The 206,112-nt window shown below is 38.1% G+C and overlaps 6 protein-coding genes and 3 long non-coding RNA genes across 13 annotated transcripts; 6 read left to right on the top strand and 3 right to left on the bottom strand.

Moving 5' to 3' along the window:
• The first annotated feature begins 30,201 nt into the window (after positions 1–30,201).
• On the top strand, positions 30,202–78,074 carry LOC137243556 (uncharacterized). Of its 4 annotated transcripts, none has more exons than XR_010950550.1 (3): positions 30,202–30,998; positions 74,956–75,810; positions 77,984–78,074. It is a non-coding gene; the product is annotated as an uncharacterized lncRNA (long non-coding RNA). The 4 variants fall into 4 exon arrangements; XR_010950547.1 differs by having other exon boundaries at positions 74,956–75,829; XR_010950549.1 differs by having other exon boundaries at positions 74,956–75,873; positions 78,000–78,074.
• Positions 54,983–57,071, top strand: LOC137243557 (uncharacterized). Of its 2 annotated transcripts, XR_010950552.1 has the most exons (4): positions 54,983–55,183; positions 56,488–56,675; positions 56,756–56,876; positions 56,959–57,071. It is a non-coding gene; the product is annotated as an uncharacterized lncRNA (long non-coding RNA). The 2 variants fall into 2 exon arrangements; XR_010950551.1 differs by having other exon boundaries at positions 56,756–57,067.
• A 19,638-nt stretch (positions 78,075–97,712) lies between the features above and the next one.
• On the top strand, positions 97,713–104,257 carry LOC137243555 (uncharacterized). Its single transcript, XM_067771366.1, has 3 exons — positions 97,713–98,854; positions 98,956–99,323; positions 101,992–104,257. The coding sequence occupies exons 1-3, from the start codon at positions 98,098–98,100 to the stop codon at positions 102,163–102,165; spliced, it is 1,299 nt and encodes a 432-aa protein (XP_067627467.1). The 5' UTR covers positions 97,713–98,097; the 3' UTR covers positions 102,166–104,257.
• An 8,990-nt stretch (positions 104,258–113,247) lies between these two features.
• On the top strand, positions 113,248–119,168 carry Sec61beta (Sec61 translocon subunit beta). The gene is made up of 3 exons (XM_067771362.1): positions 113,248–113,418; positions 113,485–113,693; positions 118,425–119,168. The coding sequence occupies exons 1-3, from the start codon at positions 113,416–113,418 to the stop codon at positions 118,510–118,512; spliced, it is 300 nt and encodes a 99-aa protein (XP_067627463.1). The 5' UTR covers positions 113,248–113,415; the 3' UTR covers positions 118,513–119,168.
• LOC137243552 (uncharacterized) lies at positions 118,439–150,947 on the bottom strand. Its single transcript, XM_067771363.1, has 15 exons — positions 150,594–150,947; positions 145,196–145,248; positions 144,872–145,126; positions 144,718–144,801; positions 142,190–142,275; positions 139,859–139,960; positions 139,278–139,462; positions 139,113–139,218; positions 138,292–138,514; positions 132,201–133,719; positions 128,937–129,012; positions 128,413–128,584; positions 128,287–128,350; positions 126,917–127,194; positions 118,439–119,347 (listed from the first exon to the last, which is right to left on the bottom strand). The coding sequence occupies exons 1-15, from the start codon at positions 150,748–150,750 to the stop codon at positions 119,216–119,218; spliced, it is 3,492 nt and encodes a 1,163-aa protein (XP_067627464.1). The 5' UTR covers positions 150,751–150,947; the 3' UTR covers positions 118,439–119,215.
• Positions 150,948–156,791: 5,844 nt separating this feature from the next.
• LOC137246321 (uncharacterized) lies at positions 156,792–158,361 on the top strand. Its single transcript, XR_010951442.1, has 6 exons — positions 156,792–156,998; positions 157,198–157,261; positions 157,463–157,515; positions 157,702–157,831; positions 158,003–158,077; positions 158,280–158,361. It is a non-coding gene; the product is annotated as an uncharacterized lncRNA (long non-coding RNA).
• Positions 158,362–161,315: 2,954 nt separating this feature from the next.
• On the top strand, positions 161,316–163,399 carry cyp33 (cyclophilin-33). The gene is made up of 4 exons (XM_067771361.1): positions 161,316–161,702; positions 161,763–162,176; positions 162,238–162,410; positions 162,467–163,399. The coding sequence occupies exons 1-4, from the start codon at positions 161,502–161,504 to the stop codon at positions 162,609–162,611; spliced, it is 933 nt and encodes a 310-aa protein (XP_067627462.1). The 5' UTR covers positions 161,316–161,501; the 3' UTR covers positions 162,612–163,399.
• On the bottom strand, positions 162,485–181,996 carry Cc2d2a (Coiled-coil and C2 domain containing 2A). The gene is made up of 9 exons (XM_067771360.1): positions 180,248–181,996; positions 176,250–176,965; positions 175,931–176,166; positions 173,444–173,564; positions 173,205–173,379; positions 172,428–173,147; positions 170,831–171,069; positions 163,244–163,367; positions 162,485–163,141 (listed from the first exon to the last, which is right to left on the bottom strand). Exons 1-9 carry the CDS (start codon positions 181,994–181,996, stop codon positions 162,953–162,955), a joined length of 4,269 nt encoding a protein of 1,422 aa, XP_067627461.1. The 3' UTR covers positions 162,485–162,952.
• Positions 181,997–198,355: 16,359 nt separating this feature from the next.
• On the bottom strand, positions 198,356–201,452 carry eIF3b (eukaryotic translation initiation factor 3 subunit b). The gene is made up of 4 exons (XM_067771359.1): positions 201,238–201,452; positions 200,761–201,076; positions 199,146–200,698; positions 198,356–199,076 (listed from the first exon to the last, which is right to left on the bottom strand). The coding sequence occupies exons 1-4, from the start codon at positions 201,347–201,349 to the stop codon at positions 198,988–198,990; spliced, it is 2,070 nt and encodes a 689-aa protein (XP_067627460.1). The 5' UTR covers positions 201,350–201,452; the 3' UTR covers positions 198,356–198,987.
• Positions 201,453–206,112: the final 4,660 nt, after the last annotated feature.

Raw genomic sequence — 206,112 nt, 5'->3', positions numbered from 1 at the left:
ACATAGCCCGAAATTGCAACAAAGGCGGCAAGGAAGAAGTTGCTCGCTTTTGGCAACAAGCAGAAGTAGAATTGAATGCCGCAGGACCTCCAATGAAAACAATTAGCGATTGGAAAAGGGTTCATATTAGCATAAAAAATGTATTTAAAAAATTCTTTATAAATAAAATGATTTACCTTCTTTTTAGGTTTGGATCGACCAAAAGAAATATGTGCGGCAGAAAGCATCGGCAAATGCGAAAGCGAGCAAAGCAACAGGTCGTGGTCCAAACACTCAGCAAGCCTTCTCGGATACAGAGGAAGCTATATATAGCCTCATATCCCCGAAGATCTATGTGGAAGGAGGCAAGGCAAAAAAAAATAGGGCTCCCCACGACAAAAAGAATTTCTGAAGACGAGTCGGAGTTTCCAATAGAATATTTGGAAGTCCTGACTGAAGAAAACTTAGAGTTGCCATCCAGTCCACCAACCACCCTTCCACTGGCAACTCGCGAGCTACCAGAGACCTCAAGGGCAGCAAAAAGAAAGAGGAAGCCCACTAGATCTGCTGCAGATGCTCTTGAAGCGGAGCTTGGAGTCCAAAAAGAGCTTCTGGAAAATATTTCGCTAGCTGTCAACAATATTGTAGAGCACAACCAAGTTGAAAAACCACATTTTGAGGCGATGGAGAGTCTTAAAATGGAGGAAATTCAGGAAATGCGGCGGCACAATGCAGTTTTGGAAGAGCTGTTAAGACTGAAGATGTGAATTGTGTCGACGGACTTCCTTTAATTTTTTTCATTTATGGGCTCTCTATCACCTTAAAAAGTAGTTTAAAATATCGCTATACTTAGCAAAAATATTTTCCAGAAGCTCTTTTTGTTTTATCTAGTTGCAAGAGAATTTTTTGTAAATAAAAACAATTTTTTTTATTTAGGCTTAAGAATGAAAAAATAGAAAAACTGATGTAAAAATCAGAACGGAATTATTGATTTTCTACATCAGAATTTTCCATGACTGAGCAATGTATGCTGTGAATTATTTGTGTTCTTTTTATTTTTGCTCATATACTATAATGTATATGTATGTATATATCACCCTATTTCAAAATTCTTTTCAAAAACGCCCCACTTCAAAATTGGTTCGAAAACGTCCTATCTCAGAATTTGATCGAAGAACACCCTAATTTAGAATTTGTTTCAAAAAGCTCCAGAGTATAAATTAAATATATTTTGACATGAGATGGGACGTTTTTTAAATGAATTCGCCCCATCTAAAAATTCATTTAAAAAAGCCAGATCTCATATCAAAATATATTGAATTATCCTCGGGGGATTTTTGAAACAAATTCTGAAGTACGGTGTTCTTCGATCAGATTCTGAGTTAGGACGTTGTTGAACCAATTTTTGAGGTGCGGCGTTTTTGAAAAGAATTTTGAAATATTTTATACGTACCTGTATTTAAAAAAATTTGTTGCTGTGAATTATTTGTTTTTGTTTATTATATTATTATATTTTAATATTATTTAGTTAAAATAATATATTCCCCCCTATTGCGAGTGTCGATTGCAGTAGATAGTCGACCGCTGAGCGATAATCTATTATCTTTGTAATGTATACAAATTATGCTATATACATCGAGAAGTTGAAAAAATAGCAAAATCTTTCTTGTATAAAATAACTGTTTATAATGGTCCAAAGATTTGGCGATTAATTTGTATAGTAATACTATTATATGCAAAAAATGGAATCGACAAATTGTCGATTCTATTCCGATCGACACTCGCAATAGGGGGGATTTAGTGAAAAAAATTATCGAATTTTTTCGATTTGCTTTGTGCTCTAAATATGCATGAATTTAAAAAAATTAAAAGATTGACAATTCATCTAATATTACATAATGGTTTTAATTTTGCAATTGTGGTGGTAGCACATCTTGTACCGGATCCAAATTGTTGTTGTTGTAGCAGTGCTTCGCCCCATCCAATAGGTGCGACCGATCACAAATTGTCATCAATGGCCTCTAATGGGAGTCCACGTCGACTGCTACACTTGGTTGCTTTGATTCTTGTGTAATCAGACGGTAGAGTATTGATGGTATTTGACCTGCATTTATGTCCGTACCATTATTAGCCTTTTTCGATGGTTTAAAAGTGAAGACAACTTGATCCTCAGACGACTGAAGCCTGGCCGTATGAGCCACAGTCTGACGATGGTCCAGCAATGCGCCCCCATATCAAGTACCCACGCCCTGCTACTGCATTTACCGGTTTCGGCAACATAATATGTTGCTTACTACTACTACTATGTTTTGAGTTAAGTGTCATTGAAAGCAAAAGTCACAAGTAAAAAAAAGGAAAAAATGTGTATAAATACAGTCCATACAGCGATTAAGTTTATGTCGAGAAGCTCGCGAGATTTACGAGTACTTCGAGACACGAGAATCTCGCGAGAAGTCGAGTTCTCGATTTCTCTTACTTATTTACTTAATTGACGCTTAACCGTCTAAACAGTTATGGCCATCCAACAAGGCGCGCTAGTCGCTCCTTCGCTCCGCCAACCGGCGCCAATTGGTCACACTAAGGGAGTTTAAATCGTTTTCCACCTGGTCCTTCCAACGGAGTGGGGGCCGCCCTCTACCTCTGCTTCCATAGGCGGGTTCCGATAGAAACACTTTCTTGGCCGGAACATCATCTTTCATTCGCATAACATCCGCATAACCACCGCAGCCGCTGCGTTTTAATTCGCTGGACTATGTTGATGTCTGCGTATAGCGCGTACAGCTCATCATTAAATCTTCTTCGGTACTCGCCATCGCCAACGCGTAGAGGTCCATAAATCTTTCAAAGAATTTTTCTCTCGAACACTTCCAAAGCCGCTCCATCTGCTGTTGTCATGATCCATGCTTCTGCCCCATATAGCAGGACGGGTACGATAAGTGACTTGTAGAGTATAATTTTCGTTCGCCGAGAGAGGACTTTACTTTTCAATTGCCTACCTAGTCCAAAGTAGCATTTATTGGCAAGATTGATTCTTCGCCGGATTTCAGTGCTGATGTTGTTGCTAGTGTTGATGCTAGTTCTCGGGGCTCGAAAATCTCGCTTGTGTTCGGGAAGAAATCGTAAGCTCTAGTATTTATTCAACAACAGTAAATTTAAAGAAAAAAGAAAAAAAAAAGCAGAAAAAAATTATAACTGAGAAAACTTCGCTTAAAATATACTAAATCTTTCTTTCAATACATTTTTAATACTTAATTAATAAGTTGGAGTATGAACTTTTAGTCAGAGGCAGTCGCCAAATAAGCAACTGCAACCGCGTATGCTCCAAACACACGAATATATTACATGCCAACCTGATATAAACCCATTGCGATTTTTAGCGCACGCACATAAACGACTTTTGCCCTAACCGGAATAAAGAGCCAATTAAAATTCCTTACCCCTAACGCCATAGTCGTAACCATATTCATATCCATAACCATCTCCAATGTGATCGATTAATGGTGCCTTAACCTAAAAATCGTTAAAATTTCATTAAAATGAAGAAAACGCAAAACATTACAAACATAACGTATCCAAAACAATGAATAGAATCTACGATAAGTAATTAAATTCACCAACTCAAATATCTTTAGGTTATGGATATGGCGAGAAACCAAAAACCAATTTGCTGGCTATGGTATGGTTATGGCGTTAGCGTTATGGTATGACACCATTAATCGATTACATTGATTTCCATAAGGTAGGTTCGGTCAGCTGTTTTATCTCGTTATGGCTTTATGGTTATAAGTTACGACTAATTGGCCCTTAAGCATGCGTTGTGACAATGTAACATGTATGAGAACGTCAAACGGGAAGGTCATGCAGAACAGGAATTGGAAATCGGGTAAGATTTTTACGCAGTAAGTTCAATTTCGGTTGCTCTAATACAATTTGTATGTGCATAAGACATTTTCGACAGAAAGTTGCTGCAGTGCGTTTCTATTAGTTCACAGATCCGGGTTTTTAAATATTCAAGAATATCCATCTCTAGCAACATTTCGTCAACTACAGTGTGGTCGTTACAACAAAGAGGGTAGATTAAAATAAAACACGTCAGTTTGCTACTCGTAGGTGGCCAATTACTCGATGTTTTCTATAAGGTAGTCGCTCGTTTTTTTTTTTGGTGAGACATGCATAATATGTCTTCTATACGTTTTCGTGTGGTATTTCTGTTTATTTCACGATTGTATTCAATAAACTAAATAATTATCTTTCCAAAAATCACAATTGCACAACGTGACTACACCGCATGAATAAATGGGAGGTGATTAAAAAAACCCCTCATATAAAACATTCGGCATGAATGAAAAAAATGCCGGAATTGGGAAGGAAACTTCCAGCAAAAAAGAAACCGGAGTCGGCAAAGAAACCGAAACCTCCTGCGATAAAGAACCCGGAACCGGCAAAGAAAGGGAACAGAGAAAAACCCTAACCAGGAAAGAAACGTCCAGGGAAAAAAGAAACTGGAACCGTAAAGCAACCCAAACCTCCTGCGATAAAGAAACCAGAACCTGCAAAGGAACCAGAACAGGGAGAAACCCGAAACCGGGAAAGAAAATTCCAGCGAAAAAGGAACCGGAGCAGGCAAAATAACCGGAAACGGTAAAGGAACTACCAGCGGAAAAGAAACCAGAACCTGCAAAGGAACCGGAACAGGGAGAAAACCGAAACCGGGAAAGAAAATTCCAGCGAAAAATGAACCGGAGCAGGCAAAATAACTGGAAACGGTAAAGGAACTACCAGCGGAAAAGAAACCGGAACGTTTAAAACCTCCTGCGATAAAGAAACCAGAACCTGCAAAGGAACCGGAACAGGGAAAAAACCGAAACCGGGAAAGAAACTTCCAGCGACAAAGAAACTGGAGCCGTAAAGGAACCGGAAACGGTATAGGAACTTCCAGCGGGAAAGAAACAGGAACTTTTAAAACCTCCTGTGAGAATGAAACCGCAACCGGGAAGGAAACATCCCGCGAAAATATAACCGGATCGGAAAGGAAACTTTAGCGAAAAAGAAACCGGAGCGAAAAGAAACTCCAGAGGAAACCGAATCGGAACCGGGAAAGATACTTGCAGAAAACAAGATAAATGAACCGGGTTTCTTGCACTGAAAAAGAGATGGGAACAGGGAAAGAAATCTCCAAAGAAAATAAGACCGGAGCCGGGTTAGAAACCTTCTGTGAAATGAAACTGCAACCGGGAAAGAAATCTCCCAGAAAAAGAAACTGGAGCCCCGGAAAAAAACTGGAAGCTTGCGCACTTATTTAAATGTGAGTTTGTTGAATATTTTTTTGAATATTTTCAAAATTTGTATATTAAGTTTACCATTATAAATTAATTTAATTTAATTCAAGAATTTGCGAGAACCTAGAAGGGAAACAGAGCCGAAATAAGAGAAACATAACCGAAATAAGGACCACAGCCGGAAAACTCAAAGGAATCGCAATATAAAGCGGAAGTGAAAACTTAACCGGAGCCCAAAAAGAGACCGGAAAAGGAATTGAAAATGAAAAAGTAACCCAACTTGTAAAGATAGAAACCAAAAACTAAACATTGCCCGGAAGGGAAAAATAAACCGGAACCGGAACAAAAACAGGGACCAGAGAAGAAATTGAAACTGGAGAAGGAACTGCAACTCTGCGCGCCCGTTTGAGTGTGAGGTTGTTTAATACATCATCGCGATTTACTCATTCGGCCAAAATATTTTTTTTTCTGAAAACATTCTGCTTATGTCCATTTATTGTATATTTGAAAACAGAAAGTGAAAGTTTTCACTTTTTCCATGATTTTTCATCAATTTTCCGTGTGTGCACGCGTGAATACCGGTGCACATTTACCATTTTTTTTCTTTCTTTATTGCTTTAGACGAATTAATTCAGCTAAATTTGAAAAAAAGAAAAAAATAAAAGATGTCAAGGAAAAAACTTAGTGATAAAGAGATATATTAAGCTTTGAATGCTAATCTCTCTGATCTGTCAGATCTGACTCAGAAGACGATGATGATGTTGATAGAGACAAGGATTACATTCCTTCTAGTAGTTGTTATGAAGAGTCAGATGTAGAAGTTGTTACGCCCACTTCAACTAGTGTGGACCAAATAATATGCATCACAGTACCACCTCCGTCTGCGTGTGACGATTCTAAAGAAATGCTAGACAATCTGGTAACAGATAGACAATCCTCACGTTCTGATAAACCGTCAACATATCGTTCACCCAGCATTCCTTCACCAGATTTCAGCTCAAGACCATCAACATCTCGTTCATTCAACATCCTTCTACCAGATTTCAGTTTAACGCCATCAACTTGTCGTGTCCTTGAGGAGCAAGTGGATGAGCCGGACAATATTTCTGAGGAAAATAATATAAATCCGGATATATCAGAAACAGTTTTTGAGTCAATATGGCAGTCAGTAGAAGGGGAAAAAACGACATTTCCAGACGTAGTACTGGAAATACCGGAGTTCCACCTGATATCTACGCATCTGAGAAAGAAGAGTAACCAGCAGTTATGTCCGTGGTCTTTGAGCAACCACAGACACAGCAGATACCCCCTGTTACAATCAAGCATATTTTGAAGGAAGCTGAAGGATCCAAGAGGAAAACTAGAAAAAGGTGTTCGGTGTGCTACAAAAAGATGGCTGAAGAACGGGGAACTCCTTAAGCTCAAAAAACTGCAAAAATGATTAATACCTTCTGTATCAAGTGAATATACCCATTTGTATCAAGTGCTTTGAACAATACTCTGCTTAGGTCATGTATAGATTACATTTTGAAATTTTGGGATTGAATTACCTTCTTTTGCGTAATACATAAATTAAAAAAAATGGATTTGAATGTTATCATTGTTTTTGTATGGTATGTTTATTCCAATATAAAAAGAAAAAAATACTATTACAAAAAACCATCCACCTGTTCTCATTGAACCAAATAGCCCTATATTTTCTCCGCCCCTGACGCATTATGGGTATGCAAACTGCCCAGGCCAAGCACAATTTCACGTTCACCTGGGGCCACAGATTAATTTCATGTATATAAACCCAATGGAAATCGTGTGCACTATGCCACATTTACGTTTAAAGACATTAAGGTTGCGTGTGGATATTATTTTAAAAAATTCTGTGTTAAGTTTATCGATATAAATTTAAAGTAAAGAGAGCGGAGCCGGAATAGGGAACGGAAAACGTATACAAAATGGGACCGGAAAATAAACAGAGTCTGGTTAACGAACTGGGAAAAAATGTTTCGCAGAAGTCACCGGAACGGGAAAAATAAGAAACCGGAAAATGAACATAATATTCTTTTAAAAATTTTAACTTTTTATTGATAATAGCCGTGTTTTTTTTACACGCGTATACGTTTCGTTTGCGCGTGAAAAAAAAACGCCTATCCTCGCTTAGATAATGTTTAGGAGACCCATCTAGCGGCTGTGGTTAAACAACTAGCTACAGCAACAGGGTGTACCGAAAAGGAGAGACACAACGCTCTGATGGCCATAGGGTATAACATATAGCTGAATCAGTTGCGATGAATTGTGGACACACATAGAATACATAGAATTAGTGCAGAGGGTGAGACAAAGACACATATTTCAGTTACATCTGAGCATAATGCGTATTGAAATTTAGTAGGACAAAATTTATGCGCAGCAATTTCAGAGGTGTATTTAAAGTTTGTCGCTTAGCAGTCCATATAAAGTGTAAGCGTAAACGGATATACGCGTGTTAAAAAACACGGCTAATGTTTCTTTTTTTGCCGTTTCAAAACTGATGCGATTTTAGCTATTTGATTTTGATGATTACGCTATTTACTTTCTCATAGCGTTTTCTTTTCTGAAATAAATTGTTGCCTAAGCAAATGGTAAAGCCTTAATAGAGTTACTCCTGTCCCCCCAGAAAATTTTCAACATTTATAGTGTATACAGAGAATATTTCAACTCACCATATTCACTCATATTAACAGAGTATATGTTGAACTTAAAAGCGTAACACTTTTGCGTTGCGAACAGGCAACAATTTTCAAAAAAGAATGAAATACCCCGTAAAGGCGTTGCCTGTTTTTTAGAATAGAACAACATGCCTTGCGCGGCGTACAAAAAGCGTAACACTTCACCCAGAAGAGAAAACGCTATCAGTTTTAGCATGGCTAACGAAGTGGTGGCCATAGGTTCTGTTGCGTGGGATTTTATGCATGATTCAATTACAGTGAAACTTTCTTTTAAGAGATTTTCTTTTATGATCTTATTCTGTAGCACTACTCTGAATTATCCAGCAGTAATTAGCTAGCATATGTGCTTTCCAGTGTCTTTAATATCGCTCTTTCATAGTGCGGAGGTCCTGGTGAAAACGCTCCCCTGATCTTCACTGACATCGGCCAAATTTTCAGATAAACGGTTCAGGGCTTCTTAAATTAATTATCACACTTCACTATATTATTAAGTGGAAACAATTTTATTCATAACTAACACTGTAAGTTGTCAAAGAACTATTAGATACCCAAATTAACACGTTGACCGAATGTAGGGAAAAAATGTATGCTCAGTAATTTTACGTAAAATCCCAACCGTTGAGTGGATCAAAAGTACTCAACGGTGTGTTCAGAATATTATACTTAACGAATGATCTGCATATGTGTTGGGTGAAAGCGCCCATTCAGATTTTAACGTCTAAAGAAGGCCACACCCTACCAAGATAAGAGAGTTTTTGTGGCTTGAAATTGATACTTACAAAACTAAAAACAGGGACACCATTCACCAATTAGAGTTATTTAAATGTGCAATATGAAATCCCGGGATTTTAATAAATGTCATCCACATATTTCTGGACGGCAAAATGGCTTCGGAGTCACGGGATTCGGGAACGGAATTCCCGGGACTCGATGCCTTAAACGCGCTGGATGACAGCGGTTACTACATCTATTATCGTAATATGTCAACTGAGAAGTGTTTTTTTTTTTGTATGAAACTCGTATTTCAAAAACTCGAGCTGCTAGAAGAACTTTGAGGGTGGTTTGATATCAGCGAACCCAAATTAGTGTGAAACAAAAGAAAAATTCCATGCAACGGGCAAAACGTGCTGTTTTGGCCACCAGTTTTATTATAAATTTAAATGGAAGAATAATGGAATTCCACCTAACGCGGTTGACAATCTTAAAATGATCTTCTATAATTTAGCTACAATAGCTGATCAAACTTTAACGAATGTCGATAAAAGGTGGTTACTGAATATCAAAATCTTTATAGTTATGTATTCACCAATATAACAATCGGAAAAATTGTTAAAAAGGGTATTTGTATTTTGTATTTATTTTATAATTAAACATTAGTACAATAAGACTTAGTCTTTTATAGCACAACAGCAAAATGACAAACATTACAGATTGAAATTAAGTCACTCTATAAAAATATAATGATTCATTGACAAGCAGAGAAGTGACTGTAGATCAGTTTTTTTCAGTTGCCTTTGTTAAACTGGCTTTTTACATAATAAGGAATTGAATTCCAAAGACGAACGGCGTTAATGAAAAAACAGCCTTTCCGAATTTTTAAATTTAAATGTGGGAAGTATTAACTCCAAGGAGCGCTCCGATCTTGGGAATGTGAGTTTATCATATAGATACCGAGGTGTTTTGCAGTGAATAAGCTGATATAAGGAAATACAGTTTCTGGATTTCATATATTAGGAAATCTCACATCCCAGAAGAGAGGTTCTCCACGCAGAAATATGGTAAAATTTACGCAATCCATAAACATATCGGGGAACGTGGTTAAGTAGAACGTCTATTTTGTGAGAAGAACTAGAATCAAGTCGACTATATACTAACTCAGAATATGTAATAATAGGCAAAATCAACTGTAGCGCCAGATTACGCCTAATAGTAAGCGGGGTGAAATATGTAGATTGTCTCATGTTCCTCAGAGTGGCATAAACTTTGCGTATGGTCGAGGTGATATGACATATGCAGCTAAGAAAAGAGTTGATTACGAATCCCAAGTTGGTAACTTTACTGACCAGCTTTAGTGCAGAATTGTTCAGAGTAACAGCTGGAATATCTTCACCCATCATTTTCCGACTATGTATGGGCAGGACATATGAATTTGCTGCATATAGGCTAAGATAATTCTGAGTAGCCCAGCGAGAAATGGAGTCTATATCTTTGTTTAGATTTTCAACAACCACACTAATATTAACAAGGGGACCTGAAAGATACAGCTGAATATCGCCAGCATACGCGTGCATGGTAGCATATTTGCAAATCAAAAATACGTCATTAAAAAATATACTAAACAGCAAGATACCCAAAATAGAGCCCTGGGGAACACCACACTTCAGGGGTTTAAGTTGCGAGGCTACTGATCCGATTTTTACCTTTTGAAAACGACCAGATAAATAGTCCTTTAAAAACATTAAAACTGATTCACCAAACCCGAAATAAGATTTGAGCTTAGAGCAAAGCAGAGGATGGTCAACTGAGTCAAATGCTTTTGAAAAATCGAGCAAACATAAGAGAGATAATTCACCCTTATCAAAGCAAATTCTCAAGTCGTCCATGATTTTAACCATTGCAGTTGAGCATCCATGCTTTGCTCTAAATCCCGACTGCAGAGGAAGAAGCAAGTTTACTTTTCGCCACAGGACGCACACAAGCGACTTTCCACGGATCAGGCAAGGAGGATGTGGTGAAACAATGATTAATTACATGACTTAAGGGGCTTACAATATAGGGGAAAATGAACTTTATTAACTTAATAGGTATCCCATCATCGCCAACAGCATTCGATTTTATTTTGAAGATACACCTAGCTACATCAGCTTCAGTTACGGTAAAAAATTCGAAAGGAGCGCCAAAGTACATAGCAGATTGACTTGGAATGAATTCAGGTGAAATGGCAGTCGGTGAGACACTGTTTATAAAGGTACTGTTCATTACATCAACATTTAAAGTAAATTATGATTTGCCCTTTGACCAAACTCGAAGGTTTTTGATATTACGCCACAAAGTTCCACACGGTAGAGCGGGGTTAAGCTTAGCAGAAAAATACTTCAGTTTCTCACTCCTTATTATTTGCGTAGCTCGATTTCGAGCCTTGCGGAAGCCATCACTGTTAGCACTACTTCTATTGGACTTCCAGATACGATATGCCTTACTGCGAGTTTTAATGGCTTTCTAGACATTGCTTTTGAACCAGGGGCAAGGACTCGTTTTTTATGTCGGAATGGGATGTGGGTGTCAAATGCAGTTAGCACTCGGCAGTTAAGAAACTGTAGTTTTTCACTAGCGGTGGGTAGATACAAGCAGCCACGCCATTCAATTCTATTAAGGTCAGATATAAGCGCATTCATATCACACGAACGAAAGTCGCGGTATGTAAAGATATGATCAGAGAATGGGTGCTTAAAGTGGATATCAAATGCACAAAATATAAGATCGTAGTCAGAAACGAATGACATTAGATCGAATTTTGAAACGCATGATTGACTGGATACTATAAAGTAATCCAGAAGACTGGGGCTACAATTGTTACCAAACCTCGTGGGTACGGATTTGAAACAAATTTAGTGGAATTCCGCTTATTTCAAACCTTCTGCTAACGTTCGAATCGCTAAACTTTTAAATAAATAACTTCAATATTCAATAATGCAAAATGGTGTTTATTAGACTATTTTGAGAGTACTTCACAATAACTCTTACTTCACAACTAATTGCATGTTTAAATCAAACTGCTTAGTCATACCTCAGCTTGCGCTGCTTTTATACTCCCGGTTTCCTCGCTCACCCATTTCTGCTAAGGTCTAGTAATTTCGTGAACTTCATGCTTGGTTACCAGCCATATACATGTATAGTTTTACAAAAATTCGTTATTCGTAAAATATCTGGTGTAAATCGACTGCATCCCTCAAGAGAGCTTTTTAGAGATCTAAGGATTCTTCCAATAAGGGACCTTTATTATTTTAAAGTTTTAAAAATCTTTTTCATTAGGTGTGGTTATCTGCAGAGTATGAGGTCGGAAACTTATAACCTTAGGATAAACTTTCATCCTACAGTTATTGTTCCTCCTTCCAGAACCACACGCTCAACAAAGTTTTATACAATTGTATCCAGGAAACTCTTCAACATACTACCCTCCGAAATTCGGGCCAAGAGGAATGTTCTACAATTTACAAAATGTGTGAAATTCTTCTGAGTTTCTCACATAATGAAATCGAAGTTTTGCTACGACCTATTCAATAAGCAGCTTATTAACAGAGACTAAAAGCAAATAATAGTAGTAACGTTCTTTACTTTATTTTATATACCTACACCATAATTTTTTCTTTTACTTACTTTTAGCTTTTCCAATAGTAGCATCTTGTAATAAGGCTAAAAATCATATGTAGGTTTTAAAAAAATTATAACTTAATTTCTATATTTAGCAGTCACCCCACTGCACTAATGTTTCAATATTTTTGATAGATATGACATTTGCCACTATGTTAAGCTTAACATAAAAAAATTAAAGAAAAAAAAACTTTTTTAAAAATAAGCTTTTATTATTTTGGTTAATAAAATTAACTAAAAAGTAAACAATAAATTGACTCTAAAGAAATATAACACTTTATAAGTTCATTGTAAGCTTAAACGATAATTAGGCTTTTTCGTCTGCGACAAAAAAATTCTATATTGTACATAATTATATATTTTTAACATTAAAACTTTACACCTAAATTATTAAATCTTACAGTTTATATCACAGTCCTAATTGTTCTAATAAAAAACGTGTTAAATTTTGATGGTATAATTAAGAACATTTAGGATCTCCTTTTCTTGCTATCGCAATGTAACACGCTTTTATAAGAACAATTAGGACTGTGATATAAACTGTAAGATTTAATAATTTAGGTGTAAAGTTTTAATGTTAAAAATATATAATTATGTACAATATAGAATTTTTTTGTCGCAGACGAAAAAGCCTAATTATCGTTTAAGCTTACAATGAACTTATAAAGTGTTATATTTCTTTAAAGTCAATTTATTGTTTACTTTTTAGTTAATTTTATTAACCAAAATAATAAAAGCTTATTTTTAAAAGTTTTTTTTTCTTTAATTTTATTTTTTACTTTTTAGTTCGTTTTATTAACAAGTAATAGAAGCTTGTTCTTATAAAAGCTTTAAATATAAGTATAGGGGGTGAAACAAAAACACATATATCAGTTACATCTGCGTATAATGCGTATTGGAATTTATTAGTACACATTTTATGCGCAGCAACTTCAGAGGTGTATTTAAAGTTTAAAGCATTGTAAATATAAGTATTGAAGTCATGAGCCTGCCAGCTCAATGGTAGCTCATTGACGAAATTACTCCAAGCGAATTTTTGACGCTTCTTAGTAGTGAGTGCGTAGTACATTTTACTTGCGCTATTGAGTGAAACGACTTTTGTGTGTCAGGCACGAGTTTGGTGTTATTGGCGCTACTGGCAGTGATGACACTGAGCTGAACCCAGCGGGTCAGGGGGTTAGAATATACCCGCGGTAGGTATGCCTGTCGCAAGAGGCGACTAAAATACCGGATTGGCCTGAAGGTTTAATGTGGCCATATAAATCGTTCCCGAGATGGTCGGGCCAGCACCTTAATGATGCTGTGTTACCGGAGCGTACCGGATCTGTAAACGGCAAAGGACCATCACATCGATCACTCCCTAAACCTTCGGGGAGCAACCGTATCGCTACAACAACAACAACAACAACAACAACACTGAGCTGTTGACGGTAGCGCTGGTAGTTCAGATTTTGTATAAGAGAAAGAATTGATGACCCGTGTGAATTATTATGGCTTTGGCCGTGTAAATTATTATGGTGTATTTGTATATTTTAGATTTAATGCACAATTAATATTTGTGTGTTTGAGCGGCCAAATAATAACAGTAGTATTGCTAAAGTGCTGTTTAGTTGATGGAATGTCGCTAATTTCTTAGCGATGATCAGCAGATTGTCAATATTTCGTTCAACGGACGCGCGAAATTGCCACATCTGCTCAAATTTTCCAAAGATTTTCCATTCTTGATTTAACTTAAGCTGTTATGCCAATATTTTTCAGCCAGCTTTTTTCAAATAGGTAATTTTTCCAAAAGCAAAATAAATTACAGAAAAGATTACAGGGTTAAACAGCCTTAAAAATTCAGCTATGTTGGTTATACACAGAAATACAACAGAGGGTTGTGTCTCCGCTTTTCGCAAGCGATGAGATTCACCACGCGTGACACGTGATTCACCACGTCCAAATATCACAATCCACGGATAGGTACCGGCGTGTTTGTATGGGACTTAGGCTGTTATGCCAAAGTAAATACAAATCTTTACCGATAACTGTGTTATCGATTAATTTATCGAATTCTAACAAAGTAATATTGCATTGTCATCGGAGTTATACATGTGTGCAAAATTTCAGCTCAATCGGACACCGGGAAGTGTATCAAATTTAACTTGCAAAATTCCATTACAGACAACAAAAGTGAAAGTAAATAAAAGCTTATAAAAATGCCTTACCTTTTTCTTATTCCTACACGGTCTCATACACATATTATGCATTCGTTAATTTATACTTCATAATGTTAAACTTTTTTATTTTTTTTTTTTTGCTATTGTAACTTTGCTACATATGTAAATAGATAGGTATAAGAAAAATGCTCAATAAAAATGAAATGAAATATTTGTAGTTTGTAGCTATATGCGTGTGTATATGTGAGTACTACTTCGGCTGATGATGACATGCGTTTGTGAGCACAAGTCACACACACAAGATTGCGCGTTGCGCATGTAAACAAAAGATCAGCTGTTTTTTGTGGACAATTTTTACGTCATTTTCCTTTAGCTCTTGTTTTCTTCTCTCTTTCTTTCATTCGCTCAAGCAGTCAAGTGTGGCGTAGATGCGCAGAACGAAGCAATTTTGAACTCGTCAATGCGCAATCTTCTGGGTGTGATTTGTGTTTGTGAGTATATCTCGCTGCCTTGTATGCATGTGTAAATGATGGTTGATTTGTTTACGTACATACGAGTGGCTGCTTAGTATCGGCTTAGTGATGATAGTATCGCTTAGTGATGCTAATATTCGTCACAGTATGGAGTTCCACTACAGGAGTTAAATTTGCGTACTTGGTGAACTTGGTCTAAAGATGGCACATATAAAGATATTTTAATACTTTTTCACTTGATATATCAACTAATATATTTACAAATCAGTAATAAACGAACAACCCAGCCTAATAACGACCAGCAGAAATATATTTTAAAATAATTAAGTATATATATTAATTTAAGAATCACAATCGTCGAAAATATACACATTAGATTGAGCGCTAAATATATAAAATTTAACAAGGGCTAAATAATATAAAGAAATCTATTTTATATTAAAATAAAATATCAAATAAAAACGAGTGTATATATTAAATTAAAATCCCATGCGCGACAACACGTTTAAGAGTGGCGCAACAGCGCGATTCTTTTTTGTCACTGTGTCACTGCGACACTTTTTTGCATCCTCATTACGTTTATTATTCGTGCTATCGTTTATACCGCTGTCGGCATCGTTATTATTATCACCACGCACCGCTTTTGAACCTTCGACCACGGGAAAAGCTAGTTTGTCGTCGGTAAATTTGTCATCAATGCCTTTTAAAGTTGCAGCGTCACTACCTTTGTCTTGCGACAATGAGCTAGCGATGTCACTAGTGATGATGTTATTGTGGTTCACATTATCAATATTCTTATTGTTGTTGTTATTATCTTTTGCGTTCCTGCTATGTACAGGTGTTATCGATGCTGCTGCTGGCGGTGCTGCATACACTGGCCGCAAACCTGCCGCCTCATCGGGCGATTTGATAGGATTAACAACATGCTGCACTGTGGGATTTTTTTCGGCGTTAATAGCTGCTTGGTGTTGTTGCACCGCATGGTACATTGCATCATCCAGGACACGCTTACACTCTTCAATTTGATTTTTCCAAGCATTTACTGCATATTGGGCCTGTTCAACAATATCGCTATGGGACATATCGGATGAGTCAGTCTGTATGGGCATAGCAAATTCGTTCATGAGTATACGTGGTTTGGTGGGTGCACCCTTCGAGTTCGGGTTGGAATTTGTATTCGTATTGACGTTTGGATTACTGCTGCCTCCTTCATTACCGCCATTGTTGTTGTTGCTGTTGTTGTTGTCCCCGCGTTGACCTCCATTCAAGCCATCAGAATTGTAGGGGTTTTCGTTGGGGTTTCGGTTGTCGTTGCTGTATTGGTAGTTGTTTCCGTAAGATACTTTATTTTGATTGTTGTTGTACTCATTGTTATTTTCGTTATCACTATTGCCATAATTATTATTATTATTACTATTTTGGTTGTTTTCCTGACCAATATAAATACGCTTAAAACCCCCAGCGCCATCTTCCATAGATCCCCCACCTCCAGCACCGCCTAATTCATCACCTACACCAATGCCATATGAAGCTTTACACTTGCCTTTACTCACTGGCGGTTTATTAGAACAAATGTTTTTGGGTCGGTCATCTTGACAAGCCCCCAAAAAATCCCCCTCCAATTCATTAACATCCTTTACAATTGACACAGCATGTTCGCGCATGCGCTTAATCAATGTTGTAACATGTTCAATTGTATCTTTGGTGTTCTTCACTGCTGCATCTAAACACGCTTGTTGTTGAGGAGTTTGCGCGTGGCAGGTTAGTGAAGCCTTTTGTTCTTGTTGTGTACTTTCAATTGTATTGCGTTTCCGATTAGCCGCATTATCGTTGTCCATCAATATCAGACCATCTATTCTCTCGTTGTCACCGCGCTCTTCATGATCCATTGTTTCTGGTTCTCGTAAATCCGAGTCTACCGATTGCGCTGAGTCGCCTTCATCTAAATCCAACTGTACATCGTCGATTGGCGTTTGTTGTTTCAGAGTTCCTTCAGCATCGCTAGGATCTGCGTCATATTCGAGATTGGCGAGCGCATCATAATAATTTAGATCGTGATAGAAAGGATCGACGTAGTTGCTGCCGCGTAGATATATTGCTGCACCATCACTCTTTTTGTTGGTGGACCACTGCAACAGCAAGATGAGAAGTAGGAAATATAGCAACGGCTGCCGACTACGTATCGTCATCTTTATTATTTTTAAAAGATTTATTTTCATTTAAACATTTTCAAACAATTTTTTTGTGTGACAGATTTTTGTTTGTAGGCAACAACATCAATATACGAATTAGCAGAAAGGAAAAGGAAAAGAGAGCTACACATTTTTATTAGTATTTTATTCTCAAGGGTTAATTCCAGGTTTTTGGGTTTTCGCTGAAATAACGATTAAACCCCTAGTCCTTATAGCTTACTACTACACCATTTCCAGTTGTAAATGAGAAAGCGTCTTTTGGAAATGAGAATAGTTACTTTAAAATGAGAAAGCGTAATTTGAAAATAAGATTAGTACATTGTAAATGAGATTAGTCAGTTTTAAATTAGAAAGCGTCAAATGCAACTTCGAAAGCGTTATATGGAATTGAGAATAGTCAATTCTAAATGCGAAAGCATCACTTTGATATCAGAAAAGTCACATGTAAATAAGAATAGTAAATTATAAACGCGAAAGTGTCATTTATAATTGAGAATAGTGTGTTGTGATTGAGAATAGTGCATAGTAAATGCAAAAGCGTAATTTGGGAATGAGATTAGTCAATTGTAAATGCGAAAGCGTCACACGGAAATGTGAACATTCACTTGTAAATGAGAAAGCGTCTTTGGAAATTAGAAAGCGTCATTGTAATTGAGAATAGTCACTTGTAAATGAGAATAGTCAATCGTAAATGCGAAAGCGTAATATGTAAATGAGAATAGTAATTTTTAAATAAGAAAGCATCAAATGAAAATGCGAAAGCAGCATTTGTAATTGAAAAATAAAAAAGTATCACTTAAAAATGCAAAAGCGTTATACAGAAATGAGAATAGTCAATTGCAAATGCGAAAGCGTTATATAGAAGTAAATTTTGAATGAGACAGCATTAAATGAAAATTCGAAAGACTTATTTTTTTGTAAGAATAAAATTTGTCAATTTTATGTAAAAGTATAATGTAATGATTCCCTATCATTACCCATTTCCCACCACTGTACAAGAACTTGAACTTCTCGCCCCAGCGGGTTAAGGGTCATAGAATATACCCGCGGTAGGTATGCCTGTCGTAAGAGGCGACTAAAATACGAAATCGATTCAAGGGGTTGTGTAGCGCAACCCTCGCAAGGGATTGCCAGCGCAATATATAGCTTCTCCACTCCAATTCTAAACTTCAGCTACCCGTGGCGAATATTGTTTCATTAATAGCCCAGGTTCTGGCGACCCCGAACTCCTGATGGATCTACGGGGTGGGAGGGCGTTAATGGCCTAGAAGGTTGCATGTGGTCATACCAAATAGTTCTCGAGATGGTCAGGCTAGTACCTTTATAGCGCTTGTTACCAGAACGTACCGCATCTGCATCCTGCAAAGGACCATCTACATCGATAACATTCCCCAAGGCCTTCGGGGAGTGTCCTTGTAGCTATAACAACAACCCTTTGTGTATTCTTCAAAAAATGCATAAGGAGTCCGAAGTCCGAGGGACACATTGGGAATAGTCAACAAAGCCTTATTAATACCTACTATTATTTTAGTGAAGTAAATAGTTTTTAGATACCATCCAAAAAGATAACCACGGTTTTAAGTTATATAAGCAATAAATATGGATCTGCTCTCTCATTTACAAGTGACTATTCTCATTTGCATATGACGCTTTTGCATTTTCAAGTGATACTCTCTTATTTATAATTGACGTATTCTCAATTACAAATGATGCTTTCTCATTTACAAGACTATTCTCATTTCCATATGACGCTTTCGCATTTACAACTGATGCTTTCGAAATTACATCTGACGCTTTCTAATTTTCCAATGACGCTTTCTCATTTACAAGTGACTATTCGCATTTTCATGTGACGCTTTCGTATTTGCAATTGACTAATCTCATTTACAAATGACCCTTTCGCATTTACAATTCACTATTCTCATTTACAACTGACTATTCTCATTTACAAGTGACTGTTCACATTTCCATGTGACACTTTCGCATTTACAATGGACTATAACATTTCCAAAGGACGCTTTCGCATTTAAAATTCACTATTCTCATTTACAACTGAATATTCTTAATTACAATTGATGCTTTCGAAATTTCATTTACAGTTTTCTCATTTACAAGCGACTATTCTCATATCAAAGTGACGCTTTCGCATTTACAATTGACTATTCTCATTTCCATACGACGCTTTCGCATTTATATCTGACGCTTTATCATTTACAACTGGAAATGGTGTAGAGATCTTATCTGAAAAGGTTCAAGTTGCCAAACCCTTATTTCGAATAAAAAAATTTTGCAAAGTAAGATACTGTTAAGCTATCTGTGAGACAACAGAGCAAGCCTAGAATATGCTCGGTACCTTCCCACTCCTTGCTCTGAGAATTTGTATCGTATTTTTGCCATTTTTGCACCTTTGCGCCAATCTTCCACCGCTTTTGTGGCTTGTAAATACCCATTGGGAAAAGTTAGATGACATAGGGTATGAGCTAACACAAGAAGAACAGTTTTAATGACGATGGTCATGATAATGATGTGGTGGGGATAATAATGAAGAGAAAGCGAAGACGACAGTTAAAATGTGAGTCGTTTTACAGTAACGAGTCGATTTTCTGGGCGATTTCTTGACATTCAACCATTAACTGCTTTATAATTTGGGTGAAAGTCAAAAAAACAATCCCAAAATCGTTTAGTGTAAAATAGCATAGAAGGTTCAATGTGGTCTTATTAAATCGTTCTCGAGATGGTCGGGCTAGTACCTCAATGGTGCTTGTTACCGGAACGTACCGGATCTATATCCGGCAAAGGACCATCAACATCGATAACATGCCCTAAACCTGTGCGTAGTGTCCTTATCGCTACAACAGCAACAACATAAGACCCTGTGCACCCGATTACAAGTTAGGTTGGTACTAAAACGATTGTGCACTGAAGTGTTATTGGGTAAGGAACATGGAGCCGATAGTTGGGCCACTGATCAGGCTATTAGATCCGTTATGAAATCATTAGATTGTGCCTAAAGAAGCATGTTAAAAGCATATAAATATAATTGTTGTGGCTAGGGGTCCTTGAATAACATCCCACTAAATTTATAAACACACAATGGTGTTTGGAAAACTCGAAATTATGTATGTCAAATTGGCACAAAGGGCGTATAATATTTAAATAGCTCAACAATATTTACCACATTCCAAAAAAATATTTAAAGCTAATAGCGCTCTTAGGGCCGGTTTTTCAGTAGTTGGTTAAGCTAAGCTTAAACTAAGTTTGCTTAAACTCTAGTCAAATTTAAATTCCAGTTAAACTACTGAGCAGGTTTTCAGTCAAAGTTTAAGGCCGCCCTTGCTTTTTTATGCGGCATCAATGGTTTTTTATTATCTAGATTCTAGATAATACTGGTTTAAAGCCAAAATGCACCAGAGACGGCATTATGATATTCCTATCAAGGTTATTTTTAATTCTATGGTAAAGTTTTTGAGATATTTACGAATAACGGTTTAAAAAAAATTTGGTCCACTTAATCATATATATCTCAAGAACGAATTGAGCAATTCAGACTTTCAGAAATGTTATTATTTTTTCCACTCGTTGGCACTTTTCGAACAATATACAATTCAAAATATGTTAGCAGTGCTTTGCGAAATTTTGTATGTGAATGGGCAAGGCGAAATAAGTTTTAAATGCTAAATCTAAAGTTTCTTTATATTTACAAAGGCAACATCTTGCGCGATTGTGACGATGTTATATTTTACTCAGAACTCATGAACATGTGACGTGGCTATTAAGGTATTCGAGATCAAATGTCGCAAAATTTAGTTTTTCGCAAATATCTCGCTTAGTATTGCTTGCTCACTTTTACCGCCCAGTACGACGGTGTACATAATGAAATTTTCCGCAAGCCTTTTTTGAAATATTTTTCCATGCGCTCAACATTTTCTGAGCTACAGCGAGAAAAGCGCGAGCCATTGCTTAAATATTGCATCGCGCTAGATTAAAAATAAATGGAGCGAATTCCCTTAAATTTTGTATGCAGATTCCATATGCAGTAATTTACGGAATTCATATCCAAGGAGATGTACTGTCATTTATCCGATAAAAAAAATTAATTTGGGTTTCAACTCGTCGCAAACATGTTGTCGTTGTAGCGATGAACACATTTCCCGAAGGTTTTGTGGAGTGTTATCGATATTGATGGTCATTTGCCGGATATAAATCCGGTAAGTTGCGGTTGCAAGCACCACTAAGGTATAAGCCCGACCATCTCGCGAACGATTTGGTATGAGCACATGAAACCTTCTAGGACATACCGTCCTACTCCTTATAGTAAATTTGTTATGATAGGTTTAGCGGTTTAATTTATGATTAATAATATTTGTAAAATTGATTTGCGGCTCTTTGTAGTTATCATCCGATTTCACTCCAAATACCAATTTATTCTGGGTTCAGATAAGCCCTTATAACGAATTTGGTGAAAATATCTCAATATTCGCTATTAAGTATTAAATGGATATATTTACTTAAATGCTTATAACTTTTGTATTAGTTCATCGATTTTGTTGAATGAAAGCTTATTTTTTTATAATGAAAGAGAGCTTAGAGAGAAAAAACAAATCTGCAAAAAAATAAAAAGTTTTCGAGATCCTTCCTCGCAAAGTACAAATTTTTTTATATTTTCACAAAAAAAATGAAAACAATCCGTAATGATTGTTCGTTATCTTTGAATCTTCACGGCCTAGCAAAAAGTGTTGTATGCACAGTTTATAGAAATTTTATTACATTTTAAAAGTTTCAAACCGTTTTAGAATTGCTCAATTCGTTCTTGAGATATATACGATTAAGTGGACCAAATTGGCGTCTCTGGTGCAGAAAAAAAATTGGAATTTTTGATCCAGTGTAATTTGTAGATATGGCAACAGCTGGATTTTGTTTACCCAACAAACATGGAAAAAAAGTTCTCCAGCGAACTATGCTTCTAGTTCCGAAAGTGATATCAAACATCATTATTTAATTATTCTTAAACCAGATAGTTCTCGAGTTGCTATCCAACTTCATTCTCCAGTCACTATCCAACCTTTGAGAAATTTTGTAAAATTAAAAGTTTTCAAGTTGATCTCCAACGTCATTAATATTCAACACATTTCTACAGTTGATATCCTACATTGCATATCGATTTGAGGTGGTTGAAAAAAATCTCCAAGGTGGTACAACCAAAACCAACAGCTGTTTATTGTGAGAAATAAACACCTCGTTGATAGCAGTAATGAAGCTTAATTAATCAAAAATAAATTATATAGGCGGCCGCCGTGGTGTGATGGTAGCGTGCTCCGTCTACCACACCGCAGATCCTGGGTTCACGCCCCGTGCAAAGCCACATCAAAGTTTTAGAAACAAGGTTTTACAATTAGTAGACAATTTTTCTAACCGGGGTCGCCCCTACGCAGTGATTGGCTAGCACTCCGAGTATATTTCTGCTATGAAAAGCTCTCAGTGAAAAATCATCTACCTTGCAGATGCCGTTCGGAGTCGGCATAAGGCAAGTAGGTCCCGTCCCGCGATTTTGTAAGCAAAATTAAAAGGAGCACGACGCAAATTGGAAGAGAAGCTCGGCCTATAATCTCTTCGGAGGATATCGTGCCTCAAATTTGTTTATTTTTTAAATTATATATATTTCATATTATTTTTGTGAACACACTGTAATATGGAATCTTACATTTGAGTACAGTTAGAGCACCACAAGTTGGGAATTAAATTTTTTCAACTTTTATATAATTTTTTGTTTTATAAATTTTACAAATTCCTTCTTTTGCTGAGTACGCTATTGTTCTCCAGTTGAACCACTATTTCGAAACAACTTTTGAGAAGTATGCCTAGTTATCAACATGAGCTCTAATGGTACTAAAGCCAAAATGCTTGTTGGGTATATTCACCGCCATTTCGAAAGAACGAAAATCACCGATAGGTTAACTAGAGTTTGACTCTGCCAGATCGGCCGCTTAAGCTCAGCTTAAACTTCAGTTAAAGTGGACTGAAAAACTGCAGAATAAGTTTAAGCGTAGTTTAACTGACGAATTGAGTTGAACTTGTACTGAAAAACCGGGCCTTAATGTTATAAATACAAAAACAAATGAAATGTGCCATCTCTTTTTTTGAAAACAATTTCCATTCATTGCACATGTCCTTCAAATAGTGCTGAAACGAATATTCATATATGAAATTGTTCAAGTATGTGTGTATATTTAAATAGATATAAGAGCCAGGGATGTGACGAAAGTGGCTTTACCAGGACGAGGGTTACGAATCGGAGACTTCATTTTCGTACTTAGCTCCTACTCGTTAATTCAATAACTAGATTTCCATCTCTAGGGTGTCATCTCTAAAAGGAAGCTCGAAATAAACGAGAAACATGAAAATTGGACAGCTGGTAATTTAGTTTCTAGAGATGGGACATATATGAACGTCTAGATTGTCGATTGTGAATTTATTGTAGAGCATGTGTAAGCGTGAGCGCTTCGAGATAAACATACCTGGGCGTCTAATGTCGGGTTGAGCGCCAACGTGGAGAAGAAGAATATGGACTTGTTTACTAGGAGGTATAAGGTCCCGAAGAGGTCTAGGCCTAGCTAGGACGTGTGACCCTGCAGGTGTACCAAATATATAGGAATCATTCTAGACAGTAAGGGAAATTGGGATTCAAGGGGTTGTGTAGCGCAATATATAGCTTCTCCAACCCAATTGTCAACCTCACCTTCGAGCGGCGAATCCCGTTTCACTAACAGACGATGCTCTGGCGATCCCAAGTTCCTCATGGAACTTGGGGGTGTGTAGGGAGGGATGGCTTGAAGGTTTAATGTGGCCATATAAATCGTTCCCGAGATGGTCGGGCTAGTAGCTTAATGGTGCTGCGTTACCGGAGCGTACCGGATCTGTATCCGGCAAAGGGCCATCACATCGATAACGCTCCCCAAAGCCTACGGGGAGTAACCTTATCACTACAAGAACAACAACAGTTGTCTTAAAAGCTCAACACGGAGGAGAGCGAAGAAGACCTCGACGGCACTTTATGCATGTCAAATAATGCTGGGTGTACGCTAGGTCTCGCGCCCCTCTCTCTCATTGGGTATTCACAACGATGATACAGCCTATTCTATACTATGGAGTCCTTATTTGGTGGACGGCCACTAAAAAAAGAACGTACCCTGAAAACAACCCCGATGGCGGCGTTGTATGCAAACCTGCACATTCCACCTGTAGTCCTGGAGGTGAAGAACATAGCGTTAACAATTGCAAGGAGACTCAATGTCCCAGAGCACCTTGAGCGGAGACCATGCGGTCGTAGTAATATAGCGTAATCAAATATTCGACGGGCAGACCACCTGGTTCCCTACATGCGCCTCGATGGGTATTTTAGAGCCAGATTAGAGGTGGAAGGTTGGCGCAAGGGCGCTCAATGGGGTAGGGTATACGTAATGCTGCGAATTAGTAGCCGTGACTAAAGCAGTAGAAACAATGGATGCAAATAGCTTAAGCTGCAGCTTAGTGAATTTTTAGATTGAAAGCCAAGTAGCAATTAAGGCTGTAATCTCTCATAGCACAACATCTAAAAGTGTGTTAGAGTGCAAGCAGTCCCTGGATAGAATCGGGATAGGGAGAAATATACATCCACATACATTGTGTCCTTTGGCATATGGAAATGGATATGAAAAAGCGGATGAGCTAGCTAAACAGGGCGCATCACTTGAAGCTTGTACCGTAGACGCTCCCTTAAAATTGGACAGGATTAAAAGATAACGAGAGCTGATCGACCAAGCAGAAAAAGCGGGAAACCAAGCGCGGGGCTGTAAAGTGTCGGAAATCATGCGCGGGTCTTACAACCTTAGACTAACAAAGCGACTTTTTTTATCATTGAAAAGAGGAGACTGAGGGCTCATGACGGGTGTTTTGACTGGACACTGCCTTTTAGCGTCACATGCTTTTAAATTATACCGATTATTGCAGATGTATGAATTGCGGTTTGGGAAGAAACGATCGAGCACGCTTTGTACTTGCAAGGCTTAGACTTCAGCTAGTAGGATTGGCAAAGCTATCAGATCTAGAAGCAGCAAGTAGTACAGGTCCCACAAAGCTTCTAGTATTTGCCAAGATGACGAAGTTATTTTATAATATAAGTGCTGGTTTCTGGTAGAGTTTTTCAGTTTGGTCGTTGATCAAACTTCTGGCGATGCTATGGTCTCATTCAGTCTATGTGAGGTCCTCACGGACCAGCCAGTTCAACCTAATCTAAATAAAAAAGGAAAGGATAAAGTCTGCATTTCGCGTTGATTGCATTCCTCAATAACCCTTAATTTCTCCCATGAAAAGCTACTCAGTGAAAATACATATTGTAACGAATTTAGGGAAATTCCGCTTATTCCAAACCTTCTGCTAACGTTCGAATCTGTAAACTGTTGAAGAAATAACTCCAATATTCAATAATGCTAAATGGTCTTTATTAGACTACTTTGAAAGTACTTCACAATAACACTTATACTTCACAACTAATAACGTGCTTAAATCAAACTGATTACTGAATACTCAGCTTCTGCTGCTTTTATACTCTCTGCCCAAATTTCTAGACGTTTCTTCTTCTAGAATCCTGTACCTGTTCACCAGCCATACGCGCGTGCATTTGTAGTGTGTAACCATATGCGTGTGTATATGTGAGCGAAATAGTAGCTGATGATAACATGCGTTTGTGAGTATCTCTCTGCTGCTGTTGTTGTTGTTGTTGTAGCAATGCTCGCCCCACCTAATAGCCGCGACCGATCACAAATTGTCATCAATATCCTCTAACGGGAGTCCAAGGAAACTTGCCGGCCGTTTCAACAGGGGTGGACCATAAGGAAAGGGGTGTTAGAGGCGTTGGTTCCACATTACAATTAAAGAGATGGTTGGTGTCATGTGGGGACACATTGCAAGCGGGGCATACATTTTGTATGTCGGGGTTGATTCTGGATAGGTAAGAGTTTAACCTGTTACAGTATCCAGAACGAAGTTGAGCAAGAGTGACACGCGTTTCCCTGGGGAGTATGCGTTCCTCTTCCGCGAGTTCTGGATATTTTTCTTCAAGTACTGGATTCACTGGGCAATTCCCGACATAAAGGTCCGACGCCTGTCTATGGAGTTCACCAGGGACCTGCTTGTGTTTTTTCGCTTCATACGGCTGTGTTCTCAGGTGCCGTATTTCCTCAAATCTCTCTGCTGCTTGTATGCATCTGTGTAAATGATGATTAATGTGTTTATGTAGCTTGGTTTAATTTTGTTGTGCCTTTATTTAATAACCTTAGGGATGTGAGTATCAATTAGTGACGCTAATATGCGTCACAATATGTTTTCAGATGCCGTTCGGAGTCGGCATAGGTCCGCTGGTTCAGAAGCTCGACCTTAGTATCCTCTGAGGTAAATATATGCCTCTTGAATATGAGGAGTGCAAGCGGAGGAATGGCCTTTTACTAGTTTTAATGTAATTACGCATTGGCTCTAATTCAAAACACCGAAATGGGAAATACCGATCTCGTGTATCGGAGTCAAAGGTTTGTAACATATTTAAAAACAACTATTAGGAGAAGTAGGAGGCGAAATCCCATTACGTACCCGCCACGTGGTAATTATACTTTAAACTTAACACAAACATACTTATTTACTCTACACACTTATGTATTTGAATATTTATACGCTTAAATGCTTACGAGTTTCCTTACGATATGTGTGTGTTTTGTTGTTCCATTTGGAAAATTCCTTAAATGACATTTGTCACAAAATGCACGCATCACAAGGATGTGATGCAAATAGGGAAAATGCATAACAAATAAAGTAGGAGAACATTTTTTTATGGAAAGCGAAATTCTATTGCGCATGTTTACAGAGTTGCCAGATCTAATAGTAATATAAAACGATTAAAATAATGACAAATAACTTATGTATATGTTGTATATAGTCATACCCATATGTTTAAGGGCCAATTAAACTTCCTTAAGGGCCAATTAATGGTGACTTATCCATAACCAGATAAAACAGCTGATCGAACCAACCTTATGGAAATCAATGTAATCGATTAATGCTACCATACCATAACGCTAAAGCGATACCACATCATAGCCAACCAATTGGTTTTTGGTTTCTCGCCATATCCATAACCTAAAAATATTTGAGTTGGTGAATTTAATAACTTTTTGTAGATTTTATTCATTGTTTTGGATACGTTATGATTGAGAGACTTATTTTTTGTGGAATATGTTTGTAATTTTTTGCGTTTTCTTAATTTTTATGAAATTTTCACGATTTTTACGTTAAGGCACCATTAATCGATCACATTGGAGATGGTTACAGATGGGTATGGTTACGACTATGGCGTTAGGGTTAAGGAAGTTTAATTGACCCTTAATTGGTTGGTATGGTATGGTTATGGTATGGCACCATCGACCAATTACACTGATTTCCATAAGGTTGGTTGCATCAGCTGTTTTATATGGATATGGATATGTCAACTTTGCCAGGGCTTTTTAGAAAAATGAATAAAGTTTTCAAAAGCGGAAGTATGTTTTGCCGCCATCTGGGTGAATTCACTACGCCCAAGTAATAATTCGGAAAAGCGAGTCGGTAACGACCTTCGTATTCAGTAATCACTTTTTATCGATACTTGTTAAACTTTGATCAACTTTTGTCGCTAAATTATAGAAGGTAGTTTTAAGATTGTCAACAGCATTTGGTGGAATTTCGTTATTATACTCAGCTGAGCAGAGCTCACAGAGTATATTACTATTGTTCGAATAACGGTACCCCGTAACGGCATAAACTAATCGAGATAGATATAGACTTCTATATATAAAAAAGGTCTGGGCGAAAAAGGAAATTCATTTAGCCATGTCCGTCCGTCCGTCTGTCCGTTAACACGATAACTTGAGTAAATATTGAGATATCTTCACCAACGAGCTTATCTGGACCCAGAAGAGATTGGTATTGAAAATGAGCGAAATCGGATGATAACCACGCCCACTTTTTATATATATAACATTTTGGAAAACACAAAAAACCTGATTATTTAGTAAATAATACATCTAGAATGTTGAAATTTGACATGTGGACTGATATGAGACTTTTGTTAAAAATTTGAAAAAATTTTGTCAAATGGGCATGGCACCGCCCACTTGTGATAAAATAAATTTTAAAAATATTATTAATCATAAATCAAAAATCGTTAAACCTATCGTAACAAAAATCGGCAGAGAGGTTTGCTTTACTATAAGGAATGCTTTGAAGAAAAATTAACGAAATCGGTTAAGGATCACGCCCACTTTTATATAAAGGATTTTTAAAAGGATCGTGGATGAATAAAATAAGCCATATCTTTTCAAAACAGAGCTTTATATCAATGGTATTTCATTTCCCAAGTTGATTTATAACAATAAATAGGAAAAACTTCAAATTAAAAAAATGGGCGTGGCACCGCCCCTTTTACGACTAAGCAATTTTCTATGTTTCGGGAGCCATAACTCGGATCGTAATAAAATTGGGCACACAAATTTTCCCTCTAGCAAGAAATATTTCTAGAAAAAATGGACGAGATCGGTTAAGGACCACGCCCACTTTTATATAATAGATTTTTAAAAGGGTCGCAGACGAAAATAATAAGCTATATCTTAGCGGAAAAAACTTTGTATCAATAGAACTTTACTTTCTAATTTGAATTATAACATTAAATTGGAAATCACTAAAATTTTTCGAAATGGGAGTGGCACCGCCCCTTTTACGACTAAACAATTTTCTATGTTTCGGGAGCCATAACTCGAAGAAAAATTAACATATCGTAATGAAATTGTGTGCACATATTTTCCTTATAGTAGAAAATATTTGTAGTAAAAATGGACGGGATCGGTTAAAGACCACGCCCACATTTATATAAAAGATTTTTAAAAGGGTCGTAGACTAGAATAATAAGCTATAACTTAGCAAAAATAGTTTTGAATCAATGACATTTCACTTATCAAGTTTTATTTTAAGAGGAAATGTGGAGACATTTTTTTTAAACGGGCGGTGCCACGTGTTATGTAGAAAAGTAATTTATCTGAAATGAAATGTAAAATTGAAGCTCACGCTGAGTATACATATAATGTTCGGTTACACACGCACTTAGACACCTTTACTTGTTTTCAACAACATTTGGCAGCGGTAACTTAGCTTAACAATAGTTTTAACAATTTTGCTTTTAACTAACTTTTGTCAACACCAAAACTCGATAATTTGTTTACTTGAATAATGTTTGAGCATAGAATTCAAGTTTGCTGCTAGAAGTACAAGATTCCTCGACCTGCTTGCTTAATCTGCAGACATTGGTGCTTTATCGGTAACCGTATCGGTAGCCTTATAACAGCTAATTGGACCAACCTTATGGGAATCAATGCAATCGATTATTGGTGCCGCTAAGGTCGTAACCGTATCGTAGCCAACCAATTGGTTTTTGGTTTATCGTCGTAACGATAAACAGCTGATTACATTAGGGATACGACTACAGCGATACGACATACCGCACCAATGACTCCCGCTTTACTCTCTATCGCTGCTCTCACACGACATGTAGATGAACGCCGAACAGTTTTCCGAAGCTCTCGAGTGCACCACTGCACTAGAAGGAAATATGGAGCTTTTTAAGACCAAAAAAAATTACAAATCGATTTGAAAAATGTGAATGCTTAATAGAGAAGTTACATATTCGGCTGTGGCGGCTGGATTTATCGACAGCGAAAGCCTCTACGCCCACTCTCAGAACTTAGTTCGTCTTACCAAAGTATTGAATTTAAACCAAATGCTGATAGATTGAGCCCTTCAACCAAATCTGAAACTGAACTCTTATTTGGAATCCTTAATTGATAGAATAAGTTATGCCTATTAAAAATGCTTTCCTTCCAAAAAGTTATCTGGTAACACTCTCACTGGAAATCCAATGAATTATAATCCTGTCATCAAGAAATGCTCTCGACTTTGCTTTGGTCACATTAATTAATTTCACAATTTCATTTCAAACGTCGAATTGAGAGGTCGACCAAGCTAACATACCAAGCACGCGAGACGCAACACTGAGTAGCAGTTTACCCTCCTTAACCACCGGACGCCATCGACTCGCGGACGAGTTACAAACATTCTCTAACAAATGTTACAAAAACAATCATTGTCTTGGGGGTGTCATTTACAAATTAAACGTTTGAAGAGGCGTTGTCGCGTCACGGAAAAGTGTGAAAATCTAAAATATTGGAAAATTAACCAAACTACAAATAAGATGAATGCAGACTGTGAAGGCTAAAACGGAAACTAGAAACTACTTTTTCAGTGTTTTTAAGTTTTATAAAAAAATTTATAATAATTTTGTAAATCAGTTCAGCAAAAAATTTTTTTTCGGTGAAATCATTACACAGATAAAATTTTGTGAAAATTGCAAAAGAATTTCCGTTTGATTCATTAGATAATAATTTATATGTGGACTTAATAAAGCAGCTAGTGCAAATTAAGTTCTTTTTAATGTTGAAACGTAAACGTTATAAAAAACATAAAAAGCATTAAATCTTTAAAATCGTGACGTAATTGGAAGAACAAGAAAAGTGAAATCAAATATTTGTGCTTAACGAATGTTGTGTGAAAAATTTCTGCGATGAACCTCATACCAAATATGTGCGATAAAATGTTTATATTAATTTTATTTTATTATAACGGTTCATATAATTGGAGTAAAAAATTTTAAATATAAATCGGAAAAAACAGCAGCAACATTAGTAGGTTGTGTAAAACGCAGTGAGGCCGCAGAGGAAGGATACTCGTGTAGCAGGTTTGTTAAAATTCTATACACAATTTTTAATTTTGTGAAAATTTGCATTAGAAAAAGGTGGGCGAACATGAAGTTGTCGATGTACATACATATTTACATATCTTTGCTTTCTTCTATTTTCTATATTATACACACATACACATCTATATTTTTCATAAAGGTTGTGCTAATTTGTATTTTTTTCTTTGTATTTGTGTGTGACCCTTTCTTTGTTTGAGATTTATTGATTTTCTGGCAGACGCATTTTTGTTTGGTCAGACTATCATTACACCAAACATATACTTATACATAGATGTTGTTACATTGGTATTAGTGTACAGACAAAATCCACTTGCCACATTTGGAGTTGTGGTGTATTCAGTGGTGGCTATAAAATTAAGATGATAAATTGATTTTCAATAGAATTTTGTTGAAACAAGTAAGGAAGGTTAAGTTCGGGTGTAACCGAACATTACATACTCAGCTGAGAGTACACACATACTCAGCTGAAAGGTAACTATGGAATGTGCTTGTAGGACATGGGTATGAAGTGGGAGGTATTAAAGAGTATTTTAGAAGGGAGTGGGTCATAGTTCTATAGGCGGACGCCTTTTCGAGATATCGCCATAAAGGTGGACCAGGGGCGACTCTTGTATGTGTTTGTACGATATGGGTATCAAATTAAAGGTATTAGTAAGGGTTTTAAAAGTTGTATATGTGAAGGCGGACCAGGGTGACCCAGCACATCATCTTTCGGGTACCGCTAATTTATTTATGTATTAATACCACGAAAAGTATTCCTACCATGATTCCAACGGATTTTGATTTCGGCCTGCAGAACTTTTTCAGTTTCTTCTACTTAATATGTTAGGTGTCACACCCATTTTACAATGTTTTTCTAAAGTTATAATTTGCATCAAAAACCATTGCAATCGCAATGTTTCATCCCTGTTTTGGTGTTTAGTATAGAATTATGGCATTTTTTTCATTTTTTGAAATTTTCGATATCGAAAAAGTGGGCGTGGTCATAGTCTGATTTCATCCATTTTTAATACCAATATAAAGTGAGTTTAGATAAGTACGTGAACTAAGTTTAGTAAAGATATATCGAGTTATCGTGTTAACGGCCGAACGGAAGGACAGACGGTCGACTGTGTATAAAACCTGGGCGTGGCTTCAACCGATTTCACCCATTTTCACAGAAAACAATTATCGTCATAGAATCTATGCCACTACCAAATTTCACAAGGATTGGTAAATTTTTGTTCGACTTATGGCATTAAAAGTATTCTAGACAAGTTAAATGATCTGCACCTTACCCCGGTCCAGAGAAATGGTTTTGCTGCTTATACCGGAAAACGAAGATTACTTCGCAACGGAGGCTATATGAGGCCACAAAATCGGAGAGCAGCGGCACGCAGCAGAGCGGGGTATTGTCACCTCTGCTGTGGCTGGTCTTCAACCAAATGCTCAGACGGTTTGATGAGGAACCCGTCAAATATACGGCGTACGCAGATGATGTTGCAGTTGTATAAGTGGAAATTGCCTTCATTTGATGGATCGGGCGCGTCAGGATTTACATACCTGGGCATCTTGTCTTGCGTCAACGCGGAGAAGACGGATATGGTATTGTTTATTCCGAATTGGTCTAGGCTAGAAGGGGTGATCTTGCAGGATAAACCTTATACCAAATATCTAGTAATCATTCTAGATATTAAATTGTTGTGGAAGCTCAACGTGCAAGGAGACCTTGTGAATTATCTAATTAATTTCACTTAATTTCTTTAATTCGCCACCACTGTATACATTAAATGAGAAGCACAAAACTCACTGGAAAAATTTGTTTATACGTTGGTTGTCATGGAAATGAGCCAGAGAGTGGGAAGTAGCCTAAATCAATAGCAAGTATATTTCAAGTAAAGTTAGTAACCAAACAAAATAGAAACATTTTATAGATAAGGTACTAAAAAACTAATTTTTTTACATTTGCTTTAAGTACAAAGTTGTATGATTTCTTGTGTAACAAAACGTTAAAGATAATTCGATGCAAGCATAAAATTAGGCGCATGCTCAAACCCAGAGGGCGAACACACACACACACGCACAAACGGTCCCCTGCCCATACAAAACTTTTTACGTGTGCTTTCCAGCAAGAGATATTGTAGTAAGTTTTAAACAAAAACAAAAAGAGAAGACAACAAGATACAACAACGTAAAATTTTAACAACAACAACTTTAGATGTTCATTTGTTTACAAAAATATTAAGGATTCGTAGTGGCACGTGGTGATGGCCACACGTAACAGCATTAAAGGATAGGAAAATAAGAGGCATCCACCTAACGACTTTGGCAACGTGTGGGAGATTCACTCAAGTGTATGCGTTCATATACCTATAGGTGCAAATAATTGGTTGGATGGAAAATACGGAGGGAGAGAAATAGACGGAGAGAGGAGTGAATAAAAGGATAAAAAAGGGAAAGAGAGGGGATGGAGGGGAAGAGATAAAAGCTTCGTTATGCAGCCAGATCAAAGTTAGGGCAGAATAACGTCTGCCGGGTCTGCTAGTCTCATATATGTACATATTTACATATGTATACAATTCTCGTGTCAGAGGGTTTGTGGTTGAACTCCTTCGAAGCGTCTCGACCGATTCTCATTACATTTTGTGAGCATATTGAACAGGTCTAAGAATCGGATCTTATTAATTTTTCATACCCCAAAATGGTAAGACAAAATTTTAGTTTTTTATGAAACAACAGTCAAAAATACAATGTACATAGAACCCTCTGGACTGGGACTGGGAATAAGGGATGGAGAAGAATAAAAAGAATTAGAGAGATGAACAAGTAAGGAAAATTTAAGTTCGGGTGTAACCGAACATTACATACTCATTGAGAGCTATGGTGACAACATAAGGGAAAATAACCATGTAGGAAAATGAACCGAGGGAAACCCTGGAATGTGTTTGTATGACATGTGTATCAAATGAAAGGCATTAATGAGTATTTTATGAGGGAGTGATGCTTAGTTCCACAGGTGGACGCCGTTTCGAGATATCGCCATAAAGGTGGACCAGGTGTGACCCTAGAATTTGTTTGTACGATATGGGTATCAAATTAAAGGTATTAATGAGGGTTTTAAAAGGGAGTGGTGGTAGTTGTATAGGTGGTCGCCTTTTTGAGATATCGCCATAAAGGTGGACCAGGGGTGACTCTAGAATGCGTTTGTACGATATAAGTATCAAATGAAAGGTGTTAATGAGTATTTTAAAAGGGAGTAATTCTTAGTTCCATAGGTGGACGCCGTTTCGAGACCAGGGGTGACCCTAGAATTTTTTTGTACAATATGGGTATCAAAAGAAAGGTGTTAATGAGTATTTTAAAAGGGAGTAATCCTTAGTTCCATAGGTGGACGCCGTTTCGAGATATCGCCACAAAGGTGGACCAGGGGTGACCCTAGAATTTGTTTTTACAATATGGGCATCAAACGAATGGTGTTAATGAGTATTTTAATAGGGAGTGGGCCTTAGTTCTATAGGTGGACGCCGTTTCGAAATATCGCCATAAAGGTGGACCAGCGGTGACTCTAGAATGTGTTTGTACGATATGGGTATCAAATGAAAGGTGTTAATGATTATTTTAAAAGCGAGTAATCCTTAGTTCCATAGGTGGACGCCGTTTCGATATATCGCCATAAAGGTGGACCAGGGGTGACCCTAGAATTTGTTTGTACAATATGGGTATCAAAAGAAAGGTGTTAATGAGTATTTTAAAAGGGAGTAATCCTTAGTTCCATAGGTGGACGCCGTTTCGAGATACCGCTATAAAGGTGGACCAGGGGTGACTCTAGAATTCGTTTGTGCAATATGGGTATCAAACGAAAGGTGTTAATGAGTATTTTAAAAGGGAGGGGGCCTTAGTTCTATAGGTAAACGCCTTTTCGAGGTATCGCAATAAAGGTGGACCAGGGGTGACTCTAGAATGTGTTTGTACGATATGGGTATCAAATTAAAGGTATTAATGAGAGTTTTAAAAGGGAGTGGTGGTAGTTGTATATGTGAAGGCGTTTTCCAGATATCGACCAAAATGTGGACCAGGGTGACCCAGAACATCATCTGTTGGATACCGCTAATTTATTTATATATGTAATACCTGCCAAGATTTTAAGGGTTTTTTATTTCGCCATGCAGAACTTTTTCATTTTCTTCTACTTAATATGGTAGGTGTCACAACCATTTTATAAAGTTTTTTCTAAAGTTATATTTCGCGTCAATAAACCAATCCAATTACCTCACCATGTTTCATCCCTTTTTTCATATTTGGTATAGAATTATGGCATTTTTTTCATTTTTTGTAATTTTCGATATCGAAAAAGTGGGCGTGGTCATTGTCGGATTTCGTTCATTTTTCATACCAAGATAAAGTGAGTTCAAGTAAGTACGTGAACTGAGTTCGTTAAAGATATCTCGATTTTTTCTCAAGTTATCGTGTTAACGGCCATGCGGAAGGAAAGGCGAACGACTGTGTATAAAAACTGGGCGTGGCATCAACCGATTTCGCCCGTTTTCACAGAAAACAGTTAGCATCATAAAATCTATGCCCCTACCAAATTTCAAAAGGATTCGTTAATTTTGGTTCGACTTATGGCGTTAAAATTATCCTAGACATATTAAATGAAAAAGGGCGGAGCCACGCCCATTTTGAAATTTTCTTTTATTTTTGTATTTTGTTGCACCATATCATTACTGGAGTTGAATGTTGACATAATTTACTTATATACTGTAAAGATATTAAATTTTTTGTTAAAATTTTACTTAAAAAAATTTTTTTTTTTAAAAGTGCGCGTGGTCCTTCTCCGATTTTGCTAATTTTTATTAGGCGTACATATAGTAATAGGAGTAACGTTCCTGCCAAATTTCATCATGATATGTATCTTCAACGACTGCCAAATTACAGCTTGCAAAAGTTTTAAATTACCTTCTTTTAAAAGTGGGCGGTGCTACGCCCATTGTCCAAAAGTTTACCAATTTTCTATTCTGTGTCATAAGTTCAAATCATCTACCGAGTTTCGTCGCTTTATCTGTCTTTTGTAATGAATTATCGCACTTTTTCGGTTTTTCGAAATTTTCGATATCGAAAAAGTGGGTGTGGTTATAGTCCGATATCGTTCATTTTAAATAGCGATCTGAGATGAGTGTTCAGGAACCTGCATACCAAATTTCATCAAGATACCTCAAAATTTACTCAAGTTATCGTGTTAACGGACGGACGGACGGACGGACGGACATGGCTCAATCAAATGTTTTTTCGATCCTGATTATTTTGATATATGGAAGTCTATATCTATCTCGATTCCTTTATATATGTACAACCAACCGTTATCCAATCAAACTTAATATACTCTGTGAGCTCTGCTCAACTGAGTATAAAAACGAGGAAAGAAGAAAGAGAGAGACAATATACACTGACGGCTCGAAAATGGAAAAAGGAACTGGAGCTGGGATGCAATCGACACATCTACAGCTAAGCCAATCATTCCGACTTTGCAGGATATTCCAAGCCGAGGTCTATGCCATAGACAGAGCGGCAAAGCTGCTCCAAGATAGTGTGGTCTCCAACACCGACGTAACAATCTTTGTTGACAGCCAAGCCGCCTTAAGGGCATTAGAGTCCAACATGATAAAATCGGACATCGTGCGGAGGTGTAGAGCCTCTCTGGCTTCTAAAAGTCATCTCAATATCTCCCTTTGCTGGGTCCCTAGGGACAGCGGCATTGAAAGGGATGAACTCGCGGCTGCGATGGCTAGGAAAGGTTCCGACTTAGAAATGAGTGAGATGGACAGCTCCGTCCGACCGCAGCTGAGTTGTCTCCTAGGGAGAATCGACGAATATGAGAACAGGGCAACGGACTTGCTATGGACCAACAGGGTTGACTGCGAAGTCTCAAGGTCCTTATGGCCATGCTTGGATAGGAAGGGCACCAGCTTCCTTCTCAAACTTAACAAATCCTTGGTAAGGGTACTTACGGGTGTCATCACAGCTCATTGTGCTATCGCGCCAATGCTCCAACGGTGGCGAATACCAACAAGCTCCCTCTGCAAAAGCTGTCAGGATGAGGAGGAAGAGGAGTCGATCTACCGATGCCCGGTGCTTCAAAGAAGAATGCTCAGATTTCTGGGCTCACGCTTCTTCGATAGTCTGGCAGAGGTTGGGAAGGTGGACGTCATGCTGCTTCTTGGGTTCATCAGGGAAAGCAAGTGGTTCGTTGAGGACCGCTAGGAGGTAATGGGGCTAAACGATCTTGCTGCCACCCTGTACTTACTGAGGGCACTCACAATGGACAAAAATGTTTCCGAGTGGAAGTGTGGGTATCACCCACGCACGCCCTCTTAACCTAACCTAACCTAACATAGACGAAGATAGAGAGATGAGAATTGATGAGGCGGGAGAGGGAGAAGGAGAGCGATATAGAGAGAAAATAAGTTATGGAAAAGACGAAGAGGGAGAATGCGACGCAGAGAGGAGTGAATAAAGGTATAAAGAAAAGAGGAAGAGAGGGTAAGAGGTTACAACTTTTTAAAAGTTATGCAGCTGGACCAAAGTTGGGGTAGAACAACGTTCGCCGGGTCTGCTGGTATATGTACGTAAATACAAATGACTGAAAACCTATTCTCTATAAGATGGCATTGTGAAATAAAAGTATGTATTCCTTCCCCCATCCATTAGTACCAATATGGGTAGATGTAGAGACAGTAATCATACCTAGTAATAGAGCTGCAAAACTATCGATTGCACTATCGATAGGATCCACATTTTCATTTTTGAAAAAAAATCGATTTTTTGTCGGTTCTCTATAGTTTCTATACTGAGTTTTTCAGGAAAAAGTCTTTAAGTTTACAATGAACGTGAATATCTCAAAGAATAGTCTTCTTCTAATTTTTATTGTGTTGTCTGATCCCTTCCAAAATTTTACAGCATTCAAGTAATGATACGTGTTAATTCAAAAACGTACTATCTTGAATTTTTGTTGCTGCTGTAACTGCAAAAATAATCCCCGAAGGTTTTGACTATGAATCTGCTACAAACCCGGTTTCCACGGGAGAGATTTATTAAACCTTTCGAGCATTCGAGTCATCTAAATGACGTGTATATGTATGTATATATATTAGTAGATAATATTTTTGGCTCTGGTATTACCATATCATGTGGTTAGACTAGAGACATTCGTTTATTTGATTTATAGGAACCACCCTAATGTATGTATATGTTGAACACATTTTGTTCGGATTTTAATTTAAAATACGAAAGAAAACAATACTATCGAAAACTATCAATAGTATATTTCGAATTATCGAAAATATCGTATGGTGCTACTATCGATAATTTTACCTGTACCTACCCTGCAAAAATTGTTGGATTACGTGTTCCATTTTCTTGATGTTGGAGTACTCTAACAATACTCCTTTGCAATGCATTTGCGGACCACCATCAGCCGATCATTGCTCGTTTTTTAACGACCGTGATCACGACGCGACGACGATCGAACAGAGTTGCCAAAAGTAAAATATTGTATACAAATAACTGATAATAAAACTTTACCAGGGCAACTCTGATAAAATGCAACCTCGCACTGGTTTTATGTATACATACTATATTATAGAGAAATATTAGTTTCTTTATTCACGCAAATGCTAAATAACATAAGAATATTTGTAGTACAAAATATTTGCCCCTCTTCATTTACTTTCATTTTAAATTAAATTCACTCCGATAATTCTTTCCGACACAATTCCTTTTTATTACTTTGGCATATGAACTGCTGTGGGTGCTTCATGGAGTACTACAGTGAAAGTACTTTGGAAAGTACTCTCACGTATCTACTCTATGGAATACTCACAAACAAAGCGAGAGTGGGATCACCTACTCCTCTCCTAGGACATCGCAATGTTAATTGGAGCACATTTTTTGCATGAATACAGATTAGTTTTGGAACACTCCTATACTCCCAAAGGAGTATTCCTTACATTATTTATGGAGTACTCGCGTTTTTTGAAGGGTAGTAGCCATGGCGAAACCAAACAGGTGATGGCCGGAAATCAGCTTATTGGTGCTATTTTAATATGATTTGGCACTTCAACCTCCGGCGTAGTAGGTACGAGTTTGACATTATCCCATCGAATTACAAAAGCAAAGTAGGTACATGGACTTTTTATTTATGTTTGTATCCACGTACATATGTCGCCTTGCCGCCACCTTGTACATATATTTCCACCGATCTAGTAGCTCTTGCAATTTATTCACAATGGTATAATTAATCTTCGTTTGTCCTTGAAACGAGTGCTTGTAAGAATTATGTTACAATTTGAATTGTTGAGCTTCTGACGTCAACTAATTGTTAGAAAGTTATATATTTTCGTGATGCGTTATAACGGAATTAATGCTAGTACAAATACGATAGCATATGGGCCATTCCTTGTCAAGTCAGTCACTTTTTCAATCCCATATTCGATTATTCTGACATAAAGGTGCTTTTCGTATGTTCCGAAAATGTCACAAAGAAATATACAAGGACTATAATTGTAGTTATAACACTGAAATGCCCAGCCGCTTTTTTGTTTTGAGGCGACTGAAGTGTTCATGTGCGGTCGCCGTGGTGTGGTAGTAGCGAGGTCGCCCTTCGACAGTCCCTTGGCAAATACTCTAGAGTATATTTCTGCCGTGAAAAGCTCAAAAGCAGAAAATTCATCTGCCTTGCCAGCTGACAGCAGAGGCAGGGAGCTAACACAGCCAATAGACACTACGACTTTATGCACGATAAACGGCGATGACCCCACCTGAATCGCATTAAACTGTCACAGCTCTTCAGACATTTCCCTCGCTAGCGCAATACGCAGTTTGCGTTGAATGACAGCCGATGCTTACCTTAGCTTACCATCTCCCCATACTTTTTCAATACAGCGATCAACTAATTTCATCTGAAAGGCAAACTTTTACTTATTTAAAAAAATCAACTTTCACAAATCAATCTTTTGCTGCTCTCCCCATTCTGACTGATGTCCGACAAGGCGAGCGCGCATTTCGATGGGTCATCGCTCAGCTTCGGCACGTTTTATTCCGGCCGGTTGAATATACTCAATTATACCACATTTCCCAGCTGTAGCTGCAAAACTAGCAAGAGAACGGACCTAGCGAGACAACTCATCCCTTGATAATCTGATATTAGGAATCTTAACTTGGATATTATGCGGTTGGTAAATGAACGCAAAGAGCCCAAATGGGAAGTGTATCTAAAGAGCTGTAACCTCTCTGCGAGTGTCTGTAAATTGTGGTCAACGGTCGATAAAACTCTGTTGGACTCGAAGAAATGCGCGAGCGCTTTCTACTGGACATTTGTAATGCATCCTTCATTCAGTAGACAAGGCTAGACGTCGTGCAAACAGATTTTCATATAATTACAAACACGACATGTCAGCCATTACCATAACCGCCACAGGGGTTGAAGAAGTCATTAAAAAAGCAAAGACCTCTACCTCAATAGGCCCGGACGGTATAGCCATACGTTGAAGTTCTTTGCGATACCCGAACAATGGAAAATGGCAAGGTAATTCCACTACTAAAGCAGCTAACGAAGGTAAGTCATATCGATCGATATCACCAGAAGCGAAAAAATTGGAAACCGTCCTGCTCCTCCCTCATCACACTGCGAATCTTCGCATAGCCACCCATCAGCAAAAGGACCTAACCCTGCAATATACGAATACGTTTCTAGAACAAACAGCTATATCTCCAGTTTTTCTGCTTTCTTTAGTTCGTGTGACCTGGTGATATCACCAACCAAATCCACGCTCACTCTGTTTACGAGGCGCAAGAAACAGATGACGCAATTATTGGACGTTCACGTCTACGGTGTTACGCTACCGACTATCAGTCGCCCAAAGATCTTAAGGGTAACGTTCGATAACGATCTCATCTTCAAAGGCGGGCAATTTTTGCTAAATTGTCACAAACCGGGACACCCTAGCAAACAAGCTTGATCTAGCCCCGCCTCCAAGAGGGATAAGGAAACATCTCCGTAGGCATTGAGATGAGATCCGGTAGCTGCCAACACAGCCGTTTGATCCAAATAAGTATAAGGAGCCCCTTAGAAAAATCCATACAGAATCGGTAAACGCCTTCGCTAGCTCGTGCTCGTTATTAATATACACTATCCTACCCTTACAGAAGAAGAAAGCAGACTACGAAGGCCGGCACGAGTTACCCTGGGCCAACTTCGTTCTGGATACTGTACCAGTTTAAATTCTCAATTTTCCAGAGTCAACCCCGACATACATACGTAATGTATGTCTCGCATGCATTGTGTCCCCACCAACCATCTTTTCAATTGCTATATGAAACCTACGCCAGTCACAGTAACTTATCTATGATCCACCCTGGTTTAAACTTTTTGATCTAAAAAAAGAATATACAGAACAAAAGCACTTTTGTCGGGGGATAAATATTCCTAAAGAACTGCGCATTAAATTTTATAAAAATAAGTTGTACTTAACTAGAGCAAATATTATTAAAAAGTTTTAATCTAAATATTTGATAACATACATACATGTGTATGTACTTACACAATAGGAACAAATTAAAGCGATAATAGACGCACAGTGTATGATAAAATACTGGGACCGAATACGTTTTGAGATAGAAAACCAATTTTGAAAAAAAGGAAGTTAGAAGTAGCGCATTTCAAATTAAAGGGAACGGTCGGTCAAACTCTCCTCGAAGGTGTATCACCATATTGATATTTCTTGATATTGTAACGAATTTAGCGAAATTCCGCTTATTTCATACCTTCTGCTAACGTTAGAATCGCTAAACTGTTGAATAAATAACTCCAATATTCAATAATACAAAATGGTCTTTATTAAACTACTTTGAGAGTACTTCACAATAACAATTATACTTCACAACCAACAGCGTGCGTAAATCAAAACTGATTCCTGACTACTCAGCTTTCGCAGCTTTTATACTCTCTGTTGTCTCATACACCCATTTCTCCTAAGGTCTAGTAACTTCGCGAACTTCATGCTGGGTTACCAGCCGTATATGTACATGTATATTTGTAGTTTATAGTCTCTCTTTTTTTAGAAATTTTTATACTCAGTTGAGCAGAGCTCACAGAGTATATTAAGTTTGATTGGATAACGGTTGGTTGTACATATATAAAGGAATCGAGATAGATATAGACTTCCATATATCAAAATAATCAGGATCGAAAAAAAATTTGATTGAGCCATGTCCGTCCGTCCGTCCGTCCGTCCGCCCGTTAACACGATAACTTGAGTAAATTTTGAGGTATCTTGATGAAATTTGGTATGTAGGTTCCTGAGCACTCATCTCAGATCGCTATTTAAAATGAACGATATCGGACTATAACCACGCCCACTTTTTCGATATCGAAAATTTCGAAAAACAGAAAAAGTGCGATAATTCATTACAAAAGACCAATAAAGCGACGAAACTTGGTATATGAGTTGAACTTATGACGCAAAATAGAAAATTAGTAAAATTTTGGACAATGGGCGTGGCACCGCCCACTTTTAAAAGAAGGTAATTTAAAACTTTTGCAAGCTGTAATTTGGCAGTCGTTGAAGATATCATGATGAAATTTGGCAGGAACGTTACTCTTATTACTATATGTACGCTTAATAAAAATTAGCAAAATCGGAGAAGGACCACGCCCACTTTTAAAAAAAAAAATTTTTTAAAGTAAAATTTTAACAAAAAATTTAATATCTTTACAGTATATAAGTAAATTATGTCAATATTCAACTCCAGAAATGATATGGTGCAATAAAATACAAAAATAAAAGAAAATTTAAAAATGGGCGTGGCTCCGCCCTTTTTCATTTAATTTGTCTAGGATACTTTTAACGCCATAAGTCGAACAAAAATTAACCAATCCTTTTGAAATTTGGTAGGGGCATAGATTTTATGGCGTTAACTGTTTTCTGTGAAAATTGGCGAAATCGGTTGATGCCACGCCCAGTTTTTATACACAGTCGTCCGTCTGTCCTTCCGCATGGCCGTTAACACGATAACTTGAGCAAAAATCGATATATCTTTACTAAACTCAGTTCACGTACTTATCTGAACTCACTTTATCTTGGTATGAAAAATGAACGAAATCCGACTATGACCACGCCCACTTTTTCGATATCGAAAATTACGAAAAATGAAAAAATGCCATAATTCTATACCAAATACGAAAAAGGGGATGAAACATGGTAAGGTAATTGGATTGTTTTATTGACGCGAAATATAACTTTAGAAAAAACTTTATAAAATGGTTGTGACACCTACCATATTAAGTAGAAGAAAATGAAAAAGTTCTGCAGGGCGAAATAAAAAACCCTTAAAATCTTGGCAGGTATTACATATATAAATAAATTAGCGGTATCCAACAGATGATGTTCTGGGTCACCCTGGTCCACATTTTGGGCGATATCTGGAAACCGCCTTCACATATACAACTACCACCACTCCCTTTTAAAACTCTCATTAATACCTTTAATTTGATACCCATATCGTACAAACTCATTCTAGAGTCACCCCTGGCCCACCTTTATGGCGATATTTCGAAAAGGCGAACACCTATAGAACGAAGGTCCACTCCCTTTTAAAAATACTCATTAACACCTTTCATTTGATACCCATATCGTACAAACAAAGTCTAGAGTCACCCCTGGTCCAGAAAGGCCCACTCCCTCTTAAAATACTCATTAACACCTTTCATTTGATATCCATATCGCACAAACGCATTCTAGAGTCACCCCTGGTCCATCTTTATGGCGATACCTCGAAAATGCGTCCACCAATAGAACTAAGGCCCACTCCCTCTTAAAATACTCATTAACTCCTTTCGTTTGATACCCATATTGCACAAACGAATTCTAGAGTCACCCCTGGCCCACCTTTATGGTGATATCTCGAAACGGCGTCCACCTATAGAACTAAGGCCCACTCCCTTTTAAAATACTCATTAACACCTTTCGTTTGATGCCCATATTGTGCAAACAAATTCTAGGGTCACCCCTGGTCCACCTTTATGGCGATATCTCGAAACGGCGTCCACCTATGGAACTAAGGATTACTCCCTTTTAAAATGCTCATTAACACCTTTCATTTGATATCCATATCGTACAAACGCATTCTAGAGTCACCCCTGGTCCATCTTTACGGCGATATCTCGAAAAGGCGTCCATCTATAGAACTTAGGTCCACGCCTTTTTAAAATACTCATTAATACCTTTCATTTGATACCCATATCGTACAAACGCATTCTAGAGTCACCCCTGGTCCATCTTTACGGCGATATCTCGAAAAGGCGTCCATCTATAGAACTTAGGTCCACGCCCTTTTAAAATACTCTTTAATGCCTTTCATTTGATACGCATGTCATACAAACACATTCCAGGGTTTCCCTCGGTTCATTTGTCTACATGGTTATTTTCCCTTATGTTGTCACCATAGCTCTCAACTGAGTATGTAATGTTCGGTTACACCCGAACTTAACCTTCCTTACTTGTTATTATTATTTTTCTTAGAACATATTTTGGTATTTAAAAATATGGAATAAAATACTCGTCGCTATAGGGCGCTTTCTACTATTTTCGGATTTTATTTCTTCTTTTTGGGTAAAATCGACGAATTTGTTCCAAAAATCGACGAATATTTTACTTTATCATATTGCAAATTCGATTTTTAAATAGCCAAAAATATTTTCTAACAAAAATAATAATAACAAGTAAGGAAGGTTAAATCGGGTGTAACCGAACATTACATACTCAGTTGAGAGCTATGGTGACAACATAAGGGAAAATAACCATGTAGGAAAATGAACCGAGTTAACCCTGGAATGTGTTTGTATGACATATGTATCAAATGAAAGGTATTACAGTGTATTTTATGAGGGAGTGGGCCATAGTTGTATAGGTGGACGCCATTTAGGGATATAGACATAAAGGTGGATCAGGGTTGACTCTAGAATGCGTTTGTACGATATGGGTATCAAATGAAAGGTGTTAATGAGTATTTTAAAAGGGAGTAATCCTTAATTCCATAGGGGGACGCTGTATCGAGATATCGCCATAAAGGTGGACCAGGGGTGAATCTAGAATGCGTTTGTACGATATGGGTATCAAATGAAAGGTGTTAATGAGTATTTTAAAAGGGAGTAATCCTTAGTTCCATAGGTGGACGCCGTTTCGAGATATCGCCATAAAGGTGGACCAGGGGTGACCCTAGAATTTGTTTGTACAATATGGGTATCAAAAGAAAGGTGTTAATGAGTATTTTAAAAGGGAGTAATCCTTAGTTCCATAGGTGGACGCCGTTTCGAGATATCTCCATAAAGGTGGACCAGGAGTGACCCTAGAATTTGTTTGTACAATATGGGCATCAAACGAATGGTGTTAATGAGTATTTTAATAGGGAGTGGGCCTTAGTTCTATAGGTGGACGCCGTTTCGAAATATCGCCATAAAGGTGGACCAGGGGTGACTCTAGAATGTGTTTGTACGATATGGGTATCAAATGAAAGGTGTTAATGAGTATTTTAAAAGGGAGTAATCCTTAGTTCCATAGGTGGACGCCGTTTCGAGATATCGCCATAAAGGTGGACCAGGGGTGAATCTAGAATGCGTTTGTACGATATGGGTATCAAATGAAAGGTGTTAATGAGTATTTTAAAAGGGAGTAATCCTTAGTTCCATAGGTGGACGCCGTTTCGAGATATCGCCATAAAGGTGGACCAGGGGTGACCCTAGAATTTGTTTGTACAATATGGGTATCAAAAGAAAGGTGTTAATGAGTATTTTAAAAGGGAGTAATCCTTAGTTCCATAGGTGGACGCCGTTTCGAGATATCGCCATAAAGGTGGACCAGGGGTGACCCTAGAATTTGTTTGTACAATATGGGCATCAAACGAAAGGTGTTAATGAGTATTTTAAAAGGGAGTGGGTCTTAGTGCTATAGGTGGACGCCGTTTCGAGATATCGCCATAAAGGTGGATCAGGGGTGACCCTAGAATTTGTTTGTACAATATGGGTATCAAAAGAAAGGTGTTAATGAGTATTTTAAAAGGGAGTAATCCTTAGTTCCATAGGTGGACGCCGTTTCGAGATATCTCCATAAAGGTGGGCCAGGGGTGACTCTAGAATTCGTTTGTGTAATATGAGTATCAAACGAAAGGAGTTAATGAGTATTTTAAAAGGGAGTGGGCCTTAGTTCTATAGGTGTTCGCCTTTTCGAGATATCGCCATAAAGGTGGACCAGGGGTGACTTTAGAATATGTTTGTACGATATGGGTATCAAATGAAAGGTGTTAATGAGTATTTCAAAGGGCGTGGGGCTTAGTTCTATAGGTGGACCCCTTTTCGGGATATCGCCATAAAGGTGGACCAGGGTTGACTCTAGAATGAGTTTGTACGATATGGGTATCATATTAAAGGTACTAATGAGAGTTTTAAAAGGGAGAGGTGGTTGTTGTATATGTGAAGGCGTTTTCCAGATATCGACCAAAATGTGGACCAGGGTGACCCAGAACATCATTTGTTGGATACCGCTAATTTATTTATATATGTAATACCAGCCAAGATTTTAAGGGTTTTTTATTTCGCCCTGCAGAAGTTTTTCATTTTCTTCTACTTAATATGGTAGGTGTCACAACCATTTTATAAAGTTTTTTCTAAAGTTATATTTTGCGTCAATAAAACAATCCAAGTACCTTACCATGTTTCATCCCTTTTTTCGTATTTGGTATAGAATTATGGCATTTTTTTCATTTTTCGTAATTTTCGATATCGAAAAAGTGGGCGTGGTCATAGTCGGATTTCTTTCATTTTTCATACCAAGATAAAGTGAGTTCAAGTAAGCACGTGAACTAAGTTCATTAAAGATATGTCGATTTTTGCTCAAGTCATCGCGTTAACTGCCATGCGGAAGGACTGAGGGACGACTGTGTATAAAAACAGAAAACAGTTAACGTCATAAAATCTATGCTCCTACCAAATTTCAAAAGGATTGGTTAATTTTTGTTCGACTTATGGCGTTAAAAGTATCCTAGACAAATTAAACGAAAAAGGGCGGAGCCATGCCCATTTTGAAATTTTCTTTTATTTTTGTATTTTGTTGCACCATATCATTACTGGAGTTGAATGTTGACATAATTATTTATATACTGTAAAGATATTAAATTTTTTGTTAAAATTTTACTTTAAAAAATTTTTTTTTTTAAAGTGGGTGTGGTCCTTCTCCGATTTTGCTAATTTTTATTAAGCGTACATATAGTAATAGGAGTAACGTTCCTGCCAAATTTGATCATGATATCTTCAACGACTGCCAAATTACAGCTTGCAAAAGTTTTAAATTATCTTCTTTTAAAAGTGGGTGGTGCCACGCCCATTGTCCAAAATTTTACTAATTTTCTATTCTGCGTCATAAGCTCAACTCATCTACCAAGTTTCGTCGCTTTATCTGTCTTTTGTAATGAATTATCGCATTTTTTCGGTTTTTCGAAATTTTCGATAACGAAAAAGTGGGCGTGGTTATAGTCCGATATCGTTCATTTTAAATAGCGATCTGAGATGAGTGCTCAGGAACCTACATACCAAATTTCATCAAGATACCTCAAAATTTACTCAAGTTATCGTGATATCGGACGGACGGACGGACATGGCTCAATCAAATTTTTTTTCGATCCTGATTATTTTGATATATGGAAGTCTATATCTATCTCTATTCCTTTATATATGTACAACCAACCGTTATCCAATCAAACTTAATATACTCTGTGAGCTCTGCTCAACTGAGTATAAAAATTTGTAAAAACAAATATATTTCCTAACCAAATTAGGAAGGCTCGAAATTCATTTCAGATTAATGGTCCCATGGACAATATTACTCAGTATAACCCATAGATTCAGAAACTGGATGTACACCTGAAGTTTTTTTTTCCATACAATATGCCATACGACATGTATCACATCCCGATTCTTCAGAAACGAGGCTTTCTGCGATTTCTTTCTCATTTTCAAAGCTGGAAGCTTTCATAGGATTAAGATCGGGTCATATGTATATCGTATGCAATCGATTGTTCAGATACTTATGTGGTTTTTCGCCGTTTCGCTCTCATTTTTAAAGCTAGAAGCTTGAAATTTCACAGGATGTGTACGTATATGGCATGAATTGTATTCTGAAAGAGTTATTAAGATCGGTCATATATGTATATCGCATGCAACTGAGTGTTCAGATAAAAGGTTTTTCGCCATTTCTTTCCCATTTTCAAAGCTAGAAGCTTGAAATTTCATAGGATGCGTTCATATAAGTCATTCATTGTTGTCCAAAAAAATCGCCAATATCGGTCAAATATATAAGTCCTACACAGCTGATTGTTCAAGTTTTATAAATTTTCCAAATTTCATACGATTATTGTTTAGCTCCATTCATGAAAGGTATGAGGCGTTCTTTAAAGCCCCGTCACTTAAGCAATTTTTCATATTGATGCATTTTACTCAATCTTATGCATTATCAGTAGATTGTATGTATTTTTATGAAGAACGGTAGATTGAGCGACACTGGCGCCACTGACATGGAAAAGTAGCCAACTCCCAAATTTTGTTGCAAGGAAAGCATAAGAAGAAGAATTTGATATTTGCTTCGGCTAAGGGTGCTGGCACATTTTGCAAATGAAATTATTTTTCATACTCGTTGGTAACTTTTCTAACATTTTTCGCAATTAAAAACTGCAATATAACAAATGAATACGACGCAAAATACGTTCGCAAGTATTTTTGTTGTAAAGGGAGAATGCTTATAATAGTGCTTGGGAGTATTTTGCATGTGAATAGGCAAGGCGAAATAAATTTCAATTGCCAAGTCTGAAGTTCCTTCATATTTATAAACCCAACATCATGGTTGATTGTGGCGATGTTACTGGAATGCATAAGCTTGTGTTAAACGCATCTATATGAAAAATTTCATTGTGCCGCGGCCTTCACGCATTATAATCAGCATCATTACCCTCATCATCATAGTTTTCATCATTATTTTGTAATTACTGCAGACGAAAATACGTCACAAATATTTTTCCATTTAAAATAATAGCTAAATCTCAATTTGAATGGAAAATTTTTAACAGTAAGTACAAAAACACAAGCAAAAAATTATTCATATGTAAATAGTGATAACATGAACAAAGTCAAAACGCCGTAAATTCACCGACGCAAGCACGTAGCACAAGAGAACCCTATAGGTAATCACCAAATTAGTTAGAAAAAGTACACTAGTTCACAATTATAACTGATAACTGAATAAGATTGTATTATAAATAAAATTATAGAATGGAAAATCTGCAGTTTTCAGACATGGGAAAATCCAACATAAATTTTTTGTTTGACATCTCACATATGTGTAGGTATTATCTACACTTAAAGGGACTAGTAATAACTTGGTATATTTTAAACAAGTATGAGACTGATATATTCGTGTTTAATTTAACAACTGAAACTTCTACCTATGATTCAAAATTGGTTTTGATTACAGGAAATACATCCCTATGTATGTATATACACATATGCCAGTATGAACACACACTGAAAGAAATGGTGCAAGTAAAATCAACAAATCGGTTCTGTTGTTCTTGACTTAACGGAGATTTCGTGATATTGATCGAATTATGGTTAATTCGACCGAGTTCTTTGTCAGGCGAACAAATTAGTTTAGTCATTTCAACAGAAGAGAAATTGTTGCTCTTAAGTTAACAAAATTCTGTAAAATTGACAGATTCCTAAACAATCTAACTGATTTTTCTGTTAACACAACTGATCTCACTGGTCATTTCAACAGCAAACAACAGTTAGTGTGTATGAGCAAAGAGAAAAGAGAATTTTACGCCCACTGCGCTCTCTACTTTGTACTTATGATGATGGTGCCACTTGTTAAAAAAACACCAAAATAAGAAAACCACCAAATCGAAAAAACACACAAATTCGGAAAATAACAAAAAACTGGTTTTTCAGTTATCAATACAAAACGAAAAATCCCTTTTTTGAATTTACTACGCATAACACTGCAAAAATTATGCGATACCGGGATACCTATTTATTTATTTATTATGGCTTAAAGCCTAATTCAAGATACAAATAGTACTATTCTATCTTTTATATAGTCTTACAAAATTCATTAAATTTTGCCTTAAAAACTAAGATTTCATTGCAATTTTTAATTTCCAATGGGAGCTCGTCGTAGCCCTTTAGGCCTTTGTAAAAGATGTTTTGCTTATCTATTTCTGTTATCTATTTATCGGGTACAATTTTGCAACTTCTCCTCCAAGCAAAATGCAAAAATGCGCCCTCTTGTTGCAAAAGTTTTGTTTGAACGAACAAGATTTTCCAAAGTTAGTAACATTTTGTTAAAGTTTTTACGAATTTTCACTCATGCGAACGAATCTAATAAGAAATAAAAACATCCTTTTTTAATGTTGATGTTGCCGACAGCATAAAAGTTTGAGTTGTTTTGGAATCGTTTCAAAATAAAGTGTTACGAGAATTAAACTTGCCGAATGACATGTAAAGTTACTCCAGTGGTGAATTACCTTCCCGCGATTTGATTCTTTACTTTTCTATAAATTACAAGTTCTCTATTTAAAATATTATGTCAAAAATTTATACTACATGTTTTCTTCGAAACAATCAAGTGTGGCAACTCTACATGCCAGAGAAGAAACTGAGAATGAGCTGCAACTGAAAGAATTGAGAATCAGTTTCGTGACTACTATTTTCATTTCTATTTGAAAAGTGAAATGGCGCGCGGCGAAGTTCAAAACTATAAATTTAATAAATTATAAAAAACAAAATTTGGTGAAAGTGCGTTTAATAAAAGTGTATAATGTTTAATGCGTGCCAGCATATTTGATGTACGCCCTATTGAAGTTCGGTACATAAATACATATGTACTTATTTGTCCGATTTTTGTTTTTAATTCAAAGAAAATGGAAACATTTTATATCAAATGTGCGCACACAAATATAACTATAATTATAATATAACAATATGGTGAAAATTTTTGAAGAAAAAGTTGAAATAAAGTACTTGAAACCGACGACAATGTGGTTCGCTAGAGCATGTACTAACGCGTGTGTCAATATGTATGTAGCAAATATATTTGTAGCAATGATGCGTATTTATGTATTCACATATTTACGTATATATATGGCAACATACTTTCGTAAAAAACTGTTGATGATACTTCGGGACAAGTTTTATTTGAATTCAGATTTAAGCTATTATTATTTTAATTAATATCACTAAATATAGAAATAAAGTCATTAGAAATGAAACGTACTAATGTGTAATTTATACAAATAAAAAAAACTACGCAAGTTTAAATATACATATATTTTTCCGGCTTTTATTTTTTCCACAGGTATTAATGTCATATGAACAGAAAACTCTGTTGATGTAAACGTTTACGCTATTAATCTAGAAAAAACAGAAATATCTGTTATTTCAATAGATTTTACTGGTAGTGTCATTTCGACAATAAACTCTGTTAATTTAACAGTTTACGCTGGTTATTTCGAATGAACAAAATTCTCTGTCATGTCTACGGCTTTCGCTGTTAGTCTCATCTTAACATTAAACCTGTTAATTTATCAGTTTCATATTAACATTTTTGATTGGTATTCTTAGAGCGACAGTAATTGTTAATTTAACAAAACTATGGGTAAAGTATAATGAAACAACTTTTTTTTGACTACTAACATGCCAACCTCATATAAACGCACGCAAGTAATTTTCTGTCAAAAATGTCTCAAGCACATACAACTTGTATGAGAGAAACCGAAATTGAATTTGCTGCGTAAAAACCACTCGATTTCCAATTTTTGTTCTGCGTGACATTTCGGTTTGACGTTTGCACACATGTTTTACATTAGCTGTATTTCGTTGCTAACAAATACAATTAAAACACTAGCTAGCTTACAGAATTGCATGGAAAGCAACAATAAAAAGTAATCGAGTTGAGTTGGCTAAGAGCTTTCAGTTGAAACCGCTTAGGTAATTGTCGACCTGATTGATAGTGTTGCGTATTCAAAAATAGAGCACTATTGTGAACGAGCGAATGAAATGAACATACGAATGTGCAGATAAGCAAAAATAACAAATAACAGCGTGGCGGCAGGGTGACATACATACAAACAAACACACGCATTTCATGTATTTTGTTTTTGTAATTCTCTGGTTGAGTGTCAAAAACATACTGCGCTAGAAGTATAAATGTCATAGCAGCGAAAAAAGTAACAATTAGCTGATAAACCTCCACCATCTGTATGGTTTTGGCATAATGAAACTGTTTAGCTAGTTGAAGCGTTTTTTTCAAGCTCGCTTAAAAAAAAAAACACCTATTGTCGCAACGCATGCCTATTTCGGTTCGGGCAAAAAAGGCGTTTATATGCGTGCGCTACGCAAACGCAATGCGTTTTTATTAGGTTGGTATGTAAAACGGTCAATTACGAATCAACGATTTGCGCGCAGTTGATTCAACAACTTGTTGCCATGGATAAAAATATACAGAAATTTCGGTTGAATTGACCCGTATTTCAGTTGATTTTACCAGTCTTTTTCTTTCAGTGCATGAACAATTCACCTATGGCCAATAAAGTTTATCAAATATTGACTTTAAAGTGATAATTTTCAATGTCATATTTGTACATAATTCATTCACTTATTCACTTACTTAATGAACATGATTAGGTAAATTGCATTTTAAAAGCGATTTCAACTAGTACACAGATGCATATATAGTACATATACATTATGCACATGCCCTAATTGTCCTTCAAACAACACAAAGTTTCATTACGAAAAAGTACAGAATGAGCTACATGAACTTTTTCATGGCTCTGATATGAAAATTGCGTTTAAGGGCTTCTTTATGTGTTTTTGTGTAGGTAGTTTGACGCCATTGAAGCCATTCCTCGACAATTCCTATTATATTAAGTCGTATTGTAAATGTCACATGTATTAGACACATGAGAGTCGATTACACCGGGCACATATTTTCATGCATATTTATTTATATATATAGCAATTTATTTAACATACATACATAGGTATATATACTCAAACGTGCAAACATATTTGAGCTCAATTTCATTGAAGTAGAATGGTGACAGTGCACAAGTTATTCCAATCAAATGAGTTAACGTCAATCAAGTTTCAGATATGTAGTTTCATTGTTTTCATATGTAGATAAGGGTGCTTTACCAAAAATGTTTAAGAATTCCTTCGAAAACAAGATCGGATATATCTGACATTATGCCTTAACAAATTAGACTGGCTCCATGTTAAGCTGCAAAATGATCGTGTCGTAATGGGGTCTATGTGAAGCCACAAAATCTATAAACAGAGGAACGCCGCAGGCTGAGGTATTAGCACCGATGCTGTGGCCAGATGACTAGTCAAACTCACTGCGTATACAGATGACATTTCAGTCATAATAAGCGGCAGATGTCTATCAACAATCAGCTCTCTGATGGATCATTCAGAGATCATTACATTACATTTTCACATCCCACTTGCATACATTATGGCCAAAAATAGAGCGCTAGCAACTGCAACAAAGCTTAAGACCTCGTGGCAGCTTGAGTACAGGGCGTATGGTCATAACAGTATAGCGCCATTTAATAAAGCTCTTGGGGCCTAAATAAAGCAGGAGGGTTGGCGCAAGGAAACGGAAATGGCAGAACATACTGTAGCGAATTTTTTAAATAATGACACAACAACAATAAAGCAAGCTGCCACTCTTGTGTACGTAAGCAAATCAATCATCATTTAAACACATACATACAAAGCAACGGAGAGATGCTCACAAACACATGTAATCATCAGCCGCAGTAGTACTCACATATACACACGCATATGGCTACAAACTGCAAATATACATGTATATGGCTGGTAACCAAGCATGAAGTTCGCGAAATTACTAGATCTTAGGAGAAATGGGTGAACGAGGAAACCGAGAGCATAAAGCAAGCTAAGGCATGACTAATCAGTTTTGATTTAAGCACGCTATTGGTTGTGAAGTATAAGTGTTATTGTGAAGTACTCTCAAAGTAGTCTAATAAAGACGATTTTGCATTATTGAATATTGGAGTTATTTATTCAACAGTTTAACTGCGTTCTCGTCAATATGTATGAAACCATTATTGAGATCTTATTGTATTTCGCTCATTTGAAATACCAATGGTAGTTGGGGGCCAAGGAACAAGATATCGCAAACTTATTCATGTCACCGTGTTCACAGGCAGATTCTACTTCGATCATCTCAACCAACCAAATGAACTGGTTTATTTCATTAGTTCGCTTGATTTAACGAAGAAGTTCAAATGTTTCCCAACCCTTAAGCTCAAATAGTTCCATATAAATCTACATAGAAAAAAGTTAAAAATGGCTTTGCACAAAACAGGTGAGTGTCGGTGGGTGTCTTTACCGCTAAAGGAGGACGAATACCAGTTAGTAGTGAGAGAATATGATATACCTATGTATTCGTACATACTATTTTTATGGTTAGGGTTTATGCGTTCACTCTAACGACAAAAATATTACTCGGTACACAGAACATTAAACTGTATCTACTAAGGACGACGATTTGAGTAACAAATTAATGTTTTTAATGAATATCACGAGTCTATTTATTAGCTGGCAATATGTACTCATAGGTATGTATTAGGCTTGGGGTATCTATTGAACTAAAGAACGAAAGAACTAGATCTTTTAATTGAACTAGTTGGCAAGTTCGTTCCTTAAAGTGAACTAAACTTTTATGTGGCAACTTTGCAAATTAAAATTTCAACATGTATGGCAACTCACTTCTTTGTCAAAATTAAAACAGCTGCTCGAATTTCACGATGTTTACCACCATATCGTAATTTTGTGAAGTTTTACAATTTAATAATAGTAAGTGTTTCCATTTTGCTTTCATAAATTTAACTAGAAAAATGTGTGCTTAATACATAGTGATTTGTTCCATATGTCAAAGCGAAGTGAAATATGAAAGCACTTTAAAGAAAGGCGTGAAGAAAACAAAATGAAATGCAAGTACTGCCGAATTTCTATAAGTGCTGCTGGCGGCATACATATATGATGTTTAAATCAGGCAGTGAGTAGATTTGACTTCCGAATTGAACTATTGAACTAGTTCGGGTTGGATTTTATATAAGGTGCCACGATTTTCAAACTTTTGCTGATTTGTAGGGGTAGAGGGGGTCCTAAAAATCACAAAATTATCATCCGTAACTCTAGGAAACTCTTAGTTTATGAAATATAAGCTTTTTAATTTCCAAATTTAGTAAAATTTCAACTTAAGTCCTGCACTTAAAATTCGGGTCGCACATGTCGATAGCGGTATCAAAAGACGCGTATTTGCGTCAAGATTCAGAATCCGAAAGCAGAAACTACATTTTTTATCTCGTTTAATAGTTATTCGCGGAAAACCCGTCGGTACTATTGTCGCTTTTTTCGTTGTTGCAATTAAACAAATGACGGTGGTGAATAGTGTTGCCAGCTCCGCAACAATATCTTTTTATCTTGGTAGAACATTATCAGGTGGTGGCACGTCGACATAAATGCAAACAAACATACGCTATTAATATATTTTGTTTTTGTAAAACACTTTTAATAATTGAACTACGCAGAAGGACATCACCGTGGCGGTTATACCACACACCCGGACTTAGCATGGCGTAGCCCAGGGTTATTTTTTATAAGCGTGGCCGAAGGCCGCCTATGCAGAAAGGTGTTCTACGCAGAATTACCGTTGGAATCAGCATAAAAATCTCTATAAAGTCCATTTTTTTTATTTTTTTATTTTTTTTGACAAATGTAGGTATTCTGCACTTGTTCCAATTAAATACATTAATTTCAAATTATTCAAATTATTCAGAGAATTACAAAACAAAATACATTGATAGTGTATGTTTGTTTGCATTTATGTCGACGTGTCACCACCTTATCAACCTTATAATCTTCTATCAAGTTAAAAATATATTGTTGCGGAGCTGGCAACACTATTCACCACCTTCATTTGTTTTCGTTTGTTTAATTGCAACAACGAAAAAAGCGACAATGGTACCGACGGGTTTTCCGCGAATAACTTTTAAACGAGATAAAAAATGTAGTTCTGCTTTCGGATTCTGAATCTTGACGCAAATACGCGTCTTTTGATATCGCTATCGACATGTGCGACCCGAATTTTAATTGCAGGACTTAAGTTGAAATTTTACTAAATTTAGAAATTAAAAGGCTTATATTTCATAAACTAAGAGTTTCCTAGAGTTGCGGATGATAATTTTGTGATTTTTAGGACCCCCGACACCCCTCGAAAAAAAGAAAAGTTGGAAAATCGTGGCACCTTATTCTAAATATTCCCCACTAGTTCAATTGGTTCAACAATAGTTCAATTAGGTGACCGAACTAAGAGCCGAAAGAACTAGTTCGATGGACTGAACGAACTAGAAGTGCACTAATCTTTTCATTCAAAAAATATAAATATGGTATTACGCTACCCTAATTGACGGGAGGTTTACTCTAACCACACCCGATTTAGCCAGTAATTTGAAATGAGAAAAATAAAATTAATTTAATTTTCGAAGGTAGGTATTTAACTTTTTTAAAGCTGATTTTGTGACGGAAAAATATCTAAAAAATTTTCCTTTCATTTTTTTATTCGCAGAGCAACCCAAAAATATTGTCGAAATGATCAATATTTTCTTAAATTTTCTCGACACAATTACCTACAAGCCAAAATATTGCATTATGTTCATACATACAGTTATGCATACATATCTACATAGGTATTTGTTTAATTGTGCAACAATATTTACCTGCTGTCCACTTTCACTCATCTTATTGGGTTTTGTTTTGTTCAATTTGTAGAATGTTCAAATGTAAACAAGCTGACAAGTTTCAGAGCAAAAATTCACTATACAAAAATATATTGCGCCATTTACCATTAATTGTTTATACAACAACAAAGCTGAAAATAAAAAAAAATTGACGTTGGGAATTTTAGCTATAAGATCTTTTTGTTTATACATAAATGAAATCTAAGCATAAGCATAAATATAAACAAAATAAAGGGTATGAAATGCGCTTTTGTTTTCTGAAGAAAATGTACATATCGAATACCTAGAATAAAACAGCGATCAACTAAAAAAATCGCAATGTTCAGAAAACGCGAAAAACTGATTGCCTCCCCTATTTGAGTCAATGCAATTTTCATTTGTAACAAAGCCTTTTCTCGAAAGTACTCATAACATAGAAATTTTAGATGTTTGAGTTATCTCCGTTTTGATCTAGGTGGGCAAATATGAACCGCAATTCATGCAACGCAAAAAATTCTTTACTGGTGTGTAAATATACATACTGTAACGAATTTAGTAAATTTTCCCTTATTCCAAACCTTCTGCTAACGTTCGAATCGTTGAATAAATAACTCCAATATTCAATAATGCAAAATGGTCTTTATTGGACAACTTTGAGTGTGTTGTGAAGTACTTGCTTCACAACTAATTGCGATTTTAAATCAAACTGCGTAGTCATGCCTCAGCTTGCGCTGCTTTTATGATCTTGGTTTCCTCGTTCACCCATTTTCCTTAGGTCTAGTAATTTCGTGAACTTCATGCTTGGTTACCAGCCATACACATGAATATTTGTAGTTTGTAGCTAGATGCGTGTGTATATGTGAGTACTACCTCGGCTGATGATGACATGCGTTTGAGAGTATCTCTCCACTGCCTTGTATGTATGTGTGTATGATGATTGTTTTGTTTACGTACATACGAGTGGTATCAGCTAAGGCGCCAAATACACGACACGAACATTTCCGCGAACATTCCGCAATCTTGTTCGCAGCTTTGACCATACACCATACGAACTTTTGGCTGAACATTAGTACATTTCAATAAATTCACTCAGAAATTTTTTATTGTCCATTTTACTTTTCCGCGCACGTCTGTTCCGTTCAGAAATTACTACGATTATGAGCTATTTCGCCATACACGCACGAACAGTTCGCGCAAATGTTCGCCAAAAATTAAAATATTTTGATTTTTGGCGAACATTTGCGCTAACTGGCAAACACCACCATACACGACAGAAAAGGTCGCAGAAACATGACATAACCGGAATGTTCGCGGAAATGTTCGTCTCGTGTATTTGGCGCTTAAGGGATACTAGTATCACTTAGCGATGGTAATATTCGTCACAACACATATGTAATTATCCGCGATTCCTCTTCATGGGCTACAATTAGACATTAACGGGCCGATTCTGAGCGTTACCGGTAAAATAATACCCAGATTATTATGTAACCGAAAATCTTTACCAGTTCTTTTATTCGCGATTCTGGCCAAAGTGGTAACGCTGTCATCACCGAAGAACTCACCAATGTCTGTGGTGAAATTTAAAAGTTGGTTTCTTCGCTTTATCCATGGCGGAACGATACAAAGTGGCAGCATGCGACAGCTGAATATAAGCTTTTTTATTTGATTTGATACATCAACTTCCGGCGCAGTACGATTTTGACATTCGTCCATCGAATTTACAAAAACAAAGTATATGGAATTTTTATTTATGTTTGTAGGTATGTCACCATGCTGCCACCTTGTATGATTCCGCCATGGCTTTACCGAAAATGTGTCTCTCGTAGATACGAGGTTAACGAATAAACGAGACGATGTGTATATATGTACATACATGCATACGATTTTACATAGTTATATTGTAATTTATTCTGTGAAAGTACATAAGTTAACAAATATATAATATATAGAAAGAGGCAACACTTTTTTACTATTATCTTTACTTATTTGCGCTTACAATTCTTTATTTTTCAGTTTTTCCCTTTTCTAAACAACAGCTGTTGTGTGGTTATTTCGATGTAACCACCTACTTTTAGAAAAAAATTATCCGGCTACTTTCGCGGATAGAATACCAAAAGGTTGTAAAAGTTTCCACATGATTTCGTTACCATGGTGAAGATTGTTGTTACCACACTAGAATCGTGGCGTAAGTAGCGGGTTAGAGGGCTAAGAATATACCCGCCTGTATGTCTGTCGTAAGAGGCGACTAAAATACCAAATTAATTGAAGCGGTTGCCAGCGCAATATATAGATTCTCCAACCCATCTGTCAACCTGTGGCGAATCCTGTTTCTTTGACAGTGGAGGCTCTGGCGACTCCAAGTTGCTTATTGATATAACGAAGGGGAGGGCGTGATGGCCTTCGTTCCAGAGATAGTCGGGCTAGTACCTTAATGGTGCTTGTTACCGGAACGTACTGGATCTGAATCCGGAAAAGGACCATCAACATCGATAACACTTCCCAAGGCCTTCGGGGAGTGTCCTTATCGCTACAACAACAACAACAACAAGTAGTCTTAAATGGGCATATTATGAGAATTATTTCGTTTAAATCGATAACATATTTTTATTTGTTATTTTAAAAACAAAAACAAAATATCTTGGAAAAAGAGGTTACTTAGGCAAATAGTTCAATCTTAATCAGCATGAGTACAAAGTACTCTTCAAGTTCAATGTGTAATCATGCATTTTCATCAGAAAACACATATTTTTTTAAGTTAACTAGAGCTCTCGCAGGAGTTGACGTTTAGCCACAAAAGAGGTAACTTTACCAGACGCAAATAATATTGGGCTCTTTGGGAAGAGCCTCGTCGGATTCTTATCTGTCACAATCGATACCGACAATTTATTGTTTTATTATGGAATTATTCCTAGCGTTCCAATGAATACTTACCCAGATGCCAATAAACATTTAACATGCAAATGCAACAACAAATTTATCTATATGGATCACATTTTTATCGCATTTTCATGTTAAATTTCTATCCGTATCTGGATCACGCTTCATTGGACCCCAACAATTATTGTCGAGTTATCGGTTGGTTATCGACTTATTATCGCCAAGTCATCGGCTGCTTATTGTGTGCTTGCATACTTATTATAGCTGGGTTACAGATATGTCATCAAGTTTATAGCAAAGTTTTAACCGATGAGTCATCGATAATGAATCGTTTACACGGAGACTGCACTCACGCTTACATTAGATTCTCTCATAGAGCTTACCAATTCCACACACTAAGGGCTATTTCCTGGAGTAAATTGTAAGGTTTATTTATCCGATTTTTGGGAACAAAATCTTTGTTTAAGTACAGTGCAGACTACGCTTACATTTTGTATTTCCCCCTACAGCAAACCAATCCCTTATATTATGCCTGCGTTTACATTCTACATATATCCCCCATTTAGCATACCACTTACAAAGACTACGCCAATGCTCACACTTTACACTTTACGCTTACATTCAGGATTCCCTCATACCGTGAAAAAAGATATATACACATAACTGTTTCGCGATAACTGACGTCAATTGGGAGCACCAAGGGAGGTCAAATCTTCCTCCATCTGCCTCACTCAACTCAGTTCCTGTGTTTCCGAACTGCGTTGTCGACTGAAATACTTTCTTAGCCGGAGCGTCCTTGTCCATTCGCATAACATGATCTAGCCATCGAGGGTTTTTATTCGCTGCACTTTCGTCATATCTGCATAAAGCTCATCATTATACCTCCTCCGGTACTCGCCGTCGGCATCATGGACAGAACCATACATCTTCCGAAGAACTTTTCTCTCTAACACTCCAAGAGCCATCTCATCTTCTCTCTACACCATCTATGATTCCGAGCCGTACATCAGGATAGGTATGATGAGACACTTTGTAGAACGCGATTTTTGTTCATCGAGAGATTACTTTATTTTCAATTGCCTACTCAGTCCAAAGTAGCACTTGTTGGCAAGAGGTACTCTCCGTTTGATTTCTAGGCTGAGGTTGTTTTTGCTGTTAATGCTGGTTCCCAAATAGACGAAATCCTTCACAGTCTCGAATTTTTATTTGTCAACAGTGACGTTGACGTTGCTGCCATGGTGCGAATGCCCCGATTCTTTCTGGAATGACAGCAAGTACTTAGTTTTGCCTCATTTAGCGCAAGACCAACTTGTTTTGCTTCTATATTTAATCCCGAGAAGGCAGAACTCACAGCGAGTTTGTTCAGGCCAATAGTATCAATATCATAGTCACCTTTGACTGATATGTCCTTTAACCAGTTAGAGTTTCGGGATGACTTTGGAGACTACTATCATATTTTGTTCAGGGTAATTAGTTTATAGTATGTTTTTTTACTTGTCTTAAAAACATTTTTGGTATCTGCACTTGTATTTATGAGCGGAAATGGGCCCTCAGAGATAAACAATTGAGCACTTTAATAAAACTCATTCATAGCTGTGTCCCACTTTAACTGCACTCAACAAGCGAAATAAAACGAAATGTTTAATAAATTGAAAAAAAAAGTTATTTATTTGAATCGGCAGACAATCAGAATCCTTGAGACGTGTAACTAAACTCATTCTCATCCGTCAATCTCTCGGCTTAAAATCTATATAAGTCCCTTCAACACGGCAAAACTTATATTTGCTTATAAAACTTCCATAAGAAAGCACTAGATAGATCGCTAATTTTTGAGGGTGGTACTGCGGCTATAAGCCTCTTGTGCCCTCATCTCCTCATCACAGCACCTCATCCAAGCCTAATCCTTCGCTTGGTTTGAGAGTTTGAATGTGAATATGCTCCGGCCATGGCGAGCCCAAAAACTTAGGCCCACTTCTTGAGATTGCGTCACATTTCAAGAAGATGTGTTCCGCCGGCTCAGCTGAACGATCACACAACCGGCAGATGTCATACGATTGTATGCCCAATTTTTGCATGTGACCGTCGAGTCTTCAATGTTCTGTAATAATACTGTTAGAATTCTTAGATTATTTTTTGTAAGGCCTATGCTTGCCTTTTAGTGATTTGTACTATATCCTCCTAACAGTAACTTAGATTGTCTTAAGCCTCCGCATTGCACCAATGCTCTTCAATCTTCACCCTCTCTTCGAGCAATAAATGCCTCATAATTTCCTGTCGGTAACTTGCAGAAGCAGAAGCGGCTTAGGCCAAATGATTCGTTCACTCGCTACCTTTCTCGCCAAGCTGTCCGCCCTCAATACCCTCCACTCTCATGTGACCCTGGCCAGCAGTATTACATAGTGCGTTCCTAGTTGGTATAGCATTTCCACGCCCTCCAAGATTTACTCACTTACTTGTTTGGCGCTTAACCGTTTCAAAGGTTACATCCGTCCGTTCAAACAGAGTATGGACCGCCCTCTTCCTCTGCTTCCAAAGGCGGGTTCCGATAAAAATACTTTCTTAGCCAGATCAACATCTTTCATTCGCATAACATGGCCTAGCTAACGTAGCTGTTGTGTTTGAATTCGCTGGACTATCTGAGCTGTTACTCGACGTCATTTTGCACAGCCGTGTAAGTTTGCTGGAAAACAAAATTCATACTTAGCGGCATATAGCCATCACCTTTTCGTGCTGCTGAAGGCGGCTTTAAAATCGACGAAGAGGTGATGCGTGTCAAGGAGGGTGGAGCCGTATGTAGAAGTCCACGTAAGTTGACTAGGGAAATTCCGTTTGGTGATTTTACCTAATGTGAGAAGGCGACTCTGTCAAATTGGTTATGGGGGACTTCATCAGCAGCGTCTGATCGCCATAACTTGTGCGCTGGACTTGGGACCAGTTACATAAAACCACACTCCAATGAAAACAAGGCCTAAAAACTATTTTTTCTCCCTAAAACTTAAAAATTCCTGACCAACATATAAGGGTCATACAATTTTTATAACTTTCATGAAAATTAATTGGTATATTAGATAAGAGATAGACCCACCATTAAGTATACCGAATTGATTAGGCTGACGAGCTAAGTTGGTTTAGCCATGTCCGTCTGTCTGCCTCTCCGTCTGTCTGTTTAATCGGAAATTAGTCCCTCAACTTTTAAAATACCTTGATAAAATTTGGTAAGCGGGTATATTTGGGTGTCCGATCAGAAAATTGTCATAACCGGCCGGATCGGATCAATATAGCATATATTGCCCATACAACTGATTTTTTCGGAACAAAGAGTTTCGTTATCATATCTTCCCTTATTTATGAGATATAAGCGTTTCGTATATGGCATATGTATACATTTTATCGTCGGAAAACCCCGTAGAGATCGGTACTTTACATAAAGTATATATCCTTTACAACCGAATGTTCAGATAAGAAGCTTTTCGAAATTTCTGTCTCATTTCAAGAGCTAGAGGCTTCAAATTTCACAAAATGAATACGTTTATAATATTTATCGATGCTTGAAAATTTTTTAGAGATTGATCGTTTGTATAGCATATATCCCTTACAACCGATTGCTCAGGTTAGATACATTTCGAAATTTCAGCTAGAAGCTTCAAATGTCAGAAACTGTTATGTACATACATACATGGCATATATTGTTGAATGAAAAAATTGTATAGATCGGTCGTATATATGTACATATACATATGTATGTATGTATGTACCTTTCTCATGCAGACAACAAGAAACGTGAAACTGTGTAAGGATTACCGAGCTATTATTAATTTAATATATATCGAAAATGTCGCTTATGTACATATGTTATCTATATGTTACATATCTTATACAGCCGCTTATTCGGATATTACCAATGGGATAAGATTATTGCTCAGCTCCATTCATGAAAGGCTTAAAGTCTTCGGCACAGCCACAGACAGTTCCGCCCTTACTTGTTGTTTTTGTACTATAAAGAATCTGCCCGCTCTTTAAAGGCCAATTAAACTTCCTTAACCATAACGCCATAGTCGTAACCATACCCATATCCATCTCCAATGTGATCGATTAAATGCGCCTTAACCTAAAAATCGTGAAAATTTCATAAAAATGAAGAAAACACAAACAATTACAAATATATTCCACAAAAAATAAGTCTCTTAGTCATAACGTATCCAAAACAATGAATAAAATCTACAAAAAGTTATTAAAATCACCAACTCAAATATTTTTAGGTTATGGATATGGGAGAAACCTAAAACCAACCGGTTGGCTATGATATGGTTATGGCTTTAGCATTGTGGTATGGTACCATTAATCGATTACATTGATTTCCATAAGGTTAGTTCGATCAGCTGTTTTATCTGGTTGTGGATAAGGCACCATTAATTGGCCTTTAAAAGAACTAGAGTAGGATCGTTTCGTTCTGAGCTTGTTCAATTGACCGGGTCTCTCAAGTGAACAAGTGAACTAAATCTTCGATTTCGGTTCTATTTGTTCTTTTACTTCCTTTTATCTAATGTTATTCTTTCTCTCTCTGGTTCGCGAACATTGTAAATTCATACATACATACGTAGAAATTCAGTGAGCACGAATGTCGTTGATGCCACTTACATTAAAGATATGTGTGGCACTGTTACAAAAAGATATGTGGGGGACTATTTATGAAAAACATCTTTTGTAAGAAACTAATTATTACATTTATTAAACTTGAAAAGTTCATATTTACAATTTGTGTCTGTACTCTTTCAACTTCCTGCATCTTCCGAAATTTGTAACTTTTTTGAAGTTAATGATAACAAGTAAGGAAGGTTAAGTTCGGGTGTAACCGAACATTACATACTCAGTTGAGAGCTATGGTGACAACATAAGGGAAAATAACCATGTAGGAAAATGAACCGAGGGAAACCCTGGAATGTGTTCTGACATGTGTATCAAATGAAAGGCATTAAAGAGTATTTTATGAGGGAGTGGGCCATAGTTCTATAGGTGGACGCCATTTAGGGATATAGCAATAAAGGTGGATCAGGGTTGACTCTAGAATGCGTTTGTACGATATGGGTATCAAATTAAAGGTGTTAATGAGTATTTTAAAAGGGAGTAATCCTTAGTTCCATAGGTGGACGCCGTTTCGAGATATCGCCACAAAGGTGGAACAGGGGTGACCCTAGAATTTGTTTGTACAATATGGGCATCAAACGAATGGTGTTAATGAGTATTTTAAAAGGGAGTGGGCCTTAGTTCTATAGGTGGATGCCGTTTCTAAATATCGCCATAAAGGTGGACCAGGGTTGACTCTAGAATGTGTTTGTACGATATAGGTATCAAATTAAAGGTATTAATGAGGGTTTTAAAAGGGAGTGGTGGTTGTTGTTTAGGTGGTCGCCTTTTCGAGATATCGCCATAAAGGTGGACCAGGGGTGACTCTAGAATGCGTTTGTACGATATGGGTATCAAATGAAAGGTGTTAATGAGTATTTTAAAAGGGAGTAATCCTTAGTTCCATAGGTGGACGCCGTTTCGAGATATCGCCATAAAGGTGGACCAGGGGTGATCCTAGAATTTGTTTGTACAATATGGGTATCAAAAGAAAGGTGTTAATAAGTATTTTAAAAGGGAGTAATCCTTAGTCCCATAGGTGGACGCCGTTTCGAGATATCGCCATAAAGGTGGACCATGGGTGCCCCTAGAATTTGTTTGTACAATATGGGCATCAAACGAAAGGTGTTAATGAGTATTTTAAAATGGAGTGGGCCTTACTTCTATAGGTGGACGCCGTTTTGAAATATCGCCATAAAGGTGGACCAGGGGTGACTCTACATTGTGTTTGTACGATATGTGTATCAAATTAAAGGTATTAATGAGGGTTTTAAAAGGGAGTGGTGGTTGTTGTATAGGTGGTCGCATTTTCGAAATATCGCCATAAAGGTGAACCAGGCGTGACTCTAGAATTTGTTTGTACAATATGGGTATCAAAAGAAAGGTGTTAATGAGTATTTTAAAAGGGAGTAATCCTTAGTTCCATAGGTGGACGCCGTTTCGAGATATCGTCATAAAGGTGGGCCAGGGGTGACTCTAGACTTTGTTAGTACGATATGGGTATCAAATTAAAGGTGTTAATGAGTATTTTTAAAAGGGAGTAATCCTTAGTTCCATAGGTGGACGCCGTTTCGAGATATCGCCATAAAGGTGGACCAGGGTTGACTCTAGAATGTGTTTGTACGATATAGGTATCAAATTAAAGGTATTAATGAGGGTTTTAAAAGGGAGTGGTGGTTGTTGTTTAGGTGGTCGCCTTTTCGAGATATCGCCATAAAGGTGGACCAGGGGTGACTCTAGAATTTGTTTGTACAATATGGGTATCAAATGAAAGGTGTTAATGAGTATTTTAAAAGGGAGTAATCCTTAGTTCCATAGGTGGACGCCGTTTCGAGATATCGCCATAAAGGTGGACCAGGGGTGATCCTAGAATTTGTTTGTACAATATGGGTATCAAAAGAAAGGTGTTAATGAATATTTTAAAAGGGAGTAATCCTTAGTTCCATAGGTGGACGCCGTTTCGAGATATCGCCATAAAGGTGGGCCAGGGGTGACTCTAGAATTCGTTTGTGCAATATGGGTATCAAACGAAAGTAGTTAATGAGTATTTTAAAAGGGAGTGGGCCTTAGTTCTATAGGTGGACGCCTTTTCGAGGTATCGCAATAAAGGTGGACCAGGGGTGACTCTAGACTTTGTTAGTACGATATGGGTATCAAATGAAACGTGTTAATGAGTATTTTTAAAAGGGAGTGGGCCTTCGTTCTATAGGTATTCGCTTTTTCGAGATATCGCAATAAAGGTGGACCAGGGGTGACTTTAGAATTTGTTTGTACGATATGGGTATCAAATGAAAGGTGTTAATGAGTATTTTAAAAGGGAGTGGGCCTTAGTTCTATAGGTGGACGCCGCTTCGAAATATCGTCATAAAGGTGGACCAGGGGGTGACTCTAGAATGTGTTTGTACGATATGGGTATCAAATTAAAGGTATTAATGAGGGTTTAAAAGGGAGTGGTGGTTGTTGTATAGGTGGTCGCATTTTCGAAATATCGCCATAAAGGTGGACCAGGGGTGACTCTAGAATTTGTTTGTACAATATGGGTATCAAAAGAAAGGTGTTAATGAGTATTTTAAAAGGGAGTAATCCTTAGTTCCATAGTTGGACGCCGTTTCGAGATATCGCCATAAAGGTGGGCCAGGGGTGACTCTAGAATTGGTTTGTGCAATATGGGTATCAAACGAAAGGAGTTAATGAGTATTTTAAAAGGGAGTGGTGGTAGTTGTGTATGTGAAGGCGTTTTCCAGATATCGACCAAAATGTGGACCAGGGTGACCCAGAACTTCATCTGTTGGATACCGCTAATTTATTTATATATGTAATACTTGCGAAGATTTTAAGGGTTTTTTATTTCGCCCTGCAGAAATTTTTCATTTTCTTCTACTTAATATGGTAGGTGTCACAACCATTTTATAAAGTTTTTTCTAAAGTTATATTTTGCTTCAATAAAACAATCCAATTACCTTACCATGTTTCATCCCTTTTTCGTATTTGGTATAGAATTATGGAATTTTTTTCATTTTTCGTAATTTTCGATATCGAAAAAGTGGGCGTGGTCATAGGCGGATTTCGTTCATTTTTCATACCAAGATAAAGTGAGTTCAAGTAAGCACGTGAACTAAGTTCATTAAAGATATGTCGATTTTTGCTCAAGTTATCGTGTTAACGGCCATGCGGAAGGACAGACGGACGACTGTGTATAAAAACTGGGCGTGGCATCAACCGATTTCGCCCATTTTCACAGAAAAGAGTTAACGTCATAAAATCTATGCCCCTACCAAATTTCAAAAGGATTGGTTAATTTTTGTTCGACTTATGGCGTTAAAAGTATCCTAGACAAATTAAATGAAAAAGGGCGGAGCCACGCCCATTTTGAAATTTTCTTTTATTTTTGTATTTTTTTGCACTATATCATTACTGGAGTTGAATGTTGACATAATTTACTTATATATCGTAAATATATTAAATTTTTTGTTAAAATTTTACTTAAAAAAAATTTTTTTTTTTAAGTGGGCGTGGTCCTCCTCCGATTTTGCTAATTTTAATTAAACGTACATATAGTAATAGGAGTAATGTTCCTGCCAAATTTCATTATGATATCTTCAACGACTGCCAAATTACAGCTTGCAAAAATTTTAAATTACCTTCTTTTAAAAGTGGGCGGTGCCACCTCCATTGTCCAAAATTTTACTAATTTTCTATTCTGCGTCATAAGTTCAACTCATCTACCAAGTTTCGTCGCTTTATCTGTCTTTTGTAATGAATTATCGCAATTTTTCTGTTTTTCGAAAGTTTCTATATCGAAAAAGTGGGCGTGGTTATAGTCCGATATCGTTCATTTTAAATAGCGATCTGAGATGAGTGCTCATGAACCTACATACCAAATTTCATCAAGATACCTCAAAATTTACTCAAGTTATCGTGTTAACGGATGGACGGACGGACGGACGGACATGGCTCAATCAAATTTTTTTTCGATCCTGATTATTTTGATATATGGAATTCTATATCTATCTCGATTCCTTTATATATGTACAACCAACCGTTATCCAATCAAACTTAATATACTCTGTGAGCTCTGCTCAACTGAGTATAAAAATATACCTACACAAAGCATTGCTGCATACACAGACCCCTCTATACTTGTTGACTTTTTTCGTGGGTGTCAGCAGCAGTGAACAAATTTGCTTGAAAAAAAAGGAACAGATGAACAAAAATAACAACTTCCCTACAAGAAACGCTGATAGTTTTACTAATGCAATCACACTTGTAATTGACAATGCTGATCCTGCGATGACGTAAACATTGATACTCAAATTTATGTATGTTCCTTTGTTCGCTCACGCATGTCCGCATGTTCCCAACGACAGGCTATAATCATGAAAAAGGACTGAAACTGGGAAGGCTTCGGACACCTGGTACAGAACAAAAGAACATACAGCAGATACCATAATGCATGTGAGACAGATAGATAATTCTCAACGGAATTTTATGTATGCGAGAACAGATTATCCGATTTAATCATGTTGTCACTACTGACTGTCATATGACAATCAAATGATTATCACGGTTGTTTTGTTATTTTTTAAATTCCGCCATTTTCAACCGACGAAAACCATATAAAAATAAGTTTAAAAAATGAAAAAGAGAGCATTTCAAAGCTCCATGCTAAAAGAAAAACAAATCGAAAATAATATTAAAAATAAAATTAAAGAAAAAAAAAACTTTTTTAAAAATAAGCTTTTATTATTTTGGTTAATAAAATTAACTAAAAAGTAAACAATAAATTGACTCTAAAGAAATATAACACTTTATAAGTTCATTGTAAGCTTAAACGATAATTAGGCTTTTTCGTCTGCGACAAAAAAATTCTATATTGTACATAATTATATATTTTTAACATTAAAACTTTACACCTAAATTATTAAATCTTACAGTTTATATCACAGTCCTAATTGTTCTAATAAAAAACGTGTTAAATTTTGATGGTATAATTAAGAACATTTAGGATCTCCTTTTCTTGCTATCGCAATGTAACACGCTTTTATAAGAACAATTAGGACTGTGATATAAACTGTAAGATTTAATAATTTAGGTGTAAAGTTTTAATGTTAAAAATATATAATTATGTACAATATAGAATTTTTTTGTCGCAGACGAAAAAGCCTAATTATCGTTTAAGCTTACAATGAACTTATAAAGTGTTATATTTCTTTAGAGTCAATTTATTGTTTACTTTTTAGTTAATTTTATTAACAAAAATAATAAAAGCTTATTTTAAAAAAGTTTTTTTTTCTTTAATTTTATTTTTTACTTTTTAGTTCGTTTTATTAACAAGTAATAGAAGCTTGTTCTTATAAAAGCTTTAAATATAAGTATAGGGGGTGAAACAAAAACACATATATCAGTTACATCTGCGTATAATGCGTATTGGAATTTATTAGTACACATTTTATGCGCAGCAACTTCAGAGGTGTATTTAAAGTTTAAAGCATTGTAAATATAAGTATTGAAGTCATGAGCCTGCCAGCTCAATGGTAGCTCATTGACGAAATTACTCCAAGCGAATTTTTGACGCTTCTTAGTAGTGAGTGCGTAGTACATTTTACTTGCGCTATTGAGTGAAACGACTTTTGTGTGTCAGGCACGAGTTTGGTGTTATTGGCGCTACTGGCAGTGATGACACTGAGCTGTTGACGGTAGCGCTGGTAGTTCAGATTTTGAATCAGAGAAAGAATTGATGACCCGTGTGAATTGTTATGGCTTTGGCCGTGTAAATTATTATGGTGTATTTGTATATTTTAGATTTAATGCACAATTAATATTTGTGTGTTTGAGCGGCCAAATAATAACAGTAGTATTGCTAAAGTGCTGCTTAGTTGATGGAATGTCGCTAATTTCTTAGCGATGATCAGCAGATTGTCAATATTTCGTTCAACGGACGCGCGAAATTGCCACATCTGCTCAAATTTTCCAAAGATTTTCCATTCTTGATTTAACTTAAGCTGTTATGCCAATATTTTTCAGCCAGCTTTTTTCAAATAGGTAATTTTTCCAAAAGCAAAATAAATTACAGAAAAGATTACAGGGTTAAACAGCCTAAAAAATTCAGCTATGTTGGTTATACACAGAAATACAACAGAGGATTGTGTCTCCGCTTTTCGCAAACGATGAGATTCACCACGCGTGACACGTGATTCACCACGTCCAAATATCACAATCCACGGATAGGTACCGGCTTGTTTGTATGGGACTTAGGCTGTTATGCCAAAGTAAATACAAATCTTTACCGATAACTGTGTTATCGATTAATTTATCGAATTCTAACAAAGTAATATTGCATTGTCATCGGAGTTATACATGTGTGCAAAATTTCAGCTCAATCGGACACCGGGAAGTGTATCAAATTTAACTTGCAAGATTCCATTACAGACAACAAAAGTGAAAGTAAATAAAAGCTTATAATTATAAAAATACCAAAAGCTGGCGGAATGTATGGGGCGCCCTCAACAAATTGATACGCGAAAAATAATAGTGGTTAGTGGTGATTCATTTTTAAATGTGTTTCCGCATGAGGAAAGCGCTCTTCTGTTGTTTTGTTATTTTCTGAATTTAAATTGAACATTTTGAACCCGAATTCTTATAAAACTATTTATTTTAAACAAATAAGAAACACGTATGCTTTTATCACGTACAAAATTAAAAACGTAATGAAATAAAGTAAATAAAAAGCAACAAGTAAGGAAGGCTAAGTTCGGGTGTAACCGAACATTACATACTCAGTTGAGAGCTATGGAGACAAAATAAGGAAAATGAACCTGGGGTAACCCTGGAATGTGGTTGTATGACATGTGTATCAAATGAAAGGTATTAAAGAGTATTTTAAGAGAGAGTAGGCCATAGTTCTATGTATGGACGCCATTTAGGGATATGTTTGTACGTTATGGGTATCAAATTAAAGGTGGTTAGTTCTATAGGTGGACGCCTTTTCGAGATATCGCCATAAAGGTGGACCAAGGGTGACTAGAATGTTTGTACGATATGGGTATCAAACGAAAGGTGTTACTGAGCATTTTAAGAGGGAGTGGGCATTAGGTGTATAGGGGGACGCCTTTTCGAGATATCGCCATTAGGGTGGGCCAGGGTGACTCTAGAATGTGTTTGTACGATATGGGTATCAAATGAAAGGTGGTAATGAGTATTTTAAAAGGGAGTAATCCTTAGTTCTATAGGTGGACGCCTTTTCGAGATATCGCCATAAAGGTGGACCAAGGGTGACTCTAGAATGTTTGTACGATATGGGTATCAAACGAAAGGTATTACTGAGTATTTTAAGAGGGAGTCGGAATTAGGTCTATAGGTGGACGCCTTTTCGAGATATCGCCATTAGGGTGGGCCAGGTGTGACTCTAGAATGTTTGTACGATATGGGTATCAAACGAAAGGTGTTACTGAGCATTTTAAGAGGGAGTGGGCATTAGGTCTATAGGTGGACGGACGCCTTTTCGAGATATCGCCATTAGGGTGGGCCAGGGGTGACTCTAGAATGTTTGTACGATATGGGTATCAAACGAAAGGTGTTACTGAGCATTTTAAGAGGGAGTGGACATTAGGTCTATAGGTGGACGCCTTTTCGAGATATCGCCATTAGGGTGGGCCAGGGGTGACTCTAGAATGTTTGTACGATATGGGTATCAAACGAAAGGTGTTACTGAGCATTTTAAGAGGGAGTGGGCATTAGGTCTATAGGTGGACGCCTTTTCGAGATATCGCCATTAGGGTGGGACAGGGGTGACTCTAGTATGTGTTTGTACGATATGGATATCAAATTAAAGGTATTAATGAGGGTTTTAAAAGCGAGTGGCCCTTAGATGTATATGTGAAGGCGTTCTCGCGATATCGACCAAATTTTGACCAGGTGATCCAGAAATACATCTGTCGGGTACTGTTAATTTATTTATATATGCAATACCACTAACAGTATTCCTGCCAAGGGTCCAAGGGCTGTTGATTTCGCCTTGTAGAACTTTTTCATTTTCTTCTACTTAATATGGTAGGTGTCACACCCATTTTACAAAGTTTTTTCCAAAGTTATATTTTGCGTCAATAAACCAATCCAGTTACCATGTTTCATCCCTTTTTTCGTATTTGGTATAGAATTATGGCATTTTTTTCATTTTTCGTAATTTTCGATATCGATAAAGTGGGCGCGGTTATGGTCGGATTTCGGCCATTTTTTATACCAAGATAAAGTGAGTTCAGATAAGTACGTGGGCTAAGTTTAGTAAAGATATATCGGATTTTGCTCAAGTTATTGTGTTAACGGTCGAGCGGAAGGACAGAGGGTGGACTGTGTATAAAAAATGGGCGTGGCTTCCACCGATTTCGCCCATTTTCACAGAGAACAGTTATCGTCATAGAATCTATGCTCATACCAAATTTGAGAAGGATTGGTAAATTTTTGTTCGACTTATGGCAATAAAAGTATTCTAGACAAACTAAATGAAAATGGGCGGAGCCACTCCCATTTTGAAATTTTCTTTTATTCTTGTATTTTGTTGCATCATATCATTACTGGAGTTGAATTTTGACTTAATTTACTTATATACAGTAAAGATATTAAATTTTTTGTTAAAATTTGAATTAAAAAAATTTTTTTTAAAAAGTGGGCGTGTTCTTCATCCGATTTGGCTAATTTTTATTTAGCACATATATAATAATAGTAGTAATGTTCCTGCCAAATGTCATGATGATATCTTCAACGACTGCCAAATTACAGCTTGCAAAACTTTTAAATTACCTTCTTGTTAAAGTGGGCGGTGCCACGCCCATTGTCCAAAATCTTACTAATTTTCTATTCTGCGTCATAACCTCAACCCATCTACCAAGTTTCGTCGCTTTATCTGTCTTTTGTAATGAATTATCGCACTTTTTCGGTTTTTCGAAATTTTCGATATCGAAAAAGTGGGCGTGGTTATAGTCCGATATCGTTCATTTTAAATAGCGATCTGAGATGAGCGCTCAGGAACCTACATGCCAAATTTCATCAAGATACCTCAAAATTTACTCAAGTTATCGTGTTAACGGACGGACGGACGGACGGACGGACGGACATGGCTCAATCAAATTTTTTTTCGATCCAATCAAACTTAATATACTCTGTGAGCTCTGCTCAACTGAGTATAAAAAGCATTGTTTCATTTTTGGCGGAATATAACAATGGTCATTTATGATAGTATAACAATTAAACCTGATATCTACAGTAAACTATCATTTATGACACTTTTTGATAGTTAGAGTGTCAGCACTGATCCAGGAAAAGGAATGAGAGTGAGCAGTACGGCTATATACTTAATCAGTAGGCCATGTTGGTGTATAAGAAGGAGACAAAAGCTCACACGTACACAGTTGTTTACATCACATTTGCGCAAGTCCCCTTAAGTTTGTGATAGAAAGTTTGTATGAGGCGCTGATCGTTAGGTTGACATTGCTGACAATCAGATGATAGTCATATGATAGTCAGTGTTCTTGTAGGGTTGTTCGTTCATCAGAAAAAGAACGAAGGAACCGAATCTCTGAAATGAACGAAAAAGCACAACTCTAAAAAGAACGCAGTCGAATATAGTGGAATGAAGAATGGAGCAGAGTTGCATTGCATCAATATACTTTCAATCTTTGTATCAATATTACAGATAAATGTAGAAAAACAACTAAATACTTGAAGATAAGCAAACATATTCTCTTAATTATTGCAAATAAGGTATCCTCAATGCTATTTATTCCATCTGTTTAAAAATTTAACTTGATTTTTATTTTTAGATTTACGTAATATGGAGTTAGTAATGCATGTGTGTGAGCTAGTTTTGAGCGATCAGCTGTTAGTTGCGCCACACAATAACTCCGAAATGGTGAATCAGATTAATGAAATATGTGAACAAGGGACAACGCGTACTCACTAGATCCATAATATATGTTTTTGTTGTAGCGCAGGGTACTCCCCGAAGGTCTTGGGGAGTGTTATCGCTGTTGATGGTCCTAGGCCGGATGCAGATCCGGTACGTTCCGGTACGTTGTTATGAACACATGCGACCTCCCACCCCCTAGATCCATGAGGAGGTCGGAGTCGCCAGACCCTCGGTTGTTAATGTAACAGGATGCACCACGGATAGGTGAGGTTGACAATTGGGTTTGGAGAAGCTATGTATTGCGCTGGCAACCTGAAAGGGTTGCGCTACACAACCCCTTGAATCTATTTGGTATTTTCGTCGCCTCTTACGAGAGGCATACCTAAAGCGGGTATATTCTAACCGCCTAACCCGCCGGGGGTGTCCATAAATAATACATTATTAAAAAAAAAATAATAATAATATATTATTTTTTTTTTTAATAGTTGCATAGCCTAATTTGTATCGCTTGAGTAAAAATAGTTTTTGATACGTGATCGTATGTTATGATTCCATAGCTGCATGCTTAATTGTTTTTTATGTTTTTTTTTTATTTTTAATAATTGACATTTCGCTTCCATTAATTTGCTTCTTTTCTACTCTTTTCAGTGCGCGACAGGAACATTGGGAAGGAGAACTATACAGTTTGAGGTATAAATGTGTAAAAAGTGCAAAATATATAATATTATAGTTTATTTGAATTTATAAAAGTTGGTCCAATTAATAAGAACTGAAGAGAAAATTTTCAAAATAAAGTAGTACGTATTTCTCAAAATTTGAAAAATTAACAATTGAGAAAAAATGTTAAAAAGAACTAAAGAACGCGCATCAAAACACAAAACAAACACTGAAATAAGTAATTAAATAAAACCAAACAAACAGCTTAGAAACATAAAAACAATAAAAAATATTAAAAAAAAAAACTATTTAAAAAACAAGTTTAATATAAAAAGCAATAAAGAAAAAATTCCAAAGCGTCATAAATCAATCAAAAAAATTAAAAAATATTTACTCTTATCAGTTGATACGATATTGTATACGTTGTTGTAGCAAGTGCTGCAGACTAAGAGCGCCATATATTTGGAGCACTCAACAAGCAAAAGAAACAAGTAATTTTTATATTATTTGTTGCTGTCTGTATTGTGTGTGATTTCTATAGAAGTGACGTTGGTTCTATCAACAACAGTCCATCTTTATCAGTTTAGCAAGAGAATCAGTCAGCTGTTTACGACGCAATAAGAATTTACACACTAAAAAACAAAGCATAGTTAATCCATCGTATACCTATGTATATACATATATACATACATATGTATGAGTTTTGTGCTCTAGCATTTTCGATATTGTAAAAGTGACTAACGTAAATCAACGTTACAAAAATTAACCACCAAATCGTAGTATAATAAAATAAATCCATAAATTGAGTGTTGGGGAGACGTCAGAGAAGAACAACGGCCTTCAAAGGCAAATATTTAAACATTAAGTACCTCATACGTGTAGAAACTATAAAACAACAACAACTACGAGGTTTGCCTTTTATATTATGCGCTTAATAATGAAAATACAGTCAAATATTAAGGAAAATAATTTTATTGCTTTTCAAAATATTCTCCATCCAAGTCAAAACACTTCTGCATTCGCTCGAACCAATTTTCAAAGCACTTTTGCCAATCAGAAGAGGCCACCTCTAAAACGAGCTGTTTGAAGGCTTCTACAGCTCCTTCAGGCGTTGAAAATCGTTGACCCTGCATTTTATTTTTGATGTTCGGGAATAAAAAGAAATCATTAGGTGCCAAATCAGGGATGTAAGGCGGATGACCCATCAATTCGACCTTTTGAGTCCTCAAAAACTCTTGTGTGAATCGGTCCGTGAGAGCTCGCATTGCGAAGAATGATTTTTCTTCGGCGGTTGGTTTTATTTAATCCTACAACAACTTCTGGCAAACAAATGGTTGTATACCACTCAGAATTAACCGTTTTAAGTTTATCTAGTGGAACAGTTGCGACATGACCAGATTTTCGGAAAAAAAAAAACAGGCGACCATTTGCTTTGAGGTGCTTCTTGCGCGAACAACTTTTGTTGGATTAGGCTCGCCTTGGAACACCCATACAGTCGATTGCTGCTGTGTTTCCGGCTCATATGCATATGTCCAAGATTCGTCACCTGTTACGCTGTCATAGACGTGCATTGACATCGCATTGTATAAGAAAAAATAAAATTAAAATATCAGGCTAAACATAAGAGTATAGCAGTATGTAAAGCAGCAAACGAACATTCAAAGCCAATGCAGTTATACAAATCATTGTACCGCGAGCACCAATGGCGCAGGGGACTGTTTCTAGCAAAATTTTGCCGGCATAGAGGTAAATGAAAAGGCACAAAATGTCTGGACGCCCTAGCAGGAACCGCAAAATTTAGTTGACTGATTAGGTCAGGGGAGTCAATCACACCAATGATGAGCTTGTGAATGAACATAACGCCAAGTAATACTCTACGATTCTCTAGAGATGGCAAATTAATTAGAAGAAGTATATTCCTGTATGGTGGAAGATGAGTACTTGATTCCCAGTTGAGACCTCGTAATGCAAAAATTAAAAACCGTCTCTGGATCGACTCAATCCGATCAACATGGATTTGATAGATCGGAGACCAGACACTTGAACCGTACTCGAGAATAGGACGTACCAGCGAGGTATAAAGGATCTTTGTGAAATAAGGGTCATCAAACTCTTTAGCCCAACGTTTGATAAAACCTAATACACCAGTTGCTTTGTTTATAGCGGTTGAAATATGTGTGGTAAAACTTAATTTCGGATCAAAAATAACTCCTAGATCAGTTACAATAGATATCCGCTCCAAGGGGTCGCCGTTAAGTGTATAAGATGATAGGACCGGCTTCACACGGTGAAAAGTCATTTGCTTACATTTAGAGTAATTCAAAAAAAGTAATTTTGCAGTACACCAGCTTTGAAATGAGTCAAGATCGGCCTGAAGCTGATTAAAACAGAACAAGTTCGAAGGCAGATATGTGTAACAAATTTTTACATCATCTGCATACATAAAAACTCTAGAATGTAATATAACCTTTGGTAAGTCGTTAATGAACAGGTTAAAGAGTAATGCCAAAAAAATTCCAAACTATACGATACAAGTATCTGATTACAGCTGTCGTTGTTGTTGTTGTAGCGATAAGGTTATTCCCGGAAGGCTTTGGGGAGTGTTATCGATGTGATTATGGTCCTTTGCCGGATACAGATCCGGAACGCTCCGGTAACACAGCACCATTAAGGTACTAGCCCGACCATCTCGGCAACGATTTGTATGGCCACATTAAACCTTCAGGCCATCCTTCCCTCTCCACCCCCCAAGTTCCATGAGGAGAAGCTGTATATTGCGCTGGCAACCTGAAAAGGTTGCCCTACACAACCCCTTGAATCTGGTATTTTAGTCGCCCCTTATGACAGCCATACCTACCGCGGGTATATTCTAACCCCTTTACCCGCTGGGACATCTAATTACAGCTAATCACATGTAGTGTTGTCAAGGCGCAAATATAAAATGCAACCCTCGTATAATAAAAATTAACAAACAAGCAAACAATTGTTATCGCTCCCATAAATATTCACACAAAACTAGTAAACAATTCGTATAGGTACATATATATGTAGTGGTTGCAAAAATAACAAAAAATAAGACTTAAAGCAACAATCGCTATCAAAAAAAAGAATAATCATAAAATAAATACACAAGCAAAGTCTCAACCTCAACGTGCCATTAACCGTATGCATATACTTTACCAACAAACAAATATACAAACGTCTATACAGCAATACGTCTGGCATAGCTCGAATCAACGATCATTGAATCTATATATATATATGAGCTGGCACAATTCGTGACATAGATCGTCGTACTCTCAACGTAATTTAAAGTGCTTAACAAACTTGCCAACAATTCAGTCTAGTTCTGACTTTCGTACGGATAACTTCCAGAACAAAAAGGAATTAATAGAGATCACTTTGGATTGTGCTACAACCAAGTGGGAAACTACGCTGAACAGAGACACAGCAAAAGCAAAAACAAAATACAAAGAAAAACGACATTATTAGACATTTGCCAAACTGAATCCATTTGTGGATCATTATTTAAATTTTCTGTGCTGAACGGTGCAAAGGAAACCGTTTTCCGATGTCGATTAATTCGCCAATACCCACAAACTCTGACCTGATTTAAACAGGCAAAAAAGCGAAAAAATTTGGGCATCAATTAAAATACCAATTTTTTCAACAACAACAATAATTAGAGGAACAACACCACAAACAAAAAGGTGTTGTTTTGTTTTCGTTTCCGTTTCATTTTCAAAAATATTCTTGGTTGAATTTGGGTTATTAAGTTCGTTTTAACTGTGCCTTACCGTAATTATTCATATACGTTGTATAAGTGTTTTCAAAACATATCCCAAAGAGGCACAACAAGTGTAATACCAGTGAAAAAGAATTCAAAACGTGTATCAAAGAATCACGTGCTATTATGTTGTGGTAAAACAAAGCAACACAAACTAACACAACTTCAACGCTGGAAAAGCAGCAACAAAGCAACTAAGTGACTCACTACCTGTTTTCAGAATAAAATTAAACCGAAAAGTTGATGAGAGCGCTTTCCAGTGAAACAAAAATACATAATAAATTGTTGACTTTTACGTATAGCTCCAGCTATTATATATAGACTGCAAAAACTACGCATCGATCAGTCGTTAGCAAACAATTGTTGATAGCGTTTTGGTGAACGTGCGTAAAGCGCGTTAAACAAAAAAAGTTTAATAAATTTTCTTTTGTGTACCTAAATTCAAAGAAATAATAATAATAAAATTGTTGCGTTTTAACGGTGAAAGCGATAAACATAAACAACAATCTGAAGAAACAAAGAATTTAATTTATCCAGGCTTTGGCCGTTGTATGGGTAAGTGAATTTCAAGAAACTAGGTTTTTATACTAAATTAATTACGTGTATTTAATTAGCGAGACGTGCTCATATTGCTTTATACAATTGTTTTTGTTATTGATATTAGAGAAAAATTTAAAAGTGAACAGCGCAAGTACTGCTAATAAAAGCAATACTGTAAAAATCCAATGTTACTAAACTCTTAGAGCGCGCCTAAAATATTGCACACAATTAGGATTAAATAGCATATAGAATTAGTATGTACCTAAATGTTGAATAAAAGGAATAGCAACAAAAAGGCAATACTTAGAGACCAATTGCAAAGCGAGCAGCGGAGCATTCATATGGCTGAGTGATTCATATGCCTTTACACTAGTATAAAGTATGAATGCGAGTATTAAAGTTACGTAGGTACCTGTCTCTGAAGACCCAACACCACGGTGTAACTTAAACACTGATCAATATCCGTTGATCGGCGGCCCAACAAGTTGGTACCAATCGGCTGAATTAGGTGTTCAAGTCAACCAGCCTTGGTATGGCCGGGGGGACTATCCAACACCGCCATTCCATTTCGGATTAATGGCAGCCGGTTGCACGACGGCAACTCCACCGCGAGTTCCGTGCTTGTCTCTGTATCCCTCTTTCATTGATTTTTGTTATCTCAACATCTGATTAGACGTATGAAATATTGTTGACAACGAACTGGTTTTGCTTCGATATTGCTTAAGGCGGCACTTCCCTCCAACGCTATGCACCATCCTGTTATGAACCAACTACCGATGTCATCTATCAGTGCAAGTGTCTTTCCAGCATGAATAACTACTTAAATGTTCCATAGAATGAGGGCGTCATATAATTCCTTGTGAATAAAACTATCTGTCCTTGGAAAGAGACAGTGATACTCACAAGTACTTAGACAAAAACACTCGCAAAATACATCTTCGTTAAACATGGTGCTAAACCACTTGCACAACAAGATACATCTCGTCAGTCTCAGGTACTTGTGCGTTTAGGATCATGTTGCAACTGAATACAGACAAACGTTCCATTCAGTTTTATCTGCAACTTATATCTGCATTATTTGTTACTTATACATACGTGCCCACATATTCACCATTATTTGGTACTGTGGTATACAACTCAACTCGCTGTTGTATAAACTCCTTTTTATTTCACTCCAATTGCGCTCCGTTTATCCACAATTTAGGGCTATGGTCAACCTTTTCAACCATAGACCTGTGTTCGAAGGCCTTGCCGCCTCAGCAATATCTTCGCAAAAGCAGTCCGCCCACTGCTGTCATCTGACACCGTCAAATCTTGCCACGGTTTTGGATGTGGCCATTCATTCTACGAACGCCTCCCATTCGCAACGCAGTCTAAGGCAGCTTCAAGCATCTCAAAAGACAAGATGAGCACCCGCCCACTCGTACAATTATCAATTGTTTTCAGCTGACGATAGACATACGTTTCTCCATTACGCTTCGTTTTATGCTTCCGATTGTCCCAATTATGGGATGTGACCAACTCTTTCATCTGCCCCTTAGGGCCAGCTTTTCAATGAAATTGGGTTCTTGGCCCCCAAGGGAAAACTAGTCTACTCAGAGCGTGTCTGTTTTGAAACGACAGCCACCGCGATGCTCCCACAAGGGGGCCATCCCAAGGCAGGAAGATGAGACCGAATATAACGCAATATATTCAGATCACAACTGGCTTTTCCTGCTCCCGCGGTGGCACTTTTTATAAGGACCATGCTTAGGGTCCCGCAGGTGATACGCCGCATCCACTCTGCTCCCTTTCGAGTAAAGTCACCTTACTCATGAATTGGTTGGCCATGGTATTATGGCCGGGAAGCTAGCTGATGAAGAAATGAAATTCAGAAACATGTCCTGGTAATCATCGCCGTTTGTAAACTTTGCAAATTTTTCTCTAATATCAAGAAATTAATTACGTTTACTTTTCTCAAATAGCCGACTTGCTATTACAAATCAAGTTCAAACGATTTGACGTAGTATACATATTTGCGCCATAGAAATTCTTCTCTACATCTTGGCAAGCAATTTTTTTAAAACTTAAAACTCTTTCTTCCTTGGTCATAGGAATAATTTTCTTAAAAATATATATATATAATTTGTATAAAAAGAATCAAATTGTGCAACTGTCACTGCCGTGGATTTCTAGTCGAGGCGCTCAACTTTACAGTTTAGTGCTCTCATTAACTGAGCTAACGGCGGCCGCCGTGGTGTGATGGTAGCGTGCTCCGCCTACCACACAGAAGATCCTGTGCTCACGCCCTGGCAGGGCCGCCGAGAGAAAACCCGGGGTCGGGGGCAAAAAAATACAGGCCTCTAAACTAAAATGAACAAATTCTCAAAATCAAAATTACCGTGTTTTACATATTTATATGCTGCCTCGCTGTTGGTGCTTCAATACAGAGCATGCTAAGTCCTGTAAGGCGTTCTTGAGTTGAACACTATCAATGGAAGTTCTTTATCTTTCCAAGAACACTGAAGGAGCGTTCAGTACTAGCTACCGTAACAGGTATCGTGCAAAAAATACGTAGAGCAACACCAATGTTAGGAAAAATTGTAGCTAGATTTAGAGCACAGATAGCATTCAAAAATTCAAATGGTGACAGATTTTCGTTAAAATTTGCTGAGTAAATGTGCTTCAAGTGGATCATTTCATCTCCCAAACTCTCGAAAACGTCTTGTATCCAAATTCCCACAAAAAAGAAAAAGTGTTCTTCAAATTTTTCATGACAGCAAATCGTTCGGTAATACCTGCAATAACCAAATATACTATCACCAAAAAGGTGTTGTTTTTGGAATCAGTCTCGTGATGGTGTTGATTGTCTCGTTCTCTTCACATTCATAAAAATGTATTTTACTATTCCTTTTTCGAACGTCAGGAGACTTTGGTGAGATTCCCAATCCAGTGGCGTCTGTTTTGCATTCGTATAAAATGTATTCCTATTGATTTCTGATCAGATTTAAATCAGAGATCAAACTTTCTAAGTTTATAACTTCGATATCGATCGTAGTATCCCTGGCTTGCAGAATAATGTTTCTTTCATTAATAACTGTCAAAATCTTGAGGTCTGGAGGAAAACAAAATACATTCAAACTTGCTGATGTATTGAATAACGCCATTAACATCACCATATGTTTCCGCTGTCAAATTTAGCCCAAGTAACTCGTTTAGTGCCTGTTTCAATCCTTGGCTACGATTTGCAAAAGGCTTAACTGCCTCAACTTATAATTTATTTATTTTCTGTGAGAAAAAAGCTTGGACAGCATTTTTAGATTCCCGGGCCTCTCCAAAGCCCGGGCTCGGGGTAAATGTCCCCACTCCCCCCTCTCGTCGGGCATGCGCCCTGGGCAAAGCAACATCAAAATTTTAGAAACAAGTTTTTTCAATTAGAATAAAACTTTTCTAGGCGAGGTCGCCCCACAGTAGTTTTTGGCAAGCACTTCGAGTGTATTTCAGCCACGAAAAGCTCTCAGTGAAAAGTCATCTGCCTAGCAGATGCCGTTCGGAGTCGACATAAAACAAGTAGGTCCCGACCCGCCAATTTGTAGGAAAAATTAAAACGAGCACGACAACAATTGGAAGAGAAGCTCGGCCTAAAATTTCTTCAGAGGTTATCGCGCCTTACATTTATTTATTTATTTAGGTTAGTTTGAACTGACCGTGAATAAATACCTCACATAGACTGAATGTGTCCATAATGTTACCAGAATTTGTTTTTTCGACCAAACGGAAGACCCCAACAGGGATCAGAACTTATGTTACGAAAAACTCCGTCCGCTTGGCAAATACTAAGTTTCCTAGGGCCTAGCTTAATTCTGTCTCGAGATCTGGCAACTCTGCCGCCGCTAATAACTGACCTCGCGAGCGCAGGACACGAACGCAGAACATGCTCAACCGTTTCTTCCTGTAGCTAGCACTTTCTACATCTGCTGTTACTAACGAGGCTTAACTTATAAGCATGTGCCGTTAGAAGGCAGTGTTCAGTAAGTATGCCCATTGTGACTCAGTCTTGTCTCTTTAGAGATTTGAGCAACTCTTTCGAAGCTCAAGCGCGGGAGCATGTAGTATTTCCGCCCTGTATTTAATAGCACTATATTAAGGATTTAGTTTAAATTGTTTTCAACTGACACTCTATTTATTTTGCTGTAACTTTTTTCGGAAATACATGCAATTTCTAGACAAATATTTCCTTAAGAGGTGCAGTTAATAAGTTTATCATTGATCTAAACTTATTAAAGTCTAAAACAAACAAGATAACGTCTGATGAATTACGAACTGAATGTTTACAGGGAAATACGTAGCTTAGTTGTGGGAAAAGTAAACGTCGGAAAATACCTTCCATATATGTGACCCGGTCTTTGAAAAGGTGGCTTATGACTCAAAAAATAATTGCGAGAAACAGCTATTAACAGCTGTTTTTTTTTTGCGAGACAGCTGTTTTTTTTTTTTTTTGAGTCATAAGCCACCTTTTCTTAGAACGGGTCACATATATGCTTATATATTTTTTTTAAATTAAGTCACGTATTAATCCACATGTTGTTTGAGGTTATATATTTAGTTAAAATAGATTATTAATAATATATACATTATGAAAACATTTTCTTCAATTAAACTTTATGCACGGACTCAATTCATAAAGTTCCATATCTCATAACTTGATTAATTAATTTGATATACCATAATGAAGATCAAGGAACAAGCTGAGTATGCATCAAAATATCAAGTATACGGATTTGAAGCAAATGTGGCTAGTTTTACAACACCCTTTAATTTTAAAGCAAATGCCGAAATGAACGGCCAATACATGTTTGTGTAATGAAAAGAAATGACTATAGGCAAAACTAGTTAAACAAACGTAAAAAAAGGCAATTATAATTTGTAACGTGGCTGAATAGACAAAGACACTAATAATACTATGTACAAACACACACCAAATTGGCAATTTATTACGCACTCTATCATATAATAAATTGTAATAATAAATACCAATTTAAAAAAATTGCGTAATAAATTGTTTCAAACTGCAAATGCAACTTTGTAAAGTGTGTTTATTGAGTAGATTTAAACGTCAGTTACGCATGGCTGAACTATGTGGTTGGCTCATCTCATCAGCCGATTTGATTATTTTCCTTTCACTGGAGTAGGGATTGTCAAAAGATGATGGCAAACACAAAATGAAACCAAAACATTGAACACATTTTCTTACAATACACAAAAATTTCAAAGTTTTATGTTTTCATTCCATTCCATTCGCCTAATACCAACACGCACATTTTGACAGTCTGAACAAAGGTATGTTGTTTCTGTAGAGATGAGCCAACAGGCTATCAAATTACTATTGTGTAAGCTAAATTGAGTTGTACGAACACCACTCAATTTAAATCGAAATTATCTCAATTTATTTGAGTATAAGAGCACTTATGCAAACTAAACAATTTAAGTACTAAAGTAACTAAAACATAGAACGAACAAGTTATAAAAAATTAAAAATCGTGCGTTGGTAGATCATGTTTGGAGTAAATGAGCTGTTCCTTCGGAAGCGAAAAGGCAATCGATGCATAAGTTAAGCCTCCTACAACAAAATCTCAAGGCCTCTTAAATTGGTTCGTTTTATACCAAAAAGTTGTATACTATAGCTACTGAAGAACAGCTTCCGTAAGTGCTTCTTCCTCTACTTTTTTCTACTGGCTGCATATTTATTGGCAAGATTGTACATTTTATATGCCCATATAGTATATATGTAGCTTCATTACAAATTCATTTATTTCATAATTCATTTCTTCGATCATTCGATGATCATAGCAAATCAGATGTACATACCTACAACTTTAAACAAAAGCAAACGCATTTCAGCATATAACGTACTACATGTGTACATTAGAGTGGTCTTAAAAATTTGCTTTCCACAAAAAGACTGTACCGCCCCCAAAATTTATTCCTTTGCATGTAAGTAATAAATATCACAACTACTGGACAGATTACACCAGCTTAAGGCGTGGCACATTCCCATTGAAAATGCAAAAACCCATTTTTTTTTAATTTTCGGGAAAAATGCCCGACAAAATCTTATAGAAATTTGTAAATATGCTGTTTACTTAAAGTTAATTTATAACAAGAAAATGAAATAGGAAAACAATTTTTGGAAATGGGCATGGCACTTCTCATTTTTCAATCAAGCCTTTTCCAATGTTTTTTTTATGAAGCCAATTGACGTATCAAGTCAAAATTCGCTACACATATTTCTCCCACATTGGTAAAGGAACACGCCTATTTTATGAAAAATTTTTTTAATAAAGGATCATAGATCAATGTAAAAGGCATTATCTTTGCGAAAACCATCTTTATATCAATCGAACTATTGTTAAGAAAGTCTATATCCTTATTTTTAATAAATAAGAATATTTCTAATGAAATCGGCCAAAATACATTTAATAAACACCCCCCTTTAGACAAGACTTAATGTCAAGAAACTGAAACTAAATGAACTGTACTACAGCCCTCTATTTGTACTTAATTGGCGCTTAACCGTATATAGGGTTATATCCGTCCAACAAGGAGCGCCAATCGCTTCTACGCTCCGCCAACTGGCGGCAATTGGTCACAACAAGGGTATTTTAATCATTTTCCATCTGGTACCTCCAGCGGAGTGGGGGCCGCTCTCTTCCTCTGCTTTCGTAGGCGGGTTCCGTTAAAAATATTTTCTTGTTCGGTACTCGCCATCACCAACGCTTAGAGGTTCGTAAATCTTTCGAAGAACTTTTCTCTCGAACACTCCCAAAGCCGCTTCATCTGATGTTGTAATGATTCATGCTTCTGCACCATATAGCAGGACGGGTACGATAAGCGACTTGTAGAGCATGAGTTTCGTTTGCAGAGAGAGGACTTTACTTTTCAATTTCGTACCTTGTCCAAAAAGCATTTATTGTAAAGAGTGATTCTTCACTGGATTTCAAAGCGTTGCTTGCTTGCAATAATGCTGGTTCCCAAATAAACGCAGCCTTTTACTATTTCGAAATTATGGCTGCCAACAGTAGCGTGGTTTCCACGGCGCAAATGCGCTGACTCTTTGCTCGATGACAGCAGGTAATTCAGTTTGTCCTCATTCACCATCAAACCCATCAATTTATTAATTCTTGTCTTTTGTTTGGCAACGCTGCCTTTAATAAACCTACCTTTTCAAAAATAGATGTAGCTGCTTGGCCTTTATCCTCAAGTTTTAAATGAAACACAACGGCGACATCTGCCTATCATTATCTGTTTCTCCCGTCTCACAATGATGCATATCATTCTAGTGAGAACTGAGCGGGATACGGAGCTAGAAAAGTAACTGGACGATGGTTAATATGTGTGAAGTGAGAAAGTTGGATCGAAAAGAGAAATAAATGCTGTTAAGAATTAACCTGATGGAAATGAGTGGTTTTTTTTTAAATTAATGGAGAAAAATAACACAGTTTTAACAAACATGGAAGAAGAATAAGAAAGGTTGTGTAAGTTCGGATGTAAAAGAACATCATATACTCATCTAGAGATCTATCGTACAGTTCTTTTAGTACAATTTTTTGACCCTAGGTATTATCGAAAGAGGGATGTTTATTTAATGATTTTGAGTATTTTATAAGAAGTATTCCTTTTTGTACAGGAAATAAGTGTAAAGAGTTTCTTCAAAGTAGGTCAGTTCTTCTTCATTGGTCAAAAGAGGTTGCCACACCCATTTAAAAATGTTTTAGTTACGTCAATCGGTCTTCGAGTTATGGCTCCAGAAACGGTAGCCAATGCATGATCAAATAAGAGGTATCACGTTTCCAAAAATTGTTGCCATTCATTTATTAATTGTTATAAATAAATATTAGAAGAAAAATAGCGTGTTAACAATTTTTAATAAGGTTTTGTCTGGCATCGCTCTCGAAAATAACAAAAAACCCGATCCTGGGTATTTTCAATGAAAATGTGCCACGCCTTAACCTTAAGTTATCTGCTCTCGTGGGGCTGAGCAAAGGGCTTGTGTTTAGCTATATTTTATTAAAATAATTTGTTAAAAATAAACGATTGTGAGCACACAAAGAAATCTATTTGTACTATGGCACTATTGCGAATATTTGCACTGCATTATCGGCAGTTGCTATCATACACTAGATGGCAGCGCAAACTGTATTTTAATTGATGATTTAACAGCTGATTTCTTTTGATATTTGATAAGAGACTTTTATATTGGTTGCGCAAGATGCGCATGGGTTAGGCTCGTATATATATATACTTATTTTGAGTATTCGGACCACGTGAGGTAGTTTCAAACGAACGCCTTCCGAATATTCCAAGTTAACGGTTTATCGGGAACGATTCCATGAATGCTTAAACGAAAACGAGTTTTCCCAAGTTCCAAAGGTACATACTCCCTGTGTAGCGAGATCGCGCATAAGCTTAACTCTTTTGTTCAAGTCAAGGCCGGAAAATAAAGTTCTACGACAATCAGCCATTTTTCTTTTAATTTTGTGAGTTCATAGCGAACGCTTAGGGGAGTATCACCCTATGCAGGTTGCCAGTTCGAAATCGTCCTATCTCAAATTATTTTTCAAAACTTCCTCATTTCAGGACTTTTTTTCAAAAGCGCCCTACCTATCTCAGAATGTTTACATGACATTTAATGTTCAGTAGATAACTGACTAATTGATTTATGTAAAAGTTGCACATCGAAAATATATTCAATATGTACATACATACATGTAGGCTGTACTATACATATATGTAGTTAGGCGATTCGCAAAACCTCCCATTCCTCGTATGTTCTATGCTTCAATCAAATTTGATATTGGAACCCATTATAAAAATAAAAAACTTACAACTTTACAATGAACACGAAACTCTTGTGAATTATTTATAATTAATTAAATTTTATGTAGTCCAACATTCAGGAATTGGGGTTTCTTGTTAGCATGTAGGTATGTATATATTGCACAATGATCGCTAATGTAATTTATCAAAGGAAATTATATTTAGAAATGATTCACAAACCTTTTTGGAGACTTGCATAGAAAAATGAATCGAAAATTACCAAGTACCTATGTATGTATAACAGTGGCATAGTAACGTGGACGGGGGTTTTGGGGCCAAAACCCTCTCCGAAATATTAGTATTTTCGTAAAAAATTGATTTGATATACATTTTAATTTCAACGGAATCGAAAAATATTTCGCTCCATCGTCGAAACAATAATTTTCATCGCCAGGCAAGAAATAGCTTCAAGAGGACATCGTGACTCTGGTCCTAGATCCCTCGAGACACCTCTCCATAATGATGGTAACTTCAGATCTTTATTAAGATTTCGGATGAATGCTGGTGACCAAACATTGAAGCAACATTTACTTCAAACTGCCACATTGAAAAATCGCGTCACATCTTACACGAGTCCACAGATTCAGAATGAACTCAATAAATTTGCGGGCACATAATTATTGATAAGATTGTTGCAAAAATCAACGCAAGCGAATGCTGCACTATACTCGCAGATGGGACAACCGACATTAGTTGCGTGGAACAATACTCACTATGTTTCCGTTATACTGAAAAAACTGCAGATGGTATAATTTTGAGAGAAGATTTTCTCCAGTTCAGCCCGATCGAAGACTGCACTGGTAGAGGACTTGCTTCGTCATTGATAAACATTTCAAAGAAGCTGAAGATCAATCTGGAGTTTTTAGTTTCTCAAGGATACGACGGTGCAGCTGCAATGAGTGGAGAATGGAATGGTTGCGCTACTGCAGTGATGGAGAAGTATCCGTGTACACTTTATGTACATTGCGCAAGCCATTCCTTGAATTTGGCGGTTGGTGAAGCGTGCTCCATTTCTCTCATAAGGAACTGTCTTGGGTCCATAAAGTAGATAATTTCTTTCTTCAGACCTTCAGCAAAACGCGAAGCTATTCTCAAGGATGCCGTCGAAACTGTGAATTATCCAACAAAGAAAAATCGTTTGAAGCGATTGTGTGAAAGAAGATGGACGGATAGACTAGATGATGTGATCTGCTTCAGAGAAATGGTTGCTCCCATTTATTTCATTTTAGAAAAAATTAATGATTGTGGAAACGCTGAAAGTTCTGGAAATGCTTTCAGTTATCTACACACTTTGAGGACTGGCGGATTCATTGTGGTAATGATTGTTATTAACGAAATTTTTTCTTTGGCTCACCATTAACCTCTTACCTTCAAGGGAAAAGTGTTGATCTTTCTGCAGCAGTTTCAGCGGCTGATGATCTGGCTGTTTTGTTGAAAGAAATGAGGGAAAAGGCTAAGTCAAAGTTCAAAGAAATGTTTCATTATGCTAAAGAATTAGCTGAATCTATCGGAGAGAAAATTGAAGTTCCTAGGGTTGTGACTCGTCAAAAAAATCGAGAAAACTACGAAAACAGCTCAGCAGAAGAATATTTTCGAAAATTAATATTCCTCCCTTTCATCGATCACTTCATATCTTCAGTGTCTGATAGATTCATCAAGCATAAAAACACATTGTCCATTATTGAAAATGCCATTCCCGCTAAATTGGTCAGAAAAGTAGGTGAAAACGTTTCTGAAACTGTCGAAATAATAATGGATCAGTGGTCAGCACTTACTGGAACAGCGGTATCTATGGTGAAAAAAGAAGTCCTACTACGGAGACAACGTTGGGTTGGAGCAGAAGATCGCCCAAAGACATTCATCGACGAATTCAATCTTTGTAATGAAGATTTTTTTCCACACGTTTTCAAGTTTTTGAAGATTGGAGCCACTTTAGCTGTAACCATTGCCAGCAGTGAACGAAGTTTTTTAAAATTGAGGCGTTTGAATAATTGGATAAGGAATTCAACCGGAGAAGATAGGCTGAATGGACTTGCCCTATGAAGTATCAATAGAAATATTGATATCACAGTGGAAGAAGTCATTGGCCGATTCGCTCAAAAACAGAGGAAAATCAATTTGTAATTTTGCGTTTTACTATTAATTATTACAACAACATTTTCAATAAATGGATCACTGAATAAACACAATACTATTTCCTCCCAATAAGATTATTCCATACAAAAAGTACTTATCATCACTTGAAAAAATTTTAATAATTATTTTACTACGCCACTGATGCATAAAACAACTGTTACATGTTACATCTCTCAGTGGCGCTAAAATTCGTCTTTAAGGGCCAATTAATGGTGACTATCCATAACCAGATAAAACAGCTGATCGAACCAACCTTATGGAAATCAATGTAATCGATTAATGGTGCCATACCATAACGCTAAAGCCATAACCATATAATAGCCAACCAATTGGTTTTTGGTTTTTCGCCATATCCATAACCTAAAAATATTTGAGTTGGAGAATTTATTAACTTTTTGTAGATTTTATTTATTGTTTTTGATACATTTTGGCTAAAAGACTTATTATTTGTGGAATATGTTTGAAATTTTTTGCGTTTTCTTCATTTTTATGAAATTTTCACGATTTTTAGGTTAAAGCACCAATAACTGATGCCAATTTGATATGGATAAGTAAAAATATGGTTATGACTATGGCGTTATGGCTGAGGACGTTTAATTGACGCTTTACATTGTCTAACTGACGTCAAATGCGCATTCACACGATTAGTATTTAAGGCATTTGCGTAGGCTCCATTTAGCGTAGAAGACTTGCAAATGATTGTGAACAATTAATACCACTTAACACCATATACTAGCTCCAATCAAACACACACCCCATCCCTAACAAGTGTGAGTCGATTTATATATTTTAGGGACTAATAAATTTAGATTTGACTATTCACTATGCACTTTTGTATAAACACTGTCATCATTTAATTTAATTCATTCATAATAATTCGTGAAAAACGAATCTATCAAAAAAGAACAAATAAACGGGAATGATTGGAAATAGCTTCAGCCTGACCCGCAAGCTCTTTCAAGTAATCGTAATACACGTAGGTAAAGGCCCTTGAGTTCGTTGAATTTTCACAGATGCAGAAATGGTTAAGCTCACTTGAATGTGCCTATTATATGTACATACTACATATGTATGTATGCAGGCAAAAACATTTACACATAATGCATGCACACATTGTATTGTGTTATGAAATTGTTTATTTCTTGTACGCATCAAATTACGGAAGTAATAAAGAAAAGATATAATAGATGAAAAAACGTTGAAAGTATTGTTCGAAATGTGGAATTTAGAAGGGAGTGATGCATTCGCGCATAAATGGAAGAAATATATGTATGTATGTTTATATACATATCTAAGTATTTATTTACTTGGGGCATTATATTAAGATTGGTGGAAAATAATTATGCATATGTTTTTGAAATTATAATTATTGAGTGGTAAATGAAGTCATGGACAAAGTTTCAATCTATATGAAAAACTGCTTATGTGACGGAGCTGTAAAGCTTGCATTACTCATGCTTAACATAGATTTTCCAACTTGGCCTTGATTATACTTCACTTAGCACACATGTACATATGTATGTATGTACATACGATCTGCAATGTACTTGATTGATTGCAGCCAAAAGTGCCGACGTTACTTTGAGCTTATGTAGAAAATCAAAAATCAACAGCCTTCTTACACAAGTCAAGTATTTATAAGTATTCAAAGCTCATCAAGCAGAACCGTTAGTGAAATGTCTGTATATGCCTAGTATCAGTAACGGCCGCTTAAATCACCGTATAGTCAGAGAGGATAGATATAATCAGCCCAATTCTAAATATTCCCTCGGAATTTTGTTCTCGCGGATATTTTTTTTCACGCGGAAAAATTCCTCCAATTCTTTTCTCCTAGGGAGAACAATAATTGGGGAATAGGAATTTCGAATTTTTGAAGTCAGCTGTTTTGTCAATTGAAATTTCGTTGCGCATTTCTTATTTTGTTTAAAAAATTTAATTTACTACTTGTTTGAAATTAAGAAATAAAATATAAACAAAGCACAGTATTGCATTTCATGTGGTATTCATTGAAATGAATGGGTGACACAGCAGCATCAAGAAGAAGAAGAAGACGACGGGATAACACAAATCCGTCTGAGTTGCCTGCTTCCATTCAGCAGAGCAATTTTCTGGCGGCCAAGTCGAGTTGAATTCGTCTTTCGTCATATGCCAAAATCTATTTAAGCCTTCTTAAAAAATCCTTGCGCAATTTCTCGATGACTGCATCAAATATACCAAGAGCTCTTCCGTTGCTTATGATATACTTTGCGACTTAAAATAAGGAATCTTGTGGTAGAATGTACATATTTTAGCACAAATTTGTACAAATAAGTTTTCTTTCTTAAAAGAACCAATTTCCTTTAACTATATCGATTCATTCCTTTTAATTTAACAAGTGAAAAAACTCCTAAGAAAGAGCGAAATCTCCCTCTCCCTCACATTCATAATACCTACTTTTTTCCCATAACCGGCTTCCGCTTTTTCGAACATTGTTCAGAATAGGAGGAAAGGAAGAAGTGAAAAAACTCACAAGGAATTTTTATTTACAATAGGCGGAATGGAAGAAGAGAAAAAACTCGCACAGAATTTTTGTTTAGAAAATTGCCTTCTACACATTTTTAAGAAGTTTATATTAATATATTATGTATATGTACATTAGTGTGGCCCTTCGTTGTATGCAGGGAAAAAAGTGTTTGGATTCTTGATCTCACCCCCTAGAAATATGCGAATAGCTCAAAAACGAATATATATAAAGTTTTAGACCAATCAGAAAAGATTTAGAGGTGGCGCAAAGGGCTTGAAATCCTGAAATTGGCAAATTTTTACAATTTCGTGTTTCAGGCTTCCATATTTCTAAACCCTGCGAAAATTTACTGCTTTTCCATACCGTAATAAGATCTGTATTTACGTAATTTTCCAAAATGGTCACAATCTTCAAAATCGGTCGATCAATAACAGATTTACAGGGCAAAATATATATTGCTTTCGACAAACAAATATGAAAAGTAAATTAAGCCTGTGCAAATGTGTTTATCAGTGAATCGTGGTATTCGGGTAAAAAACGCTCAAATAAATTTTTTTATACACAAATACATACATATATCCCTTGAAGCCAAACTTGAAGTTTATTTATTTAAAAAAGTATACACATATATTTTATTATAAATTTTCTTTCGAAATGCGTGATACCACAGCAAATTTAAGCCTGCACTGTAACTTGTTCTTGCAATAAGCATGTCGAAAGAAATTAAAAAAAAAAGTATAAAGAAATGAAAATATATATTTTCAAATTTCAGACAACTACAAAAAATTTCTTTGACGTTTTCTTATTAAAACTATACTGCTCTTGAATGAACAAATTTTGAATAGTAGGTTTTTTTAAATAGATAAATTGCGGTGGGATGGAAAACTACTTCCAGAAATAACAGGTCATGAAAAGGTGAACCGACTTCCAGTTGTTGTTACTTACTGGAATGGCGAACATTTAATAGGAACTCCAAAATTATATGCTGCAACAGGCTCGGAAATAGCTGATACGTTGTATGAACTGTTATTTGAATGGGATATGAAGGATGATATTGTGGCCTGTTGTTTTGATACGACATCGGTTAACACAGGCGTTATAAAAGGAGCTGCAACGTTATTAGAAAAAAACTTGAGCGAAAACTTTTGTATCTACCTTGTCGTCATCATATTTATGAAGTTTTGGTGAGAGTTTTTTTCAGTAAATACTAGTAAGGACGTCCAGTTATTTCGGCGATTTCAATAAAATTGGAAAAACATCGACAAAAATAGTTTTAAAGATTTGCTACAAAATAACGAATCGAAATTACGTTTAAGCGATAGCAAATATACTATTCTAAATTTCTCTAAGGAAGAGTTGAAAAAGAAAACAGTAAGAGATTACTATAGGGAATTATTGGAATTAACGTCTATATGTCTAGGAGCAAGTGGTCGCATAAAGTTTCGTGTAACAGGACCCACTCATCATGCTCGGTGGATGCCTAAGGCATTGTATTGCCTAAAAATCTATTTATTTCCTGAACAGTTTAAACTAACGGAGTATGAAGAGAATTCGATAGCAAGTATATTCGCGTTTATTATACAATTCTATGTGAAGCTTTGGTTTAACTGTACCAATCCTCATAGAGCACCTCTTCAAGACTTATCTTTTATTAAAGAAATTTATAAATACATAAATGCTAATAAAAAAATATCTGAAATTGCAATAAACAAGTTTTGTAACCACCTATGGTACCATGGTACCTATCTGAAGAATATATTGCATTGCCGTTGTTCGATGATGACGTCTCTTGTACCATGAAGAAAAAGATTGTAGAAAAACTCAAGAGCATAGACAACTGCGACAAGCAAACAGAAAATTTAAAGAGGTTACACTTAAGGCCCAGTGAATTCAATAAATTCATAGAAAAAGAACTACACGACTTTGTAACAGGCAATACATACAATTGAATTATTTGGTCCGTTTGGGATATCATCTCAATTTCTGGAGGTAGATCCACTATACTGGGGGATACAGAAACCTATAAAAAAGCTAAAGATAATGTTATAAATATAAAATTAGTTAACGACACAGCAGAACGGGGAGTAAAACTTATGGAAAAATATAATAGAATACTTACAAATGACGAACAAGAAAAGCAATATTTATTACAAGTTGTAACTGATTACAAAAAACAATTTGAATCACATAATAAATCATCATTAATTAGATCCTAGAAATAATATCATATTATATACGTGTCAGCTAAAGTTTCACAAGATATATGTATATGTTTTAAAAATGTATTTTAAAAAAAAGTTTATAATAAAAAAACAAACTCATTTACGTATACTCATTATATACACATTCTTGAAGTAATGATAACGTGTTTAAGGCATACTTTATTTTATAACTTTATTATTATTTCACCAATTTTTGTTGTTTCACATTTATTTGAAAGTCCAATAACCCTAGAACTTACTAATAACACGATAAATTAAGTTTCGCCCATAACAAATGAAGTAGGGTTGACCAAATTTAAGAAATTGTAAAAATTCGTCATTTTTCAGAATTTCAAGCCCTTTGCGCCACCTCTAATCCTTCTTCGATTGACCTAAAACTTTGTATATTCTAGTTTTTAGGCTATTCGCATATTTCTAGGGGGTGAGATCGAGAATCAGAACACTTTGGAAAATAAGGGCCAACCTAATGTACATATATTGTGATTGTTGGAAAGAGGAAAAATTGTTTAATGCAATCAAAACAAACAAAATACCTCACGAATATGTATAGAAGCAATTTAAAATTACCCCTCAAATGGGGCATTACAAATGAATTTCGCAAAAAGTACGAACTGACGTCTCTTATTACATACATATATCTATCCTCTCTAGTATAGTCTACACAGAAAGAAAAATACTGGTAAAATCAACCGAAATACGGTCAATTCAACCAAAATTTCTGTTAATTTTTATCCATCGCAACAAGATGTTGAATCAACTGCGCACAAATCGTTGATTCGTAATTGACCGTTTTAGTAGTCAAATGAACAAAAAAAGTTGTTGCGACAGCTTTGTATGAAAGTACCTATGTTGCCATATAAATAATTTTCGTAACACTTTAAGTTGGAATGATTCCAAAACAACTCTAACTTTTATTTTGTCGGAAACATCAACATTAAAAAAGGATGTTTTTTTTATTATGTTATTAGATTCGTTCGCGTGAGTAAAAATTCATAAAAACTTGAACAGAATGTTACTAACTTTGTAAAAATCCTGTTCCTTCAAGCAAAACTTTTGCAACAAGAGGACGCAATTTTGCATTTCGCTTGGACGAGAAGTTGCAAAATTGTACCCGATGAATAAAGGGTTTTTTCGTTTTGTATTGATAACTGAAAAACTAGTTTTTTATTGTTTTCCCATTTTGTGTGTTTTCGATTTGATGGTTTTCTTATTTTGGTGTTTTTTTTTAACAAGTGGCACCATCGTCATAAGTACAATGTAGAGAGCGCAGTGAGCGTAAAATTCTCTTTGAAATTCGCTCATGTATTGACAGTTGATCGCCGTTGAAATGACCTGTAAGGTCAGTTGTGTTAACAGAAAAATCAGTTAGATTGATTAGGAATTTGTCAATTTTACAAAATTTTGTTAACTTAAGAGCAACAATTTCTCTTCTGTTGAAATGACTAAACTAATTTCTTCGCTTGACAAAGAACTCGGTCGAATTAACCATAATTCGATCAAATTCACCGAATCTCCGTTAAGTCAAGAACAACAGAACCGATATGTTGATTTTACTAGCACCATTTCTTTCAGTGTAAGTATTTGAAGCATTAATGAAAAGTGGATAAAAAGTAGAAACCGTTGCAATATGTACAGATATATACATATGTGACCTGGAATCATGAAACAACCCTATTGTGCGAAAATACCGTCCTCACTTTTTGAGTGATTCTAATAGAAATTTAACGCTCTTTCCAATGAAATAACCCGCAGTTTTTTAACTTTCTTAGTTTTTTCACAAATCGCATTTAAAGCCAAATCGGACCACAAATACGATTTTTTAAAATATTTCGATCTATGCGCCACCTATCGGAGGTTTTTTCTTATTATTGCATTGTCATCGGGTTCTGAACTATATTCCCAGTTTCAACTTGTAGCTTTTCGGGAAGTTAATTAATCTTTAATTACAAAATGTGTTCACAACGGCCAGCCGCTGCACAGAGTCAAGCTAAACAATAACTTTAAACGCGTTTTTCTCGAAAACTTGCTTTCGCACAATAGGGTCGTTTTATGATTCCAGGCCACATATGTATTTATTTAAGATTTGTTGTTGTTGTTGTTGTATTAGTTATTATTATTCTTCAATTTAAAAATGCATTTTACTTCTGAAGTTAATATTGGCATTCCTCTTCTGAACTAAGATTTATGTAAACAATTATAATTAGTATTTGTGCCGAGCTTTTCAATTAATTATTAAGTACCTAAATAGGAATATTTGATCCCAAACAACATGTGGGTTATTTTTTTTACCTTACTTAGGTCTACTTTTTATCACGAAGCTAATGTTAAAATTTGAAAAAAGTTATGTTCTCATGAGGGGTTAAACTCATAAAAATTTACATCTACATATTTACTAATCGACTTTCATATACTTCTGTCTTATTATTACAGAGCTTTCTAAACAACCATCGCATTTTGGAGACGAGCCGGACCTCCTGTTCAAAAACGCGCAGGGCCGGAATAGTCTATTTTTAACGTGTAACGGTGCTGCAGCCGCTAATAACGCCGCTACAGCAACCGCTGCCTCTATAGCTACCGCTATTCCATTAACAAATAACGCAACAGCCAAAATTAATCTAGAAACCTCGTTAAATGATTGCGAAAGTGGCTATGTGCCAACGGTTGGCCGTTGGGGCGCCGAATGGCCAAGTTGACTCGCCGAAGCCAGCCTGGTGCGATGTGGCGCCGACGCCGCTAGCGGTGCCGGTGCCGATGAGGGTTTATCGGCGGGTGCGGTACGTATTGGATTGACTACGAACACCGTTCCTGTTCAAGATAGATCACAAAAGAGCAACAACGACCAACGGTTTGTTGTCACTCAAAAGCAGCAATGCAATAAAGTGTGCAAAAAATCATGGTCGTCGGACAACCACCATGAAGTTAATGAAAGCCATGTGGACGATGACAACGACACTGGTGGACAATGTGTTAGCAATGGTGATGATGCAGTTGATGATTCCAAAGCAACACCAACCACAAAAACAATCGACAACAATGTTGAAACCAACAAAGAAAATTGTGTGGCCAGTTCAACCGCCTCTGCCATTGGCATGGCACAGAAAACTGCTAAAGTGGATAATCTGACATTGAATGTGTCGATGGAACGCTGCGGCAACGTACGTAAGTTACTTGAAGAGCAGCACCGCAAATGGTGGCGCAACCAACAACATGACCAACAAGAATGGTGGGCCGATGAGGACAGCTACAATTTAACTGCATTCAATCAAATCAACGGAATTTGGCCTTTGGGTCATCCATTGCCACTACCAGATTGGGCAACGGCTCACGATGATGAGCATACCAAAGGCATTTTGAATTTTGATTCAGTTTGGGAATATGAGGACTTAAATGCAATTATAGAGACGAAATTACATCGAATGCTGGAAGAAACACACTATGACACTGTTAACCTATTTGTAGACTTTTATAACGCATTCAAACGTACGCGCCGTTCGGATTTGAAATCATTCTTCCAATTCTATGATTTACCGATCAATAGACGCCATCACATGTGTGTATCATTGGCTATGGAGATAATGGCACGCATTATTGAAATATTTCCCGTTCTACAACATTATTTGTATCTGGTTTCGTGCGAAGAGCAAGTGATGTCGCAAAGTGACTATATTGAAAGCACTGACGAAGTGGGTGGTTTGAATTCTCCAGATGCTAACGTGGAAAAGGAACATTCTATGGTAGCTATGAAGATATCAATTGCCGGTCGTGAGGGTGTGATGATATTGGATCCGGGTTATCATGTAGGACGTGCTGTGACAGTAATGTCGGACCAAATGTATCCACATACTGGTGCGTTGATGTCTGTATTCTTCGAATAGATTGACAATTTTTTTTATTAAGAAAAAGTCCAAAATTACAATAAAATTTTTTATCTTTATCATCATGATCAGGTTGGTTCACACAATCGAACGAGCCGCGCGTAGAACGTGATTATTGTTATAACTATTGCCTACATAGCAATAAGTATGTTGAATGGAGGGAGCGTGAAACACGCGGCGACGAACAATCTTTCAAGTCATCTCTCATATATGTCGAACAACCGTACATGACTGCAATTGATGTGACCGTACGTCGTAATTTGGTATACAACTTCCGTTCGCTGCTATCGCGCGACGCAAAGGGGCGCGTTTTCGCCGGAATTTATTTACCGGTTATGTCAAACAGTAACGAAGCACATTTCACCATATTCTATGATGGACCTAATGATCAACGCGTAAAAGTGAAGTTCATGTTTAACGTCTTCAAAAATCCCTCAAAGGTATATATTTTTATATAACAGTCCTATGCATAATGATATTTTTATACCCAGCTGAGCGGAGCTCACAGAGAATATTAATTTTGTTCGCATAAAGGTACCCCGTAAGGGCATAAACTAATCGAGATAGATATATACCTCTATATATCAAAATGATCTGGGCGAAAAAAGAAATTCATTTAGCTATGTCTGTCCGTCTGTCCGTAAACACGATAACTTGAGTACATTTTGAGGTATATTAATGAAATTTGATATGTATGTTCCTGGGCGCTCATCTCAGATCGCTATTTAAAATGAACGAAATCGGACTATAACCACGCCCACTTTTTCGATATCTAAAATGTCGAAAACCCGAAAAAGTGCGATAATTCATTACCAAAGACGGATAAGGCGAAACATTGTAAGTGGGTTGACCTTATGACGCATAATAGAAAATTAGTAACATTTTGGACAATGGGCGTGGCAACGCCCACTTTTAAAAGAAGGTAATTAAAAATTTTTGCAAGCTGTAATTTGGCAGTCGTTGAGGATATCATGATGAAATTTGGCAGGAACGTTACTCCTATTACTGTATGTGTGCTACATAAAAATTTGCAAAATCGGATGACGAACACGTCCACTTTAAAAAAAAAAAAATTTAAAAGTCAAATTTTAACAAAAAATTTAATATCTTTACAGTATATGAGTAAATTATGTCAACATTCATCTCCAGTAATGATATGGTGCAACAAAATACAAAAATAAAAGAAAATTTCAAAATGGGCGCGGCTCCGCCCGTCTAGAATACTTTTAATGCCATAAGCCGAACAAAAATTTACCGATCCTTGTGAAATTTGGTAAGGGCATAGCTTCTATGCCGACAACTGTTTTTTCTGAAAATGGGCGAAATCGATTGAAGCCATACCCATTTTTTATACACAGTCCGACCGTCTGTCCTTCCGCTCGGCCGTTAACACGGTAACTTGAGCAAACATCGTTATATCTTTACTAAACTTAGTTAACGTACTTATCTGAACTCACTTTATCTTGGCATTAAAAATGGGCGAAATCCGGCTATGACCACGCCCACATTTTCGATATCGAACATTTCGAAAAATGAAACAAATGCCATAATTCTATACCAAATACGAAAAAAGGGATGAAACATGGTGATGGGATTGGATTTTTGACGCAAGATATAACTTTAGAAAAAACTTTGTAAAATGGGTGTGACACCTACCATATTAAGTAGAAGAAAATGAAAAATTTCTGCAGGGAATCATGGCAGGAATACTGTTCGTGGTATTGCATATATGTATAAAGAAATTAGCGGTACCTGAAGGATGAAGTTCTGCGTCACCCTGGTGCACATTTTGGTCGATATCTCGAAAACGCCTTCACATATACAACTTAGGGCTACTCCTTTTTAAAACCCTCATTAATACCTTTAATTTGATACCCATATCGTACAAACACATTACAGAGTCACCCCTGGTCCACTTTTATGGCAATATCTCGAAAAGATGTGCACCTATAGAACTAAGGCCCGCTCTCTTTTAAAATACTCATTAAACCCTTTTATTTGATAATCATGTCATACAAACACATTCCAGGGTTACCCTAACCAAGAAATATTTTTGTCAATTCTCAGTTTGAGATACATTTGAGAATCAGTCCATTTATCACATTTCAAACGTTAGTTTTCAAATGCATTTCAAATAACCGTTGATACCATTCTCAAGCTAAAAGGCACATTTTTAATATGGAATTTTTCTTTATTTTAAAATTGAGAATTTTTGGATTCTCAAATTTTTCTCAAACGAGAATAAAGCGCAACGAAATGGAATCCACTGTTATGCCACTTTCGGTAAGCAAATTTATTATTTTCCTCACTTCACTTTTAACTCGTTTAGATTTATGCATAATGTAGTACAATATCACTTAATATTATTAAAATGTATAAATAGTTCCTTATTTTTTCACTTTATGTCCAACTTCACTCGCTAAAATCGCGTGTTTACATTTCCAGCTAAATTATGCAAATTAGAGATCGACGAATTATCAACGGCACTATCGACGACACTATCAATAGCATTGATGTAAAATAAGCATGTTGTACTATGTTTTATTTTATTTTTAGGTTTCATGAACACTTATTATGTACTTTAAAATTTAGACACATTGGCGCAAAAAGTATCCACATTATTATTAACGAAAATATTCCATGATATCGATGGTTTTCAACCAGAATGGAACGAAATGCAAGTATATCTCAAACCATGCTCAAGTTGTAGAACAACGTTTGAGAAAAAGTTGAGAGAATATTTAGCTTCAAATGATTAATAAAGCTTAATATCAAACTGAGAATTAATGTTTTCTCAAACATTTGAGAGAAAAAACTTTTCAAGTATGTCTCAAATTATTCTCAAGTTGAAGATCGACGTTTGAGAAAAAGTCGAGAAAATATTTTGTTTCAAATGATAAATAATGTTGAATATCAAACTGATAATCGATGTTTTTCCGAAGCATTTGAGATTTTTGTTTTCAGTGTTTGTTGGGCTAGGTTCATTTTCCTACATAGTGATTTTCCCTTATTTTGTCTCCAAAGCTCTCAGCTGGGTATGTAATGTTCGGTTACACCCGAACTTAGCCTTCCTTACTTGTTACTTTTTGCTTTCATTTAATTTTGTAGATTCCGGACAACGTACAACAACATTTAGATAAGTTGGCACCGCAGTTAAATATGAAACAAAAAGAGCTGGCTAATCTCTGTAAATCCTTAGCTGAAGTCATACATGACAAGGATTTCATACGACAACTATTGACTATCAATGATGATATCGACAATATGTCAGCTGAGAATTGACAATTAAAGAACAAAAAGGTCGATGCTGATCTGAAGGATGTGGCTGTTAGTGAAACACCCAGCAATAGCGTACAAACAGTTGTAGCAGCCACAACAGAGACAGTGCGGTCGAAATGAGCATACGATTTGGACAAATTTCACTACAACTTAAATATTTTCAAACAATCCTCATAAAAAATTTTAAGTAAAAAAAAAAATTCATACAAAAACAAAGTTTTACGATTCTTCACAATGCACTTAAGAGAACCACAAAATTAAAGCATGAAAAATTAAGTATATTAAACATATATGGGGTTAATAATTTACCGTTAGTTTAAAAAAAACACATATTTATTATTAACTTGAAACAAAATTATACAACATACATTTACACACTTTTAACTCTAGTAAAACATATTATTATTATACCAAATATTCACTTGAAAAGTATTTAACTAAATAAAACGCAACATTTAGCTTATTTGGATTTATAACGTTTAGCAGCGAAAATTTAGAAATATATTTTCACCGCTTTAATACATATTTTAATGCAAAACATTAGAGTTTTTGTTGTTTAATTATGGGATTAATAACTTGTACTTTAAAGCTTACCACGGATATCACGTTTCGGTTTGCAAATTCAGTCACCGTAACCAAGGGCCATATCCAGCCTTTCAAAAAAAGGGGGAAGGCCATTTTTTTTTTTTTTATTTCAGATTCTATTTAGCGTATTTATAAGTAAAAATAGTAATGACGTCTAGGTAAAAGCGAAGCCTGTTTTATAAACCCAGCTGTGGGCTCTAGCAGTCCGTTAAAATTTTTATTTATTTATCAAGAGCTTCCTAAAATGTCTACCATGTCTAGGATTTGGTAATTCAAAATTTTGTTGAATTAGATGGATTAATTTAATAGTCAGTGCAAGGTGTAATTACTTTAGAAATGTGATCCGCCAAGTGAGTTTCAGATTCAACAAAATTGTATTTTTCCACATATTTTATTTAGTTACAGAAATGTATTTCAAATTGCATTACTCTCTGAGTATTAGAAAATCTGCTAAGTATAATACTTCGAGGATTTATTGTAAATTCATCTAAAATTAGATCTTTTAACTCCGTATCATTTTCCGCTACCAATTTTTGAAAAAAAAAAAAATAAAATTAAAAAAAAAAAAACTTTATTTACCATTAAGAAGAGTTTCTGCCATTGTTGTTCTCAACCTCGTCTTTACCACCCTTACAGTGCTGAAGGAACTTTCCACAGTTGCGGTTGTGCAGGGCATTGCAAGCAGAATTTCATGTGATTCTCTTATCTTTGGATGGAATGCTGTCTTCACGAAGGCACATACAAGATCTGTTGGTCCATGATTTTGGCAAGCCCTGTACCACAATTCCAGTTCATTATTCATACCATATAAATTATAAAAAACCTCGGCATCGGCAAGTTTGCTTTCAATGCCTTTAGGACTCATCTTTTTGACAATATTTGGATGCAATGTAGTCAAACAAAAAACCAGGATTATTTTGCTGTGAAAACCTTTAACTTAGAGAACATATTAGGGAGTGTAGATAATGGTGAGGAACTAAAAACATTTTATGTTGTTGATGTTGAACTTTCAGTTTTGTGTTCTTAGTTCGTGAAGACGGAGGGGGCAACGGCCCCCTGCCCACCCCTGCATACGCCCTTGACCGTAGCAAACACGACATTTTTGCGTTCACTCTCCTCGTAGAGGTAACTTTCAAATGAAGGCAGCAAATTTTATAGTCATGTTTCAAAGCAGTACATTAGCAATATGGAACTATAATCTAGCTAATTTGTTATATTTTCGGAACATAAGCTTTTATGCACCGTTAGACGTGATATCATTTATATATTTAGCTTAATCTCTATTAAACTCTGACTATATATGAACACCCTTATATAATATATATGATACTATATTATTATAATGATCATACTTTAATTTAGTGTTTCCAGTAAAAGCAAAAAATGTTAATGGGAAGAAGAAAGACGTGGAAATTATTATTTAAAAAAAATATAAGAACATATACATTTAAATAAAACCTTATGTAACGTAGCTATGCACGTAATAAAGCTTAGTTTGCCAAAAATAAAACGTGTTTTAAATATTTTTATTGGGTAACCTGAGCACAGTCTGTCAATGCTTCTCCAGTACTGCCCTCTCCTTTGTCAACTCATCAGCCTTTTGTCACCTTCCATTCCTTTATGACGGGCACCTAGTATAGGTGTACATATTGTAACGAATTTAGAGAAATTCCGCTTATTTGAAACCTTCTGCTAACGTTTGAATCGCTAAACTGTTGTATAAATCACTCCAATATTCTGTATTGCGAAATGGGCTTTATTAGGGTACTTTGGGAGTAGTATAATTATACTTCACTCCACAACTGATAGTGTGTTTAAATCAAACTGAATGGTTATTACTCAGCCTGCGCTGCTTTTATACTCTCTGCTGCCTCGCCCACATATTTCTCCAAAGGTCTAGACGTTTCACCTTCTAGAACTCTTGTATCTCCTGCTTGGCAATTAGTTATATGCCTGTGCATGCGTGAGTAAGAACTTCGGCTGATGTTTACATATGTTTGTGAGTATCCCTTCGTTTCCCCGTATGTATGTGTGTAAATGATGATTGATTTGTGTATGTACACAAGAGCGCCAGCTTGCTTTATTGTTGTTGTGCCTTTATTTACTAACAGCTTATTGATGTTAACATTCGCCGCAATATGTTCGGCATGAGCGAAGTCTCCCCAATGCTTCTTTGCATTCCAAGACACTTCATGATGAAGTACTTGTTGGGTTATTACAGTGATTGCCTATCAATATACATGCATATATTTTGACGTGACTTCAGCTTAAGCGCGCCTCCTCCAGTACTCCGACTGCATTCTTCTCGGCTTTAATTTCCGCCTGAAAGACATTGCATTGATCTGGCAGCCTGTACGATCTACTTGTTTCTGGATCAACGCAATAATCAGCCGACCCGACTGCTTCCGTTAGTTTGGAACCATCGTTATAGTATATTCTGCCATTTCCGCAACCCTTGCGTCATCCCTACGACTATATTATATCCCAACATCTCTTTCGAAGCTCAGGCGCGGGACCATGTAGTCCGTTTACCCTATATTTAATGGCGCTATACTATTGTAAACACACGGCCTGCACTTAAGCTGGCCCGAGGCATTAAGCCTTTTTGAGGCTTTATTCGCTCTCTCTTTCACATGGAGTTTCCATGAAAACTTACTGTCTAGTGTAATTCCTACATATGTCGTGCTACACTTCTCTTGTAGGGCTAACCTTGGTTAAAATAACTCAGTCTTGGCACTTATTGCACTCAAAACCACTGTTTTTTGAAGTTTTTTCGGTAATATTTATGAGCCTTTCACAATCTCATTTTTAGTTCAAAAATTATAAATTTTTGGCATTGGGATAGAGAATTTTTTCTATAGAAGCAAATCCTTTCATTTCGAACCCTTAGAGTTATAAGTGCTTCGAGAATATTTGAGGGGATACAAGTTTACAATTTTTGGAAGGCTGATTAGACCAACCAAGACCTTCTTGTAATAATGCTTCCCCCATTAAATACGTGGGACCGATTGTTGTTGTTGTAGCAGTGCTTCGCCCCATTCAATAGGTGCAACCGATCACAAATTGTCATCAATATCCTTTAACGGGAGTTCAAGGAAACTTGCAGTTTCAATAGGGGTGTACCATAATGAGAGGGGCGTTAGAGGCGTTGGTTCCACAATACAGTTAAATAGATGGTTGGTGTCATGTGGGGACACATTACAAGCAGGGCATATGTTTTGTATCTCGGAGGAGTTGATTCTGGATAGGTAAGAGTTTCACGTGTTACAGTATCCAGATCGACGTTGAGCTAGAGTTACTCGCGTTTCCGTAGGGAGAGTGCGTTCCTCTTCTGCTAGTTTTGGGTATTGTTCTTTGAGTACAGTATTCCTGGCATAGAGGTACGACGCCTGTTTGTGGAGTTTTCTGAGGACCTGCTTGTGTTTTTTAGCTTCATACGGCTGTACTCTCAGGTGCCGTATTTCCTCATAATGCTTACGGAGATGACTCCTTAAGCCCCTGGGTGGTGTTCGCTCATCAATTAAATGTCTGTTGGGATGCCCAGGTTTCTGGGTATTCAACAGGAGCTGTTTGGCTAGCCTTTCATTTCTCTCCCTAATGGGGAGTATTCTCGCCTCATTATGTAGATGGTGTTCTGGGGACATAAGAAGACATCCCGTGGCGGTTCTGAGCGCAGTATTTTGGCAGGCCTGTAGCTTCTTCCAGTGAGTAGGCTTGGCGACCATATCGGGAACGCGTAGCATGCAATCGGCTCGCCAATTGCTTTGTAAGTGGTAATGAGCGTTTCTTTAACTTTTCCCCAAGTACTGTCAGCAAGAGATTTAAGGATATTATTACGGCTCTGAATTTTCGGTACAATTGCGGCTGCATGCTCACGTGAGATCGATGACGTGGTATAGTGTCAATGGACATTAATTCTCTTTGAAATGACGTGATTTTGTATTCCCGCGACCTGTGCGACTTTTTAACTATTCCAAAATTTATTTATTTACTTATAATCTACGAACTACCGTATGGTGTTTAACTGTGGCAGACCTCCGAATCATGCCAACACTATTTTGATGCCAGTTATCTCCGGTATGAAGGCCGTTTACGAATAAGCACGAAGCCGACATCCGAAAAGCGATGCACTGATATGATCGACTGATGCGTTGCAGTATGTGCTTCGGCGACTTTTATTGTATGCTCGGCGACTTTTATTGTATGCGCACGAGAAGGTAAATTGTTGGCTTCATATCAGAATACTTAGCAGGCATACATTTTTATTGATTCTGTGGAAGCCTGCCTATACAGTACTAAATTGGTAGTGTTTTACAATAAATATACAATTTTTTTTTAATCTATTGGCATTACATGATTTGATATCCCTTTTTTTAGCATTTAAAGATCGCCAATTTTGTTTCACCTGTCTAACATTTTTTTTGTATTTGTTCGACTTTGGCTGCTTTTTTGCACGTTTTGCTTTTTTTATAACACTTTTTTTATAACACTACCAGATTTTATATTTTTATATTTTATTTTATAATTTTTTCCATTTTTTTATTCTATTGATTTTTACTTCGCTCTAACCACGCGTAAAATCTTTGATTCGGGCCGCAGCCGCATGCCCGAATAACTTTGTAAATTTTCTTACTGTCACCTCCCATTGTAGGCTGGAACACTTTCCAGCATAGGTTTGTATGCAGATGTATATGTACCAGAAACGATATTAGACGAAAAATCGTGTAAAGCAAGCTTCACAAAATTCTAGTAGGTCACATTCACCACTTACCACAGCAGAATTTGTTAAACTACCACTGTCTGTATTTGTTATTTAATAATTATTTGTACACTTTTTATTCAGCTAATGTGTTCAGAATTTTAACTTTTATTCACTAAAACTCCAATCAGTGTATTTCTGTGCTTAAATTATGTTAAAAATTGTGTTAAAGTTTTTGGTGTGGTGAAAGTGACCTACTAGAATTTTGTTACGCTCCGCTGCTTTCCACCGAAGTTCGCGTATGCAATATCTTTATATTAAAAATTTTTGATCTTTATATTAAAAAATTTTTGCCAATAACTCCCCTTTTTTATTTTTATTCAATAGTTTTCAATTTAAAGTTTTTTTACTTTTGATTTTCCATCGGGTTTTCAATTTTCTGTTTTTCATTCTCAATTCTGCCATTAAACAAACCGATCTTTCCGACTTTCGATGTTTTGATTTTCTTTGAATTACGTAACGTGCTTTTCGCGGTAATTTTACAACCCAGCTTCCACTTCCTTTTCTCTATTATCTTCAATTTAGCAACCTTATCTTCATCATTTATATTTTTTTATTATACATATAATTAGATAGAATTAGTTTCAAACCATAAGCCTTAAGGAAAATTCGATATCAGGGGAGTTTTGAATTGTTTTGAGCATTATTTTAGTATAACTAGCTAATAAAGAGTTTTATAACGTTTTACGAAGAAATTCATACTATCGTGTTGATTAGTTAGATGGGTTGAGCTTATCTCAGAATGAGCGGCTAAACACTTTAAATTGGTGTGGGTGTTGCACGAGTGCAATGTAGGGGACGTGGGTGTGAGGCGACTGGGACAGACTAGACAGACTAGGGACATGGGACCGTAAGGTACAGACAAATGTCAGGCTAAGGGGGCGTTAATAAAGTTTCGGAGTCAGTGTAACGCCCAAGGCTGCGTCAAGGTTTTACGCAGAAGGGGAGGGATGACTCCACCTGACACGGACAGACCTTTTCTTCCAGCTTTCCTTTTCTTTTCATAGATTTAAGGCATGAACCTCTCTCTTGTTTGTATAACTGTAGGTAAGGCGGGTGAGCAAAAACTCACCCCACCCGACGAGCTAGCAGGGGCTTGCCAGCATGCCAAGTGCCACCTCCGCCTCACCCCAACAGTCAGTTCTGCAACAGTACGCAGGCAAATTACCGTCTATTATGTTCTTAATAAATTTCATAGTAAAACAAAAAAGTTGCTATCTAATGCTTAGCCAATTTAGAGCAGAAAGCATGTCTCTGGTAAGTGTGTCATAGCGTTTTTTGAGAATGAATCTCATAGCTTGGTTCTGTTACTTTTGTAGCTTGTATATCTGACTATCTCGCAATATGAAAAGTATAGTCGGACAGTAAATAAAATGTGGTTCGATTATTGATCTATAAACCATTACTTTGTATTTCTTATTTAAATATTTGCAAGTTCTCTGTGTAAAATATATTTTTAGCTATTTTTCCCACTGTGTAATCAACGAAATTGAGTTTATCGGCTATTTTGATTCCCAAATATTTGATGGTGTTAACTTTTTCGATTACTTCGTGGTTAATATCTAAATTTTGCAGGTCACTATTCTGGAAATTTCGTCTGGAAATGACCATAAATTTGGTTTTGGTGACATTCAGTTTAAGTCTGCATAACCAATCATAAACACTATTCAGATCTTCTTGTATTTTACTATATATTTCAATTATATTTTCTCCACTATCCACTAGCATCAGTAGTGTATCAGCCGCGAAGAGTTTAATATCACAGTACTTTATAGAATTAGTTATATCATTTATATAAATATTGAACAGTATTGGTGCCAGCACCGATCCCTGCGGTAGGCCAACTGGTACCTCTCTTTTCTGAGATAAGGATTTTCCAACTATTGTTCTTTGATTTTTATTAAGGAGGAAGTCTTCAACCCATTTTGACTCATTACCAGTGACACCTATGTTGGCTAGCTTTTTTATTAGTAGCTTTTGGTCTATCGTCTCAAATGCACGTTTTAAATTCAAAAATACAACTATTATATGTTTATTCCTGCTTAGGTCTTTTTTCCAGTTCGCTATAACTAAATTCAAAGCACTTTCACAGGAATGCTTCTTTCGGAAACCTGATTGCTGGCGGATAATAATTTATTTATCTTCTAAGTATTTCACAAGCTGATTTTTTACCACTGTTTCGATGTGGGGTCCATAAGAAGTAATGACATTAATTCAATTTTGTAAAGAGTATTAATGTCCACGGCGTGAATAAGTGTTTCTGTCATTAATTCACTTTTGAAAAGAGAACTTATGTCAATGACGTTAATTCCAACATAATTCTGACCTAAATTCTCTTTCGGCTGTGGAATTAATGTCATTAGCATTAATTCTCTCTCAAATAAAGGACAATTGACGTTAGTTTCATTGACACTATTACACGTCGCCGGTGCAGCCAATCTCAAATTGTCAGCATATACTATAACGGAAGTCCAAAGACAGTTTGCAGATGTATTTGCTGGTATATGTAGTTTTCCACGCAAATAGCGAACTGTGCTACCTTTTAATGCAATCGACATACTGTCCAGTTTTCCACGTGAACATTAAAACGTGCGACGGAATAAGCAAGGTGAATTGACCCTCAAACTCTACGGGTCAAGAAAATCCTTCCCGCGGCACTTGGGCTAGTACCAGTGAAAGTCCTGGCAGATCAAACACTAAGAATCTCGATACTAGAATAGTCCTCGCTCAAGGGGTTACTTCAACAGCTTTATTAGCTTTGTAGCTACTAGGGATTAAAGTGATTGATAAGCTGTTTATAATATAAAGCTTTTTAGCTTCACAGCTACACTTTTCCTCAAACCCAGCTGATCACGAAGCAAAACAAGTATTCGTACACGTTATGGTGATCCCTATAAATAAAATTCCTAGTTTGTTCAGTTTGGCTCCTTCAAACGGTTATACCAAATGTAAAAACATCGTACACATATATTTTGGCCAAAATTGGAGACGACTATGTGGTGCCACACAGAAATCTAAACTGGGATTCCTATATGGGGACTCAGAAATGAAAAAAAAAATGTGTTTTCTAATACCCAAAATCGATAATATTGTGAGGAATATTAGCATCCCTAAGCGATACTATCATCACTAAGCCGATACTAAGCATCCACTCGTATGTACGCAACCAAATCAATCATCATTTACGTACATACATACAAGCCAACGAAGAGATACTCACAAAATGTAATCATCAGCCGACGTAGTACTCACATATACACACGTATATAGCTACAAACTACAAATATACATGTACATATATGGCTGGCAACCAAGCATGAAGTTCACGAAATTACTAGACCTTAGGATAAATGGGTGAACGAGGGAAACCGAGAGTATAAAAGCAGCGCAAGCTGAGGCATGAGTAAGCAGTTTAATTTAAATACGCAATTAGTTATCCTAGTATCCTGAGGCGCTTTGGTACATAGAACCGGCTATCCTGATTGGAATCGCTTAAGTGGTATCACACAGTGGGTAAAATGCATTTATTAATTTCAACCAAGTCGGTACTTAGATTTGTATGTGATAAAAACAACTATAGTATTCTTGAATTCGACCGCGCTAAATGCCATTAGCATCCAGATAAATTGCGGTTTAAATCAAAACCCCCAACATAGAACAATACACGTTGCGTTAGACCTATCAAAAGCTTTTCCATGGCACGTAACTGCAAGACCTATCTATCCTTCCCCCATGTCTTAAAATGTGGGCCGAAAATTATCTGGGTGGCCGGCAGGCATCGGTGCAATTTAGAAACGCAACATCAAAACCAAGAAGAATTAAACAAGCAGTACCACAGGCTGGTGTCCTATCCCCACTTTTGTTTAACTTCTACATATCAAAGCTAGCTTCGCCACCAGAAGGAGTTACTATCGTTTCCTAAGCCAATGACAGCACAATAACGCCCACATACCCAGGCCCACAGATCGATGAGCTTTGCAACAAAATAAACGGCTACCTCCCTGATCTCTCCAGTTCTTTCACCACGCGAAACCTGACATTATCACCGACTAAATCATCGGCGACCTCATTTACAACATGAACATCCCAAATGTCGACCATTTTGAACATCCACGTCAATGGCACTACGCTACCGACTATCTTACACCCCAAAATCTAGGGTGTGACGTTCAATCAGGATCTTAAATTTGGTGAGCATGCAGCCAAAATTGTACCGAAAATCCAGTATCCCTTGCTGGCAGTACTTGGGGAAAAGACAAAGACACGCTTATTACCACTTACAAAGCAATTGGCGAGCTGATCGCATGCTCCGCGTCCCCAATATGGTCGCCAAGCCCAAAGACTACTCAGTGGAAGAAGCTACAGGCCCGCCAAAATACTGCCCTCAGAACCGCCACGGGCTGACTTCTTATGTCCCCAGAACACCATCTACATAATCAGACGAGAATACTCCCCATCAGGGAGAGAAAAGAGATGCCAACCAAACAGCTCCTGTTGAATACCCAGAAACCTGGGCATCCCAACAGGCATCTGATTGATGAGCCAGCACCGCCCAGGGGCTTAAGGAGTCATCTCCGTAAGCACTATGAGGAAATACTGCACCTGAGAACACAGCCGTATGAAGCCAAAAAACACAAGCAGGTCCTCAGCGAACTCCACAAACAGGCGTCGGACCTCTATGTCAGGAATTGCCGGTGAATTCTGTACTCAAAGTACAATACCATAAACTTGCAGAAGAGGAACGCACACTCCTTGGCGAAACGCGCGTCACTCTAGCTCAACTTCGATCTGGATACTGTAACAGGTTAAACTCTTACCTATCCAGAATCAACCCCGGCAATATGTATGCCCTGCTTGCAATGTGCCCCCACACGACACCAACCACCTCTACAATTGTAACGTGGAACCAACGCCTCTAACACCCCTCTCATTATGGTCCACCCCTGTTGAAACTGCAAGTTTCCTTGGACTCCCGTTAGAGGGTATTGATGACAATTTGTGATCGGTCACATCTATTGGATGGGGCGAAGCACTGCTACAACAACAACAACGTTGATATTACCGTTTAGCAAGCAACTTCGGTGACATCGTTAATTTTTACCTACCTGCCGAGAAGTTAAATAAGATTCCTAAAAGCATAATCCCCTTAACTCCGTCACTTACAATGCATAAATGCCACAAAGTGCATAAAAATCACTACCCATTCTAAGTTCTTGAAACACTATTTGCAGTTTCCATCATCTAAGGGCAACGCTGACCCATATTTTGATTGATACAAAGCTTTGACTAATTGTTAAATAAACTGTAGATTTTATTGAATATTATTTGTAGCAAACAGTATCTAATTGTGGACATAAGCTTATTCTGCGGTCAATAGATGCCTGGAAAGCAATAGCTGCACTAATCACACTGTTGTTGTTGTAGCATTGCTCAAATCGTGGCATTGGTATTGGTCCAAGGACTTAACGCATAAGTAACGAACGGGGTTGAGTTGTTTTACTTAATATTATCAAAATAATCTACCAAAACCTTAATTGACCTTTTTATTTTTTATTTTATAGTAGAAAACTTACCAAAAATGAAGAAATTAATTTTTTTGTTCCACTTCCCTTTCCGTTTTACTTCCGCGACATCTATCTGCGCATACTGCCAAATTCATGATAGCATTTGACGTTTTCCATTTGACAGCTACAACGAACTTCAGCCTATATTCGTCGTCACCTACGTGGAAACGAATGACTTCCGAACTGAAAATAAAAAACAACGAAAGCAACAACTAATTGTCATACTGACGTTCAAACTTTTATTTTTCCACAAGCATTCAATTGATTCGTTTTGATTCATAAAAAAGCCAATTCTAATTAGATTATATATTTAATTAAAAAACTGCCGCAAAGACAATTAACAAAATGGTAAATAAAAGTGTGATTTATTAGTTTGGAGCTTTGTTGGTTAAGTTTGTTTTTCAACAATTACAGCCTGCACCAGCCAGTTCAACCTCTGTAGGCAGTGGTTCACGTTCACCAACAAAAATGTCTGCGCCACGCAGCGCTGGCGCTGGTGGTAGCAACCTAAAGCAGCGTAAAACAACAACTACCACAACAGCGGCCAGAAGCCGCACCACTGGTGGCGCAGGAACTGGTGGTATGTGGCGCTTCTACACAGACGATTCGCCCGGTATTAAAGTGTAAGTAATATAATTGTACTATGTATGTATTTTATATGTGCCAACAAAGCATTTTCGTTAGGTGTAAATTCAGGTCACCAAAATTTCTGGGCACGTGTACTTTCTCTTTTTTATTGCTTATAATGAAAGTTCCACAGCATTTTATATGATTTTCAAGCACTCTATCCGATTTAAATAATCTTAATGGTATCCTGCATATCAACAATAAAGACACCCCGATGGTTTTGAGAAGTGTTATCGATTTGATAGACCTTTGTCGGATACAGACTCTGTACTTTCTGAAAGGAGTTTTTTGTACCACCACAAAGTGTTATAGCTTCCGCAACACAATTGTCAACCTTACTTAGCCTAGGGGAATTCTTTTACAAATATGGAGGTATTCAAAACGAAAACTTGGGGAAGTACATATCTGTATAGTTATAACAACGAGCGCCGTGAAAAACAGCTTAAGGATAGAGGATCAGTAAATTCTGAGCTAAAACGTCAGATAAAAGCCAAAACAATGAGACATAGCCATGGTAGAGCTAAAAGGAGTCAAGAAAAAACCCCCCCCCCCCCCCACAGCGGGTTAATGGGCTTAGAATATACACGCGGTAGATATGCCTGTCGTAAGAAGCGACTTAAATACCAAATTGATTGAGGGGGTTGTGTAGCGCAACCCTCTCAAGGGGTTGCCAGCGCAATATATAGCTTATCCAACCCAATTGTCAACCTCTTTTACAAGAACACACTTCCGTTGGTAAAAGTGTGACTTTATCCAAAATAAAAATATTGAGTGGAAGCCCAAGCAAACCAATTAAGAAAGCACAATCATGTGACTTAATTCATAATTTGTTTTTCTTTGAAGAGTCCGTATAAACAGTCGACTTGTTGTTGTTGGTGTTGGTGTTGTTGTTGTTGTTATAGCAGTGCTTCGCCCATCCAATAGATGCGACCGATCACAAATTGTCATCAATATCCTCTAACGGGAGTCCAAAGAAACTTGCTATTTCAATAGGGGTGGTTCCACATTACAATTAAAGAGACGGTTGGTGTCATGTGGGGACACTGCAAGCAGGGCATACATTTTGTATGTGTTGTTGTTGTTATTGTAACGATAAGGTTACTCCCCGAAGGCTTTGGGGAGTGTTATGTTGTTGTTGTTGTAGCAGTGCTTCGCCCCACCTAATAGCTGCGACCGATCACAAATTGTCATCTATATCCTCAAACGGGAGTCCAAGGAAACTTGCTGTTTCAACCGGGGTGGATCATGAAAGGGGTGTTAGAGGCGTTGGTTCCACATTACAATTAAAGAGATGGTTGATGTCATGTGGGACACATTGGAAGCGGGGCATACATTTTGTATGTCAGGGTTGATTCTGGATAGGTAAGAGTTTAGCCTGTTACAGTTCTTTGAGTACTGGATTCACCAGGCAATTCCTGACATAAAGATCCGACGCCTTTTTGTGGAGTTCATTGAGGACCTGCTTGTGTTTTTTTTGCTTCATACGGCTGAGTTCTCAGGTGCCGTATTTCCTCATGATGCTTACGGAGACGACTCCTTAATGGAAATACGAGTCACACTAGCTCAACTTGGATCTGGATACTGTAACAGGTTAAAATCTTACCTATCCAGATTCAACCCCGACATACAAAATGTATGCCCTGCTTGCAATGTGTCCCCACATGACACCAACCATCTCTTTTATTGTAATGTGGAACCAACGCCTCTAGCACCCCTCCCATTATGATCCACCCTGTTGAAACAGCAAGTTTCCTTGGACTCCCGTTATAGGATATTGATGACAATTTGTGATCGGCCGCACCTATTGGATGGGGCGAAGCAGTGTTACAACAACAACAACGACTCCTTGAGCCCCTATGCGGTGTTGGCTCATCAATCAGATGTCTGTTGGGATGCCCAGGTTTCTGGGTATTCAACAGGAACTGCTTGGTTAGCATCTCATTTCTCTCCCTTATGGGGAGTATTCTCGCCTCATTATGTAGATGGTGTTCTGGGGACATAAGAAGACAGCCCGTGGCGGTTCTTAGAGCAGTATTTTGGCAGGCCTGTAGCTTCCATATAGGGGACGCGTAGCATGCAATCGGTTGGCCAATTGCTTTGTATGTGGTAATGAGCGTTTCTTTGTCTTTTCCCCAAGTACTGCAAGCAAGTGATTTGAGGATTTTATTAAACCCAGCGGGTTAGGTATGCCTGTAGTAAGAGGCGACTAATATACCAGATTCAAGGGGCTGTGTAGCGCAACCCTTCAGGTTGCCAGCGCGATATATAGTTTCTCCAAACCCAATTGTCAACCTCACCTATACGCGGCGAATCCTGTTTCACTAACAGACGAGGCTCTGGCGACCCTAAGATCCTGTTGTTGTTGTTGTAGCGATAAGGTTGCTCCCCGAAGGCTTTGGAGAGTGTTATCGATGTGATTGTCCTTTGCCGGATACAAATCCGGTACGCTCCTGTAACATAGCACCATTAAGGTGCTAGCCCGACCATCTCGGGAACGATTTATGTGGCCACATTAAACCTTCAGGCCATTCCCTCCCTCCCTACCTCCAATTTCCATGAGGAGCTTGGGGTCGCCAGAGCATCATCTGTTAGTGAAACAGGATTCGCCGCGGATAGGTGTGGTTGACAATTTGGTTTGGAGAAGCTATATATTGCGCTGGCAACCTGAAGGGTTGCGCTACACAGCCCATTGAATCTGGTATTTTAGTCGCCTCTTACGACAGGCATACCTACCGCGGGTATATTCTGATCCCCTAACCCGCTGGGTACCCCAAGCTCCTCATGGAACTTGGCGGTGGGGAGGGAGGGAATGGCCTGAAGGTTTAATGTGGCCACATAACTCGTTCCCGAGATGGTCGGGCTAGCACCTTAATGGTGCTGTGGTACTGGAGCGACCGGATCTGTATCCGGCAAAAGACCATCACATCGATATCACTCCCCAAAAGCCTTCGGGGAGCAACCTTATCGCTACAACAACAACACCAACATGATTTTATTACGGCTCTGGATTTTCGGTACAATTGCGGCTGCATGCTCACCACAATGTAGATCCTGATCAAACGTCACACCCAAGATTTTGGGGTGTAGGACAGTCGGTAGTGTAGTGCCATCGACGTGGATGTTCAAAATGGTCGACATCGTCCATATTGTAAATAAGGTCGCGGATGATTTAGTCGGTGATAATGCCGGGTTTCGCGAGGCGAAAAAACTGGAGAGATTAGGTAGGTAGCCGTTTATTCTGCTGCAAAGCTCATCGATCTGTGGGTCTGGGCCTGTGGCCATTATTTTGCAGCCATCGGCGTAGGAAACGGATAGTAACTCCTTCTGGTGGCGAAGGTAGCTTAGATATGTAGAAATTAAACAAAAGTGGGGATAGGACACCACCCTGTGACACCCCTTGTTTAATTCTTCTTGGTTTTGATGTTTCGTTTCTAAATTGCACCGATGCCTACCGACCACCCATATAATTTGCGGTGCACCTTTTAAGACATGGGGGAAGGGTAGACCCTTCCAGGTCTTGCAGGGGAGTATTATCAATGTGATGGTATTTTGCCGGATACAGATCTGGTAACAGCTCCATTAAGGTGCTATCACGACCATCTCGGGAACGATTTATCTGGCCACATTAAACCTTCAGGCCATCCCTCCCTCCCCACCCGCAAGTTCCATGAGGAGCTCGGGGTCGCCAGTGCCTCGTCTGTTAGTTTAACGTGATTCGCCGCTCGAAGGTGAGGTTGACAATTGGGTTTGGAGAAGCTATATATTGCGCTGGCAACCTGAAAATGTTGCGGTACACAACACCTTGAATCTGGTATTTTAGGCGCCTCTTACGACAGGCATACCTACCGCGGGTATATTGTAACCCCCTAACCCGCTGCACATTTTGTATATCGGGGTTGATTGTGGATAGGTAAGAGTTCAACCTGTTACAGTATCCAGATCGAAGTTGAGCTAGAGTGACTCGCGTTTCCCTGGGGTGTGTGCGCTCCTCTTCCGCAAGTTTTGGGTACTGTTCTTTCAGTACTGGATTCACCGGGCAATTCCTGGCATTAAGGTCCGACGCCTGTTAGTGGAATTCACTGAGGACCTGCTTGTGTTTTTGTCTTCATACGGCTGAGTTTATTAAAAGCAGATAGGCAAAAATCAGAAAATTGCTATGTTAGTCACAGTTGATCTACCGGACATGAACCCATGCTGATTGTCAATGATTAGACGCCTGACCGCAAAATACAATTTTTGTTTTAAAATATGCTTAAATAGTTTTGAAATAGTAGACAACTTAGCAATGGGCCTATAATTTTCCACAATATTCTCATTAGCGCTCTTGAAGATTGGGCAAATGAAGGTTATCTTCTGTGCATCAATAAACACACGCGAGAGTATTGTTGGAATTTACAAAGAACTGGATGTTCCCGAATTGGCATATTGACCACAAATGGGTTAAGTCTGCCTTAAGTTGTATTTACTATCATTTTTGAGCGCTGCACTTATTTTTTGTATATTTTCACTAAATCGCTTTGAAATCGTACAAGGAAGTCATTATATTTTAAACGTGGAAATAATTTAATCACTTTTATCCACGGAAAGAAATCGAAAAATATTCAGAATTTTTCTTCAAAAATAATCTGCCAGGTGCTAAGTGGGATGTTCCGATGTGGACAAAAAATTCGCCTTACTATAACTGTTTGTTACCTCTTACTATATCTTCTCATCTATCTATATTACAGCGGTCCCGTGCCTGTTTTGGTGATGTCTCTGCTCTTTATTGCCTCCGTCTTCATGTTGCACATTTGGGGCAAATACAATCGTTCTTAAGGTGGCAAAAGCGTCAGCGTAGCAAATATGATATGTATATATGTGTGCAACGGCAACAGCAACTTTCTCACAAGCACAACTAACGGGTGTATACCCGCTTGCAGCCGCATTATCAACATAAGCAGTATGTCTCAAAAGTTAAAAAAAAAAAAAAGAATGTTGACCATAGAAGATTGCCCCGTACTGCATGCAACTTTTATTTGCAAATTCATTTTCAATATATACTATTTTTCTTATAAGTATAGTAAATTAAGTTTATTTTTTACCAATAAATCAAGTATCTATGTACATCAATGTGTATAAAGTTGCGCATTAACTACGATTATAAATTGTTATTGATTACAATTTACTGCAACGTATACGAAATATATGTGGCCGTATTCTGTAACTCTTTGCGAAAGTTTTTTATAATACAATTTACTATTATCATATGGATATTGGGCTATTAATTTTGCTCATATTTCATAAATAGAATCACCTTGATATACAATTATAACTTTATTTTCAAATCGATTTACAAAATAAGGGCTACACGCGCTTTCAAATTAAATATCTAATATTTTTGTGTGTGCATTATGTTAAATTAAATATATTCAGATCATACATATGTATACTTCAAAACTAATTAAACATTTAAATAGATGATTAATGCAAATGATTTTTATTCAAAATGTTATACCTTTATTTGTATTTTCCAATTATTTTATGAATAGCTTAAAGGACGAATTTCAAAAAGCAAATTTTTTAAATTTACAAGTAGTTTTGGATCTTTGCACCGATTATCCAAAGCAGCAAGATATGTAGACATAATTAGGTGATGAAAATCGGAATAATTCTAAAATGAGTAAACATTTTAATATACAAAAATTTCAAAAATGTTTTTCCAATATTATGAGAGATAGTTAAAAGCAGTTATGGATGTTAAATTTGAATGGGAGAAGTGATCAGATAAAAATATAGACTTAAATAACTAAAGATACATTGCGTTCTAAAAAAAATTGCTAGAGGCTTGAAATAAGTAAATTACGGTTCCTGATTTGTAACTGTTTTTATAATAATATTTGTAAAACTTTCTAGCATGCAGTTTAGTAGCACAATAGTTTTAGGCATAAGTTTGTGAAATTCCAGCAGTTAAACATTTTCGTCAATTTCTGAAAAAATATTTTTTGTTGGCGGATTTCCTCATTTTTTTCCTATTGAGGCTCATGAGTCCTCTGCATTCGAAATATTTACATAAGAGTTTTTAGAATGCTTCAAGGAATTTAACACTATCGTTGATTTATTGGTAGGTATGTTTTCTGCTATAATCCCTGCCAGCATTTTTTACCACGCAAGTCACTTTTTTGAAACGACATTTCTACACCTTTTTCCAGTTTAAGTTCAGAAATTTACAATTCAAGTTCAGAAAATTGCAATTCAAGTTCAGAAAATTACAATTCAAGTTCAGAATTTCCAATTTAAATTCAGAAATTTACAATTCAAGTTCAGAAAATTACAATTGAAATTCAGAAATTCCAATTTCAATTCAGAAATTTACAATTACAATTCAGAAATTACAATTTAAGTTCAGAATTTTCATTTCAAGTTCAGAAAATTACAATTCAAGTTCAGAAAATTACATTTCAAGTTCAGAAAATTACAGTTCGAATTTAGAAATTTATAAGTAGGGTGTTAATTTTCAAAAGTTATTTTATTAATTAATTTTATACTTATATGTTACTTGCGGAAGTGTTTATACTTCTTTGACCATGTTGCCAAAATGGTGGAATGGGTATGGAAGTGTACCCCAAGTTTTCTTCAAGGTGTTTACATCCCGAACCTTGAAATCAAATGGAGTATAATTCTTTCCAACAAGTGCATGATGACGCTACGGCCAAGAAAATACTTCAGTCGAAACAGTAGTTTGGAAGCAGTAGAAGGGAGAGACCTCCACAGAGTTGCGAAGGTGGAGAAAGCCTTGATCTCTTATTGTGCTACCAATCGCCGTCAGTTTCCGTGAAATAGGGAAAGCTGGGATTGTTACGAAACTGCCAATATCACGATTAAGTGGCAATTCATGATGAATGGTAATGATGGCGGATAAGTTGAGGTATTTTGACATATGGCGCCAAGATCTATGCAGTGAGTACCTATACGTTATTTCTGTGGACGCTCCGTTGACTGTTAAAGTGGTCATATCTTTGGCATCACTGCTCCCACGCAGTGCAGATCAATGGTTGTGACGCTAAGAATATAGATGGATGGCATTGTATGTATGTATTTATTTGAAAATTTGTTTCTAGCACAGCAATTTTGACAAATTATTTAACAGTGATAGTCATGAATAGCATGAGCTATAAAAATTGAACATTTATAATAATAATAAATTAGATTAATCAAATTAAATTAAATATAACGGATAATAGTGAAATATTTATGTATGTAAATGTAAACCTTAAAACTAAAGAAAAGTAATTAATAAATAGCAGCAGTAGTGATGATAACCTTTGGCTGGTTATAGATCGAATAGTATTTAACAAATAAAGGAAGAAGACACAGAGAAAGGAAAAGGACTTAGAAATGAACATTTTAACAACAACAATTTGAGATCCAGTTTAAGAGTCGTTAAAAAATGATGTTAGCTCTTTTTTGAAGTGCAGAGCATTACTCAAGAGTCGAAGACTTGTAGGTAGGGAGTTCCAAAGACGTATTGCAGTAACAAAGAATTGGCGCTCAGAGGTTAGCGCGCGGTATCTAATGTGCTTAAGAAGAAGCACCGATCTTGATGATTGCAGAAAAATAAGCTTACGATATAGATAGTCAGGTTCCTTCGTGTGTATCAATTTATGGAGGAAGGACAGTGTTTTGACTTTTAAAAGGTTTTCGAAAGAAATGTTTGGCAACCTTTCAGCATGTTGTGATACGTGGTCAAGTCTTTTCAACCCATAAACATATCTAGCAATGTTGTTGTAAACAACATTTAGTTTGTTCTTGCACAGATAGTCACAGTTTGAGTAAATCACACAACCATGGAGTAGCGTAGGTATTAAGTACGCTTTAGCCAGAAGTAGTATTATGTGCAAAGGCGTGAAATACTGTGTTAACCATAGTGTACGAAGCATTCCACACACTTTTCCAACCGTTCTAAAAATATGGTCTTTCCATGTCAATGTTTTGTTAAAAATTACACCAAAGTTTTTCGCCGTATCTACGTATTCTATAACGGAATTGTCGAACACTACATTCTCTAAATCATTAGTGGGAAAAGAGCTTCTATGAATAACAATACATTTTGACTTATTCGGGTTTATACATAAGCCATTCATATTAGCCCATGAAAATATTTGATTCAAATCGTGGTTTAAGTTACTTATGCACAAGCTAGTTTGATCACGAGGACAACACGTAAACAACTGCACATCATCAGCGTAGATATGAACATTACAATATTTAAGGACATCGGGTAAGTCATTGATATACAGAAAAAATAACAGAGGACCCAGGATAGAGCCTTGAGGGACGCCTCTTAAGACATGTAGGAAGTCAGACTTTTCACCATCTACATACTGCTTGAGTCCTATCGCCAAGATATGATCTTATAAGGGCAACTGCATGACCAGAGAAGTTAAATAAGTTTACCAGCTTCCTACAGAGCAGAGTGTGGTCTACAGAATCAAAAGCTTTAGAGTGGTCAAGAAGTGTTAAGAAGGCAATGTAACTTTCATCCACTCGCTCACGAATTTCTTCTGTCACAGATAATAGTGCCGTTGTACAGCTCCGCTTTGACCTGAAACCAGACTGACTGTCTGACAGGAGCTTGTATTCATGTACATATGATACGATTTGCCCATGTAGAATACGTTCAACGACCTTAAGAGAGGAAAGGGAGTATGGCTATTGGTCGATACTCATTATTTTGTTTACGGATTGGAATAACTTTTGCAGCTTTCCAGTATATTGGTAAGACACCGGTCGTCAAAATTGAGTTGACCAAGTAAGTAATGTGGGGAAGGATTTTGGGAAGAATGACTTTTAAAAACTTTGAACATATACCATCAAGCCCCATTGCGTTAGACTTAACAGAAAGTATGCCTTGGACAACATCACAATTATCGACACAAACAAACTCGAAAGGGCTAGTGTCAACATTAACACGAACGGAGTAGTTATCAATACCCACATTGTCGGCTGAGTTTGGTAGTCTTACAAAAGTATTATTAATTTCGTTGATGTCGACATCAGGGGGATGAGACAGGTCACTTTTGGGCTTACCAATTCCTATTTGTTTGATTTTGTTCCACTTTTCTTTTGTATTCAAAGCAGAACTAAGCTTATACTTAAAATAATTTGCCTTAGCCAGCCTTATGGCTTTGTTTGCAGTAAGCCGAGCTGTTTTAAAGCAGCTATGCGCTTCGACTGTTTTGTACCTTTTCCACAGTGAGTAGGCTTGGTTACGAAGGTGGATAAGGTGTTTTAATGTAGCATTGAACCAAGGGCTATTCTTGTATTTAGGTGTTTTTATTTTTAGTGGAACGTGATCATCGAATAACTTATTTATGTTATCCTGCAGAAACTTTGTCTGGTCATCAACCGATGTTAACGTACGAATCAAGCTACATTAAACCGACTCAACGGACTCAGCAAGAGAATAATAATCTATACTTCTGTAATCGCGATACGCGAACGATCTTGGCCTACATGATGCTTGGAAGTTGTAGTTTAGGAATATCGGGTCGCGTGTTGAGAAGCAGGAGGCGGATAGTTGCGTGTAGTGAATCATTTTATGAAGATAATTGACAAAAAATAAATCTAATAAAGAAGAGTTAGTATTTGTGAAATGCGTTGGTATAGCACAGTTTGTGGGAAAAAGTCCCAGAGATTCCATGCTTTGTTTTAAAGTGGCATCCACCAGTAGGTTACTATTAAAATCTCCAGCGATGATAATATTGTCATAGTCTAATAGTAACGATTGAAGAAATTCAATAAACGCGGAAAAATCTACTAGTCGATTCGGTCTGTATACACAGCCGATAAGAAGCCTACTATTATTCTCAGAAAACATATGAACAAACACATATTCCACAGGATCACCTGGACTGGAACAACAACACAATTTACAGGACATACTACTTTTTACATATATCGCAACACCACCACCATTACCACTTCTATCAACTCTGAAAAGTTGGTATCCATTTATCTTCACCATATCATTTTTATGAAACGAAGAAAACCATGTTTCTGAAACACATATGACATCAATATCGGAGCCTTCTGACAGAAACCTCAACTCGTCAAGCTTTTTATAAAGGCTTTGCGCATTAATATTGCAATTGCTTTTTTTTTCTTCGCTATCTCGCAAAATGATGACATTTCACAGAGTCAACCCAGTTTTAAAATCCTCTATGCTAGATGGTGCTCCCTTGGAGCGTATATCTGTAGTATTTGGTGTTCTTTTTGATGCGAAATTGAGCTTTAACATACATATTTCATCTATCGTAAACAAGGCATCGGGTGTACTCGGATTTATTAAAAGATGGGCTAAAGAATTTGATGATCCTTATTTAACCAAGACCCTTTACACATCTTTTGGTTCGCCCTATACTTGAGTATTGTTCCTGTATTTGGTCCCCGGATCATATAGATCGAATTGAATAGGTATAGAAGCAGTTTCTAATCTTCGCTTTACGCGGTCTTAACTGGGAATCAAATCAACATCTTCCGCCTTATAGAAATAGACTTCTTCTCATTAGTTCGCCAACTTTAGAGAATAGAAGAACATTACTCGGGGAACTGTTCCTTCATAAACTGATTATAGGTGAGATAGACTCCACTGACCTTGTAAGCAGACTGAATTTTTCTGTTCCTGCGAGAACTACAAGACACTATGTACTCTTTCATTTACCCATTCTACGGCGTAATTTTGCCAAATATAACCCTCTTCGCAATTGGTGCTCGCGCTATAATGAACTGTACAACTGTATTAGTTTTGAGTATTCGATTGCTGCTATCCGTAAGGAAATACTCTCACGTCTGGCATGATATTTTTCAAAAAATTTTAAATAAGGTCAATTTTATTTCAATATTAATTTTAACTAATTTTTATTTTTGATTTGATTTATGTATTAATTAAAATTTAACTTAATTAATTTGATTGTTTAATATTTAAGTTTATACTTTAAATTTTGTTTTTTACACTTATGTTTTTTTCCTTGTTATTTGTATTGTATCTTATATCCAGTAGTCGACCGCTTTGTGGCTGTGTTGACTTTAATAAATAAATAAACGAGTTAAGATAACCAATGCTTCCTTAACACATAGATACCATCTTATATACATTTATTTCCATTGGATGAAAAAAAAAATACCCGACAAATTTTCTGAATTTAAATTGTAATTTTCTGAACTTGAATTGGAAATTTCTGAACTTAAATCAGAAATTTCTGAATTTAAATTGGAATTACTGAACTTGAATTGTAATTTTCTGAATTTGAATTGCAAATTTCTGAATTTAAATTGGAATTTCTGAACTTGAATTGTAATTTTCTGAACTTGAATTGAAAATTCTGAACTTGAATTGAAAATTTCTGAACTTGAATTGTAAATTTCTGAATTAAAATTGGAATTTCTGAACTTGAATTGTAATTTTCTGAACTTAAGCTGGAAAAGGTGTAAAGAAATGATAGCCGGAGATATCGCCGTTGTTTCAAATTCTTATCAGCTTTCGGGAAGAACTGTTCACCCAAGTTGAAATTTGCGAAGTAGATTCATACAGATGTGAGAAAATCTTTCGATAAAAGTGGATAGTAACCTAGAAAGCCCTTTCTGAGGCAAAGAGAGAAACCGTCGCCAATGTCCTGTTACGAGGGTTGCTATTTATATTTTGAGCCTAAACACTAATTGTTTGCCGGCGCCATCTGACGTTTTCAATTGAAAGTTTGACGTTTTTAAGCATAACCTTTTTCAGAAAATTTTGACATTTGAGCACAACTTGTGTTGTTAACAGTAACTTAAAAATTGTATCTCAGCGAAAAAATGGAATTAACTCGTGAACATTTTTGGTGCGATGATTTTTTACGACTTTCGACGTGGATTATTGAGACAGGAGTGCTTTGAACAACTTACTTCCACTTTTGGTGATGAAGCCCCATCCTTTGCCACTGTGAAACGCTGGTATAACGAATTCCATCTTGGCCGCCGTTGCTCAGGGACGAAAGTCGTGAAGGTCCTCCAAAATCAGTTGTTGTGCAACAAAACATTGACGCTGTGCGCGAACTATATTCCAAGATCGTCATACGCATTATCGTGAGATTGAGGCATCCCTGGCCATTAGTATGACGAGCATCAATAAGATATTGCATGAACATTTAGCTGTGAAAAAAATTTGTTCGCTTTGGATGCCGCATAATTTGACAAAAGCTCAAAAAGATTCAAAGAAATGCTCATGAAATACAATCGCGGTGCATCAAAAGCTGTATATAACATCTACACAGGTGACGAATCTTGGATCTATGCGTATGAGCCCGAAACAAAACAGCAATCCACTGTATAAGTCTTCCAAGATGAGCCAAATCCGACAAGTCATTCGTGCGCGAAGCACTTCGACGCAAATGATGCCTGTTTCTTCGGAATATATGGACATGTGGCTACCGTGCCATTAGAGCAACGAAGAACGGTGAATTCCGAATGGCACACAACCATTTGTTTGCCAGTAGTGCTTGGTGAAATACGGAAGAAGAAGCGCGAATGAAGCATCATTCTTCATCATGACAATGCCAGCACTCACACATCAGCTGAAACAACCGTCTATTTGACTAGCCAAAACGTCGAATTAATGCTTCACCCTCCTTACAGCACTGATTTGGCGCTAAATTACTTCTTATTATTTCCGCAAATCAAGAATAAATTGCGTGGCCAACGTTTTTTTGGCGCCTGAAGAAGCCGTTGATGCATTCAAAAACCATGTTTTGGAGATACCTCAATCGGCCGTGGAAAAAGTGCTACGAAAATTGGTTTGAACGCATGCAAAACTGTATTGATTATCATAGAAAATACCTCGAAAAACAATAAAGCCATTTTCGATAATAAATTACTGTCTTTTCATTATTAGGCTCAAAATATAAATAGCAAACCTCGTACAGCTGGGTTAAGAGGGAAAGTCAGGTAATCCAAAAATTCCAATGATATTTAATATTAACCAAAAAATCTTTGTTTGGGCCGCGCACCATAGCAACGCCTTAATTGAAGTTCAGGGAATGAAGCGCAAAAAGAAAGAGAATTTATTGAAATAAAGGGAAACTCAAAACGATACAGTTATTTATCGCTTTAATATCTGCTTGGAGGTAAAAATTCCCTTTAAACATTTTTTTGGCGTTAGACGATAAAATTATCTGAAAATTGCTAGCAGAGATGGTTCAATACTTACATCTATGTTGCGCCAAGTCAAAGCATAGTCCAACAAAAATACGTCCAAATTGTCCGAACAGAGCTCTTTGATATCCACAAATGTGGCATTTTCCGGTGTAATGCGGACTTGCATCATATTCTCTGGCGGCTCACGATAATGAGCAAAATTCAATACAATATCGCGGCGTTGTGCTAACCGATTCCAATCAGAACGTGAATATTTCAACATCAAACAATGCAAAGCTATGCAGGAATAGGTGTGTAATTCGCAGGCCAAATGTTTCTCGGAGAAATAACCTTAAAGCCCAAACAAGCATTATTAAACAAGTAAGGAAGGCTAAGTTCGGGTGTAACCGAACATTATATACTCAGCGTGAGCTTCAATTGTAAATTTCATTTCAGATAAATTACTTTTCTACATAACACGTGGCACCGCCCGTTTATAAAAAACGTCTCCCCATTTCCTCTTACAATAAAACTTGATAAGTGAAATATCATTGATTCAAAACTATTTTTTGCTAAGTTATAGCGTATTATTCTAGTCTACGACCCTTTTAAATATCTTTTATATAAAAGTGGGTCTGGTCTTCAACCGATCCCGTCCATTTTTACTAGAAATATTTTCATGCTATACGTAAAATTTATGTACCCAATTTTATTACGATCCGTTAATTTTTCTTCGAGTTATGGCTTCCGAAATGTAGAAAATTGCTTAGTCCTAAAAGGAGCGGTGCCACACCCGTTTTCAAAAATTTTAATGTTTTCCAATTTAATGTTATAATTCAATTTAGAAAGCAAAATTCTATTGATATAAAGCTTTTTTCGGTAAGATATAGCCTATTATTTTCGTCTACGACCCTTTTAAAAATCTTTTATATAAAAGTGGGCGTGCTCTTTAACCGATCTCGCCCATTTTTTCTAGAAATATTTCTTGCTATAGGGAAAATTTGTGTGCCCAATTTTATTACGATCCGTTAATTTTTCTTCGATTTATGGCTCCCGAAACATAGAAAATTGCTTAGTCGTAAAAGGGGCGGTGCCACGCCCATTTTTTTAATTTGAAGTTTTTCCTATTTATTGTTATAAATCCACTTGGGAATTGAAATACCATTGATATAAAGCTCGTTTTTGCAAAGATATAGCTTATTTTATACGTCCACGACCCTTCTAAAAATCTTTTATATAAAAGTGGGCGTGGCCCTTAACCTATTTCGTTAATTTTTCTTCAAAGCATTCCTTATAGTAAAGGCAACCTCTCTTCCGAATTTTGTTACGATAACGGTTTAATTTATGATTAATAATATTTGTGAAATTGATTTTATAACAAGTGTGCAAGGCACGCTGAGTATAAAAATACAGCTGAGTGTTATTTGAATTATACATTTTTACCGTTTTCAATGTAATACCGAGCGTCGTGATTAGAAAATATATTTAAGAAATGATCACGGAAGCGCTAACAAAAATTAATTTAGTAGCAGAAATTTTGTTAATTATAAATATTACATATTTGCAAACCTTTTTTAATTCTTTAAAATCTGAGATTGGTTCTTTGATATCTAAATAAATTTTTCGGTGACGCACAAAACCTTTTGTAGGTTCCGTAACATAACCACGATAGCCCTTGGCCGAAATGTAAATGATGCACTTAACAAATTGAGTTTCAAGTGTAAAAATTACTTCGCCTTCACTATTTATAAACATTCAAGAAAAAAAAAATGTTATTAAATTTGTATTAGCATATCGACGGCTGAGTGGAATTCACTTTTTCGTGCATAAACGCCTTATTGAAAACCGAAATATTTTTTTTTTCAAAACTGCAACGTCTCAGAAATTGACTGAACTACGTCTTATGGTCGCATTTAATCGCCCCGTGTTGTCTTAAAATCTATTGGAATGTATGCTAAGATAGGACGCTTTTCAAATAATTTTGAGACAGGGTATACTTCAAACAACTTCTGCGCTAGGACATTTTCCAAACTGCGCTTAAGATATGACATTCCACTCAGTAATCGTTATACCTATATATTGTGTATATTTACTTTTCCAGGTCTGGTTCCACGGCCCAATTTTTAAAGGGAAAATGCTCGTATAATTTATAGGCCAACCCAATAGTGCCTTAACGAAATTTGAAAAAGTTGTTAATTATGTTAGGTTAGTTTGGACAAAGCAAGCTTAGGTTAGACACAGTTAAGTTGGGTTAGAAATAGCTAGGTTTGACTAAGCCAAGTTAAAGTTACAATGACTGATTTATATCTCAAAGAAAACGACTAAGTTTAAATTCCTAAACGTAATTAAAATATATTTCCTCGAAAATTCTTTAAAGAAGCTACTAGATACTTTTCTTTTAAAACTTAAGGGCCAATTAATGGTGACTTATAACCATAACCAGATAAAACAGCTGATCGAACCTACCTTATGGAAATCAATGTAATCGTTTAATGGTGCCATACCATAAGCTAATGCCATAACCATATCATAGCCAACCAATTGGTTTTTGATTTTTCGCCATATCCATAGCCTAAAAATAGTTGAGTTGGAGAATTTATTAATTTTTTCTAGATTTTATTTATTGCGTTATTACGTTTTGACTAAGAGGCTTATTTTTTGTGGAATATGTTTGTAATTTTTTGCGTTTTCTTCATTTTTAGGAAATTGTCGTTACGACTATGGCGTTAGGGTTAAGAAAGTATAATTAGCCCTATAGTCGTAACCATACCCATATTCATAACCATCTCCATTGTCATCGATTAATGGTGCCATAACCTTAAACAGCTGACATTTTCATAAAAATGAGGAAAGCCCAAAAAAATTACAAACATATTCCACAAATAATAAATATCTTAGTCAAAACGTATCCAAAACAATAAATAAAATATACAAAACGTTAATAAATTCACCAACTCAAATATTTTTAGGTTAAGGATATGGCGAAAAACCAGAAACCAATTGGTTGGCTATGCTATGGTTATGGCATTAGCGTTATGGTATGGCACCATTAATCGATTACATTGATTTCCATAAGGTAGGTTCGATCAGCTGTTTTATCTGGTTATGGATAAGTCACCATTAATTGGCCCTTAACCGCCCAATGGACTTAAGTGCCAAAATTTTCCATTTTTCATGTTGTTGTTGTTGTAGCGATAAGGACACTCCTTTGCTGCACATCCGTTACGTTCCGGTAACAAGCACCATAAAGGTACGAGCCCGACCATCTCGGGAACGATTTGGTATGACCACATGCAACCATTTAGGCTATGCCACCCTCCCACCCCTTACAACCATCAGGAGTACGGGGTCACCAAATCCTCGGCTGTTAATGAAACAGGATTCGCAACGGGCACGTGAGGTTGACAATTGGGTTGGAGAAGCTATTACTACTACAACAATAACAACAATCATTAATTTTTAAAAAAATGTTCAGCTAAGCTTTTGAAACACTACACTGAAAGAAATGGTGCTAGTAAAATCAACAAATCGGTTCTGTTGTTCTTGACTTAACGGAGATTCGGTGAAATTGATCGAATTACGGTTAATTTGACCGAGTTCTTTGTCAAACGAACAAATTAGTTTAGTCATTTCAACAGAAGAGAAATTGTCGCTCTTAAGTTAACAAAATTCTGTAAAATTGACAGATTCCTGGTCAATCTAACGGATTTTTCTGTTAACACAACTGATCTCACTGGTAATTTCAACAGCGATCAACAGTCAATACATGAGCAAACTTCAAAGAGAATTTTACGCTCACTGCTCTCTACTTTGTACTTATGACGATGGTGCCACTTGTTTAAAAAAAAAATACCAAAATAAGAAAACCACCAAATCAAAAAAACACACAAAATGGGAAAACAACAAAAAACTAGTTTTTCAGTTATCAATACAAAACGAAAAACCCTTTTTTGAATTTACTGTGCAAAAAATTATGAGATACCGGGACACCTATTTATCGAGTACAATTTTGCAGCTTCTCCTCCAAACGAAATGCAAAATTGCGCCCTCTTGTTGCAAAAGTTTTGTTTGAACGAACAGGATTTTTCCAAAGTTAGTAACATTTTGTTCAAGTTTTTACGAATTTTCACTCACGCGAACGAATTTAATAAGGTAATAAAAACACAGTTTTTTAATGTTAATGTTTCCGACAACATAAAAGTTTGAGTTGTTTTGGAATCGTTTCAAAGTTATTACGAAAAGTTGTTACGAAAATTAAACTTGCCGAATTACATGTAAAGTTACTCCAGTGGTGAATTACCTTCTAGCGATTTTGATGATTCTTTACTTTTCTATAACTTACAAGTTCTCTATTTAAAATGTTATGTCAAATAAAACAAAATAATAAAGTGTATAATGTTTAAGGTGTGTCAGCACATTTGAAGGAAGCCTAATTGACGTTTCGGTTAGTAAGTGCAACCGTGGTGTGATGGTTGTGTGCTCCGCCTACCACACCGTATGCCCTGGGTTCGCAACCTGGGCAAAGCAACATGAAAATTTTAGAAATAGGGTTTTTCAATTAGAAGAAAATTTTTCTAAGCGGGGTCGCCCCTCGGCAGTGTTTGACAAGCGCTCCGAGTGTATTTCTGCCACGAACAGCTCTCAGTGAAAACTTATCTGCCTCGCAGATGCCGTTCGGAGTCGGCATAAAACATGTAGGTCCCGTCCGACCAATTTGTAGGGAAAATCAAGAGGAGCACGACGCAAATTGGAAGAGAAGCTCGGCCTTAGATATCTTCGGAGGTTATCGCGCCTTACATTTATTTATTTATATGGCAACATAGGTACATTCGTACAAAGCTGTCGCAACCACTTTTTTTGTTCATTTGACTATTAAAACGGTCAATTACGAATCAACGATTTGTGCGCAGTTGATTCAACATCTTGTTGCGATGGATAAAAATTAACACAAAATTTCGGTTGAATTGGACCGTATTTCGGTTGATTTTACCAGTCTTTTTCTTTCGGTGTACGAAATGGGGAAGTCCTTGCGCAAAATATGATATAGGAACTTTTTTTCAATGCGGCTAGTTTGAACCTGCAATTTTTGATGCTTAGGGTACGAAATATTTTGTCATAGGGATACACAAACTCATGAGAGAGAGGAGAAGAAACCACCGGACGGCATTATTTTCAGAAAAGAAAACGCTATTAAACTCACTAAAACCATACCATAGGATGTTTAAAAAAAAAATAATAAACTTGCCTCGAGTTAAAAAAAACTTAGTGTGATCTTCAAAAACTATTTGAGAATTGTGTTTCGAACGTGATCTGCCATTCGGAGACGATATAAAGTTGTCCATTATTATTTAACTCACCCAATCGATCAGTCCAAATTATTATCTTTCGATTGGCTTTTTGATAATCCATACGTTTTATATATTTAGTTGTCCAATGTGAGTAACCAATTGATTTACGTTTATCTTCCACTTTCGTCTCTTCTGCGGTTTCTTTAATTTCCTCTTCGTCATGTTCATGTCCCGACATTAAATCATCAGCAACCGCTTTTTGTTTACGGAACGTTTGCGTTTCACGTTCCGTCTTATCATGTTCCTTTTGTTCCTTTGTTTTGTGCAGTTCAACTTCACTTCCACGCGATGTTTTACGTTTTGAAAGTTTAACATTCTTCATTGGTAGACTAGCTGTAGATTGTGTAGACGCTGGCACTTTGAACATTGTATATTCCGTTGTTCTTTGAACAGGTCTAACTTGTTTTTTACGTTTCGTAGGATCCTTAACCTTAAAATCTGGTACTTGAAATGTTCGTTTATAAAGTTTACCATATACCTTCTTAATATTATCTAATGTTTTCACTAAATCGGAAAAACTTTTCGGTTGTATACTCGACGTAACCGCTTGTTCCTCAATAGTATTATCTCGTATGATATATTCCATATTCAATTTTTCAGGTGTAGGAAAAACAGGAAACATGCGTTCTGGATTATTTTGGCCATCGAATTGATATTTTTTAGCATCATCTATGGTCTGTTCAGCGTCTTCGGACAAACGTTTACGCAACAATATACCACCTTTTCCCTTTGGTTTGCCCCGTTGCTCTTCGCTTGCTTCATCTTGCAATTCAACGGGGAATTTGAAAGAAGATAAAATGCGGGGAATACAATGACGTGCTATATTTCGTATTTGTACAATAGACAATGGTAAATCCAATACGAAATCTTCAACCTCAGCTATGTTGTGTTGAGAACTTTGCAGCTGTGATTGTGTCGAAGCAATTAAGGCTAATGACGGACGAAAAACATTCGATAATGAACGTCTTAAACGCATTGATATATTGGTTGAAGACTGCCGAGGAGTTACAGACATATCTATAGAAGATAGGCCATATTGGCTATATGTATCTGCTTCCTTTATACCCATTTTAGCTTCATATACGGCAGGCGCAGATTGTGCTTTTATTTTGTCCGATTCTTGAATAGTTGGCTCAGGTTCATCTATGTACTGGATTAGATCATCTTCAAAATGGCATGCTAATGGTTCACCCCACAAACATAAATACTCTGGCAAATCAATTGAAATAACAAAATTTGTTGTATCGTAATAGTCAACGCGTTCCATTAATGGTATGCTATCTGCCCTGTCATGTCTCCCTATACTTGGCCTAGATATTGCAGAGGGTCTTATAATACTAATTTGAGATGAAGTGCGTAACATGCTGGCAGGCAAAACTTCTTCGGCAGTAACGTCTTTGATAATTTGAAGTTCACCATTATTTTCATGCCAAGTCATATTGAAATCGTTAAAATTGTAATGTGTTGGTTTCTTGACGAAATACAATTGATATATTCCACCGAGTATAGTATAGTTCTTCAAATTAATCTAGGATTAAAATAAACTATTTATTATTGTTGTGACGAATATTAGCAACACTAAGGGATACTATCATCTCTAAGCCGATACTAAGCAGTCGCTGGTATGTACATAAACAAATCAATCATTATGTCTAACATATGTACATACAAGCAACGGAGAGATATGCACAAACACATACATATATCTGAAGTACTCACAAAAGTATGCAATCATCGGTGGAAGTATTACTCACATATGCACGCGTATATTGCTATTTGAGAGGCTACAAACGTGCATCTGTAGTTTGTAGCTGGTAACTAAGTAGTAAATTCTAGAAGAAGATACGCCTAGAAGTATGCGAACGAGACAGCAGAGAGTATAAAAGGAGCGAAAGCTGAGTAAGCAGCAATCAGTTTGTTTTGAACACGCTCTCAGTTGCGAAGTGAAGTTAATTGTGAAGTACTTTCAAAGCAGTATAATAAAGACCATTTTGGATTATTGAATATTGGAGTTATTTTATTCAACAGTTTAGCGATACGAACGTTAGCAGAAGGTTGCAAATAAGAGGAATTTCACTAAATTCGTTACATTATTTTAAGAGCTCTTATCTTACTATTATACTTTATTCTTAAATCAGGTTTAAAATTTTTCGAAAACTGTCGGTTCAAAATTTTGATTTTCATATTTTTAAAATCACAAAAGATAAGTAAGGAAGTCTAAGATCGGGTGAAATCGAACATTACATACCCAGCTGTGCACTTGAAATGCTGTTTTTGTTTGTTTTGTGTGATTAATAGTGTTACAAGGCTGCGCAATAATACATATATATATATATAGTTCTATTCTAAACTAATTTTTCTTCGAGTTATGACTCCCGAAACGTAAAAAATTGCTTCACACGTCAAATTTCAACATTCTAGGTGTATCATTTACTAAATAATCAGGTTTTTTGTGTTTTCCAAAATGTTATATATGTATATAAAAAGTGGGCGTGGTTATCATCCGATTTCGCTCATTTTCCATAACAATCTATTCTGTGTCCAGATAAGCTCGTGTACCAAATTTGGTGAAGATATCTCAATATTTACTCAAGTTATCGTGTTAACGGACAGACGGACGGACGGACGGACATGGCTCAATCAAATTTTTTTTCGATATTGATGATTTTGATATAATGAAATCTATATCTATTTCGATTTCTTTATACCTGTACAACCAACCGTTATCCAATCAAAGCTATAATACCCTGTGTACAAGTACAGCTGGGTATAAAAACTATTCGTCCGGAACCATACGGCAGACTTTTTTTATTCATGCATCTCTTGTGGAAATTTGGCGCCCGAACTGACTGAACTGTTTGAATAGCATACGTTCAGGAATAAAAAATAAATCAAAGAAAAAGTCAGTAAGAAATGTCAAAAGGTTGCAGGTTCTCCCCTTTCGTTTAACCTTTACTTATCGAAATTCCTTTCTCCGCAAGAAAGAATTAACATGTGTGCTGATGCCTACTTTGGCTATCGTAACAGACAACTAATATTTTGTACAGACAACTAAACGTCTGTATGTACATATAGGTTTCCAACGTATGTGGATGTTACGAATCAACATCTTCCATATCCTCTTAAAAAGCTCACCTAACACCACGTCCCACTTGCCAAAACAGCATATTTTCTGAACCCTCATGAATGGTTATTCGTATAAAATATATATATATGAGGTCCGAGTGCCGAGGAGTAGAGTTCCTGCCAAATTTCATCATGATATTTCCAACGACTGCCAAATTACAGCTTGCAAAACTTTTAAATTACCTTCTTTTAAAAGTGGGCGATGCCACGTCCATTGTCAAAATTATACTAATTTTCTATACTGCGTCATAAGGTCAACCCACCCACCAAGTTTCATCGCTTTATCCGTCCTTGGTAATGAATTATCGCAGTTTTTCTGTTTTTCGAATTTTTCGATATCGAAAAAGTGGGCATGATGAGTGCCCAGGAACGTACGTACCAAATTTCATCAAGATACCTCAAAATTTACTCAAGTTATCGTGTCATTGGCGGCTTCCGTGGTGTGATGGTAGCGTGCTCCGCCTACCACACCGTATGCACTGTGTTCACACCCCGGGCAAAGCAGCATCAAAATTTTAGAAATAAAGTTTATCAATTAGAAGAAAATTTTTCTAAGCGGGGTCGCTCCTCTGCAGTGTTTGGCAAGCGCTCCGGGTGTATTTCTGCCATGAAAAGCTCTCAGTGAAAACTCATCTGCCTTGCAGATGCCGTTCGGAGTCGGCATAAAACATGTAGGTCCCGTCCGGCCGATTTGTAGGGAAAATCATTAGGAGCACGATGCAAATTGGAAGAGAAGCTCGGCCTTAGATCTCTTCGGAGGTTATCGCACCTTACATTTTTTTTTATTATCGTGTTTACGGACGGACGGACGGATATGGCTAAATGAATTTCTTTTTTCGCCCAGATAATTTTGATATATGGAAGTCTATATCTATCTCGATTATTTTATGCGAACAAAATTAATATACTCTGTGAGCTCTGCTCAGCTGAGTATAAAAATAAGTTTCCCTTTTAAAATTACTTCAAAAATGCCTAATGCTAGAGTTTTTACTTCTTGTTTTTAAAACACCTTTGTAAATTATTCATACTTCAAAAAGTGTACCTCTCCATTTAAGCTGAAACCGCCTGTATGGGTGGCAGACCAATATACCATTCACTGGAAAAGGAAAACAGTCATGTCAAAACACTACCCCCAAAACTGCCAAGGGGTACCTTCTTATAACGTCTGTCTGCCCACAATACTCCAGTAGACAACATCTACACCCTGGCCTACCTCCCAGGCAAAAAATAGCCGTGTTTTTTTTTACACCGTATTGCCGTATTGCGTATTTAGGAGCTCATCTCGGCAGTGGTTAAATAACTAACATAAGCACAGAGTGTACCGAAAAGCGGAGACACAACCCTCCGATGGCCATAGGGTATAACATATAGCTGAGTCAGTTGCGATGAATTGTGGACACTTATAGAATACATAGAATTAGTGTAGAGGGTGAAACAAAAACACATATTTCAGTTACATCTGAGTATAATGCAAATTGAAATTTAGTAGGACAAATTTTATGCGCAGCAATTTCAGAGGTGTATTTAAAGTTTGTCGCTTAGCAGTCCATATAAAGTTTAAGCGTAACCGTATATAGAAGTAAAAAAAACACAGCTAATATATTCCAGTTGTTTAATCCAAAACAACATTGTTAGGCTCGCAACTCCATCCATACATTGACCGGAGCAAAGTATTGCTAGAACAATAACAACATCACCCCCGAATACAATTGTCCATAAGAGTTGAAAGTTCACGCTAATTTCGATTTCTCTTTCCATTTCGGAATAACGCTGAGTTTTGAAACAAAATAAATTTTGCAACTGTCGCCAATCAAATGAATACCAATCAAATAAGAAATGTCGACATTCGGATTATAATCAGCCCAATTCTAAATATTCCCTCGAAATTTTGTTCTCGCGGATTTTTTTATTCCCACGGAAAAATTCCTCAAAATCATTGCTCCTAGGGAGTACAATAATTGGGGAATAGGAATTTCGAATTTTCGAAGTCAGCTGTTTTATCAATTGCAATTTCGTGTTGCGCATTTCTTATTTTGTTTATAAAATTGAAAAGTTTAATTATTGTTGCGAATTTGTTTGAAATTAAGAAATAAAATATAAACAATGGACAGTATTGCATTTCATGTGGTATTCATTGAAATGAGTAATGAATTGGTGCCACAGCAGCATCAACAGAGGAGCATAAGAAGAAGACGACGGGATAACACAAATCCGCTCGAGTTGCCTGCTTCCATTCAGCAAAGCAATTTTCTGGCGGCCAAGTCGAGTTGAATTCGTCTTTCGTCATATGCCAAAATCCATTTAAGCCTTCTTTAAAAATCCTTGCGCCATTTCTGGGTGGCTGCATCAAATGTACCAAGAGCTCGTCCGTTGTTAATGATATACTTTTCGACTTAAAATAAAGAATATTGTGGTAGAATGTACATATTTTAGCACAAATTTGTACAATTAAGTTTTCTTTCTTAAAAGAAACAATTTCCTTTAACTATTTCGATGCATTCCTTTTAATTTAACAAGTGAAAAAAATCCTAAGTAATGGCAGAGAAATCTCCCTTTCACTCACATTCAAAATCAGCCCAATTTTAAACAAAAATTCCGTGCGAGTTTTTTTCCTTCTCTCATTCCTCGTATTCTGAAAAAAAATTCCTTGTGAGTTTTTTCTCTTCTCCCTTCAGTGAATACCACATGAAATGCAATATTGTGCATTGTTTATATTTTCGAGGGAATATTTAGAATTGGGCTGAATACCTACTTTTCTCCCATAACCAGTTTCCGCTTTTTCGAACATTGTTCAGAATAGGAGGAAAGGGAGAAGTGAAAAAACTCACAAGGAATTTTTATTTAGAATACGAGGAATGTGAAAAAACTCGCACGGAATTTTTGTTTGGAATTGGGCTGTATAATTCTTAGTTTAGGAAAATGAGCAATAAATTTTGCATCGCTTGGCTTCTACGCACGAAACAGTTTTCATTACCTCATCCTCTTCCAGTTTCAAACAGTCTGGATGATAAACATGATTAATAAAATTATTAAATCGTTCTTGTTCTATTTGTAAAAAATCTTCCCAAATATCCGGATACATATCGAGCGTTATAATAGGCGGCTCCTTCGGAAGCTTAATAAGTTTTGCCGTTTTCTTTTTATCATCTGCATTAGCCTTTGATTTTTTCAAATTTTCCAATTGCTCATTAAGTGCCCTTAGATGGGAATAAGATAAGGTAATAATCAAAAGATATATGTCATGTTATAGTTTATAGAATACAAGGCGAATTCAGTACCAGGTGTTGTTATCCCAACAGCTGATTGCTTCTTCTTGATTATTTTCCATACAACGCCTTGTACAATAATATGTCGGTTAATCGAAATCAATGAAATTTTTCGAAGCGAATTAGGCGAATCCATACCAGGTGGTGGCCAAGGCGAATCTATACCAGGTGGTGGCAAAGCGAATTCAATCAATTCGCCGTGCAGATGAATGTCAAGTCAAAAGAGAATTTTTATAGATTTCGATTAACTGACAATTTGTTGTACAAGGCTTTGTATGGAAAATTATCAAGAAGAAGCAATCAGCTGATGGGATAACACCACCTGTAATGAATTCGCCTTGGGTGGTGGCAAAGCGAATTCAACCAAGTCAAAAGAAGAATTTCATTGATTTCGATTAACTGACATATTGTTGTACAAGGCATTGTATGGAAAATAATCAAGAAGAAGCAATCAGCTGTTGGGATAACAACACCTGGTACTGAATTCGCCTTGATCATCACTAATCAATATTATAAAATGCCTTCTTACATCGCTTTGTTTTCATAATCCGTTCGCCTTTCAATCAGTTTAAGACGCACCTCATTCTGCAAATCGGCTTGCATGAAATGTTCGTGAACCAAACATTCATGTAAATCTAAAAATATAGATATTTAAAAAATTTAAAAATCATAAACAACTTTTCAAATAGCACACCAGTTATGCCAGCTGTTAAGTCTCCAGCAGTAGCGATCGGTTCCTGCCTATAACTTTTTGCGTTTTCACTAAACGGATCGAAAAATAAATGCAATCCTCTTATAGTGAGATTTTCATTTAGGATATTCAACGGTAGTTGAACTTTAAGCTGAAGTTTATGCAAAGATGCTTCCAAGCAAGGTTCTCTATATGTTTTGAATTTTAAAGCACAAGCTTTCAATTAAATATTATACATGGATTCATAACACAGTCCCACAGAAAAAAAAAATTGGGAAGTACAAAGGAGGAGACAGGCCAACTCTTATGGATTTTTGGTCGGTGAACACAAATCCGTTGTCAGAATTCAAAAGTTAGCTCTTGTTTCTTTTCTAACCTCAAAAAACTTCCGATGTTCTAGTTTTTCATACGAAAAAAGGGAGTTTAAAAAAAAAAAAAACAAGAGCTAACTTTTTGGAATTCTGACAACGGATTCGTGTTCAGCGACCAAAAACTCAATAGAAATGGACCTGTCTCCTCCGTTGTACATCCCACTTTTTTCTGTGGGGCTGTGTAATTTGAAAGTAGTTTTACTAAATACTTACTCTAGAAATCGAAAAAGTATAGGCACATTTTTTAATGTCCAAATATGTATGCAAAAATTTTCACATTCATAAAAGTATTCCGCAGTTGTGGCATTTACCGATCTTTGTAATCATATTATGAAAAAAAATTTATTTAGACATTTTTAACAATTTAACAAATGGGATATTATTTTTTTTTTTTTTTTTTGATTATTAGTTTCTTGGTTAAAGCTTAAGCTTATAAAACACCAGGTTATCCCTCCATTGGTGTTAATCCATAACACCATGTTATATATTCATATTTTAATGGCTTTAAATTGTTGTACAGTTGCTCCACCAACACACAGGTAATACACTAAGGCCAGAACCATGTGCGTAGGTTTCTGTGTAATTAAGGTTATTATATATTTCGATTTAATGGTTTACTCCAAGTACGATGAATTATATTTAGATTTAATGGTTTACTCCAAGTACGATAAATTTTAAGTTTTTCAACTATTTTTAATAATTTTTTGTCATTTCGATTCCCTCACTATCCGCCATTTTGTTCTCAACCGCATGAATAGCGTCCTTTTATAGCACGCGGTTGAGTTGTGGGGAAACGATCTTGACGCGACGACGTTACAACACGAAGTGAAATGGGATATTACAAAATCTCGTCTATGGTCTTAGCAAAAATGTATTGAGGAACGGCCTATGTCAGAGTTCACCAAACTATGGCAGCTAAATTTTATTTGTAACAAAATCTCATCATTGAAGAAAGGATACCTTGTCTTTTCGCGTGAGTGGACGTTAGGGTGGTGTTCTTGCACTCCTAACAGGAATAAAAATTCGTGCAAGTTTTAATAACTGGCGTGGTGTCATATTAAAACCAACTCACGTTATATATATACATAACGGATCGTAACGGTGAAAAAAAAACATGGCGACAATGAAAAAACATTGCGACAAGCCACATTGATACAACACATTTATATAAAAGAAAATTCTCGAAATAAGATTTAAAAACTGGCGTGGTGCCATTTAAAAACCAAATTATTTTTATATATGCAACGGAACACAACGGGGTGCCGCTGTACATGGTTCTGGCCTCTATGGTATTACCATTGTAAAAGCAGCTGCCATCGATATAAAGAAGCTCTGCATGTGGAGAAGCATTACGAATTGATGAAAGCACACAATTTGAGGGATAACCTGGTGTTTTATAAGCTTAAGCTTTAACCATAAAAGTCCAAAAAAAAAACAAAGAGATAATAAACAATTCGCAGTGAAAAATTATAAAACAAAACGCTTTTTGAATGTGTTACAAAAAGTTAGTTTTCACACTCAGTATTAAAAAATAAATAAATATAAGGCACGATAACCTCCGAAGAGATTTTAGGCCGAGCTTCTCTTCCAATTTGCGTCGTGCTTCTTATAATTTTCTCTACAAATGAGACCTACATGTTTTATGCCGATTCCGAACGGCATCTGCAAGGAATATGTGTGTTCACTGAGAGCTTTTCATGGCAGAAATACACTCGGAGTGCTTGCCAAACATTGCCGAGGGGCGACCCCGCTTAGAAAAGTTGTCTTGCAATTGAAAAAACGTGTTTCTAAAGTTCTGATATTGCTTCGGTGTAGTAGGCGGACACGCTACTATCAATACGGCACTTCTATATATTTTTAGCAAAAATAGGGCGTATATCATAGAGAAAAACTCTTTAACGGAATTCTTAAATAGTACGCTTTTAAAACAACGTGATTGACAAGCATTAGTGTGTTAGTTTTGTGAGAACGTGAAATGAGCAATTTCGCGGAAGAAAAAGATTTTACGTTGCGGTTTATTGAAACCTACGAATGCAAAGGTCGGATGGTGAAAAAATTGCCAAAAATCAGGTAATTTTCTTAGTTGCTTAAGATTAGCATCTTATTATATTGAAATTGAATAAGCTACAAAACTGCATACTCGAAAAAATTCTTAGAAAAAAGTTCAAAAATTTGTATGAAAATTCGCAAAATTTACAAGCAATACAATTGGCGCTAGATGCTTTCTGCTTGTGTGGTGGCCGGGCAAGCGACAATCACCCGTTGCTATGGTTACCAGCAGCATTTTTTGTGCCGTCGCCAGCCAGCATTAGGTTTTGCTTATAAGCCATGTTCCGGTTTTCAAATTCGGGAAAATTACTCGATCTCAATTTAAAAAGTTTTACCGGTTTTCTCAGACCGCGCAAATATTACGATTGAATTGAAAAATTCCAATAAGGCTAACAAATCGTAGGATGTGGAACCAAAATCAATTATTTTTTATGAAAAGCGAAACAGATTATTTCTGTTTTTGATGTTGTTCTTTCTTCTGCACTCAAACCTTACTCCATATAAGAATCTTCTGCTGATAATATACGATATGTGTAATGATCGAAAAACTGTTTGATTTCCGCATATGCAGCTTTCTTTTGCTGTAAAAATTTCAATTATTAAGTTTTTTATGGACATATAATTGTTTGATAAACACGCGTACAAGGTATAACCGTTCTCTCTTCTGGTCGGCCATCATTTAATTTTTGAAGTTTTTGCGCAATTTAATATTTAAAAATCAATCTCAAAAAAAAAGGAAATAAACAAAATAATATACTCAAATCTGTTTTTGTTCGAGAGAAAACATAAATGTCATAAATGTGTATAGGTGGAATTGAGAAATTTGAATTTTTTTTCGTTTTGAAAAGACGTTGTCAGAAATGGTTCTACCTTGTAATTGTTTCTATCATGCAATTATGCGTTAAAATTTTAAAATAAATGCTCTCGAAGTCTAGAAAGCATAGGTAAAGTAGAAAATATTCCAAATGCTTTTGTAGACCAATTATAGAACACTCAAACTCTATGGGTACGTCTCACCACATACACAAGAAGCGTCCTATCGATTTGGCCCTGTTTTTAACGCCATATATCAAATATATAATAATTAATGTTTTCTCACAAAAAAGTTTAATAAGTTTTTGCAAGTCAAAGGCTGTTTTCAACATCTTTTTTTTTAAATAATTAGAAAATAAAAAGATGATAAAAAAATTTTATATAAATGGACCAAAAAATAGAAGGCAATTTTTCTTTTAATACAGACATAATCTTGTTGAATTTTGACTAAAAAACTTTAACAATAGCTCTTGTTAAAGAATTTTGGGATTTAAAACTATTAAGGTGGAGCGCAATCTTTCAATTTGAGGCAAACCATGTAATTGATTATTTAAAATTTAAACATGTGCTCTACCTTTATAATTTTAAATCCCAAAATTATTTTACAAGAGCTATTGTTAAAGTTTTTTAGTCAAAATTCAACAAGACTATGTATTAAAGGAAAAATTGCCTTCTATTTTTTGGTCCATTTATATAAAGGTAGTCCTTTACATTTTTTTATCATCTTTTTATTTTCAATTTTTTAGTACTGCCTACAAAAAGCAATTGCAACTTTAATTAGTAATTTAAGTAATTCCTAAGTGAAAATTCTTATCTTTATTTATTTGTTCAAAATAGCAATATTTAAGAGAATTATTGGAGTTTTCGCTGACAACACTGGCGAAAACAACAGAATTCCACCTCGTATCATAACAAGAGAATTCCACCTCGTTTGTCAGCTACTTAATTTGCACAGCCGAAAATCGTGGTGAAATTCGCATACGCCTGAAAGTCTAAAAGAATCATGGTGAAAGTCACGTACGCCTATGTATGCAAGGCCGTGCATTGAGTTGGGCCTTCAAATCTACAACGCCTGCATGAAGGCCGGCTAGCCATGAAGGTATGGCTTAATCTTCTAAATAGTTCGACTTGTGCGTTACGTAGCTCAGATTTTTTGATCAGAAATTGCACTGTCAACGAGTTTTAAACTATATTTCAGGTTCCAAGTCTCTAGATATCCAGAAAGTTAGTTAAAAATCGATTGCAAGATTCCCAATTTACAACTATTTTTCTCAACATATCGATCCATGCGCTGCGTAGGGGATTTTTTTTTTATAAAATATTGCATTGTCACCAGGTTCTGACCCACGTCCCAAGTTTCAAGTCTCTAGCTCGTCGGCAAGTTACTCAAAAATCGATCGCAAGATTCCCTCGTTTTTCAGGGATTTTTAGTTATCTCAATTAGCACGCTACCTAGCGGAACATTGTTTTCTATAAATTATATTGTCATCGGGTCTCGAACTATGTGCTAAGTTACAAGTCTCTAGGTAACGGGAAAGTTAGTTAAAAATGGATTGCAAGATTCCCAAATTAAAATTAACTTTCCTAATATCTCGCTCCATGCGCCACCTAGCGGATTTTTTTGATAAAATATTGCATTGTCACCGGGTTCTGACTTACGGCTAAAGTTTCGTATCTCCAGCTCACCGGCAAGTTACTCAAAAATCGATTGCAAGATTCCCTACGTTTTTCCAGGGATTTTCGTTTATCTCGATTCGTCTGCCACCTGGCGACATTTTGTTTTCCACGAATTGTAATGCCATCGACTCGAAAACTATGTGCTAAATTTCAAAGCTCTGGATCCCCGACAAGTTAGTTAAAAGTCGATTGCAAAATTTCCATTTTAAAATTAATTTTCTGTATATTTCCATCCGTGCGCCACCTTTTTTTTCACTTGCATTGTAATGTCTCTCAGATCTGAACTATGTTCTAAGTATCATGTGTCTAGCTCAACGGGAAGTTACCGAAAAAGACTTCCGTGGGTCAAAAATTCGTATGGAAATGAGGGGACAAACATGAAAGGGACTTAATATAAAGGTAATAAAATAGAGATCAAAATATTTCGAACATGTATTTTTGTATCGGGTGTAAACAAATTTTGGGAATAATAAGGAAAACTTTCAACTTCTTCATTGCTTTTTAGACTCCGAGAATTTCCCGAAAGAATATACCGTTAAAATATCTGACAAAATACTTATTTTTGCCTTCGCTGTTCTCTTGTCGTCATCTGTATAATAATCGATACTTTTCACAACCTATATATATATAAGCCAGACATAATTTGTTCGGAAACTAGATTTTTTATAAATATTTTTCGAACATTACCTTTAACAAATAGTCTATATATTCTTTGTACTCATCACCGAAATTGGGACGCATTTGATTAACCAATGCTCTGCGCGTCATATCTTTACGAAATATATCCTGAGATAACATACTACGCTCATCCACTGATAGCATCCAGTCCATTGTTTTCTCAATGCTAGAATTTTCGAAAAATTTCAATTTTGCAAAAAACAGCCGTATTTCCGGCGGTATATATGGCTTTGGTAAACCATCGCAACGTAAATATATATTCCACTGTAATTAAATCAATTATTTTATAAGAAATTGTATTTGTGCGAAAAGAGAAATTTACTTTCGATTAACCTTTTCTAGTATATCTTCTTCATCTTTTAATTCCTCCACAGTGATAAAAGCCTCTGTTTAATAAGAAAAAAAAACTGTACTGCTTCAAAAGAAACTGTGGTAATAATTTAAAATAGGGGTCGACTTCTAATACGCGTCCAAAAATATGGGGATGGGTGTCAAACGACTTGTATTGACCTCCATAACAATAGTTCGAAGATATTTGCAGTGGAAGTTGTCAATTATAATGTAGTTGTTGTAATTTTATTGTACACAGGGAAACATTTTGTGTACAAAGGAATTTTATAATTTAATTTTGATTCTACACCATTGGTGGACCGGCCAGCGTAATTTTTTATAAGCGCGGTCGAGAGCCACCAATGCAGAAGGGTCGTCTACCAAAATGTACTATGGATCCCACACACCGAAACCGGAGGGGCCCGGGGTTATTTTTCGGTTTTCGTTAATATCTTTTGAACGAATAAAATTTGTTTCCGCCTTCAGACTATTATGGTGGAGTCAGTACGCGTCGCACGGTGGGGAATTCGATCAATCTAGCTGGCCAAAATTAAAACAGCAGTTATTTCGGTTATAAAAGTGGTTGTCTCACTTCAATGTTATGAAAGGAAATATTTGACAGTAAATTCACGGTGTTCCGCGCTAAATCACTATGGATCGAGCCCCGGTTTCGGAGGGACCCGGGGTCATTATTTGGCATTACATGAGATATGTGTGTCAATATGGGTATCAAACGAAGGGTATTTTACTCCGCATTTCTATTGACATTTTTAAGTAGGGTTGCCACCTTACCTTTTTTATATTTCTTTGTATATCCACTATCATATCGGAAACGGCTTAACCGATTTGAATGCAATTTGGTACATCGATATAGTAGTACAGTTTGAGGATGTTTTCCCAAGGTTGCCACCTTTTTGAAGTTAAAAAAAATTACATGAGATATGTCAGTACGGGTATCAGTCTCTTACAAAATTGACAACCACTCAAAAAATCGCGTGTATGCGCTGCCGTTTTTGTTATTATACTTTGAAACAAACACAAGCTTATGTATCGCCAAAAAATTACTGACATGATATGCCATGAAAAAAAGATATATCTTTTTGTTTGCAAGGTTAGGTTAGGTTGAACTGGCCCATCCATGAGCACCGCACATAGACTGATGGAGTCCGTAGTGTTACCAGAAGTTTGTTTTAACGACCAAACTGAAAAACCCTATCAAAAACCAGGACCTATGTTATAAAATAACTCCGCTCTCTTGGCAAATACTAGAAGCTTCCTAGGACTTAAGCCACTTGCTGCTTCTAGATCTGACAGCTGTATCACTCCTAATAGCTGGAGCCTGGCAAGTGCAGGGCACGAGCACAGAACGTGCTCGATCATTTCCTCCTCCAACCCCCACTTCCTACATCTGCTATCACTGACCAGGGCTAATTTAAAGGCATGTGTCCAGTCAGAATACCCGTAATGATAGAAGCAACTTTGTTAGTCTAAGGTTGTAAGACCTACACATAATCTTCGACACTTTACAGCCCCGCGCTTGAACCCACGCCTTTCCCGCTTGGTCGACCATATGCACCTCTCACCTTCCCTTAATCTCGCCCAGTCTAATTGGGCGTCTACGGAGCAAGCTTCAAGGGATGCGCCCTTTTTAGCTAGTTCGTTCGCTTTTTCATTCCCATCTATTCCCATATGCCCTCGGACCCAATATAGATGTATGCTTCTCCCTGTCCCGATTCTCTCCAGAGACTGCTTACACTCTCACACGCATTTAGATGTTGTGCTATGTGAGATTATTGCCTTAATTGCTGCTTGACTGTCAATATAAAAGTTAACACGGTTGCAGCTTAAGCTATTCTCTCCCAGGGTTTCTACTGCTTTGGTTACGGCTAATATTTCCGCTTGCAAAGCGCTACAGTAATCAGGCAGCCTGTAGGATCTGCTTATTTCCGGATCAGCACAGTATACCACAGACCCTACTCCTTCCACTACTTTGGAACCATCTGTGTACACATGTATCTCCTCGTCCACCATTTGCGCACCCTTGCGCCAACCGTCCACCGGCCTTAAGATCAACCTCGAAGCGCAGATAGGGAATCAGGTAGTCTGTTCGTCTTGTGATTGATGACGCTTTACTACTATGGCCATATGGTCGGCACTCAAGCTGCCCCGAGGCACCGAGCCTGGTTGCAGTTGTTAATGCTATGTTCTTTGCTACCAGGTCTACAGGTGGAATGTGCAGAATGGCATACAGTGCAGCCGTCGGGGTTTTTTTCAGCGCTCCCGTAATACTAAGCATTGATAGTCTGCATACCCCCTCTAATTTTTGAGGTATGTTGTTTTTTGTGTGGCTTTCCACCAAACAAGAACTCCATAGTATAGAATAGGGCTTACAATTGCTGTAAAAACCCAATGAGAAATAGAGAGCGATAAGCCCCACGTACACCCCAGCATTCTTTTACATGCATAGAGTTCCCTTGATGCCTTCTTCGCCCTCTCCTCCACGTTGAGCTTCCATGACAGCTTACTGTCTAGGATGATTCCTAGATATTTTGTGCAAGGTTTCTTCTGTAAGGTCACTTCTTCTAACTTAGGCCTAGTCCAATTTGGGGCCTTGTACCTCTTTGTAAACAAGACCATATCCGTCTTCTCCGCACTAACTTTCAACCCGACATTAGATGCCCAGGTATAAATAATCTGAAGCGCCCGATCCATCAAAGAACTAATCGTTGGAAGGCACTTTCCACTTATGACAGTTGCAACGTCATCTGCGTAAGCCGTAAGTTTTACGGCTCCCTCATCGAATCGCCTGAGCAGTTGGTTGATGACCAGCGTCCACAGCAGACGTGATAGTACCCCTCTAATCTTCCTGCAATTTAACATGCAGCCGATCCATCTGATTAAGGCGGGATGTACTTTAATGTAATTAAGACCATCCATAATCGCCCGTTTAGAAACATTATTGAAAGCCCCGGCAATGTCCAAGAAGACTCCTAGATCATACTCCTTATATTCCAGGGATCTCTCTATGCTTATTACCACCCTATGCAATGCGGTGTCTACCGACTTGCCTTTGGTGTACGCATGCTGTGTTGTGGAGAGCAGCTTTTCATCCACGTTGGACTTTATGTACACATCTATCAGCCTCTCAAAGGTTTTGATCAGAAATGATGTTAAGCTAATGGGTCCATAGTCTTTGGGATACACGTGACCGATCTTCCCCGCCTTTGGTAGGAAAGCTACACGAGTAGTTCTCCAAGAGTGCGGTACATGATTCAGCCTTATGCACCCATCGAATATTATTTTAAGCCATTCCACGACCGCCATACTTGAAACTTGTAGCATGGCCGGGAATATACCGTCTGGGCCCGGCGATTTAAACTTAGTAAACGTTTTCACTGCCCATTCGATCTTGGTATCGGTCACAAAGCCCGGCACTACCCGCTCCGTGATCGAAGTGTGAGTGATGTCTGCTGGCTCTTCTAAACCGTCTCCCGATGGAAAATGTGTGTCGAGAAGCACCTCAAGAGATTCCTCACTATTACGTGCCCCTTGCCCGTTCTCTTTCTTTATTAGTCCCTGGACTATGTTTCCCCTTTGCTAGGACTTTTTTCAACCGTGCTGTTTCGCTGGAGCACTCTATGTCCGTACAGAAATTTTCCATGAGATTCTCTTCGCCCTGGAAATTTCACGCTTGTAGATCCTCAGTAGATCCCTGTATTCGTCCCCACACGCTTTTCTTTCCGCGGTCTTTGCGAGCTTAAACATTTCTTTTACCTGTCTTCTTAGAAGACTCAGCTCATTGCTCCACCATGGCGGCTTTGCTTTTCCTCTCAATCTTCTTAGATGGCAAGCTTTGTTATACGCAGTCATAAGCGTCCTTGTTAGGAATTCATTAGACTCCTCCAGTTCCTCCACATTGGTAACCTCTTTGGGATGTCCCAGTTTTGTTTCTACCTGTTTCTGGAATTTAGTCCAGTTCGTTGACCTAGGGTTTCTAAAGGTTCCTCCCTTCTATACCCTCTTTAGGGGCATGCTGAAGCTGATATACGCATGGTCGAAGAAGGATGGTTTATCAAGAACGCGCATTTGCATCTGCGCCTGTGACCAACCGCCCTTTGCGCCCTTCCTCCTGTACTAGCCTTTTGCACTCCATCGGTGAAACCTCCGCAGTATGGGCCATGTAGCATGACTCCAGGATAAATGCCTGCTTATTCTTTTGCTCAACGGCCACCACTACGAGGTCCTCAGTAGTGTAATTGGGCAGCATATATGAATGCAGCTGTTTCCTTACCATTACTACAGCTCGCACCCGTTCTTCCATTTGCGCGTAGTAAACGCCAAACCCGCGCGCGCTAAGTCCAGAAACCTTTCCTCCGATGAGAGCCACGGCTCCTGGATCAGCGCCACGTCAAACGAACCCTCCTCAAGGGTTAGGAGAAGTTCGCTCGACGCCACTTTACTGTGTTAGAGGTTTATTTGTAGGGCTCGCAGCACCATTGGGCTGTTTGTCCCCCTCCAGCCCCTTCGTCGTGACGTCGTCGTCCTCCCCTTGGCCTTTTGGTTTAGACTATTCGAGGCCCCCTTCAGCCTCTCGTAACTGTTGTACCGGGTGTTCCTCTGTGCGAGTCACAGCACCATTTGGCGCTTGGTCCTCTTCTAACACCTTCGTGGTGACGTCGGGGACCTGCACCTGTCTTTTTCCCCTGGGCTTTTGAGGTCCTTTTCGACTTCGCCCCCCTCTTTGTTTGCAAGGTTTTTAAAAAAATTAATATTGAAAAGTAGTAGGATTACTCAGTTAAAACATGCAGTATAAAAAATCTAACAAATTAATTAAAAACACATTTACCTGTTCTAAAAGAGAATGGCGCATAATCATAGTCAAAATAAAGTAGGTTTTAAATTTAGTTGCAGCTTTTTGACATAATTTTCTATGAGCTATCTGTAAAAAAAAGCTGCAACTAAATTTAAAACCTATTTTATTTCGACTATGAATATGCGCCAATGTATTTAGATTTGATTAATACTAAACAAGTGTACAAGAATTAGGTTTGAAGGGTAGGTATATTGCTTTTTAATCAAAAAATACATGCCTACAATGCACACAATTTTTATACAACTTTAGATGTGCGCGGTAGCTCCGTTGGCTCTGCAGACGGCTCTTGGGATATGTATGCTATTCAATGGATATCTAGAAACGCCAGGGAGTATATTAAAAAAAAATTGGATTATTTTGAAAAATCGACTTTTGGCCAGCTAGATTGATCAAATACCCCACCGTGCGTCTCGTTTGACACCTCTCCCGATATTTTTGGATACCTTTTAGCTGTCAACCTCTGTTGTAAACTATTACCGAAACTCTGTATTATATACCACGAATAAGCTTGGGTGTTCTATCACTTACCATCAATATGACTCAAACATGCCCGTAAATCCATTAGACGCATTGCATATTTAGCATCCCGTGCCTTTTGTTCCTCCACATTTAGCAATGTGTACTCCTTTTCTACTTTCTTTATTTCTTTATCGGTATTGCCTTCTTTTTTCTTGCCCTTAGCCATATTTTTGTGTGTTTTCAGTCGGATTAGTTAAAGCTATTTTCTTAGATCCAGTTAAAAAAAAAATCAAGTCCGCCTAATTATCTTGCATTAAAGTGTAACACTTCACTTATTTGTAGAGTAAATTGATTTTAATGTAAATCCTCACAAAAATTTAATTCTTTCGTCGTAAAAATATTACAAATTACATTATTGACAAATTTTAGAATTTATTTTTTTTTTTTTAGTTTTTTAACTGTCGATTGTTTTGCGCAGAATTTTTCTACCCAAAAATAGTTTAGCTGTGACGCTTCTGAAGCATAAAATTATGTTTAAAATTATCATTGTGCACAAAAACAAGTGTGATATATTTTCGTCAACTGCCAGCCAGGATGTTCAGTATGGCTACTTTTAACCATTTTGGCAGGTTGTTCAATTTGGCGACGCACACAGTCGGCTAACATCAGCGGGTGATAGAAAGTCGTCCTGTAAAGGACGAGATCACGATAGTCACCATCATGATTAAATGAAATTTCAGGCGTTCTCATCCCGTTTCCATTTTATCTTAATCTGACAAGTTCGGAATGCATATTTTAGAGGGCTGTCTATCATTACTCTGAATTTTACTACGATCGAAGTACATTTTACTAAACATTCGAAATGTAATAACTACAAAAGCATTTTTTACACAAAACGATAAACGTAACTTTGTGTTCCCTAAAAGAATATAGCAACATTTTACAGAAAATTAATTTTTTGGAGGAAATTTGTACGAAAAATGCATTACTTTTATAATACGAGTAGATAGATAGATATTGCGGGGTATACTTCCGAGCAGGGCTCCTCCTCGTAGACTGCGAGGACGAGAAAACGGTAAGTGGCTCGTTGAAGTGATACCGACGCTTGAGGGGTGGACAGGACTACAATTATGGACGAGACGCGGGGATGAAATACCGCCAAGGCATAATGTGACTATGTTCCTCCCCAGAAGTGCGGAACGACCCAAAGAGTTTGCGTTACGGCTCCTCGCCAACCAAAATGAGGGCCTCAGGACGCAGAGATGGCGCGTTATTAACTTTAGCGCAGAGGAAACAGGCCTACGTCTCGACGTGGGCATAGACGAGGAATCGTATCAAATTATACGCAGGAACGGATTTAAGCTGCACTATAGGTACGGCCTGGTCCTAGTGAGACCCTGGAGGCAGAGGCAACCAGGGAATAATGAGAAGCCGGAAGACAAGGGGGAGGCAGAGGGCGCCGACAGAGGCGAGCTGTCGGACGACAATATGACGGACGCGAGCACCGATACCATCAGAGCTCGCGAGACCACAAACCCTCCCACCGCAGCAAGCAAGAAGGACACAATCGTGCAGCCTGGGGATGAAAGAGAAATCTCCACCACACAAGAGCTCATCGAGGGCTTCGACCTCCAGGAGCTTGAGCTGAATAGGCGGGACGAAAGCGAGAGCGGATTTTCGGATGACGATGATCCGATGAGGCCGGCCGGGTAAAAATAACCGGCACAAGCATAAAAATAGCCCAGATCAACCTCCATCACGCCATTGCAGCCTCGGCTGTACTGGTGAGGAGGTTCGCCTCGGATGATCTGGGCATCGCCCTCCTTCAAGAACCTTGGGCCTACAAGGGACAGGTGAGGGGTCTTAATGTGAGTAATAACAAAGTTATTTGGGATGTCTCACAGCAGAGACCAAGAGCATGGGTAATGCTTAAAGCAAATATTAACTATTTTTGCATTACAGAATTTTTAAGTCGGGATCTGGTGGCGGTGCAGATCGAAGCAAAGGTGAATGGAAACAACACCAGCATTGTGCTGACCGCAGCCTACTTCCCGGGGGACGACAGCACAGTCCCTCCAGTTAACGTGCAGAAGCTAGTGGAGCACTGCAGAAGAGCGAAACTTCCGTTGATCATAGGAAGCGATGCTAACTTCCACAACACGGAGTGGGGCAGCAGTGATACCAACCAAAGGGGTGAGTGTTTACTAGAATATATTGTCAGCAACGATTTGAATATATATAACGTCGGGAGCAAACCGACGTTTGTTACGAGAGTCAGGGCAGAGGTCCTAGATATAACTCTTGGCAACAACCTAACTGATAATATCATCTCGAAATGGAGTCTCAGAAGAACCCTCCCCATCGGATCACAGGATCATAAGGTTTGAGCTGGGTGCTGTATCGGGGCAATCCAGCCCTAAAAGAAATCCCAGGAAAGCAGACTGGGGCAGCTGCAAAAGTATCAAAGAGGCTAACGCGGATAGTCTCAGAGACAAGAGCAGAAGCACTAACTGTACTGAGTTAGAGGGCAGAGTGGATAGAGCAAATCAGATAATGATAGATGCCTACAACTCCAGTTGCCGAGTCTCCCGAGTTAAGGGTAAGAAGGCAACCCCCTGGTGGTCGCATGACCTGACACTACTAAGGAAGAAAGTTAGGAAACTCTTTAACGGGGCAAGAAGAACCGGCAACTGGGAGGAATACACTCAAAATCTAACAAAGTACAATAAAGGGATAAGGAAAGTTAAGAGGGAAAGTTGCAGAAATTTCTGTGAGGGAATTTCTAGCACACCTGCAGCGGCAAGGCTCCACAAGGCCCTAGCCAAAGAGCAGAGGGAGATTAACCTAGCGATTAGGCTCCCAGACGGTACCTATACCGGAACGGTGGAGGAGCGAGCGAAGGCCCTGCTACAAACGCATTTACCGGGTGCCTCTCCGCAAGTACCGGAACCCAGAGCTGTAAAAGTGTGCAATCATTTGAAATTTTAAATCATTGATTTAAGAATGCTGTTTCTCCATTCTTTCATTCCTTGTGGTCATTTACAATATCCATTTTACTACAACAGCAAAATAAGTAGGACATATAGAACCATTTTGACATATAGCAAGAAAGCAATAGATTGTCTTTGCGAAGTTTAAAGAGAAACTGAAAAGAAAAAAACATTTACTGTCATATTTCGATGATTTAAGGCAACTGCAGTCTCACCGTATGATTCGCGGTTCGAATATCAGTGAAGCCGTTGATAACATTTGAAATTGACTGATGATGATTATGTGGCGGTTTTCGAAATGTTAAATCGCAGTATGCCAGTAAATTTTTCTTTCTTTTCAAAAATAATGATTGAATATTCAATTATTATAAGCCGGTGTTAAGCTCATGAATTATTAAATATTAAACTACTTGAATAATTAGAAGGGGCTATTATTTCTATTGATAAATTTTACGCCTTTTTCGCATCCAAGCCCTAAATTGATTTAACATATCTGATGGCAATGAAAGTATACAAAAAAGAAAAGTATTTAGTACTGAATGGAAAAAAAGTGTGCATTCATTTCAAGTTTACATTCATTAAAGATTGGGAATGGTTCCTACATTCCCACTCTATATTGAATTATATTTTACCATTCAATAACACACACACTTTAGATTTGAGTTAAGGTATTTTGAGCCATTCAGGAATGGAGATTTATAATATGCAACCAATAAATCACAATTTTTTAAAAGAATGCTGAGAGAATGCACACTCAATTGACTCAATCTTTTTACAGCTCTGCCGGAACCTGTGTTCCCCAGAGTGAAACCAACCCCATCAGACTGGCAATTGGCCAACTCTCTCTTCAGTGAGGCCAGAGTCAGATGGGCAGTGGAATCCTTTGAGAAATACAAATCTCCTGGGGTGGATGGCATCTACCCGGCGCTAATGCAGCAAGGGACACAGATTATCCCACATCTGGCCAGGATCATGAGAGATAGCCTGGCACTGGGATACATACCCATGATGTGGAGAAGAGCAAAAGTGGTTTTCATACCAAAAGTAGAAAAAAAGGACTATTCACAAGCAAAGTCCTTCAGACCAATAAGTCTAACTTCCTTTGTCTTGAAGGCAATGGAAAAGATATACGACCAAGAAATTAGGTCGAACACCCTCAAGAGCTGGCCCCTACATCAAAGCCAGCATGCGTACTGAGCGGGTAGGTCCACGGACACAGCTCTGTACCAATTAACATCTGAAATACAGAGGGCGTTCGAAACAGAGGAAACAGTGATTTGCGCTTTCCTTGACATCGAGGGTGCTTCTGACAACACATCTCACGAAAGCGTAAACATAGCACTGCAGAAAAGAGGAATTCAGATGCCTATCCAGAGATGGATTGACAATCTACTCCGCACAAGAATCGCTGAAGTCCATGTAGGCAACAGCGCAGTTAAGGTTAATACCACGAGGGGGTGCCCTCAAGGAGGTGTTCTATCACCCCTTTCGTGGAGCCTAGTAGTGGATGAACTCCTGCAAAAGCTATCTGACAGTGGCATAAGATTCCAGGGATATGCTGACGACATTCTCATAATTGCAAGGGGTAAATTCGAGAGTACGCTCTGTGACATAATACAGAGAGCATTGAATATTACAAATGGATGGTGTGCCAGTATGGGGCTTACCATCAACTTATCTAAAACGCCCATCATCCCTTTCACCAGAAGAAGGGCCCTACCAGCCCTGAGAGCAATTACAATAGATGGCGTGGCACTAGAACATGGAACCGCGGTGAAATACTTGGGGGTCATTTTTGACACCAAGCTCCTATGGAAATAGCACTTCGACTCCATGAGAGCTAGGGCCACGAGGTCCATCATGGTATGCAATCGTTTAGCAGGAAAATCATGGGGCTGTAGCCCGCATGTGCTAAGATGGATGTATACCATGATAGTAAAACCTATGATAACATACGGTTCGATAGCCTGGGCATTGAGAACAACTGGGGCGACGACGAGGCAAGCACTGTCAAAACTTCAGCGACTGGCATGTGTATGCATCACGGGAGCTATGCGCATATGCCCTAACGGTAAAAATTAGCCATATTGAACATCTTGTCAGGCAGTTGACGGATAAGTGATCACATTTTTTTTGTACTGGTTGGCTCATCTTATCAGCTGATTTTATTTATTTTATTGCATTGTCGATGGAAGAATGTCAAGTCAAAAGAAAATTTTCATTGATTTCGATTCACTGACATATTGGAGTACAAGACGTTGTATGGAAAATTATCAAGAAGAAGCAATCAGCTGTTGGGATAACAACACCTGGTTCTGAATTCGCCTTGCATAAAACATAGCAGTTCTTGTATGTGTAATTGCCAATGGTTGGTTTCATTTTGAGTTTGCCATCTCCTTTTGACAATCACATCGACCATGCAATGAAATAAATAAAATCAGCTGATGAGATGAGTCAACCATATAATTGAGCCATGGTTGTGTGCGTATCGGGTGATTGTCGCTTGCCCGGTCATCACACAAGCAGAAAGCATTAAGCGCCATTTGTATTGAAAATTCGTAGCGAGCGGACGTAAACATGTCATCGGAGACGATTTTTTATTGCTTGTAAATTTTGCGAATTTTCATAAAAATTTTTGAACTTTTTTCTAAGAATTTTTAGAGTTTTGTCGGGTATGCAGTTTTGTAGCTTATTCAATTTTAATATAATAAGATGCTAATCTTAAGTTGGCGGCCACCGTGGAGTGATGGTAGCGTGCTCCGCCTACCATACCGTATGCCCTGGGTTCACACCCCGCGCAAAGCAACATCAAAATTTTAGAAATAAGAAAATTTTTCTAAGCGGGGTCGCCCCTCGGCAGTGTTTGGTAAGCGCAGATGCCGTTCGGAGTCGGCATAAAACATGTAGGTTCCGTCCGGCCAATTTGTAGGGAAAATCAAGAGGAGCACGACGCAAATTGGAAGAGAAGCTCGGCCTTAGATCTCTTCGGAGGCTCTCGCGCCTTACATTTAATAAATAAATAAAACCAGCTGATGAGATGAGCCAAGCACATAACCATGATAACTTTATTTCGCATATACATTTTTCCTCCCAATAATCGGTAATTATCAACAAATTTTAGCGATAACGCACATGTAGACGTGGTCCTAGAAAAAACAACTTAAATACAGCTGAAAATAAGTTAAGTGCACCTTACTGTTTTCTCGGAAATGGACTTTCATTGAACGCTGGCAACTCTCACCATTTGGTTGTCAAATTATACTCGTTACAATTTCTTCACAAACTCGATCATTTTGCTGTCGGGCTTCCAAGGAAAAAGTTGTAGTGTTCGCGTCTAATAAAATGTGTAAATTTATCTATAATAGGGAATTATTTTCAGAAATGTTTATTATTACTGAAGAATTTAAACATTTAACAACTTCAAATCACGCCAAAATTTCAAACCATGCAAGGATGGCCATAGAAAATTCTGATATATAATGAGGTAAATTTTTTTTTCATATTGCATTCTACAGCTCGTATGTAAAATTGATGATTGTTCTCCAGCTGAAACTGTGTTAAATATTTAATTTATTTATATGCACTTCATTTTGAGGATAGATAAGAACGGCCAACTGAAAGTTATAATTTATATTAACATGCTTTGCATCCCGCATTTTACTAATTAAGGTTTCACCTTACAGGTAGTTGCAAAAAATCCCACCTTGGATAGGTGTGCTGCGAAAAGTACAAATAGCCGTAGAAAAGGTAAATTATAGTTACTTTCCATGTCAAAACCAAACTTGTACGGCAAAAACCTAAACTTAGATTAAATATTTATATAAGTTGAATCATTAGTAGAGTTGCTGACGACTTCATTTTAAACCAAAAGGATTCTGAAAGAATTGAGTTTATTACATTATATATAGTACAGTACAGCCGACAACGTTAATTTTCTTTTTATTTTAGGTTTATGGTGATTATAAAGCGCGCAATATATGTTTCGACTTACATCTTAAGAGGTTTGTATTATAGTATTAATAATTTGTCTTTTTGTTAAGAAGTTTTAAAGATGACAAATCTAAAGCTGATTTAATTAAATCATGCTGAATCATTTTATTAAACCAAAAGGATTCTGAAGCAATAAAGAAAACAATAAAGTATGAATAAAGCTCGTTTCCATTCACTAACTGTAAAATCATTTTCAGATGCCAAATGAGTTCATGTGGAAAACGTGCTATTAACCACCTTAAACTTGTGCACGTGCTATGCAAATGAATGGTTATCGGCTGAGGAAAGAGGACGTGCAAATATGAAGAAGATATTCTACATAAAAAGGTGAGAACTCTTATAAAATGCAATTATGTACAAATTGCTTACATGATGACTCATATAGTATAGTTCATTTGAAATATACATGTAACAGTTTTTTTTAACTGATATTATCTAGAAGTAAAATGTTTTATTAAATGAGTATATTTATTAAATCGATTTTTTCTTATATTTCAGATTTTAACAACTAGAAAAGCCGATTATTAATTCATTAGCAATGCATCTCAAAGACTGTACACAAATTGTTTGCAAGTAAGCATAATTATACACGAATTTATAACAGCATATCATAATGATGATATTATCCTAATTCAGGGTCCCTCTACTGAGTAGAACCCATTTTAAAGCCATGCTGTTTACTTATTAACTGATTTATATAACAAAACTAAATTATATTTTATAGTGTGAATTTTCGTTTAATGTTGCGTTTTTCGTATGTTTTTTTTTTTTTCAGATAAAACGGAGCTATGATTTCAACAATCCAGGTTGTACTTCACTTTCCTAATAATAAAATAAAATACTATATTTATAACAAAGATGTTGTATTTATTTCAATACTCCACATGATAGAGCAGAATTTGGTAATAGTCTAGTTGAGGGGTCGACTGCTAATACGCTACCTAAAATATCGAGAAAGGTGTCAAACGACGCGTATTAATCTCGAGAACAATAATCCGATGGCGGAAAAATTTTATCTCTGTCCGGAGATATTTGCATTTGAAGTTGGCGATTTTCATGTGGTTGTTGTGTTCGTACCCACAAAAAAAATGTACATCACCGTGGCGGTAGCCACGGTTATACCACACACCCGGACATGGCATGGCGTAGGCCAGGGTTATTTTTTATAAGTACGGCCTAAGGCCGCCAACGCAGAAAAGTGTTCTGCGCAAAAATAATATGGATTCCGGTTTTTCGTTAATATCTTTTGAACGAGTTAAAATTTTTATTCTCCGCCTTCGGATTATTAATACTGATGTCAAGGCGCGTCGTTTGACACCTCTGTCGATATTTTTGGTAGAGTATTAGCAGTCGACCCCTCAACTAGACTATTACCATTGTTTTTTTCTGCTTTCTCAATAGCTACTGGCCTACTTGGTTTGCTCGAGCCCTAGTTGTTTTAACGGTAAAGACTCTGAGGGTTTTCTGGGGTGTTATCGATGTTGATGGTTTGGATAGAATTCCGGTAACAAGCACCATTCAAGTACTAGCTTGATCATCTCCACAACGATTGATATGACCATATTATACCTAGGTCATACCTCCCCCATCCCTTTTTCCATCAGGAACTTCGGGTAGCCTGCTAAATATATGTGTGATACATTCATATTTGTAACAGAATTTCCCTCGCGTAGGCGAGGTTGACAATTGGGATGCGGAAGCTATGAAGTTTAGTATTGCGCTATCGAACTGCCTTCCTCCATGGATATATGCTTTGCAAGAAATTCGCTTATCGCTCAACATAATTCAGAATGTTATTTAATAATTTTGGAAGAATTAGAACAACGCAACATCAGGACGGACAGCTCAACCCAGCGGGTCAGGGGGTTAGAATATACCCGCGGTAGGTATGCCTGTCGTAAGAGGCGACTAAAATACCGGATTGGCCTGAAGGTTTAATGTGGCCATATAAATCGTTCCCGAGATGGTCGGGCCAGCACCTTAATGATGCTGTGTTACCGGAGCGTACCGGATCTGTAAACGGCAATGGACCATCACATCGATCACTCCCTTAACCTTCGGGGAGCAACCGTATCGCTACAACAACAACAACAACAGGACGGACAGCTTTTTCGATTACACCTTGTAAATCATTGTAAATTTTACCAAGTAGCGCAACTAACAGCTGATCGGTGAAAATTCGCACATTCACACGCACAGTTTTCGACTCAGTTTCAAAACAAAACTTGATTATTTAATTCAAATTTTAAAGTGAGATAATCCTTACAAATTTATGTATACAGAATATATATTGCGTTTTTGTTGTTATTAAAACAATAGTTTTATTTATATTAAAGCTTTTATCATTTTTTTTTTGTAACTTTGAAAAATCTCCGAACACCATTCCATCATTATATGACATTCGACTGCCTAGTCCACTGTCTTCCACTCTATTCGCAACATAAATTCTACTTAAGCTGCCAAACTATATTGTAAACAATTTAAATCTCTTCAAAGCCTTTTCAGCCGGGAGTGGGATTTAAACCCGCACTCCTACGATGGTTGAAGTGTTGACAGAATCGTTCTGTAAATGTGGACTATATTATCAAAGGGGATATATAAAGTGATTTCGTGAGAGGATAAATGCTTTACGCATATACTAATCACATAATTATTATGTATTTTGGTTGTTCATTCCTGTCGTGTTTTGTAGCGTTGTGAATCAAACTTAAAGGCCAAATTAAACTTCCTTAAGGGCGAATTAATGGTGACATAACCATAAAGCCATAACCAGATAAAACAGCTGATCGAACCTACCTTATCATATCCATAACCATCGTCAATGTGATCGATTAAGGGTGCCTTAACCTAATAATCGTGAAAATTTCATATTCCACAAAAAATAAGTCTCTTAGTCATAACGTATCCAAAACAATGAATAAAATCTAGAAAAAGTTATTAAATTCACCAATTAAAATATTTTTAGGTTATGGATATGGCGAGAAACCAAAAACCAATTGGTTGACTATGGTATGGTTATGGTATGGCACCTTTAATCGATTACATTGATTTCCATAAGGTAGGTTCGATAAGCTGTTTTATCTGGTTATGGTTTTATGGTTATAAGTCACCATTAATTGACACTTAAGTGTGATATCTTATCTGCCATGGTTCAATTATGTATTGGCTCATCTCATCAGCTGATTTTGTTTATGTCATTGCATGGTCGAAGGGATTGTCAAAAGGAGATGGCAAACTCAAAATGAAACCAACACATTGGCAACATTTTACTTACACATACAAAAACTGCTAAGTTTTATGTTTCCATTCCATACCATTCGCACCAACCCCAATACACAGATTTTGACAATTTGAACAGACATATTTTGTTGCTTTACAGATGAGCCAACCTGAACCTGCATATAGTTGAATCATGGTTATCTGCCAACTACTACTTTTTAGTTTTGACAGGATGTCAGGGCATTGTTTACTATATAGTTTGGCAGCTTAAGTAGAGGTTATGTTGCGAATAGAGTGGAAGGCAGTGGACTAGGCAGTCGAATGTCATATAATGAAGGAATGGTGTTCGGAGTATTTTCAAAGTTAAAAAAAAAAAATGATAAAAGCTTTAATATAAATAAAACTAATGTTTTAATAACAACGAAAACGCCATATATATTCTGTATACATTAATTGGCAAAGATTATCTCACTCTAAAATTTGAATTAAATAATCTAAAGTTTTTTTTTGAAACTGAGTCGAGAACTGTGTGTGTGAATGTGCGAATTTTCACCGATCAGCTGTTAGTTGCGCTACTTGGTAAAATTTACAATGTGCCATGGTGTGCAATATGGCGGCGCATAGGACCGGGTATCTTCAGCGAGTGACCAATCACTTTGGATTTTTACGTCTATGCAGAAGATATCAGATATCAGATAAGCTGTTTTGATCATTTTGTTTATATTCAATTACGTTTAATTACTTCTAATGTTTAGTGAAATTTGTTATATCTGATACAATGTCGAATGATAAACGCACCGTCTACGTGGGGGCTTTGGCAGATGAAGTTACTGAAAAGCTTTTAAATGATGCATTTATTCCTTTCGGAGATATAGCCGATATACAAATGCCGGTGGACTATGAAACACAGAAACATCGTGGATTTGCGTTTATAGAATATGAAATGTCGGAAGATGCTGCTGCAGCGATAGACAATATGGTAAATTGCACAGGCAATATGCTTATACAAATCGTTAAATAATTTAACCAACAATTACAGAACGATTCTGAATTGTGTGGACGAACGATACGTGTAAATCTTGCTAAGCCTGTGCGCATCAAGGAAGGTAGTTTCAAACCCGTTTGGGCTGATGATGATTGGTTGCAGAAGCATGCGGGCGCTACATTGAAAGGCGATGAAGCTGAAACGAACGAAGGTGGCGCAAAGAATTCAGAGCATGGTGCGGAAATCTCCAGCAAGCCAAGTGGGCCAGCAGTTATAGAAAAAGCAGAAAAGCGCAATCCCCAAGTGTTCTTTGATATACGCATTGGTGGTCATGATGTGGGACGTATTATAATGTTGTTACGCGCGGATGTTGTGCCAAAAACAGCAGAAAATTTCCGCGCACTTTGTACGCATGACCAAGGTTTCGGTTATAAGGGCAGCATTTTTCATCGCGTTATACCCGAATTTGTAAACAAGTTATTGTTGCCTTTTGCTATTTGAATATTAATTTATGCGCACAATCTTGCAGATGTGTCAAGGTGGTGACTTTACCAACAACAATGGCACTGGTGGAAAATCTATTTATGGCAAGAAATTTGCAGATGAAAATTTTTCACTCAAGCATCACGGTTTTGGTACATTGTCAATGGCGAATTCAGGGCCAAATACAAATGGTTCACAATTCTTCATATGCACGACGAAGTAATTTTATTTAAAAATATGTAGTTGAATCTTTCGCTAAACTCAATTTCTTTCAGAACCGATTGGCTGGATAATAAGCACGTTGTGTTTGGTCATGTAATCAGCGGTTCCGATGTAGTGCGCAAGATGGAACGTTGCGGCAGCAAATCGGGCGCTACAACACAAAAAATTGTGATTTATTCGTGCGGGGAATTGAAATAATTGAAAATTTTTTGTTCTAAATATAGAATTTTATTTAAGTTTAGTTGTAGTTTATTATTAGGAAAGTAGAGTACAAGCTTCAGTGTTGAAATTAAAGCTCCGAGGTATATGTCAAATTGTCTTTTTCGAAAGCCTCCCAGAACTCAAGGATGTTAGGTCGGGAGAGCTTCTCAAATTTATAAACTCCATGGGATGGATATAGGGGGACGGATTTCCCTGAGGAGGTTAACAATTTTTATTAGTCTTCTTACAACACCCTTTCATTGGTTAACTCACGAGTTGTGGTATCAAAACGGCGCATGAGCGCTAATTCCATATACCATTTCCATATACACTTTAGTTTAATCACGCGATATTACAGACATAAGAAATATCCAAATTGAGAGAACATTATTAGGATAAATGTGTATGTGCGTCGCCAAGCAAAATTCGACTCGTCTATCGCTATTCAAATGTATGCCAGTTGATTTTATTCGTTCCGATATCGATTTGAGATTTGTATAAGGAAAGTTTAGTGTATAACCATAGATCTGAAACAAAATTAGATATTTATATGTTAAAGCCACTCTCGATTCAGATATATAGAATAAGCTCGAAAATTTGTATTTTGAATAGAAAAAATTTTACGTTACCTTATAATTTGGAAATTCAGCTGCTACTTGATCTGTATATTTAGATTCGGTATATGAACCATTATTAGAAATACTTAAACGCTCCAAGTCCTGAAGAATACTTTGAAGACGGGGCTCAAAAGCACTGGTAAAATATAAAAATATTACAGACAAAAATATTACAGCAAGAACTGAAATTTTATTAGAAATGGTAAGCCGGTTTTTTGGATAGCGACATACAAGGCATGACGTAGCTGAATGCGTTTCTAACCATTTCAACTATCGTAAGAGTGCGGGTACGACTCCCACTCCCGGGAGAAAAGGCTTTGAAGAGATTTACAAGGTATAATCGAAACAGCTGTCGCCTTGTCCGTCCTGATGTCACGTTGTTTAAATTTTTCCCAAATTATTGAATAAATTATAAAATTAAAAAAATTGCTTTAAATAAATGTTTTCATACATTAAAAAAAAAAGCAATACGGGCAGTCCCCGATTAAATCATACAAACAGGCAAAATTGTTTAATTCGTTGTAGTTCTATAAATAGAACAAAAACAGCAACAAAACCAAAGTTTCTTTGAAAACCGCCGTACCAAGCATAGCTTTAACACATAATTGCATACGAAGTATACAATGTGTAAAAGATTAAAATATGCAAAAGAAGGCAATTGGGAAAAACTACAACAACTAAGGCATGACGTAGCTAAATGCGTTTCTAACCATTTCAACTATCGTAGGAGTGCGGGTTCGACTCCCACTCCCGGGAGAAAAGTCTTTGAAGAGATTTACAAGGTATAATCGAAACAGCTGTCGCCTTGTCCGTCCTGATGTCACGTTGTTTAAATTTTTCCCAAATTATTAAATAAATTATAAAATTAAAAAAATTGCTTCAAATAAATGTTTTCATACATTTAAAAAAAAAAAGCAATACGGGCAGTCCCCGATCAAATCATACAAACATACAAAAAAAAAATACTTGGCGGGATATACATACCTCTGAGGAGACATCGATTTGTGACATGCTACTTTTAACTAATTGTAAAGGAGTTGCTTGCATGCAGCTACATACAGCGGAGTTAAGGCTCCCCCGCTTCCCAAGGCAGTCGGTTCTATGTACCGGAGCGACTCGTGATTTTTCCCGACCAAGGACTGCCATTTCAGTGTAACCCCATTTAATTTGTTGCGTCCCTCCCACAAATTGTCATACTGCCTTGGACGGTGCCACTTTCCTAGATGTTCTGGTCTGCGCGACGGCAACCCCTCGACGGGTTTCATTGCGCCATGTTGCCAGGACGCTTACCCAAATACACCATAATGCTTACCCAAGGACGTCCAATCCCAGGGCCACAACAGCAATTGCGTCCTAGCCTTTCACAACACAGGCGTAGTGACCCGTCACTCCCAGAGTGACGACGTCTCCCCCGTTGCGCTTCAGAATTCTGCAGTTAAACTGTAATGGATTAACTGGCAAGATCACGGAGATAGTCGATGTCATGCAGCGGCACAACATCCGCATTGCTGCGATTCAAGAGACTAAACTCACAGCAAGATCTGCTCTGGAGACCTGTTCTGAGTATAATGTCCACAGAAAAGATCGCGAGAGCGGAAATGGAGGCGGTCTTGCGTTTATAATACACTACTCTGTGCAATATCATATATTTGATCCCGACATCGGCCGCAGGGACAGTGTCTTAGAACGTCAAACCTTATCTGTCCGGTCAGGCGATGCAAACCTAGAAATCATCAACATCTACATCCTTCCTGCCACCTGTTGCCCCAGTGGATACCTCCCTAATATCAGCGCCTTACTCACTGGGAACAATCGCATTATCTTAGGCGATTTCAATGCCTATCACGATCTATGGCATTCAAACTTGCGGGTAGACAGTAGGGTGAGATGTTGGCGGATCAAATAAAAGAAACGACGCTCTGCACAATAAACGGAGACGCCCCCACACGTATGGTAGGAAGCTGTCATAGTTTGCCAAATATATCAATCGTGAGCGCAGGACTCGTAAATTGCGTTAACTGGCAGCCGATGGTAACATTGGCATCCGACTACCTGCCTATACTTATTTCGCTCAAGCGTACCGCCGACTTCATCGTCACAGAAAAACGCACTTTCATAAACTTTAAAAGAGGAAAGTGGGACGAATACAAATCCTATAAGGCAACGGCTTTGCTGCCCTCCCTATCCCGAATGATGCTCGCCAAAGGGAGCGTGATTTCCGCAAGGTCATTGAATCCGCCTCGGCTCGCTTCATTCCCGCCGGTAGAATTCCCGAAATTCGGCCTCACTTTCCAGCGGAGGCCGCAAATTTAGCGAGAGAACGTGACCTTATAAGACAGCTCGATCCAGGCGATCCCCAAATAAGCGATATAAACCAACGCATCAGATTGCTTGTGAATGAACACAAGCGGGCGAAATGGAAGGAGCACCTAAGTGGTTGTAACCTCTCCGTCGGTGTAGGTAAACTTTGGTCCACCGTAAAGTCCCTATCGAATCCGTCTAAGCACAATGACAAAATCTCCATCGCCTTTGGCGATAAAGTGCTGTCGAATGCGAAAAAATTCGCGAGCGCTTTCTTCCGACAATATATAATGGATTCTACGGTCGGCAAAGATAGGCGGTGGGCCAATAGACACGCACATAAACATAAATTCAGCGCGTCTCCAATTACCATCACCGCCAAAGAGGTTGAGGACGCCATCGGTCATGCTAAACCATCCAAAGCAGTGGGCTCAGACGGCATAGCCATGCCGATGCTTAAAAGCCTAGGGAAAGAGGGTTTCAAATATTTAGCACATGTCTTCAACCTGTATCTTTCCACCTTTATCATTCCCGAAAAATGGAAAATGGCCAAGGTGGTCCCGCTACTAAAGCCTGGGAAACCAGCTAACATAGGAGAGCCATATGGCCCGATATCTCTCCTATCGACAGTAGCCTAGACGCTTGGAGCCATTTTGCTCCCCTACTTCAAAGCAAATTTGCAACTAGCCTGTCATCAGCATGGCTTCAGAAACTCCACAGCACAATCACCGCGCTAAATGCCATTAGCACCCCGATAAATTGCGGTTTAAATCAAAACCCCCACCACAGAACAGTACTTGTTGCGCTAGACCTATCAAAAGCCTTTGATACGGTCAACCATGGCAAGTTACTGCAAGACCTGGAAGGGTCTACCCTTCCCCCATGTCTTAAAAGGTGGACCGCGAATTATCTGGGTGGTCGGCAGGCATCGGTGCAATTTAGAAACGAAACATCAAAACCAAGAAGAATTTAACAACGGGTGCCACAGGGTGGTGTCCTATCCCCACTTTTGTCTAATTTCTACATATCTAAGCTACCTTCGCCACCAGAAGGAGGTACTATCGTTTCGTACGCCGATGACTGCACAATACAGGCCCAGGCCCACAGATCGATGAGCTTTGCAACAGAATAAACGGCTACCTCCCTGATCTCTCTAGCTTTTTCGCCTCGCGAAACCTGGCATTATTACCGACTAAATCCTCCGCGACCTTATTTACAACATGGACGTCCCAAATATCGACCATTTTGAACATCCACGTCGATGGCACTAAGCTACCGACTGTGCTACACCCCAAAATCTTGGGTGTGACGTTTGATCACGATATACATTTTGGTGAGCATGAAGCCGCAATTGTACCGCAATTGTACCGCAAATCCAGAGCCGCAATAAAATCCTCAAATCCCTTGCTGGCAGTACTTGCCACATACAAAGCAATTCGCCAGCCGATTGCGACTACTCACTGGAAGATGCTACAGGCATGCCAAAATACTGCTCTCATAACCGCCACGGGCTGTCTTCTTATGTCCCCAGAACATCATCTACATAATGAGGTGAAAATACTCCCCATCAGGGAGAGAAATGAGATGCTAACCAAACATTTCCTGTTGAATACCCAGAAACCTGGGCATCCCAACAGACATCTCATTGACGAGTTAACACTGCCTAGGGGCTTAAGGAGTCATCTCCGTAAGCATTATGAGAAAATACGGCATATGAGAACTCAGCCGTATGAAGCAAAAAAACACAAGTAGGTCCTCAGTGAACTCCACAAACAGACGTTGGACCTTTATGCCAGGAATTGCCCGGCGAATCCAGTACTCAAAGAACAGTACCCAAAACTTGCGGAAAAGGAACGCATACTCCCCAGGGAAACGCGAGTCACTCTAGCTCAACTTCGTTCTGGATACCATAACAGGCTAAACTCTTACCTATCCAGAATCAACCCCGACATACAAAATGTATGCCCCGCTTGCAATGTGTCCCCATATGACACCAACCATCTCTTAAATTGTAATGTGGAACCAACGCCTCTAACACCCCTCTCATTATGGTCCGCCCCTTGGTACTTTCCGTTAGAGGATATTGATGACAATTAGTGATCGGTCGCACCTATTGGATGGGGCGAAGCACTGCTACAACAACAACAAAAGCACCGTAAGAATTCGGAGGGCCTTTGCGAGCCATTCCAAAAGAAACGAGGATTACTAATGCTGGAGAAAATGATTTCAGCAGAACTAAACCGTAATGGCTCAATCTATTATAAGAGCGTACAATTACTGGCGTATAATAATGATGTTGATATTATTGGCCTGAACAAACGCACTGCCTTCTCTGGATTAGATAAAGCAAAAAAAAAAAAATTTTTACTGTCGACAGATATAAATTCGAGACTGTGAAAGACTTCGTCTATCTGGCATCAAAATCGAAAACAATGTCAGCTAAGATAGCAGAATAACTCTTGCCAACAAGTGCTTCTTTGGACTGAGTAGGCAAATGAAAAGAAAAGCCTTCCCTCGACAAACAAAAATCACGCTCTGCAAGTCGCTCATCATACCTGTCCTGATGTATGGCTCAAAATCATGGACGGTGTCGTGAGAAGATAGAAGTGTTCGAGAGAAAAGTTCTTCGAAACATTTATTATTCAGGTATAATGATGAGCTGTATGAGCTTTATGCAAATATTAATATAGTGAAAGCTCAAAAGCTTTGTTGCCTAGATTATGTTATACGAATTGACGAACCCGCTTCGGTCAAGAGAGTATTTCAGTCGACACCGCAGTTTGAAAGCACTTATTTGTGAGAGGCAGGTGGAGGAAGACTTGGCCTTCGTGGTGCTCTCAAATGGCGTCAGTTATCGCGAAATTGCGTGGCTTCTTATAAAACGGTCAAAATTGCTTAGGCGGTTAAGCGTGAATTAATGATGATGAAAACGTTTTGGCCAAACAACAGAGCAAAGCTCGCAGAGTATATTTATTTTGTTCGCATAACGGTACCCCGTAACGGCATAAAATAATCGAGATATGTAGATATAGACTTCTATATATCAAAATGACCTGGGCGAAAAAAGAAATTCATTTAGCGATGTCCGTCCGTCCGTCTGTCTGTCCGTGAACACGATAACTTGAGTAAATTTTGAGGTATCTTTATGAAATGTGGTATGAAAGTTCCTTATCCGGATAAAGCGATGAAACTTGGCAGGTGGGTTGACCTTATGATGCAGAATAGAAAATTAGTAAAATTTTGGACAATGGGCAGGATCGTTACTCCTATTACTATATGTGTTCTAAATAACAATTAGCAAAATCGCATGACGGACACGCCCAATTTAAAAAAAATTTAAAAGTCAAATTTTAACAAAAAATTGAATATCTTTACAGTATTTAAGTAAATTATGTCAACATTCAACTCCAGTAATGATATGGTGCAACAAAATACAAAAATAAAAAAAAATTGTTAAATGGGCGTGGCTCCGCCCTTTTTCATTTAATTTGTCTACAATACTTTTAATGCCATAAGTCGAACAAAAATTCACCAATCCTTGTGAAATTTTTGTAAGGGCATAGCTTCTATGACGATAACTGTTTTCTGTGAAAATGGGCGAAATCGGTTGATGCCACGCCCAGTTTTTATACACACTCGTCCGTCTGTCCTTCCGCATGGCCGTTAACACGATAACTTGAGCAAAAATCGATATATCTTTTCTAAACTTAGTTCACGTATTTATCTGAACTCACTTTATCTTGGTATTAAAAATGGGCGAAAGCCGACTATGACCACGCCCACATTTTCGATATCGAAAATTGCAAAAATTAAAGAAATGCCATAATTCTATACCAAATACGAAAAAAAAGGGATGAAACATGGTGATTAATTGGTTTTTTGACGCAAAATATAATTTTAGAAAAAACTTTGTAAAATGGGTTTGACATCCATGGAATCATGGCAGGAATACTGTTCGTGCTATTACATATAAAAATAAATTAGCGTTACCCGACAGATGATGTTCTGGGTCATCCTGGCCCACATTTTGGTCGATATCTCGAAAACGCCTTCACATATACAACTGACGGCCAACCCCTTTTAAAACCCTCATTAATACCTTTAATTTGATACCCATATCATACAAACACATTCTAGAGTCACCCCTGGTCCACCAATATCTCGAAAGCGCGCCCACCTATAGAACTAAGGCCCACTTCCTTTAAAAACCCTCATTAATACCTTTTATTTAATACCCATATCATACAACACATGCTAGAGTCACCCCTGGTCCACCTTTATGGCGATATCTCGAAAAGGCGTCCAACTATAGAACTAAGGCCCACTCCCTTTTAAAATACTCATTAACACCTTTCATTTGATACCCATGCCATACAAACACATTCCAGGGTTACCCTAGGTTCATTTTCCTACATGGTGATTATCTTATTTTGCCTCCAAAGCTTTCAGCTGAGTATTTAATGTTCGGTTACACCCGAACTTAGCCTTTCTTACTTGTTTATTATAATAGAGATATTCTCTTCAAATTTGGCACATTGTTTCCTTGTGAAGGGCTGACTGATCTGTATAAAAAAACTTGAAAAATGGCATGGGAATGCTCACTTATTGAAGAAGTTTTGATCAACTTGCTGCAGCGGTGTTTTAAAACATAGGATTTCGTAAGATATTTCGATTGACTATCATATCATTTAAATGTTAGCAAAAGCAGAGATATATTGGACATAAGAAAATACTAATTTTCGCGTTTGAGAAAGGGGGGGGGGGGTGAGGTAGTGCTTAAGTGAAATCCCCTGATGAGATTTATATTGCAAAATTTATTTCTAGAACTTTCAATTCCATACCGTCGTTCGAATGATAGGCCATTCCCCCTGCGGGTTAGGGGGTTAGAATATACCCGCGGTATATATGCCTGTCGTAAGAGGCGACTTAAAATACCAGATTCAAGGGGTTGTGTATGCAACCTTTTCAGGTTACCAGCGCAATATATAGCTTCTCGAAACCCAATTGTCAACCTCACCTTCGAGCGGCGAATCCCGTTTCACTAACAGACGAGGCTCTGGAGACCCCACGCTCCTGGAACTTGGGGGTGGGGAGGGAGGGATGGCCTGAAGGTTTAATGTGGCCATATAAATCGTTCCCGAGATGGTCGGGCTAGCACCTTAATGGAGCTGTGTTATCGGAGCGTACCGGATCTGTGTCCGGCAAAGGACCATCACAGCGATAACACTCCATAAAGCCTTCGGGGAGTAACCTTAAAGAAACAACAACAATGATACGCCATATTTTTTTCAAACTTACCGATTCCAAATTGTCTTTCGCATCGAACGCCATGCACTCATTTTCTTCATTATTTTTCGTTCAATATTTCGTCTTAAATCGGAGGTGTTAGAGGAGAGCCGGTAATTGTAGTTTAATTTTTGAACGCCACCCAAAGGAGCTGGACTGCGTTTACTGAATGCATGCAACCAACAGGATGTTTCATTGAAATCGAAGTTGGTCATTGTCACACGGGACTCAGATTGAATATTGCAGTATAACTTTGAGTACATCCGAAGGTTAGTTAAAACAACTAAAGGTGTCTAAGTTCGGGTGTAACCGAACATTATATACTCAGCGTGAGCTTCAATTGTAATTTCAGATAAATAACTTTTCTACATAACACGTAGCACCGCCCGTTAAAAAAAAAATGTCTCCCCATTTCCTCTTAAAATAAAACTTGTTAAGTGAAGTATCATTGATTCAAAACTATTTTTTGCTAAGTTATAGCTTATTATTCTAGTCTACGACCCTTTTAAACTTGTTTTATATCTAAGTTGCCGTGGTCTTTAACCGATCCCGTCCATTTTTACTAGAAATATTTCCTGCTATAAGGAAAATATGTGTACACAATTTCATTACGATCCGTTAATTTTTCTTCGAGTTATGGCTCCCAAAACATAGAAAATTTCTTAGTCGTAAAAGGGGCGGTGTTATAATTCAATTTAGAAAGTAAAATTATATTAATAAAAAGCTCTTTTTCGCTAAGATATAGCTTATTAATTTCGTCTATGACCCTTTTAAAAATCTTTTATATAAAAGTGGGCGTGGTCCTTAACCGATCTCGTCCATATTTTCTGCTATAGGGAAAATGTGTGTACCCAATTTTATTACGATCCGTAAATTTTGTTTCAAGTTATGGCTCCCGAAACAGAAAATTGCTTAGTCATAAAAGGGGCGGTGCCACGCCCATTTTTAAAATTTGAAGTTTTTCCTATTTATTGTTATAAATCCACTTGGGAAATGAAATACTATTGATATAAAGCTATTTTTTGCAAAGGTATAGCTTATTTTATTCGTCCACGACCCTTTTAAGAATTATTTATATAAAGGTGGACGTGGTCCCTAACCGATTTTGTTAATTTTTCTTCAAAGGATTCCCTATAAAAAAGCAACCTCTGTCAAATTTTGTTACTATTTTTGTTTTATAATTAATAAAAAAAATTGTTTATCAAGAGTCTCAATATCAGTCCACATGTCAAATTCCAACATTCTAGGTTTACTATTTACTAAATTATCAGGTTTTTTGTGTTTTCCAAAATTGTATATATATAAAAAGTGGGCGTGGTTATCATCCGATTTCGATCATTTTCAATACCAATCTATTCTGGATCCAGATACCAAATTGGGTGAATATATCTCAATATTTACTCAAGTTATCGGGACGGACGGACGAACGGACATGGCTCAATCAAATTTTCTTACGATACTGATGATTTTGATATATGAAAGTCTATATCTGTCTCGATTCCTTTATACCTGTACAACCAACCGTTATCCAATCAAAGTTAATATACTCTTTATGCAAAGCACGCTGAGTATAAAAATAAATAAAATTTAAATAAATTGTTTTACTCACATTATCTTGAGCCACAATCAGACAAATCTTATGAAGCGGGCAGAAAATGTCTCGTGTGCCGTAACGTTTTCCAGTATACGGATCGATAAATAGCAGTTCACCGTCCACGCTACGATATAATACAAAAGTGCATTCACCATATGCTGCAGCCCAACCAAGCACTAACCAACAGCTCACACCAATGCTGAGCAAAAAATTGCATAGCAATACGCCCAAATCTTTGAACGTAGCCCAGTTGGTGTCCAAGACACATTGATTATTTAACCAAATACCTTCGAAAGATAGACAAGCATCAAAACCCTTCAGAACATTTAGCATAGAAACAAAACGACAAGCTAGCTCTAACTGCTGCTCGCTCGCATCAATCGGTAGTGGAATTGGCTCTAAAAGACGTGTCAAACAAACACGTTTACCCTCTGCTGTACATACTAACGGCTTTATGTAGCGTTGCGGATGTAGATCCTGAGCTTGCATGGACCATTGTTGCATATGTTGACGCACCTCTTTCAATTCGACGCATTCTAAGCAAGTGGTATTCACATGAGGTAATGTGACGTGCGGTTCAATGCTCATATAATACCAAAGGCGCACAGTTTCTTTTATTTCTGGTAATTCCTCAATGGCTACATTAACGTCACCTTGGGATGTAATATGTGCCAGAGCAGGTGGCTTATAGCCTAGCAGTACTTTAGGTGTATCAAGTTCTATGACACCATCAAGCTGTAATGTAATAATGCCGATAAAAAAATATTGATATATGTAGACTCATCTACGCACCTTTTGTTGAGCCAATAGCGCATAAATCGGAAATCTATATTCTCCCAACCAGTTTGTTTGTATACGTTGATAAATGTCCATATTGCGTATGCTAAGATCTTCATTCGGATGACTTTCGATCACTTCATCAAAAAGCGAAATTTTTAAATCATCACGTAGTTCAGTCAAGCTTCCACTAGAATGATGTTTCGATTAGTGAGATCTTAAATAGATTTATGTTTATGTGAATTTAAAAATACCGTAATTGCAAAATGAGCTGTTCATTCCAAGTCGGATTTGAACCTTCAACGGTGAGAGAACGGCAGAACTTGTCCTTGTAAGTTAATGTAATGAAAGGACGAACGTTGGAGTATTTGTAAACTGAAAGTCAAGCAAATGTTGCAACAAATTTACGTTTTTTTTTGCAAAGGAAGGTAGTAGTCTTGCTTCTGGGTTTTTCAAAAAACTGTTAAGCTTTTTAACGGAGTTACGTTATTGAGAGTGCTTTGATTTATAGTTGCCCAAAATTGTCCCAGGTATTCAGAATTGATTTAAGCTCGACTTTTATATAGTTTTTTGGTCGATTGTTCTTCCAGATATGTGGCAAATATTTCTGCGCTTAAACGGTAACCGCCAATTAAGTAAGTAAGTTCGTTAAGTTCGGCTAAGTTCAGGTGTAACCGAACATTACATACTCAGCTGAGAGCTTTGGAGACAAAATAAGGGAAAATCTCCATATAGGAAAATGAACCTAGGGTAACCCTGGATTGTATTTGTATGACATGGGTATCAAATGAAAGGTATTAAAGAGTGTTTTAAAAGGGAGTGGGCCTTAGTTCTATAGGTGGACGCCTTTTCGAGATATCGCCATAAAGGTGGACCAGGGGTGACTCTATAATGTGTTTGTACGATATGGGTATCAAATGAAAGGTATTAATGTGTATTTTAAAAGGGAGTGGCCCTTAGGTTTATATGTGAAAGCGTTTTAAAGATATCGACCAAAATGTGGGCCGGGGTGACCCAGATCATCATCTGCCGGGTACCACTAATTTATTTATATATGCAATACCACGAACAGTATTCCTGCTAAGATTCCAAGGGCTTTTGATTTCGCCCTGCAGAACTTCTTCATTTTCTTCTACTTAATATTGTAGGTGTCACACCCACTTTACAAAGTTTTTTCTAAAGTTATATTTTGTGTCAAAAAATCAATACAATCACCATTTTTCATCTCTTTTTTGTATTTGGTACAGAATTATGGCATTTTTCGAAATTTTCGATATCGAAAAAGTGGGCGTGGTCATAACCGGATTTCGCCCATTTTTAATACCAAGATATAGTGAGTTCAGATAAGTACGTGAACTAAGTTTAGTAAAGATATATCAATTTTTTTCGACAGACGGTCGACTGTGTATAAAAACTGGGCGTGCCTTCAACCGATTTCGCCCATTTTCACAGAAAACAGCAATCGTCATAGGAGCTATACCCTTACCAAATTTCACAAGGATTGGTAAATGTTTGTTCGACTTATGGCATTAAAAGTATTCTAGAGAAATTAAATCAAAAAGGGCGGAACCAGGCCCATTTTGAAATTTTCTTTTATTTTTGTATTTTGTTGCACCATATCATTACTGGAGTTGAATGTTGACATAATTTACTTATATACTGTAAAGATATTCAATTTTTTGTTTAAATTTGACTTTTAAACTTTTTTTAAAGTGGGCGTGTTCGTCATCCGCTTTTTCAAATTTTGATTTATCACATATGCAGTAATAGGAGTAACGTTCTTGCCAAATTTTATCATGATATCCGCAACGACAGCCAAATTACAGCTTGCAAAACTTTTAAATTACCTTATTTTAAAAGTGGGCGGTGCCACGCCGATGTCCAAAATTTTACTAATTTTATATTCTGCGTCATAAGGTAAACCCTCCTACCTTTATCCGTGTTTGGTAATGAATTATCGCACTTTTTCGGGTTTTCGAAATTTTCGTTATCGAAAAAGTGGACGTGCTTATAGTCCGATTTCGTTCATTTTAAATAGCGATCTGTGATGAGTGGCCAGGAAATTATATACCAAATTTCATTAAGATACCTCAAAATTTACTCAAGTTATAGTGTTTACGGACGGACATAGCTAAATGAATTTCTTTTTTCGCCCAGATCATTTTGATATATATAACTATATCTATCTCGATTAGTTTATGCCGTTACGGATTACCGTTATGCAAACAAAGTTAATATACTCTGTGAGCTCTGCTCAGCTGAGTATAAATATACGCTACATAACCCCTCCCTGTAAACTATCAGTTCTCACCGTTCTTTTTTTATTAGCCACCTATCCTCAGGATCCTTCGATATGTGCCGGCAGAACACCATTAAACGTTTCTTAATCCTTCCTTCTAAAATCGGTAATAGAAAGTCGCCTAATAAGCTTTTTTCGGTGCACTCTTCTTCTCGTTCTAAAATCGAGTGCAGTAATTTCCGTTTTTCTATATTTTTAACAGACATACTGCGGGGACGATAGTCCTCTCAAAAATACTTATTGACCATTAAGGATATAACCCAATATTGCACAAGGGACTATGAAATACGAGGCAGACTTTGTCGAGCTTAGTTAAAACCGCCTAAGCATATAGAATACTATAAATGAACGAAATAGCTTTGAGGTATTTGAGCTAAGTGGAAGTTCGTAACATCTATACGTTCTTTCGACCTTTGGGCTAAAATGTTTTAAACGAACTTACTTTGACTAACAAACATATTGGGACTATCGTTGCTGCGTTGTTTGCTTTCTTTGTCCGATGAACTGGGATTCCGTACTGGTATACCGGTGGCTCGCACAATATTCAATATTATTTTATAATTTTGAACGGCATCCATATCCAACGGGTGTGCATGTAACGTGATGGCTGGTTGATGAAGTGTCATGTTTAACGCACGTTTTGAGGTAAAGATCAAACTTAAGACTTGAAAGAACGTGCTATTGAAAGTGTGAAAAGGTAAAACAAAACATCAAATATCTCTATAGCCACTTATCATAAGCAATTCATGTTTAAACCTCACCTCCAACTGGCAGGTACATCCCCGATCAAAAGATGCTCCGCATTAGCCGATATTGTACTCAAACGCACACACTGACTGCGTATCGCTTCGTAAAGCTGTTTTATGTACTTTTTGCCCTCGTGCATATGCAAATCTATTGGATCCATCCAATCGCCCGCCTCAATTACTGGCTCCTCCTTATCGGACCAATTAAACTCCAGTTCATTATCAAGCGCAGCAATGAAACGCAGATCTCGTGTACGTACATCATTTTTTAAATAACGAGAACGGAGCAATTTGAAGCGGCGATTATGATCCAGCTCTTCGATGGCACAAAATTGTAGTAGTTCCTCTTCGAAAGTACAGGTTTGTGCTGAGTTTTGCTGCAAAAGGTTTAGAGGCTCTTCTGGATCTGTTGGAATTTCCTCGTCGCTGAGTTGCGCATTTTCATCGGCAAGCGCCAGTAATTGCTCTGCATGCCATTCTTTTTCTGCTTTTTTTGTATGGGAGTTTAATAATAGTGAGGTCGTTGAAGCTGGTACATGCCACTGATTCCCAAAACTTTGTTGCTCCTCACACAGAAAACGTATATTTAGTCGGCCACTGACTTCAACCGGTTTTGGTGCTGTAAATGAGATGCGTTGCTCTTGAGTGTCCGCAGTGTGGAGTGCCTGTGGTATGGGGATCTGTATTTTTGCAACTTTTCGTGCTGTATGCAGGCGGAATTTTTCATAAAGCTGTAAGGGGAGAGATAGACAGATATGCTGTAGCAGCTAACACAATGAGTGGACGGCGTTTAGATTCATGGACTGCGTCGAATCAAGACAAGTCTGCACAAGGTAAATATCCATATTATTGTTGTTGTTGTTATAGCGATAACGACACTCCCCGAAGGTCTTGGGGAGTGTTATAGAGTTGATTGTCCTTAGCCGGATGCAGATCCGGTTCGTTCCGGTACCAAGCCCGGCCATCTCTGGAACGATTTGCTATGATCACATGCGACCTTCTATGCCATCCCGCCATCCTACCCCTAGATTCATGAGAAGTTCGGGCTCGCCAGAGCCTCGGCTGTTAATGAAAGAGGATTCGCCACGGATAGGTGAGGTTGACAATTGGGTTTGTAGAAGCTATGTAATGCGCTGGCAACCTGAAAGGGCTGCGCTACACAAACCCCCTGAATCCGGTATTTTAGTCGCCTCTTACGACAGGCATACCTCATATCCATATTATTCCTAAGGTGTGGTAAATATGTAAAGTGGTCGCGAGGATCTAGCCACGTGGTACTTATTGTTATATTCAATTCCTTTTCCCAATATATGATTGGGGTACTGCACTGCCACCTATTGATCAAGAAGTCGAGAATAAGTTTCGGCTGTAGATGGTTTATGTGCCTGTATTCTAGTTTCTGTAGTTCGAAAATATTTTGTTTACTCTTTGGGAAGGCGTCGCATTCACAAATGGCCTCTACGTGGCCATATCAAATCGTTCCCGAGATGGTCGGATTAGTATCCTAATGGTGCTAGTTTCCGGAACATACGCGATCAATATCCGGCAAAGGACCCTCATCATCGATAATACTTCCCAAAATATCCGTGAAGAGTCTTTTAAGCTACAATAAGGAGAAGAAAGGTGATATGCGCGGCTCAATAGCGAACAAGATGCTACTCCAAATGCCCATCTTATGCATATGGGCCTTTAGTCTGCCGTGCATTGTGAGGTATATTATTAACGTAAGGTTAATCTTGTATCTTTAAGTTTTGTAACTTCCTATCAAATATTTTACATGGCGCAACCAGATCGTGTCACGCCAGAGCTTCTTATTCATGTTTGTCTCTTCCTTTCTCAGATTCTCTTTTATTGCGTGGGACCCAGTTGCCAAGAATAACTTAATTAAATGTTGTTGAGCTGCTTAGTTTTTCCACTCACTCAAGGGCTGCACCTTTTCCACTTTAAGTTCAGAAATTTACAATTCAAATCCAGAATTTCCATTTCAAGTTCAGAAAATTAGAATTCAAGTTCAGCAAATTGCATTTCAAGTTCAGAAAATCACAATTCAAATTCAGAAAATTATAAGTAGGGTGTTATTTTTTAAAAGTTATTCCAATTCATACTACGTAATGTAATACTTGTATGTTATTTGCGGAAGTGTTGATGCTTCGTTGACAATGGTGGCTTGGATATACTGTACCCCAAGTTTTCTCCAAGGCGTGTACATCCCGAGCTAAGAAATCAAACGGAGGATAGCTCTTTGCAACAAGTGCATGAAGATGCTCCGGCCATGAAATTACTGAAAGTAAGTGGAAGGGAGGGACCTCCACAAAGTTGCGAGAGGCAGGTAGTACTTATACGTTACTAGCGGGATTGTGGGTGCTCCGTTGATTTCGTCATCACTGCTGTCATACTCAATACAGATCAATGCTTGTGACCTTTAGAATATAGCTGGATGTCCTTGTAACTAACCTCTTATGAGAGGAGAGCGAAGAGAGGAGCTCATGTGAGCAAAATTAATTTAAGTAAGTTAAGGAGTCCAATGCTTCCTTAACAGGCAGTAGGCCTTCATATCCTTGTATCAAATTATTAGCGCTAACATTTACCATCTTACATACTATAATTTCCATTGCATGAAAGAAAAAAATCCTGACAAACTTTCTGAGCTTGAATTGTAATTTTCTAACTTGATATGTAATTTTATGAACTTGAATTGTAATTTTCTGAACTTGGAATGAAAATTCTGAACTTGACTTGTAATTTTCTGAATTTGAATTGTATTTTTCTGAATTTAAATTAGAATTTCTGAACTTTAATTGGAAACCTTGAACTTGAATTGTAAATTTCTGAACCTGAATTGTAAATTTCTGAATTTAAATTGGAAATTCTGAACTTGAAATGTAATTTTCTGAACTTGAATTGTAATTTTCTGAACTTGAAATGAAAATTCTGAACTTGATTTGTAATTTTCTGAAATCGAATTGTATTTTTCTGAATTTAAATTGGAATTTCTGAACTTTAGTTGAAAACTCTGAACATGAATTGTAAATTTCTGAATTTAAATAGGAAATTCTGAACTTGAATTGTAATTTTCTGAACTTAAACTGGAAAAGGTGTAGTGAGAACGTTATATCAAATGGGGAAACTATTAACACAACAACAGGAAACAGCCTGAGTTTCGGTTAATTGTCAGTATAATCTTGGTTCCGCTGCAGATTTATTCCATCACGCAAGCTTATTATGTTTACCCGCACGACCAACCCGGAACAGAGAAATCCCAGCGTATTGGGGAACTTAGAATGTTCCCGCGATAGGGATGCTTCTCGGGGTTACTGAAATCTACACAACCGAAAGTTCGAGGGGGACTGCCCATATCCGTAACATTTAGGAAGTGGTTTTAAAATAAAAACGGCGCATGTAGGGAGCCTCTGCTAATTATTTTTTCACAAACCCTTTTGTTGTTGTTGTTGTTGTAGCGATAAGGTTACTCCCCGAAGGCTTTGGGGAGTGTTATCGATGTGATGGTCCTTTTCCGGATACAGATCCGGCACGCTCCGGTAACACAGCACCATTAAGGTGCTAGCCCGACCATCTCGGGAACGATTTATATGGCCACATTAAATCTTCAGGCCATCCCTCCCTCCCCACCCCCAAGTTCCATGAGTAGCTTGGGTTCGCCAGCTCCTCGTCAGTTAGTGAAACGGGATTCGCCGCCGATAGGTGAGGTTGGCAATTTGGTTTGGAGAAGCTATATATTGCGCTGGCAACCTGAAGGGATGCGCTACAAAGTCCTTGAATCTGGTAATTTAGTCGCCTCTTACGACATGAATACCTATCGCGGGTATATACTGACACCCTAACCCGCTGGGCACAAACACTTTTAAAGCAGTATATCAAATCTCACTTTTTTTTATCTCATGCAGTGCGTTTCTGTGAGACCTATCTACATATTAATCACTCGGAGCTGAGTTAGCTGTTGTCAACTTAACAACATGTCACATAGTCTTAGAAGTATTCGAAAATCAACTTACCACTACGCGTATATCCTTTGGCATGCGACGCTCCAAAAATATGCCAAACACCTCGTTTATTGGTAACCGCAGGTCGGGCTCAATGCGATAGCTACGTGTAGCACTTACAAACTCGTTATCAAAGTAAATTTTCATAAAGAAACTCTTAAGTCGACGCAAGCCGGGCAGATTATAGAATTCATCATCGCAAACACGATGTAGTTGCACGTCGATCTTTGGCTCGCCTGGTGCACCTAAACATTCAGCCAATTTGGCACGTAAATCCTTTGAAATATGCGTAATGTGCGGCTTACGTGGCTTGATGGATGACTCTGCTAGCTCTGCATTACGAACGCGCGCCCTCCATAGACGTTTGGCGCGATAGTAAATCTCCAATTCTTCACGATAAATCTCATTTAAATCAGTTTCAAAACGCTCCGCCCAACGATGACTTTCCATTGCCACATTTACGTTGTCTTCTAACTTGATACGTAACTTGAAACGTGTACATTGGTAATCCTGCGTTTTGCGTAATTGTTTCAGACGCATCCAATTATCAAGTATTTCGTTGAGCAGACGTTTGGTTTGCGCCTCCTCTGCGTAGAGTGTGTTGCGTAGTAAGCGCACTCTTAATAATTCCTCTTCCAGTTTGCGTGCCCGTCGTTCCTTTGTGGCAGCCGTTTCTTCTAGCGCGTCTTTATTAGACGATTCACGTTCTAAGAGCTCGTTAACGATGCGTCGTTCCGTTTGCAACTGTGCACGCAACTTTTCGCAAACCCGTCGCTGCTGGCGTTGGGCATATTGCTCACAGAGTTCCTCCAACGAATTTGCCAACCGATGTTCTTCCAATAGATGCGGATGCGTAGTGAAGACTAATTCCTTCAGATAGATGCGCACAAATTTGCGTGTTGGTATTTCGTTTGGTTGGCGCATTGGCTCGCAGAAGATGGGATGGAATTTATGCATACAAAAGGTGCGATACAATGTATGGCGATCTTTTATGTATTGCAAGTTATCAGATTGTGCATGTTTCAGTTGTTTCACGTAGTTTTTGGAAATCGGTTGGTCCTTAGCGCGTTGCTCTATTTGATGACGTTGCAGCATACGCGCGGTATTGGCGCTTAGGGCATGCCGCTTACCTACATTCTCTGCTGCATCGCTGACGCTAGTCACAATCATGTTAATATCAGGCGTCAGTTGCATGCTTGGTTTGTATATCAATGTCGGGTCGGGTATAAACCTTTCTCCGGCCTTTAAACGCATCAACACATCTTCCTCGACTTGTATGTAAGTGGATGCGGTATTTTCGCGTTGCTGGCCGGAAGCAGGCGTAGGTGTGTGCTCGTTGCCGCTAGTCTCATTACTTTCTGCCGCTTCATCAGCGCTGATGAACTCTTCCTCGCGCTCATCAATGTTGTCTTCCTTATAGGAACTTACTTCCTCTATGCGCGTTTGCCTTTCCAAGTTTTGTTTGTTAAATGTCAACTTCCTTTGCGTTATACTTGGCGTTGGCAACACCTCCTCCTCGCTGGTGCGACAAAAAAAATCCAAACTACGCGTTAGCTCATCTGTTCTATGTGACTGTGGGCTGTTATCTATGGATAGGCTTGTGTTTTCCAAGAGGTCTTGTACTTCACGTTCATTATCCTGATACTCGCGCGTCGGTCGCGTTTTGCGACGTTTGGACTTTGTGCGACTCATTTGGTTTTGACTTTTCTGGCGACTACCTTTGTGCTTTTTTTTTGCGTGTTGTTGGAGACGAGCGCTCATTTTATTTAATGAATTTATTTATTTATAATTCTAATTGAGTTAATTTGGTTTTGTGTTTGCTGCCTTTTGTGGACGGTTTGGTGGGTTACCAAGGCAACTCGTTGTGTAAACAAATTTGTATACATTTAAATGTTTGCCACTTAACACAAGAGGGAAAAGGGAGTGTTGAGCTTTTTCAAGATATTATTGGCGTTTAGCGTGTAGTAAATTTGCACCCTTAAAAATAAATTCTTCGACTCCAACGCCATTGACAGGAATGATAAACTGCAACTAGGATTCAAGGGGTTGTGTAGCGCAATATATAGCTCCTTCAACCCAATTGTCAACCTCACCTTCGAGCGGCGAATCGTTTCACTAACAGACGAGGCTCTGGCGAACCCAAGCTCTTTATGGAACTTGGGGGTGGGGTAGGGAGGGATGGCCTGAAGGTTCAATGTGGCCATACAGATCGTTCCCGAGATGGACGAGCTAATACCTTAATGGTGCTGTGATACCGGAGCGTACCGGATCCGTATCCGGCAAAGGACCACTACATCGATAACACTCCCCAAAGCCTTCGGGGAGTAACCTTATCGCTACAACAACAACATCATAAACTGCAACTTACAGGAGCAAAGCTTTTCACAGAAGCAATAAATTCACATCCATACCCGTGTTTTGCGCTGAAAAACGCAATGAAAAACGACGAGAAGCATCCCTTCCAAGGCATGCGGTTCTATGTACCGGAGCGACTCGGGATTTTTCCCAACCAAGGGCAGTCATTTCAGTGTCCCTCCCACCCCATGTATTTTTTCTGTAACGACCAATATAAATGTTAAACTTACTAAGACTAAGGATAAAGGCTAGCATCACCGCCATATAGGAAGTAAGATGGACGGGGAAAGACAGAAGGGCAGTAGGGCTCGTGACGTCTACCAATTTGGAGGCGATAGAAGCTAAGTTCAGTGCCAAGTTGTTAGTTTTGAAGTGGAAAAGACTTTGCCGCCATGTACGCTCGTTCGCGGCTATGAACGAGCTTTTCACTGCGGTGCGAGTCGAGGCAAGGGGTTTCAATACACAGTTTATTTGCGGGTTCGCACCAATAGATGATGCGGCCGACGTGGATAAGGACTACTTTCGTAATCACATAAGTCATGTGTGGCGACTTTAAAGTCAAGGTTGTCAGCTAGGGTGTGGGGGGACAAGGTGACCTAGAAGCTTCAATGTAGCCATCTTAAATCGTTCCAAAGGATCATGAACATCGCTTACATTCCGAAAAACCGGCGTGAGAGGGTTTGGCGCTACAGAAGAACGTATACATCTCAAAAAAAAAAAAAAAAAAAGCCGTGGCTCGAAACAGGGTCCTCGAGATTGAATAAAGCGAGCTTGGTTCCGTGGAATGTCTGAAGCATTTTCTGTTAAAAGTCCCAGACCCTGGGTATATTAACCGACAAATGATTAATGCTGACCCGCCTTCACGCAATAAAAGGGGACATGTCCGTAAGCACTACGAAGAGATCTGACACGAAATGATTCAGCCGTTTAACTAAAAGGGCATTGAGAGGCTTGGACTTCCGTTAGATGAGTGATCGCAGCTATTGGACGAAGAACACCTTCAAAATTAAGCACAAATGAAAATCAGGAGATCCACGGTGAGACTGTTGTTGTTGTTGCAGTGCTTCGCCCCGTCCAATAGGTGCGACCGATCACTAATTCTCATCAATATCCTCTAACGGGAGTTCGAGGAAACTTGCTGTTTCCACAGGGGCGGACCATAATGAGAGGGGTGTTAATTGAAGAGATGGTTGGTGTCATGTGGGGACACGTTACACGCAGGACATATGTTTTGTATGTCGGTGTTGATTCTGGATAGGCAAGAGTTTAACCTGTTACAGTATCCAGATCGAAGTTGAGCAAGAGTGACACGCGTTTCCCTAGGAAGTGTGCGTTCCTCTTCTGCAAGTTTAGGGTATTGTTCTTTGAGTATAGAATTCACCGGACAATTCCTGACATAGGGATCCGACGCCTGTTTGTGGAGTTCACTGAGGACCTGCTTTTGTTTTTTGGCTTCATAAGGCTGCGTTCTCAAGTGCTTATTTCCTCATAATGCTTACGGAGATGACCCCTTCAGCCCCTGGGCGGTGTTGGCTCATCAATCAGATGTCTGTTGGGATGCCCAGGTTTCTGGGTATTCAACAGGAACTGTTTTGTTAGCATTTCATTTCTCTCCCTGATGGGGAGTATTCTCGCCTCATTATGTAGATGGTGTTCTGGAGACATAAGAAGACAACCCGTGGCGGTTCTGAGGGCAGTATTTTGGCAGGTCTGTAGCTTCTTCCAGTGAGTAGACTTTAGGCTTGGCGACCATATCGGGGACGCATAGCATGCAATCGGCTGGCCAATTGCTTTGTAAGTGGTAATGAGCGTTTTTTCATCTTTTCCCCAAGTACTGCCAGCAAGAGATTTGAGGATTTTATTACGGCTCTGGATTTTCGGTACAGTTGCGGTTGCATGCTCCCAAAATGTAAATCCTGATCAAACGTCACACCCAAGTTTTTGGGGTGTAAGACAGTCGGTAGCGTAGTGCCATCGACGTGGATGTTCAAAATGGTCGACATTTGGGACGTCCATGTTGTAAATAAGGTCGCCGATTTTTTAGTCGGTGATAATATCAGGTTTCGCGAGGTGAAGAAACTGGAGATATCAGAGAGGTAGCCATTTATTTTGTTGCAAATCTCACCGATCTGTGAGCCTGGGTCTGTGGCTTTATTGTGCAGTCATCGGCTTAGGAAACGATAGTAACTCTTTCTGGTGGAGAAGATAACTTTGATATGTAGAAGTTAAACAAAAGTGGGGATAGGACACCACCCTGTGGCACCCCTTGTTTAATTGTTCTTGGTTTTGATGTTGCGGTGCTAAATTGCACAGACGCCTGCCGGCCACCCAGATAATTTGCGGTCCACCTCTTAAGACATGGGGGAAGGGTAGACCCTTCCAGATCTTGCAGTAACGTGCCATGGTTGACCGTATCAAAAGCTTTTGATAGGTCTAGCGCAACGAGTACTGTTCTATGGTGGGGTTTTGATTTAAACCGCAATTTATCTGGGTGCTGATGGCATTTAGCGCGGTGGTGGTGCTATGGAGATTTCTGAAGCCATGCTTATGACAGGCTAGTTGCAAATTTGCTTTCAAATAGGAGATAAAAATGGCTTCAAGCGTCTTATCTACTGGCGATAGGAGAGATGTCGATATGGCTCTCCTATGTTAGCTGGTTCCCCAGGCTTTAGTAGCGGGACTACCTTGGCCATTTTCCATTTTTCGGGAATGACAAAGGTGGGAAGAGACAGGCTGAAGACATGTGCTAAATATTTGAAACCCTCTTTCCCTAGGCTTTTAAGCATCGGCATGGCTATGCCGTCGGGGCTGTGGATGGTTTAGCATGACCGATGGCATCCTCAACCTCTTTGGCGGTGATGGTAATTGGGGACACGCTGAATTTATGTTTGTGCGCGTGTCTATGGGGCTCCGTCTATCTTTGTCGACCGTAGAATGAATTATATATTGTCGGCAAAAAGCGCTCGCGCATTTTTTCGCATCCGACAGCACTTTATCGCCAAAGGCGATGGAAATTTTGTCGTTGTGCTTGGACGGATTCGATAGGGACTTTACGGTAGACCAAAGCTTAAGGCTCCATTACTAATACTTAGTATAGACTTGACTTGGTTTGCGAACTGTCACTTACAGTTCTGTTAAATGAACATTGCATGTTACTGATTACTCCAAACTTAACTTGACTTAAAGTCTGTTGAATTTAGATTTTCTATGTAAGTTCTAAGTGACGTTTACATTTTGAGATGCCATTTGTTTGTTTCCATGTCATTTTGACATTTTGTCATACAAATTGACATTTATTTAAAAGTAAATTTCAAACCTGATTATGATGCCAGATTGTATGCGCCAAGTGGAGTATAATCGTGCATTTCGCCCGCTTGTGTTCATCCACAAGCAATCTGATGTGTTGGTTTATGCCCCTTATTTGGGGGTCGCGGCGGATTCAATGACCTTGCGGAAAGCTCGCTCCCCTTGGCGAGCATCAGTGGGGATAGGGAGGGCAGCAAAGCGGTTGTCTGTGAAGGATTTATGTTCTTCCCACTTTCCTTTTTTAAAGTTTATGAAAGTGCGTTTTCAGAGAAGATGAAGTCGGCGGTACGTTCGAGCGAGATGAGTATTGGCAGGTTGTCGGATGCCAATTTTACCATCGGCTGCCATTTTACGAGTCCTGCACTCACGATTGATATATCTGTGACAGCTTCCTACCATACGAGTGGGGGCGCCTCCGTTTATTGTGCAGAACGTCGTTTCTTCTATTTGATCCGCCAACATCTCACCCCTACTGTCTGCCTGCAAGTTTGAATGCCATAGATCGTGATGGGCATTGAAATCGCCTAAGATAATGCGATTATTGCCAGTGAGTAAGCCGCTGATATTAGGGTGGTATCCACAGGGACAGCAGGTGGCAGGAGGGATGTAGATGTTGATGATTTCTAGGTTTGCATCGCCTGAACGGGAAGATAAGCCTTGTCGGGATCAAATAAATGATATTGCTCAGAGTGGTGTATGATAAACGCGAGGCCGCCTGCATTTCCGCTCTCGCCATCTTTTCTGTGGACAGTATATTCAGAACAGGTCTGCAGAGCAGATCTTGCTGTGAGTTTGGTATCTTGAATCGCAGCAATGCGGATGTTGTGCCGCTTCATGAAATCGACTATCTCCGTGATCTTCCCAGTAAATCCATTACAGTTTAACTGCAGAATTCTGAAGTAAAACGGGGGAGACGTCGTCACTCTGGGAGTAAGTGACGGGTGACTACGCCTGGGTTGTGAAAGGCTAGGACGCAACTGCTGTTGTGGCCATGGCACTGGCAGACGCAGCAAAACCATTTCTCAGGACCGGGGTTAGGAGACGGACCCGGATTGGATTCGATACCTTCCCGAAGCAAGAGACAGCAGTTGATATAAAGAGTATATTAGTAGGATTAGGAGTCAAATTTTTTGTAACCTTAAGGCGTTTTACAGTTTTGTTAACTCGAAAAGAAAGACTAAAGGATTTCCTTCTACAATGAAGCTTAACGATCATACTTCGAGACCCCAGCGGGTTAGGGGATCAGAATATACCGGCGGTAGGTATGCCTGTCGTAAGAGGCGACTAAAATACCAGATTCAAGGGGCTGGGTAGCGCAACCCTTCAGGTAGCCAGCGCAATATATAGCTTCTCCAAACCCAATTGTCAACCTCACCTATCCGCGGCGAACCCTGTTTCACTAACAGAAGAGGCTCTGGCGACCCCAAGCTCCTCATGGAACTTGGGGGTGGAGAGGGAGGGAATGGCCTGAAGGTTTAATGTGGCCACATAAATCGTTCCCGAGATGGTCGGGCTAGCACCTTAATGATGCTGTGGTACCGGAGCGTGCCGGATCTGTATCCGGCAAAGGACCATCACATGGATAACACTCCCCAAAGCCTTCGGGGAGCAACCTTATCGCTACAACAGCAACAATAACATCATACTTCGAGCGATAATGCCATAATTGCTAATATGTTTGCGGATTATTTCAAATCTAGCTATTCGAACTCATCCGATTCGGTGCCGTCAGATTATACATTTAGTTTGTCCCCACTGAATTCAGCATTAGTTCCTTTTATTAGTGATGAGGATGTTCTTTGGCACTTCCCAAGGCAGTCGGTTCTATGTACCGGAGCGACTCGGGATTTTTCCCGACCAAGGACTGTCATTTCAGTGTGACCCCATTTAATTTGTTTCGTCCCTCCCACAAAATTGTCATCCTCCCAGCAGCTCCTTGCAGCAGGACTGCTACATATTCTCTTACTCCGGGAAGGTATCGAACCCAATCCGGGTCCGTCTCCTGACCCCGGTCCTGAGAAATGGTTCTGCTGCATTTGCCAGAAAAGAATCTTTTTAGGACGGTCATACTCTGTTCAGTGTGTCTCGTGCAAGGGATGGTTGCATCGGACAGGTTGTTCTGGGCTTGATCCCAAAACCCGACGTCCACGTAACTTTTATAAATCTTTTGTGGCTCCTTGCTGCTCACGCCCAAGGGCGTCCCGTAGTCTACGCCTAAGCGTATCCCCACTACCTTCCAGCAGCTTCGCTGCTCAGCAAGCCACAACAAGTACCCGCTGCTGCTCGCGCCCCACGGCGCCAACAACTCAAACAGCTGATACCACTCATAACTACTACCTTCGTAGTAGAGCTGGTAGCAATGCTGAGCATCAGCCCCTGCCCCCGTCTTCTTCTCCCCCCCTCTTTTCTGGCAGCAATCGTGCAGGCCAGGGAAACAGACTCTTAGTCCCTGCCTCCGTTTGCACCGTCTGCCAGCACAGAATATATAGGTTTGCGACATCCGCTCAATGCAGCTCCTGCCTTGGGTGGTGCCACTTTCCTAGATGTTCTGGTCTCCGCGACGGCAACCCCTCAACGGGTTTCATCGCGCCATGTTGCCAGGTCGCAAACCCAAATCATCCGGGTACCCCAATGCTTGCCCAAGGGCGCCCAGTCCCAAGGCCACAACAGCAATTGCGTCCTGGCCTTCCACAACCTAGGCGTAGTCACCCCTCACTTACCCCTAGAGTGGCGGCGTCACCCCTCATGCACTTCAGAATTCTGCAGTTCAACTGTAATGGACTAACTGGGAAGATTACGGAGATAGTCGATTTCATGAAGCGGCACAACATCCGCATTGCTGCGATTCAAGAGACTAAACTCACAGCGAGATCTGCATTGCAGACCTGCTCTGGTTATAATGTCCACAGGAAAGACCGCGAGAGCGGAAATGGAGGCGGCCTCGCGTTTATTATACACCATTCTGTGCAATATCATATATTTGATCCTGGCATCGACCGCAGTGACAATGTCTTAGAACGTCAAGGCCTATCTGTCCGGTCAGGCGATGCAAATCTAGAAATCATCAACATCTACATCCCTCCTGTCACCTGTTGCCCCAGTGGATACCGCCCTAATATCGAGGCCTTACTCACTGGCAACAATCGCATTATCTTAGGCGATTTCAATGCCCATCACGACCTATGGCATTCAAACTTGCTGGCGGACAGTAGGGGTGAGATGTTGGCGGATCAAATAGACGAAACGACGTTCTGCACAATAAACGGAGACGCCCCCACACGTATGGTAGGAAGCTGTCATAGCTCGCCAGATATCTCAATCGTGAGCGCAGAACTCGTAAACTGCGTCAACTGGCAGCCGATGGTAGCATTGGCATCCGACCACCTGCCCATACTTATTTCGTTCGAGCGTACCGCCGACTTCATCGTCACCGAAAAACGCACTTTCATAAATTTCAAAAAAGGAAAGTGGGAAGAATATAAATCTGCAACAGACAGCAGCTTTGCTGCCCTCCCTATCCCGACTGATGCCCGCCAAGGGGAGCGTGCCTTCCGTAAGGTCATTGAATCCGCCTCGGCACATTTCATTCCCGCCGGGAGAACTCCCGAAATCCGGCCCCACTTCCCGGCGGAGGCCGCGAGCTTAGCGAGGGAACGCGACCTTATAAGACAGCTTGATCCAGGCGACCCCCAAATAATAATATATAAACCAACGCATCAGATTGCTTGTGGACGAACACAAGCGGGCGAAATGGGAAGAGCACCTAAGAGGTTGTAACCTCTCTACCGGTGTAGGTAAACTTTGGTCCACCGTAAAGTCCCTCTCGAATCCGACTAAGCACAAAGACAAAGTTTCCATCGCCTTTGGCGAAAAAATGCGCGAGCGCTTTCTGCCGACAATATATAATGCATCCTACGGTCGACAAAGATAGACGGAGAGCCAATAGACACGCACATAAACACAAACTCAGCGCGTCACGAATTACCATCACCGCTAGAGAGGTTGAGGACGCCATTGGTCGCGCTAAACCATCCAAAGCAGTGGGCCCAGACGGCATAGCCATGCCGATGCTTAAAAACCTAGGGAAAGAGGGTTTCAAATATTTAGCGCATGTCTTCAACCTGTCTCTTTCCACCTTTGTCATACCCGAGAAATGGAAAATGGCCAAGGTGGTCCCGCTACTAAAGCCTGGGAAACCAGCTAACGTAGGTGAGTCATATCGTCCGATATCTCTCCTATCGCCAGTGGCAAAGACGCTTGAAGCCATTTTGCTCCCTTATTTCCAAGCACATTTGCAGCTAGCCCCTCATCAGCATGGCTTCAGAAAACTCCATAGCACTACCTCCGCACTAAATGTCATTAGCACCCAGATAAATTGCGGTTTGAATCAATACCCCCACCATAGAACAGTACTCGTAGCGTTAGGCCTATCAAAAGCTTTTGATACGGTCAACCATGGCTCGTTACTGCAAGACCTGGAAGGGTCTACCCTTCCCCCATGTCTTAAAAGGTGGACCGCAAATTATCTGGGTGGTCGGCAGGCATCGGTGCAATTCAGAAACGAAACATCAAAACAAAGGAGAATTAAACAAGGGGTGCCACAGGGTGGTGTCCTATCCCCGCTTTTGTTTAATTTCTACATATCTAAGCTACCTTCACCACCGGAAGGAGTCACAATCGTTTCCTACACCGATGACTGCACAATAATGGCCACAGGCCCAGGCCCAAAGATCGATGAGCTATGCAATAAAATAAACGGCTATCTCCCTGATCTCTCCAGTTTTTTCGCCTCGCGAAACCTGGCATTGTCACCGACTAAATCTTCCGCGACCTTATTTACAACATGGACGCCCCAAATGTCGACCATATTGAACATCCACGTCGATGGCACTACGCTACCGACTGTCCTACACCCCAAAATCTTGGGTGTGACGTTTGATCAGGATCTACATTTTGGTGCGCACGCAACCGCAATTGTTCCAAGAATTCAGAGCCGTAATAAAATCCTCAAATCCCTTGCTGGCAGTACCTGGGGAAAAGATAAAGAAACGCTCTTGACCACATACAAAGCAATTAGCCAGCCGATTACGTGCTACGCGTCACCCATATGGTCGCCAAGCCTAAAAACCACCCACTGGAAGAAACTACAGGCCTGCCAAAATACTGCTTTCAGAATCGCCACGGGCTGTCTTCTTATGTCCCCAGAACACCATCTGCATAATGAGGCGAGAATACACCCCATCAGGGAGAGAAATGAGATGCTGACCAAACAGTTTCTGTTGAATACCCAGAAACCTGGGCATCCCAACAGACATCTGATTGACGAACCAGCACCGCCTAGGGGCCTAAGGAGTCATCTCCGTAAGCATTTTGAGGAAATACGGCACCTGAGAACCCAGCCGTATGAAGCGGAAAAACACAAGCAGGTCCTTGGTGAACTCCATAGACAGGCGTCGGACCTTTATGTCGGGAATTGCCCGGTGAATCCAGTACTTGAAGAAAAATATCCAGAACTCGCAGAAGAGGAACGCATACTCCCCAGGGAAACGCGTGTCACTCTTGCTCAACTTCGTTCTGGATACTGTAACAGGTTAAACTCTTACCTATCCAGAATCAACCCCGACATACAAAATGTATGCCCTGCTTGCAATGTGTCCCCACATGACACCAACCATCTCTTTAATTGTAATGTGGAACCAACGCCTCTAACACCCCTTTCCTTATGGTCCACCCCTGTTGAAACGGCAAGTTTCCTTGGACTCCCGTTAGAGGATATTGATGACAATTTGTGATCGGTCGCGGCTATTAGGTGGGGCGAGCATTGCTACAACAACAACAACAACATGTTCTTTGGCATCTGGAAAATCTGAAAATATCTTACATTGCTGGACCTGATCAAATTCCGCCGGTTTTGCTAAAAACTTGTGCACAATACCTATATCGACCTCTAGCTTGTTTATTTGTATTTGTATTTAATGCCTCCCTGAAGCAAGGGATGTTTCCTATGAAGTGGAAAGAGTCATTTATAATTCCTCTCCATATAAGTGGCAGCAGATCTTGTGTCACAAATTACAGAGGAATAGCTTAACTCAATGTCATTCCCAAGCTGTTCGAAGCCATTGTCAGAAATCAACTGGCGTTCAGTATATCTTCGGTTATTGACTTATCACAGCACGGATTTTGTAAGGGAAAGTCAACAGTGTCTAACCGTCTAGAGTTCACGACCCTTGTATCCAATAGCTTTAAATCTAACTGCGAAATGGATGTTATTTACACAGATTTTAGTAAGGCGTTTGATAAAGTATCCCATTCTCTGCTCTTACACAAACTCGACCGGTTAGGCTTTCCTCCTTTACTTCTCTCTTGGGTTTCTTCTTATTTGAATAAACGTAAACAAACAGTTATTTTAAACAACTGTTGGTCCAAATTCATCAATGTAACTTCTGGTGTTCCACAAGGTAGTGTGGCCTGTGTTATTTCTACTATTCATTAACGACCTACCAAGTGTTTTGAAGCACTGTAAGCCGTTGATGTATGCGGATGACGTGAAACTTATTATGCCTATCCGCTCACCAGAGGATAGAGCACTTCTTCAGTTAGATCTGAACAGCCTAGTTGTGTGGTGTAATGCTAACCTCATGTCACTAAACCTTTCGAAGTGTAAGTTCATGTGTTTTACACGAAAACCCTTTAATTTCCATGATGATTGGAGATTATGTTATTAAGCAAGTTATCAACTTCACTGACCTAGGTGTTACAATGGACCCTAAGCTTGACTTTGGGTTACATATAGAAACTTGCGTTAATAGGGCTAAAGGTACTTTGGCGTTCGTGAAAAGGTGGTCAAAGGAATTTAATGATCCGTACGTTACTAAAACTGTTCTTACATCATTGGTGAGGCCAATATTGGAATATGCTTCGATAAGTCAGCGTCATAATATAATGGTGTATCGTTCAATTATTGAGCCGCACTTTATATACTGTCCTACAATTCTGCTGATAGCGAGTGATATGCACATTAAAAGACTACAAATACAACAAAACAAGGCAATGCGATTTATATTAAAATGTCCCCCAAGAACATCAAAAACTATAATGCTGAATCGGTTAAACTGGCTTAGTATAAAACAGTCAATAAGTTACTTCACTTTAAAATTTATACATCATGTAAGATTAGGAATGCTACCGAGTTACCTGGGCAATAAAATATTATATAATCACGAGATCCATAGTTATGGAACTAGATACTGCAATAATGTAAGACTGCCTAGAGTAAGAACAGAGTTCGCAAAGAAGACTTTAGAATACACAGGGTACAAAATGTACAATGAACTACCTACTGAGATAAAAGATTGTGAAAATATTAATAAGTTTAAAGTAAAATTATTTTTATATTCTAAAACACTTGATGTTTAATGAAGCAAATATTTACTTAACATCAACTATGTCTTGAAGACCGTAATAAATAAATATATTGTTAGGAATATTAGCAAAACTGAGGAGTGCTGCCATCTCCAGGCCGATGCTAAGCAGTGACGTGAATTCACATCAATAATTCAATCATTATGTATCTACATAAACGAATCAATAATTGCGTCTACACATATGTACACATTCCGACGAGCAACATTTACATACAAGGCAGCGAGAGATGAGATGTCACACACCGATGAATTTACTTATACGCTTATGTGTGTGCGGGAGACTGTAAACTACAAACACGCAGTTTGAGTGTTATTGTGAAGTATTTGAATAAAGGCCATTTTTTTCCATTATTCAATATTGGAGTTATTTATTCAACAGTTTAGCGATACGAACCTAGCAAAAGGGCAAATAAGAAGATTTGCAGCAAATTCGTTACAATTGGTGTCAGAAGAGGAATTGTTGAATAAATTCCAGAGGACAACAAGGACATGGCAAAGTTCAGTGAATTGAAGATCCAGCAACTAAAGAAGGAGTTGGAGAGCCGTGGATTGAATACAAGCGGCGTTAAACTTGAACTTCAGGCACGGCTACGAGAGGCAATGGAAGGAGAAGGAATTGATGTGGAAGAGTATGACTTTCATCTTGATGGCGAGGAAATAACAAAAATCGAAGAAACACCGCAGACAATGGCGAACACAGACTTGAACATGATTTTGGCTGCAATATCTGCTCAAACATCGACAGTGGCTTCTCAACTGGAATCGCAAAGGACAGATATAACATCTCAACTGGCATCTCAACTAGAAGAACAGAAAACGTATATGTCATCTCAACTAGAAGAACAGAAGACGTATATGGTATCCCAGATGGAAGCACAAGAAACGCGTATATCCGAAATGTCGTCGCAAATGTCATCTCAGCTGGAATCGCAGGAGAACCGTATAACAGCGAAGATTGAAGCACAAGAGGCACGGATATCCGAAATGTCGGCTCAAATTTCAACACAGATATCATCGCAGATCTCTGCTCAACTGGAAGAGCAAGAAGGACGTATTTCCTCGAAGTTGGAGGCGCAAGATACAAAAATTTTACAGTTTGAAGAAAAAATCGAGGCCGAGGTGGATGCTTTGAGAGGACGTATCGAGCAGTTGCAACTGAATCGCCCAGCAGTTTCAACTAGTAATTCAAAGGTAAAAACACCATCCTTTGACGGTTCTGTTCCTTTCCAGGTCTTTAAGCTACAGTTTGAGAAGACCGCAGCAGTGAACAGCTGGAATGTGGAAGATAAAGTTACCGCACTCTTCGTAGCATTGAAAGGACCAGCTGCCGAAATCTTACAGACTATTCCAGAGTACGAACGGAACAGTTATGACGCATTGATGGCTGCTGTTGAACGGCGATACGGAAGCGAGCACAGGAAACAGATATTTCAAATAGAATTGCAAAACCGCTACCAAAAAGCTAACGAGACTTTGCAGGAGTTTGCTTCGGACATTGAAAGATTGGCTCATCTTGCAAATGCGGATGCACCCGTGGAATACACTGAAAGGGTAAAGATTCAGAGCTTTATAAATGGCATACGGGACGTCGAAACAAAGCGAGCTACATACGCAAACTCAAAGCCAACATTCGCAGAAACGGTGTCACAAGCTCTGATTCAGGAAACAGCGTCGCTTCTGTGTAAGCCAGTTTTCAAAGCACGCCGTGTGGAAGTAGAAAGGCCAGAGTGGGTAGACGCAATATTGGAGGCACTGAAAGGATCGCAAAAGCGAAGTGAAAAAGTTATCAAATGCTTCAAATGCGGGAAGTCCGGTCACATAGCACGTCATTGCGATCTTGGTCTTAATAGTTCCAACAATGTGGGTGGCCGTAAACGCAAAGCTGGAGGAGATGAGCAAGAGCGAGTAAGAGGTAGAGAGCTAGATCCAGCTATTGAATGCCCTGTGATATCTGTGTCGCAAATTGGAAGGAAATCAAGTAGTCTTACCGTCAGAGGGAATGTGGATGGCAAAGAACGAATACTGACTGTAGATACGGGCGCATCTCATTCCTTGATCCGATCTGACTTGGTCAACAGGAGAGTAAAACCGTTACCTGGAGCAAAGTTGCGTACGGTCACTGGGGAGTATAACCAAGTTCAGGGAGAAGTGATATGTGAAGTATTGATTGGGAAGGTCATGGTCCTACACAAATTTGTTGTGGCGGAGATTGTTGATGAAGTTATATTGGGAGTGGATTTCTTGGTTGACCATGACATCAAGATCGATATGCAGAGAAGGGTGATGCGTTATGAGAACCAAGATGTGCCACTTAACTTTAGTTTGAAAAAAGGGTTCAGCAGTAATCGGGTACTGGTGGAGAAGACTCGACGAAGGCCACGAAATTCAAAGGTAAAGGTTGATGGAACAAATGGGCCAAACAAATCAAAACCGAAGGTACCTGTGAGAGAAACACTGGCATTGAAAAGCCCTAACGGACGTACTAAACCAAGAAAGAATGCAATGGTGGTTTCAAGCCAAGGCACACTACTGTTGTGAAGCGTCGGAACGATACTGATTATGCAAAGGAAATCCGTCCAGCGCAAGCTCTGCGAAGTAATTCTTCATTGGCCAAGAAACAGATTGCGAGGGAACGATCCAGAATAATGAGTAGTAAGATGGAACACAGGTACGACAGGGAAAATAATTCGGAAGGTTTCCGGAATGGAGATTTGGTACTGTTAAACAACCCTCACCGGCGGAAAGGTGTTCCAGCCCAATTTCGGTGCAGTTGGGAAGGCCCGTACAAAGTTGTGAAGAAGATCAGTGATACCATCTACCGCATACAAACCACTGGGAAACCACGGATTAGAAGGGTGGTACATTTGGAGATGCTAGCGGCGTTTAGATTGGGAGATTTGTCTGATCGGGACGATCAGACTTAGGTGGAGGGCAGAGTTACGAATATTAGCAAAACTGAGGAGTGCTGCCATCTCCAGGCCGATGCTAAGCAGTGACGTGAATTCACATCAATAATTCAATCATTATGTATCTACATAAACGAATCAATAATTGCGTCTACACATATGTACACATTCCGACGAGCAACAATTACATACAAGGCAGCGAGAGATGAGATGTCACACACCGATGAATTTACTTATACGCTTATGTGTGTGCGGGAGACTGTAAACTACAAACACATGCATATATCTTATCTGAGTTGTCACAAGAGAGAGCAATAATTTGTGCACGTAGTTGTGACTGGCGATTTTGTAGCCGAAACAACTAGTAAGTTCTGGAAATCGAAGAGCCTAGAAGTATGCAGCGTAAACTATAAAAGCGGGGCAAGCGAGTAAGAAGTAATTCAGTTTGATTTGAGTTGTCAAGCAGTTACGACTAAGACGGTATCTAGCGAGCAATAGCAGTATTATTTTGAAAGTCAGTTTCATTTAAGCTATCAGTTTGGTTATTAAGCTATTCGTTGCACAGTTTGAGTGTTATTGTGAAGTATTTGAATAAAGGCCATTTTTTTCCATTATTCAATATTGGAGTTATTTATTCAACAGTTTAGCGATACGAACCTAGCAAAAGGGCAAATAAGAAGATTTGCAGCAAATTCGTTACAATATTAATAATAATAATAATATAATCTGGAGCCCACGTTATCAAATTCACTGCGATAAACTGGAATCGGTCCAAAAACAGTTTTTGCTTTTTGCTTTGAAACAATTGCCTTGGGACACGTCAAGGAATCTTCCACCGTACTGCAGCCGGTTAAAACTATTACAGTTGCCTACATTACAGAGCCGTAGGGAGATGCTTAATGTCTTATATATAGTAAAACTCTTAAGAGGGATGATAGCTAGCCCATTTCTGCTTAGCGAAATTAAGTTCAACGTGCCAGTCAGACCGTCTAGATATTATCAACAACTGCATATAAGTACATGCAGAACGAACTTTGAAATGCATGACCCACTTCGTGGTATTTGTCATGATTTCAATAATCACTGCAAAAATTTAGATACATGCGATCCGATTTGATTTTCAGGATTAAAAAGTACCTATTTACTACCTTAAATATGTAAGGTGTAACCCCTATACCTCTGTGTGACTTTGCATTTGAATAATTTAATACATAAGTATACAGTATATTTTTGTAATTATCATATATTTAAGTTGCCAAGCCTTTTGTTTGTTTTTTATACTATACTTTCTTTAGTCTGATTAATTGTTAAATTTGTAGACTAATAAATAAATAAATATGGAGCAGTCTCGCTGCAAGGAGCTGCTGGGAGGATGACAATTTGTGAGAGGGACGCAACAAATTAAATGGGGTTACACTGAAATGACAGTCCTTGGTCGGGAAAAATCCTGAGTCGCTCCGGTACATAGAACCGACTGCCTTGGGAAGCGGGCAAAGGATCATCAACATCGCTTACATTCCCCAAAACCGGCGGGAGTGTTTTTGACGCTGCAAGAAGAATGGAAGTCGAAACAGAGTCCTCGAGATTAAATAAAGCGAGCTTGGTTCCATGGGATGTCTGAAGCATTTCTGTTAAAAGTCCCAGACCCCTGGGTATATTAACCAACAAATTATTGTTGCGGACCCGCCTTCAAGCAATATAAGGGGGCATGTCCGTGATAACTACGAAGAGAGCTGGCCCAAAATGATTCAGCCGTTTACACTAAAGGGCATTGAGAGGCTTGGACTTCCGTTAGATGAGTGATCGCAGCTATTGGACGAAGAACACCGTTAAAATGAAGCACAAATGAAAAGCAGGAGATCCATGGTGACACTGTTCAAGTTTTTTATACCACAAGGGTATCAAAACATATATCATGATGGTTCTGAAATCAGTGTTTTGATTGATTTGCAAACTAGATAATAAGCGTTCAACTTGTTTTGTCGCTGGAATCTGATGTGCACATAAAATTTGTTTCTGCGTTTTAGAGAGAGGCAGTGTTGGCGGGACTACAACATTAATATAGTAAAACTTCGGCCACCTACGTCTTGCTCTACACATCACGGCTTTTGCATACTAAATAAAAGCAATTGTTTCTTTGTTCTTTTTTCGCTTTTTTCTTGCTTATGGCATACAAATACAGAGAAAATGTATATTTAATTTTGTTAAAAATCAGCATAATTAATACAGCACATCTATTAGTAAAGTTATTCATTAGATTTGCTAACATATTGTAAGAAATTCGGTTACTATATTTATATATGGATATATATGTATGTAGTATGTGTGCACTTGTAAGATTAAATACGAATAATTTTTGTAAATTTATAGTAAAACAAAATTTCAAGCTTTAAAATTAATACGCAAAACAAAGTTGACGTAAGGATAATATAAGCGTAGATATTATTTACCAATTCAGTTTTGAATTGATGAAGAAAGTTTTAATTAAGCTGTGTAGTAAATTTACGCGTGATAAATTAATAACTACGAGTAAAAAGAACTGTTGTATAGCGTATTTTCTCTAGTTTTTGCGAACCGTCTATTATGATTCTATGTATTTTTGTATTCTAATCAAATCTGATTGATAAATGATTAAATATTGTATAATTTTTTAGCTTAAATACAACGCCTTTGTTATTATTATGAAGCTACACCTCCGTATGTACAAACGTAAAGTACAAAGGCGTATACTTTCACAGAAAACTTCAAAACTCTTGGCCGTCTACTCGAGTACGGTTACTTCTTCCTTGACTAAAAATTCAACAATTTCCTCATCCACTTCTTCGGTATCTAAATTATCAGTGTCGAAATCTGCAATGGAATGAAAGCGTGTTAAATAGATTGAAAAATATCTATTTTTTTTTTTATTTCCAAACTTACGATTTCTAAGTTGCATACGTCGTGCCTTCTGCTCCTTCCATTCAGCAATACGCTTATTACGATACTCCATAAACTGTTCGCGTAGTTGTGCGCGTTTCTCCAGCAGTTCCTTGGAGGCGCGTGTCAAACGCAAACGATCCTTCTGTTCAAATATTGGATAGTATTTCTTTAAGTTCTTCTTAATATCCTTCTGTTGTGCTTCGGTCAACAATGTGGGTGGACGTGGACGCCATAAAAATTGTACGAAATTCTTAAGTATCGTACGTCGTATGATACGTCCCTGGAAGGTGTACATATTGAATCCAGTGTCTTCCTTAACCTTCCACGCCGAAACACCAGTTACAACATAACGTCCTGTTGGATCCCATTCAACTTCAGACGCGCGGAAATGATCGGGTGATGCACTTATAATGAAATCATTGTTAGTGTCAACGAATTCAAAAGTGCCCATAGAGAGATTTGCCATAACAATAAATTGGCCGCGAGGTGACCAAAATAAATGCGTACAAGACTTCTTTTCTAATTTCTTTACGAGTGTAGGTTTCACACCTTTATTCACTTCATAAAAGCTAACATTGGCATTGCTCTGTTCCCCATGAATAATGGAGAACTTGTTACCGACTGGCTCCCATGCGAAAGCAAGTATCAATTCACGTATCTCCACAGAATCAACAGGGATTTCTTTTTCACGCATATGAAAGATTTCGAAATTGTAAAACATGCCAAGGAATTTAACATCCAACTCCTTCTTGTCCTTCTTCAACTTTGAGTAACGATCGACTTTGACGCAGAGATAATCACCGGATTTTTGCCAGTGTAGCTTACAATCGGCCACATGGAATAAATTCTTATTACGAATCTCACGTTTTTTCGGAATCTCCATTAGTGTAACACGCGCAGGAATCTGATTCTGTTCTTCCACCCAATAGGCTATTACATTATCAGTCGGCGACCATGAGAATCCACGTATGCCAGGGATTTTAATTGATTTCAAATCAAGTAGATAGAAAGATGGCGTCTCATAGATATGAATTGAGTTATCGCCCAAACGTGCGACAAACTTGTCATCATGCGACCAACGGAACATTGATAATACTGACATACCATCAGCGACGAACGAGCGTTTCTCCGCACCAGTACGTATATCCCAAATTATAACCTTCTGACCAGTGGGCGTGGGCCCATAAGTGACGAGATAATTTTCACAAGGTGAGAACTCTACGAACTGTGTGCTTGGATGTGGGAATTTCTGTATTTTTTGGAAGCTACTACCACCCCAAATAGCTACACCTGGCTTGTGGAACGTCACCACATAAGTTCCAAGCGGTGACCACTTGACAAATGTATCTGTGAAACGTTCACGAGACTCCAATTCATTGGGTTCTGGTAGGGTATTTTGCCAAAAAGAGACTTGAACAGAGTTCGGTGCGGTTTCAGCAGCAACGCTATATTGGTCGTAGGCATCTGGATCGTTGATGAATGTATATAAATCATTCTGTACCTTGAATGGTTGAGGTGTTGGAGGTTCCCATTTTTCTGGTATATTCTCATATCTAAAACAAGTGTACGTTATATAATTGCTAAATTTTGGCATATCTATCAACAATCAACTTACTTCTGAAAGTCGGTAAATAAGTTAACAGCGAAAGTGTGATTCTTATCAAGACGATGATTATTCAAATTTTTTACCGCTTCCTCCGCCATACTGGCGTTTTTATATTCCATAAAAGCATAGCCTTTTGTTTTGCCATCGTCGTCTACGGGGAACACAACATTTACAATTTCACCGCAATGCGCAAACAATTTGTGGATGACAGTTTTCAATTTTTCCAAACGCGATGGTTCCACTTTTGGAATGTTGTCAACAACAACAACACTTTCAACGCCATCCGTCTCTAAAGGACGCTGCGCCAACATGTTGGCGAGAAGTTCTGTAAATCAAATAAAACTTTATTTAGCATTTTATTTCAATAAGTTTGTGCCAATTTCTGTAATTACTAAATTTGGAAGCATTATTTATTTGAGGTTATGTTGCGTATATGGTGCTTCGCATGCAAAGACCAGCACTGCAATATGATGCGCTGGCACTTACCTTCGTCTGGAATATCATCAACAAAGCCCTCGGGATCATCAAAATTTGGCTCCTCTTCATAGTCACCATCATTGGCATCTGCTCCGTATTCCTCACTTTTCTTTTTAGCCATTTTAAATTACGTGAATGCACTTTTTCTTAAAACTTCAGCGGCTTTTAGTCATCAAGGAAACGCACACAAAACGCAAAGAATTTTGGTCGACGAATTGAATGAAAGCTCAAAATCATCTCAAAATGACAGGGGAACTATCAAATAGACGATGATTATCATGGAATGAGATAGTTAGCGATTAGAAAGAAGTGTCAGACATGGTTCAACTATACGGTTGGTTTATCTCTACAGTAATAACGTACCTGTGTTCAGGTTGTCAAAATCTGTGCATTGGAGTTAGGCGAACAGAATGGAAAGCAAACATAAAACTTTGTAATGTTTGTGTGGTGTGGGAAAATAAAACGTTAAGTAAGATGCATCTACGCATAAAAGGCCAATTAATGGTGACTTATCCATAACCAGACAAAAAAGCTGATTGAACCAACCTTAAGGGCTAATTAAACTTCCTTAACCCTAACGCCATAGTCGTAACCATACCCATCTCCAAAGTGATCGATTAATGGTGCCTTAACCTAAAAATAGTGAAAATTTCATAAAAATGAAGAAAACGCAAAAAATTACAAACATATTCCACAAAAAATAAGTCTCTTAGTCATAACGTATCCAAAACAATGAATAAAATCTACAAAAAGTTATTAAATTCACCAACTCAAATATTTTTAGGTTATGGATATGGCGAGAAACCAAAAACCCATTGGTTGGCTATGGTATGGTTATGGCATTAGCGTTATGGTATGGCACCATTAATCGATTACATTGATTTCCATAAGGTAGGTTCGATCACCTTTTTTATCTGGTTATGGTTTTATGGTTATAAGTCACCATTAATTGACCCTTTATGGAAATCAATGTAATCGATTAATGGTGCCATACCATAACACTAACGCCATAACCATATCATAGCCTACCAATTGGTTTTTGTTTTCTCGCCATGTCCATAACCTAAAAATATTGTAACGAATTTACTTGCAAATCCTCTTATTTGCAATCCTCTGCTAAGTTCGAATCACTAAACTGTTGAATAAATAACTCCAATATTGAATAATGGAAAAATGTCCTTTATTAAAGTACTTCACAATACCACTTATACTTTGCTACTCGCTGGCTTAATAACCAAACTGATTGATAACTCAAATTAAACTGAATTACTTCTTACTCGCCTGCATCGCTTTTATAGTTTACGCTGCATACTTCTAGGCTCTTCGATTTCCAGAAGTTACTAGTTGTTTCGGCTACAAAATCGCCAGCCACAACTACGTGCACAAATTATTGCTCTCTCTTGTGACAACTCAAATAAGGTATATGCATGTGTTTGTAGTTTACAGTCTCCCGCACACACATAAGCGTATAAGTAAATTCATCGGTGTGTGACATCTCATCTCTCGCTGCCTTGTATGTAAATGTTGCTCGTCGGAATGTGTACATATGTGTAGACGCAATTATTGATTCATTTATGTAGATACATAATGATTGAATTATTGATGTGCATTCACGTCACTGCTTAGATCGGCTTAGAGCTGGCAGCACTCCTTAGTTTTGCTAATATTCGTAACACTGCCCTCCACCTAAGTCTGATCGTCCCGATCAGACAAATCTCTCGATCTAAACGCTGCTAATCTCTCCAAATGAACCACTTTCATTTTGGTTCGTGGTTTGGTAGTGGTTTGTATGCGGTACACTACATCGTTGATCCGTTTTACAACTTTGTATGGGCCTTCCCAGTTACACTGCAATTTCGGGGACAAACCTTTTTTTCGTTGTGGGTTGTATAGCAGCACCAAATCTCCTTCCTGAAACCCTTCCGAATTAATTGCTTTATCGTACCTCGCTTTCATCTTGTCACTCATAATCTTTGCTCGTTGCCTTACCAGATCGTGTATCTCTCTCAGCTCCTCTTCTAAGACATCAGTGGATTTCTTGACATTCCTCTCCGCATCGGCATCTATCCCATACTTCAAATCAGCTGGCAGTCGAAGGTCATTGCCAAATATTACCTTTGCGGGAGTTTGGCCCGTTGTGTCATGTACTGCCGATCGGTAGGCCATCAAGAATAATGATATGTGTGTATCCCAGTCCTTATGGTACTTGTCGACTACTTTCCTTAAATGCTCCTCCAATGTTCTATTGAAACGTTCCACCATACCATCGGACTGAGGATGCAATGCAGTTGTCCGTGTTTTTCGTATGCCCAACTTCTTGCACAGTTCTTGGAACACAGCTGATTCAAAATTCCTGCCTTGGTCAGAATGTAACTCCATTGGTACACCATACCTTGCAACCCATTCGTTTTTAACCACTTCTGCTACTGTTTCTGCTTCTTGGTTTGGGATTGGGTATACCTCTGGCCATTTACTGAAATAATCCATAACCACCAGTACGTATTTGTTTCCGCGGTTGCTAGTAGGAAATGGACCTGCGACATCCATGGCGATCCTTTCAAATGGTGCACCTGAAATATACTGCTTCATCTGGCCACGACTTCGGGTTTTGGGCCCTTTCGCTCTGTTGCATACCTCGCAATTGGCAATCCACTCGGTGACCGACTGACGGCAACCAACCCAATAGAATCTCTGCTTAATTTTCTCGAGTGTCTTCGTGATTCCAAGATGGCCTCCACTTGGACCATTGTGCAACTCGCTGAGCACGTCAGGAATCCTCTTTCTGGGAACAACTATAAGTTTCTTCTTGCACTGACCATCCTCACTCTCCCATACTCGATGCAAGCAACCGGATATCAATTCCAAACTGTTCCACTGTGCCCAATATGACTTCGCAATGGGACTCTCTGCTGGCTGACATATCCTCTCTGCTTGGTCTTTCGTTTCGTTCGAGCCCTTGCATAACATGTGACAGATCTGTATCTTCTAGCTGACACTTTCTTAGTTGTTCCTTGTCCCATTCATCCGTACACGTTATAGTCATTAGCCGGACATCTATAATGTCTTCTTTAGCCTCGGCCTTTGAACAGTGCTTGCATTCCAAACTACATGGCCTTCGTGACATTGCATCGGCATTTCCATGGGTACTACCTTTTCGATGCTCAATGGAAAAGTCATAGCTTTGAAGTCGCTCGATCCACCGTGCCAATTGTCCTTCCGGATTACGGAACTGCAGAAGCCATTTCAATGCTGCGTGATCTGTCCTGACATGGAATCGCTGGCCGTAGAGGTATTTGTGAAAATGTTTAATGCACTCTACCAATGCCAACAGCTCTCTCCGCGTAACACAGTAGTCCCTCTCTGGTTTTCCAATCGAACGGCTGTAATATGCAACTACCTTCTCCTGTCCATCGACCAGTTGTGATAAAACGCCTCCTATAGCATATCCACTTGCATCTGTATCTAGAATAAATGTTGCTCCTGGAATCGGATATGCTAACATTGGGGCAGTGCATAAACGCTCCTTCAATGTTTGGAAAGCCACTTCTTGCTCCTTCTTCCATTCAAAAGCTTTGTTTTTTCTTGTAAGCTCATGGAGGCTATGGGCTACGCTGGAAAAATTTGGTACAAATCGGCGGTAATATGTGCACAGCCCAAGAAAACTTCTCAATTCATGTAGATTCTGTGGTCTTGGCCAATCCTGTACAGCCTCTATTTTTTCGTTCGCAGTGCAGATGCCCTCTGTCGTTACCTTGTGACCCAAATAATTGACTTCCTTTTTAAACAGCGCACACTTTTTGGGACTTAACTTCAGACCAGCGCCAGCTATTCTCTGGAAAACTTCCTCCAAGTTCTTAAGATGGTCATCAAAGTTCTTGCCCAATACGATGATGTCGTCCAGGTACACCAAGCATGTTTTCCAATGTAGTCCTTTCAGTACCTGGTCCATGAGTCTCTCAAAAGTAGCTGGTGCATTACAAAGTCCAAAAGGCATCACTGTAAATTGCCAAAGACCATCACCGACACTGAAGGCTGTTTTCTCTTTGTCTTCCTCCTCTACCTCCACTTGCCAGTAGCCGCTTTTCAAGTCCAATGTGGAAAACCATTTCGTACCAGAGAGCGAGTCCAGAGTGTCGTCAATTCTAGGCAATGGGTAGCTATCCTTTTTCGTAACGTCATTCAACTTCCGGTAGTCCACGCAAAACCTCATTTTTCCATCCTTCTTCTTTACAAGTACTACCGGTGAGCTCCAGGGACTAGCTGATGGTTCGATGACGCCGCTGTCGCTTGACGGATCGGCCTCGCATCTCCAGTGTCAATTTTATGTTTCACAACGTTGGTGCGGCCTGGTTTAGAACCATCCTGGTCAAATATGTTCGCGTACTTTAGGAGCAGTTGTTTTGCCTTACTCTGATATGCTTCCTCTAACCCCTGCGTCCATGCCGTGATGTCATTTGAAAGATTAGTATTACTAGCTGAAACGTGTTCCTGGAGCTGTTCACGGTTAATAACTACTTCAGCCTCTTGGCATCTTCCCAAAATAGCTCCTTTAGTCAGTTTGAGTGGTGAATTGAATTCATAGAGTACTCTTACCGGAACACGTCCATCTTGTTTTGTCATAGCCAGGGTTTTTCCTACAAGTATGTTCAGTGCTGATTTGTTTGCTGCTTCGACAACCCACAATTTGTTTGTCCCACAATCTCCACCAACCTTTGCCCAGATGACTGCTTCGGATTTTGGTGGTATTCGCTGACTCTCTTCCACCAGCACTCGTTTACTGCTGTAGCCTCTCTCGTAGCCGAAATTAAGTGGTACATCCATGTTCTTATATCGCATCGTCTTGCTTTGCATGTCGATCTTGATGCCCTGGTCGATTAAGAAGTC

The sequence above is a fragment of the Eurosta solidaginis genome, chromosome 3 (genome assembly GCF_040869045.1).
Source record: "Eurosta solidaginis isolate ZX-2024a chromosome 3, ASM4086904v1, whole genome shotgun sequence".
In the NCBI taxonomy this organism is placed as follows: Eukaryota; Metazoa; Arthropoda; class Insecta; order Diptera; family Tephritidae; genus Eurosta; species Eurosta solidaginis.
The sequence above is the reverse complement of the archived record's forward strand: the minus strand, read 5'-3'. Positions and strand labels throughout refer to the sequence as shown.

What these genes read in the sequence shown, in the direction of transcription:
- LOC137243555 (XM_067771366.1), top strand. Translation starts at nt 98,098, where the DNA reads ATGGCACAGAAAACTGCTAAAGTGGATAATCTGACATTGAATGTGTCG. An exon ending in CCAAATGTATCCACATACTG is followed by an intron (nt 98,855 to 98,955) that starts GTGCGTTGATGT and finishes CATCATGATCAG; the next exon opens with GTTGGTTCACACAATCGAAC. An exon ending in TCTTCAAAAATCCCTCAAAG is followed by an intron (nt 99,324 to 101,991) that starts GTATATATTTTT and finishes TTAATTTTGTAG; the next exon opens with ATTCCGGACAACGTACAACA.
- Sec61beta (XM_067771362.1), top strand. An exon ending in GATTCGCCCGGTATTAAAGT is followed by an intron (nt 113,694 to 118,424) that starts GTAAGTAATATA and finishes TCTATATTACAG; the next exon opens with CGGTCCCGTGCCTGTTTTGG.
- LOC137243552 (XM_067771363.1), bottom strand. Translation starts at nt 150,750, where the DNA reads ATGGCTAAGGGCAAGAAAAAAGAAGGCAATACCGATAAAGAAATAAAG. An exon ending in CTTAACAGCTGGCATAACTG is followed by an intron (nt 139,219 to 139,277) that starts GTGTGCTATTTG and finishes CTATATTTTTAG; the next exon opens with ATTTACATGAATGTTTGGTT. An exon ending in GTGGAACCAGACCTGGAAAA is followed by an intron (nt 128,585 to 128,936) that starts GTAAATATACAC and finishes GTTTATAAATAG; the next exon opens with TGAAGGCGAAGTAATTTTTA.
- cyp33 (XM_067771361.1), top strand. Translation starts at nt 161,502, where the DNA reads ATGTCGAATGATAAACGCACCGTCTACGTGGGGGCTTTGGCAGATGAA. An exon ending in CTGCAGCGATAGACAATATG is followed by an intron (nt 161,703 to 161,762) that starts GTAAATTGCACA and finishes CAACAATTACAG; the next exon opens with AACGATTCTGAATTGTGTGG. An exon ending in TTCTTCATATGCACGACGAA is followed by an intron (nt 162,411 to 162,466) that starts GTAATTTTATTT and finishes AATTTCTTTCAG; the next exon opens with AACCGATTGGCTGGATAATA.
- Cc2d2a (XM_067771360.1), bottom strand. Translation starts at nt 181,996, where the DNA reads ATGAGCGCTCGTCTCCAACAACACGCAAAAAAAAAGCACAAAGGTAGT. An exon ending in CGAAAGACAATTTGGAATCG is followed by an intron (nt 163,368 to 170,830) that starts GTAAGTTTGAAA and finishes ATATTTTACCAG; the next exon opens with TGCTTTTGAGCCCCGTCTTC. An exon ending in CTGAATTTCCAAATTATAAG is followed by an intron (nt 163,142 to 163,243) that starts GTAACGTAAAAT and finishes ATTTTGTTTCAG; the next exon opens with ATCTATGGTTATACACTAAA.
- eIF3b (XM_067771359.1), bottom strand. Translation starts at nt 201,349, where the DNA reads ATGGCTAAAAAGAAAAGTGAGGAATACGGAGCAGATGCCAATGATGGT. An exon ending in TGATGATATTCCAGACGAAG is followed by an intron (nt 201,077 to 201,237) that starts GTAAGTGCCAGC and finishes TTTGATTTACAG; the next exon opens with AACTTCTCGCCAACATGTTG. An exon ending in ACGTATGCAACTTAGAAATC is followed by an intron (nt 199,077 to 199,145) that starts GTAAGTTTGGAA and finishes ATTCCATTGCAG; the next exon opens with ATTTCGACACTGATAATTTA.